The sequence below is a fragment of the Anguilla anguilla genome, chromosome 14 (genome assembly GCF_013347855.1).
Source record: "Anguilla anguilla isolate fAngAng1 chromosome 14, fAngAng1.pri, whole genome shotgun sequence".
Taxonomy (NCBI): domain Eukaryota; kingdom Metazoa; phylum Chordata; class Actinopteri; order Anguilliformes; family Anguillidae; genus Anguilla; species Anguilla anguilla.
In genome coordinates this window covers 35170121-35402957 of record NC_049214.1, presented here as the reverse complement: position 1 = coordinate 35402957, position 232837 = coordinate 35170121, and the positions used below count along the sequence as shown (strand labels likewise).

Below are 232837 nucleotides of genomic sequence, written 5' to 3'. Positions count from 1 at the left end.
CACACATACAGATACACATAGAGATACACACATACACACACACACACAGATACACACACATACAGTAACACATACAGATACACACATACACACACACATACACACACATACACACACTCATACAGATACATACACACACACACACACATACAGTACACATATACAGATACACACATACACACACACACACATACAGTACACATATACAGATACACACACACACATACAGTACACATATACAGATACACACATACACACACACATACCGATACACATAGAGATACACACACACACACACGCACGCACACACAGATACACACACAGATACACACACATACAGAGACACATATACACACACGCACACACACACGCACGCACACGTTTAGTCTGCTGAGGGCCTCTCCCTTCCTCCCTCCAGCACGGCGCCGATCCCACAAAGAAGAACCGTGACGGGAACACGCCGCTGGACATGGTGAAGGAGGGCGACACGGACATCCAGGACCTGCTGCGGGGCGACGCCGCCCTGCTGGACGCGGCCAAGAAGGGCTGCCTGGCGCGCGTGCAGAAACTCTGCAGCCCCGAGAACATCAACTGCAGGGACACGCAGGGGCGCAACTCCACCCCCCTGCACCTGGCAGGTAAGAGTCTCTAACCCCGCCCCCTGCACCTGGCAGGTAAGAGCCTCTAACCCCGCCCCCTACACCCGGCAGGTAAGAGCCTCTAACCCCACCCCCTACACCTGGCAGGTAAGAGCCTCTAACCCCGCCCCCTACACCCGGCAGGTAAGAGCCTCTAACCCCGCCCCCTACACCCGGCAGGTAAGAGCCTCTAACCCCGCCCCCTACACCCGGCAGGTAAGAGCCTCTAACCCCGCCCCCTACACCCGGCAGGTAAGAGCCTCTAACCCCGCCCCCTACACCTGGCAGGTAAGAACCTCTAACCCCACCCCCTTCACCTGGCAGGTAAGAGTCTGTAACCCCGCCCCCTGCACCTGGCAGGTAAGAGCCTCTAACCCCGCCCCCTACACCCGGCAGGTAAGAGCCTCTAACCCCGCCCCTTACACCTGGCAGGTAAGAGCCTCTAACCCCGCCCCCTACACCCGGCAGGTAAGAGCCTCTAACCCCGCCCCCTACACCTGGCAGGTAAGAGCCTGTAACCCCGCCCCCTACACCCGGCAGGTAAGAGCCTGTAACCCCGCCCCCTACACCTGGCAGGTAAGAGCCTGTAACCCCGCCCCCTACACCTGGCAGATAAGAGCCTGTAACCCCGCCCCCTACACCTGGCAGGTAAGAGCCTGTAACCCCGCCCCCTACACCCGGCAGGTAAGAGCCTGTAACCCCGCCCCCTACACCTGGCAGGTAAGAGCCTGTAACCCCGCCCCCTACACCTGGCAGATAAGAGCCTGTGACCCCGCCCCCTGCACCTGGCAGGTAAGAGCCTGTGACCCCGCCCCCTACACCTGGCAGGTAAGAGCCTGTAACCCCTCCCCCTACACCTGGCAGGTAAGAGCCTGTAACCCCTCCCCCTACACCTGGCAGGTAATGGCCTGTAACCCCGCCCCCTACACCTGGCAGGTAAGAGCCTGTAACCCCTCCCCCTACACCCAGCAGGTAAGGCCACAGCAGTGTCAGTGTTAAAAGCAGCAGTGTTAGTTTCAGGAATTCAGAATGGCACTGCTAAATCTAATAATAAATAATGGACAACACCGGTGCTGTGCCCAGGCTGGTTATATAAACTCTGCTGCAGCTTTTCCAGCAGAATAAGAGGAGCTTTGTGGGTACAGTCCCCATCCCCCAGGTCACCTGATAGCTGCTAAACGACTGCAACATCATCAGAACCTCTCTCATCATTAGAGGCTGCAGGTTTAGCTTCCCCGTGGTGCACTGCTGTTGTGCCCTTAAGCACAACGCTTAACCTTGAGTTACTTCAGTAATATATGCAGCTCTGTGTAAAGTGATTGCGTGTTAAAAGTGTACTCTGTCTAATCCACGATGCTGAATGCCTGTTTGTACGTGTGGACATGGTGGGATGGAGCAGTGAAATTTGCAGGGCAGGTGAAGGGCGCCGTATGTATCCGGACTGCACAATGAGGGCGGATGAGTTTTGGGTTTTGATGCCAGCTTCAGCTCTTAGTTCTTTAATGGGCCCAAGCATTTATTAGACTGCTTTTTTACTGTATATGGGAGTGAATCTGCTTGTTTTGTGCAGCTGTTTGGAATTCTAATCCAGAATTATTGGTTGGAATGGATACCTAGGCACACAAACACACACACACACACCAGGGCTCTAACACTGACATGGGCCTCCTGTGTAAAGGTTCATGGGCCACCCCAAACACCTCTGTGGCCCAGGCCAGAGAAAGGGGGTTTCACTTAGAGAGAGATCGAAACAGTAATACCGTGCTCATGTGCCATTGGCTGTCACTTCACCAGCCTCTTTTACCCATAATGCCCCTATCTCCCCCTTTGCCTCTCTCTCTCTCCCTTTTCCCCTCATGCTCCTCCTCTCTCTCTCCGCTCTCTCTCCCTTTCCCCTTCTTCCTCTCTCTCTCTCCCTCGTGCTCTCCGTTTCCCCCCTCTGCTCTCTCTCTCCGTCTCTCCGTCTCTGCAGCCGGCTACAACAACCTGGAGGTGGCGGAGTACCTCCTGGAGCACGGCGCGGACGTGAACGCGCAGGACAAGGGGGGGCTGATCCCGCTGCACAACGCCGCCTCGTACGGGGTGAGCGCCGCTCGGAACGCCGCGGAGCCTCTGGCCGCCTCGCGCGCACCGCCAGGGGCTACCGCAGATACAGCGCCATCTCTCTCCCTGGAGGAGTGGGGCTTATTGTAGCGATGTGTTATCTCTGCTGCTATTTCAGTGTCCGGCACTGACCTGCTGGAACTTGTACATGTTTATATATTGTGTATTCTTCTTATTTCTCTGAGCTCTCCCGTAGGGTGCGTTCTCATGTAAGTAGTACATGCAGAAAAAGAGGAGAGCAGCCCACACTGGAATAATCAGGGTCCGCTGTCATTCTCATTCATCACAGGACTTTTCCTTTATAGTTGGACTCCGTGGTGCTGCACTGCTTCACTGCCCAAGAGATGAAATGACTGATCTTGCTGCCGTGTGCCGTTTCGAGCACAAGCAGATTAAACTGGAATTGATTGTTCATTTCTCTGACGGGAATCAGGCAAATTCCTGTAAGACAATTGAAAAAGCTTGCTCGCCCTTTTCTGATGGGAGAAACCTCGATTCCTGGTCCGGGTGGAGCCGCTTTGGAAAGCCGTAGCATTGCTATTGTAGCAGCCCCCCCAAATTCAGCTGTTGTGTGCCGGCCTGGTTCATGGCACCAGCCAAGCAAATAAAGGATTTGTCACATTTTCAGCCGTGGCAAGTAATACATTGTGCAAACAACCCTTCCAAAGTACATCAGTGAAGGGAAAAAAAACGACTGTGAAATATGAGTGGAGAATATCAATAGCCCTCAGCGAAGCAGCTGCAATCTGTCATGGGTGGCTGAAAAATACTCTGCGATATATCTGCACTATGCAGAAAAGAGAGTGTGTGCACGTCAACCAATCAATGCTTTTATGCCGTGCTCCAGATTGTTTCTCATTCCCTCCAGGAAGTCCGTGACTGACAGTTAGCTCCTCACTTTTATGTGGTTTGTAAAACGTTGAAGGATGCCATGCTAAAAAACGAATAGGCATTCTAACCTGTGGAGGAAAAGGACATTATAGACAATAAGTGGTGTTTTACTGCCCTTCATATGAAAATGAAATGAAGGATGAGTGTGGTGCGGTGTGTGAACGCACCGGTGTGTGGTGTACGGGTGTGCGGTGTGTGGGTGTGTGGTGTACGGGTGTGTGGTGTACGGGTGTGTGGTGTCTGTCTGTCTCTCTGAGCTCTGCTCTGTGCTCCGTGTGCGTCCGCAGCACGTGGACATCGCGGCCCTCCTGATAAAGTACAACACCTGCGTGAACGCCACGGACAAGTGGGCCTTCACCCCGCTGCACGAGGCGGCGCAGAAGGGCCGGACGCAGCTGTGCGCCCTGCTGCTCGCCCACGGGGCCGACCCCACCATGAAGAACCAGGAGGGACAGACCCCGCTGGACCTGGCCACGGTGCGCACGGCGTACACGCTACGCATGCTGTGCACTATACACTATACACTCACGCACTGTATACACTCAACGCCGTACACGCTACACATGCTGTGCACTATACACTATACACTCACGCACTGTATACACTCAACGCCGTACACGCTACGCATGCTGTGCACTATACACTATACACTCACGCACTGTATACACTCAACGCCGTACACGCTACGCATGCTGTGCACTATACACTATACACTCACGCACTGTATACACTCATACACTATACACTCACGCACTGTATACACTCATACACTATACACTCACGCACTGTATACACTCATACACTATACACTATACACTCATACGCCATACACGCTGCGCATGCTGTGCACTGTACACTATACACTCACGCGCTGTATACACTCATACACTATACACTCATACGCCGTACACGCTACGCATGCTGTGCACTATACACTATACACTCACGCACTGTATACACTCATACACTATACACTCATACACTATACACTCATACGCCGTACACGCTGCGCATGCTGTGCACTATACACTATACACTCACGCACTGTATACACTCATACACTATACACTCATACGCCGTACACGCTACGCATGCTGTGCACTGTACACTATACACTCACGCGCTGTATACACTCATACACTATACACACTGTGCACACTCGTACACTCATACAGTATGCACTTATACACTGTACACGCTCATACACCATGCACTTATACACTGTACACGCTCATACAGTATGCACGTATACACTGTACACACTGTGCACACTCATACACTATACACTCATACAACTATCTATCTATCTATCTAGTGTACAGACTACACATGCTGTACACTATACACGCGATGCATGTTGTACAGTATACGCTCAAAGTCTGTACACACTATACACACTCATACAATATACACTGTAGATGCTACGCATGCTATACACTATACACTCATACACTGTACACACTCATACACTATGCACTGTACATGCAACACAAGCTATACACTGTACACGCTATGTACACTCCGACTATACACACTCATACACTATGCACTTTTACACTATACGCACTCATACACTGTACACACTATATTCACTCATACACTATACACACTATACACTGCACAGACTATATACACTCATTTACTATACTTTCATACACTATACACACTATACACTCATACACTGTGCACACTTTACACACACATTCTGTTGGGTGTGAGTTTGAGAGACAGCAGTGCCTGGTTTGACCTCTGTGCCCTATCTAGAGCGGTGTGACACATGCAGGCCTTAAATCTGCGATTCCTCAGAGCGCAGCGACCTGATGCTGCACTCTGCTAATCTGGCTCAGCCGCTGTGGGATTAGCGCACGCTTGGGCTCCGGCTCAGATGAGCAGGTTTCTGTGTGAGGTGGGGGGGAGTGAGGGAGAGGGAAGGGTGAGGTGGAGGGGAGTGAGTGAGAGGGAAGGTGGAGGTGGAGGGAAGTGAGGGAGAGGGAGAGAGAGGGCTCTTACAGTGTTATGTGAGGAAGGTGCCGGATCTTGGCATTGGCAGAAAGTGCAGCTCTCACATCATAACCCCATCCGCCTCCGTCACATCCTCAACTTCACATGTCCCTCAGACCACTCCAGGAGTCGCCCCACTCTCTGTTCCCCGGCCTTGGACTGATCACATCACTCTTCTGTCCCCAGCTGATGACATCAGTTGGGGACTATAATTCATTACAATTACACTTCCTGTTCAGAAGTGTAATTGTTACACTCAGCCATGCCATTGGTCACATGCAAAGTCACATGTACAATGAGGACGGTGCCGAGCAATGATGCGAGAACAGGTTACGCTAAAACCCATCCCCCTCCCTCACGGATGATTAGCGATTGAGTTTTCTTACTAAGGGGCTTGAGTATGCAGATAAACAACTTAGCAATATGGAGAGAAGTTTTGTGGACTGAATTAAACATTAATTTGTCTTGCTTTCGTTAAAGCTGACATTAGTGATTAGTAAACTTTCAGTGTCATCTGATAGCAAAAAATAGCTGCTCACACAGTCTACCAGATTTTATCCCTGCTTATGAAGTTAATTGTGATTGATGTGATATGATCTTATTTTGGGCTCCTACAATAAATTACTCTCTTTGGTTTATGTTCCTTGTTCATTAGTTTGCAATAAAAAGTTAAATTTTTATTAATTTCTCCAAGATCAGTTTTCTTGGTGACTGGTTTGTGTTGGAGACTTGGAAAAAAGGGCAAATGTGTAATTATAAATATGCGACAGTGCGTTTCATGCAGATACACCCACCCAAACGATGACACATTAATGCAGATAGATTTGCTTAGGTGTAGGCTAATAGCCTTATGACTAAAATATTTAAACATCTTCAGCTTAATCATCATTTAAAAATATTTTTTGGACGTCAGTTAATCTGACTGTGTTGTGAGGTTAGTGTGAATGGTTTAAAAGGCTGTTTTAATGGTGTTAAAAATCTGAAAATGGCAATTAATAAATGTTATTTAAAATGCAGCAATTATAAATAATGCATTCATAACATGTTGTTTCAATAAATAAAATCGAAATACATTTCAATTTTATTTATGTATTTTTCATCTCAGTGCTTCAATAAACATGTTCACAGATTTTTGTGCCATAAACAAAGTTAGGCTTCTCTTTCCTTATTAATAATAACGTATGATGTCATGAATCCATTAGTCATGTACACTTGCCGTCCTGGGTGCATAAATATGGCTACACAAAAAATAATAAAAATACATATCTTTGTGTTAGAAAAAAATCATACCTCAAAAGTGAATTCAATTTTCGAAAGTTCAAAAGTATATAGCGCACATGTGGAACATTAATATATGAGTAGAAGTATGTTCAATTGGCTGTCAAAAATGAGTCCAATGGGAACATTGGCTTTTTGAGTCTCAGGTCGATGACATCACTCTTCTGTCTCCAGCTGAGGCCATTTTTTTCTCCTGTCTCACGTTGACGATGTCCACTCTCCCGTCTCAGGCTGATGACATCAGAGCCCTGCTGATTGACGCCATGCCCCCAGATGCGCTGCCCAGCTGCTTCAAACCGCAGGCCACGGTGGTCAGCGCTTCGGTCATCTCCCCCGCCTCCACGCCCTCCTGCCTGTCCGCTGCCAGCAGCATCGACAACCTGGCCGGGCCCCTGGCCGAGCTGGCCGTGTCCGGGGCCTCGGGGCCCGCCGACGGGGCCTCCGGCTCCGACAGGAAGGAGGGAGAGAGTGAGTCAGCGTCAGCGTTAGCGTCGCTGCCCGCCTGTCCGCTCTGCCTTTCAGTGACCGCTGAGGAAGTGCGTCTGGGAGTGGTCTGGGCGGGACAGAGAATGCGCTGCTGAGCTGTGTGTGTGTGTGTGTGTGTGTGTGTGTGTGTGTGTGTGTGTGTGTGTGTGTGCATCTGCTTGTGTGTGTGTGCGTGCATCTGCTTGTGTGCTTGTGTGTATGTGTGTGTGCATGCATGCGTGTGCGCGTATGTATACTGTGTATACATGAATTCATGGGTTGTCCCACTTGCAGTGTGAGGTAGACCGTAGTGTTCATTGGTTTGAAATGTTAGTTGATGCGCAGTGTGTCACTGCAGAAAAGGACAGTGAAAGTTAACGCTGGAGTGATGTAGAATGTGAATTGCGCGTTCTGGGAGGCATGTTTGGATCTCAGTGCTGAGGCAGTCTGCAGTCCTTTGCTGGATGCGCTGGACGCATCCTTCCTCTGCAGCGTGAGGATGGTGACGGTTCTGCTGTGTCTCTGCAGTCGCCATTCTGGACATGAACATCAGCCAGTTTCTGAAGAGCCTGGGCCTGGAGCACCTGAGGGACATCTTCGAGAGGGAGCAGGTGAGTCAGCTCACCATGGTGCATCAGCGGTATAACAGAGAAGTTCTGCCTGCAGAGTCAAACTTAAATAGCCCCTCGGTATCTCAGTATTATAACAGTAAAACTATCGGAGGAGTGCACCTTAGAGGAGACCCTCAGTGTCCCAGTATTATTGCACACAGAAAACTACCTGAAAAAGTGTAACGTATTGTACACCTGCAGTATCTCAACAGTACAACACAATAAAACTATCTGTGGAGTATAACTTACAGCCTACCATCCTCATATGAATTGTTTTTTTTCCCAAAATGTACAGTTGGAGTGTTGTAATGTATCCTCCATAAACAGGCTCTGTATCTGAAGATATATCGTGTGTGTACAAAGTTTATATCGTCCTCTCTGTTCATGAAAAGTCTGTCTCTCCGTAAAAATGAACTCCTTCCCCTTCTTCCGTGTTGTTTCTCAGTGACGCATCTTGGTCTGGCTTTACAGTCTCTGCTCTCCGCGTTACCCTGCGTCTGCAGATTTTTCACGTCTTCCGCTTTTAATCCGGTTTGGCCCGGCGTAGCCAGGCCTGCCGGAAAGAGGCTCCCCGGGCTCCCCGGGCCCGGCGCTGTGATTAATCCCGTCCGCTCCGCCTCGGTGGAGCCCCCGCAGGCCGCTGCGTGGGCAGGCTGACCCCCCGGCAGGCCGCTGTGGGCGTGTCCGGGACAGACCGTGTGCTTGCCGGAGGCCCAAGTGCTGTTGTTGGTGGTTTATTTCTGCTTTCAATAAGCATGGTAAATGCTTTGCTAGTGGACTTGAGTGAAGTAGTAGTGTTAGTAGCAGTAGTCAAGGGATAACAGACATGTTTGTCGAAAACACTTGTGGGAAAAGATACCCTGTACAGCACTATAGTGCTCTGTACATGTGCACTGCACCTGCCCCACCGTCCCATGGCCCATTGTTATGGAAGCAAGTTGTGCCTTTGATGTGGCCATTGTCTTTACTCAGTAGTAATGGGTCTGATTATTCTGGAAAGCTCTCCGGTCCTCGTCGGGTCTGCTGTGGCAGGTTTGAGCTGGGCTTTGAGAAGCTCAAGGCCCCGCCCGCGTGCGGTGCGTTTTGGGCTCCGCCCCCCAGCCCGAACGCTGAGGCCGCTGAGCCACGCGAGAGCATGTGGGAGGGACGCGAGAGCTCCTTCTGAGTCACAGCGTTTAATCCCGCGCCCTCCCGCCGCTGAAGGAGGCAGAAGTCCCGCCCGTGGGCGGAGCTTTCTCTCTCTGCCGTAACGACTGTTTGTGTGTCAGACTTCAGACTGCGGCAACAGCAGTTTGGTTGGCGTCGTAGGTTTCTTTACAGAACTACAGCCCGTACCCTGCTCGTAGAACTCTTCTGCATCTGCTTTCCTAATGAGGCACTCAACTCTCCAGACAGGACAACTGAAATCTAAAAAACAGAGTTACCTGCTGACCAGTATTGTTCTCAACAAAATTCCCGTTTTTGATATTTGAAGCCGTAGCGCATCGGTGTGAGGTAAAAAGTTTGAAGAAAGTGAGAGGCAGCGGAAGTGTGAAAGTGTGAGTCCCCACATGCACTTCCATCCATCCTCTCTGCTGATTTGCAGGCAGTTAATGCAACACTGCCACCTGCTGCAAGGAATGTGCACTGCCTCCTGCCATTACCGTGTTCACTACGGAATCCTTGTTGTGCTCTACAGCTAATCCACCTCCCCATCACTCTCATATTCAGACTGGCTCATATTAGCCCCTGTGTGGGCTAATATTTTTATAAACGGGGGTCAGGACAGACCGAGGGGTCATGAGATTGGCGGGAATGGGTGGTAAAGATCATTTATCTTATAGCCTTAGCCAAAGACATTAACATCAGTCTAATTTAGCACTGCAGTTGCTGTCATTGTAAAATTTGTTAAACAACATTTTAATTCCATAATTGAGGATAGATCAGGCACTATTTTAATGAGGCAGATTACAGATAATGTTCTCGGTAAGTGGGTCAAGAATCCTGGGACCAGGAGAGGAGCATCATGGGTTTTTTTGCGAAAGTGTCCTATAACCATTTGCCACTTGTTTTTTAAATGGTGAGTTTGAGCTCTTTTCTTCCTGAAAGTGGACTCTTTGGCTGAGTTCCCGATGGTCGTTGTTTGTCTCTGTTCTGATTGGCTGCTCTCTGCTCCTTCCCAGATAACGCTGGACGTGCTGGCTGACATGGGTCACGAGGAGCTGAAGGAGATCGGGATCAACGCCTACGGCCACCGCCACAAGCTGATCAAGGGCATCGAGAGGCTGCTGGGGGGGCAGCAGGGTGAGTCTGAGCGCCCCTGTCAGACCAGCTCCGGCTCGAAATGCACTTTCTCAGACCCTGAATGTCTCTGGGAGCCCCTAGCATTTGGCTTTACTGCTGAACATTCTCTGCTATTACCAACTGTTAGAGTGCAGAAGCTCTTCTGTGTGTGTGCTTATGACATACCCAAGTCCTCTGGTTGAGACATTTAGGGTCTAAAAATGTGGACTTCCTGATTAATAAGGGGAAAGTCCTGGGCTGGTCACTTCTCTGCTGTGGATTGTGCAGGTGACCCTCTTTACCTGTTCCAGGTTCCAACCCTTACCTGACGTTTCACTGTGCCAGCCAGGGAACAGTGCTCATCGATCTGGCCCCGGACGACAAGGAGTTCCAGTCGGTGGAGGAGGAGGTGCGTGGAGCCCTGGGCTCCTCGGGATGTGTTGAGTGTCTGGTTTCGTGTGTTGAGTGTGCGGTGGTGTTGGGGATTGATACTAGACCCTTTCTTTTCACAGCTGCAGAGCACTATCCGGGAGCACAGAGATGGGGGCAATGCAGGGGGCGTGTTCAGCAGGTACAACATCCTGAAGGTGAGTGCCCCTCCCACGACTCTGCATGCCAGACACTCAGGTTTTTTAAAGCCACAGGGTCTCCCGGGGTCCCCAGCCCTGGTCCTGGAGAGCCACAAGGTCTCCCGGGGTCCCCAACCCTGGCCCTGGAGAGCCGCAGGGTCTGCTGGGGTCCCCAGCCCTGGTCCTGGAGAGCCACAAGGTCTCCCGGGGTCCCCAACCCTGGTCCTGGAGAGCCGCAGGGTCTGCTGGGGTCCCCAGCCCTGGTCCTGGAGAGCCGCAGGGTCTGCTTTGTTTTGTTTTTACTTTTAAATCAGAATGAAATTCAGAACCAAACCAGGTGATGGGAGTTCATGGTGTAATCGTCTGCTTCTGTGGGTCGATCACCAGAACCGTGTATCACTAAAAACCAGCAGATTCTGCGGCTTTCCTGGACCGCAGTTTGAAAAGTTTGTTAGTGACGCTGGTTTCCACAAAAAATCCTGCAATCCCATTGGTACTGATTATAACCAGTCTTGAGTTGAGAGAGGCCTTCTTGTAAATTAAGTTATGCTTGTGCATGTGCCAATTAGCTGCTAACACTTAAAGGCAAAGAAAGTTTGGGAAAAAAACTGATTAGGGTTTGTCTCTTAATGCCTTTTTCCCCATGGGTAAGAAGTCTTTGAAGATTTATCACGGTGCAAGTCTCCAAACAGAGATCCTAAGGCAGCTGTCAGATTAGGATCTGTTCACTGCACCTGGTGTTTAACAGGATGTGTGTGATCGAACGTGGCGCTTGTCTCGGCATTCTCCACAGATCCAGAAGGTGGTGAACAAGAAGCTGAGGGAGAGGTACGCTCACAGGCAGAAGGAGATCGCAGACGAGAACCACAACCACCACAACGAGCGCATGCTCTTCCACGGTGAGCGGCTGTTCTCACGCACCTGTGACTGCGTCCTTACTTCTGCTTCAGTAGTCCGCAGCCAATTACTGCACGTCTGTGATCCTTGATAATGATCCTCAGTGCCTTTTAACCTTCTGTGATGGCCTCAAAACATTTTAACCATTGATAGTGGCCTTTCAGAATGACCTCAAACTCATTTAACCTTTCATGGTTACGTCAAAGTCTGTTAGACTTTAATAGCAATCTCAAACTCTTCTAACCTTTTAGAATAACCTCAAATACTTTCATACCATCAGTCCCTTCTTTTTTCCTGGTGATAATTCTCAATGCTCTGCTTCCACCATGGCCTTCTGCTTTTCTCTGTTCTTGCCTGTGGAGCAGGAAACCTGACCGTGTGTAACTGTAATCCTGTGCATCCAGGTTATGGTCCTTATTGGTTGTTCTGTGTGTCATGGCTGCTCTCCCCTGGCTCTGCTCCCTCAGGGTCTCCCTTCATTAACGCCATAATCCACAAGGGCTTCGACGAGCGCCACGCCTACATCGGGGGCATGTTCGGGGCCGGGATCTACTTCGCCGAGAACTCCTCCAAAAGCAACCAGTACGTGTACGGCATCGGGGGCGGGACCGGCTGCCCCACCCACAAGGACCGGTCCTGTTACATCTGCCACAGGTGAGGCTCCTCCCCCCCGACACTACCGGCCAATCAGGATCCAAACTGACTGCGTGGAGAGGTGACTGGCGGGTGCCCGCACCTGGGTCAGATAATGATCTGAAACACTTTGACCCATTAATGTGTGTGTGTGTGTGTGTGCGCGCCTGCGTGCCTGTGTTTGTGTGTGTGTGCGCGCCTGCGTGCCTGCGTGCCTGTGTGTGTGTGTGTGTGTGTGTGTGTGTGTGTGCCTGTATGCCTGTGTGTGTGTGTGTGTGTGCCTGTATGCCTGTGTGTGTGTGTGTGTGTGTGCCTGCGTGCCTGTGTGTGTGTGTGTGTGTGTGTGTGCCTGTATGCCTGTGTGTGTGTATGTGTGTGTGTGTGTGTGCCTGTATGCGTGCTTGTCTGCACGTGGTCTGTATGCCTAACTCGTACATGTACATGCTCCTTGCTCTGCAGGCAGATGCTGTTCTGTCGGGTGACCCTGGGGAAGTCCTTCCTGCAGTTCAGTGCCATGAAGATGGCCCACGCCCCCCCGGGGCACCACTCTGTCATCGGGAGACCCAGTGTCAACGGCCTGGCCTACGCAGAGTACGTCATCTACAGAGGGGAACAGGTGAGTACCTCTGTCAGACAGGACCGGTGTACTGAGTACCTCATCTACAGGCCAGCTCTGTCAGACAGGACCAGTGTAACTAAGTAGCTCATCTACAGACCAACTCTGTCATACAGGTCTAGTGTACTAAGTACTTCTTCTACAGACCAGCTCTGTCAGACAGGACCAGTGCCCTGAGTACCTCATCTACAGACCAGCTCTGTCAGACAGGACCAGTGTACTGAGTACCTCATCTACAGACCAGCTCTGTCATACAGGTGTAGTGTACTAAGTACTTCTTCTACAGACCAGCTCTGTCAGGCAGGACCAGTGCCCTGAGTACCTCATCTACAGACCAGCTCTGTCAGACAGGACCAGTGTACTGAGTACCTCATCTACAGACCAGCTCTGTCATACAGGTCTAGTGTACTAAGTACTTCTTCTACAGACCAGCTCTGTCAGACAGGACCAGTGTACTGAGTACCTCATCAACAGACCAACTCTGTCAGACAGGACCAGTGCCCTGAGTACCTCATCTACAGACCAGCTCTGTCAGGCAGGACCAGTGTCCTGAGTACTTCATCTACAGACCAGCTGTGTCAGAAAGGACTAATGTGCTGAGTACCTCATCTACAGACCAGCTTTGTCATACATTACCAGTGTACTGAGTACCTCATCTGCAGACCAACTCTGTCAGACGGCACCTGTAGCAGTGAGGTATCAGCGGGGCCTGCGAGGCTGACTCAGTGAGCAGCAGTGTGGGGAGCTCCTGGGAGTTGTAGTCCTCTGGCGTGTGACAGGTTGTTGCTGTGGCTCTCATTGGTTCCTGTCTCCTGGCTCCACAGGCCTACCCTGAGTACCTGATAACGTACCAGATCCTGAAGCCCGAGAGCAGCCCCCAGGCCGGCGCCGGCGCCGAGCAGAAGTCCTAGTGCCGCCCGCCGCCGGGTCGGCCCGGACCAGACCGGACCAGCAGAACCGCAGAGACTGTTACTGAACACTTCTCACATTCAGGGCCCAGCCCGCCCCTCCTGTCACTCTGTCTCTCTTACTTTTATCTTTTTTTTGTTTGTTTTTAACATGAAGGGTTCCCCTGTGCCCAGCAGCCTAGCTTCCCCTCCCTCTCTCCCTCCCTCCCTCTCTCCCTCTCTCCCTCTCCTCTGTCAGAGCGTTCACTCAGAGTTGCCTTCTGATGTGATCAGCTCTCACTCTCACCTGTTCTAATTTCTCTTTTTCTATCTCACTCTGATGCCCCGGCATCCCAAAGTTTGGATAAAGAGCGTGTCTCCTGAACAACTGCCCCACCTATAATGTTCTTTGGAAGGTATGAGTTGCTAGGCGATCAAAGGAGCGCACTCCCTTCTAGCACAGAGATAACGGTGCATCTTTGGAATACTGTGATGATTGCCAGTGACCTCTGACCCCTGAATTCTTCACTTCCCCCCCTTCTCCCCCGAAACTGTGGACTTCATGACAGAGGCTCTGCCACTCAGTGATAATTAAACAGGGACAAGACAGGCAAGACATCAACTTGTATAAAATGGAGAGGAGCTCCACCAATCGCACAGTGTGCTGGTAACAATCAGTACAACAATGCAGATGGTGGTTGGTGTGTACTTCCTATGAGTATTAGGAGGAAGTGGCATCTACCCATCGCCATCAGAGTTAATAGCTGGAGCTCACCTGTCTTTGCTTCTAGGAAGGAGACTGTCCCTCTTATCCATATGTTACTACCCCTCCTGGTACCCCAGCTCTCTGTTTGACCTGGCCCCACATGTGTCTGTTAGTCAGAGCCCATACAGAGCATTACACCTGCTTTGACCCTCATGGCTTTGGTTTCTTCTGTTTTATTGTGATGGACATGAGTTTTATTCCAGACTTTATTTTTAGGGAACTCTATGTGCTGTAAAACGGACCATGGCACAGTTTGAACTGTCGGGACCTTAACTCACACTTAACATTTCATCGCTTAAATCAGTTTCTTTTAAGTTTTTTTTATATATTAAGTGTCCTCCCTTTCCTTGAGAGAAAGACCAGGTGTTGCCAGTTACTTTCCCTCCATTTTGAGTTTTTATGAGAGGATCTGGAAAGGTTTTGGAGAGACTGCAAGCCGGAAGGAAGGAACGTTCCACGGAAGAACGCGAGGGAGAAGCGGAGACGTTGGAGTGCCATAGTCTGCGTCGCTGTCATCTTACCGACCTAACACTCATGTTTTAAAGGATTTGCACTTTTAAACAGGAAAGATTTAAGTTATTTGAAATTAACTGAAAATGACATTATTGAAAAAAAAATTCTGTCCATTAATGTACAGCTTGTGTAAAAGACTGCCTTTGTAAAGCTTTTGATGTTGTTTACTGATGAAGGTTTGACTTTATTAGTACTGTATATGAAGTGGGGTTTTTCCTCCTTGGGTCTTTTTTTCCCCCATTTACAAAGAAGGAATAGCTTGGTTGTCTGGGTTGAGTAGTCGTCTTTTTTTTTGGTTCTCTCTGGTTTTGTATAAATATTAAATGTAGGAAAGAAATGTCTGTCTGTCTGTCACAGTCAGGATCCATATTCGTTCCAGTGCAATTTGTTTTCTTATTTTGTTGTATTTCTAACCTCGTATACAGCATTAGCAGGTTTGGGGCTTGATTCTAACCTCTGTTACAGCATTAACAGGTTTGGACCTTAAGATTAAAATACTGTTGATATGTCCATGGCTCCTCCCCTAACTCCTCCCCCCTGACAGAGATACCTTCAGGTAGCCGTAGCCGTGGAAACAGGCATTTGTGCCCGGGCGGCGTGGAGTTCAACCTTGAGGTCAGGGTGACAAAGCTTTGGAACTTGACTCACAGGAAGTGACCTTATAAAGCTGGGAGTAATGGAATTAGGTGAGCGCGGGACACAGTGCGGCTGGCGACATCACCGATCGCCTTTTCGAGATTGGCTGATACTGGTGCGCTCCCGTCTCCTCTGGCGAGCCGCCCAGGCCTCGTAAGCTCCTACTTAGAGTGATTGGCCGGATACCTGCTCCCCCCCCCCCCCCCACCACCACCACCAGCGCTCACTCTGACAAATGTTCATTTCTTTCTGTTTCTTTTTTTTTTTTCTCCTCGCTGATTCTTTTTCTCCGAGGATGAAACTAAATCTCCCTTCGACTTGTTTATCAGAACTGATCTGTACTTACACTCCTCAGCGCTGTAAACCAGTCTTAATAAAGTACACAACACTTCAGCCTCCGCCTGTTTGTCTTCCCTTTTTTAAATGCGGTGTGTGCTGGTGAGAGTGTGGCTCTGAACAGAAGCCTGCGCTGGCAAAGGCGTTTTCTTCAGGTGACAGTAGTTTTTATAGAGATAACAGGTTCGTGAGTGACACCAGCGATGAGACAAATTCTGTGTCTGAGCGGCCTGGGGGATGAGTGTGAGTCCTGTAAGGATGACAGAGGAATAAGGCTGTCTGTTTTATAGCAGGCTGGCACTGTGGCTAGGCTTTTATGCAACGCTTGCACTCTCAAATGCTCCTGTAACCACTTACGGGCTGAAACCCAAGGCATCAGAGCCAATGCACTGGTAATTTCCCCATCTTTGGGGACCTGGTATAGATTTACTGTGAACTTAAGAAGATTGATTACAGTTAAGATGGAGGGCGGTTTGGGAAAAAAAAGCAAGGAAGTTTAATATATCAGCGCCATCTGTTACTGCCAACTGTTAGAAAAACAAAAACGGCATTTCTGATCACTGTAGAGACTACTGAGTACAGAGCAGAGCAAGCAGGTGGTGCTGTTTTAGGTTATTTAAGTGTTGTCCTTTTATATATGAATAGAACAGTATATAGTTTCAGATCCATCGATTCATAGTTTCAGATGCATCGATTCTTCCAAATGTAATTCACTAAAATAACATTTTTTCTGTGCAACTTTGTTCATCTTACCAAAACCACAATCTCCCATAATGCATTGCTTGTGCCCTAAACCATGCAGACCTCACATTGCAGTCCGGGAAGAAAAAGAAAAGAAAATAATGGATCATGATATATTGGTGTTGTTACTACAGTGTGAAATTATCTGAATCTAAACCTTTTAACTAGTGCAGAAGACCCATGCCTTGAAGCCCTGCTTTGCACTTGGCTTGTCAGAAAATGCCACAGAATAAATCAGAAGGCCCATTCCAAATCCCTGATGTCATATGAAATATTTATTCTGGACACCAGACTTGCTAATATGATTTAGAAGAAAATGTGTGTGGTGAGTGTTTGTTTTTTTTTTCCAGTACAGGGGGGTTATTAAAATTGATCTGAACATTTGTTTTTGAGGGTAAACTTAACTCTTTAAATTCCACTGAGTACATACTGCTGTTGTGTGTGTACTCTACTTCATATTGTGAGGGGTGAATGGCATTATGTCTCTCAACGTCATGCAAGGCTTATTTGTGACAAACTATTCTCCATAACCCCAGAGGCAGACAAATCTACGGTTTGTATTGCTAAGTAGGTCTGATCCACTGTGGAATTCTCCCTCCTTTAGCCGTTTTAAAAATCCAGAATTTTCTAATACTATTTTCTAAAGTCTTGCAGCAGAGAAATGAATTTGTTTTGCCTGCCTTCAATCAGTATTCTCTGTGTATGTCGATGCCATTAAATAAGCTACCACCTGAGGGCAGTCCTGCACAGAAAATGTAGGATATCAGTTTTTATCTTGGTGGGAGGAGTACTGGATGTTCATTTGCAGACGCCCCTGAAATATATTGAGACCGTATCATGTTCAATGTGATTGTGACCAATTTTTTTTCACTGCTTCAAATTTCAGATTTTATATCACTAAATATAAATATGGCATAATATTGCAAATATCTATGCAGTTAACCTGGGTTATTCCGAAATACCCCAAAATAAAATTTGAATGTAAATGACCAAGCATAATAAAACACTGGAGTCTCTCAGTTATTTAAAAAAGTTTTATATTTAAATGGATTTCAAGAAATAAATAAAACATACCATATAACAAAAATAAGGAAAAGGTTAGAAATGTATGAATGATATTGCCATGGGAATTTGGACAATAACATTTCACTTGACACAGATATAAAGTATTGCATTATTCAATGATTTTTTGACAGTTGTACACCTTTTAAGTAGATTTCCATACTCTGAACTCATGAACAGCTTGAACACTTTTAATACATGGGTGTAAAATAAATTTTAAAAAAGGTATTCAGCTTCCTGTTCTTGTAGTGATGTGCAAATCAATGTAAAATTATATTGCCTCACTTAAAAGTGCTATGTAAAAGGTGCCAACATTTTTCGAAATAACAAAAAAAAAAAAAAAAAAAAGAATCCTCACATTTCAACCTTTTGCCTTGGACCAGCCCAGCACTTCAGGGTGGCAATTTGGATTCATATGCAATTTCTTTTACAGAGCTGTGTCTCAAAAAACATTCAACGGAAAAACAACAAACATTTCAGGAAGACCAAAGGCCAAAAATTAAGCCAGCAGGTTCCAACCGTTTCAGTGTGACATCACTGAGCGTTGAATCTGAGTGTAGTTTCTGTTGCCATTATGATCGCCTGTGCAGCGAGTTTCCTTGTTTACAGTGGTGGACTAGCCAGTGTTCAGGGGATCTGTGTGCCTTGGTTAGAATGAGGCAGTTTTAAATTATTGAATTGGATATTTTTTCTTCAGGATGAAATGTGTTTTAAATAAGGGACTATCGCACTGGACCCTATCATGTCACTTCATAAATATTTACAGATTTGATGCTCATTTTGTACAGCAGATTCCAGGAAAGAGGTATTCATGGGAATATGACACTTTTCATTCCCAAGTTGAATTAGCATTATCTGCTAATAATGAATTTATGTAAGTCTGTGTAGTTCTGTGTTTATATGGAGTATTACTGTCCTGTTATCAGTACCTTCTCACAGAGGTGACTGCGTCTTCTCTGATTCTTCGAATAGGGACAGATCACATTCCGAATTTGTGAGTTTCCCCTTTGTAAAGACTAAAAACGTCAACAAGATTTTAGGACTCATCTTACAAATTCTAAAATAAATATTGAGTTTAAAAAAGAAAACATTTTGGAGGAGGAATACATTATAGTGCTTTGGTGAAAACTTGAAAATGGGTATTGCTCAGATTCGAAAATAAAATGTTACCCTTGGAAAAAACGTCCATATTGCCAGTTCGAAAAACGTGTCATTGCTTCAGAGTCCCAAACCGTTTGTCAGTCTGTTTCTCCGGATTTAAAAAAACGTCAACGGAGAGCTCCTGAAAACGTCCTGTACCTTCTCTGAACAAGGCACTGACAAATTAAACAAAAAAGAAAGGCTACCTTCCCACTTAAGCTCTTCTGTGGCGGCTACATGCAACATCAGATGACCACCGTGACGTCCCCCAACACACTTCCCAGTATTTGCGGATTTGACCGCTACCACGTCACTTTACGCCCTCCCCGGCAGCCTTACGCAAAACCCCAGTCCCTTATTTGGCACCTTCTGGGAAACCGCGCTTTGGCGCCCAGCCAGACCCTTTCTCCTCCAAAGTTCTCGTTCCGTTATTTATCTTCCGTCCGTCCTCCGGCGGAAGAGACTGAAGAGGGACGATTTTTTTATTTTATTTTGAGAGAAGCAGGCAGGACCGGAGGAGCCTGAAATAGGAGGTGGAATGCTGCACCCGCACCTGTCAGAAGCAAGAGCCGCTTCCTGCCAGGAAACGCGAGTTAACTCCGGTTTATACAAGGAATTAATAGAACTCCCACTCACACCGCTCTTCGTCGACTAACGACGGCGGGAAGAGGCAAGCCGTGGGAAATGGAAATGAACGGACATCGGATGAAGGTATTATGGTTCTACAGCGGAGGAATTCTAGCCCACGTTGACTAAATTTACCTTAGCTTTCAGAATACAGAAAGGGTCATTGTCTTTTGGAACTGCTGCAGTCCATTCCCCTCTGAAAGTGCTTTCATCCTCAGATCTTTTACCCAGAAATTTAAATGTTTGTGCCCAAAATTGACCAAGGAGAAAGAGATGGTTAATTTGGGTAATATTAGCATTGCCTTCTGTTGTTAAGGACACATTATCTTTCTCTGTCTATCACTCTCTCTCACACTATTTTTTTGCCTGCTTCTGTCAAACCAAGAGGGCCACTCCCTTCCTCAAATACCCCCAGCCGTCCCAGGTATTCTGGGACGCGTAGACAAAAGAACCGTTACTGGCACGGGTCTCTCATGCCGCATGGACACTGTCCGTCCGTCCGTCCATCCGTACGTCTGTCCCGGCGCGAGGCCGTCAGCAGCTGGGAGAGGTGGTGATGGGGCTCTGCAGGTACGACAGGCTGCTGGGCTGCGTCGCCACGGAGACGGGGAAGCTGAAGACGAAGGGCGAGGTGGGCGTGGCGGAAGACTTGGGGCTGGCGGCCTCGGCGGCGCAGGACGTGGCCAGCACCTGGGACTCGAACTGCAGCAGCTGGCCCAGGAAGCTGAAGTTGGGCGAGATGATGCTGCGACGCTGGCGGACGAACTCGAAGGCCTCGTCCAGACGCACGCGCTTCCGCTTCATCAGGTACGCCAGGCAGATGGTGGCCGAACGCGAGATCCCCGCCTGGCAGTGGACCAGCACGCGCCCGTTTGAGTCCTTCACAGAGTCTGCAGGGCAAGAAAAAAAAAAACAAGGGGGGGCGGGGTCAGTGTTACTACAAATTCAAACGAATTAAGCCTAGTTAAGATGCAAAAAAAAAGGTGATTAGCCAATGAGATAGCTTTAGGATGTTTTCAGCAGAAACTCGTGTTCGTTTTGACATCCTCTACTGATGGCTGCCTAATTCTCCAAGGTTCAACAGGACAAAGTTAAAGCCGTGAGTTAAAGAGGACACTCACGGCACTGCTGACTCATAGCCTATGTTGTTCTGGCTGCCATTTTGATGTGAACTCAGTCTTTACACAGTAATCTAATGTTTACTTGTTTGTCTGCTGTCGCCAGATTTTATCAGAGCTGGGCTATACAGAAAATATCAGGAAGTGTGATGCTTCAGCCTCAGGTTAACTTCTTTTTTTTTAACACTCCCTCATTTTGTCCTTTGTCTCATTTTATTGGCTGCCCCCACCCATCCACACCCTATTTATTGCCTACCACCCATCCACCCCACACCCCATTGGCCATAACGCACATCCTGAGCACCGCCTTATTTCTGGACTAGGCAAAGACAGACATTATTGCAGTCCAGGGTGGAAACCTCTCTACACCATCAATTAATACAGACAGGGGTTTGTGCACAGAGTTGATGTCACTGTGATAGATGAATAAAACAAAACCGTAACTAGAAGACCAAAGGTTTTGCTCACTAATGCATTCAGTGGATGGTGAAGCTTCAGTGGAGGATGCCATTTTAGTGGAGTGACCAGCTTAAATATGCGGGGCTTGTTTTCCTTTTGGTTTCTCTACTGCACAAAACATCTCAATGGTGGAAATATATTGTGTCAGAATATCTGACCTGAACTTTCATTTTCAGTGCATGAAGTTGAAACTCTCATTGAGATTCATTCCTGTATTACTCTAAGCCCCATTTTAAAAGCTTTAAAATAGACATGGCCTGGAGGTAAGAGATCTTCCGACTGGAAGGGGCTTACTGAGATAAAGATATTTCTGCATGTATGTAACATTCAGCTTTAAATATATTCACTGATTATGAGACCCAGCCTGAGGGAAATGCATTGTTCCCTACAAATGATCACATAGGTGTTAGAAACACTTTTGAAATGTAACTAGTGACTAGCCTGGGCTGCATCTGTTTCACACCCCACAAACACACACACACGCTTACACAAACGCACACAAACGCACACACACACACACACACACGCACACACACACACACACACACACACGCGCGCGCGCGTGCGCCAGGGCTCTCCTGAGGATAACGAGCTGCTAATTAAAGAGGAAGTGAGAAGCGAGGCACAGCCGGCACAGGGAGGCTGGCAGCGTGCCGACCGAACAGGGGAGCTAATAGGATTTCAGAAAGAGGCTCTGTCACGGTACTGTGTGTGTGTGTGTGTGTATTTCTGTTTGTGTCTGTGTCAGTACATATATCAGGAAAGCATTTACATGCAGCAGGGCCACTGCAGATGCTGTAGCGGGAGTCTGGTGGACTGTACCCAAGGGTAATTGTCCAGAATCATCCCCCTTTTGAGTCTCCAGCTGTGTGATTTCGGGAGCCTGCAAACTCAGGTCCTCCCTCACCCAGCACGCTCACACTCGGGAACATTAAACATACTGCACCTTCCACGGGACTGCCTGAATTATCATCACAAAGACCACGCGTTCCCCTTCGCTTGTTCCAGGAATGATGAATTAAGGACCACTTCCTGCTCTGATGTCCACATCTGCGCAGTAATAATCTACATTTATAGCCGATACGCGATGTCTGTGCAGTGGGTGCTTCAGATTTGCTCGTTAATTAGAAATCAGGCCCGGGCCATCTGTGCCTCGTGCCCCACACCCAGAGAGAAATGGGATACATCAGTGCACTACACAGCCATACTGTTCTGATCGCCTTATACCTCTGAGGTCCTCACCATATCTCTGAACCAGCACAGTCTGTCCATATGTCAAAGACTATTATTATTATTATTATTATTATCATTATTAATGTTATTGATTTGTATTGTTTATTATTATTATTATTATTACTATTATTATATTACTACTATTGATTGGTATTGTTTTATTATTATTTAATGGATTATTGTTATTTTTATTATTATTGCTATAATTATTTGTGTGTATTTACTTTTCAGTCTGACCCACACTGTATAAATGTGTCTCCTTCGGAAGACCATGACACTCACTCCGAATTGCTTCATGGCATTCATCGTACAGGAGCAAGACGCAAATTTACCTACCGATATACTCTATGGCCTCGATGAACCAGGAGCTGATGTCCTCTTTGTGGTTGTCCTCTACAGGGATGCACTTGTACTGGTACACGCCCTCAAAGTGGTTGGGGCAGTTTGAAGACACGTTGAGCAGGGCCGAGATGCCCATGCCGTCCAGCATGTCCTTTTTGGAAGCGTGGTAGGCGCTGCCCAGGAACAGGAAGGGCAGGATCTCCACAGGACCGGCCTGCAAGAGTCACACACATTCAGGATGCGCCCCACTCACAGGTACTGTACTGGAATCAGCTCATACTCTCCTCCCTCCAGCTCAGAGTATGTGCTCTGGCTGGACCGAGATCAGTTTTCACACTCATCCTTTCAGCTCAGAGATCAGCTTACAGTCTACAGGTATGTTTTCATATACTGAAACTTTGGGATGAGGGTTTTTACCCAAGTAATAAATGTCCTTACAGTGTGTTGCCTTAAATATTCAAAAAGACAGTCCAATACACATATGTATTAATTCATCCAAGCACGGGAAATGTATGGTGTAGACATTCTATTAATACACACCCCCGGAAAACTGCACACACACTGTTCAAAATGGAGTCATACAGCACTGGGCTTGCTTAAGTCATTTTCTTGCATCAAATTGGCACATGGATATTCTTGATGCAGTTTAATTTACATTAAATATATTTGTTTTTTCATATTTATTGGCTATATCAGGGCTACAAATCCTGGTCCAGGAGAGCTGCGGGGTTTGATTGGTTGTTGATCTGAAGGAGTAAACATAAACCGGTCGACCCTGCGGCTCTACAGAACCAGGGTTGGAGACCCCTGCGCAACACGCTCCACGGGCCTTAAATGCGTCACTGCCTGGCTCCGTTTACCCTCCACTAAGTCTTTCAGGTACATTGAATGCAAAAATTGTGTACATATTTGAAAGCAGATATTCTTTTAAGATTCAAAAGCAAGGGGATGGGCACAGTGCGTAGATTATAATGTGTATTTATAGCTAATATCACAACTGAATTAGATCATTTCTGTCTCCAATTTTCTTTAACGCTGATTTAGTAAATGGTTCGCTATTTATTAATGCCATTTCTCTAATAACCGACATATGTAGTAGCCTATAAGTGAATACAAGGCTTAGACGCAAAATACAGACTGACTTTATGGTAGATGAGAAATGGCGAACTGGAAGAGATTGCATCGATTTTTTCTCGTTATGTCAGAGGTTGCTCCTTTACAAAACCTAACGATAGGAAATGGTCGATGCGTAAAACAGCTGCGAACGGAATTACTGTCCATCACACCAGCGACCCCGGAGGCTACGTGCGGGCATTGAAAAGGCCTGCTGGGAGGGCTGTTATCCAACAGGAAGCACAAAAACGGATGACCTAAATCAAGAGAGCCATTTCGTGTCATTCAACACCGGACATGCGGCCGACCTCACACTGGAGACAGACAAACAGACAGACAGACAGACAGAGAGGGAGGGAGGGCAGTTAAAATACCTGATCGTGGTGCGGGGTTCCACAGGAGGAACAGCTTGAGTCCAGACTGGACTGCGACAATGAGGTGGACAACGTTTTGGTTTTTAAACAGAATTCAGGATACTGGGTGAAAAATCTGTCGTATCCGCCTGTGAAAAGAAGAAAAACATTTTGAGTGTGTTTTAACGATTAACTCGCCAACATCATATAACACTATTACATACATATTTATTTTGCAAATGTAGGCAGCAGATCAATTTCCTTTCAACTTCTAGGAGGTTCGTGTCTTACAGGTATAGACTATATCAATATAATACTACTTGCAGCTACGTTTCAGTGTCATTACTGCTGTGTAACGGCTTTTATGTTTATACAGCTGAATGCATACCACAGAAAACCACAATTACCAATAGCAATTGTTACTTTTTAACATTATGTTGCAGGAGTATTTCATAATGTGTCTACATCCTCTTAAGAAATAGGAACTGAATTGTTAGAAGGTCGTTTAACACTCATGCATTTGACGGGGGACCACGATTTTCTGAAAGAAATTAAAAAGAAACTACATTTACTGAAGACATTGTTTCTGATTCGTTGACGGAAATTGTCCCTGTGTGTGCGCGCGAGCTTGAATGTGTGCGTAAATTTGTGAACCTTTCACTTGTTACCCAGATAGCTACTGTACAATGGTGTGCAATATTTGACGTTGTTATCTGACGTTCATATAAGTCAATATTGGTATTATTTTTCATTGGAGGGGGCAAAGAATTGAAGATAATAACTCTTCAGAATATGATCTGCAGTAAAGTGTGACTGCTAGCAATTACTGCTGTTGGTAGGCTGCAATTCCGTTATTTTAAATTCAATTACAGAAAAGCTGTAAAATTAAGTACAATGCTAAACACACAAATGAAAAGCTGTCAAACAATTTGTAGGCCTATACATTCGATGTTGGAATGGAATACATCAATGGGCGATTCAGACAAGAATTTTTTACATTTTCACCGCAAATAATTTGGATCTTGTCTTTTCTCTGTGAAGCTCGCCTAATTCCCCGTTCATCCGTTGGCTACTAGCAAGTAGTCTTTCATGTCAAATGGTATTCGCCTATTTTTCAGTACACTGGTTCGCCGTTGCGACTGCGGTGTGTAGGCCTATAGTACAGAATGTATTTAGGTCTGGATCAAATAAAGTTACCGCATTGAATGCTTCCCCCGCTGCGGCCATCCGCATTACATCATTGTTTTGGTGCGCATTCGTTTGGACTGCGTTTTCCAACACCATTTAAAATAAATGGATGTGGAACAAATGTAGCCACAATGATGGTCTGTGGATTTTTATGAAATGTTGCTATTCTTCGATATGTGACATATTTAAAAAAAAATACTGGTTACAAATAGAGAGATGACATCTTTTCTCTGCAATGTCCCAGATATTTAGAAAGTAGGGAGCGATTTTCTCTACTATTCTTTTGGAAATGTCAGTAAATTATTGAAATCATTGTTTTAATCCATTTAAACCATCTCCTTTTAACAGTTGGTCAAATAAGGTAATCCCCTCCACTACACACAGCTAAATGGTAATAGGCAACTATCATGGTCAATCAATGGGCTGGCTGTTTTACCTTTCAGTAGATAGATTTCAGTCCCGAACGTATCCCTGTATAACGCGTTAAGAACCAATGTTATTGTGCTGTCTTCTTTAATCGCATCAGCATCTGGCGTCCTCTCGTCGTACAGAATAACGGCTGAGTATAGTCCGGATTTAAATCGGGCTTTGACCTCTTCGTCACCCGATAGAATTTGGTCTAAAGTGACGGAACCTTTTGCTCTTCTGCGCACGATTGAGTTACAGCGGATGTTCACCGAGCCGCGGATGTGCCCGGCACTGAACGCCAAGAAGGATCTGCAGTCCAAAACCAGGCATTTCCCGCTGTCGTCCTTCAGCAGCCGTTTCAAAACGTTACAATCCATTTCACAAAGTTCATCCATCGTTACCATGTCACGCAAGCATACGCAACAAAAACCGAAAATGTTTCGTTTCAAACAGTATAAAAACACTCAAAAACAAAGGACGAGCGCTCATCTATCATACGCAGGTCCTTTTCGCTGTGGCGTTGTTTTTCTCCTGAGAGGATTACTATCGCAAGCAGTCACCTCACCTTCCTTTTTATGAATGGAGCTCCAGTCGCAAGCTCCATAAAAGGATAGTGACGCCATGCTGACGTACTCTACGAGTACCATTCATTAACCCTTCTGTCTTTCGTTTCATTCATAAAAAGTCAACGATCAATGAACGGGTTCAGAATGTGGAAATCGCCTATGTCAAACATGTAAATTACTGCTTTACGAATTCTTTTAAAAGCGGCCAGTTTGTACGCGTTATTGTATAAGGCTATTTTCTCGTTTCCCTCCCTGTTACCATTATTGTAACAGTAGTAATTCTGCCAAATATTTGATGTTATTATCTATCATTTTAAATGAAAAACAGATACAATAACGAGAATACCCACAGCGGCTTGTGATAGACTATTTAATTGAAACGTTGGTAAGCGTCATTTTAGACATCTGCCGTGTCTTATTGCGATGTGTGGGCAAATACTGTAAAACGCTTCCTATAGTAAACACAGCGGCAAAACAGACAAGGCAAAAGGCTAAAGTCGATGCTGTTGCTACCGGCGACTAAACTGCTGTCTGTCGGTAACAGGACAAAATCCCTGTTAACAGTCTTGGTATTCCCATATCCAGTTCAATTTACTGTTGAAAACTGGAACATAGAAAGCCTCTTTATGTGTTATTCTTTGTCTTATGACTTGGAACTGAAATCTCATCTTTTCAGTAGCCTACCAGAAAATATTCCAAGCAGGTAATATCTTAGACTACAAAATGGCTGATAATGAATCACCAGAAGCTGCATTGCTTTATGTGTGACTAGGAGGTACTGCGGGTTGGTTAATTATAAAGAAAGTAGGTGGTGAGTAACATTTGAATAGAGTAGTCAAGTGATAAATGACAAAATAATTTTTTCACTTTGTTATTTTTGTATGGATACCTTTGGAATATGTATTAATCAGTGTGACAGTTTTACTGCATATAACAAATATAAAAAATTCAAGAGAATAGCCTACTTTTTCTGGAGCACTTATTCTAACATCTGATCAGAATACAATGGTTTTAAGAGGGAGCCCTATTTTTGCTTTTTGTGGAGGCTTTCAGAAAATATGCTTGGGGCCTGCAAAATTTATAAAGGAGTCAGACTCTGTCTCAATATTTAAATCTAGATTAAAAACGCACCTCTATGCTCAGGCTTATAATCAGTTATAGTCTGGAGACAGGGTGCGAGAAGCCTGTAGTCATAGAGCTTTGTAGGTGGCAATCCTTTCCTTACTGTCACTTGTCATTCAGTTGTGACCCGACTTTACATGGGCTGGCTCTTGATAGGCGGGTATGGTTGTCCACCCCTCATGACTGCATGGGCTCTCCATCCCTGTCCTAGTAGCTATGCAGCCATATATTACTCCTGGTGGGGTCCCCCCGATACATACTACTGCCACTTTACCCACTGTCTGCTATATTGCAAATTCCCTAATTGCCGTTTCTACCCTCTTCCCCACGCTGCCGGCGGGGCTCTTGCCCCAACCCTCGAGAGTGCTTCGAGAGTCGTCTGGTCTCCCCCACCTTTGCGGTCCAGCCCCTCTTTCGTCATTGCCTCCACCCTGCTCACATCTGCCGCCACCTGCTGTTCCCCATCACCGCCACCTGGCCCCACCCATCATCTGAGCCACATCATGAACCTTATAAAACTGACTGACATGTTGGTCACCAGTCAGCACCCTGAGCCTGGTTCCTTCCAAGGTTTCTTCCCATCTGCCACAGGGAGTTTTTCCTTGCCACTGTTGCCTTAGGCTTGCTCCTGTGGGGGTTTCGGCCAGGGTTGTCTGTAAAGCGTATTGTGACAACTGCTGTAAAATACGCTATACAAATAAAATTTGATTGATTGATTGATAACTCTAAAGCCACCTCTGCCTTTGGGCGAATCCATTTAGACAGAGGTTCAAATCCTGGAGTGAAATGCATCACAATGCACAGTTAAGACTGATCCCCAGGAGGGTGTAAATGGCATCATGTCAGGCTGAGTTAATTGTTCCTCTGTGTTTTATTGACAGAAACCGTTGGCTTCTTGAATTACTCCAGAGCCGTTTAATTCCAGGTTGGTTTGCTGAGCTCCTTCCTAAATTTGAAACAGTAACTGTTGAGGACAGTTTGAACGTTCGTGTGTCTGTTCTTTTCTAGCAGTCTTGATTTGTAATTTTTTAAAATCCCATAACAAATTTTTAAAATCCTGTGTTATCATGTCTGCCTGTGGTGGATTACCTACCTTTCGTGTTACTAATACTCCAAACAGCCGTATGCCGTGTGTAAAAAGGGACGGTTTTATTTACATATAAGCTTACTTTGTTGAACCCCAATAAGAGTCCCAACTGCCTTTGTTTCCCTCTAAGGGATTGCAGTGGATTCTCTCTGTGGGATTCCAGTGGATTCCCTCTTTGGTATACAGTGGATTCCCTATCTCGTACACAGTGGATTCTCTCTCTGGTGTACTGTGGGTTCCCTCTCTGGTGTAGAGTGGATTCCCTCTTTGATATACAGTGGAGGTGTGCTTTCTGTGCGGCACAACAGAACTGAGATGACTTTAGTTGCATTTGGAAGTAGTTTGCTATTCCCAGAGCTCAGAAGTGCTGCCTGCAAGCCATTCATAGATTTCTCATAATAGAGAGGGGATGATGAGCTTAGTTATCTTTCTACTGGAAACCCCATTGTTTCTCTTTTTCTCTCACAGCGATGGCTTGCAGCATTCTGGCTGCCTTGTAGAAAAAAACCCATTAATCTCATCTGCGTGACTATCTTTCATATCAGCATTAAGACATGTAGCTCATTATCAAATGCACAGTAATCTATCATTTTTTCCATGTTATCGCCTGCCCTGTGGTCAGTTTCCAGATGTCTGCCCGGTTATTCATGTGGCTTTTGTAATTAGTCTGATCCAGAAAAAAAAAACATCTTGAGTTTCACCATGATAAACTAAAACCACAGGGAAAGGGTTTTGGTTGGTCATGTCAAACATTTACAAATTAGCCCTGAAAATATCATCAAATAGTTGAGTGCTTTATCCCGCAGAACACACTAGCTGAAATTTATTTTCAAATGCTTATTATTATTATTATTATTATTATTGTTAATATTAAGAAACTAGAAGTGGATTTCAATCGAAATGTTCTCTTTGTAACATTTGCCCTAGTGCTCAAAACAGCAGATTTTTTCTTAGTGTCTAATCTAGACACTGTTGGGTCAACCTGTAGAAGGGCTGCACAACTAGGACCAATCCATTTTAGGATTTATGCAAACTTCTGCTCTCAATTATTTAATTTGTTAAAGTATCTATCTTATGAGACATTTTTCCTTTATAAAGGCATACAGCTGCTGCTGGGCTACATATGCATCTTGGGTGAAAGTGGTGTACTGTGGTCCGATACTGAAGTGAACCAGCACTATACGCCAGGTTAGAAAATTAAAAGTAAGTCAGAATAATTGATTTGCAAAAAAAAAAAAAAAAACTGTTACTAACACGGACACACTGGGCCTCTAGGGCAAATGAGCTTCCTGTCGGTGTGGAGAGAAGGAAGTGTTTGTTTCTCAGTGGCCTGAGGCAAGGTGATCTTAACAGACAAATTCAGTAACGGTCGTCAAAGACTTCTTTAAGCCCTCGTGCACGTGCTCACAGTCCGTCACGTCCGAGAGCCTATCAAACCTCCCCCTCTACACATGGCCGAACAACAGAGACATTCCGGAGCTTTCCGTCGAGGTCAGTGAAACAATTTTTGCACAGCTTGTGCGTGGGCCAAGCTAGCTCATCCCAGGATTGAAAAAAAAAAAAACACACAACAAGCTCTACAATCTCTCCTCGTGCCCTACATCCTACAACTGCCATGAGACACACCCATGGAGGGGCGGGGCTTATAGGCTCCAACATTTACATAAAGTGACACAATCTCCTGTCGGAGGGTGTTGCCATTTGCATAGTTCCAATCACCATCACTTTGTTTAAACTCGAGCAGTGGAGACACATCCAACAGCATACAACCTGTTTGACAGTACACACACCTGGAGTACAGCTGTGTTAGGGTGAGGCCAAGCAAATCTATTTAAAAAAACAGCAAACGGGGGGGGGGGGGGGGGGGGTCACGGGCTGGTGCAGTGCAGTGACAGGAGTGGTGTAGCTGTTTATTGCATTCTGGAAAAAGTGTTATTTTATGATCTGTACTTTATGCTAAATACTTCAATGAAAAATAAGTTTGTTTAGCATTCCCTCTGTGATAAATGGAATAATTCATTTTAAGATCAATAATTGTTGTCATGAAAATGTAACTGTGATATTTTATAAAACTGTTTCATGATATTGTAACTATTTATTATATACCATGAAAAAAAAAATCAGCATGAAAAATCAGCCAAAGGCTTTAACGCAAGTGTTTTACTTCAACAACTTGCCTTGTGTTGTGTGCTTTTCACTTAAAGAGAGACATTCTTGTGTGGCAATCTAGCCAGGTCTCTGTGTGAAGAATGTGTGTATCAGTGGGATTATCTGATAAAATAAGGGACAGATTGAAAAGGGGATGCAGTGTGATCATCTTAACATCACACAGAAATTCAGTCTGCATTTCTGTCCTGTGGTAATGATCATAATAAACGTGCAACACAAAAGCAGAATTACAGTGTGATGCAGAGCTCATCACACCGCACACCCCTTTTCCATAGATATGCTAATATTACCTATATTGTATACAATTATTCATAGTATATAATATAGCCCTCTCCAGGCAGTTTTGTAATCAGGGTTATCAGGAGGACACACTGGATGCTATGATAGAAGGTTCATTATGTCGGTGAGCAAATGCATGTCTGATCTAATGAGGGTTCGGTCGCACACACCATCCGTCACCCAGGTGAGGAACAGAGCGAGCGGTCGCTCTCTCTCTCTCTCTCTCCGGCCGCTCGCGTCCCTGTCGCCTTCCATCTCACACCAGCCACACCGAGCTGAGCCGCATTCCAGATGAGCACAATCAGTTTTATTTGTGATACGAGCGGGGAGGCGCAAAATTACCCCAAATGTATCCTCTTACCTGCAAAATGAACGCACCTGCGAACCGCAGCTGAAATGGTGGGGGCGTCGGTGTTGTAAGTATTACAGAGGTATAAATTATACAAAAATGGGGGGAAGTATGCCTTGTTGGATATGAAAAACATACATGGGAATACATATTTCATGCACGCATTTTTGGAAACAGTGGGAGCTGGGGAGGAGGGCTGGGGGGGGGGTTTCATGTGTTCTGCTCGTGTGGTCATCCACACGCCTGTCATTCAGCACTGAAAGGCTGTCAGGGGACCTTTGGTAAATCACGGCTGTCATGGCAACCGAATTGGGAGGGGTAGTGGTGGGGAGATTGACACATACAGAGGGTGTGGGGAGAAAGCAGAGGTGTCTGACGGGGGGGGGGGGGGGGGGGGTCAGTGACGTCACCCCTGTTTCCATGCCACCCCGCGTGGGACACCCCCTGAGGCAGGGAGAGGAGAGTGGAATTCCTCAGCTGTGTGGAGGGAGGCTCTGGAAAACAAAATAACCTACAAATTAATTAACTCTCTCTTTCTCTCTCTCACTCTGTCTCTCTCTCTCTCTTTTTCTCTTTCTTTCTGGCATGATAAACAGCCAGCGTTTCACATTCTGGGTGGGGTATGAGTCACCAGAAGAAGAGGAGAGAGACTGACAGACAGAGAGAGATAGCAATAGGGAGAGAGAATATGCACCCCACTCATCCTTTCTCTGGATGTCCCCCCCTCCCTCTCTCCCTCTTATTTTCCCCCTCCCCTTCCCCCTCGGTTCAATAAGCCTGCGTCAAAACACGCAGCTTGCCTTAATCCCACACAGACGTGAGCTCTTTGTGTGTGTGTGTGTGTGTGTGTGTGTGGATGTGGGTGCATCTGTGTGTGTGTGTGAGCGTGTGGGTGTGAGTGCATCTGTGTGTGTGTGAATGCGTGTGTGTGTGTGTTTGTGTGTGTGTGTGTGGATCTGGGTGCATCTGTGTGTGTGTGAGCGTGTGGGTGTGTGTGCATCTGTGTGTGTGTGAATGCGTGTGTGTGTGTGTTTGTGGGGGGGGGGGGTAATGGTGGGGGTGAGCAGTTAGGGGCAGAAATATACTCAAATGTACTTATTACACAAACACAAAATACCTCCCAGATAAATGCACCTATGAGCTATAGTCAAAATGGAGGAGGTTTCAGTTGCTTTGCAGGTGGCATATAAACCAGGCATGAATCATCAAACTAAAAAAGCAATGTGTATTAAACATGAAACATGTACAGGCAAATGCGTATTTCAGATATGTGTGCTTGTAATGCTGGCCATCCCTAGGCATCCGTGTCAACAGTGATGGACAGACACAGGATGTAATTCTTATTCAGCTACATGTCTGCCCCCTCCCTGTGGTGGGGCTATGATCAGTGTATGTGTTGCGTGTGTGTGCGCGTGTGTATGTGTGTGCATGCATGCATCTGTGTGTATGTGTGTGTGTGTGTGTGTGTGTGTGTTTTACCAGCTGTACCCAATTCACAAAAATAAACATAATTCCATGTTTAACCAGTTCATTGCAAACACACAGTGAAACAAAACACAATGTAATTCTGTATTTTAACATTAAATATATGTAGCCTATATCTACAATTTAAAGAGTTAAATTAAATGTTTTCAGAATCTTTTGGCACCATAAACCAACTTTTTTTTTTGCAAAGCAATAAACCCCAATATACCACATGCTGTAAAAAAGTAAAAATTGTACCATTTTAAAAAAATTTGACCATCATAAGGGTATGTGCTCTTTCAAGCTGCACGCATCATGTCAAAGTGACCCGTGATTCAACATCCCTGGAGTACTGAACATCTATGGAAGTCTGTTCATTTCAGCTGTTCACACTGACTGCATGACTCAGTGGCTGATGCAATTCGATTTGGCAGAAGATGGAGGAAGTGAAAAAAGTGAGTAGAAGAGTTGCCCTAGTTCATTTAAGATTTATCTCCTGGTCAAATTTGAAATTCTTGCCATTTTATGACAGGGGTCCCCAGCTGTGGTCTTGGAGATCCGCAGGGCCTTCTTGTTGTTTTCACATTAAAATCGACAGCCAGTTCAGGCCCAAGAAACCAAGTGAGGTAACTGTGTAATCAGCTGCCTTAATCAATGAAGTTATGAATAACAATGGGAACCAGCAGACCCTGCAGCTCTCCAAGACCAGGGCAGTAGACCCCCTGCTTCATAACATGGATTGGGCCTGATAATGAGCCGTTTGTCCCATTATTGTGCCAATCTATAGTGGTTATCAGCACTGATGCCTTTGTGGTTAAATTAGCTGTTCATATGAGAATTCGTTGAGTATTTCAAAGGGAGATTCTTCTCTGAGAACAGGGGAACTTCTACTGCTTTCTCACAAGATGATTCAATTATTGACCGGAGTTATTCAGCACGGAACCTCTGTCTCAAGTGGTGCTGGAAAAGGCCCCCAACCTTAATAATATGTTAATAAGTTACCATACTTGTTACTGTGTGGATGCCCTAACGGGATATGAACACACACAGGTACAGCCTTCCACATAGACAAAGTCCATTTAGGAACATGGAAAATTCTGTCTCTTACTAAAGCCTGCTTTATTTCTTTATGCCCCCCCTTGTGTCAATGACTGCACAGCCCCTGTGAGGAGGATACACCACTAGCGTAGCTACCTAGTTGTTGCACAGATAAATTAGCTAGTAGTTTCCGTTTCTACCTGCCCCAAATTGTTACTAAATAATTGTTATTAAAAACAGTTACTTAATCACAAAAAATGAAAAAAAAAAACTTAAAATGAATGATAAATCTCACAGTTATTATGATGAGTCTAGTGATGGCGAAGCAAGTAGCCATGTTGACATTTGAGGTTTGCGTGTATTCAGCTATTACAGTGACATAGGCACTTTCATAGCTAGATATCTGTTACTACATGTCACTACTGTTTACATTAATAGGTTATTATTAGTAGTTGATCCAATATCTAATATCTAATCCTATACATCTCATTTCTAAACCTATACAGCATCTGAGGATACCTGATATTAAATAATAAGAAAATATTATCGCATAGCCTTTCAGTCTTTTTATGCACTTCATATCACAGGTATACTTTCCAGTATATTCAGGCAAGTATAAATTTGGTTTGGACAAGTAGATTTCTTTCCAACTTGCCTCACTCGGGCAAGTTTGAAAAACCACAAATGTTGAAAAGGGAAGAAAACTCTGGAAAGATCAGAGGAGTTGGCCCTTTCGCTGGAAGTGATACCGTGAGGGATGAAGTTGAGGGTTTTCTGGCTGCGCTGCTGCTTCTCTGAGAGCGCTGGCCTTTCCTGCGAAGCTCAGCCCAGTGTTTAAGGGCAGCTTTCGCGCTACGCCAACGGAATTTCAAAAACCGCCAACAGCACGAGCCGCGGAGGCGGCGGGTGTGAGTAATGCCTTTTCTGTATTAGTCACATGTGCACCCCCTTTTTCTCCACGCTGGATCTGCGTGTCCTCGGACATCTTCTCTTGGTGGGCCAGGTTCGTCGCGCATGCAGGTGCCAGACAGGGGAGAATGTTTGAACAACGACGGGTCTGAGTAACGGAAAAAAAGTTCCGAAGAACGGAGGTGTGGTAGATTATTTATAATCCTGCAGCTGAAGCGTGTTGAAGACTGCGGTAATTGTTCTCGCGTGAATCATGCATGATTTCTCAGCGGTGGACATCTTAGGGCTCAAAACATTTAGTCAGTAGTTTACACAACACACATATAGCAACGAGTCATCTTCAGTCCTGGTCCTGAATGAAATGAAATCCCGAACTGGAATTGCTGAGGAGCCCTGCCGTAGATGCTGTAGCTCCCACCGTGGGCTACTCCGGGTCACTTTGGCCTGTAGCCTTGTGCTGTTTGACTTCTGCCTGATGGAACAGTTGGTCTTTAATGCTGTAGGTTGTGTGAAGGTGGGGCTGGGGGGGGGGGGGGTACGTATGAGGTTCGGCCATTTTTATGATGGATTCAGATCTCCTCTGCTGCGCATCGCCCCCTCCCCCCTACTTGGGGAGGTGATGCTCTCTGCCCAAACACGCTGATGTCATATCTTGCATCCCTCCTTTCATTCATTTCACTCAAACCCTTCACACGCCTCTTCTTTCTGACTACTGATCAGCCAGGTGGGATGTCTAACATGTTGCATTCACCTGTCTATATTTATGAAGATCAGGTAAAGGAAGGAACACTGAAAAACTGTTTCATTGGATAACCCTGAAATTAACACAAAATTCAAATTACCCATAAAAATTTTCAATTTAGGAAACCTAAAAAATATATATGTGTAACAAATTGAATAAAAATTTTTAGGTTCATTCAGTGAAATATTATTTTCAGTGAAGGAAGTATGGATGCAGCTGCGGTGTTACTCACACCATGTTCATTCAGTAAACTGCCTGCTTTGACTAAGGAAATTAGGTGTGAGGTCAGGCCTTGAGGGGTGGGGCAGGAGGACGGGACCATCTGGCCCGCCCCTCAGCTGACATTCATTCAAGGCCTGATCTCACACCTAATTTGCTTAATCAAAGCAGGGAGCTTCCACCTGACGCCCAGAGTACTGGCCTGGATTATCCCTATCCAATGGGAATTAAGGGACAGATGGAGCAGGGGAGGAAGTGATGTCATTGCCATGTGAGCGCCTGCTAACCCCAGACACAAGAGGCCAAATGGACTCAGCTCCTCTGAGACACGTGGAGGCCTCAGTCCCAGACCACGACCCCCACAGCTAGATTTTAAACTGCTTTGGCCACACACACACACACACACACACACATTCTATACGTGTGTGTATATAGATGTATGTGCCTGTGAGAAGGAGTGGTGTGTGTGTGTGTGTGTGTGTGTGTGTGTGTGTGTGAATGTATCTGGTAGCACAGACCCTCATTAGCTCTAATCCTTTCTGTAAACCGATTTGGAGCTGCTCGATAGGCACGTATTAGCCTGTCTGCCCACTTCTCAGAAGCTTTTTACCAGGTTTCCACTTCTGGGCTTCCTGGCTTTCTGTGTCTCTGACAACCTCCTGTTTACCAATAAACGGATCAAAATGCTAAAGTCTCATGTAGGGTTCATGTTTACAGACCCAGGGAATCCAGTTTTTTGTTGGTTTTTTTTGTTACAGAAACCCTGAAATGTGTTGAAAAGTCAAACATGCTTTACGTCTTGTAAATAAAAAGAAACAGTTATAATTTGCTAATTATTTTCAATATTGTGTATTTCACAATAGCCAAGGTCTGCTGTTATTTTTTTCCCAGAAAAATCCTTGTTTCTTCTCATGATTCAGAAAAGGTTTTGCAAATTATACAGTATAGTAAATACATTCTAAATGCATGATAATTATACCAAATTATACATTGAATTATAACTTCTCCAAGTAAGACTTGCACATCACCAGCGAATGGGGTGAGCATGGAAATTCATGATGTATCATATTGCATCTCACAAACCACATTTACTTACATATTTAGGTCATGTGTTATTTCTTCCTAACTAGCTCATAACTCCTGGACTAGGTAGGTACCCAGTGACATCACTCAGTCCAGGTGGGCAGTTAGTGACATCACACAGCCCAGGATTGTCGTTACCTTATTACCAAGCAACAAATCAATGCATTATTGCAGTAGCTACATCTCATGAAAATATGCTATCACTGTTTTAGGGAACTAGGGCTGAATCGGAACAAGAAAGTGACCAGGATAACTCAGGTAACATTTAAACCCTGAAAAGTGCCAAACTCTCAGTGCTGTATAGGTATGGGGCATGCCACCCTGCCTAGGCTTAACATAACTGCCATCCCAATATTCCAGTGGAAGCTTAAAAATTGAGTTCCATTTTCTGAAGTTTGAATAACTGCAAAAAGTGAAGTAACACAAACATAACATAAATACAAGCCTAGAAACGTGCTATAAGCTGTGCTGTCCTCACAATCCTCACATCCAGTACAGTCACACTATCTCTTTACTCTGGTTTCTGCCTCCAGCAGACAGTCACAGAGTGTCTCTGATATGAAAAACTGTCTGTGGAGAAGATAAGAGCTTTGTGAAGAGGGCTGGATCTGTTCAGCCTGTTAGAGATTAGACTCTGCAACTGAGACAGGAACTAGAATAAAAAAATTATTCAGACAAACCAGTGAATAAGGATGAACTGGAATTCTGAAAAATCTCTGGTCTGTTGTTAGTGTGTTAATGTTGAATTGTTAGGGCAATACTGTATACTGTATACTGTAATGTATATATATACCTGTGTTCCTACCTATGTTTCTGTTTCTGACTGTGAACATGAATTTCCTCTTGAGAACAATAATTCTCTAATGTAATATAAATTAAGAAAATGTCACATCAGCACAATACTTAAACCACTGTTCTGTGCTGGAAATGTGATGTTAAAAATCTTTATGTGAATTAGACTTCCGGTGAGTGTTACCACCAGGGTTGGGGGGTTACTCCCATTTCAACTCATATAGTTCAGGAAATTAACTGAAATTCAAATTAATTAAACATTTTTGCCAGTTTCATTTACCATTATCGGAGTTTGTACATTTAAAACAGGAGTTACATAAAGGCAATATGCAATAGTCATAATGCAGTCATATTCCAATAAAGTTCCACAGATACACAGGCCCACATAGCCACAGACACACAGAGTCAGAACATATACACACCTACAGACGCACGGTCAAAACAGACCCACAGACTGGGGACCAGGGCCCTGAGAAACACACCCACAGACCGGGGACCAGGACCCTGAGAAACACACCCACAGTCTGGGGCCCAGGGCCCTGAGAAACACACAGACCCACAGACTGGGGCCCAGGGCCCTGAGAAACACACCCACAGGCCAGGGACCAGGGCCCTGAGAAACATACCCACAGTCTGGGGCCCAGGGCCCTGAGAAACACACAGACCCACAGACTGGGGCCCAGGACCCTGAGAAACACACCCACAGGCCGGGGACCAGGTTCCGGCGCTGGAGCTCCTCCTGTGTGACGGTAATGAATGGCTGCTGGCGCCCTTCAGTGGGAGAGAGGTGTGAAACAAACACTGCAGCCCTGTGAAGTCAGCAGTGTCAGGGCAGGAGTGTGTCCTTTGGCCTGAAGCCCTTCCTGTGGTAATTGAGGTGGAGAAGTGCTATGTGGTCATCTTACACACATGCGTGCACGTACACACACACAAACATATATACACACACACGCACACACACACACACACACACACATAAATGCACCACGTACGCACACACACATATACACACATACAATACATTCATACACACACACACACACGTACACACACACAAACATATATACACACACACGCACACACACACACACACACACATAAATGCACCACGTACGCACACACACATATACACACATACAATACATACATACACACACACACACACACACACACACACACACACAAACGTGCACACAGTTGGAGTCAGTTGGGGATGTTTGATCTGTGGTGCTCTTGTGTACAATAATACTAGCTTGGCTCTCAGGTCCTACAGTCAGAGGTGGATATCTGGTGTTGGAGGCGATAGTGTCACTGGTCTGGATTATCTGGGTCAGAGTGACAGTCTTTTTTATGTGGTGTGTATTTTTAGATTTTAGTTCCATGAGAAACTTCAGTCCTGTTCAATTTTATTGACACACAAAATAAGTTTTGTACCCAAGAGTGTAGTTTGGGTTCACAGTTGGAGACAAATCAATAACTGATCTGGCTGCTGATAAGTCTCCCCCCATACACAAACACACACACACACTTGCCCCTCCCTATTTTACCACCCCCTCCCCCTCATTGGTTAAGTAGGCCATCCATCTACACTGCAGCTTGCATTTACAAACAGATCCAGGGCCTCAAGGTTCACTGCTACTGGAAGTGACAGGTCAGGAAATGAGGCATCTCCAAAAACATTCCCCCCCTCCCTCCTTTTTCACTTCCAGCTGTCTCTCCCGTCACAAGCACAGAACCCAGGTTAACGGGTTCTGTGCTTAAAGGAAACTCCATGAATACCTAATTCAGATCGCACAGAACTGAAATCATATTACAAAACAATGTGTGTGCAATACTGCAGAAGTACAATACACATGTGGTAATATATGATTGACAAGGGTGGTAGTGTAATGGTTAAGGAATTGAGTTTTTTACCTCGAAGATCACGGGTTCAATTCCTAGCTGTCATAGTACCCTTAATCAAAGGACATAACCTCACTTGCTTCAGCTATATAAATGTATGTAAAAAAGAAATAATAAATAAATAAAGCAAATGTCATCTCTGTAAGTCACTGTAGGTAAGAGTGTATGCTAAGTGCTATAATGTAAAATATCAACGTAAGAAAGCCACATGTGATTTAGTAGGGAGAAGTGAGAACAGTGCTGGAATGAAGATGGATATTGCCGGTGCATCTGCTGTGACCGAATGCATTGTTTCAAAACAATGATACATTTTTATGCATATTTTCCTATCCCCTCCCTCACTAATACAGCATGTCATTACACTACTGGTTCTTACTCTCTGCATCTCTCTCTCTTTCCTCTCTGCATCTCTCTCTCTCTCTCCCTCTCCTCCTCCTCTCTCTCTGTCCATCTCTTTTCTCCTTCTCTCTCTCAGAGCAGAGCTCACTCCCCATATTTACAGCAGTGTAACATGTGACCACTGCCGGAGACTCAATCTGAACAGCACACTGTGAAATTAGACTGTGAGTCAATGGAGCACAGCTGAACCTGCCAGTACAATGAGTCAAACACGACTGCATACGGTGTGTGTGTGTGTGTGTGTGTGTGTGTGCAAGTCTACGCAATGGTAAATCCTATTGGTGTGAATGTAAATGTGAAAGGGTATTATAAATTAGGTTATTTCCTGTGTTTCTCCTGACCCACCTTAACTCCTCCCTCAATGCACCAGCGGGTCAACCAGTTTGAGAAACGTTGCACTTCAGTGTTAAAAAAAAAAAAGGTTACGTGGGCTCTCAAATATAGTGTGTTTGTCTCTCAAATATTTTCTCATTCATAATATATCCTTTCTCTTTCATTTTGGATTCTCTGACACAGATAAATACTAGGGTTTACCTGGATTTAAACACAGGGCTCTAAGGTGCCACAATTTTTGTTGTTTGAGGCATCATCCCATCCCCAAATTGTCTAATTTATTGTTCTATTGGACTGAAATTGTACTTGTATTGATATCTATATTAATAATATGATAATTATAAATCAGTCACAGGACTCTTATTATGGCAGCATATGTAAGGCATAGTGAACTACGTGGGAGTAATCATCGTATGTCAACAAACCTGCTCCTACTGATGACCAGCCGCTGGTGGGGAAAATTTGGAGCGCTGCTGGCCAAGGACCACGGCACGACCACTGTAAAGCTGCCACCAACCTTAGCAACGAAATGAGCCATAGCGCTAGCGCTTCTACCAGGCCCTAGTAGCCCGCCTGTCCCGGCGGTGGCCAGAGCTGACGTGCAGGATGGGAAAAGTAAGCTATTGCATTGCCTGAACTTCTGTATTTTTTAATTGGTCTTTGGTGAAAACGGTGCAATTGTAGGCCTACTTGGAAGTAGCTACTTTACTGTCCAACTAAGGGGATGGTGTAGGGCTATGTTTCGTTTGCCTACCGTTCGATTGCACAACATCGCATTCAAAGCTATTTACATATATAGTGGGTTCAGACTGGCCCAGTTTAGGGGACAACCAAAAAATTAGGAATAAAATCGCTAAGAATCTGCTGCAGCTGCAATTTTCCCCAGTGTTGACTCTGCACAGCGAGTTTGCTTCACTTTACCGGTCACGCACAGCATGGGAGTGTTCGTTTTCGAAGCATCGGCACAGCAATGGCACCGGTCAAAAGCAAACTGAGATCAGCCAAGCAACAGGAGAGGACTATTTGACTTTAATTCGACTGGAGTGACCTGCATCGAACGCCGAATTTGACTGACATAATTTCGGATTTCTCAGCCCAGGAAATCAGGAAGAAATGCATGAAAGGTAAGCTCCAATAAATATGCAATTTTCCAAATGTCTAGCTACTAGTATATTTATCCACACGAGCCATATTGTTAACTGCTGGATTGGGAGTTTGAGTGGTGCAACCGTTTCTGGTGTTGCTGGAATTGTATGATAACAATTTCCCGATGGTGACAGACAGTGATACATTCTAATAGTGAGACATGCCACACTTCATGTTTGTAGAGTAGCCAACCTATTCGTCTTAAAACGTATTTGAACGAATGTCTCAGCGTCGTTATCATTTGTGTGAATTGCTGTAGACTTGTATTGGCAGATGCAGTTTGTGTGCATGCAAACCTATTTGTTTGTGCAGAAATCTGTTCGGACAGGGTGTAGGCCTAGGGAATGGGAGGGACTGGTGGTAACAGAGTGGCCTATGGTTGGGTTAATCCAGTAATTCTCATATATTGCCCTATAATTCAGTCATTTTGAGTATGATAGAATCTGTCTCTGGTTTGGATGGATGGATGTGTGCAGGGTTGCCAAGAGTTTGATATTTGCTGAGATGTCCCCTGTTTCAGACTAAAATGGTTTGCCCAATATTCCCCCGAAACTGTGACCTGCAAGTGATGAATCACTATGTCTCAATCTTCAATACTAGCAAACAGCTGAAAACCAAACCTCTATATGGCAGCTACGAACAGCCTACCGTTTGGTACCCTTGTGAATAACCTATTAGATTTGGTTTTTCTGTGTGTGCGGTTAATGTGATGAAGTTGATGAACCCTCCCCCGGTTTACACATGGGTGCGGTGTCCTATATTCGTGCGAGGGGATTATAGAGACCCTGCGCGCGCGCTTCACTCCCTCTTGCTTGAGGCTTTCTCGGCTCAGATGCGGTGATGAAGGCCAGGCACAGGAAGTCTCTCCCCTCCCGGTCAGTGAGAGGAGGGGAAATGGAGGGAAGTGTGTTCTTTTGGCACCTGGCCGTCTCCTCTGTTACTGTGTGGAGGGGGAGGTGGAGATGCCTATCTTGCTTGACCCTTTAACGAGTAGGTCTTTTTGGAATGTTTTTTTTTCGTCTTCAAAATTCTGAGTCTGTGTTCTAGAACTCCACAGTTTACAATTGCCAGTAGTGATTGTTACATCAGCATTAGAATGTTCCGTTAAGAGCATTCTAATCACATTTGCAATCTTACAGGGTATCTTACAGGGTTATGTGGCTGCTGCACTTAAAGAGACTCTTGGTGGCTGTGGTACAGATGAGAGACTTCTCAAAGCAGAAAGGCTGGGTGGAGGGAAGATGGCTTGTGTTATGGCTGATAGGTCATTTTATTAAAACAAAGTTGTGGGGAAAAAAATGTGCATAGTGACCTAAAGTCAGGTTTTTATCCCATAAGAGACTGCCTGATAATATCATTAACTTTGAATTGGTTGCAGTTTAAAATGTGCATTGAGGTGTGTTATATTTCTCCTTTGTGTTGTTGTACAGTGAAGTAAAAAAAAGTATTTTTTTATGTAGGCTATGTGTAGGCTATTTGAAATAAAGAAGTATGGAAAGAAAGAAAGATGCCAGGACCCATAATTACCAGGGCCACTCTAACAGAAGAGTAGCCATCTGGTGTCATATTAATTGTTTCAGTTTTTTCTCAGAGGTAACTGCTGGTCCCTCTTGAGAGTTAGACAGCAACGCTTCTCAATTTGCTATAATTTTGTTGTCACACCAACCATCGGGTTGTTGTTTTTTTTTTTTAAACTTCATTGTTGGGGACAATCAAACTAAGGACAGCCAGAGGCTGGGGTCTCTAACTCAAATCCTGGAGGTCGGCTATGTCTGCAGGTTTTTGATGTGTTCCTGCACTTAAGTGATTAATTTAAGACATTGATTGGCTAAAGAGTCGGTGCACCTTGTTTCCAAGGCCTAAATTGTCTGCTGATTGAAAGGAAATTGCAAAAACCAAGGGAGACAGTGGCTCTTCAGGACTACCCGTAAGATTGTGCAGCCGTATCTGAAGTGGGCATATGTGCACGCGTGAAGGAGCAGAGAGGGACAAAATGGAGCAGCTTGCTGAAAGAACATAGTGGAGGACAAAATGCACTGTCTCACAACAAACTACAAAATACTTCTCAAATAAAGATAATGCTTATAAAACTACAATCATGGTGGACCTGTAGGTGCCTTTTCAGGTGGCACAGAGGCACCAAAAAAGGCAAGCAACATGTATTGCGTATGAAATGCCTATGGGAGAATACATAGCCTATTTCATAAACACTGCCCATCTGTGTGGCCTGGCCCGTCCTGGGGCGGGAGGCTGGAGGAGGATCTGAGAGTGTCCTCGTGAGCGGGAGGTGACGTTAGCTGCGTTGGCCTCGCCTCCCTGCGGGTCAAGGCCATGTTTACCCTCTTCTCAGAAGCACGGAGTCGTTCGCTCACGCTGTTTTTCACGAGGAAGTCTGATCCTGATATTTTCAGGAAAAAGAGAGTCCAACAGACAAAACAAATGATACTTTTCTACGCTGTTATCTCACTTAGTTACTTTAGCGGAGGTTGCCAAGGATAACAACTCGGCAACAGTGGCCATGTGGCAAAATCTAATCCCTCTTCTGATTGGGTAAATGTGGAAGTTCTCTGATACATTACCAGGAGTTGACCTCGCACTCAAAATTTCATATGGACGTACAGTGTCTTCAGAAAGTATTCACTCCCATGAGCGTTTCACAATTTTTCCCATTAAACTTGCTATGTCTCTCCCCTTCACAAACACAATATATTCAATTTAAGATACAGAAAGTATTTTTATTAATTAAATTATGTGGGACCTGTGAGGTGTACAGTCCTTCAGTTTTCACTAATGTTTCATAAGACGATTTATAATCTGTCCTCATCTCTTTTCAATCTTTCATGGAGATATTCTCTGCCTTATGAAGGAGCAATCTAAGGAGGTAAATTGGCTCCGCCTTGAAGTATATTGTCCCTTCGCTGACCTCTGTATGGTTCATCTCATTTGATGTCTTGCTGTATCTTCTTTGGGACATTTTCATAAATGAGTGATAAAATGGGCCATTGCCACACTCCAAGGTTTCAGGAAGCTGCAGGGGTGAAAAAGGAGGGGGGGGGGGGGAGGTTCGAGGAGGGGGTGGGGAGGGTTGGTGACCTTGACTGCGACTCGAGGCGGTGAACCAGGGGAAGTGATGAGCAGTGAAAAGCCACACATCTGGGTCTGCTGGTTTCACAGGTCCTGTGCAGTAAAAGCTCTCCGCAGACATCTGACAGGCTGTGGTGATGAGGGCCGGCACATCCTGGGGTGTGCGTTTCCCCTGGCACGGGGGTGGATATTTTGTTATTTCCTGAAAGAGAAGGGGGGCAGCTCTGCCCACAGACCCTGCCGTTGCTCAGCAACCAGGTCACCCGCACTCCGGCATGCCTACTGACCTGTACATTTCCACCTGACACAAAGAACATTCTTCAGAACAAAGCCTCTCACAGAAGCTGCTCCTTCGTTAAAAAAAATTAATGTATAAGAATGCTTTAAGTGCAGGACTTTGTGATGTCACAGGCTTATGTGACATTCCATTTCCATGTGTTACTTTAACCTTTTGAAGAGTAGGTTTCTTGGAATGCGTTTTCAAAATTCTATTTCAGGGTTCCAGAACAATCCTTTCAATTACCAGTAATAATTGTTACATCAGCATTAGCATGTTCAGTGAAGAATCACGTGTAATTTTAGACCTTAAAGGGGTTAATGTAATTTCCAGGTGCTGTGGAATTTCTACCAGTTTCAGGGAGGCAGTGTCTGCTACAGGAAGTTTACCTTCTTGACCATCTCTTGTGTGTCATTTCCTGTGGTTTCCTTTGCTTTTCTTAATTCCTCATTGAAATAAGTTGCATCCATAGTTACATAAGTATTTTGCTTTTTAAAATTACCTTGTCCTGACACAGAAACCACAGACAACGTTTTGCTTTAAAACATATACAGTTACATCCCCACAACTGGAAATTCCGCTAACAAGGGCAAAGACAACATTAGCGAGTTAAATGTTCAGTGTTACATCAACTCTGATGGAGTATATTTGACTCCTCTTGGCCCCATATTAACTGTGTTAGTGTTAAGTGAACACGAAACATTTTGCTGTTTTCAGACCTTTATTCCCATAAATCATGTGAAAGACAGAAATGAACAGGCAGTCCTGAATGAGGTGGGGATTCCACACAGCCCCGCCCTCATCTGCGAGCAATGTGACGTGGGTGACCGAACGGATATTCACCAGCGCACTCAGACTATATTCTGTGCTTCATCGGGGAACAAATGGGTTTTCAAAAGATGAAGCCATGCCGTCTGTTCGTGTAGATGCCTTCTCAGCCGCAAATGCAAATACGTCTTCTTAGCCACAAATGCAAACGTGTCTTCTCAGCCGCAAATGCAAATACGTCTTCTTAGCCACAAATGCAAACGTGTCTTCTCTGCCACAAAAAAAAAAAAATCCATCTTCTCAGCCACAAATGCAAATATTCTTGCCATCAGGCAATGGTAATACTTCTGGGACCCATTCCGTTTTATCTTTGTCTGATATTACATTTTGTCTAAAGATCTGAAACCATTCAGTGTGACAGTTATGCAGTAATAGAGGAAATCAGGAACAGCGTGTACTGCAATGTACACATTTTTCATGGCAATGCATATGGCTCTGTCCAGTCTTCACGTGCTTGATGAACTCTTACATTGAAATGCACAGTGACTTAACAGTGAACCCTGCAACTGTAGAAAATTTGATCAGTTGGGAAAATGAACTGGAGCAGCGCACACAGTCAGAAGGGGGCAAATACTTTTTAATGGCACTGTAATTCCCAACTATTCTAAACCACTCCTCTCTGCAGAAGGGGGAAAAGCTTTATATTATTATAAAAAAGGTTTTTTTTCTCTACTATTGTATGTAGATCCCTTTGTACAGGAGACAAATTTCAATGTACTCCATAGCTGTGTCTGTGAAAACACCTTGAGTAAGTTCCCTATTAGCTTATAATATTTCATGTAAGGCATCCTAGTCTACAGTACAGGACCAAAAACACATTTATGTTATTATTATGTTATTAACCATAATAATGCAAAATTATTGTACAGGACATTGTTTGGTGTGTTTTACCATGTCCAGTCCGGTATTGTTTCTCCGACAGGTAAATAGGAACAGGAACCAGCTGACTGGAACAGAGTCTCATAGGGGAGGGGCTCTAACCTCTGCTGCTGTGCATTGAACGTTATATCTATTTGACTATGTGTGTCTGTGTGTAACTATATTATATATTGACAAGAGATGGTTCACTTCACATCCACTGGAGAATCATTCTTTGAGGAGTAGAATGAAAAGCAGGAGTCGCGGAATTATGGGTAAAATGTCACGTAAACATCACGGTGCTCCCGGATAAGGGCATGTGCTGAGCAAACAGACCCTTGACACGGGGGAAGAGACTGTTTGAATATCAGCAGGTGAAGCAACGGAAGTTGCAGTGCCTGGCGGGCACTGGAGCTGGAGTTGCCGTGGTAACGCACGAGAGAAAATTTGAATGAGAAGTCTGTTCGCTTAAAAAAAGCAAAATGAAAGAAAAAGGTTCAGATAACATTATACAAATATACGAAAAACAGGAAAAAGGATTCTATCCTGATTTTTCTTATCCATATTATTTTTAACATTTAAATGACAAAGCAACATATTTTGTGTGGAAGGCTTTTTATTGAATGAGAACAGAGCAGCATTGTAGTTGTAACGGCTCTCATTAAATCAGGATGTAGTGAATTCGTATGCTGAGCCAAGCTGAGCACAGCAAGTGGAATGTCCAAGATTATGATGGTTTGTATTATAATGTTCTTAGAATAATCGCATTATAATTAAGGCTAATCTGACTGAAAATATGTTGCACAAGTGATACAGGTATGAACGAATCCCATATAATCACTCATGAAATGGATTTTTGACTTCGTATTCAGGCACTTTCAAACAGTAAAATTACTTCAGTTTGACCAGAAGAGTTTGAGTATTCTAAAATCCCCCCCTTCCCATTTCTCCCAAATTTGAAACGTTCAATTGTTTTGGCTGTGTCCACACTCATTCTGCAATCTCTGCTGCTGATGTGGGAGATTCTGCACAGCACACACCCTCCTCTGGCGCACGTGGTGTCCCCAGCTGCTTCTTTTCACACCGCAGCTCACAAGCCAATCTCGCTTAGACGCGAGTCAGAGGAGGATGCTTCATGTCCAGCTTTAACAAGCAGGTCACAGTCAGCGGGGGTCACTAGAGACCGGCATGGTTTCCCGGGCGACTGAATCGTGGTTCCCTGGGTGACTCAATCGCCTGTTATGCAGTGCAGAGCTACTGGCCACAGTCGACACTGGCACATTCAGGATTGGAATTTGGACCATAGAACCCATCTGTGCTCTAGAACAGTGCCTTAACAGGATGAGCCACCCAGCAGCCCCCACATATTTTTTTAACACTCTCTAGGCAGGGCCTGGGAAAAAAATGTGCTGTAACAATGAGCTGTTTTTCCTGGTGCCTCCCTCTGCATGCGTAGCCTCATGGGACAGAGGGCCGTGTTTTCTCCTCTGCCGCAGGTTGCTTACCCATGTCCTGCACTTTCCTGGAAAGGCCTGATGCAGTTACCAGTGAATTTCTGCGGTGTCTGCTACAAAAACATTCCCTGGACATCTGCCTGTACTCTTCCCGCATTACTACCACAGAAGTATGCTGTCAAACTGCAGCCTCAGTTCCTGGAACTAGTAGATTAATATCTCACTGTTAAAACATCTGTTATTTTTTGTTCACTATATCTATGGTAGCAGTTGTGGTGCAGTTTGTTATTGTTATTGTATAAGTAACTTGTTTATGCTGAGTGCAACTCAATCACAGCCATAGCTTTAAATTTAACATTCAAGGATAATAATTAACCATTAAGAAGATTTGGCCACACATGGCTCCAAATGTGTACTGTTTCAATAGCTTTGTACCAGTGGTCCCCAGCCCCAGTCCTGGAGATCTGCTGGTGTTTGTTTTCACCTTAAAATTGACCGGAATTCAGGCCAAGAAAACTGACTAGAATCCACGGGAGGAGCACTGTATGATCTTGGATATTTACTGAGTAATAAATGAAAACCAGTAGACTCTGCAGCTTTGCCAGAACCGGGGATAAATCCTCTGAATTTATGCAGGCCTGCGACAAAGAAGCATGTAAAATATCTATGTACAGTACAGCAGATGGACCAACCAATAAATTCCTGTTGCACTTCAGGCAGCAGGACTATTTGAGAGTGTAATTCACTGCTTTATGAACCTGCAGAGGAGTGTGGAATATCTGTGTAATCTGCTGCTTTATGAACCTGTAGCAGAGTTTGGAATATCTGTGTAATCTTCTGTTTTATGAACCTGTAGCAGAGTTTGGAATATCTGTGTAATCTGCTGCTTTATGAACCTGTAGCAGAGTTTGGAATATCTGTGTAATCTGCTGCTTTATGAACCTGTAGGAGAATTTGGAATATCTGTGTAATCTGCTGCTTTATGAACCTGTAGCAGAGTTTGGAATATCTGTGTAATCTGCTGCTTTATGAACCTGTAGGAGAATTTGGAATATCTGTGTAATCTGCTGCTTTATGAACCTGTAGGAGAATTTGGAATATCTGTGTAATCTGCTGCTTTATGAACCTGCTGAGCAGTCGGGACTGAGTGCGTAATTCACTACAGTTAATACCAAAGCTCAGAAACTAGAAGCTTCTATGGATGTAACTATGGCAACACTCTGGGACTCCAGGCATGCCTCAGCCTCAGTGATTTATGTCACTGTCAGTAGCTACGTTCATGACAACGGTTGCAGTACATTGCGTTTTATGGAGCACTTTGTTGACGATGGGCGTATAATTTTACGTATTGGATCCCCGCTGTGTCATTCAACAATGCAACACCATTTGGAATGAGCAGTATGACGAGACCCTGGGTTTGAGAGTTTTTATTGGAAGTCGGTTGTTCTGTAGATGCCACGCCCTGGAAACTGAAGACGGAGAAGGCAGCCAATGGCTTCTCTTCTTGTGACACTCGTGTGTGTCCGGAAGAAATGGCATCCTCTTCGCTTAACTCTGGGCTGGCCGGAAGAGCGGCTGAGCCAAGGTCGTAGAAACAAGGCCCTTTTGTATTGTGTGTGTGTGTGTGTGTGCATGCATGTGTGCGTGTATTTGAAAACCCCTTTTTTCGGCCCATGCAAAGATGCGTATTTCCTTTCCTTCCAAACCAAACTTTTGACCTTTGTTCAGAGTTAGAACAAAGGTCAAAAGTTTGGTTTGGAACTAGTTTGGAACAGTTGCAGTGGCAGGGCACACAGAACTCTTCTATGAGAGGGCGTTGCTTCTGAGATGTGAAACTAAAGTGTCCCTGCAGATGGCTCTCCCTTCCGTGCAAATTTTACAGCTGCGATCAATATAGCACCCCCCCCCCCCCACACACACTCAGATGCGCACACACACATACACACACAGCTGAGGATATACAGCCCCCTATATATTGGAATAGATTGTGTATGTGAGGGTTTTTATGTCCTGCAAATGGCAATGCACTGAATTACATGTCACCATTTAGCAGATGACTTACTGTACACAAGATTGCTTCTAAATACAATCAATTTATCCAACTGGAATATACACATATACACATATACTGAAGCCATTCGGGTTAAGCATCTTTCTCAAGAATATGACAGCAACAACTAAGCTAGGAAATTAACCTGCAATCTTTGTGTTACAAGCCCATATCCCAAACTGTTATTATAATGCAGTGCTACAAAAGTGTAAATAAAGTAAGATGTGTTTTATGTTAGGCTATGTGTCACATGAGGTTAGATTTAAGATGTCTACTGTTAGGACGGGTGAGTACTCACTGCGCGTTTGTTAAGTCCTGATATGTAAAACCGTAGAATTGAAGGAGGGTGTACTTTCTTTTTCACCTCATCGCGTTTGCACGATTGCTGCAGTGCAATCTACTCAAATTACCTTGCGGTTTACTGAAAAAGTGCATGTGCATGAAACTGAATGAGTAATTAAACAGAATAAAATACAGTCATGTTGTGTAAGTCAGTCTGGATAACAGTGTCTGTCAATTGACTGGAATGTGATGTGGCTACACAGATAAGTAATCCAACAGTCTCTCCAAAGTCATTCTGTAATGAGTTTGTACTCTACAGGTTGTCAAATGTATGATCCATTCTGATTCATTTACATATGGGGGATGTGCTTATCTTTATTCATGTGTCATGTTCATGAGGCCAAGTGCAAGTGCTTCAGTAAATATGGAAATGGTGTCCTGTCATGAGTTATCAAATGATCACAGAGTAATTTGAGGGCAGCTGTGGGTCCAAATGTGCATAACTGTTTTTGTAAAGCCCAAAGACTTCAAAGACTTTCAGTTTAGAAATTGCAACATTAAATACCCCATGCCTTGCATTTAATTGCGTACTGAAATATACATACAAAAAAATAATAGTCAAAGCAAAGTTTTGAATATGTTGCATGAATTGGAGCAAGCCTGTTGAAATTTATTTTCACCCGATATGAAAAAAAATATATATATATATATCAGGTTGCATTTCGTCACCGCTATTTCCCCGTGGAGAGAAAAACGGGAACAAAACGTGCTTTTATCATGCCGGCGATTACGGTGCATTTACATATGGCGCGTGCTGATAATCCAGCCTAGTTTCCGCGGCCAGAGACCGGCTGCACGAATACTAATGAGGCTAAGCGTGTCACGAAGAGATTGTGCTCGGTTTTGGCTACGCGTCTCTGTTGTATCGCAGACGGATGCCAATAGAAACCACATGCTGAGAAATTTAATGAGAGGCTAGTGGCCATTGGGCTGGCTGACAATTCAGTTTATAAATATACGGCCAGCGGCATGGAGAGGCTGTTGTTCTCGACCAGGTCGCATTGTGTGCACACACATCCGGTTTGCTTCACGCTCCAGCTGGTTTATTATTTCCTCCATGTACGTGGATGTGGAGTCCTACCTGTTACGATGCTGGCCATATTATTTCTTTTTAAAACAGTGCATGGGTTACTTGCTTTGGATAAAAGCGCTATATAAATGCAGTTCATTTACCATTTGTTTTCTGAGATTACACTTACCCAACTGCTGAAGCAGCACAGGTAATTCTTACTTCATTAGAACTCATCTTTATGGTGTGTTTATTTACTTATTTGTATTTGAAACAAATATGTTTTTTTTCCACAGTAGATATTCATGAATGTAGTAATGGCCAAATCTGTGGAGAACCTGACTGTACAAATGCAAAAATTATGAAGACACCTGAAACACAAAATATGTAAAACCATCAAGCAAATTTAAGGAAAGAACGTTATTAGTAAACTTTATGAGCCATTGTTTTTTTCTTTATTTGTTGATTTTCCGATCAGACTGTCTTTTTGTCTGAACACATGCAACAAAGGGGCCATCTGATCATGGAAGCCTCCAGAGGATCCACTGAATTAAGTGAAAAGCATTTTTTTTATTCCATTGAATGATTTGCTTGAGAGATAAAATAGTATTTTATGGGGGAATTGCTGTATGTGACAGATACATGCTTGGCAGTCTATAACTTATATTCTCTCAAAGAAAAGAAACACTTTTAATTTCCAAAAATCATTAGGATATAATATTCCAAGTACCGCAAAGGGCTCAGATCTCCAGAAATGACAACATTACACATATGAAAACTTTTCTCTCTGGTTTATTGTTTAAATCTGTAATCCTAAATCTCAGTGCCCTCTCACAGGTCTGCCAGTATTTGACATTACATTACATTAATTTAGAATATGCTCTCATCCACTGCGATTTACAATGTTAGAAATCGTAAATGCATCCAGTAGAGTTATGCGCGCAACGGTGCCAATGCTAACAACACTCCCAAACCAATGAGTGTAAGTGCAGTGTCAATAAAGCGCAGGATGCAAGTTAACTTCTGGCAACCTAGGACCATTATGCAAATTAGATTCATATTGCTCACATCCATGGAAAACCGCAAAGCATGCTATAACCAAAAACAAAGTAAATACACGTGAAAATAATCGCATACAGGAAATATGGAAACTGGGCAGAAAGCCAACATTGTGTGCATCAGTGCTTCAGTTTGACCCTGCAGGCAGACCAGTGTAGCACCCACACTGGGTGATTTACAGTGTAGGTTTATTATGAATACTGGGGGTTATACTTATTGTTGTGGCTGGCTATTTCTTTTTGGGGTTTTTTCAATGCGATTTTATTTGCATAGAGCTTTTGATAGAGACACTGTCGCAAAAACGCTTTACAGAGGAAACAAAAAGTAAACTTTGGCAAAAACCAGGCTGAACCCCCAAATAGCGAGCGAGAGATGTTAAAAAGAGAAAAAAAGAAAAAACCTTAAAGCGGTTAAACTAGGGGGTAAAATAGGAAGTCCAAGCGTGAAGTGATGTGTAATATACAGTTCACATGGGCAGAACTGTATTTTGGCATCCAGGTTGTAAATAAACTTTATTGCATTATTGCTTGGTATAGGACTGTGTCTCTAAATTTTTAAATGTAACTTTGACTTAACTTCCAAATAAATATAAGTGCTGGTTCTTACCACAGACATGGTGATGTATGTGAAGAACAAGGTTGAACATTTAAACCTGTGTTTATAACGGGCAAAAACAGACACATTTAGTTAGCCAAAGTCAAGGCTTTGGATTCAGACCACTGTCTCACAAAAAACGAACATTTCAGACTTATCAACATGAAAGAAACTGAACAAAAATATTAACAAAAATGATTAACAAATATGTTGTGCCAGGCCAGAGATAAGAGATTATTCAAGTTTCTGTGGCATGAGGCAGGTATATCTGCTACTAGTCACCAGTAAATCCTTTTCTTGCCTGAATCTGAGGTTCGCTTAGGATCATTGTCTTGCTGAAAGATCCATTGTGCCATAATGTATGCATAATGTTATCGTACAAGTTGCTTTGGGGTTGCTTGAAGTGTATTTTCTTGCTTTAAACCACAAACTTATGATTGCCCCATACCAGCCATTATAAAGCCCACAGGCTGTAAGAAACATCTGTAAATATCTAAGATGTCCTTCTTTGCACACAAAAACTGTGTGGGCTAATATAAAAATAAAAAAGGAAAACATGAAAACTGAAATTATACATAAATAAAAAACAGTCCAGAAAGTGAGCTATCCCTTTCAAGAGTGCATCGGGGTTCCAGAATGCCTGTCACTGAGCACTCTCTGTCCCAGGTGTGATGTCACGACTCCATATGAATGAGTCATTGTAATTCACAACATGAAGCCGGGGGGCTCACGTGCAGACCTGTGTGTGAGCATAAATATCATTCAGCTGTGAATCAGAACGAATAAATCTCCATTTGTGCCCACCGCGTCCCTCCCGTGTTTGATTTAGCCGTCGGATGAAGGCGGTGCCAAACGCTTGGGCCGCACCGCTTACCTCACCTGCGCGTGACGGCTACCTCGCCGAACTGCTGCGGCTCGCACGCATGTTTGTGTCCACACCGCCAGCGTTGCTGCTGCGACGATGCTACTGCCAGCCCTATCTTTCTACATTGCGTTTGCCTTTGATAATGGCCGTCAATAATAGTATGTTTGATTTCATTTCATTATAAATTTAATTTCTATTTAGTTTAGAATGAAAAAGGTTAAGAAGCATGTGCTGAATAGTAAAAAAAAAAAAAAAAAACCAATAAATAATATTTATATTTTTTTCATGTCTGTGACATACTCAGATATAGCCTAGACATTGAAACTATAGTGAAAGGTGTCTGTTATGTAATGTTGCTGGTATGATGTCAATATGACTATCAACAGATCTTTTCACTGTCTATTTTTGCTGAGAACCGCGCGCCTCACGCGTGAAAAATAGGCTCCACGCCGAAACTCTAGGTGATGCGCCGCTGCAGCGAAGCTCGAGCCGCGCCTCAGACGCGCGTCTCGTGCAGGCTGTGTGGCTGCTCTAACCTGTTAACATGGGCGCCGAAATGAAAAGCAAGAGGTTCCGCGACCGTCACGCACAGGTGAGGTAAGCGGTGTGGCCCAAGCCAAAGAAATGCGCACGCTGCAGGAGTGGCGACGCCCAGTACCGCATTGGCTGTTTTTTTTATTTTATTTTTTTAAGGTCAGACCAGTTTAATCACAAATGACCCTTAAAACTGAAGGAATTGGCAGCGATAAGGAATTGGAGTTGGTTGACATTATAAATGTGTTGAAGCTTCGAGGTGCGGCTGTTGATTATTCTTCATTGTTTACTACAGTGGTAGAAAGTAGTTTGCGGGATGAGGCATACACTCGGGAGCATATGGAACGGCATTCAGATATGCTATTTCCAGTCATTTATCAAGCACACGTGCTCGTCCGTCCTGTACGCCTACATTTAGAAATAACGAGAGACTGAATTATAGAATATCATTAAAAATGCACGCAGGCAAAAGCACACAATGTAGTGCTCGCTGCCTTAAAGCGCGTCATGTCTGTCTCGTGTATGCACAGGTGACTGGCATACTTATTACATTACGCGCACGTGCGTTGAAATTCAAGTCATCCTCTCTTCTTTTAAAGCGCAGATATGTGTTATCGCGCCCTCCAACATAGACCAGATACAAATAAACTGAGATGACAAATGGACTCCTGAGCTAGGGCACCAAAACAGAATGAAGAGGTGGACTCTCGCCGCGCAGCGGTTAGCGGTCCCGCTGTTTGATTGAGGAGACCGGAGGCGGCGGCGGCTCGGGGATGAAAAATGGCGCAATTAAAAAGACGTTCCGGGTGTCGCCGTGAGTAATTGTGGTGAACAACACGACGCTCCCGTTGGCAGCGCAGGGGTTCGGTGTCCGTGCGGTGAGGGGAACAGTAGCCATGCTCCCCCCGCCCTTTTTTTCCCTCTCCCATCACTATCCTTCTGCTCCATACTGACAAACCATAGCAACACAGAACATAGCAACAAGGTTACCATGACGCTACTACATATAAAGCATTCAGTGTAAAGGCTTAGCTTATTACATTAGGCTACATTACATTACATTTATTTGGCAGACGCTTTTATCCAAAGCGACGTACAAAAAGCTTATCAGGTACCTGTACATGGAATGCTAGTATTTTGTGCTGAAGTTACTTTTGCTTTGTGTGATTTTGTGTGTTGTTGTCAGTTTTTATTGGTCATACGTTATTTATGCAAGCGTGTCACAGTTCTGGCCGTTTGATTGTGTTTTAAATGGGCACTTTTTTGACATTCTTATTGCAACATACAGTCATAATGTTTTGTAGCATTTGACCCTCAGTAATGTAGGGGGTAACTGGAAATTGGGCGCGCACTTGGTTTTGTTGTTTTTGGTGTTTTCTTGACCTGTCATTATCCAGTCAGGCCCAACACCTTGTCAGACACAGTATTTGAACTTTCAGGGTATTGGTTATTTGTTGTCTTTGTCTGGGATATTTTTTTTTTAGTCCTTGAATGACTAGTGTCTTGACTGAAATATTCATTCATTCATTCATTCATTCATTCATTCATATGTTTTAACCCAGTGCCATCTGTTTCTAATTTCTCCTTCCTGTTTTGAGTGTTTACTATTAGTTGTTGATACATTCATCAGTGTAACATTTAACATTTAATATACAGTTATAGTGACTAACCTCATCAGGTTTCTTAGGTCTGAATTGGTTTGCCAAAGGTTAAAAGGTTAAAACAAAACTAGCCCCACCCTGAGGCTCTCCAGGACCAGGGCTGAGAACCATTGTACCTAATGTACCTAGGAAGTCTTTATTACGCAACTGAACTGGCGGAAGAGAGAGATTATGTTGTTTGGAATACAACACCGTACTGAACACGGGAGAGAGAGATGGCTGTGGTAGGCTCAGCTTTCTCGGGTTGCCACTGACACTCCTCTCTGTGCGAGAGGCAGAGTGTGTTACTCAACAGTGTACGGAAGCAACACCATAACAATGCATCACCATGGAGACCGTGTAGCTTCTTACATCACGCCAAAGGGAGGCCACCGTCAGTGCAGGCACAGCCCAGATTTAATACAATATATTGGTAATATGTTTATTTCAATATATGTGAAAATATATTACATTTCTGTGTGAATAAGGCCTGAAACAGATTATGTGCCCAAAGCTGATTTTTTTTACAAGACTTTTCATACATTCCAGAACCATCCATTTACAGGGTTAATGCCTGCCTGTAATGATCTGACCAAGGCCGAACACGTCATAAATTAGACTGGTGCCTGCCAGGACTGGAAGGCCAGTTCCTTTTCAGCTCAGGAAATTAATCAAAATTGAATTCCTGAGAAATGCCCGTAATGTTCTAAAGGATTTTCAATGAGCTGAGCCTGGGTTCATTTCCTGAATCGTCCGAATTAAAATGTAAGCGAGCCGGGCTCTGTGGCTCGGCGCTCTGAGAGCGGGAGAAGCTCTTTGAGTCCCGGTGATTGCATTGTATCACAAGCCAAAGGCTCTGTGTGATGTGATAATGCGGTACAATCTTCTGCATCTGGGCAGGTACCCGTGAGAGCAGGCCTTTTGTTCCCGTTATGTCATCCGTCCACATCAGGTTTTACACTGACGCTGGCGTGTCCTGGAGGAGACTGGAGCACGTTATTCTCAAAGAATGCCGCAGCCTTTTCTTATTCTGAAAGCTTTTTCCAGACAGGATATTCTGCAGAGACGTACCGTACGAGGAGCTGTGATTCAGCGCGGAGACGAACGGGCGGGGTAAAAAAAAAACCCATCAGCCGCCGAGATCCGGAAAGCAGACCTGTGGTGTGTACACGTGAAGAGAGGCCTTTATTGACACCGGTGCTGCAGCTGAGAGGGCTCTGCTTGGTCTTCAGATTCAGACCAAGGTTGCGTATTCAACCAGGGAAAATGTTTTATCATTTGTTGAGAACACACAATGGGTGCAGCCAGGGAGTGGGGGAAATACACTAAAATATATTTTGTATTTTAGAGTATACCTCTAAAATAAATCTATCTATAAATTCTGATCATAAAATGGTGCAGGTGTAGGTTTCTTGGCAGGTGCTACAGAAATGCTTATATATACAGTATATGGTATATATATAATGAGATTAGCAAATTCAGCTGTATTACATGTGAAATACTTACAGTATATGCAGATACGCATTTCCAATACAAGCATCTGCAATATTTCTCATCACTGCATTTGGGGTAGTTGGTTGCGGACATTTTGTTCCACCTGACCGTGAGGAAGAGAGAGTGAAGCTTGCGCGTTGCAGCTGGCTGCTACACACGAAGCTCATCTTCCTCGGCGGGATTCCTCCCTGCTTCCTGCCGCTACGTCCTCCTCCTCCTCCTGTTTCTGGCTGTCCAAGGTCGCGCGACCCGCCCGCGGGCGGAGTTTAGCATTACGGCGGCTCCGCGGCCCCACAGGAAGCCAGCGGATTTCGCGGTAATGGAAATGACCTGACCCCCGCGGGCTCCTCCCTGGCTCTGTTCTGTAAGCAGGAGCTAATTTACTAAGTGCAGCCGACCCTGTAAACCGGCAGGCCGGCCTGACTTATCCTGACAGACACAGAGCCCCCCCCCAGACCCCCAAACCCCCACCCACCCCCTCCACCACCACCACTCTCCCCTCCGCCACGCACGAGCCGAGCCGGCACGACGCACCGAAACACCGTGCGGCTTCCCCATCTATTTATAGGTACAGAGGGAGGGGAGATCTAAGAAAGAACAATATATTTCCCTGCACACGTCCAAATGGTGCAAGTGCATGTTATTTAGAGAGGGGGGGAAAAAGATTTAAAGGAGTACCATGGTGATTTTCACACTTTCTCGGTTTTATGTGCTATTTGCACAAGAGGCATTGAAGAAACGCAACGAGTAAAGTATTAAATATGTCCGTTCTGTATTTTTGGAGAAATATGCGTTTTAAATTTATCGTCCTATTTTCAACCGGTTGAAAAAGTTGTCAACTTGGTGCGTCACGAACACAGTAACCACTCCCCTTTCCACGCCCCGTAAACCCATGGATAACTCGAGACCCATAGTTTGCGCCGCTGGCTTACAGGCAAGACAATGCAAATATTTGACTAACTAGCTAGGTAGTTTGCTTTCATAAGGCAATGTTATCGATAACGTTAGCTAGCTAGTTTGCTTTTATGAGGAAGTTATAGTAGTGCTTTTATCTTAACTTGGCTAGCTAGATAGCAAAAATTATAATTGGATATAAGTCAACGTCCTTACCTTAGCTATCTATCGATACTTGATATACTACTAAGCTAGCTAGCTTGTGAAAAGTCTCCCAAAAAGAGCACGTATCTATGGTAACAGGGCACGGTCTGTCAATCATAGCTAACTGACAGTTCTCATTACCACGCCCAGACGGTTCAGGTGAACTTTTATAGTGGGAAATTTAGGCTTAGAAAAATACGTTTTAAAGTACATTGAAATGACTGATTAATAAAAAAATAATGCACATTTGTTTTGTTGTTGCCTAAAGACAACTGGGAAGTGTCACGTTCAACCACCATGTTACTCCTTTAAAATGACACACTGTACGGGCTGTCAGGTGGTGCGTCCCTGCTAAAGCCACGCTCGGGTGTGTAAACATGGCGAAGGCGTAATGCTGAACCCTGCTGGGTTTTGTCCAATAAAACCTTTTTCCCCCCTGTTTTTACACCAGGTGTAGCAGGCATTCTTATCTTGGGTACAGTATATAATCCGGACTGTGGTGGTGCTGACTGGCTAGCAGCCCTGCAGGGGGCTACTTAGGACGGAGGGAATCTGTTGGGTGGATTGTCCCTGCCTCACTGAGAGAGAGGGAGACTCCTTATAAGTGACCGTCCGCTGGTAGTCTGTCTGGTCCAGCTGCACATTAAGTTTATTCCTTCAAGACCTTTTTTAATGGTACTGTTTATTTATTCAGCAGGTGCCCTCATCCAGAACAGCCTACACAACGTACATACCGTCTGTTTGAATGGCTGGGTTGTTACTGAAACAATTAAGGATCGGCACTTTGCTTGCGCAATCTGGTTCAGATTACAGGAATTTGAGCCTGCAATCTGAACCAATCAGAACAGGCCATTCGGTCCATCTAGGCCTATCATTTACCTACAGACTATCCAGCACCATGTCTCTGCCTCTGTCACATGAGCTGACAAGCTGTTCGACACATTGACAACAGTATTTGTAAAATAAAATAAATAAATAAAGTACATTAATGGTGTCAGTGTGGAAGTTTGTTTCCGGACATAGAGCTGTATGTTGCATGTGTATGTAACGCAGTGTCAGGAAACAGCCGAGCACTTAGCACTCTGTGCAGGTGTAGCTGCCTGTCTGTGTTAGGTGTGTCCTGGCCTGCCCGGGTCCCTCCTAGTGGCGGGGCTGTGGGTCTGAGCAGCGCGTGGCTTTTGATTGCTTAGCTGCTTTAATTAGCGGCGGTCATTAAAAGGGGAGCGTCCCTTTGTAGTGACATCTGGCTCGCTCTCAGCGTCCTGTCCGAGAGGGAGGGGGCGGGCTGACGCACCAAACGAAGACTGTAAACAAAGGGGGCGGGGGGGGCATCGTTTCCTGCGCTGCCCCCGCAGGAAGGTCAGTGGAAGGTCACGGCGGGATAGCGGGATCTTGTGACACTCGCATGCGTACGCCATGCCTATCTGGAAAGGAAATGCAACCAGAAGTGTTGCTGACTGTTTGCCGGACCAGGAATTCCCGGTCCGCTTACCGCCAGGGATGGGCGAAAATACACAAGCATACAAAAGACCTCCCGAAAACACAGATGTGCACCATCCTGCACGTATGCAGCCCTCTTCAACACCCATCAAAAACAAGGCCTCTCCAGCGAGCTTTTCGTCCGTAAATGTGACCCAGCGTAGCATAAATGTGGGAAAGGTCACTCGCAGGCTCAAGATTTCTGAATAACGGAAATGGTTAAAAACAGAGCCACTGCACTGGCTGTATTTCTCCCCAGGGATGGGCAGACATCTTGTTTGTTATAGGCTAAGTGCTTTTAGTCCAGCTCTCCTCAGTCTTTTATGAAGTTACCCGGGTCAGCATTATTTTTTATATATAACTGTCCAGGCTATTCTGCACTGCTCTATTCATCTCTACAGTAACTGGGCTGAAGCTGGTCTGGAGCTACTCTTAGACACTAAAACGTGTATCTATGAAGTACAATGGAAGTTGTGGTGGCGTAGGCTTCCTTGCAGTTGGCACGGAGATATAAACCGTACAAAAGAGGCAACCGATCCATATTGCTTATGAAATATTCACATGGAAATTGCCTTTCAAATTCATGCATGTGCGACGCGTCCCACCTCTGTGTCCATTTGCGCACTGCCAAATAAATCCCTATGCTATCGTGCGCGTAGCCATGCATGGCTAATGCTAGCGATTACCTGCAGCCGAAGGGGGGGGGGGGGGGCGCGGGAATCTGAAAGACAGGGGCACGGGTGCGTGGCGGAATGTCTGAGCGTGAAGGCGGCCCACTACGCCGATGACTCACGCGTTAGTCATATTTTTGCAAAACAAGCTATTACTTCTCAGACCCTCGCCTGCACCAGCTACGTGAGGAGGGAGGTGAAAAGTGTATGTGCGTGTGTGTGTGTGTGTGGAGGAGGATTTTCCCTGGTGCACACACACTCCCCAGGGGAGGAGAGGACTAATCTGACAGCAGCACAGAGGAATGACACACTCTCCCAGCTGAGGCTGTCCAAACCGCTTCCATCTTCTGACATTACTCATTGTCAGGTTTCCACTGGAGAGTGCCTTACTAAAGGGCACAGCAAAACCCGGGATTCGAACCTGCAGCCTCTCACTTAGTAAATATCGTGCCTTGGGAAACCCTCTGCAGTGATTCGCATGACTCCTCAACCACTGATGCGGTGATATATGTGGTGGATTTGGCCAGACCAATAGATGAAATAATATAAAAATTGTTATTTCAGGGAAATAAATGAATTGTTGTCTTTGCTTATCACCCAGCGCTACTAGAAATGGGCACACTCACTACAGTGGACAGAATTATGGGTAATATTTTAACACTGGCTGGTTCATGATGCACACTTGAAATTCTTGGTCCTATCGTGTGTGGAAGTAGACATCCATGGATTATAGTATGGGCTTGCTCTTTGTATGCTTCAGGTGCAGGACACACCTATAACCAACAATATTGGGACCTTAACTTGCTGTGTGTCTTTATATTGCATGCATTTATAATGGAAGAGTGCCCTGGAATCTCTTAAAGTAGCTCCTCAACAGCTGAGAAAACCCGACATGAAACAAGAAAAAAAAAACATGACAAAGGAAAAAACACTGGAACAAAGTTGAATGGCAAAGTAAAAACATTGTGTTTATTTTTGCCTGTTAAATCTTTGGTCATTGTTATCAGATAGATTTCAAGCAAAAGAAACCGCATTTAATGTAAAAGAAAGTACATTGTTAGTACTGGCAGTGCAAGTATCAGTATGAGCGATAGCAGCAAACGGCACACGTCAGTTAACCCTCATGTTGTCTTATTATGCATGAACCCAGTGGCCCTAACCACGCCCCCTGTGGTGAGGCCTCTCCATTTAATTTTAAACCCTAAATCAATATTTTTCATGTAGAAACAACTCGTCACTCATCAACAGGTCAATAAATGTCTTCCTACTTCACAGTCCAGATGTATTTCTTCAGTCTACACCCCTTGTTTTTACTATAAAACACATAATTAGATTCCTTTTTTTGCTGTTGTAGATTTGTGGTGCTTAAGTTTGATTATAATTTCTGATTTCATAACTTCAGGGTTAAAAAAAGACTCAAGATAATGTTTGTACCCTGTTGGTGTACCACTTTTGTAAAAATGATAAAAATACAAAAAAGTAACTTTTTTTCTGATGGTAGGGTAACTACTGGAAAAGTCACCAAATTTCATGCAGAAGAATGAAACTATGAGGGTTTTCACTGCTGTTAAACGTGGGAAAGGGTTCGACCTTGAGGACAACATAAGGGTTAAGCTTTATCCAGGGACATAAATACAGTACAGCACACATTTAAAAAAATCAAAATGTTACATTCATAATGAAATCTAAAGAAGAAAAGATTTCATAATTTATTTTTTTTTTTAAGAAAGGAACTACAATTATGCTTGTGGCCAGGCTAATGTTACGAGTAGAGAGAAGACCAGCACATTCTGAAGCCAAAGGCAGTCCATTAAGATGAATTATCTGAACCAGGCAGTAAATTCAGTAAAGTCAGCGAGACAGAGGACCATTCAGAGCAGATTTAAATATTAATCCAATAAAACTGATGTTATCATAGTCAGTGCTGGAGTAACCTTTGATATTACATTTAATTGGACACGCTTTCCTACAAAATCCATTCCTTAATATGTGCAATAAAAAGGATAAATATCATGAAATGACATCTTAAACCAAAACTTTACTTGCATGTCAGAAGAATCAAATGTTATTTTTTAAATTATTTGAAATAATCGATTGGTGCAAACACAAAACATTTGAGCAGAATAACGCACATTATCTGTGATCCGCTCTGCATCTCTTCACTCCGATGATTCATTTTGAGATCTCTGTCTGATTAATCATCGCTGGCAGAGAGTGATGAGAGACGAATATTTATAACCATATGAATGTGAAAGGCACTTCAGTGTGGCTATGACTGTTGCTGTTGCTAAGTGAGGCTGGTTGCTAAGCAAGAGAGAGGGCAGGTAGGTTTGGAAGTCCTTGGTGTACAGCTTGAAAATCCATGGCACTGCCTTGCATTCGGATCACTGATCCTTAAACCGTCTTTAGCTTAAATTAATACAAGTACTCCTTTAAATGGACAAACAGGACTCCTGTTCATGAACAAACATTCATAAAACATTGTACTGTGAATCACTTCACAAACACAGCAACATTTTTATTTCTGAGTTCACAGTTTTGATTATTAAAACAACAAACTTAAGGGAACTCCAAGCAAAAAATTATTTTTAGTTTCTGTCAGCGATGTCACTCCTCCCCTTTCCGCTACAGTAGAGAAAATTTGCAGTTCAGATAACTAACATATTTGAGTTTTAGTTTAGTTTTATGTCTTCAGTATTGGTGTTTTCAATCACAGTATTGACTATAACTCCAGACAATTTGGAGAAAAAAAAGATTTGCCACCATTACACAGAATTCTCCAATTTAAGACTCCTCCAATCACTTAGAGGTATTATACCTCAATCGCCTTCTACACATACAGATTACAGTCATGGTTTTGAGGTTTGAAATGTAATTATTCTGATGGTAGGGACAGAATATGTCAAATAATGATTTGTGAGTGGAGTTCCCCCAAAGTGCAACCAAACATTCAATCATAAAAGTGCAAATAAAGTTTCTGAGCTTCTGCTCCTTAGTAGCATGCTAAAGTATGTTTGCGTTAAACCCACTGAAATGCTGTAAAACTTAATTGGGTGGACATTTCTGTGACCTCACCCTGACCTTCTGTCACTGTCCATCTGACTTGCAGCTGCCCCCCTCTGGCTGGTGTGGGTTACTGCAGTCTAGTGCTGTGAAGCTGATGGTGGGCGGGATGATAGGCCTGGATATGGGCAGCCACTTATACTGCAGGTCCTGGGGGGCGGGGCTGAGGTCCCAGTCATAGTGCTTCAGCAGGTACCCACAAGCCACCTGTGTGGGGGACACGGAGAGTGCAGGTACAGGCCTGGGTCAGGAACAAACCTGAATACCTGAATGTGCAGCACTTTCAGCATTACCACAAGTGACTAGTGACTAGTGACAAGAAACAGCACCACAACGCTCTTACTTGTCCCGTCATCACACGCACACACACACACACATTAAATATTAATATGTCTGTGTGTATGTGTGTGTGTGGGGCTGTGTATATGCAGCCACAAATACTTCAATTTGCCATTTATTTTAGAAATATTAATAGTTTTTAATCCATTTATATAAAATACCAGTGGGACAATTAGTGGGGCCACGTAATGAGAACCAAAAAATAAACGGTGATTCGCCCAGCTTTCAATTTTAAACGCTCTCGCATTAATGCACCTGGTCCTCATTTCACATAAAGGTTTGGCATCCGCGAGATCTGTACGGAAGTAGAAAGCACAGCAGACATGGGGGATGAATTATTCAGCCTGGTACAGAGGAAACGTCTCCTCCACACTGCAGCATGGACCTGATACAGCGACCCACAAACCACCACAGCGAGCCGGTCCTCCACAGTGAGGCCGCCCGCTGAGCCAGGCCACGGGCACCAGAGGAGGGGAGAGAGGGAGAGGCCATGAGCACGACAGGAGAGGAGAGAGGGAGAGGAGAGGGGGAGGGGACTAGGAAGTGGAAAGGAAGAACATGGAGAGGGGAGGAGGGGGAGAGGGGGAGAGGACTAGAAATTGGGAAGGAACTACGGGGAGAGGGGAGAAGGGAGAGAGGAGAGGGAGAGAGGACTAGAAATTGGGAAGGAACTACGGGGAGAGGGGAGGAGGGAGAGAGGAGAGGGGGAGAGGACTAGAAAGTGGGAAGGAAGAACGGGGAGAAGGGAGGAGGTAGAGAGGAGGAGATAGGATAGAAACACCTGTGTATGAGTTGTCATGACTGTGTCTGAGTTAATCACTGTTGATGGTGTATGAATGAATCACTGCTGAGTGTGAGTTAATCACTTGAGCTTGTGCATGGGTTGATCACTGCTGAATGTGTATTTGGCCTATTTGCGGTGGTGTGTTGTGCTTACCCTATAGTGGCAAATGGAATTTCCATGAAAGAAAAAGCTATTCTATTATATTGCATGGTCACTTCTATGATAACAACCAATTGTTGTGCTTTGCTGTGGAGGGCACGCTAATTTGATTGGTTCAAACAAGTCAGAGATAGACAGCTCTAACCATTATGGGGTTCATGAAACCTCACTACCCCCTGGTAAAACCCATTTCAGCCAGCAATCAGCTTTTTTTCTTCCTTCTGTTATAATTGTCTCGTCTGACAAGTTAGTAATTTGTGGGGGAAAGTGTAGCTGCTACCACCTGAAATGCCTGGTGTATAAGATTCATAGAAGCTGACAGGTGAGAGTAGATACAGTATAGGACCACACTGCTCAACTTCAGAGATACAAACCAGTCAACCCAGCACAGTGTGAACTTAAAATTAGCATACTCTGTTGAGAAGAAAAGTATCAACTATCCACTGCTATTAAAATGAGACGAAGGAACATGCTTTGGCACTAATTCAGTGTAGCAAAGACTGCATTTGACATAAAGAAGAATGAACCTGTTCAGAAAGAGAGGAGCTGGCAGATCTGGGGGGGGGGGCATATGTAATCCAGAGGAGCGTATTACAAAAATTCACTGTGTGGGTGGGATGCATCTATACACAGTCACCCCCGGTGCCGAGCCCAACAGCGCATCTCCACCAATCACAGCTGCGCCTCTCCAGGAGGCGGGGCCTTTGGGCTGTGCCTCCGGAGAGCTTGTGACGGCTCTGACCCATTTTCCCTGTTCTCTTCGGTGTCTCTTCAGGTCACGGTGATTCATTCGCTAGCGCAAGAACGCGGCCGCACTGAGGCGTCAGCCAACAGCTTCTGCTTAAAAAAATAAGAAGTAAGCGTGCTTTAAGAAAGTGAAATGAAATTCACGGTGCCAGCAAGCTGATTCCTCAGACGTGGCTAACTTCCTGTGATGTAATTTACACGCAAACGTGTGGTGTGTAGGCTCTGTTCCTGCCACGGCTTCCTTTGGTCGGCAGATCCACATTAATGTGGCTTTTGGCTCCAGGATTACCAGGATGATTAGGCTACTTAGAATCCTCAGGAGATTTAAATAGACATTGTATAGGGTTGATGCGTAGGACAAGGTAGAAGACCCCTTTAATCACAGCTGTCCGCTGTTACTGATGCTGTTGTGCTGTCTTGTCTGGGACCCGGCAGTATTTGCCCCTATCCAAAGGTGACAGGTCACTGCTGATGCGATGGGTTTGGCTGCGCCTCCCTCTCCTGCCACGGGTCTCTGAAAGAACATGATGGGGACTCTCTGCAGAAATCCACAGGGCTGTCAACGGGCCCATAATAGTGGGACGTCCCGTATTTTATCCAAATGTGTTGCCCCATAGCATGGTAAATGGTAAATGGACTGCATTTATATAGCGCTTTTATCCAAAGCGCTTTACAATTGATGCCTCTCATTCGCCAGAGCAGTTAGGGGTTAGGAGTTAGGTGTCTTGCTCAAGGACACTTCGACATGCCCAGAGTGGGGTTTGAACCGGCAACCCTCCGACTGCCAGACAATCGGTCTTACCTCTTGAGCTATGTCGCCCCTAGCAGACAGACAGACATATACTGTAGTACCTTGGAGAATAACTCACAAAATTTAGTTTGCTATATAGTAACCATGTGCTGCTATTGAATAAATGAATAAAATTACACCCACCCACCCCCCACCCCAGTTCATCAATGTATAATTGTCAAAAGTGACAGGACTTGCATGCGCATAGCTAGAGTTCTAGAGTTACTAGAGTTCAGTCACAGTACTTTTGCTTCATTGCTTCCGCAGAATCAGATCTAATGGAAGGTAAGCACATTCTGATTTTCCAATACTGCCCACAAGTTTTTATTAGATTATTATTGTTATTATTATTATTGGGAGACCCTGAGGACCGGCCAATGAATGTCTCTTGCTGACAGGCTGGCTCACTCGCTGACTGTTGAAACATGGTGTGCAGTGGTGGCGGTATTAATCTTAAACAACTAGCGACAGGAAGTGACTAGGACAGAAAAACAGCGCTACTCTGGGTGTGAAATGGTGTTCATGTTGCAGGTAGCTAGCCAGAAAGTATTTATGTTAATAGTCTACAGCAGGTTGTTTATTTGTTGGGTAAGTTTAAAGCACCCCAAAATGTTCATTAGTTCACTGGCTTGCTTCTATATTATAGCTCAATGGCTAGTTACAAGTAGCTAACACTTAATGCTATGCAGAAAGTTGACTGATAGCCATACCGTTTAGGTATGGCAAGGTATGGTGCTCTGATGCACTGATGATGGTTTCCTGACGGAAACGTTTGCTGTCTTTCTTTTTGGCCCTTTGAGCACTTTTATGTTTTTGCACTTGTGCCAAAAAATATCTTTGTTTTTTTAAATCATATCTCAGCACATTGGTCATCATTTTGGGATAAGTTGGGATAAGTTCCCTTCCAATACACAGTGTGCGGGCTCAGCCCCATTAAGGTATGGTGCTCGCCATACCTTGGATTCATAGACTTTTTTTGTTATTGATTTTAAAATGATATAATTTTGACTTGACAACAATGTTCCCCACTGGCTGTACCCAGGGTCCGGCTGAAGTTGGCTTGCCTAGTCTTGTTCTTGCTGTTATAATAATAATAATAATAATAATAATAATAACAATAATAATAATAATGGGCAGCACAGTGGTGCAGTGGGTAGCACTGTCGCATCACAGCAAGAAGGTTGTGGGTTCAAATCTCAGCGTTTGCATGTGGAGTTTGCATGTTCTCCTGTTTCCTCCCACAGTCCAAAGACATGCAGGTAGGCTAATTGGAGACTGTAAAATGGCCATAGGTATGAGTGTGTGAGTGAATGGTGTGCGTGCCCTGTGATAGATTAGTCGCCTGTCCAGGGTGTATTCCTGCCTCTCGCCCAATGCATGCTGGGATAGGCTCCAGCACCCCCCGCGACCCTGCTCAGGCTAATCGGGTATAGATAATGGGTGGATGGATGGATAATAATAACAATAATATCTTGTATAATGTCTAATCTTTTATGGTGCTTTTATGGTGCCTTTGTATGCAATTTTATCTATGTAATGTTCTGTCTCTTTAATATGGACCTTGAGTCCGAAATAAAGTTTTGATTGACTGATTGTCATTATTGAAGTAGTAATGGCCATAATAATTATTGTACAGGTACTAGTAGCAATGGTAGAACTGCATAACAGTATACAACGGGAAATAAAATCTGTTATAAAATAAACAATTACTTATAAAATAACCTTGCCTTCTTTGTGTCCATGAGCACATGTACCTAGACCTGCGCTGACTCAAACCGGATGTTCAAATACAGAGTCAAACGGATTCCTTGTCTTGTTGCCATGGTACCTGAGTGAAAAATCTTGCTCATCTCGCAAACATTTCATCACACGCCAACCATAAGCATAGACTACTCTTTATTTATCTGGCTTGCATTTACAGACACGGTTTCCGACCCATTCAGCCAAAGTGTTCAGACGTCTGAATTTTCCATCGGCATTTACATTGAAATATTACATTAATACACATGAATATTTTTGACAGACGTAGCGATGGCTAATGGCACTTCAGCGCTGTCAGACTGTCTGTCGGCAGGGTGTTAGCACGACCGCTAATCAGACTGTCGGCAGGGTGTTAGCACGACCGCTAATCAGACTGCTGGCTGCGTCAGTGTCATTATTCACCCGCGCAAACAAGCGCTCCAAATCCGCTGAAAAAATCCCCCGAAACGCTGAAGCAAGCGCCAAGTTTGCGTCACGCTCACCTTTCCTGGGAGCGCACTTCCAGGGAGGCCTCAGAAGGGGAAATGGGGTTACAGAGTCCAGCTCATTTAACAATATGCCCTCTGTCCTGGTTAACGGGTGTGACAGTTCAACCACATACACTGTTTCATTTACTTTCACTTTTTTGAATTTCAATACATGTGCAAACATGGATTTAAATACAAATCAAACTGATACTGAGCAAACACTGATTAAAATGTGACATTCTTTTTATACACACATACATACATAATTGTTCATATGCATATCTACGTACTTTTACAGATATATAAATTATTTGCTTGGCTTTTGCTATAGAAATATCAGTAGATTATGACAGTGCTGCTTGTATCCAATTTATGAACTAAACTGAAATTTGTAGTGGATTTTACACTGGCCACATCTTTGTATATAATTATTTGTGTCAAACTGTTGGATCCACGATTCACAGATCCTGTGTGAATTTGTCTGATGGTGGCTGTAGAATTGGCATCATTCCTCATATGTGAGTTCCATGTTTTTTTAATCAATACTCAGTCATTATGGAGGGAGCTCTGTCTTCCAGCCCAACCAATTACCCCACCAGCCTTTCTTTGTGCATTTCATGTTTAACAGACGTCATGTGCTGCATGTGCACAATCTTTCCTCAGATGGTGAAGTACCCTTGTATCACGTTCTCTCTTTCAGAGCAAAATTAGTCACCGGGGGAATTAGGACCTTTCCCCCCACGTTGAATGCCTGGGAATGCACACGCCCGTGAGCTGCGTCAGAGGAGCCAGTGTGACATGCAAAGTGTAAGAGATAACTGCCCCAGCCTCAGTACTGGTGTCTTAGAAAAGATAACTGCCCCAGCATCAATACTGTCATCTTCGAAAAGATAACTGCCCCAGGATCAATACTGGTGTCTTGGAAAAGATAACTACCCCAGCAACAATACTGGTGTCTTGGAAAAGATAACTATCCCAGCATCTATACTGGCATCTGGGAAAAGGTTTAACTGCCCCAGCATCAATACTGTCATCTTGGAAAAGATAGCCACTCCCCACATCAATATTGGCGTCATGGAAAAGATAACTAAGTTTAGCCCTAGTAGCGCAATTACAGCACATCCACCGTGAGGATCAAACATCAAACACGGGTCCGTCTCGCGGACGGAGTCGTCATAGATACCATACGCGGCTGTGGACGGACAGGAGCACGGCCGAGCCGGGCGCCGCGGCGGTCACGCGTCCTCCCGCTAATAATGCCCTCCGCCCCCTCGCTGCTGAGTCACGGCAGCACACCTGTCCCTTTCCCCACCTGCCGTCTCCCGCGGCGACGTGCCTGTCTGTCTGCGGCAGCGCTGCCGTTCCCTAGGGCTAAACCTGACCCGATCCGCCCCTGCGACAGGTTCGGCGAGATCCGTACCTCCCGGGGACACGACCTTCCCCCGATCAGTTAGGGAACACTGGTCTTTGGCCCAAATGCCTCTGCGGGACACTAGTATTTGGCTTTACTGCTGAACATTCTCTGTTGCTACCAGCTGTCAGAGTGCAAACACTCTTGGTCCCCTACTTCTAGTTGAGACATTTTGGGTGTGAAAATCAGTATTTCTGAAGCCACATTTTGAGCCTTGTGATCACTTGGTTTCATGAATTTTAGGCTAAAACCTAAAAATCTGCTAAAATCACAGTGTCAGCTGTACACTGTCGCTGGTGTTACTATAAAATGGTTAAAGGATGTTTGGTATACCCGTTGTGCAACTTAATAAAAGTATGTGGAATAAACGGAGAGATTAGCCATTGTTTTGCATTTTCAGCTAGGCCTGTCAGCTCTTAAGCTGAGGAAGCAGGCTGTTAAGAAACTTCATAAGGAGCTGTGGTCATGTTTCAGACATAACGCGCGTCTCCAGCACGCACATGGACGACCTTGTGCCATCCCTGGGTAGCCTAGCAACACAGAGAACCTGCATGTGTGAGCATGAGAGTGGGAGAAAATACACAGGATGCAGCCAGCAAGCTGCCTGCTGTACAAGCAGGTTTAAAGCAGCCTGCAAACTGCCTGCTCAACCAGCAGAGTTAAAGGCACAGAAAGGCAGGTACCCGTGAGCTGAAGGAGAAGGAGGCTCCACCGTACCTTCAGGAACACCTGGTTGAGCTGGACTCCGATGCAGTTTCTGGGGCCGTTTCCTTGGCAGCACAGAAGGTCCTCCTGCCCGGCATTCCTGTGGGAGAAGCACAGTTCATCTCAATATGATCCCCTTCCGTTGCCCACGGTTACAGCCTTAGGGATAACACAGACTGTCCACTTATGTGCCGGAACTTCCTTAGCAACAGCCCTAGTAATGGCCATTTCTGGGATGGATCTCCGTACTGGAAGCCATTCATTTCCATTGAGTCATGAGTCACGCAAGCTCTCCATCAATCATGAGAAAATAATGCTGAAAATTCATGGGAGATGTCCCTTGTATTATGTGGGGATAAGCTAACCCCTTTAATGAAGGATTCAGGCTATTAATATGAAAAATACAAAATTTCCAAAGACTGCAACTGTAGGTCCCGCCAGTCACTACGAAATGTGGCACACTCTTGAGTGTTGTAGTTGGATAATAATTTCGGTGTTTTGCTTTTCCATTGATCAACTGATTCTTTAAACAGTGGAATCTCAGATTGTTAAAAGAACAACCCCCCAAAAGATTTTCAGTGGTTTTTTTTAATGTTAACTCTACAAATAAAGACCTTCCTTGTTATTTTCTTCAGTGTAAGAAAGCTGGATGGTTTCACTCCTGAAGCTGGTTACCTTCTACTCTTTCCAATGACCTGGCTCCCAGAAAAAACAACCCTGTTTATCTACAGTACAAGCCTGACAGAGAATCCACTGAACATCTTTTCTTTTTTTTTCATTTTGTGTACATGCCCTTCGCAACCTGGGAGATTCTGGGTATTGATGAATGAAATCCCACACTGTCCTTATCAGGCCCATTCTGCAGCTTCAGTGTGGTTTAAAAAAGGGTGTCATTTAAAGTCTCAAACTCCCCAGAACCTGGAGCTTCTGCCCCTGCCTGCTGGTGACTGGCGTGTACCGCCACACTGTGAGTGTCCGCACAAAGCAGGCGGTCACACGGTTCCTGCCCAAAGAATGGGGAGGGGAACCGACTCCCGTCCGGTGCATTCTGTTCCTAAAACACAAGCTGGCTCGATTGGGAGGTTTTCCTAATCAGTTAAACAGGGAACAGTTGTCATCTGAATTCAGGTTTCTGGAGGGAGCAGATTCTGTGGCGGGCAGGCTGGTGCCTGTCTGCCCGGACTGAAGGGGCTGTTTATGTCCCACAGCGATGGAGCATATTAATAATTCATGCTTAATACCCTCCAGCCCTCTCCCTCCTTCTGGAACACAGGGCGGGAGGGATGGAGGGTTGGAGGAGAGAAAGGGAGGAAGGAACAGATCGGTTTACAGCTCTGCTTCCTGTCCGGAGGCAACAGAGTTCCAGGGTACTGAGAGGCCAGTATGGAAGGAGTTATTACCGTGTGCCGTCTACACTGCCTTGTTTTGAAGGGATATTTTATCTCCCTGATTTTTTCCTGTGGCTGTTTGGGGCTGGTATAGCACTCAAATGAATGGTCATTACATTATATTTATTTGGCAGACACGTTTATCCAAAGCGACGTACAATAAGTGCATACCGAAGGTCGTTGGAACAGCTACAAAACACAGGTCCGATAAGGTACAATACTCATTATGTAATAGTTATCCATGGCCGTGAACACATTAAGTCCAACAGGAATGGCATTATTCGGGATGCGGTCTGTAACAGGTGAAACAGGAATGCCGTTATTCCAGATGGGGTCTGTAACAGGTGAAACAGGAATGCCGTTATTCCAGATGGGGTCTGTAACAGGTGAAACAGGAATGCCGTTATTCCAGATGGGGTCTGTAACAGGTGAAACAGGAATGCCGTTATTCCAGATGGGGTCTGTAACAGGTGAAACAGGAATGCCGTTATTCCAGATGGGGTCTGTAACAGGTGAAACAGGAATGCCGTTATTCCAGATGGGGTCTGTAACAGGTGAAACAGGAATGCCGTTATTCCGGATGGGGTCTGTAACAGGTGAAACAGGAATGCCTTTATTCCAGATGGGGTCTGTAACAGGTGAAACAGGAATGCCGTTATTCCAGATGGGGTCTGTAACAGGTGAAACAGGAATGCCGTTATTCCAGATGGGGTCTGTAACAGGTGAAACAGGAATGCCGTTATTCCAGATGGGGTCTGTAACAGGTGAAACAGGAATGCCGTTATTCCAGATGGAGTCTGTAACAGGTGAAACAGGAATGCCGTTATTCCGATTGGGGTCTGTAACAGGTGAAACAGGAATGCCGTTATTCCGGATGGGGTCTGTAACAGGTGAAACAGGAATGCCTTTATTCCAGATGGGGTCTGTAACAGGTGAAACAGGAATGCCGTTATTCCAGATGGGGTCTGTAACAGGTGAAACAGGAATGCCGTTATTCCAGATGGGGTCTGTAACAGGTGAAACAGGAATGCCGTTATTCCAGATGGAGTCTGTAACAGGTGAAACAGGAATGCCGTTATTCCAGATGGGGTCTGTAACAGGTGAAACAGGAATGCTGTTATTCCAGATGGGGTCTGTAACAGGTGAAACAGGAATGCTGTTATTCCAGATGGGGTCTGTAACAGGTGAAACAGGAATGCCGTTATTCCAGATGGGGTCTGTAACAGGTGAAACAGGAATGCTGTTATTCCAGATGGGGTCTGTAACAGGTGAAACAGGAATGCTGTTATTCCAGATGGGGTCTGTAACAGGCGAAACAGGAATGCCGTTATTCCGGACGGAGGGTTCTGAGTTAGTCGCTGCTGGAGAGCGGACGCTGAGTGGAAAAGCCCTCCCTTTCTCAGCACGCTCTGACTGCCCCCCCACCGCTCTAATTAAAAGGCGCGTCTGCCAGAGAGGCTGGCGGGGGGAAGCGGGCCAGTAAGTCATTAGCCGTTCCCACGGCGGCGGCTGTAGCGACTCAACAGGAAATGGACGGGCCCTTTCTCGCGAGCGCGCGATGCTGAAACTCGCCCCCGGCCTCCGCTCGTGCCCCTCGCCCCGGACGTGCCACGCCCGGAGGAACTGCCCCGCGGGCCCTTCTGCCCACGCAGCGCCACACCCCGCCCACCCTGGCGCACAAATATGTCCTTTTCATGAATCATGATGAAAGACTATTTATATTTGCTGAACAAAAATGGCTTTACATTTGTCTTTATATCTCACCTTATTTACAGATGTCTACATAAATCTGCATCTGTGTCTGTACCTGAGTCCGTCTCTACCTGTTCAACCAAGAAAATTAATTTCCTGTTTTCAGATGCAAAACTAAATCGATGTGGCTTAAATGAAAAATTGTGTAAATGAGTGAAAATTCCGGTTTTATACCCTAATGTACATTGGTATTGCAATTACTGTGCTTTGAAAGCACCAAAGTCATGATTTAACACTGGCATATCTTCAATCATGAAATGTTATAATTGTTTCCTTTTTAAAGCTGTATTTTGCAAACATCACTAACCTAACCATTGCTAACAGGCAGAAAAAAAGCAATACGGAGCTGTTGCTAGCGGGCTACCAGGTCATTGCTAGTTAGCCAAGTAAGCAAGCAGGCGAGCTAGTGCAAATAGGCTCCCTCACACGTTCCTCACACAGAACACCCCTCCCAGACTTTCTCCCAGAGCCCACCACCCACTAATAGTCAGCATGCCATTATTGTGACCCAACCCTCCATAAAATGTTTTTAATGAACCCCATTACAACAGCTGAATGCAGACTGTAACTACTGCACTGGATCTAGCAGGTTCAGTTAATCCGACCGGTGTGACTGTCGATGTGAAAGCGTGTTTTATACAATACATCAGTAGGTGTTTTTCTTTTTTCGTGCCATCCTATGGTGTGCTCATACTGGTCCTGATCAACAGTTCCAGTCAGCTCTGTGTGTGTATGTGTGTCCGTGCATGCGTTTGTGTGTGATACGTGTGTGTGTGTGTGTGTGTGAGATGTGTCCATGCGTGCCTGATGCGTGCATGTGTGATGCGTGCGTGTTTGGGTGTGTATGAGTGTGAGCGTGTGTGTGTGTGCCCATGTGTATGAGTGTGTGTGTGTGTGTGTGCTGCATGGGGAAACTGGTGTGTGTGTGTGTATGAGTGTGAGCGTGTATGAGTGTGTCCGTGTGTGTGTGTGTGTGTGATAAATCCTGGGGGCTGAGTGAGTCATGAGGTGGTGGGAGAGAAGAGGAGAGCGAGTGGCAGGCAGATCTGAGAGGTCTACCTGCTGCCTCTTCAATGCCAGCCCCCCCCCCCCCCCCCCCCCCCCCCTCACTGGCACACACTGCATCACACTGTATTCATAGAGAACTAGAGCTGCCACTTTCAATGAGTCCACAGACAGGGAAGCACAGGGTCTGCTGGAGTCCCCAAACCATGGGCCTGTACAGCCGAAGGGTCTGCTGCTTTTCATGTCTACTCAGCAAGCCAGCTAGTACAACTAGTCTCCCTCACACTTTCTCTACCATAGATTAAACTCACACACAACACCCCTCCCATACTTTCTGAGCCCACCACCTACTTAAAGTCAGAATGCCATTGTTGTAACTAGAGCGCGCACTTCCAATGTGTCCACAAACAGGGAAGCGCAGCGTCTGCTGGAGACCCCAAACCTGTGGCTCTCCAGGACAAGGTTGGGGACCCTAGCAGACAATGTGGCTCTCCAGGACCAAGATTGGGGGACCCTAGCAGACCCTGTGGCTCTTTGTTCAGTGAGCTTGGATATGGCTGATTGTAACTTGCTCCTACTTACCCATGCATTTCCTACTCTTTGAGGAAACTATGAAAGTAGTCCCACTTATGAAAGTAGTCCCTCTGACACCGGCAACAACAACGTCAATAATAAAGATAGTGTGCATGGGAATAAGTGGGTTTGTCTAGAAGTTAGCTTTTGACCCAAATCTCCAAGTTTCCTGGAACAGGCAGATCTCACTGCTTGAACAGTCAGGGGGTGTGATTTTAACTGTGACCCAAATCTTGAATGTGAAAACTGCCAAAAACTGTTTGTGTCCCCCGCAGAGGGGCCAAAGTCTGAATAAATAAAATATTTGCCCTGTCAAAGGGAGATAAACGCTCCCTAGAACCCAAACACACCTTCTCATCTCTCAAACTGTAATGAAAATGCTGTTTAAAATCAAATTGGCCGCTATCAACCGCGCACAGACAGATGAAAACGAAGAGCAAAAAAATGAGTGGCACAAAAGGATTAGCTGTGAATCAAACTTGGGCACCACTGTGACCACGGTCTGATGAATGAGGCCACTTTGATGTTTGTTTCCTATGTGAGAACAGCACTCCAAGCTAATGCAAGTCAGTGCAGCGTGAGTGGTATTTACTGTGTGAGTTTAGCTTGGTTGAGCAGTAACTGTTGATAAGGGTTTGAATACCTGGCGATTTAAAAAGTACATTTGTACAGAGTATATGCAGGTGTTGTGATTAGAATTTGCACAAGCTTAGATAATAACTGCAAACAATTTCAAATGTTTTAATTTCTGACAGCTTTAGCTTCACTCAGACAACCTCTTTTGGAATTACATTTTTTCTTGTTTCGCACGATGGACTTAAATTATTTTCCTTTAAGAAAACACAAAAGTGTTCAGCCCTGCTCGGAATGTAAATATGCAGCTGGACATGGATTAAAATAGTTATCTTCCTACGATGTGAACAGAACTTCCCTTTCAAGGAAAAAGCCCTGGCCATCAGGGTCTTCTCTGAGATGATGAATCTTTGATGAAAAGCCTGTTTCTTTCTGACCTCCCCCCTCTGGCCAGTAAGGTGGGGGGGGGGGGGGGGGGGGGGGGGGGGGGGGTGCTGGGAGCAGGTGGGGGGGGGGCTCTCTGACTCATTCCCTCCCCCAGGGCATCTTGGGAGAGAGCAGCATCTGTACACCCCCCCTCCCCATCTCTCATCTCCACCATTCCTGCTTCAACAGAACTGACTGTCAATTATGAATGGGGTGCCCCTATTGGCAGAGATGATCAGGGGATCTGCCTCCATGGCAACGCCTGCCTGCTGCCTGTCTCCAAGGAGCTGAGCGAGTGAGGGAGGGAAACGAGAGGGGGAAAGAGAATGAGAGCGAGAGAGAGAATGGGAGTCGCCGCTGTCATTCTAGTTCATTCACAAAGCTGCAGTTGAGTGTATGGAAGGAGGGATGTCTATAGAAGAATAAAAAGCAAAAGAGCACAGGATAATGGCACAGACTGACTTCATATTCCACTGACCAAAACACACACATAAAGGTCAGCGATCAGCAGGAATAAATCTGCGCAAACAGTGAAAATAACAGCGGGATATTTTAGCAGATTTCTGCCTGTGTGAAAGCCATTCTGAGGAAATACTTCCTTTATGTATGCCTGCTAGTGTGTGAGCCCATAAAAGGTGCCCAGAGTTGATCTAAATGATCAATATGACATCATCATCACCAAGCTTTCGCTTCCATAATATGCTCTGAGCCACACAAGCAGAATGACATCAACTCAAGATGCATCGAGCCTGAAAAAATAAATTAATAAATATGACTTCCTATGTTAAATTAAATCATATGTATTATGCCCACTAACGCACATTTTATTATTTGTAATTATGATCAGAATTTTTCCTCCCTTACCATCACATGCTAATTAAATATCATTGAGATTAACTGCTTTTTAATTATGATAATGCTTTTCAACTCCATTAGCTCAGATGCAAACCAGGATATGCTCAAATTTAATTACCAATTTGACAAAGAGTGAGAGCCAAATGGAAAACAACACGGGCTGTGATCTACGCTGTTTCGCCTTTGGGCGATATTAACAGAGACAGTTTATCTGATCAGAGACACTTAAAAGCCCAGAAGAAAATGGCACGAACACAGCTGAAGGATATTACTACCAGGACTGAATTATGCATAATATTCTGAATAATGTACAACATTCTGAATTAAGTATACTATTCGGAATTGTGTGTAATATTCTGTGCTTCATGCAGTTTAGGGTTTAACACATGAAACATTGACCTTGTTCGTCCTGTCAGTCAATATATTTTAGTGTAATAACTGCAGTTCAGTACATTGATCTGTTGTTCACATGAAAAAGAACCTAATGACAGTATTGGTGAATGTATTCACCAATCACCATTGGCTCAGGAAGTACCTGTAATAATATCACTCATATCACTCTGTATCTGCAGCATAGCCTTGATCCCAGGTAAATTTCAGTGTTGTTATTGGCTACTGGCGAAGCTGGTTTGAATCACAGCGTCCAGCTGGAGCCCCAGCTTACAGGAGCCTGATTGGTCAAACATAGTAGCTGACCGTAGGCTTATCCCTGGAAGTTTGGTGGAAGTTGGCCATAAATCGTGCAACCAAACTTTCATGAATGCAAAAGCTAATTCCCATAGGATTCTTACAGGTGCCATTAATCCCTCACTGTGAAAAACATTATATCAGAAGTTAGAAATTACTTAGTTTTAATCTCTTGCTGAAATAGAAATATTATAATGTCGCCAGAATGCTGGTGTTATTACCTTAACTAAACGACTCAACAGCAGGGTGCTCACCGGACGCCTGCAGGCATCTACAAGCTTCTCAACTTCAGCGTTCAAATATGCTAACACTGCCGCTCAAAAACATTTCTGCGTATTATCAAGGCACAGAAAAAGAAGGGAGAATAGCCAGAAAGGCAGGATGATAAAGGAGGGAGGAAGAAGGAAGGGAGGAATAAAGGAGACCAAGTGTGGGCTTGGTTAGTACTTGGATGGGAGACCACCTGGAAAAAACTAAGTTGCTGCTGGAAGTGGTGTTGGCAGGCCAGTAGGGGGCAATCCTCCCTCTTGTCAAATAAACCCCAATGCCCCAGTGCAGTGACGGGGACACTGTGCTGTAGAAGATGACGTCTTTCAGATGAGACGTTAAAACAAGGTCCTGACTCACTGTCAGGACCTCGGTTTAACAAAGAAGAAAAGAATAAACGTGTGAAGGGAAACCAGTGTCCAATCAAATGCATCAGCTTCAGTTTGACGGAAAGCTTGGAAGATTGGAGTCTGAGCATTATGTGTAATATTGTAATAGTGTAATAGAACAGCGGCAGCTTCATAAAGCAGCCGAAGCAATCAGGACTGCAGTGTGGGATTCATGGTGAAGAGGTGACGGCGCTCAGAGCAGTAGCCACAGCAGGACTGCCTGTGCTGGAAATGCTGAGGTCACAGTAATGCGATGCAGTCTCTCTGTAGGGTCACAGGACTGTCTGTGCTGGAAATGCTGAGGTCACAGTAATGCGATGCAGTCTCTGTAGGGTCACAGGGCAGCGCGTACGCTTAAGTGCGTAACGGCAGGGTGTACCGTTACCGCAGGAAATCATGAATTTCTCCAGCGGCCTAAAACACCAGAAACGGGAGACATAAATCAATCCCCGGGCACCGCACATTAACACGTGCAAGGTAATGAAGCGTTTTAACGAAGCCGGTCTGCAGTTCAGTCCATTAGGGAGTACATCCCCCCCCCCCCAGTTTCCGCTGTTCCACCTGCATGTCAGCACCAGGAACACCCAACTGATACACTCATGTGCCGGTCACATGACTGTTTTACATCCTATAGTCCACACAGTACGAGGAAAGAGCTTGACTGTGTCCAAATGTACTGCCTACTGAGCACACTGCATACTGTTTAGTGTGCACAGGGCAGTATGCAAAAAATTACCGTACTATGAGTGTCAAAAATCGTCCCACACCAGTGTAGTTGGGGCAATAATATGCCATTTTAATGCTTTTAAAATATAAACAAACCACATACTTTTAAACACAGTCATCACTGGCATTTACATTTCCCGCATTCCTCTGATTAGGACATGGCCCTAGTCACCATTTTTACATCCTAAAAGCCACAAATAGCTCTAAAGGAGAGCCAGTAACTATTTTATATCCTAAAAGCCTCACACAATACTGCAGGAGAGGTGGTCAATACTTTACATCCTAAAGGCCTCACACAGTGCCGTATGGGAGCTGGTTAACTCTGCTGCGTTGAGAGAGTGAAGGGAGTTCAGTGTGCAGTAATGAACTGCAATCATGCGCTAAGAGAGCAACGCGACTCCTGAACACCACACTGCGGCACAGGAGACAGGCTGCAGCGCCGTGCACAGAATCACCTGCAGGTTCTGCCACTGGAATCACGTGCTCATTTCCCCCCTCTGAACGACCTTCCAGAATTAGCCAACAGTTTATTATTTCGACATTAGAATTGGGTACAGATAAGATAGCGATGCAACATCGACAGTGCCACCCTGCTTCAGACGAGCGACTGAGAGCTGAATGAGAGAGGGTCAGATTCACCCAAAAGGGGTGGTGAAGAAAAAAATGACTTCTTTTTTTTATTGCTTGAGTGTAAAAAAAAATAATTAAAGCTTTACGGTCCCCCTGAGACACATAACAGTGAAGCAAACAGAAAACCTGCAGAGTCTAAGAGGAGACTAAACGCTGGAACTAAAACACTCGCTATTGCTTACAGTATCTGGCAGCACTGCATGCTACACCCACCTCTGCTAACCCCCATTCAGGAAGAAATCCACCCAGAATTCTGAATTTGATAAAGTACGTTATGTCTTACCCTTATAATTGCCGTGACCCATATTTCATGTGTCAAAACTGAATCTTTTGCCTGTGTCTACAAAGGCCCATTTGAAGTGATGATGTCTCTGGGATAGACCTCCTCCTGCTCTTATAATTTAGTGAATGGAGGAGAAAACTACATTTAAGACAAAACTGAAGGTTTTCAGTCTCGTAGTTTCATCTGAACTGCAGTCTGCAAACATTTCTGAATCCATTCACTGCAATGGGGGAGGAGTTGTACTTAGATGACATCATTGTTTGGAGCGAGGCTCTGCAAATTTTCTTTGTCAGACTCACAGTACTGTAAGATAATAAACAGCCTGGCTACCCTTACAGTACTGTAAGATCATAAACAGCCTGGCTACGATTACAGTACTGTAAGATCATAAACAGCCTGGCTACCCTTACAGTACTGTAAGGTTATGAGCAGCCTGGTCAGGCTCATAGTACTGTAAGGTTATGAGCAGCCTAGTCAGGCTCATAGTACTGTAAAGTTATGAGCAGCCTAGTCAGGCTCATAGTACTGTAAAGTTATGAGCAGCCTGGTTAAACTCACAGTAGTTTAAGGTTATGAGCAGCCTGGTCAGGCTCACAGTAGTGTTAGGTTATGAGCAGCCTGGCCAGGCTCACAGTACTGTAAGGTTATGAGCAGCCTGGCCAGGCTCACAGTACTGTAAGGCTATGAGCATCCTGGTCATACTCACAGTACAGATAGGACCCTGACGAGCAAAGCCAGGATCTCTCCCACAAATGGACAGACACTATGCTACCCATACCTGTACGCTGTGCTGGCTCTCTCTCTATATACAAGACAGAAGGCCAGCAAAGCAGTACACTCTGGGACAGACACAGAACCGCAAAGCAACAGTAACCTTCACAGAATGTACCAGATCACAGCGCACTGTTTATGGAGCCAAGGCACAGGCGGATCCCGGCTCTGCCGCGCAAGGTACCTCACGCTCACCGCTCGCTACGCAGATCGCACGCTACCCCGTTTGTGCCGCGCTACGCCGCCGACACGCGAGACGTAATGCAATTTGGTAACACGCAGCGCGCGGTAATATCATAACCCGCAACGTAATCTGATTCTCGCCGATTAAACACGGGCCCTTTCGGACCGCAGAGGTCACGTGACACTTCCCACTCGGGCTGAGAACAGCGCGGCCTCGTGCCTGCGTGCGAGGCCATCTCACAAGCGGCAATAAAGCAAATTCACGGGCATGACTCAGTGTGTGTCTAATAAAGACCTGTTTAAATCCGTCTCGCCCCTGCGCACCGTTCCTCTCAGTCCTGTGAAGTTCTCTGTTCTTTACAGTAGAACAGAGAAGGAGACCCTGCATGGAGGAAACTGCTTTTTCCCCTGCTATATTTCATATATGAATGTCCTCACAAAATATAGCACCCTCCCTTGTTCTATTAAACCGGGCAAGCCATGGGGGCATAGGGGACTTCACTAAAATACAAACGATAAACTGAGAAAAATTCACAAACATAACACCCCGGTACAGGGGGTCTGAACAGCCCTCAGGGGGGGGCTAGTGAATTGCACCGTTCACAATGCCTGCAATAGAGTACTTATCAGTGTGTGTTTGTAGCACACTAGGGCTGTCGACTGAACAATTACATTCAAACATGGTATTAGAAAAACAATAGATAATCAATTCTATTACAATGTATTATAATTGTTGCATCGCCATAAAATTTATAGTGTACTTTTAGGTGTTTCTTGTTATTCCCATTATGTCCACAAGAGGGTACAAGACAGGCACAAAAGCTAGGGAAGGTGGCATCCCTCCTTAAGATTGTATTTATGGCTAGTGACAAAAAAAGAAAGCGGGTTAAGTTGACCCTTATATACTATAGGTAAATTCAATGACAATATTGTCTGCAGCAAAGACTGGAGGAAATAAACCAAACTCTAGATGATACATTTTTAACATAAAATATTCTGGTTCATGGACTACGAGTTTTAGATTTTAACCTGACTATGGAACCCTTTTTTTATTTTGATAACAACATTCTCACTCAGTTATAATGACATAGGGAACAGAAAAGGCTACAGTGGGAAGAACAATAGTTCTATTTCAGGTTGGCAGCCTGTTTTTTAGCATCGATTCTTTTTGAGATTATTTGCCAAAAACACAGGATGATTCACTTGTTCAGAAGCAAGTGCTGTTCCTTTTTATTTACAATGTTCCCTGCTGAGGAAGAATCACTTGGCTTGAGCAGAAGAACTCTGAACGCTTTTCTGCCACACAAGAATTCCGGTCAGCTGGTAGTAGTAGTACAGCTGGTAGCTGTCCATACATCATCACCTCTCGCTGCAGGATATTAATTAACTATGGTTATTTATTTAAGTTCTGAACCTGACTGAGTATGCACAAGTGGGAAAAGGGTTTTTTTAGAGGCAACAGATGATGTTTTGAATTGCGCAGCGTACTGGATTTAGATTTTCAGCATGCACGTACTATATGATAAAAAGTCACATTTAAATGTTAATTTTAAGTTTCAAATAAAATATTTTTCTTTTCAAGGGATAGTCAATATAAAATCTAAATCTGACAGTCCTAGTGCTGTAGAGTATGTTGCACACAGTACACTCTACTGCAGTGTCATCAGGACTGAATGATAGAATTTATCAAGTTCTGCTTGAGCTAATAAACCGATATTGGTCTTTACTCAGGACCTCGTGTTTTAGTCTGGGGTTTATAACTGAGGCCTACAGCAATACTGGCCATTTGTGACCACACCTGATCTGGTACACACACACACATACGCATGCACGCACACACAGTATATGTTGAATTCTGTTGTATTGCAAGCCTTTTCATTGACTGTTGTTGTTGCTGTTATGTACGGTCTTAATGCTGCAGGATTATATTACTAACAGCTGCGCACTAAGCACACACACACACACACACGTGCCACATCACTCCTCTGCTCGTTTTTGTGGACAGGGAGGAAAAAGGGAGGGGGGGGGGGGGGGGTGTTCAGGAAATTGAGCACGCCATCGCTGAATCATTCATTCCACAATTAGGGTTTCATCAACCTGCACCACGTTCAGACTGCACACGCTCCCTGCCAGCCGTACCCCCTCCCCCCCCCCCCCCAACCCCCCCCCCCCCCCCCCACCCCCCGTCTCCCAGACAACGCTCCTCGCTGTCATCACTTCCTCCGCATGGCCTCCATCCTGCCTGCCAGTAATGCATTTATATGTATTCTTAGCCGGACTGCCAGTGTGTGAATTTAAGCTGCGCAAAAAGGATTTTTTGCCCTCCGTTGCCAGTGAAATCATAACGCACCCGAATTACAGGAACTGTGGGTCAGAAAGGATACAGATACAAAGAGATAAGCCGGGCTTTGAAAATGTTTTAAGAACAAAATGTTCAGTACTGAATATACATACACTTGTAATACTTGTAGCAAAGTCTGTACAGTAAACTGTAATACTGCAGTCCCACGGGGTTGGTTTCTCTCAGAAGACTGGTAAACTGGTTTACACGTGACCACATTTGGCGGAATTCTGCCTTTTTAGTATCTGAGTTATAGGGAGCTGGTTTCCCGGAGTTAAGTCGGCAAGTCTTCATACAGATAAATATCTGAGTCTGTGTTCCTCACAGGGACACGGGTGTGAGCCCAGCCCTACCGCTTTTCCCGGATGACATCATAACTTCATTCTGCCCCCGGGCCTCTTAAGCACGGAGTGGAGATATCCCATCTCTGCTGCCACGCGCCACAGAAAGCTTCCCGTCATTAGACCTTTTAAGGGTGGGTAAGGCGCCCAAAGTGCTCCCGGGGGGTCCCGGCAGCTTCTCAAAGTCCATTCCGAGCTTCCGGAGATTTAATAAGGACACCCCCGCCCCCCCCCCCCACCCCCCCACCCCCTTAGAGGCATAGGATGACGTTGATGACTGACTGCCTGAGCCTGGCTGAGAGGCGGGGCTCCTGGGGCCTGTTGCAGTCCTGGGTGCTCACTAGCCCACAAATATTCGGGTGGAGGATGTGAGTGTCTGTACCTGAAAAGTGCCCATAAGTCCAAGTCACCAGTAAGACCAGGTCACCACCAACAGTAAGACACCTATAAGACTAAGCCACCTCCAATTCCAGGTCACCTACAAGACTAAGTCACCTCCAATTCCAAGTCACCGATAAGACTAAGTCACCACTAATACTAAGTGACCTAAAAGATTAAGCCACCTCTAAGAGTCCTGTTTCTCTCATCTTTAAGGATCCTCTCAATTTCATCGCCATTATCAACCCGCTCCCCCCCTCCCCCCATCCCTAGCTGCTGACCCGTGGTTATTTGTATCCAAGGCAACGACTTCATTACTGGCCTGCAGAGTTTTCTTAGTAAGAGTATGCTAGAGAGTGGGGGGGGGGAGGGGGGAGGGGCTATGTGGGGTAAGGGGAGTATTGTACTGTAGTCTGCACGTGTACGTGTTCATTATATCACAGGCAATGATGGGCAGCATTTCAAATACATTACAGCACATTAAATATGTATTTGCATGTATGCGTTTTGTATTTACCATTTTCTATCCAGAGGAGTCTCATTGAAATAAAAATATCTTTTCAAGGGAGACTTGGCCTAGCGGTTTACACTTCAGTCCTTTCCGCAAAAGCACCCACACCTCCATTTGAACTGTAGTTTACGGGTACCTTTATTTGGGAGGAACTGTTGTTTGGCAACAAAATACATTGGAGTGTATTTTTGCTCATTCCTTATTGTGTGTACTGCAACGTTTTGTAAGTTCTGCTCACTGAACAGCACGTCATCAGTAACACATGTGTTAAGTCAGTGGATCTCCAGACAGAAAGCTAAGGAATTAAGCATTTTAAGTGAAACCTCTTCTCCTTTCCATGTGATGGAAAAACAAATGATTGCGTTTTGACCCGCGAGTTGCAGGTTGCTCCGTTATTCAGAGGGTGAGCCGGGACACGTCTAATTCTCCTTCCCCTGCTTTCCTGCTGTTGGCGTTTCCCAATTTCGGCCTCTCTCTGCGCAGACGTGTCGTCAGCGCCCCAGAGCCGCGCTCGTCGTGGCGGGACGCCCGGTGACCCCGAAAGGGCAGCCGCGCCCCCCGCGTGCCCCGCAGCGCGGAAGAGCCGTGTGCGCGCCACTGAGCTTAAAGAGGGAGGGACGCGCCAGAACCGAAACTCTGCACGTTCCGCCTTTTCTTCTCCTCCAGGACCGGTACGTTTCCCTGACACGCGCACCTCACACCCTTCTGAACCCGCTGTGCCAGAAACGTGATCTCATCAGGACTGCCGCGGCGTTCCGCCTTTCCTCCCGGGCCATTAGCCGGCTCCATTTAGCGTGTTTGACAGGCGAGAATGACGTGGGAATGCGCCGGTTTACTCAAAGCACGAGCGCAAACACGAATAAAATGGATTTTGTGGCAACAGCATCTGATTTAAGAGTTCGCGTGACCATGTAATATTAAACGGGGACACGATATCGGCTTGTGCGTAAAACTGCAGGGACATATTTGGTACGGGCGATATCGATTGGCGCTGTCACATGCCACAGCCCAGGACGGCGACGGGTCCCGAATGAGGGCTGTCAGTGAAACGTCACAGTGTGGGCACAACGTGTACGTATGTGTGCTCTTGAATGTGCACAAACGTGTGTGTGTGCGGGTACCAGTGGCGCTTGGTCAGCTGAAAATAGACATTGCAGAAAACTTCCCTTTAAATTGATCATTGGTCTCAATCAGTTTTCATTCATTTTCCTTGATTGACAAGTACGCCAACGATCTGAGTGATCCACTGGCAGGTACACACACAGCTTCTTTCTCCACATCATGCTAGGCAGTTGGGCCTAAATTCAATCCAGAACAATAAAATAAGTTTTAATCCACTAAAAAAGATACACCGCTGTGTTAACTACCGCGTTAGCTTTAAGCACAGCGTGGGTGTGCGTGTGGCGTGCCTAACGCTACTCAGACCGCCAGGAAGGCCTCCAGCGTGCGGTCTCTGTGCGCAGTGTGCACCGCACTCCCCCCTCCGTCAGGCCCAGGGCACGCAGACTCCCCCCAGGGCTGATTTGGCCTCTGACTGCGTCAGCAGCCAGAGGTTAAGATGGCCGCCCCTGTGAGCCAGCTGGGCACAAACCCTCACAGGGCACTGTCACAGAGGATCAGATCTAGAACATGACAAACGGGGTCAGATGATGCAGAGTCATGGTGGCAGGCCCACAGAGCCCCGCCCAATGCAGAGGCCACACCCCCCCCCCCCCCCGAGGCCCACTTGCGCTCTTGACCACGCCCCCTTCACGTCTCCCTGATGTGTGATCATGTGACCACTGTGGCCAAATGCAGACCCCAGCATGGCTATGTACAGCTCCTGCTTTGTGCATCCATACTAAAAAGCATGTTGTAAAAGAAATCTTTAGAACCGCACTAATGAGAGGAGAGAGAACTGGACTGAATCTAGAGAGAGCTACAGCTAATTTTTAGGCTAAACACAGGACTTCAAACGCTGGGGGGATATTTTTAAGCTCTACAAAGGATCTAAAACTCTGGGGGGATATTTTTTAATTCTAAGGACCTAAAACATTAGGGTGATTTACCTGGACCTTACACAGGAAACCAAGAGGAAGCTGTTTACCGCCATTACCATGAATTGGCTCCTCAGGCATCTGCATCCGCCATCATTAGCCAGAGGAAGACCTGCACTGGAGCCGTCTCCTGAGATCCTCCCATAATTGACTGTTTTTCTACTGCAGCCGGATGGAAATGCACTCACAGGATATCTGATCTCTAAAGACCTGCAGTGCACACGCTGTGCAATATGATCTCTAAATACCTGCAATACACACACTACGGCCCCACTACCTCTGCGCTCGTTAGCTAGGTGCTCAACATTAGCTACATGCTCTACACTACCTCTGTGCTCAAAAGGGGTGCGTGGAGGCAGTAGGGCTGCAGACGGGGCGGGGCGTGTGGATGGCACATTGCGTGCCCCCTGTACTGTGTACATGTATATAACGCACACCACCAGGCATGACCGTGAGAGTGCGGCAGCTGTGGACGGTGGGGGTCAGGGAGGTCACGGGCGAGCGTGGGGCTAGCAGTGCTCTGGAGCTAGGCCCCACAGGACCCGCACAGTGAGAACACTGCACCAGCTGCCAGCTGCCAGGGGAGGGGGTGGGGGAGGGGGCGGCAGGACAAGGTCGAAACTCGCTTCAGTCCACAGCCGTTCTGGGAAAAAGATAAAAACACCCAATAGGAGAATATTTTTTTAAAGGATGTGCTGTGCCTCCCTGTGATTGGTCAGTATCTGTTCTGGCCAGATGAGCATATTTTAGTGTCACTACCAGGTTGTGAATCTAAGCATAAACAGAGTCTGTTATTGGCCGCTCAGTTGAGTTGTGCATTTTCTCAGGTAGCGAGGAAATGTCATTTCTGAAAGGGTTTTCCATTCGCAGGAGAGATCTGTTTTTAAAATGTCACCATCTTACTTTAGAGAGGTTAGAGTGACTGACACATTCATACGTAAAAGTACCGAAATTATTATAAATGTTAAGTAATAATGTAAATATATACCTGTTGTTTTGCATTGTTTAGACATTCATATTTTAATAGAATAATGAAAATGAAAATAAGAATGAGTAAAGCTGATCTTTTATCAAGTTCAAGTTATAAAAACTAAGCTAAAGATATGCAATTTAAATTCTTGTATACATTAAATACACTGGTACTACTGATACTGCTAATACTATTCCTGCGACAACTATTACTACTAATAATACTGCTACTGCTGCTAGGGTTTAATACAGAGCAACAGTACTGATGGTTTGATTCAGTTCAGGCTTTGCTACAGAGCGACAGTACTGATGGTTTGATTCAGTTCAGGCTTTGATACAGAGTAACAGTATTGATGGTTTGATTCAGTTCAGGCTTTGATACAGAGCAGCAGTACTGATGGTTTGATTCACTTCAGGCTTTGATACAGAGCAACAGTACTGATGGTTTGATTCAGTTCAGGCTTTGATACAGAGTAACAGTATTGATGGTTTGATTCAGTTCAGGCTTTGATACAGAGCAGCAGTACTGATGGTTTGATTCAGTTCAGGCTTTGATACAGAGCAACAGTACTGATGGTTTGATTCACTTCAGGCTTTGATACAGAGCAACAGTATTGATGGTTTGATTCAGTTCAGGCTTTGATACAGAGTAACAGTACTGATGGTTTGATTCACTTCAGGCTTTGATACAGAGCAACAGTACTGATGGTTTGATTCACTTCAGGCTTTGATACAGAGCAACAGTATTGATGGTTTGATTCAGTTCAGGCTTTGATACAGAGCAACAGTATTGATGGTTTGAATCAGTTCAGGCTTTGATACAGAGTAACAGTATTGATGGTTTGATTCAGTTCAGGCTTTGATACAGAGTAACAGTATTGATGGTTTGATTCAGTTCAGGCTTTGATACAGAGTAACAGCACTGATGGTTTGATTCAGTTCAGGCTTTGATACAGAGTAACAGCACTGATGGTTTGATTCAGTTCAGGCTTTGATACAGAGTAACAGTATTGATGGTTTGATTCAGTTCAGGCTTTGATACAGAGTAACAGTATTGATGGTTTGATTCAGTTCAGGCTTTGATACAGAGTAACAGTATTGATGGTTTGATTCAGTTCAGGCTTTGATACAGAGCAACAGTACTGATGGTTTGATTCACTTCAGGCTTTGATACAGAGTAACAGTATTGATGGTTTGATTCAGTTCAGGCTTTGATACAGAGTAACAGCACTGATGGTTTGATTCAGTTCAGGCTTTGATACAGAGCAACAGTACTGATGGTTTGATTCAGTCCAGGCTTTGATACAGAGTAACAGCACTGATGGTTTGATTCAGTCCATGCTTTGATATAGAGTAACAGTATTGATGGTTTGATTCAGTCCAGGCTTTGATACAGAGTAACAGCACTGATGGTTTGATTCAGTCCATGCTTTGATATAGAGTAACAGTATTGATGGTTTGATTCAGTTCAGGCTTTGATACAGAGTAACAGTATTGATGGTTTGATTCAGTTCAGGCTTTGATACAGAGTAACAGCACTGATGGTTTGATTCAGTCCATGCTTTGATATAGAGTAACAGTATTGATGGTTTGATTCAGTTCAGGCTTTGATACAGAGTAACAGTACTGATGGTTTGATTCAGTTCAGGCTTTGATACAGAGCAACAGTATTGATGGTTTGATTCAGTTCGGGCTTTGATACAGCACGACAGCACTGATGGTTTTCCCTGCTTGCAAGATGCACCCGCCTGTCTCCCCACCTCATTCGCTAAATGAATCACACCAGTTTGACTGACAGCTCTGCCCCTCCCACCAGCCTCACCAAGCCACTGCACACTGTAGAACCTTTTTCTCTGTTCAGCCCCAGCAGACACTGTAGATGTTTTTTAATGTTTGTTGTAATGGATATTGGATGCTTTTACTGTGTTTGGGTATACCGAACAGGTGCAGCTCTGGTTTGCTCTTATTGAACACAGATCAGGAAAAAATAACATAATAATTTAAATAAATGAGGAAACTGTCCACTCTGCTCAGTGCAGGAAATGGTGCACAGAGCCCTGACTACCAAACAATATAAACTGAGGGCTGGCAAAGCCATATGATATTACATTTGATGTGGCTTTTCCCTGATAAATCAGTAAATCCTCATTTCAAACCCTTGACATATCAACCAGAGGCAGATGAACTTTTATGTTATACACACACACACACACACCAAGAGCTTTTGCCCTCTCTGACAGCTGGTAGCAGCAGAGAATGTTCAGCAATAAAGCCAAATACTAGTGACGCCCAGAGACATGGAGTACTTTCTGATTAATCAAGAAAAAATCCAAAACCAAATCCATATCCTCACCTCCCACTCCACCTCTCCGGCAAGAACTCCTCTGGTTGGTGGAAAACTTCCGGGTCACGGTGGACAGCATGGGTGACATACATGGCAGCAGTGCCCTTGGAGACGTGGAAGTTGCCCAGGGTAGTGTCCTGTGGGGACAAAAGGAGATCAAGTTGTGTCAGTGATGGAGTGAAGTCAAGCACATTGCCACAACATTTTATTTACTAGGTAACAAGATGATCATATACAGTATTTACAAACCGATCATGACAACAGACAGATGCACCTGGGAAGAATATTAAAACTGTTAGCAGAAACGTATGTCCTAAGTCACATCCAATGTCCTTAAGGAGAAAAAAAAAACCACACAACTGAAAATTACCATGGTAACCCACAAGCACCAAGAGAAGTTGTGACATCATACCTGCATCTTGTACTAAATGCTGAATGCAATGAATGTGCATGTACATGTTTATACAGGTGTACATGGTTTTAATACTACATCACATTTAAAACATTTATGTTACAAAAGGTAGAGCAGACACCAAACTTTGTTTCCACAACTTCGCTTTAGTACTTGACTTTTAACTGCTTTTGATTTGCCTGACATTGTTCATTGGAAACAAATCAAAAACCAACTCACAAATAAAGCCAGCCGGGATTTAAAAAAGGCCAGAGGTTGTCAAGCATTACATAACTCTCTAAACAGTCCACACTAAAGAGTGCTACTGGGTGGTGCTATTTCTGAAAACGCCAGGAGTTATTGTGAGAGTGAGTTGCGTCTGTCTGATATTTTGCTGCCCTTGACTATCTCAGTACATCTGTCTGTGTGAACAGGGTATCTAATGCAGTGTTGGACAGATCAGAGGCATACCTGCGTGTTAGTGGCTTTTTGGCTTAAGAAATGCGTTAATTATACCGGATTTCTGTTTCTATTGTGTGTTTTCATTTTTACCTCTATTATTGAATTGTAGGTGTTTATATTGATGTTTTGTTAATGCAGGTGTAAAACTGAAGAGTGGTGTAGTGTGCTAAGGGTAGACTCTTCCACCCAGCCTATCTGTGTCCAGCTGTGTTTAGTATATAATGTGTGTAATTTCCACACGCTGGTTTTTCTTACTCAAAGTATAGACGGCCCATTCTAGAAGGCGGTAATGGATCCTCTTTAACCCTACTGTACATGAAGGAAAAACAGTTTAGATGCATCTCCCTCACTGTATTTCACCAATGATCAGCTTTACCTGGATACTACCTCATTTTAACCGGGCAGATGAGGGGACGGGTTTCTGTATGTGCTGTTATGCTGTAAATAAGGTCTTCTATGTGGATAAACTTGTGATGGTTGTCCTTGTTCTCTTCAGGTAATGCTAAAGCTATATTTACACATTCCTGTTAACTCTAAAGCTATATTCAGAGCCGATGATCTGGCATGCTAATGCAGGTCTTAAGTGCATCTGATTGTAGCTTTGCGTGCCCATAGATGATATTTCTGACATCTAATGTTCTTTTAACCTGATCAGGGTGTCTCGTCACGGTAATTGCCTTACTGGGGGCTCTGTGGCCAGGCAGAGAAACCTGACTGTTAAACAGAGAGTACCTCTACTCCCTGTCTTTCAAAATCCTAACAGGAAGAGTGCCGCTGATGTGTCACACGGTCCATGCTGCTTCCTGTGTGCTGGAACATGATTTCTCACAGTGACGTGGTGACGTTACTCACTTCTCAGGTACCAAGTTTGGGCTATTGTCCAGCACGCCAAATGGACTAACGGTAAATCTGGAGTAGCCACAGAAGCTTCTTAAAACTGACCACTTCCTGACCAGTTATCGGGCTGATATTTGTAGGGCTGATATTTGTATGGCTGATATTCATAGGGCTGATATTTGTAGGACTGATATCCATAGGGCTGATATTCATAGGGCTGATATTAGTAGGACTGATATTCATAGGGCTGATATTTGTAGGGCTGATATTCATAGGGCTGATATTTGTATGGCTGATATTCATAGGGCTGATATTTGTAGGACTGATATCCATAGGGCTGATATTCATAGGGCTGATATTAGTAGGACTGATATTCATAGGGCTGATATTTGTAGGGCTGATATTCATAGGGCTGATATTAGTAGGGCTGATATTCATAGGGCTGATATTCGTAGGGCTGATATTTGTATGGCTGATGTTCATAGGGCTGATATTTGTAGGGCTGATATTCGTAGGGCTGATATTCATAGGGCTGATATTCGTAGGGCTGATATTTGTAGGGCTGATATTCATAGGGCTGATATTCGTAGGGCTGATATTCATAGGGCTGATATTTGTAGGGCTGATATTCATAGGGCTGATATTAGTAGGGCTGATATTCATAGGGCTGATATTCGTAGGGCTGATATTCATAGGGCTGATATTAGTAGGGCTGATATTCATAGGGCTGATATTCGTAGGGCTGATATTCATAGGGCTGATATTCATAGGGCTGATATTAGTAGGGCTGATATTCATAGGGCTGATATTCGTAGGGCTGATATTCGTAGGACTGATATTAGTAGGGCTGATATTAGTAGGACTGATATTCGTAGGGCTGATATTTGTAGGGCTGATATTCATAGGGCTGATATTAGTAGGGCTGATATTAGTAGGGCTGATATTCATAGGGCTGATATTCGTAGGGCTGATATTCATAGGGCTGATATTCGTAGGGCTGATATTAGTAGGGCTGATATTTGTAGGACTGGTATTCATAGGGCTGATATATGTGGGATTTGTGCTCAGCTGTGGCTGGTGATGCTAAGATCAGCTCCACTCACTTCCTGTCTGGCCCGAGAGGATTAACCGTGTATAACCAGCGGGTCCCTGAATCTCCAGAGTGGAGCCCCTCAGTACTGACAACTCTTCAGTGATTTTTTTTATCATTTTATTTTTTCCCCCCTTAATATATAATTCAGCAGGAGCAGCTGCCCGGTTCCCTGGGGATCCAGAGCGACTCATGCGTGACGGCGCCTCTCGCCGTCTCCCCGTTTCAGAAATAGCAACACGCGCCTATCAATTACCCATCACAACCTGGAGTAATAACAACCCATGGCAATAATAAATAATCATAACAATAATAACTGATGCATTATTAATGTGCTGGCGGAGGAGTGACGGGTGACAATCAGCACCAAAGTGCCCCCAGGGCCCCCTCGTCGTTCATATTCCGCTCTGTCAAACTGCTCCTCCCACCCCTCCCCTGCCCACCCCTCCCCGTTACCATGGTGAGTCAACCCTGTTCTGGGAATGGAAAATGCATCCCGTAAAAATTTGCTGGGAATTGTCACTTGTCACCTCCCGTTTTTTTTTTTTCCCAAGCTTCGCATGGAAATTAATATTCATCTCACGTTCACTGCGTCCCAGCAGAGCGGAGAGGAGGGTCGCAGTCCACCAGAGGTGGAAAATCCAGGTCCAGAAAGTAAAAGTCCTCCACAGTATTTTGTTCCAATCACCTGCATTTGCTAATTAGCACAATTCTTCAGCCAGGAGGTAGAAGTACCTCTTCTGCACCCCCACCCCCACAAAACATCACGTTCCCATAGCGAGAACAACGATGATAAGTAACACACCTGTACCCCCCAGGAGGGGGAAGGGAGTGAAATCATCGGCTATATTCCATCTGGCCTGCAGATTTATGTAACGCTGTGCATGGCTTGCATTCTATTCTAAACCTGTACTTTTCCCCAGAACAGCATTACTGCACACAGCTTTAAAGCAGGGGCTGAACACACATATTTCCTGGAGCCAGCAGCACAGCAATCTGTGGAAGCAGCAGCTCTGTGATATCTATGGTACGACATGAGCCGTCTGGGGAGAGCAGAAGCCCTGTGTTATCTATAATAGGAAATAAGCCATCTGTGGAAATAAGCATCTCTGTTATCAATGGTATACTGCAGAAACCTAAAAGTAAGTCAACCTCAAACAAGTATTTTAGTCATATTTAGACATAAAATCTTATTTCTATGACTTTTATTTGTTAAATAAGACAAAAATATTGTCAGTGAGGTGAGACAGTTGGACTCACTTCAAGATTTGCCAATGGAGTAAGAGAATTTCACTAGTCAAGCAAATAGAAACTTAAAACCAAGCTAATGTTTTCTATGTGAGAGAAAAAATAAGATTTTCAATATAATACTAAAACACTTAAGACATATTTTGCAGTGCTGGAAATAAGCCATCTGTGGAAAGCAGCAATATCTATGGTAGGAAATGATTTATCCTCACAATGAGCCTTTTCTTGGAAACACTTAACTGGCTGACAGTTTGGGTCTCTGACATAAGACTGTCATTCTGGAGAAATATCTGTGTAATGGGCCTTAGCTTAAACCTTTAATAAGAAATCTTCTCATCCCTTTTTGTTTTAGAGAATTACAGCTTTAGATAACATTCCTCTTATCTATCACACCCTCCCCCCACCTCCCCACACACAGACATTAGTTTTAACTGAGGAAAAACATTGAAGGTTTAAATGTAGTTTTGTTTTTCATTTTTAAACCTGTTTTGGGGGTTCAAAGTGATCAGTGTGCTGCTATCATTTTCCCTCCCCATTCCCCTGGCACCTGCGCATTCTTTCTCAGATGTGTGCATATTGCCTTCTTTATAATTACAAAGTCCCCAGAAAACACAAATGGACCACCCAACAACAACACCAATCCCATCTACATCAGCAACATTACCAATAGTGACAACACCAACAACATCAGCAACAGCAACATCAACATCACCAGTAGTAACAACAGCACCAACAACATCAGCGATAGCAACACTCCCAACAACAACATCATCATCATCAAAAACAACAAGAGAACTATTGATTCTGGCCCTGTGATGAACACAACCATTGAACAGAGAGATCAATTAATCAGCTCACTCAGTAGAACTAGTTGGCCAGACCAGACATGCAGAAAAACTCAGTAGAGGGCTCAATATCAGGTCAGCTCTAATAGAGTATATTTTACCCTGATGGACTACATGTGATCCTTACTGGATTCATATAAAGTCTGAACACAAACGTTTTACTTCAACGGAGTGTTCACACTTGTCCTGTGGTGGAATTGTGTGCATCTGCTCAACTATGACCTCACCTGACTGGCTATCCGCCGCCCTCCAATGAAAGGAGACCATAGCCTCTGAACCTCCAGCAGCACGTGGTTGAAGTACTCTGGCTCCGCCCTCGCCCGATTCCGAATGCCCTCCTGAGAAACAGAACAGCCCAGGGCATGTCAGTGTGGGAGCTCAACATGCTTCCTGCACTTGAGATTGTACTCCTTGTTGAGTTGCAGGGGTCAAGAATCAACCAGCTAAATGTGTCTGTGTTTGTGTGTGTATGCATGTGCGTGTGCCTTTGTGTGTGGGTGCATGTTTGCGTGTGTGTGTGTTTGTGGGTGTGGGTACATGCGTGTGTGCATGTCTGTGTTTGAGTGTGGGTGAGGGTGTGGGCGCATGCGTGCGTGCGTGCGTGTTTATGGGTGTGTGTGTGTGTGTGTGTGTGTGTGTGTGTGTGAGACCATGTGGGGCACTGACACCAGAACAGTAGCTGAGGCCCTTTATTGTCTGTTTCTGTAATTCTGCACCATGTATTACACAACCGCTGCATCCACACCAAAGAGAAGTGCCGCTCCTGGCAGTGAGAGATAATGGCAGCATGGCTCCAGTGAAGTGGACAGAGGTCCCCTCTGCATTAGTCACTGATGCACTCACACACCACACGAGCAGGGAAGCCCTCCAGCACAGGATCCACGCCACGGTGGGGCTTTTAACAGCCCCGTGCCTCTATCCCCATTTGTTCTGCCATTACTTTTCTCCCACAATGCACTGGGTAAACACACTGGTTCTGTGCTACAGGTCAGGCTCTCTTCCACTTCTCCCCTTGCGGTTCAGGCCAGAGTGAAACCACTGTGCAAATGAATGAAGTGCTTACTAATTAATCACATGCATATGTACTAATATTATGGGCTGTACATGTAAGGTGTTTTTATTATCAAACATTCCTACAGTGTTTATCTAGTGCTCACAGCAGCCTGTGAAGCAGGGGGCTATTTGACCAGAGATGAAAAAAGTTCCACAGATACGTGGATTTAGTGCTGATCAACATTAGTTAGAACATTTCATAACTAGTTATGACATTTTTCCCTCTTTTCTCTCGTTTTTGTAGGACTTGGTTTGGAGGATCGGGGACTCCCGGAGCAGAGCATGTTTGATACATCGGTACATGGTGCTGTGTGGAGTTCGGTGGGGGTGTCAGTTAGTCGGTGGAATGTGGTCTGGTGTGCTGCTGGGTTGGTAGGTTGTAGTGTCGGTGGTTAGGTGTGTTAGGTAGGTTGGCGGGTTGGTGTGTGGTTGGATAGGTGGGTTCATGCGTGGGTGGGTACTCTGTGCCATGGGGTGGTTGCGGTGGGGGATACAAGCCGATGCCCGTCCTGTGCCTACCCTGCTTGGCCCGCTCAGTGCCAGAGTGAAGGAGGTGAGGAGGGATGCCAGGGCCTTGGGGATCAGGGCTGAAATGAACAGCAGGAGGTGCTGTGGAGCACAGCTGTCATCTGGGAGAGGGAGGGCCCTCATGTCCGCCACAAACCTGCAGAGAGAAAGTGGGAAGGAGGGAGAGGGAGGGAGAGAGAGAGAGAAGGAGGGAGGGAGGGGGAGAGAGAGAGCGTAAGAGAGTGAGAGAGAGGGAGGGAGGGAGGGAGGGAGAGGGAGTAAGAGAGAGGGAGGGTAGAATGGAGAAGCAGGGATAGAGAAGGACAGAGATGAAGAGGGAGGATGAGGAAGGGAGAGGAGAGATGAGGGAGATAAAGAGGGGGAAGAATAGATGAGGGCAAAGTGAATAAACAGCACCCTGTGTGACCTAGCATCTCGCCCCCTTTTTCACTGATCCCAGAGTCTCTGCGGGGAGAGAGCGGGGGCCATCATCCTGATAAATGGTTTCATCAGCCGCAAAACCCCAGGATGAAATTAAGGACAGGAAATGTGGCAGTGGCCCAGGGCCCTGGGTCTGCTGCTTTTTCATTTCTAAACCAGCTCCACTGCTGAACTTATCAGTCATTATTTGGAAAGGAAGTCACCCACCTGGCACTCAGGGTATAAATCAGTATAAATCAGTTTAAATCAGTGTGTGAAGCCAATTTGATGATAACCTGAAACCTGCAGAACTGCCAACCTCCAGTGGAATAATGGAATCAAGGCAACACTTTAGCCCTGTGAGCCTGAAAATCAAAGCATTAGTTGATCTCACCAAGTAAAAGTCTTGGGGACACTTTTAACATTGAAACAACTGCATTTCCCCTCCACAGCACAGGGGGCACTGCATTCTGTCCTCACCCCTGCTGCTCAGTGCCCAGCTTGTCGTGGATGATGTCCATCAGCTTGTTCCTCGCCTCCAGTGCCGTGCAGAACCCGGAGGACCACATGGGAACCTTAACGCTGACGGGGGCCGATATGAGTCCTGCGGGGGTGGGGGTGAGTATCAGGGGGGGGTATTCAGAAGTCGCACAGCCACACATGCTGCCTTCCTTAGCACCAGCCCCACACCCCTGATACAACTGCAAATATGCAAGGAATGTCAAGATTCAGTGCAGATGATCTCAGATTCGGGCCCACTGACTGCCCTGCGTGTTTTGTTGCAGCCTGTTTGTTGCTCATTTTGAGCCTGTTGAAAACACGTTTATGTTCCCCCATAATCTTTCCCCTTATCTGTGCAAAGTGAAAGGTTGGCTTGTTGCCATTTTCCACAGACTGTTTTCTTCCAATGACCAGGTATCCACACTTTAAGCAATTAGAACCCTGCTGATTTCACCTGTCAGTATAATTTAATCAGTTTAATGCAACCTCTTTGCAAAGTAATCGTTTGTCATTGAGCACCTTACAGAAGATAAAAGCATTAGTTGACCTAGCTGATTAAAAGTCCTGGCATGTGAATACCAGACATTTATTCTTTGTGACATGCATAGCTACTTTTGACATGATGTGCCTGAAGAGGGTAAATCATCCCACAGTTGACATTGACATTTTTAATAAAGAACAATTAACAGCACGTTACAATGCAGGGGTTGCCATTACTGTATGTTTGAAAAGAAACCCAGCCTACACTGAGGTTCCCCAGAACTGGAACCCAGCCTACACTGAGGTTCCCCAGAACTGGAACCCAGCCTACACTGAGGTTCCCCAGAACTGGAACCCAGCCTACACTGAGGTTCCCCAGGACTGGAACCCAACCTACACTGAGGTTCCCCAGGACTGAAACCCAACCTACACTGAGGTTCCCCAGAACTGGAACCCAACCTACACTGAGGTTCCTCAGGACTGAAACCCAACCTACACTGAGGTTCCCCAGAACTGGAACCCAACCTACACTGAGGTTCCCCAGGACTGAAACCCAACCTACACTGAGGTTCCCCAGGACTGGACTGGGGGGCCTCAGACTGACCCCCCCCAGCCCCAAGAGCGAACTGCTGGCCCCGGGGTGGCCCTCACCGTGCCAGTGCTGGGTGCACAGTCGCATGATCTCCTGGAAGACGTCAGGCGTGTCCTGGGCGTGCACGTTGAGGAACATCCCCAGTACCAGCTCTGTTCCAAGCTGCTTGAACAGGGGGTAGATGGACAGCGGCCCACGGCTTAAAAAGGAAAAAGCAATCTTTCATTTCTCCAGGTAAATTCTAAACACTTTTTGCCTGGCATGATACCAGCTATGGCACTGTCCTACTGGTGGTTGTTCAAAGTTCTGGAAAATGTAGAATGGTGTCATTCTAGCATACCCTCAAATCAAGGGCAAGCGTATGGTTGGACATTGCTTTACAATTAGTCACGAAAGGATATTTCCTTGATGTTTCCCTGGTAATATCAAACTAAACGGTGTTCCTGATGCCAATATTCAAACACTGATGTTCACCAGCATTGCAAATTGAAAAGCCTTTCAAATGAGATTCAATGGGCCCAAACCACAAATAAACTAAATCCATACCTGGGTAACTTCAAAAAAGACAATGCATTTGAGGAAGGTGTCTTAGACACCAAAACGCCAGTCCTGTCCCGTTCTGTAATCACTGAATGCTTCTGCATTCTCCAGCTTTGCTCGATCACTGGCTCAGTCTTTTATGGAGTTACCCAGAACACAAGACCTTCCCATGTGAATGTGATGTAACCGCACCTCAGTACATAACCGAAGCCCCACTCTTACAGCAGTGTGTCTGGGGGGACAGATTGTGCGATTACCTAACACAGAAGAAGTCCCTACACAATACGATGACACAGGTGAGGTGCATGCTGGGATGCATTTTAATCCCATGGTTCTTACCTTGCAGAGAGTCCCTTCAGACAGTTCTCACAAACACTACAAGGAGAAAAAACTGTTTAGAGACTCACACACAGTGCAAGAGAGAAACACACTTAAAACACTCACATACCTGTTCTATAATTGATTTCCTTGTGTTTTGTGTGTTACTGAGTTTCAACTCAAATATGACCTTTCAACTCTTTGTTTTCCCTGATGTGTTTATTTATTTATTTTATATTGATTGAATAGGGACTAATACATAAACATTTAACGCATAGTCTTATGTCATGTATCATAACATTGCATAGCACAAGCTAATATTTGTCCCAAGGGCTTTCGTTACAAATGTATAGACACAAGGTTTTATCCTTTTTAGCATTTAGTTATTTATTATATTTCACTTGTTTATATTTATAGTACTTGAAAAATGCATGTGCACAACTGAAGCACTTTGGGAACAGTATCCCAAGCAGTACCTAAACATGACAGCCTCCAATGATTTATGCTGTTAAATATCTCTAGAGCCACTAATAATTTTGGCTTTATTGCTGAACAGTCGCTTCTGCTGTCAGCTACCAGTGCGAAGTCCCAAGGCCTCTGCCTCTGGTTGAGAGATTTAGGCTCTGAAAGTGTATTTTCTGATCAATCGAGAGAAGTCTTTGTTAGAGTGTGAATGTCACCTGTAGTCTGTGTACGTGTACCTGTTGATGTAGCCTGTGCAGGACTGAAGACACTTCCCTGTGAACAGGTGTGTGAGGGAGAGACGGAGCAGACAGGCCTCTTCACCTGAAATGACAGGTAGACACAGAGCACTGCATGAGAACTGTAACTCTGTTCAGTGTGACAGTCACCTCAGCCACTGCAGTCTAAAACATGAGGGGTCCCCTCTTTAGCCCTCAAAACAAGAAGACCTAAGAATGCTTTTATCAGCCGAGAAAGACAGTCTGATAAGCACAGAGACTCATCAATATATAAGTGTCTTATATTTAATATTCATGCAAGCTGCATAAGTAATATATTGTTATGCAGTATGTCCATGTGATACTGCTATGCATATTTCAGCTTCTGGACAGTTGGGATGAGTCAGTCCTGTAATACTAGGCAGTGTATTCTTTAAGAGCACTTATTGTCTGCGCAACATTACCATCTAGTGGTGACAAAAAAAAGTTAAGAATATGTCACACTTACGAATGACCTCAACTACTGATCCCTTAGAAGTTCATTTTAGAGCATGTTAGAGGTTATCCTGCATTTCCAGGAAAATGCTTCCATCAAATGAGGAAAGATAAATAAAGCCCTCCAGCACTGCTAATGCACACCTTGAACAAAATAACTGGTGGTCAGTTAAGTCCTTGCGTCACAGCTCACTGTGTACACAAAATGGCTTCGATTATACCTGGAGGTCAGTAAATGTATCTTACATCACAGTTCACTGTGTACACAAAATGGCTTCAATTTGAACTGGAGGTCAGTAAATTTATCTTAAATCACAGTTCCCTGTGTACACAATGGTTGGGGTACGGATTGGGGGTCAGTAATCTGATCCTGGTGCTTTGAACACGGCAGGAAGTACTACAGCACGAAGTAAACGAAAAGAGATAAAAAAGTATTCCTGTAACGGTGAGTGACTTTGAGTACTCAGCAGCGGCTAAGTGAATGAACTTATCATTCTGCTCATAGTCAAAAATGACAGAAGAACAAAAATACTGAAACAACACAGTTCATTTTTTTGGTGCCTACACACATTCAGCAGCTGGATAGACTCCTTCAGGTCAGCCAATGGCAAACAGAAGACTACATGTCCTTTGATGGAGACATGCCAGCTGGTGCTTACCATTGGCTGTGACGATGTTGTCCCCGTACAAAGGATGCATAACATCATTGGGGTCTTTCTGGAAAATTGAAGATTTCTCTGGAAATGGGCAAGAGGTGAACATTACTATCAGGAGATAGGGTGACCAGGAGAAACAGTAATCAGGAGAATATGTGCTGCACACTTAAGACTACAGTATGATCATTCTGAGAGCTGCTGTGGTAGATGGATTTGCATGTCACATGGTAACTTTCTTTATAAGCGTGAAACAATATGCCCAAGCATGGCGTCTCTTCGATGGGTTTCAAACAGATCTCATAGTTCAACATGCAGTGTAAAGTCAAATTCTCATTGAAGCTTCCTGTGCATTCAGCTCAGTGACACTGAGTATTGTAAAACAGCTTTTAATGTACATATATTTCTACAGAAACACTGCCAGAGAGGAAGCAGATTATATTTTGAAATAAACAAACAAAAAGACTTCCTGTTTTACAAATGGTAGTCAGAGGTCTGGGGTGAGTACATGTTAAACACAGTCTTACTAGAACAGTAGACAGACAAGCTCGTTTTTCTCATTCATGAGACATTAACTGGTGTTAAGCATGAAAGTAAAGCAATTAAGACATCAAAAAATAAAAATACATTCTTTTTGTGTTCCACAATGGGATTCTCACATTTAAATGGCCCATATGCACGCCAATCATATACACTGTTGCTATTTTGTAATAAGCAACACCATTAACCTCTATAGTTTCAGTCTCTTCTAAAAGCAGTTTACTACACTGAATCTAGTGTGTGTGGGCCTGGCTTCGAGGTCATCGTTTCAACATTTATATCTGTTTGTTTAACCACCAAAGACACTGGCTTTCATGCTTTCAGGTAATACAATTTGAACAGATATTTCTAGGTGCTAACTAACAGGGCAATTGTGTTAGTCAGCTGCTGTAGTCAGAGTTGGCTACAGTAATGTTAGCACACGCTGGCTGTACTGTACGCAGTTAGCTAGTTATTATCTTGGGTTTAGCTAAGTTTGTCAAAGCATACATTTTTTAAAAGAGGCATGCGAATTTTTGTAGTCATTACTCAACACCTAGTTTGGTTTAGGTAGTGTTATTGGTGGAAAACGCCAATAAAATGAAAAATTGAATGCAATTCCAGACTTGTTACATTATTTTAACATGACAATTAAGGTTGGGTGTTTTAATCGTTCACTATACCCAATGCAAAAGAAATCTTAGCCTACATGTTAAGACATGTGAAGCCTTCACGCGTGAGAGAATGTAAATGAGTCTTTTGTGTTTATTTAAAAAAAAAGGATCCCGTACCCGTAGGCTACTACACACGTGCTGTCTAACAATCCTTTTCACCAAAGCAATCCTAAACTGTTTAATTGTATATGAAGTAAGTGAGGTGGGGAAAAATACATTCACATAAGCATAAAAACCGTCAAATTCACATTAGACAGTAAACATATCTTGAACGACACAATTAACTACACACAACTCGCCTGGAGAGCTCCCTATATTGTCCAAACCTGTGGGCAAATTCAATATAAAAAAGCCATATAAATGTCATACATTATTATTATTATTATTAGACTAGTAGTAGCAGCGGCGGCAGCAGGAGCCAGTAATTGTAATAATCAATAGTGCATTAAATAAACACTTACTGTAAACATTCATATTGACATGAGCTTCATAGCAAATAGGCCTAGATTCTTAGAATTACGATGTAATTACAATGGCAAAAAACGTACAGTGAATATTTATTTTGCTCCGCAATGCTATTTTCATGCTTTAGTACCAGTGGTGTAGAATACAGTTTGTGCACTCCACCGCTTTAACAAGCGAGGTTACGTTAGATTGCAATCTAACTTAACCTCGTTCGCTTCCAGGGTGTCCTTAGGTTGAACTTTTTTATGTACACTGCTTGCCGGCCGGTTAGTTTTTTGCTTTTGATCTGTAGCTAACATCCACATCATAAAAATCATATTCATTTGTAGTGCGGACTTTGACTCACTTGAAGAATTTAGACCAATAACCACAGGGAAGTAATCCGAGACTTGGAACTAATCCCGAGTCAGGCATTTTATGACATTCGCTACATTGTAGGCCAATTTTTACTCCTTATTAGGGGTCAAAATACAAAATGTGTTAGAGCATGTGGCACAATGATTTGGAATGTAGCCTACTACAAACAGGCTACTGCTAGTAGCGTGAGACAACTGTGTGATGTATGCTGACAAACCCGCCTAAAAGTGAACTGTAGAACCGTAGAAAATATCAACCGACCGGTAATAGGAACGTAATAGCTATGACGCATTACGTTACCTGCTGTCATAACTCTGTAATCAAATCCAAGACATTTATTTTAACGCTGTGATATTAGAGCACACAAAGGAAAATACAGCAAAGAAAGGAAGGATTCAGATAGCACGTCTACACGCTACAGACGAACCGTGGCAGAATCGTACCGCAAAGTAGCTCTTTCATCCCTTGCACTGAACACACGAAAGATGTTGACTTGTTGAGCAGCCTGGCTTCAAATATACGGCTTCCATGCTTTTTGATGCGATGCTCGTAAAAAGCCACCGGATCTCGATAGAATTCGAGCGACTTGTCACTGAGCAGTGATACTCCAGAGCTTCCAGGTAATTTGGACATATTAGGCGACACAATCAAAATGTTTTTTTTTCTCCTACTGCAGTAATAGCCTAAAGCTAAAGTAGATGAGCTATCAGTGCGCCAGTGACGATGGCCACGTTTTTATAGTTCTTTTTTTTCTGAGTTATAAGTTTGAATAGCTACAGGTAGGCTACTGTAACTGAACTCAATATATTTTTAAAGTATCATCATCATCTGATTGTCTCGCCCCGTTGTCCGTGGGAAAAATTACGGAGTAAAAAACGACTTCCTGGAGTCTTAAATCCCGCCCCCTGATTACCAGGTATATGCAATGGGAAAGCTCCCTGACCATGGCGTAATTACGCTAAATCGTTTAAATATTAACTACAATATTCTGTTAGCAAACCGCTCTCAGTCAGTTATACTAGATTCTATTTTGTTGTGTGTACGAATGTGGATTTTCCTATTATTATGTACAAAGCAGAGGAATCAAGCAGTAGGAATAACATTTATTTCTTTGTAATAATAATAACCATTTAAGAAACGAGGAAATGTAGGCCCTACCCTTTTTTCACCATGCAATTATTAATTTACAAGTTTTACATTGACACACTATGTAACCCTGTATAGCTACTGTAGCTTATAGCTGGGTTTGTGCTGGAGAATCAGAATAACTGAAGGTCTGGAGTGTGGTGTACGTCACAAACAAACTTTTGTTCATTTGGTCAAATTGGTATGATGACTGCAAAATTACATAGTTGTTACAAAAATAGGTTAAAAATCTATAATGCTTAGTATTTGAATTATTCTTAATTTGTGTTGAGGGAGAATTTTGGTGTCAGGTGTCACATCTGTATTTTCTTTTCTGTTTCTTATATGTTATTTTGTCTCAGGGCATACCATGGATGAAAAATACCACTTGATACTCTATCTAAGGAGAGGTGTTGAGCCGGCTTGAAGCCTAGCTCAAAGTTTGGGAACAGATGCACTGTGACCCATATTAGCTGTAATAGTAGCTGCCTGATCAAGGGTGAGCCTCCCTCCCTGTCTTCTCCTGGGTGTCTAAAGCTGTGATTCTCAATCTCAGTCCTGGGAGACTCCTGTCTTTGCTGTTTTTATTTTTTATTTTTTGAAACAAATCTCTAGACCAATGAACATATTTGATTATGTTCTTTCAGAATTTATTTCTTTAAATTTATTGACTCGATACAGGTTTGGCTTGTTATTTGCTTTGTCTTTGAATTCTTCATGATCTGACAAAGGGCTTAGTTTCAGTGACCATCTGTCTGTATATATTCACCTATTAGGACCCCACTGATTCACCTGTCAGCCTTGTGTGCATGTGTGTGTGTATGTGTATACATTACATATATGTATTATTGACGGCTATTCTCTACATGTATATACTTCTTTCCCTTTTACAGTCTGCTGCCAACAATTAAACACAGTGTGACAGTTATAAATGTGCAGTGCTCAATATTACCAAATTAATTTAATGTACAGTGCTTTAGAGTGAAATGTTCAGTGATAAAGGAACTCTTACAGAGAATTTATGGTCTCTATTGGACTCATATGTACTCTGTTACAGTTGAATTAACGCCAGACATTTTACTGTTTATAAGCATATTTTGATCCTCATATAAATTATAAATTTATAAATGTCATGGTTGCCATACCAACTGCTGCTCTTTGTCCACTGGTGTTATCACGTGACATCATTTAAAATCAGGCGGAGGTGGCTCTGTTTCATAGGCATGTAGGAGCTGCAAATTTTGTTCCTGTCATTTTCATTTCACCCACAGATGTCACTTGTACACGTACGAAAATAAAGGAACTTAACTGATGTCATTAACATCAATTGAAAAAACCATGGGCAACAAAGACATTATTCATTATTTAGCAATGACTAAATTAAAAAGTCAGTTTCATCAGCATCTCCCAAGTGGAAGGCATAAAGCAATTTTAAAAAATTGTTGCTGAATACTGGAGCTTCCCACATCTTTCTTACGCAACAAGTCACTCACTCACACACTCACTCTCTCTCACACACACGCACACACACACACACACACATAGCTACACACACACTCATGCGCACAAATATCTATATGCACACACATATCTACACACACAATCACGCACACACATCCACGCTGACAAAAAAAAAAGCACACACACACACAGACACATATAGTCACACAGAGACAACCTCACACCCGCATGGGAACAACAACAACAGATATATTAGATCTTTATGGGAGATAAATTCGTTTTTAAATAGACTTTAGTGAGTAATCCCTCTTTCGGACATTGCTGACTTAATTAGCAGTTATGTCATATTTTATGAACAGCCAATCCTGGTCCAGGAGTGCCAGAGATGTGTCTGGTTTAGCTCCACATGAACCCCCAAGAGCATAACTGGATTAATTATTATACTTAATGAGGGAGCATGTGTTGGAGACCTTCTGAGTTTTACTCTTCAGACTTTGAATATTCCAGCCCAGGCTCTTAAAAATCCATTAACCGTGCAAAAGCGCAGACTAAAAACAAAACCCAGATACATCTCAGGAACTCCAGCGCCCTGCCCTTCCAGAGTTGCTTATCTCAGAGTATCAGAGTTGCCTGTTGTTTGCTTTCAACAGAGGCACAACGATGATTTACAGAGAAATGTGAAAATTGGGCCAACCCGAACCCCAAAAAGCTATTCAGTGAGGTTAAAAAAAAAACACCTTAGTGGGAGGCAAAAACACTGAAACATTATTTTACAGAGTTTCCTGCTTTGTGTCAGTAGTTAAAGTTGGGGGAAAATGGTAATGCAGAGAAAATTGGGAACCTCTCAAATTATCATAGTGGCTGGGCAGAATATAGCTCAGGGTAGCTGGAAAGAAAGACAGCCCAAGCAGGGCAGTGTGTATTCATTAGCAGGTCAAAAATAACGAACTAAACCCATATAAATGAACTGAAGTGAGATAGAAAATTGTACTGTATTACATTATTTGTGCGTTATAAACTGTTTAAGTCTGTTAAAACTCCCACCAGTCTGTTTATGCTGCATGTTAACCCTTCTGAGACTTCTTTTCCTTTTATGCTCTCAACTTGTTCCCGCTGATCAGAAGTTTTACTACGGCAGAATAATTTATTAGTAATTTATAAAAAGGACTGTAATTTCTTCATGGATCCTATGGATGTAATCCTTAAATTAAAGCTGACAGTCTGCACTTCAACCTCATACGTATTGTGTAATTTCAAACCCAGTTGTAGTTTCATTTCCAGTGTCTGTCTCCAATAGTTTTAAAAACAGATTGGATGTTCTGCAAAAGAAAACTTTTTTTATTACACAACAGAACAAATCAATTTGAAACCCAGTTAAAACGACACGAAACTGTAAAGATGGAAAAAGTGAGATTTCATCAACCGCTTCAGGACTTTACTCATACCTTGAGTTTCTCTGCTGTACCGGCTCCTGATAGGCTGACGGGTGGAAACGGTCCAATCAATCAATAGGGCCTCATTGTCTCCGTGGGCAGTTTGGAGAGCAGGAAGTCAGAACAAAGTAGCATTCTTGTGTAGATTGTGGCTACACAAAAAATGAGCTCATGACACTGATCTCATCTAGCGTGAGAAAAATCGCCACTGGCTATTAGAGTCATGTGAGACTAAGGCCTGTATTCAGCCAACATATATCCTTAACCCTTTTTTTCACAAACTCAGTTTGGCAAGTTATTTTAGTCATTGGTGAATGAAAAAAATGTTTTTGAAAATAATAATGATAAAATAACAACAACAATAATAATAATAATAATAATAATGATGATGATGATGATGAATACTTTTTTCAATCGAAGTCCAAATATTCTCTGGTGAAGCATGTTACCTGATAATTCGGGGGTGTTGCTTTCTTCTGGACTTTCTATCAGGTCCAACGACTGATGTGGACCTTTGAGGAACACTTCTGCTCTGTCAGCTTTTCAAAAACGTATAGTTTCTCATCATTGGTCAATTTTTTGCAGTCAAAACATTCACTGTGAATGGTTTCACAGTACAACCAATAGTACTGTTGCTCCTGCCATGTATACAAAATGGTTGCCCATAATGCATTGCCATTCACAGTGATAAGCAGTAAAATAATTTATCAGTACCATACTGCCCAAAATGCTGTAAATTACTGTGCCATTAACCACAATTTTTAAGAGTGTAAAAACCTGCAAGGGAAATGAGTACCTGACAGAGTCATTGTTTTATGCATTATTTGAAAAATGTAGTCATTAACAGCATAAAAAGTCTTGTTGACTATGAAACCTAGCCTTGGAGTTATGTTATTAAAGTATTGTGAAATATGGTCCACTAAATTAAGATTCTGGAGAATAACAGATCCGCAGATGCTTGTAGCATGTGGCTTGTCGAATGAATGTGCTCAGTGACTCTGATGAACTATCCAGATAGATAGAGATCAGTGAGTCTCTGCAGAATACTAACAGCCTCATGAGCTGGAGTTCATACAGCATATGTGACATAACCCTACAGGAGTTGTAAATGTATTTTATTGGTTTTGATGTGTGTCCTGTTTAACATATTGAAATATTGAACAAATATAGCACCATGTACTATCCCAAACCAAAGAATATGTAAAGAGTCAAAGAATAAGCGTAGGCTAGAGTGTGTTCTGTGTACAACCGTTTTGCTGAACTGTGAGGAGCTGTGTATTTGACTACTGTAAACAGCCCCAGGACATGGCTTGCTAGCTACAGTAGGCTTATAGCTATTTATAGGGTGATTTATGTACCTGTGCGTATTTAAACCCTGCTTGCTATTGTAGGCTTAAAACACAACTAGTCTGGAGTAAAAGTTGTTTGCTCCCTCCTATCAGGCTTATCCATACCTTTCCAGAGTATTGTCTGCTGTTTGGGCAGAGTTTCCTGTCTTGTGAATTCTAAACTGCGTTATGTCTGTAACGTGGAATTTTCTACAGTAAACTGTCTGACTAGAACAACTCAACTGTAATTTATTTGGATTAGGAACTGACAGCTGTTTTTCTGCACTGCCTTCTCTTACACCAAAAAAGGCATAAACCATAATTCTCAATGTTACATACATTTATTTAGCACTATTAGTAAATGCTAAAGCTTACGACATTACACCGTGTGACCTACTGTACACCCGATGCTCTGTGAAGACGACTATAATAATTTTGAAAGGTAAAAAGAGCAAACTACATTGAAAGTGTGAATTCTATATCATTGTGTTAATGCTGTTTGTGGCGTCTATTGGAAATATTGCGTATTTGACAATGATTTTTGTGTTAACCCCCGTAGCTATATTAAAATATTGATACAGCAGACATATTTATCGATCTGAGAAATGCATGCAACGTGTAACATGAGTGTGTAAGATTCTTTCTGATAAAGTTTACATTTATTTGTCAGATACAATCTGTGTCAAAATGTAAAACTAACGCATAACACTTTTCTTTCAGGCCAATTTTTATACCATCACGAAAGGAGGATGTTATGTCCCTGAATACACAGGATGCCTTGTGTACACGGTTACTGCGGAGTATGGGAAAATTGAATTAAACCACCAAATACTGTGATCCCTCTTCTCGTATTACTCTCGTTCCTTTGTTTATCTCACAGAGCAGGCAGTTCTTGTTCATCTAGTATGAATTATTGTCTTTCACTTTACAGTAATCTACATTATGTGTACATCAGCTGCTGAGTGTTATTCCGGGTGGATGAAAAACAGGTTCGTTTGCCTTCATTCGCGTCCATAGTGCCAAATCAACCGTGAGGGTGCCAAATCTACTGCTAGCGTTGCTCGTAAGTGTCACATGGAGGCGACGGCGAAAATCTAGGCTCCGTTTTCTTTTCAATTCAAACAACTTGCAATCAATCTATTCACTTTGCATTATTGTTTCAATTTGTTGCGTAAATGCCAGAAAAGTGCTGTGAGTGCAGCACTAAGTGCGATCGTATTTATGGATGTAATTTGCCGTTGAAGGATACCATATTTAGAGTTTGGCATAGGCTACAGCTGTGAATTTTTACATAACATTAGGCGCAAAACATGTCATGAGAGAAACTATTGCAACACCTGGAAATCTTACTCTTTGTTACCTTGAATACATTCTTCATAACAGTAATCATGCACTCGTCATTTAAAAATCATAATCAACATCAATATATAATCGACTGTATTGCAGAATGCTGAAAATAAACTTAATAAAGCTGCGTGTCCCCTTTCTGCCTCGGGGCGTCGCTGCTGCTTCCCTTTTATCGGTCGTTCTGGTTGTACCCACACCTCCACGGACGAAAGCTACTATTTCTCCGCAAGTCAAACAGGCGAGACATTTCACTTCCAACCTGTCTTTGGTACCATGGCCCCACGTAGGCATGCTCTCATGCCATCTTCTTTACATTTCCGGATGATTTTAGTCTACGACCAGCTCCCGAGGGAACATGAGAGCCTGTAGCAACTCAACACGTTGTCCGAACTCGAGAACCGAGGCGCCGAGCCCACAGGTGAGGGAAGTTGATCTGTGATTTGCATAACTTTGAACTGTGCGCAACTTTCACAGCGCTCCGTGCGCTGATTCAGACGCAATGGGTCAAATAATTTTGAAGGGGAATTGCAAAATATATAGCCTACTTTCACTACACTACGTTCCGTAACCTACAGTAAAATTGTTTTAAAATCATTTCTAAAACGTTATTTAGCCTAGTTTATAAATTATGCAACGGAGAACCTGTCGTTATGAGGGCAGTTTGGAATTGCATGCGTACTCGTTACTTCAGGCGCGATAAATTAGACTACATTGGCAATTTATTAATTTTCTATAACGCTTAGGGTAGTAGTTGCCGTTTTTAGACCCCGCACGCCCCATTACGTTACATTCTTTCGCTCTTTTCTAGAGAGACTTAGAGCGGAACTAGAAATAATTTCTATATTTCAAATTATTATAATATTTTATTATGCTTACATTTCACTTTACCTGCTGACTCTGAGCAGCACTGTAATTAGCTTACGCTGGCTATAGTTATGAATAATCGGGCTAATATTTTGCACTGTGCATCGTTCAACATAGGCTACATGGCTAGCTGAGATACTTCTGAATATAAAGCTGTACTGATGAGGATGTGCGCTGTTCTTTAATTAAACTGTATATGGACACCGTATTTTGTGGTGTACATGCGTTTCTCGTAGGCTGCATTTAGCACTAATTGCCAGCGCATTTAAATTTGTCTTCAGTCATTTTTTTACTGGTTATATTAGTGTGTTGGGACACATGCGTTATTGGGGAAAGTTTGGAGCGAAACCGATCTGTATTGTCTCATACGTGAATTTAATGCAGCGTGGTTGGGTACTAACCAGCCATCTGAACCGTGGTTTATTTAAGGGCAGGTCCACTGCTTGAAGTAAAAGCTGTTGTTTTGTCATATAATTTAATGTTAGCTTTTTTTTTTTTTTGCCTATTATTATTATTATTAGTAACTGCATATTAACAAATTGTTAAAACACCACTATTTTGCGGACAATTTCGTCTTGAGTGCGTTAACAACAACTATGCAACCTTATCATGTGAGCTAACAATGTCATTTCTGCAAGTCAAGTTTCAGGCTGGTAAGCAGTAGCATCACCTACCAATGAAAATGAACAATATACATGGAAAACAACTGACCTATTATTTTATTCAGAACATGCTTTCCACACCCCTCCACCAATTATGAGACTTTACACTGAGCTGCTTATGCGTCTGAGATAATTTTGTGCAACTGCAGAAAAAAGTAAAAAATAAGCATAATTCAACAATGATGAGTGCAGCTTTGGTTCATGGGAAGGGTTGGTGGTTAGCATGACATTGTTTTGAAAAATAAATAAAAAATCCCCTTTGATAGAATACATTCAGAGTCCCTGTTAATTTGACTCGTGTAAACTGTGTTGATTTGACGCTGAGAATGGTTTAACTTCCTATAGCCTATATACATTTTTTTACACCAGGTAAATAAACAAAGCACAACTAAAAACAATATATATCACATGGGTTTGAACAAATAGTCTGCATTTCATAGAAGAGTTGGATCACAGAAGATGTGTTCATTCATAAAATGGCCCCTGAATTTTGGGAGCCATGTGAGTTCAGTGCCATATTTACTCTTTAGAATAATGTACTCTTGTTTATGTAATAATTTGCTGATATAATAATTTGTGACAATTCGTTTCTGACGAGTTCCTGTCTTAGTTTCACCATCATTAGCCGTCATACCTTACTGTAACTGTTTTCTCAAGAAAATGTGCAGTCGTTGGGCGTGGGCAGTAGATGCATCTGGAATATGTATTTGCCAAAATGCATTTTATATGTAATACAACTTTCTTGCTTTTCTGTGTCACCTACCAAACCACCCAGAACTCCACCAGTTTGATTGTAGTTTATATTTAACATTTATTTGAAAGGTGTTTTCTATTTAAATGTACAAAATACATTTTGGTGTATTTTAATGCCGTTCCTGATAGTTGAGTTACAGGACTTATGTAACAGCTTATTTGGTCTGTAAACAGATATAACTGTAGTCAGCTGAGGGCTGTGAGATGGTAAAAACAGTCTCACGGTAGATACACAGACCTATAGGTACCAGCACAACTGCATTTCCTTACATCTGCATGTTCCTGCCACTAGCGGACTGCTGTAGTGCAGATTTACAAAACAATGGCGGACAAACAGCTGTGCCATTGGCGGTCCGGTAAGCAATGGAATGCTGGGTACTGTAGTTCAATTTCAGAGGAGCCTCAAAGATAGGGGATGCTTGGTGACACCCTAAGTCAGGGGTCCTCAATCTTATGCAGAAAGAGCCGGTGTGGGTGCAGGCTTTTGTTCCAACCAAGCAGTTACACACCCAATTCTACTAATCAACCACTAGAGTCAAAGGATCTTGATTAGTAGAATCAGGTGTATAACTGCTTGGTTGGAACAAAAGCCTGCACCTGTACCAGCCCTTTCTAGATAAGATTGAGGACCCCTGCCATAAGTATTGCATCACTTCCTGCTGCTAAGAAATAGTTTTTTTGTTGTTGTTCTTCTTGCAGTTAGCTTGTGGTTCAGAATGTGTTTACTGTTCTTAAGAGTCCTATTCACTTGTAAGGTCAGGATTTCAGGGTCTCCTTGACCTTTATCCCACTATGCTACTCACTGTTTAAGTGCAGCTGTGCAACTGACATTAATCCAGTTAAAACTGGATCAAGTTGTAACAGTGGCACATTTTTTTTGTTTCGCCATTATTGCATTTGCAGTGTTCTTATCTGCTGGAGTTGTGTAATGAGGAGTTATTAAGTCTCTCTGTTACACTTTTAATTTTCTTAATTTTGTGTTCTACAAATTGAACAGTAAGCCAAACAATAAATAAACTAAGCACTTAAGTGGAATTTACTCGCTAACCCACATATCTATGTTTGTATGCATGTATGTTTGGTTGTTTGGTTGAATTGTTTTTGTTGGGCAGGCAGTCAAGTTTGACCACCTTGAGCTCATTAGCTATTAAGCCATGTTAAGCTAACAACAAACTATCCCAATATACTACAACGTTCATTGTGTCATAGCACTGTATACCAGAGTTTCATGTGACATTTTGATGGGGCTTCTGGCTGGCTTGTCCTGCTAAGACACCAGGCATGGCCCTGTTGCCCTAGACGAGATTGCAGACCAACGTGGGGTGTGGGGGGTGTTGAAGTATGGGAATTGGCCGCTGACCTTCATGATTTAAATTTTTTCTTTTCCCATCCGCCCTTGTCGCCTCCTATGACTACGTGGTACCCAGGAGGCCCGCAGGCTGACGCACGATTGGCTGTAGCATTTCCCACGGATCGGAGTCAGTCAGGCGGTGTCTTTTTTGTTGTTCACCTGTGCCCCAGCTGGTCAATCAGGTGCCGGCAAAACTCACCTGTTAAGCTGCACATGAAAGTGTTTTCCTAACGTCTGTGTGAGCCCGGCTTGCGATCTGCAGAGTGATAAGATAAGAAACAGTGACTGACCCCATGTGCTGCAGAGGAGATGCTTGTCTGCTCTCTCACAAATTAACAGCAAACATTGCGATAAACGTTGCAGTCCTACTACAATATTTTATAATTGCTAAAGCATGTCTCATATTTTATAATTAATGCATACTACGGCTTGTAACATTTTAGAATTGTTAATGCATTTTACAGCTGATAACCTTATGTAATTGTGAATGTATATTATTCCTCATAACATTTGGTAATTGTTAAGGCATATTATATCTCATAACATGTGGCAGTTGTTCATGCATATGCAATATCCTGCATACCTATGTGTTTAAAAATGGTGCAGGCTAGGTTGCCCCTCCATATCAAAAGCTAATATGGATGATTTGCAGGCATTCACTGTCATTCTCAGCATCAGAGATTTGGCCTACAGCTGTGTGCTCCTCACTCTGTTCCTCAGCATGATTCTTAACTCTTTGAAGAGTTGGTTTTTTTCTTCAAAATTCTAAGTCAGTGTTCTACAGTAGAACTCCATTGTTTTCACAGCAGCATTTGAATGTTTAGTTAAGAACATTCTAATAGCATATTTTTGATCTTACACCTTAATCATATTCACATTATTTGAGAAATTACACTTTCAACCCTTACCAGAAGGAAATGTAAGTATGGTACTATAATGTATTGTGCCTTTCTAATTGAATTAGAAATTATACATTGCAGTTTCATTCTGTGATATTTTCTTAAAAAACACTGAAACTCAAGATTAATTATTTCAAGGCAGCACTGGTTTTATGTTTGATAAAATATCTCTAATGAGTGCATAATTGCCTTACGATTGGCCTCTATTTAGGAACCATTCTGGATGAAACCTCCTCTTTGTTTAAGGATCATTGGTCAGGCTGTGAATCTGAAGGGAAGGTGTGGAAATGAAGACTGAAGAGCATTCTGTGGAAATTCTAAAGTAATACTAATGCACATATTAGGAAAAGGGTGTTTGGATATCCCAAAGAGCATTGTTGGATCAATAATCTGGACCTGAAAGCAACCTCGCACCACTCAGGCACTGCCTAAAAAAGGCCATCCCGCAAAAGTCCAAGCCAAAAGGAGACTTTTCAGGGAAGCCACAGGAGAGCCCAACAGTCACTCAATTGCAGAAATTGAATAAATCTGCGCCAGTCAATAATATCAAGAGCTCTGTGTAAAACTAACTTGTGTGTGTGGGGTGGGGGGGGGGGGGGGGGGTGGGGGGGGGGTGGGGGCAAAGAAGAATCCATTACTCAAAATAACCATCTCAAAGGACTTCTGGAATTTCCCAGAAAGCATGAGCCTGACCCGGCTGAGATGTGGGAAAATGTTTTTGTGGTCAGATTGAGACCAAGACAGAGCTTTTTAGGGAAAAATTCGAAGTGCTATGTATGGCACAACCTTAAAAAATATTTGTGCATTAGGAAACACCATCCCACAGCATGGTGGTGGCACCATGCTGTCGGGATGCTTTTCATAGATAGGGACTGGGAATCTCGCAAAAATTGAAGGAAGAATGGATGGAGCAAAATGCAGGGAAATACTGCAAGACAACCAGTTTCAGTCTACTAAAAAATGAATTTCTTTGGAGAAAGTTCACCTTTCAGCAGGTCAGTGATACCCTGGAATGAGGCCTAAGCAAATTTGGAGTGGCTTGAGATGAAGATGATTGTCCTGTCGTGGCCCATTCAAAGTCCTGCTCTTAATCCCATTGAGAATCTGTGGCCTCTATTCATCGAGCCAACCTGAAGAATGTGTGAAGAACAGACAAAAATCACTCCCAAGGCTGATAAATACTTACACCAAAAGACCTAAAACTGTTGCAGAAAAGGGTGGTTCTGCCAAACATGAATAAGTTTGCTCTAATAAATTGCATGCTGTTTAATTTCCATGAGGCTTTTGTAAATTCAGAAACATTGCATTGTGCTACCAAAGTTGGGGAACCTGTGAACAGCTCTGTATATGAGAAATATTTGGCTGGAACCAGGTAGAACTGATAACAATGCTGAAGGTAATTGGTTTGCATCATGCAATACCTGCAATTTCACCTAACTGATTTTGTCACATGAAGACCATGTTGGCGAAGTGGCTTGGCAGCAGAGCAAGGGTAATACTGTACCTTGTGGAGTCAGACGCATATCTATTTGAACATGTGAGTATCCTGAGAACATTAATGCTCTTCCTAGACCCTGTGACTAATTGTGTATTTCCTTGGCTGACATAGAAGTAGCCCAACATATGCATAACCCTTTCAAATAATTTAGCCTCTCTTGAAAAACACAGGTATCATATTCGATGACAACCCGCATGACAACCCGCATGTGCACGCAAGAGCTACCAATACGTGCTATAAATTAAAGCTCAAGCAAAGAGAAGCAAGAAGAAGGAAATGGGTACAGAACAGCTCATAGCTCAGTAAATGAGCATAAAATTGGCATTAACAATTAAATTACTTTATTAGCATTTATTGTTTATATGTAGCCTTACTTACAGTGCCTAACTATTACTCTTCAGAGCAACAGACTAGCAGCATACTTTAACGTACAATTTCTGTAGTCATATCACAACCATAAATATTATCATATTCATGTTGTTTTCATAGTTACATCATAACAAGTAACATATATATAATGTAATAGCCATTACCATAGTTTTAATATAGCGCTGTAACATTGTCTTATATTTTATTGTCTAAATAGGAATGTTGCATCTTGTGCTTCATCTTTAGAGAACCTGGAAGTTACATTTTGTGAGATTAGTTTCCTGCAATATGATCGGTTCTAGTTTTATTTAGCATTGTGTTGATTTGATTTGAGTGACTGCCTCCAAGTCAAGCCCCATATATTCAAGGTCAGGATTCATCATTAAGACTAACTAGGCAGGCATTGGTTTATTAAAAAAGCACATTGTAGTGTAATGCAGTAGATGTGCATAAACACACCCTGGAGGGCCTTAGCACTTACAGTGCTTGAGAGGCACAGTGCCTGCAGGTTTATGGGGGGCTGGAGGTCTGTAATGCCTGCAGGTTTAACTCTGATCCTGGAGGGCTGCAGTGCCTGTAGATTTTAGTGGTTGCCTTTCAATCGACAGCCAGTGTTGGCCTTGGAAACGATGTCTGTGGAATCCAGCCAAACAGATACTTAAATTGATCACTTAAGCACTGAAGCGCACTAAAACCCTGAAAACACCGTCGTCCTGCAGGAATGGATTTTTTACAGCCTTGTTTGTAAGGTTATGTGCCCAACAACTGAGGCTTATGCTGCGTTCGTGTCATATGGGAGCCACAGAAAGGACCACGTTTGCGACCGAGAAAAACCGTTCAAGTTAACCTACAGAGCGAGTTTTAATTCCAAGTAGGAAATACCCGGAACCTTTGACGGCTTTGTTATCTCCGAATCGGCAGTAAAGACACCAAAGTGTGTGAATGCAGTAAGAAAAAAATGGCTTTCACGACTTCGAACATGACAACCGTTCGAGGTAATAAATTCAAAAACTAATTTTATGTATTTATATTTTATTTGTATTTAACAGGATGCGCGGTCGCCATCTTGAGTTTCCTAACGTGTGTACACTTCCAAGTTGGAGCAATGTGAACAATGGCATTACATACATCATAGCAGTGCTCCTAGTGCCCAGTCATCATCAGCAATAGCCGCATTACAGCACATACTCAGGGTTTGGGGAAAGCTGCGTAAATGTGCGATCTGAGGTGAAGTCAGTGAAACCAGGGTTGATCAATTACAGGGAAGCACAACTCCAGCCGTGAAGGGCTGGTATGTATGTTGGTTTTTCTTCCAATAAATTATTGCTAGTTTAATTTGAAAAACCACTTCACAGTCCTATAACAGACCACAGTAAATAGCTTACCCTGAGGATACAAGTTCAGTCTGCAGCTGTAAGTCATGATTTTGTCAAAAAATATCACATCACAAATGGAGCCGAATTAGCAGCTAAGAGAAGACGTTGGCGTCAAATCCTGAAACAGATTAGCCTGATTTGTGCATTTACTTTATCTACAGAACCAGTGGTGTCAGTTTTTTCAGAATATTGAGAAGTAATTTCTGTATTCTGGAATCATGTACTGTAATCATGCTTTAAAAAAATATCCATTTCATGTGAAATACAGCTTCGGAGCCTTCATAGGGTTTATTGAGGTTATTCATGTTTCCAATATATACACAATGTGTTTGCTCGCTATGGACTTTCAACACAATCTTCTGTGTGGCTGAAAAATATTGTTCAGGTCGCAAAAACACCATGCAACAAATGAGTATGTAGTGACACTGGGGGAAAGCAGGACCCAGATCTATTTTCTGTTTTGTATTTCACCATAATTTTTCTTTCCATTTGCACTTTGTATGATATAGAAAATTCAAAAACACACAATCTGCACGTTTATTGTCAAGCCACCATGCGCAATTCCAAAAAGCTCAAAAATTGCTAGTAACAGAAAAACACAACAAGGAACTCAAAACTCTCAAAAAGACTCAAAACCGTAAAACATGCAAGGGCACTCTAAATCCTCAAAATACACGGGACAAACAACGAGGGAGCACAACAGTAGGAACCAGTACTGAGTGACAGAGAAGCAAGACTTATATACATAGAGGGCTAACAAGACACAGGAGAACACAATGCACAATCAACCCAGAGAGGAAAGGGATAACGAGACACAGGTGGGCATAATGATTGAATAACGTGACACCAATAATAGAATCAACACAGGAGAACGCAATCAGACAAACGAACCACAGTACAAAGATGTGAAATGCCGCTAACTGGCAGCCAAAAAAGGAGTAGCCGGAACAGAAAAGGCAGAACCATGACATTTATGTGCGTGCTGTTGACTTCTTGTTGCCTTGATGAGCACTAGAACTCATGCATTTTAATGCAGCAGCCACAAAACGTAATACAGTCTCCCTGAGAAATGGAAGCGGGGTCTCTCGCCACCGCAGCCAGCCGGGACGAACCCCCACCACCTGAAATGACACATCCAACGTGTGATTCCACCCACGCCACGGACCTCTCGGAGCCATGATCCACTGCTCGCATTCTACATGTGACATTGTGGCTCCAGAATTTCTGGAATAGAAAAAGGTGATGCTGTGAATCACAGGGGGATAAATAGTGGCAGTGTCATTGCGAGCTGGTACGTCAGCCCGGATTCAATTGACTTTTGTCCTACATTTAACTAGCAAATTGACGCTTGTGCTTTTGTGTTGTCTTTTGCACACAGACAAGAATTTGCTGGAATGATCTTATTTGTTCAACTCGCCTACAGCATTTGTAAGAAAGAAAAACAAATGCATGCATTTACTGTATGAGCTAAAGTCTAAGGCAAATGTTGGTCAAAACCAGGCCAAAAATGTAATAATTATACATTGTTACTTCCTAATAATAATAATAATAATAATAATAATACATTAAAAAATAATTATAATGATAATAACATATTTATAATTACCTTACACAAAACACAATTGACACTGATTCACTGATTCATAATACAGGGATGCAAACTAGTTACATTTAGGCATATAATATATATTTGCTGTTTTGAATCCCAAATATGACGTGTGAAAATCTCATAAATCATGTTTCATCACATGACCTGCTGTGCTAAGCGTATAATGGAGTTACCCTAGCTACGTCACTTCAACATGAAAAAAATCATCTCAAACCAAAAAAGCTTAGGGGCAGGACTGAGTAGTGACTGAGGAACTTAACGCAGTAGGCATCTGTACATCAAACATGAACAGAACAAAAATGCTTGAAGGCAATATTTCACGTGTCAGGAAAAAAAAGAAATCACAATTTCAGTTCAGACAGCGAATGATGTAGTAGCTTCCAGAAGTTGAGAAAAGTGGCATAAGCCATTTGCAGACCATGTTGCTTGCATAAGCAACATACCGTTTCCATTTTAACAGGTCAGCGATATCTGTGTGTAGTGGGCTGTCAATCAGTGAATTTGAAGTCAATATCCATTACCAGGGTAGATATGGCATGACATTTCTAAAGACCCACTCATGTGTAGAAATGACATGCTTTACATTAAAAAGAAATTGCGTTAATTTGCTGTTTGTACATTTTGAAAGTGTGTTTACATCTTTAAATTGTAGCTTAACGAGCACTTTAAATGTCTCTCTCGGTGGTGTGTGGTATTTAACACCTAGTAGTGCTTCTCTGTTCACTCCTTTTTTCCTCCTCCATCAGTTTTTGCAATAGTGGGTATATATACTGAGTATGCACTCACTGAGTGCACTCTGTGTGAATGATTTGTTAGAGCACTTTAGAGTGCAGACACGCAAGATCACGCATGCTTAGCTCTGAGAGATTGGGGTTCTTGGAGGTCATCTATGTGGAGAGGAGCACCACTCGTTCTGGGTTACTGTTTGCGTGCCAGGGTAATCGCGTGCTACCACGTCAGAACCGATTCGTGCATCTGCACATATGCATTTCATATGTAATACGTGCTACTCGCCTGTTTTATTTGCGTAGTTTTTACTTATGTAACACCTGCAAAACTGCCTGTACACCCACAGTTTTGATTGCAGTTCATGGATACATGTTTTGAGAAGTATTTTGTATTTGAGTCAATGTCCTGTCACTCTGGAAATGAGTCCTGCATCATTTTTGATACAGGACAGTACGCCGTTATGTAGAGGTCGAATTGGACATAGGAATGTACGTGTCCAGTTATCTGTGTGATAATATGATAGTTCAGCATTTTTAAGTCAGTAGTAAATAAACCTGTGTATGTATTTCTTCAGAATCTTGGGAGGGTTGCTTTCTTGGTAACCACAATCAGTCTGTATGCATCACACGTAACATTCTCAAAGGAGGCCGTCTGTGGGCACAGCTAATGTGTTTGCCCTGGCTCCTGTCCTGTGTGCTTATAGTCCCAGTATCCGGGATTTGCAATAGAAACAAATCTTAATTTTTTGAACTCTAATCCTAGATTAGATTTTTTAAACATTTGCCCTACTTTCTAGCTGAAAAATAATTCAGTTAGGTACACACAGGTACACAAAAGAAAGGACCAAAATATTTTTTTCTCTTTTACTATTGATTACTGTGCATTCATTTAAATTTTTATAGTAACTCAAGCCTTGGAGACATGTTCACAGTGATGAATGTAGTTTCTTTGCCATTGGTATTTGTTTGGAGAGCGAGCCGAGGTTCACTTCCTCTCCCAAGTTTGTTCAGTTGTGAAGGGAGTTTTCCCTCACAGACGTGACCTTATCTCCAGTCAGCGGCGGTGGCAGGTAGGATCAATAGTAACCATGGATACAGAGTATGGATACTGCGCTCAGTGATTGTCCTGTACCACACGACTGTATCCTGGAGGCTATTGTAATCCCAATCTCATGCCGGCACTGCTCTTTGTGAAGGTCCTTTTAGTCGCTCTGTCACACAGGGAGGAGGGTCTTCTTCCAGCTGATATATGACCTGTGTTTACTTGAACTACTTTCTTATGTCGATGAGCAGTAAAAGGCCGTTTACAAATGATTATGAATTTTACAGCAGCACCGTTGCGATAGGAGGTTACGGCTTAAGATGTTTTATTGGCGAATGCTTCCGTTTGGTTCCCACTAATTACAAGCCCGTTTGAAAATATAATTCTGTGCATTGGTAGCACATTGAATTAGAGAACTGTTTTAAACACTCTGAAGAGTTTTTTTCAAACTTTTACGTTAGTGTTCTATTACTTTCAATTACTAATAGTGATTGTTACATTAGTATTAGAATGTTGAGTTCAGAAGACTCTAACGACATATTTCTGGTCTTAAACCTTGAGCCAAAGAGTTACAGAGATGACTGGATGGGAGGAAACTGTACCAAAGTGCATGCATGAAGCACCCGTCTTATTATTGGGCTCTTTCTTTTGGGTTGTCAACCAACTGTTCCACCAAATAAATTACTAATTCAAAAGCTATTGCAGTCATTTTTTAAAATTTGATTCACAAAACGCATTTTTGTGCAAAAACAAACAAAACAAACAGAAGAAAGCATTGCTAAATGCAAGTTTTAAGTTTTTTCTCCTTAAGAAATGCAGGTTGGTGTGTTCAGCAATCACCAAAATGAAAGTGGCAGACTCTTTATCAGGAAAAGTTATAATCTTGCATATGTTTGTCATTCAAAGTTAAGGACGAACGTTGTTTGAATCCAGGCCATTATCTCTGGGGTTGCACAAGCCTTTCTGGAGCCTGACAGATGAAGCCATGCAGTGGGCGGTGCTTGCATTAAATGCAGGCTCGTAGAATGAAAATGTTGTCCAAATGTTCGGTCTGTTGTTGGACAGGAGTCCAGGGTGTGCAAGTGGGAAGGTGTCAATTTTTATTATCAGAACACTTACAATATTTAGTTAACGGTTGCTGTAGAGGCTTGCTGTGCTTTAAAATACCGCCACAGATCGGACATGATTATGAAACTCGAACCTATTTCCCCCCACTGTTGCTATATTACCTTTAAAAGTATTTGTGTGTTTTGTTCTGTTTATTTATGCCAGTGTCTCATTGATGTCCATGATCTACTGTTCTCTCTAATTCTGAGCAAACTACAGCATCAGACATGTTTGACATAGTGTGACTGAATTGCACTATAATGCTGTAAATATGAGGTATTTCCTTTCAAGTAAAATATTAAAAATACCATAGTACCATATGTTCAAAGCCGGGTTCTGGAACCCTGGAAGGTTACAGGATCTGTTCGTTTTTATGGTTACTGAGCACTCATTTTGTCCGTTAGAACCTCACTGGTTTCTTGGGTTGCTAATTTTAAGGTGAAAACAAAAACCAGCAGACCCTGCAGCTTTCCAGGTCCAGGATTGGGGTCCCCAGCAGACCCTGTGACTGGAAGATCAGTTTCACTTTTAGTAGCTGGCTGTCACACCAGTCAGGCATATTGTGCAATGTGCTTTGTGATTTTTGGAGAAATTATTATTGTGCTGCACAGTACATGCGTGGGCGTCATGCAGATGAAGGGTCTCATTGTTGTCTGCGAGAGAGCTTCAGTACGTGTGATCTGTTTGATGTTTAATGCTGGCCGCGCTTTTCCAACACCCCAAGCCCGCAGAATCTTGGGGATATGACGACAACGACAGGGATGGTTTCCAAGACCAGCAACTTGTTGCAGAGCCATCAGCTGCAGCTCCGGCCGCCTCAGCAGCAGTAGCGGCAGCAGCGGCATCCGCTGCTGAAGATCTCGACAATAACTTGTTGCAGGACCTGGGGGGTAAATCTGTAAAAATGGATATTACCTATTCACCAGCAAAGCAGTCAGATCTGGACATGGACATGGAGGCATACGACACACCATGCTGCAGCAGGCACACCAAACCAACCGACCACCCGATGCAAACGGATGAAGTGGACGGGTGCATAACCACCACAGCGATAAACATCATAAAGTCTTTGACCGCCTGCATTCTGGAGCATGTTATTGAGGACGATTTGAGAAATGACTGTACCGGCTGTGCTGTGAACCACCCCAGCCAGAGGCGCCACACCTGCTTGTACGATCCTGAGCCCTACTACTTCACGAACAACTTTGACAAACTGACGGAAAAACTGAAGCAGCCCTGGTTGGCGGGCCTAATAGCCAAAGCTCTCAGCGTGCTGGGCCTTAAACCAGCACCAGCCCGAATTCAGGGAGCCGTCGATGTCCTGGTTTCGGGACTCAAGGAGGAACCGCACATCAGAGAGAAGCTGAGGGGGATAAACCAGACATACCTGGGGCCCGTGAGTGAGAAAATCATCAACGATGTCAAGAGAGAATTCTGGGACATTGAGAACGCTCTCCAGCCTGAACTGTGGTCTGCTGACACCCTACCGCTTGATTCTTGTTTAGAAACAGCTCTTTGAAGGGTGTAAATATGCTTCCTGTACACCCACAGTTTTGATTGCAGTTCATGGATACATGTTTTGAGAGGTATTTTGTATTTGAGTCAATGTCCTGTCACTCTGGAACTGAGTCCTGCATCATTTTTGAGGTCGAATTGGACATAGGAATGTACGTGTCCAGTTATCTGTGTGATAATATGATAGTTCAGCATTTTTAAGTCAGTAGTAAATAAACCTGTGTATGTATTTCTTCAGAATCTTGGGAGGGTTGCTTTCTTGGTAACCACAATCAGTCTGTACGCATCACACGTAACATTCTCAAAGGAGGCCGTCTGTGGGCACGGCTAAAGTGTTTGCCCTGGCTCCGGTCCTGTGTGCTTATAGTCCCAGTATCCGGGATTTGCAATAGAAACAAATCTTAATTTTTTGAACTCTAATCCTAGATTAGATTTTTTTAAACATTTTAAACACTTCTCTGGGCTATCATGATCAATCTCTCTCCCCCCCCACACACTCCTGAAACTACCCTCTTTTCTGTAAACCTCCCGGCTGAAGCTACTTGTTCTGTCTATGACTTCCTTTGCCTTTGCCTGGGTTCGAGGCTCAGTTCTTCCTTTAGCGTCACGATTTGTAAATCTGCAGTATTAGCAGTCTGTGATATTAATTCTGTATGGTATTACTGATCTGTGATATTAGCAAACTGTGATATTAATAGCCTGCAGTATTAGCAATATACAAAATTAGCAATCTGTAGTATCAAGAGTCTGCGGTATTAACAATCTGCTGAATTCATGATCTGTGGTGCTAACCAGAACCGGAGTGCCAAAAGTTTCCTCAATGTTTTAATGTCATGAGAAAGAGTGCAGTTACTCACCCTTCCATTTTGGAACTTAGCGGAGGCTTATACATTCTTCCTTCTGAAGAGTTTTTATCCAGAAAAGCCAAGCCAAAATCCTGCAAACATTCAAGTGTGCTGCGTGCGTAAGGACTCATCTGGCAGACATTTTGCTTACAGTCACTTTCTTGAGACATGGTTGGGAGAGGCCATTTTCACAAATTAAAGAAAAACAATTTGCAGTACTCAAATCTTAATCTTAAGAAGCCACTTTCAGCAATGAAAGAAAACATTACAAATGGATTGCTTATCATAACCAGGTCACATATATTGCCATGAAAATATATTGCCACATATTGAAAAATTGATTCGCATTTGATTATATGGAGGAACTCTGAATATATTTCCAGTACGTGCAATTGTATCATTGTTTTTGCTGTTCTATATTTGTCAAACATTCTGTTCTATATTATATTATAGCTCATGGACCAAATCAGAAATAATAATAATAATGAATAATAAATCTTTTTTATATTTTAATACAGTTCTCATTGTAAACATTGCTAGATTACATATTTAGATTGTTTATTGTATATTTCAAAGTTTCATATTTGACTAATAAGTCAGTTTTTTTGATATTACATTTCATTTACTTTGCAGACATTCTTATCCAGGCTGATTTGTAGAAGTTGAAAACATCACTGTTAGTGTCAGAGAGCTCAGTCCACCACCGAGGGGCCAGACGAGACAGGAGACATGACTCAGAGGTGCAGGTGGGGGCGTGTGGGGGCGTGTGGGGGCGAACACAGAGGCATCAGAACAGACAGGTCTGTGTGTTGGGCTTGATTATTTTTTTAATATGTAATGAAGTTGGTACCCTTAGTTGTCTGATAGGCTAGCACCAAGGTTTATAATTCAGCGCAAGTTCATATAGGTAACCAGTGGAGGGAGAGCAAAAGGTATTGTTGGTATATGTAGTTATTATGCATTTCATGTACAGGAAATATGTTTGTCAAATGTTGTCTTACAGAGGATGGATGTGTTTTAACTTGTTCCTTTATTCAGGAAGAGATAGCCTGATCTCTGCGATGGCCATTGAAATGAGAGAGCATAAAAACAAAAGTAATTATATGGCTCCTATACGGAAGCATTTGCAATCCTGCCTGTCATAATGTCTGTTCATCACACTGTGTTTCAATAAAAGGCTAACAGTATTAAAAAAGAAGAGATGGACATGTCAGTGGTCAGTTTTTGAAAAGCTAAACAATCTGTATTTTTCCGTTTGGACACTGTTCCGACATCAGCACAAGTTCTGCAAAAACTGAACTGTCTTCCTAACTGTGAAGTTTAGAAAAAAGCTTCTGTCAGTGACTGCCATGACATTGTCTCATAATAGCCTGCACTTCAGCTGCAAGGAAGAGGATGGAACTTCTTGTGCTTTTTGAGAACTTTGCAAACTGAATTTCATCAGAGTAATCATATTAAACTTTAAATTGGACTAAACTTGACATTTGACTTGACACATTAGATACCTTTATAACAGCGATTGCTTTTTTTGTTTAGCTTCTTGTTTAACATGATATTACCTGTCATGTGAATAGGTTTTTTCCCCCAATTTCTTTTTATGCTTTATGTCTTTTGGTTATTTGAATACTTTGAATAATTTCCTACCATAGCCCAGAGGTTCTCAAACTCCCCACGCAGTACAAATCCGCAATTAGTCAAAATGAGGCACTATTTCCAGTATAAGGCCTTATTACGTCAGAAATAGGTGTCCATCTGCATAGAATGAATATCCCATATTTTTTCAAGTGGGCATAAAGAGGACTTAACCATTTGGAGATTTTGTGCCAACTTCTGCTCTGTTTAATGAGCTCAATCATGTGTTTGAAGGGACATTTTGATAAACTTGTGAGCTACAGCTGCAGACTGCATTTGTCTGGCTTAAACATTGTAAAGGAGCAGTTTCTGGCCTGATACGTGCTTGGACGAGCATTGGTGTTTACAACCAGAACTGTAATTCCATGCAGGGCTACTGTTGTGCTTCCCTGATTTAAGAATTTTCAAATCAGCCGCTTAAGCTCTCAGTCTCTTTCATTTTTTGTGGATTTTTAAAAAAAAACGTTGCTTTGCTTTAGGTAATGACACTGAACTCCTTAACCCTGATACCCGGAACCCAGAACCAAATGTGTAAAATGAAGAGCTCTGATGCAAAGCAAATGCGTTCAGTCTCCACACCAAGCCTGGTCCTGAAGGGCCACAGGGTCTGCTGGGGTCCCCAGCCCTGATCCTGGAGAGCTGCAGGGTCTGCTGGGGTCCCTAGCCCTGACCCTGGAGAGCTGCAGGGTCTGCTGGGGTCCCCAGCCCTGATCCTGGAGAGCCGCAGGGTCTGCTGGGGTCCCCGGCCCTGATCCTGGAGAGCTGCTGGGTCTACTGGGGTCCCCAGCCCTGGTCCTGGAGAGCTGCAGGGTCTGCTGGGGTCCCCAGCCCTGATCCTGGAGAGCTGCAGGGTCTGCTGGGGTCCCCAGCCCTGATCCTGGAGAGCTGCAGGGTCTGCTGGGGTCCCCAGCCCTGGTCCTGGAGAGTCGCAGTGTCCCTAACCCTAACCCTAACCCTGGCACTTCAGAGAAAGGGATTGTTTCCCTCAGCTGGGACTTTAGTCTTTAGCTCAGTCAGCTAATCATATCTAAAAGTTGTGAGATATTTGTTTGTGAGGTAGTTTCCATATTTAGCATGAGCACCCAACATATTGTGGTCAGGATCCTGTAATACCTATGAGTGTACAGTGTTTAAGAATGGGATTGCCAAACTCTTAGAAACAGATTGAGGAATCACAGCCAAATTATGCTTAGTACACACTCTTTTTCACGTAAGTTGAAGCGTACTGTTTCTCAGTTTGGTTACATCCCTGCCCAATCTGGCCAGTGTTAATTGCCAGGAAATGTAAGCTTGTTTCTCATTGTGCATTTTTATTCATTAAATTTTGCCTAAAACATACTTATTCTAAAAACAAAATACATTTTTAAGGATAACAAACCCAAGATATTAAACAGTGAGCTGTGGAGTTTCCAGCTTTAAGTATTTTTTAAATAAAAACTGAAGACCAGATTTCCTGTCTCTTTCCTGCTCTCTCAAAATGGTGCTCAGACCTTCCCTCCACACTAATTAAATGACTGACAAGTTTGGGGATAGCTTCAGTGACAGTTTGAGGAAAATGGCACCGCAAAGAGAGCTAACTGTGTAAGGTATATACACAGTAACATTCAGCGATACTGAATTATTAGGAAATTGAAGACATTTGGGTGCCCTTAACACTTAGGGACAAATCAACTGCACAACAAACTGTGACAAAAATAAAGTTAATTATGGTGAAGATGAGGCTTGTATCTCTCCATGCATTGTTATTGTGCAAAGTGAACTATGGGATGAACTATGTGTGTTCCACTGCAGTGCCATTGTTTTTCTCATAAGAGGATCTCATGTGTGATTCACCACCTACGGAGAGGACTGTGGACTGGAGTACTTCATTTCCAGAATGCATTTCTGCAGAATATTTTTGCCAATTTTTCTTTTCTGAGTGACAGCTACATTTAAAGAATTTCACATTTTTGTTCTCATTTCAAAGCCTGTCCCTTTCTGATGTGTGTGTGTGTGTGTGTGGGAAGGGGGGGGAGGAGTTGTGAATTATCTGGGTTTCATACTGGCAAACTATTTACTGGCCAGGAGATGTATTTTGCTGTTTTATTATTGAACTATGTCTCCCAGCTTGCAGAAGTGATGCCCAGAATCTGGTCATTCATACAATATTATTTAATTGAAAAATGGAACAGACACCAGAAAAGAGAAGAACCACAGCCAAATCATGCTTTATGCTCTTTTATATGCACGGAACAGTGCAATGCTGGTGGATCAAATTATACAGGCTCAGCTATAGGTTAATGTCACTTCAGAACTGTGCAGTTACCAATGCCCTTGCACATTTTTTTAACAGTGAATGACATACCAAGTACTACACTGTATTAGCAAGGGTGTTAGCAATGGCCTATTGTATGAGACAAAAGCTATTGTAACATTACAATTGTAACATTATTATTGTAACACTGTCAAAGTGTGTTGCACAGCCATGTTATTCTTTCAGTTGATTTAATGGAGGCTCTCACAGGTAACTTGTGTGCCAGACTGGTACTCTCTGTTATAAGCCTGGCACCAGACCTGGGTCAATGACGTATTTGTTTTGGATTCAAATACTTTTCTACGCTTTACTGATCTGGTGTATTGGAACCAATAAAATACTCTCAAATAGTGCAAACCCCGCCTTCTGGTCATATTGGCAGTATTTGAAAAGTATTGAAAAGTATTTGAATCCAAAACAAACACGTATTTGACCCAGGTCTGCCTGGCACCACAAAACACTTCTCAGGATGTAACCAGTACTTTGTAACCATTCCATTACAGGTATTTAGCAAACCCTCTCATCCAGAGCAACCTATGCAATTTATTTTTTACATTTTTTACATAGTATCCATATAGCAAACTGAGAAACACAGCGGAGTGGCAAAGGGGCATGTGTCAAATGTATTACACTTCTTCAACGCCTTAGAACACACTGAGTGTCTAAGCAGGCATTCTCCTCCATGCCTACTGCTGCTACAGTAAGTGCTCTTCTCTGATGGTAAGGCCAAAGTGTCTTCAGATCCCTCAGGACTTTGCTGTCTAAGTTCTCCCCTAATGTGTGCAACTGTTCTTTCTTCTCTGAAAACATCAGTTACAAATTATGTTTGTCAATGAACCAGATTGGTTGAGGTCTTAATTTCTGATACTTAGAGTGTACATATTGAGCTTTAGGACCATGCAGTTGTTGATGGTGTATGAGAAATCACTCTTAGATCAGGGATGGGGAAGTAGAGCCATAGCTGTTTCTGGATTTAATGCTTCTGCTCTTAATTATTAATTAGACATCTATGTGATATGCCATTTTAGCCACATTTCTTGATAAGCTCATAAATGGCTGCTCTTCCCTGAAGGAAATGCTCTACTGTGGTCTGATCTATGAGTAATCCGACACTGGCATGTGCAGCTAATTAGCTAATTGAGCCAAGATAATTGCTGGAAACAAAGAACAGCACACACACACACACACCAGCTGCACACACACTCTGGCCTTTCAGGAGTGAAGTATCCCATTCCTGTTTTTTAGCGCGTGCCCAATTCGCTAATGGCTAATAACTAACTAATCCCATTCTGAGAACAAACAGGTATCCATTCAGGTAGGAAAGGGCACCCTGAGCATCTCCAGTTTGGTCTGCTTTCACAGATGGATTCTTGAATGGTGGTCGAAGCTGCTGCTGTGTATGTGGAAGATCAATGTGTTTCTTCCCATGAAAAGGGGAACAGAGAGGGAATGAACGGGCAATGACGTGCAAAATCAGTTTTTTTTGCAAATGGCGGTTTCTCTTTGTTAATGTGCAGATGAACATAGCACATAACATTACGAGGAAATTGTGTGCGTCAGTAAGCCTAATTACACTTAAAACAATCTGAGTATAAGTCTTTTATAATTGTAGATTATTTTAAATGTGAATAATTTCCACAACTCATTCTTACCACCTTAACAAAGCTGATTTCTGTGGGAAAGACTTAATTGTCATTATTTGGCATTGTGACTTGGCAGGGGGCATTAATGAACACAACTGATCTGGATATTTGTTTACTGCAGAAATGTTTTGTCCGAATGTGACTGGGTCTGTATGAAGTAATCTGTGTCGGGTGTAAGAACATCATACACTGGACAATTATTTGGATCGCATGCTTTTGACTTTCTGCCTTTAGAATTGTTTGTGCTCATGAGGTAAACCCTCTTATTCTTGGAGGGAGGCTTGTTGTGCACAGAAAGTGTAATTTAGGGGTGTTTGAACTGCAGATTATTTTGCAACTTCTGCATAGAAATGAATCCCAGATCTCATTAAAAACATGTGGGTTGTTTGCATGAGGATTCCATTGGAAAGTATCATTTTGAATGCATCCACAATTTTTTATTTTTTCCCTTATAGAGTTTTTGACAGGCTGCAAATTTGTCATTGCCTGCATTCTTGAAACTTTCCCTATGATCTATTTTCATAAATGTTTCCTGGTATATTTTATTGTTTATCTTTTGTTGTTTTGTTTTTTTTTTTGTTTCTTTTTTATTGGATCCTTATAAAATGGTACTCAGTAGATGGTTCATAATTTATTTAGGGAGCAGAACAGTCCTTAAATCCCATGATAAGTAAATATGAAACCCCAGAAATCAGTGGCACAGCAATGGTGCTTATCAGCTTTGTGTAAATGGCTTGACCTCAGTAGTTTGGTGTTTCTGTACACAGTCAGATCCCTCAGGCAGTTTTAATAAAGATGGACTCAATGAGGGCTGAACTGAGACCAAGGACAGTATTTGAAACCCACTTTCAGCATGCAATATACTGCTGCTTTGAAAGAACTGTGTCTTAGATGGGTGTGCTTTTCTGTTTTCATTTTAGCACCATTTGTCTCAGTTCCTGCTTTCCTATAAGAGTCATAAAGCTCTCTTGTGGCTTAACCTTTCAAAACACAAGTCTTAACGTGATTGCGTCTTCACTACGAATATTGTGCAGTGAACTCAACTTGGATAATAATTAAAGGTATGCCAGAGACATCTTTTATTGACAGTCTGACTCCAGACTTCTAAGATATTGCTGCTGAAGGGGTGGATGGGTTTTGCGGTTAACCTGTAACCAGATCAAGTTAGCTGATCTCCTTGCTGTTTTGGTTTTGAAAGGGTTTGTCTGTGTATTGTTGGTCTGGCGCACTTTGAGGTCAAAGTAGACCTCTGCCCCATATATACTGCACTTTCTAAGTGTGTGTGTGTGTAGAATTACAGCTTTGAGTCTTCTCGAGTATGTTTTATGAACTTTTCACATTTAGATTTGGAATCTTTGTCCATTCCTTCTTACAGATTTGCTCCAACTCTGCTCAGTTAGATGAAGGATATCAGTTGACAGCAATTGTTAGGTCATAACACTGATTTTCAAGGGGATTTAAGTCTAGGCTTTGGCTGGGCCATTCAAGATTACTGGCCTTCTTGTTTTTAACCCATTCTTTTGTAGTTTTTGCCATGTACTTTGGATCAGTGCCCTGTTGGAACATGAATAATTACTCTAAACACAGATCTCCTGTGGAATGATGGGAGGTTCTCCTCAGTGATTTGCCCATATTTGGGTCCAACCATCATAGAGGTCTGCATCCTGACCTGAACCCAGGCCTGAAAGTATGCTGTGATGTTTTCAGGTATCGGGCTTATTCTTAGCTCTGTGATGTTGGGTAAAATCAGGTATGGGCCCACTGCTAACTTAGAGGTTTGCAAATAGTACTGTAGCAAAACTTCCACCAGCAGGTGACAACGATAAAGTTTCCAGTTTCCAGTTTTTGTAGTGTAGCATTATGGTCAATTAAAATGGTTGTATTTGACAGCACCGGAGCAACAAACATGTTAATGTCCTGTTTAACAAGGAAAAAACGGTGGTAGGGATGGTGTTTCCTGGTTAAGCACAGTGCTTTGCTTTCCGGCCAAAAAGGTCAACTTTAGCCTCATCAGACCACAAAATCTTCCAGAAGTTCTCAAGGCTTATGAGCTGATGTAATGCTGGTATTTCTCAGCTCTAACTTCTGTCTAGCCGCTCTCCCAAAGAGGCTAAATCTGTGAAGTGCTTGAGAGATTGTCGATCTCTGGACAGCGTCTCCCATTCCTGCCAGAGAGCTCTGCGACTCTTCCAGTGTTGTAGTTGGCCTCTTAGTCACGACTCTTGACAACTTTCCTTCTCCTCCGGTAATGCTCGGTTCAGTGGAATGGCCTGATCTTGATAATGTCTGGGTCGTTCCATATTTTTTACATTTTGTTATAATTTTGTTATAAATTGGACTTAATGGTGTTCTAGGGAACATTCAAAGTGTTGCCGGTGTTTATATCTTTCCCAAGCTTTTTGCGGTCTAACGCCTTAATCGCGAGATCCACGGGCAGATCCTGGGCCTTCTTGACAGCATGACTGATTTGCTTCATTGCTTCTGTTCTGAGTCCCTACAAAGTCAGCGATAATTATTCTACCGTTATGCAGTTGGAGCACAGGTGGAATCAAATTCAATACACTGTAGGTAGCTTATACACGTATGCATCTACAGTCATTTTATTAAAATGTTCAATAAAATAGCATTATCCTCCATTATCCAGCTGCTTTGCCTGAAACTGAAAAAGGCACAAATAATTGTTTTTAAAAGTTTTCTGAAAAGCTGATGAATTAATCACATTAATCAAACTGTTTGTCAGTTTCATGATGAGTGACGGTAACTTGAGGAAAAAAAAAAAAAAACTTTGTTTAACATGTAAAAATTACACCAGTCAATTGAGGACACTTTTTTCAGGGTCATCTGTCCTCAGAATGTGAAGCATCTCATTTGGGCTGGGTCTCTTTCATTCAGCAGTGATGAGCCTGGGTTCAATCGACGTTTGCCCTAATCATTGACTTATCAAATGTGTGAGTGGTGGGATGAAAAAAGGTTTTATGCGTTCATTTAATCTCGGCGATGGCAGAACTCAGAAAACTAATTGTGAAGAATAAATGAACCACTTGAATTTGTTTGAAAGTCAATTTTTGAGCAAATGTTTTTATTGAATCCTGGCCTTTGAGATCCACTTCAGAGAAATGGAGACAGCTTGTTGAACAATGTAGTTGTGTCACTTGCTTTTGGTAATTTTCCTTCCTAAGTGCTGTTTTGCAGAGATCCATTTGAACTCTAGGACATGCCAATAGAGCCAAGTTACTCCAACAATATGAGGGTAGGACTAGAAGACCATTTATACATAAATAAATTGATATATTAAGAGTAATATTTTCTTGATTTATGTAAAAATATCTGTAAATCTCATGCAACGCTTAGAGTAACCAGAAACCAGTCCAAAGAATATTTTTTCTTCAGATTATAGTCATATTGGCTCTGAAAGAAAATGGATTCCGTTCAGCAAAAAAACAATTCCAACCACAATTTTCTATTTTCTATTTTCTGGTAACCCTTGGTCATAAAAATATAATACGTGTGATGCAGTCTCTTCTCTCAGCCAGTCCCAGTCTCTGCCATTTTCTTCAGCCTGCTCTGAATGTGAAAACGGTAACTTACAGAACGAGTCACAAACAAGTAATCACAAACGGCAGCAGTCGGCCTGGAAAGCCAGTTAACAAGTTAGAAGTTTTTATTCCCAGGTGAGACACATAGTGCTGTTTAGTTTATTGAAAATAAAATATTCGCAAACGTCAGTGCTTTAAATCACTGAGGGTGAATAAGCAATGGTAATGCTGTCTTGTTGTGAAGAATGCCTTGAAGAATATCTTGAGATGTGGATAACCTGTGCTCTCCGGTTACTTCGAACTCCAGTGTGGCTTGGAGATTCGGGAGTGGCCCTTTAACCTCAGACAGCTCCCGGGTTAGGAGTACAGCTCAGAGGGGCTGAATAAGACCCTGACACCCCTTGGCTGTGGAATCTGGAATGTTCCCCCCTCAAGGGATCTCACCAAAAAGGTGCTGTCACCCCACTGGGCTAATCCTCATTTTAGAGGGATTGTGAAGGTGGCACCCGGAGAAGGGTTTTATTTAATCACTTTAATTTATGTCCGACTTTGTCATCACCTTTGGACCATGTTTTCTGTGGACCCTGTCTACAGCCCACTAAGTTTGTACAAACCTTTGGTGTGTGTGGATTTTTTAAAAAGAGATGTTTCCATTCTTATAACAAACAACAGGAAATGAACGTGTTCGTCTGGTTTTTCCCCCATCCTTTTCACGCCATTAGAATGTAGCATTAGGATGAGACACAGATATAAATGAGTCTATGGCTGTACCTGGAGAAATGTGGTTGATGGTCAGTGAAGATGGATGCTGCTGTGGCTCTGTCAGGTTTATAGGAAAGCATGCTGTCATTTTCTTTCATATTAGCAAGCAATCTGGACATGTTCTCTTTTGGAGAAGAGAAAGGCAGTATCAATAATCAGATAAAATCATTGCATGTGAAACAATAGCCACAACTATTTTTTAATACCTTCAGTAAAAAAAACTCCGAATTTGGCCACTTGTGATTATAAGCCTGCCAGACTTGTTGCTGCTTCTCCCATCAGATTTATCATTTTAAGAGAGCACAGTTTAGCACAGCCATCCTCTGGAACACACACACAATCATACTGTATGGGTCTACAGTCTATCACAATAGACAACCTGCTGTGTACATGGCGGGGTTTCCTGTCAGTGCAGCATCTCAGTTTTTAAACTATCTCTAGCGTCGCCCTGCTTGGGCGCTAGGGTTTTGGGTAGGGTTAGGGTTATGATAAAAAAATGTATAAATGTTCACACATTAAATCATATTTTTTAAATAGTCAATCATACTATTACAAACATAATAGTATGATTGTATAATAGTATGATAATACATGACCTTACATGATATGTCAGTTTTGGGCACTTGGGCATGTTTGGCACTGATGTTTTCGCATGGTGCAATTGTAAATTCTAAAAATGGGCTTATTCATTATAAATCGTAAACCCTAATGAACATGGTTACTATGGTAATCTAATCTAAATACTAATATGTTGTTCTATTATTGTTTATTATCTCTGAGCAGTGCATTGCGGGGTGGGCTAGGGCACGGCCGCAGTGGAGGGCGCATGATGAGTGCATTTGTTACCGTGTATCACACCTGTGAGAAAAGGACGTGCGTGCCGCGCATGTACACAGTGCGTGATGATAAAGGCCTTGCATTGGACAAGGCCTCCCATGTCTGCCTGACACCCCTGGTCAGGGCCACCGTTCATACTGAGAGATGCCAACGTTTCCTTGCTGAAATATGGGACACAAAGGGATGCGTGTCTGGGTAGGGTGCTATTTATCAAATTAGTCTAAATACATCTGTGGCATGTGGTGACCCCATAGCCACCCCCAATTTGATTGGTTATTCACAAGACCACTCTCTACAGGTCTGGTATTCCAGCCCCCTGGTTTGTTTATCACTGTGTGTTATAGTAATTCTTCAGTGGCAAGTAAAATCTGCTAGACAAAAAGACATAAAACCAATTTTGGCTGAAATAGGGGATGTCCCAGTTAATGTGGGTCTGTTGAGTCCTGACATGCCTCACAGCTGGTGCATGCAGGGTATTGGCTGGTGGGGAAAACAGTGCTGACCAATCATGCATGGCCATCACGTATATCCTTGTGTGACTCTGCTCTGTTCAAACTGTATTTTTGGTTTCGGATACACACTTGTATGTACAACTCGGTGATGAGTATATTTGAGGTCTGAGGAGTAGAATTATCATTGAACATGGACATCCCAAACCCTTCAACATACCTTTAGCACATATTAATTTTGGCATATAATATTGATTTAACATAATTTTACCATCACATTCCCATTTCTCTCTTAGAAGAGGGGTCTTGCTTTATGCAGGTTCTTATGGCAACTGTAATGTTTTTTAACGTTTATTATTATTATCATGCTTTTTTGATGCCACATTATGTCAGAAACAGCTATGCATGCCATGTATAATAAATGTCCTATATTCACATTCTGGGACTTTTAATCAATCAGGTCTTCTAAACTTTGATGTGCTCTATAAGAAACGATTATTTTAGAAAGAGGATACATTTAACTTACTAAATTATAGAGTGACAGGTGAAATCAGTGGGGTCCTAATTGTTGAAAACATGGATACTTCCTCACTGACACTAGACCATCTGTGGAAACTGATCTAGTCAGAGAAAATGGCACTGAGTCAAATCGGTGGCATGTTTAAGGAAGAAATATGGCTTACATAAAATATACTTTTCACAATCATCCAAAGAGTTCAGCTTTAACAAAAACCAGCACACACAAGCGGGCCTCAGGACAGAATTTGAGAACCCCCTACAATGACCTTACTGGATACTTACTTCCTCATATTGTCTATGTGTGTTCAAACCAGGAAGTGTCTAAAACCCACCTTGCCCTTGCATATTGTGACAATAGATATAAAAATCTGGATTTAAAAAAACCTTTTGAATAGATAAGAGGTGTTTGCTTAATGATCTATGAGGTAAAGTGAAAGCGCAGATGTCTGTTCGTGATGCAGTCCAGACCAGCTTTCTCCTTCACTAATGATATCAACACAGCTGGGGAAAGTAAATCTCTGGCTAAAAATAAGAGAATTTTGTCATATGCTATTAAGATTAAATGCCCGCATCTTATTGGATGCCCATAACAAAATATTAAATACTGTGTGGATTATCTGAAGCCTAGAAAAAAAGGATAAAATTCTTTTTTTTCCAAATGCATTTCTTTGTCTGGGACGGCAGCCCTGTCTAAGTAGTTTTGTTTCAGAAGACTGACGTATAGAAAAGTGACTCTCGCTGCAAAGACAGGCACAAAGAGATAAGACCACATCATTAGTCATTCGGGTATTTTGAGGGAGTCAAAAAATAAAGGTTTACTGTTATATCGTTATTTGCTCCATCAGTGTGGAGGAAGTGGTTGCTCAAAAAAAATCCCTGACCGAAATAATACCATGTGACTGAGCTAGCTAGAGGCTTTTTGAAAGGAGACCTCTAGTCCCCAATCTCAATAGTAGATACACCCCAAAATTGAAAACTGGGCTACCACCTAAAATGGGAGAAGCCATTTATTAGGAATAAACAGTATGAGAAAGTATATAAACCAGAAGAATACAAATGTATGAAAACTACAGAAGAATGATATACTTTAATGTATTCTCTTTTATGATGCAATTATGTTGTGTTATATATTTTATTAGAAGTTTCTGGTATTATGTTGTTTATATATCGCACATACATATATCCTCAGTAATAAAGAAAATATAGAATATGCAATATATATTATAACTACATGTTTGTATATTGAATATGTAATTCTTTATATATACCTAATATTGCAACACGTATTGTGTGTGTTCATGTGTGCACATGCAATTTGTATGTGTGGTTCGGTGAGTGTGGGTGCTTTATGCGTGTGTGTGTGTGTGTGTGTGGGTCGGTGAGTGTGGGTGCTTTATGTGTGTGTGTGTGTGTGTGTGTGGGTCGGTGAGTGTGGGTGCTTTATGCGTGTGTGTGTGTGTGTGTGTGTGTGTGTGTGTGTGTGTGGGTCGGTGAGTGTGGGTACTTTATGTGTGTGTGTGTGTGTGTGTGTGGGTCGGTGTGCGTGGGTGCTGTATGTGTGTGTGTGTGTGGGTCGGTGTGCGTGGGTGCTGTGTGTGTGTGTGTGTGTGTGTGTGTGTGTGGGTCGGTGTGCGTGGGTGCTGTATGTGTGTGTGTGTGGGTCGGTGTGCGTGGGTGCTGTGTGTGTGTGTGTGTGTGTGTGGGTCGGTGTGCGTGGGTGCTGTATGTGTGTGTATGTGCATGGTGCATGCTTACTCACTCTAAAGCAGGGGATAAGGCTACTGGCATGCAGAAGTTCTGTAATCTCAGCATTGGGATTGTGAGAAGAGAAGACAGACAAATGTGAATAAGTCTGCAATCTGCCCCTGTCCCAGCTATCTCTGGGCTGGCTTAGTCCACAGTCTCCCTCCACACCGCACCACACTGGTGTAATTACAGAATCGATCATCCATGGCTGTGTCTCTGGTTTACCTCCCGGGTTTGGCAGAATATCATTAGACTGATTTTTACTGTGTTGGCAAATGCAGGTGTAAATTCACAGGGACATGCAGTTTGGAATCTGGTTTGCACCTGTCTGGAGTGGCAAACTACAATACCTTCATAATCACCACATCTTTTAACATTTAGGTGACATGACCCATGATTGTACCTACCTTCCGTGCAGCTAAAAACCAACTTAGGTTCCCATGTTTGTGTATTACCCCACACCGTGTGCGGTTTGGCCCACAGAAGATTCTGTTTCCTTTGTTCCATCGCGTCCATTTTAATGTGTCTCAGCAGCTCAGCAGGTCATATTTAGCATCTCTGTATGAACAAATACGGAGGGGAACGTCTCAAATCATAGGAACGGAGTCAGCGGACCTGTGCAGAGTCAGTGCGCTGTGCATTGCCGGGTCAGGACATTTCCGTCCGAAATCTGACAGCGAGCCTACAGATTCCCCTCAGAAGCGTCTGCGTCGGGAGGGTGATCTCCACCGGAGTGAAAACTCCCACAGCTGGGCTAACAGCAGCACTCTCAGCCCTGTGTCTGTACCTGCCTGGAGCACAGCACAGTCCCCCACAGACACAGCATCTGCCTTCTGGGCTTTAAAAAGGCCCCATTTAGCCGACGAGAACTTACCACTCACAACATGGGGAAAGAGCTGCTTAACCCTGTGCTGTCCTGTGCAGTGGTAGCTGGTGTCGGGGGGGGGGGGGGGGGGGATTTCACACTTCAACTTCGGCATCTATTCTATTGAGAAGTGACTAATATCTTTTTTTTTTAATTGCAGTGGAGCTTTTCAGATATGAGGTCAAAAGTTCACAGCAGTATCAACTGAACTGTGCCCGTTTAGGGCTGTTAAAAAAGGCAAGCGGCGTGCATAAATATACTGGGGTTGGACAAAATAACAGAAACATACACATGAAAAAGGACTTCAACTTTGAACTAAATCACAATTACAAAGGCAGCTAAGCAGGTGAGTCATATGAAGTTGAATGCCTGTTAGCAGCATGTGTCAGCTATAAAAGAGGTTTGATATTCAGCACTTTGATATGCAAGTTTCTGAAGCAACATGAAGCTACTAACAGAGTTCTAAAGAGGCCAAGTAGTCACTGACCTAACTGCAGGCGAATCGGTCAGAAAGACTGAAAAATTATTAAGTTATTTTAAAAAATAAGCAAAATTATTCGAAGTATTACATTGTGCCAAGGGAAATTATGTTGTGTTGAAAACAATGGCAGCATATGCCAAACTCAGACTGTACCAGCAAAAGAGGAAGAGTGATCTCAAGTTGAAGCTCACCAACAGAAATAGAGACTTAACAGAGTAGTTGCTTAGCACCCCCAAAACCACAGTCTCAAAAATGACAGCAGAATTGAATCAATACCTATCTAAAAACTGTATGTTGTGAGTTTCACAAAGCTGGTGTTTATGGCAGGACCACCATTAAGAAACCTCTTGTGTCCGAGGCTACTGTACAAAGAGACATAGCCTGAAAAACAGAGGGGGATAGCGGTCAGAAAGCACAATGTCCTGCCCTGTGTTTCTTCTCCCCCATGAACTTGGCCAGCTGATTTCTCTCATTATTTCTACCTCCTGGCGGAGGAACTGCGTTAATTTGCAGTTTTAGCATTTGTATTGAGGTTGTCTGCACATGGCTGTCACTCAAAACAGGCAAAGCTACCCAAAGGCCGACTCCTGCAGTTTCATAAATATTTGACCAGGTCTGGGTTGTCGTGGCTCAGACGGCACTTCTGCAGCACCTAAGTTGAGGAACACAGTAAGCCCAGTCGGTGTTATCTACCACCCCCCCGCCCCCCCCCGCCCCCCGCCCCCCGCCCCCACGTCCCCTCTTTATCTCTGGTTGATACCTCGAGCAGCTTTGAGCTGCCTGGTGAGTGTTTGAAAGTAACACCTTACAAATGCAAGGCCGGTCTGAAAGATTATAAAGAAAGATTGAATTCCCCAAATTCATTTTTAGCACTCACTTTATCACATTGTCAGTGGTTTCATAAAAAATGCAATTCAAAATGCTTGATAAGTGTCATAGGTTAGTGCTGTTAGATATTGTTTCTGTGACTGCCCAAGCAAGGAAAGAAACACTTCCATATAGTAAAAACCTCAATTTGAAAAAATAATAAAACATTGCTTAAAAGTTTGTGAAATTATCAGTAATCATTAACAATATTCTATGTTAACCACCTGTGGTCATTGCCAGAATTATTTTGATGTACCCCTATCCCAATTATGCCCATTTACTCCAGTGAACATTTGTTTTTATAAGCCTTAGTTTTATTAAATTTATTATCCTCCTTTATTTATAATGGGTTTGACTTCACAGAGTTTTCAGGGATTTATTCATTTATTACATTTTCCACAAATTTGCTGCAATTTTTCATATTTTACCCATCTTGGAAAGACCGATTGATTTTTAAAGCAAGCTTATCACTAGGCTTCTTGGGGGAGAGCAGACAGTCACTCAGGCTCCTCTGAAACAGACGACGTCAAGCCTCTGCTTCTTGTCTCCCAGCAGCTTACTGGTTAAGCTCACACAGACCTTGAGGGCCAGACTTACTGAAGGGTTGCCACTGCTTTTTGATGCAAAAGCAATCAGTGCAAGGTTGCAGTGGGTCACAATCGCTAATAGGGTGTGACCTGCAGGGATTACATCCCTCCTTTTAAAACACAGTTACATTTTTTTCATCCGTATGTATAACTTGGGTGATCGAGTTAACACAGGGTGGAGAAAGGCAGTACGTGCATAAAACTGGAACCCCATTACCAAATACTGCTGCCCAATGTGGAGGGGGCCTCAGTTAATATTGGACTACTAGGGCAAAAAGAATTACGCAAGATTACCAGATTTCTGACAACTATGAGTCAGCCTACAGTATATAGAGGAGGTAAGGGATCTGGTCGTGTGGGATTACAGACACCAACGTCTCCTTCTTCAACATCAGCGAAACTAAGAAGCTGGTAGCTGACTTCAGGAAGCTGAGAGGAAGACCCGCCGATCAACCCTGAAGGGGCCACAGTGGAGAGGGTCCTCAGCTTCCAGTGTATTGCCGTCCATTTCCCCAAGAACCTCACACGCTCCTGTAAGGCACAATAGAGTCTGTCCTTCTAAAGGAGGCTGAGGACATTTGGGATGCCCTCTGAACTCTCTCCAACTACTTCAGACGTGCAGTGGAGAGCACCAAGCAGCAGCTGCTCTGTCCTGAGGACTGCGAGGCTCTTCAGCGGGTGGTGAAGACAGCTCAGTCCATCTGTGGGGCTGCACCTGTACCAGTCTAACCCTAACCCCAACCTATACACGCCTACTGTCTGGCTGGCAGTACTGGAGCATTAAATGCTGAATCTCCAGACTTGAGAGACTATTTCTGCGGACAGGCTATCAGACCTTTTATCAATGCACATTAATCCTCTTAGCACTTCACAAAACTACACAGTAAAATGTCCAGTGTTAACTCTAGCAAAGTACATATGAGTTTAATAGGGACCATATGTACTATCTAAGCGTTGAATTAACACATCTTACTGTGTATGGATACTCCACCATTGCTCATTTTCATACTGTCATAATGTATTATATGTATACTGTATGCTGTTGGATTTCTACTTTGTGCACACTTTTGTTTTTTTTATTGAACAATTTAATTGCATTTTGTAATATTTTTAATGTATTGTTTTTTGTGCCTCTATTCTTATTTCTTTTTCATATATTACCTGATTTATTGCACTGTGAAGTAGGTGCCTACAAGTAGGCATTTCATTGTTCTGTGCATTTGACAAGGAGAGATAATATGTAAATTAGGTAAATTAAGTGTTCTAATTTACTAAAGGATGCCTTTGTGCCTCTCCTTTTGTGTGTGGATATCAAGAACTCCTGAAAGCAGCCAGTAATTTGCTGAACACTGACATAACCTAGCTCACATTCTGTAAAAGGTATCTTTAAAAGGAGTTCTCTCTCCCAAACATGGCAGCAGTCATCTGAGCCAGGTTCTTAGTTTCATTTTGGTATGAGTAATTAATTCAAGTTCATGTCACTCCAAATTTCTCTCTCTCTCCAAATTATCCATTTGTGTGATATTCCTGTGGTATGATATGGCATTGTGATGTTGTACCTCCTTGACCATTCGTCCTTACCTCTATTTTATGCTATGTAACTTTAAGTTTTCTTTTTCTTGTGACTGCCTTGTTACTTGTGCTTGGTTGCTCTCTATCTGTTTCTTGACACCTTGAAATCTGGACATGTAAGCATTCCATTCTGTTTTGGATTTTTTAAATGGGTATCTTCTACTGCAAAATTGCAAATGAGGGCGTTTCAATTCTTTGATTGTATAATTAGAACCGGTCTTGGTAAATCAGTTGTTAATGTGTCAGTGTGACTGCAACAGTGCCGCAATATATAGCTAATGTTTTTGTGTTGAGACTATTCTAAATCAGGAGGTCCATCTGTCTGCCCGGGTGGCACTGTGACCAATTATTCATGACCCCACCAGCATCAGTACTGGAACAGTGCCCTGTCAGATACCAGACTGTGGGACCCATCCACATGCTGGAACAGTGCCCTGTCAGATACCAGACTGTGGGACCCATCCACACGCTAGAACAGAGCCTTATCAGATACCAGACTGTAGGGTTCATCCACACCCTGGAACAGAGCCTTATCAGATACCAGATACCAGACTGTGGGGCCCATCCATGCACTGGAACAGTGCCTTATCAGATACCAGACCACCACACTGTGGGGCCCATCCATGCACTGGAACAGTGCCTTATCAGATACCAGACCACCACACTGTGGGTCCCATCCGTGCACTGGAACAGTGCCTTATCAGATACCAGACCACCACACTGTGGGGCCCATCCATGCGCTGGAACAGTGCTTTATCAGATACCAGACCACCACACTGTGGGGCCCATCCACACCCTGGAACAGTGCCTTATCAGATACCAGACCAGGCTGTTGGTAACAACACTGTTGTAGTCATTTTGCACCTTATTTCTAACACCCTCATACTACAGCTTTCAAACTGTTGCATGTTATAAATGGGTCCATATCTCACATACTTCTCAAGAACACACTGGAGAGAGCTTTTTTTTTTAGTTGGTTAAATTTGTTGTGAATCTAGTCTTCTATCTATTGTGGAAAACTTTTTGGTGTGACTGTACGTAATTAGAGTTAATTTCACGCAGAAATATGTTTATTCCGCGGCCTGATTTGTGGTGGGTGAGTATGGGGTCTGAGACTGGTGCTGTACTGGCTCTGATGAACAGGTCTCTCTTGCTTCACAGAGGGGCCACAGGGTCTTGCTTGGAGGAATCCCAGCTGACGACCTCCATGCAGGTGACCAGTGATGGACACAGAATCAGGTCCAACAGAAAAGTAAGGAGGCGATCCATGACCGAACCAGCGTTGAAAACCCTCTCTTCAAGTCATATAGACTGGATAATGGCAGATTCTTTCTTTTTTGACTGATCTTGCCATTTTTTCTTTCAATATTAATTTAATTTGCATAACATTTTAATAATGAATTGAAATTGTGTTGGCTTTCATGCAGATTAATGTTGTAATCAGTATGTGGTGATAACTGATAGGCTTGTAGTAAACTAGCAGCATTCTGCAGTTTGAATTTTATTGATGTAGACGTGGATTTTTTTCCCCTTAGGACTAGACTGCTCATTAATCTTACTTATTGGCTGTTTGATTATAGATAATTTCTTGTCATTTTGTTAAGACTGAGTGGGAGTACTGTTAACACAATGTATTTACAGTTCAATCAATGAAGAGGTCAACCCTGAGCAAGTACTGAACCCCGCGGAGAGAATCATTCTGAGCGTGTTCCTGGCAACACTCATCATCATGACTGTTCTCGGGAACCTCCTGGTCATGGTGGCTTTGTGCAAAGACCGGCACCTAAGGTAAGGCCACTTCCTCTCTTCTGCTCACCACTTTCTGTGCTATGCCTTAAGTCCTCCCTCTGAGACACCGAGAAAGGCACTTCAAGAGGCTGGCATGTACAAAATAATTGAGAGTTGAAATTTATCCTGAAATTAGCCTTGGGGTATGGAATCATGGTAAATGGTAAATGGACTGCATTTATATAGCGCTTTTATCCAAAGCGCTTTACAATTGATGCCTCTCATTCGCCAGAGCAGTTAGGGGTTAGGTGTCTTGCTCAAGGACACTTTGACATGCCCAGGGCGGGGTTTGAACCGGCAACCCTCCGACTGCCAGACAATCGGTCTTACCTCCTGAGCTATGTCGCCCCCTGTCGCACTGTGAATCATGCTGACTGACGCTTGTTGAGAATAGCACCGTGCTTTTATTCAGTTGAATCTGTGGAAGAAAAAGGGGATCTTTTTCAGTTAGCCTGTTTGCACTCCTTTAGTTGCTGCTGAATGCTTATACTCGGATCTTAGATGCTGATTGGTCAAACTTGTCCCTTTGCCTTTATATGAAAGCAAGCTTCTGCAGGGTAAAAACAGGGCAAATTTTAATGCAATATTACTATTTGCTGAATTTAACAGTTGAAAAATAAAACAGTAAATGTGGCATATACAAAAGTTTGGGCAAAATTCCAGTTGATCCATGAATGCTTTTTTTAAGGTCTCAGAATTTGATTGGCTCTTTAAAGCAAATGGTAAATGGACTGCATTTATATAGCGCTTTTATCCAAAGTGCTTTACAATTGATGCCTCTCATTCGCCAGAGCAGTTAGAGGTTAGGGGTTAGGTGTCTTGCTCAAGGACACTTCGACATGCCCAGGGCGGGGTTTGAACCGGCAACCCTCCGACTGCCAGATAATCGGTCTTACCTCCTGAGCTATATCGCCAGATGAACGTAATAAATTTGGAGTTTAATAATGTGGTGTTACAGACTGGAGAAAAGGATAAGATTAGTCCCTCTGGATAACAGCATCTGCTGTATGCCCAAAATGTACAAATATAAACTGTCTGAAGAAGTATTGTGTTTGAAAAAATAGCCTACATTAGCATAGCACAGAGACAGGGGCTTGAGGAGAGGGTGCCTCCTTTAAGACACAAATTTTACTGCACTGTGACATATATTTAAGTATACCTGTTCAATCATACGCATCTTTGTTTTCCCGATGTTATCGGCAATTTATTTAAATTGCTTTGAGTGCGTGGTTGCCATGGTGACCATTGGTTCCCCTCTCGCTCCTGGTGAAATGCATGCAGCTTATCTCTTGTGAAGTGGCCCTTCACAGAGAGCAACCGGGCATGCTTCTGTGAAGTCCTCTCTATCACGTCTGCGGTGCCCTTTCTGCTTTTCCAGATCCACGTGGTTAATTTATTCATCTTTGAAAAGATCCCCATGCGAAACAAATGACCTTCTCAGCAAGAAAACGGGTCTACAAATAACATGGTCAGACCTGTCGTGGGAATAAAGGACTATTTCGTATGTTTGCGTCTACCGGCAGGACAAAATGGGACCTCGCTGAAAATTGGTTCCAAAGAACTGGACTTTTTTTTGTTTTGTTTTGTTGGGATGTTTCATTGGCCTTTGCAACAGCACCAGACAAAAGCAGACTTACTTATCTACAGGGATATTTCACAGTGCATGTCTTTAGAAGAAAAAAGGTTTTATTGTTGAGATGCTGTATTGAACTCGCCTTGGCAATTTTTTCTTTAACATTCTATTTCCACTCAGTACTTATAACCAGTTTCTGCTCTTATTGTGCTCACACCCAATTTGATGAACTTTTGCATAAATTCCTTGGCCTTGTTATGTTGTTGGACATAGTGTTACACCTGTGTTAATGTAATCCTGGAAGTGTCAGCAAATGTGCAACTGCTAGTTCTTTTATCAAAGTATTACTGATTGAAGCCGGTTGTGTTTCTGAGAATATGCATATTGTGTGGTGCAAAATTCCCAGTTAATATTTATTTGAGCTGAAGATGGATATGCTTTGTTTAACTGAGAAAAGCCCTGTCATGCTTTATGTGAGATGTATACGCATGCAGTGGTGTTTCAAAATGTTTTATTAACAATTAGTTCTGAATTATCTCAGCTAGTTTATGTACTATTACTTCAAATGTCTCAGATATAAAATGTCTATTTTAACAGGATAAGAGAAGAATTTGCATTAGTCACGGAAACTAAATGTAATTTCCCATTTTGAAACTGATGGTAATAAGACAATAAGCGACAATAAGACATGATATGTGCCACATCGCGAAAGGCAAAGGGATTTGTTATCCTAACTTGCTACGTATCAGGAATTATACCCTAACCCCTTAATGGAAACGGATCACTACGAAGTAATTCCCAGTGAATAAATATTTACAGCATGCTAACAGCCCTCTCTGAATTAAACAATGTTACGGGACACTGGGTTACAGGCCTATAAAGGAAAGGTAGCACTTCACAGCGTGTTTAATCCAGCAGAGAGAAAGGTCATGTGACTGAGGAAGCTATTTGCCCAGATTGCCCTTACTGAGGTGTCAAGTAGAGATCCTCTTCAGAATCTTTGTGAAGGTAGACAACTTGGAGATCTGGGGATTTAAAAGTACTATTTCAATTTTGGTGTATGCTTTTTGGGCGGCATGGTGGTGTAGTGGTTAACACTTTCGCCTCACAGCAAGGGTTTGAATCTGGGGTCCTTTCTGTGTGGAGTTTGCATATTCTCCCTGTGGGGGTTTCCTCCGGGTACTCTGGTTTCCTCCCACAGTCCAAAGACATGCAGGTAGGCTAACTGGAGACTCTAAATTGTCCATAAGAATGAGTGTGTGAGTGAATGGGGAATGAATGGTGTGAGTGCCCTCCGATAGATTGGCGGTCTGTCGAGGGTGTATTCCTACCTCTCGCCCAATGCACACTGGGATAGGCTCCAGCCCCCCCTGCAACCCTGCTCAGGATAAGCAGGTTTAGATGATGGATGGATGTATGCTTTTTTTTTTGGGGGGGGGGGGGTCGGACAGTTTCTGTATGCAAGGAAGGGTATTTTATTTCTGAAATTCTGACATTGTATTTAGCAATTTGTATGTGGGATTTTGAGAAAAATTCACTCCAAGTAACAAAGGAAATACACTTCAAGTGACTCCAGTCCTGTTTGTGCGGTAATGTTTCCAGAAGCTGTATGTACAGTGGAATGCAAAATTTGGGCACCCTGGTCAAATTATATGTTTTGTGTAATTTCTTAGTGAAAAGTAACACAATACAACTTTTGCAGGGTACAAACTTAAGCGTGACTTACATATTTCTGTAAATATTAATGCACAATTGCTATATATTTGCTGAATTTAACAGTTGAAAAAATTAAATAATAAATGTGGCATGTACAAAAGTTTAGGCACCCTTCCAGTTGATCCACTGATGTTTTTTTTTAAGGTCTCAAAACTTGATTGAGTCTTTAAAGCCTTAAATTAGGCCCAACGAACACAACAAATACAGAGTTTAGTAATCTGGCTTTCCAGATTGAGGGAAAAGGTGGTATTAGAAAATGGACTGTTGTTAAAAGCATTACCTCCACACTGCTGAGCAGGGATGTGCACGGAGAGCCGTATCCATGTCCTACCTTCAGTCACTGAGGCTTTGACTTAATTGAGGTCTGCATTTTCTGCCCTTTGGAAGCGTGGACTTGTTTGCAGCTTTTGTACATTTCTCGCCTTGTCCTGATCATATCCAGTGAGTCCTCCTTCCCCCCCCCCCCCCTCCAATTTCAACATTTATTATCCCTTTTCTCTCAGCTGTCAGCCTCATCTTCTTTCCCTCTCTACTCTGCCCAGGAAAAAGAAGACTAACTACTTCATTGTGTCGCTCGCTTTTGCCGACCTCTTGGTGGCGCTGGTGGTGATGCCGTTCGCGGCTATTGAGCTGACCACTGGCCGCTGGAGTTACGGGGAGACCTTCTGCCTGGTCCGCACCTCGCTGGACGTCCTGCTGACAACTGCCTCCATCCTGCACCTGTGCTGCATTGCTCTCGACAGGTAAGAACACAGGTACGAGCGCGAGACAGGTAAGAGAACACACTCACACACACTGGACAGGTCAGAACACAAACTGGACAGATATGAGCACTAGACAGGTAAGAGAACACATTCACACACACTGGACAGGTCAGAACACAAACTGGACAGGTATGAGCACTAGACAGGTAAGAGAACACATTCACACATGCTGGACAGGTCAGAACACAAACTGGACAGGTATGAGCACTAGACAGGTAAGAGAACACATTCACACATGCTGGACAGGTAGGAATACAAACTGGACAGGTACGAGCACAAGACAGGTAAGAGAACACATTCACACATGCTGGACAGGTAAGAATACAAACTGGACAGGTACGAGCACTAGACAGGTAAGAGAACACATTCACACACACTGGACAGGTAAGAATACAAACAGGACAGTGACTGTACTGGAGAGCAGAGACTGTACAGTGACTACTACAGAGGCGAAACTGCTAGACCAGAGATTTCTGTCTAGTCCATATTTTCCTTATTCAGGGTTGTTACCGGTTCGTATGAATATAACTAATTAAATTTTGTATTAAAATGATATGCATTTAACTGTTGTGCATATCCAGGGACCCATGATAAATGTACAGGAAGGCCACGGTATATTGTTTCTCACTGCAGCCTGAGTCAGTTTATGAATTTCATACGCTGAATTTGATGTCTTCTTTTTTCATCAACAATTTCCATTATTGGAGGAAGCGGGTTCTCAGACTAATGTACAGCTTGTGCTGCTTCGACTGTTGAGTCACCAGATGCCGCCCCCACAAATTGTGCACCTACTTTCGCCTCTTCTGTGTTTTATTTGTTTTGTGATATGCACTTACTGTGCTTTAGCTAGTCCCACTGTCTGTTTGTCATATTTTCTTGGGTCCAGACTGTGTAGTTCTTTCTGATTTTCATGCAGTGAAGTAAATGGTTCCAATTTTTTAGCTGCTTTTGGTCCGTGCTTCGAAGAACCCGACTCTGGGGTTTTTTTTCATTGCAGAAGTGATGCATGCGCACCGGTCCTCTGAGTGACAGGTGCATTGGTAGCTGCTGGAATCCAGGAAATTTCCTGCTATTTTTCATCAATTTTAAGCAAAGCTATTTTTCTGATGCAAGAAGTTTTCATTTTCATTCATTTGAGAGGAGAACTGTTGGAACCCCACTCCCTTTGTATTTCCTGTTGTTTCTACCTTTCTCCAAAATTACAAGGCCCAGGAGGCTCAGTAGTGTCTCTGTAACATCCCCTTAAATTCAAACTGTCACTCTAGAAAGCACTCAAGTTGCACAATAGCACAACTCAAAATAACAGATGCTCTAGTGCATATTAGCCTAACACACATCCTCTATTACAACTCAGAAAAACACACGTATGTTCTAGTAAACGCAGAATAACACACATGTGCACTAGTACAAATCAGATGAACACACATTTGCTTTAATACAATTCAGGCTAATACAACTGTGTTGTAGCACTCGGACAAATACCACTGTAGTTCAGCTCACCATAACACGTGTGCTCAACTACAGATCAGACTAAGACATCTGTGTTCTAGAACAACTCAGAATGACACACGTGCTGTAGTACAATCTAGAATAACATATGTATGCTCCAGTACAATTGAAAATAACATGTGCACTGTAGTAAAGCTTAGACTAATACATATATGTTCTCGTGCTGGTCAGAATAACACACATGTGCTCTAGTGCAACTCAGAATAACCTGTGCTGTAGTACAGCTAAGGCTAATACATGTATTAGTGCTCTGGTAGATCTCTCCTCTAGATAACCTACCTTTATCAAAAAACAAAAGACTTAAAAACCGATAGAGAAAAATGGAGCCACTGCAGTCACATAGAGCTAAAATCATCTTTCTCTTTATGTGCAACTGTCATTCCTTTGAAAGCTGTTGTCATTCATTGGCATTTATGTGTTATTGGATACGTATTGCTTTGACATCTGTGCCAGACCATCTGGAAGGGTATTGTTCTTTCTGAAAAAGAAAAAAAAAAAAGATTTCACTCTGCCAAGTTAAATGGAGAAAAACGTGCTCAATAACAGTGCTGTTACTCTAGCACCATACTCATCACTGTCCCCAGGCGTTTCGCATGCACTGGAGCGCCGGGGATCTGAGAGGACGCACAAATGAGCAGTCAAAGTGTGTTTCAATGCGCACACCCCCACCTCTTCAGGCAGACAAATGCTTCTGTAGCGAGCACAACTTAGGCATCCGTTTCTTATGGCATTCTCTGCCGTAACTCAAATGACTCGTGGGACAGAGATCGAACTGAGAAACCTGGAAAAACAGAAATAGATAAAATGACTAAGTTTTCTACTCACTCGTGTGTGTGTGGGAGGGGGCGTTTTGTGTGGGTAAGATTTCTGACACACATTGATTGCTTTATACAGTCTGATAAACATCCAAGGGTGTGTGCAGCCTGCTGTTCATTTTAGGTCAGTGCCAGCATCCACTGGATCATTTCATATTCTGCATAACAGTGTGATATAAAGTAGGTCCTATTTTAATTGTGTTGCATTCTAATCACAGTGAAAAACTTTACAGTGATTTTGAGCTTGAATTTAGCTTGGTAGATTGGGGAAATAAATGTGGAAAAGGGAGTGATGGTTTTCACTAGTAATTACTAAAAAAAAAAAAAACTGGTGGGGAAAATGGATTAAACCTTTTAATATTCAGCTCGACCAAGCAGCAGACCACATTTGCACTTTTTCCATTAAGTGACCACTGGTTGGTTGGAGGTTAAAGTACAGAAACAGTCAGAAATATCTGACTCAAATAAATAAAATAGCGAAGAATTATTTTGGTTTTTCTCGTTGTGTCAGTTGGATAACCACACAGTGTCTTTCCCAAGCTCTTTATAAGGGAGGAAAGTAAGATGGACGACCATGGCTTGATAGAAGCATTCTGTAGTGCTGTAGTACATAAAGAAAGACTCAACTAGCTGCATCTGTTGAGTCTGAATTCCTTATATAAGTGAACCATTCCAGTCTTCATAGGTAAATTAGTGGCTTGTTCAACAGATGATATTCAGAGGCTGTCTGTGCATTGTCAAATATTTGCCTGGTAGCTGTGATCACAAAAGAATATTTGCTGTATGCAGACCCGCACAGAAAGGGGGAGGGGAGGGGGTGGGGGGTGGGGGGTGAGGGTGGAAAAGCTTTCAGGGGCCCCGTCATTGGATCAGGCCCAAGAGACAACGGCAATATTGGCAAGGCATGTGTGTGTGTTTCTCTCCCAATTAAACAACCCCCCCCCCCCCACTCCACTATGCTTTGGGCCCTTGGGATGATAGCCACAGTCAAAAAGGGGGGAGGGGCCCAAATAAAATTTAGTTTAGGGCCCCCCCCCCAATGGTGAGGGGCGGCCTTGGCTGTGTGTACTGTGTTCCTGTTAGAATGCACTAAACTAGGCTGTATCTTCTTTCTTTAACATCTAGGAAAGGCACAGTTGTATATATTGTTAATTCTGCCACACCTGTCAGTCTTATTCTGACTGAATAATCAATAATAATTGACTGAAAAATCAATTAGACCCCCTCATACCCCTTTTTTAGTCCGTTATGACCTCGAAAATATGCAGTCATCGATGAGGGAAGTCAGCTTTACATTGTTGACAAATTCTATTGAGTCTATAATGGTAAGGTGTCTATTCATTGCTAATGAGGTGTATGATGGCTGCACTGTGGCACATAAAACCTGGAAGGGGAGAGTGGATACACCCACACTGAAACAGCAGGCATTTGTTGCCGTCTGCCTGGCTTATCAAAAGGTAATTGCGGGCCATTTTCTGTCATATGCTATTTTATTTGATGTAATTATTGTTTCCATGGTGCTGGCTCCAAGACTGTGGAGCTGCAACTGTCTTTTTGGAGTAGGTGTAGGGGGGGTGGGGGGTGTAATCTGAATATTTACTTTTTGTGGTTTTTGTGTGACATAAATGAAAAATAACATAATATTCTTTTAGGAACAAATTATTGTGTGTGACTTTGATTATAACTATTATAACTATTAAACAATAGGGCAATCAGAAGATACAGAAGATAAGAACATAACAACACATAATGATGAGAGAGAGAACAGGCGATTCAGTCAATCTGGAACATAAGAATGTGAGAATACATAATAAAGAGAAGGGCCAATTCAGCCTTATCTAGAACATTAATATATAAAGAATGCATAGTGGGGTGAACAGGCCCTTCAGCCCATGTAGTACTTAAGAACATGCTGTAAAAACACATAATGACCAGAACGGGTCATTCACCCCATCTACAAAGCAAGATTATAATAATACATAATGATGAGAACAGGCTATTCAGCCCACATATAGAACAAGATTATACTAATACACAATGATGAGAACCCTTCAGCCCACCTAGGTTCATCATTGACCTACTAGTGACTATTCAGCACTGTTTCTAGCATGGACTCGAATACTCAATGGGTATGATTACTACTGATACATTTTTTTAGTCTTATTATTAACAATACACTCCAAACTTACTCTTTGCTGTACTCCCCAAACACACTCATTACTGTACATACCAAACACCCTTATTATTGTACCCTCCAAACTCACTCTTTCTGTACACTCCAAACACACTCATTACTATACTCTCCAAACTCACTCATTACTGTACGCTCCAAACACACTCTTTACTGTACACTCCAAACTCACTCATTACTGTACATTTCAAACACACTCTTTACTGTACTCTCCAAACACACTCATTACTGTACTCTCCAAACACACTCATTACTGTACACTCCAAACTCACTCATTACTGTACACTCCAAACTCACTCATTACTGTACATTCCAAACTCATTACTGTACACTCCAAACTTACCTCATTACTGTACACTCCAAGCTTACTCATTACTGTACACTCCAAACTCGTTACTGTACACTCAAAACTCACTCATTGCGATACACTCCAAACACACTCTTTACTGTATACTCCAAACTCACTCATTACTGTACACTCCTAACTCATTACTGTACACTCAAAACTCACTCATTACTGTACTCTCCAAACTCACTCATTACTGTACACTCCAAACACACTCATTACTGTACACTCCAAACACACTCTTTACTGTATACTTCAAACACACTCATTACTGTACACTCCAAACACACTCATTACTGTACACTCCAAACACACTCTTTACTGTACACTCCATACTCACTCATTACTGTACACTTCAAACACACTCATTACTGTACATTCCAAACTCATTACTGTACACTCCAAACTCACTCATTACTGTACACTCCAAACACACTCTTTACTGTACACTTCATACACACTCATTACTGTACACTCCAAACTCACTCTTTACTGTACACTCTAAATACACTCATTACTGTACACTCCAAACTCACTCTTTACTGTACACTTCATACACACTCATTACCACTGGTACTGGCCACCACTGACTACAAACCAATGGGGATGTCCTCAAACCTGACCCTGACATTACGGACCAAATGGATCTCCCCCCTCCAGTGTTATAAAGAAGGAGTGGTGGGTGGCAGTCTGCTCAGAGACAGGCTGTCTGACTCTTTGTCCCGATTTGTGTTTGTGTTTTTGCACATTTGCAGCAACATGATTATGTCTGTCCTAAGCTCCTGTTCGATTTGCAGAATGGTTTGCTTTTTCATTTGCTGTGCTGTTTATTAAAAATAAAAATTCTCAACCATTCTGGTATCGTTTAAGTTATAGCTTCTCTTCTCTGTCTCAGAACGGTGTCTTCCTCAGTGCCAGACCCATTTAAGAGCAAAAGTTGGCTAGATTCCTTTTTGTATTAAACTCACACTTGTAATGTGAAAATCTGGGTTCTTGGTCAATCTGACATATGTGTTAAGCACCTTACACAGGAAAAAACAATTCAACAGCCCTTCAATTCACACCCTGTTGTATATATTTGCTCAGGAGGAAGAGTCCTTTTTTGTATTTTATTGCTGAAATGCAATGATCTAAACATCTCCTGAGCTGAACTCAAATCTGAATACTGCTGAAATACAAGTGAGGTAGTTTCCTAAGAACACCCTGCACTCCTGTGTCTCCAGCTCAAGTAAAATAAATCTGCTTTAAGTTTTGCATACACAGCTTTCCATGATACAGTTTAAAGTTTAACATTTTTTCAAAAGTAGAAAGGTTTTTAAAAAATATGATGGCAGAACCTACACATGATGGAGGCATTGGAGGTGACGACAAGCCAGTAGTTCTCGCTTATTGGGACATTATTAGGGCAAATTCAACATGGTGGGTGATGCTCTCGTGAGCAAGGGACGTTGGCGAAGGATGGTGTTATAAACAGCCTGGGATGTGCAGCCTTACTGCTCATTCTTGATCGTGGTTATTATGATTTTTTAATTTAGTTTTTATTTCTATTTCATTTTCAATCCCACTTTCCAATTTAGTTTGATTTTAGTTCATTTTCATGTGTGTCTGTTAATTTTAGTTTAGTTTTAGTTTTTCAATTTGTTCCACTTTTAGTATACTGTTCACTTCAGACCCAGTCTTTACTGTTCACTCCATACCAACTTTTTACTGTTCACTCGTGATCCACTCTTTACTGTTCACTCTAGACTCACTGTTTTCTCTTCACTCCAGACTCACTCTTTACTGTTCACTCCATACCAACTTTTTACTGTTCACTCGTGATCCACTCTTTACTCTTCACTCCAGACTCACTCTTTACTCTTCACTCCAGACTCACTCTTTACTCTTCACTCCAGACTCACTCTTTACTCTTCACTCCAGACTCACTGTTTTCTCTTCACTCCAGACTCACTCTTTACTCTTCACTCCAGACACACTGTTTACTCTTCACTCCAGACTCACTCTTTACTGTTCACTTCAGACCCAGTCTTTACTGTTCACTCCAGACTCACTGTTTACTCTTCACTCCAGACTCACTCTTTACTGTTCACTTCAGACCCAGTCTTTACTGTTCACTCTAGACTCACTCTTTACTGTTCACTTCAGACCCAGTCTTTACTCTTCACTCCATACCAACTTTTTACTGTTCACTCCAGACTCACTGTTTACTCTTCACTCCAGACTCACTGTTTACTCTTCACTCCGGACTCACTCTTTACTGTTCACTCCAGACTCACTGTTTACTCTTCACTCCAGACTCACTCTTTACTCTTCACTCCAGACTCACTCTTTACTCTTCACTCCAGACTCACTCTTCACTGTTGTGGTTGTTTGGTACAGGTACTATGCGATCTGCTGCCAACCCCTGGTATACAGGAACAAGATGACTCCTGTAAGAGTGGCTCTGATGCTGGGAGGATGCTGGGTCATACCATCTTTCATCTCTTTCCTTCCCATAATGCAAAGCTGGAATGCCATCGGCATCGAGGACTTAGTAAGTAAAGCCCTTGACAGTTTTGTAATTATTTTAGCTGTATTACAGTTTTTTTGAAAGTGTATTAGCTTTATTCTGTTTTATTTCAGTATATCATGTATGTTTTTGTTGTGTGAAATGCTCTATGCATTGTACACAAGGAAGGAAATGGCAGAGATTAGATGCAAATTGTGACCATTGCCATCTTTCTCCGGTTTAAAAGCTTGAATTTCTTCCAATAGTGTAAAGGGTATGTTCTTTCATCATTAGACCACAACTGTGAAAGCGTGATAATCACTGTAATGTACTACAGGAGTTTTCAAACTGGGGACCCACTGTGCAAGCTGATTTCATTCCAACCGTGATTGCAAACTGTTAATTGTTGACGATTAGACACTTCTAAGGATTAAAGTCACATTGTGTCAGAAATAGTTGCTGTGCGGCATGAATAATGCATTTCCTATATTAACACTCCAGGACTTTTAATCAGTCAGATCAGTTAATGATTTCATTTTCCGCAATGTGCTATATGACAAATGATCCCCTTTAGAAAGAAGTTACATTTAACTTATTAAATTATGGACTGACAGGTGAACTTAATTTCCAAAAGTGTGAACATCTGGTCTCTGAAACTGAACTACGAAGACAAAGCAGATGGCAATTACTCAAACCTGCAAACTGATTGGGGACTGAGCTTGAGAACCTCACATATGGGGGGGTGGGGTTGAGAACCCCTTACACAGGGGGGCCCTATACTGTGTTTTAGAAACCCACACATAGGGGCGGTCTATACTGTGTTTGAGACCCCACACATGGTGTGGGTAGGGAGGCAAAACCCTACTGTATGTTATAACAATTCAGTTCAACTACTTGCAATTCTTGTGGAGGAATTCACAGGGGAGAATGCCTTAACCGGATGAGCCACCCATCAGCCCCTAGAATGACTCATTTTAATGCAAATCAGGTGTCTGATTCACAATGTTGGAAAATTACCACTCTCAGTAAACATGGGTTTTTAAGACGAGCCAAAACTTGGCGGTAAATTGGTGCAGTCTATTTAAAAGCCATGCAATGATTAAACTTATCAATGGCCATGGAAACTGTTGTAGTTACAAGACAACGATACCCCAAATATGTTAAATTTGTAAGAGAGTGGAACCGAGAGAGAAATTATTAATCACTACAAGCTGAGTCATGCAATGCTAGAATTGCTTGACGACACAGATGACGGTGAGCCTTTGCTAAATATTTGTTCTGTCTTGAAACTGTCTTAACATTTGTCTGTGTACAATGACATAGCCTGCTTAAATTATAGCAGAAAAATAAAAACGATTTCAATATGCATGTTACTTTAATAAAAAAATATATATTTTTAAATGGGCCAATTCTATTAATTGAGCTAGTTATTCCAAGAAATATTGAAGAGGTCTATTTGCTAGTCATCCAACCAGTCTCGACTGTGGCTCACTGTGTCCTTTCGTTAGTCATTATTATTTGTGTAGCATTATTTGTGTGCCAAATTAGATTGAATCCCCTGTAAAGTAATAGGCAAGTTTTCAGTTGATCCTATTGAATTGCTGTTTGTTCAACTTAAAATAGATGTGTACAAAACCAGCCTTTTACTTTATTTGTACATCTGGAGATCACTTGACACTAAGATCTGTTTTTGAGTTATAAGTTCGAGTCAGAGTGGGGAAAAACTACATTTATTAACAAAAGACAGGGGGAAAAGCTGGGGCAACATAGGCAGGGAAGTGAGGGTAAGGGTAGCAGCATTGCTAGTGTCCTGTCTTGGCCATTGGGTCAGTTGGCTTCACTCTCTGTATTGGAAAAGAATTCAGAGGTTAGAAAGTTATGGAGAAAAAGAACTGCCAGTGTAGGAAACTGAGGACCATTTGCAGGAAGGCAGCCAATTATATGAATGGGCTTCAGCTTCCCATCTGTCTCCCAAATAATTGGCTGCCTGATTTAATATTTGGCCCTTGGGGAGCTGTCCAGGCTTGAGTGTGGGCGAGTAGGGGTGCTGAACTGGCTCCTGGTCCCACAAGCACTGTCCAGGGTGCTGAATTCCTCAGTGGTGGAAAGTGACAGCAGGAGTATGCACTTCCATATGCTGGAAGGGCTGGGGATTCTGATCCTTGCACCAAAGCCACCCCCCCCCCCCCATAGAGTCACTTTTCCATCAAGTGGGGAAAAGGTCCACAGTGAGTGTTGGAATAGTGCATCTGCGTTGCCATATTGAGCGCTGGGCAGTACAGCACCTGAAATGTGAACACCTGAAACAAGAAGACCCAACAAGTTAACCTGCCACTGTTGTCCTTTTCCCGAGCCTTCCACAGCAGAGGGGCATGGTCCGTCACCAGGGTGAACCTCTGTTTCAGCAGGTAGTACTGGAGAAAGGAGAGTGCATTCTTACTGGCCCAGGGCCCCTCTCCACTGCCGCAAACCATGACTCACGGGTCTGGAGCTTGTGGTTCAGGAAGATGATGGGATGTTCCTCCGAACCGAACACCTAGGAAGCAACCGCTCCCAGCCGTGTCTCTGATGCATCAGTGTACATGATGAATGTCTGCATAAAGGACAGGGGACTCGTTAGTTGCTTGAATGTGGCCTCCTCTCATTGTCTCCATTCCAGCTGCCCCTTCCTGGTGAGGTTTGACAGAGGTGCAGCTGTGGAGGGGAAGTTAAGGATAAAATGAAGATAGTACTTGGCTAAACCCAGGAACACAAATACCTGCTTCGTAGTGGTGGGCTGGGGCCAATCACAGACTGTGGCAACTGTCTTCCCCTTGAGGTTTGAGTAGGCCCCAAGCAATGGAGTAGCTGGTACTCTGCCTCAATCTTGCTGATGTAGGATTTTTTTGGGGCTAGCAGTGAAACCTGCTCATCTAAGGGTCATGAGTATCTTGAACATGTGTTCTAGGTGTTCCTCCCAGGTGGCAGAGTAGATAACTTTGTCTTCCAGGAACATTGTTCAGAAGTTGGAGTACTACAATATGTCAATCAGGTGCAGGAATGTGAAAAGGGACCCATGCAACTTAACTGAAAGGACACAGTACTGGTACTGGTCAATAGGGGTGGAGAATTCCCTTTTCTATCAGTCTGCCTAGCTGAGCAGAACCTGCCAATAACCCTGAGTAAGGTCAAGTGTGGTTATGAAATGTGACTCGCCCCAGTGTCTGCTCAGGGCATTTGGTTGGCTTCAATCTCCGACACCATGTTCAGCCACTTGAAGACATTGCAGGGAGCCATCGGGCTTGGCACCATTATGATGTGGCTGGACTATGGGCTGCAGTAACTCCCAGGGCTAACAACCTTTTTTGACCTCCTCCATGATGGGTTTTCCCCATGCCTCAAAAGCCTTGGGACCCTCAACCCACTTTATGTAGGTTTATTGTTGAAACAGCTACTGCAACCTTGTTCTGCCAGGCTGGTATAGGATCCCTGCCAAGAAGCAAAAAAATCTTTGGTGGTAGGCACTAGCAAATCTCACTCATCTGGCTGGAACACATGGGATAGGACTGGCTGGTTATTGGTATGCTGCTGAACATGCTGAGCTTCTTCCGCACTAATTACATCACTTCCTTGATGTGGCTCCTCATTTGCTGGACATATTCGATCACAATCTGATGCGGTGATGGTTGTTCTTCCTTGGTCTCTTTGGCTAGGTAGAGGAGTCCACAGGGATGCCACTCATACCGAAGTCCAATGGATGCCTAGGGTACCTCCTGCTCAGCAAAAAGCATGTAGGATAAAAGCTGGTCCTAGTTGGAGCCATCTGCAGTGATTACCCTCCAGAGCTTGCACTGGTTGAAGCACTCGATCAGCCTGTCAGTTTGGGGATGATACACAAAAGTGTGAAGACACTTGATCCGCTCCAACAAATTGAGGTCCTTTAAGAGCAGACATAAGGACAGCTATGGGTCAGCCAAATACCAGCTGAACAAAGGGATGGGGGCTGCCAAAAGACATTATAAAGACAAACTTGAAGAGAATTTTTCTGCCAATAACTGCTCAGCTGTCTGGAAAAGTCATTTAAACATCACAAATTATAAAAGAAAATCATCCCACTCAGCAGAAGACCCCCTGTTTCCAAAGGAGCTGAACCAATTTTTTTTACAGCAAATTTGAATCACATAGGAAATCAAATTCAACTATACACCCCCCCACCCTTCCCACCCCCTGCCATCCACTTCGCTCAGCCAGTTACTGAAAAAGCCCTCCCTCCCCCACCCTCAACCCCACTTCTCAACTCATTATCACTGAACGAGATGTGAGCGGATTATTCCATAAGCAGAGAAGCACCTTGGACCAGCCGACGTATTGCTTGCCACATTAAAGTGCTGTGCAGACCTGCTATCCCCTGTATTCATGGACATTGTCAGTTAATTACTGGAGCAGTGCACTGTTTCTGTCTGGTATAAAGCATCTATTGTTCTGGTCACGTCACCCATCATAAAAACCTTTGACTGTTTTATCTTGTCCTATCTACTATCAGTCACTGGTATGTATGTATTCATCTATTTGGTTATATTTCTAGTTTTAAAACTCCAGGACTCCAGAAACCATTTTAAACAGTATGCTGATTATATATCTGTGTCCATATTGTAGTTTTATAAAAAGGAACGATAGGGAAAATCACCCAGTTTGAAACAATGGTGCATTTGAACCAATTGACTCCAAATAGGTTCAATGCTATTAGCGACCTGAACCTTTAGCTCCACGTTGACACCTTCTGGTACATGGCAGTCATAGCAACAAATTAATTTACTGGTATGAACATGTCTGTTATCTTGGATAGGTTGTGTTAGTCTGCCCTGGCAAAACGATAATTAAAAAGCAAAATTATGAACTTCACAGTGCAAAATATTTCAGAATATTTAGAATTACCAAATTATGTAATCGATAAATCAATGAAGAAGATCATCATGTGGGTTTTTTTTTTTTACAAAGTAGGATAAAGCGGTTAGCCAGCTAACTTTTGTGGGCTAAATATTTGGACATAATATTCACTTTTGTCTGATCAGATTACGCCCAAATTAAACTATTTTTAAAAGTTAAATACCTAAGTCCTTAATCACTTACTGTCATTTAAAGGCTTACTACACTTAAACCAAGGCAGGCAGGCCACTTACACTTGTCAACACTCTTACTTCCTTAAGGTGCATTAACACTCTTAAACATCCTCCTGTTTCATAATATAGCTTAAATTGTTACTAACATAACAGTGCCCTGGCAGTGATTTCCAGTTTTAACATTCTCACCTGCCCAAAACTGCCTACAGTGGCAAACTCATGTGAACCCCTTGGAGGGGTACAAGTCTCGGTCTGTCCAGCAGAGGTAATTGGGGCAATCTGGGGCCACATCTTCTCTCTCTCTCTCTCTCTCTCTCTCTCTCTCTCTTTCTCGCTCTCTCTCAATTTCAATTTCAATTTGCTTTATTGGCATAATTGCAAACAGTCATATTGGCAAAGCAACACATGTAAGACACAGAAACATGGAAACCACATATATTTTTAGAGAATTCCTCCCTATGTTGATCATTATATGAATAATACAAAAAGAAAGGAATCTCTGTCTCTACCTGATTACTTGTGCACTGATCACACAGCCTGATGTCCCTGGCTAGCCAGGTTTTCCTGTGCCAGGCTGTGATCACTGACACGATATTTGGTCAGGACCTCCCTCTATTTTGAATTTTTAACGGTGAATAGATATTCTGCCCATTTATATTTTCTGTTTAGGGCCCAGTAGCATTCCACTTTGCTTTCAGTTTTAATAGTTGTATGCCAATGGTCCAAACAAGAGTTTTTGAGGTACAATTAAGAGGAATTGGTTTAATTGTGCTGTTGAATATTTTAATCCAAATTCAATGGATGGGTTGCCACATATCCCTGTGTCCAGCTATTCTGTCCCTCCCAGGGTTGTTACCTGGAATGCCAGAGTTTTTAGCAGACTACATGGGAAAAAACTATGGACACTCTGCTGGGGGGTCGAAGTAAACTTCCTGATGTGTTATGAAACACAAGGAAGTTCATATGTGTTATAACACAAATGAAGTCATAAGATGGAGCGCTAACATAAGCAGGTATCGACCCTACACATCGAAGACTATGGTCTTAAACGTCTAGTGAGGGTGCAGCACATCAGTTTGTGGATGTAAGTAGCTGTTGACATGTACTGTTATTATGTAACACGTCAGGGGCACATGCTTTCTCTGGGAGGTTGGAAGCCAGTCAACTGGAGCGCACACTAATGTCCTGACACCTCCCTTAGACATCTCAAAAGCAGCCATTATTCATTGAGCCCTTACTCCCAATTTTTCTGAACCTTCTACTGTCAGAAAATAGGTTTGCTGTCACTGTTTAAAATGTAGGTGTTGCTAAATGCAGCACCTGGATCGAGATCTCCACAATTACTGACATAAATGATCTAGTGGTGTACTGTATACATGCCCCTTATGTCAACCGCTTTGAAATGAGGTTGTTCTGTTTACATCAATATGTAAATTAGATGTGTAGGAGGCAGTGTTCACATGTCATTTCACTGTGCCAAGCAACCATTTATGAAGCAACGTAATTAAGGCACTGACGGTGAGGACAATACTATTTTAATTGCAGTTTCAAGAATGAGGTTGTTTCTTCATTTTTCCATATTGTCAATTCACGGTTTATTTGTCCATTCACATTTTTTTTTATCCATTCCTATTTTATTTTTCCCATTCACAGTTTTTTGAATTCATGTGATCTGGATAAGATTACAGTATAACTTTCTCTTCAGGGATCTGAACCGTCAGCCATCTTGTGAGGAGTTCAGTGCTGGAGCTACTGTATGACTCCAAATTTCCATCTGTGTATTTGAAGAATGCTGTATGTTGTGATCAGCTAAACTGAAGTATTTAAGGTGTCTTCTGGGTAACAGTGATCAATGATGGTTTGTGTCCTGGGTTTGTTTTTTTGACAGATTGAAGAGAGGAAGTTCAGTGGCGTAGCCAACGAGACAAACTGTGTGTTCCTGGTGAACCGTCCGTACGCTCTCATATGTTCTGCAGTGGCCTTCTACGTTCCCCTGGGGCTCATGGTCCTGGCTTACCAGCGCATCTACGTGACGGCCATGGAGCACGCCCGGCAGATCGGGACCCTTCAGCGGGCGGGGTCGGCGCCCGACAGCTACTACGGCCAGGACCACCAGGGGTCGAGCCGCATGAAGATCGAGACCAAGGCGGCGAAGACGTTGGCGGTCATCATGGGCTGCTTCTGCCTGTGCTGGGCGCCCTTCTTCGTCACCAACGTGGTGGACCCCTTCATCCGCTACAGAGTGCCCTGGCAGGTGTGGACCGCCTGGCTGTGGCTGGGATACATCAACTCGGGGCTCAACCCCTTCCTGTATGCCTTCCTGAACCGCGCCTTCCGCCGCGCCTTCCTCATGATCCTGTGCTGCGGGGACGACCGCTACACCCACCACGGCAGCTTCTCCCGGCCCTACTCCGCCTCCGTTAACGGCACCTCCATCGCCCTCAGGTGAGAATCTCCTCATGTTTTCCATAGCTTCTGGTTTTGTTCAGAGCAGTAATATCAAACTCCAGTCCAGGAGGGCTGCAGTGTCTGCGGGTGTAACTCCAGTCCTGGAGGGCCGCAGTGCCTGCAGGTTGGACACCAGTCCTGGAGGGCCACAGTGTCTGTAGGTTTAACTCCAGTCGTGTAGGGCTGCAGTGCCAGCAGGTTTAGCTCCAGTACTGGAGGGGCGCATTGTATGCAGGTTTAACTCCTGTCCTGAAGGGCTTCAGTGTCTGCAGGTTCAATTCCAGTCCTGGAGGGGCCCAATGTCTCCAGGTTTAACTCTGGTTCTGGAGGAGTGCACTGTTTTGTACTTTATCTTTGATGTGATCTTAATGTCAAGTTGCACTTGAGCCTGATTCATAGAGAGATCTATGATTGAATAGAGTTGCATATACTCACTTAATGTAGCAAGGCCTGTGTGTTACGCACCTGTAGTTCACTCCTGAACTTCAATTAGAACGCATGTGAATGTGCTTTTACAATGAGTTTGCTTAACATTGATTGTCTTATAAATATGCACAGTGAAGACCTTTGACACATAAAGTGTGGATTCATAAAGAAAGACAAACTTTACCAAAGAAGAGATTGACACACTGCTCGATGAGATTGAAGACAGAGGCATGGCATGCTTATTTCAGTAGCCTCAATAGCGGCATTACTTGGCTGTAAAAGAGAGCTTGTTGCTTGGCAGCCTGTCATAGCCGCTAATGAAGTGGGGCAGCAGAATAGAACAGTGACCGACAGGAAGCTCCTGGGGAAAAGCATACTGAAGCATGTACTGTATGCGGCAGGCCCACCACGAGAGCTCATGTGTGCCTCTCCGGTCTGCAATAGCAGGTGATGTGTGTGAGACGATTGCGAAACCTGGGATGGAGCTGCTTCCATGTCATAGTACAGGTTTTTTAAATGACTGCTTTTGTTGCGATTATTGACGTAGGTCACTGGATAAGATCAAATATGATCGTGAGACCTTTTTTATAAATGACGCCCCAAGAGGATTGCAGCGTCTGTTGGTTCTTGTAGTTTCCTTTTATTCGGCAGCTAATTTAGTGGACTTTTTAGCTAATCAGTGACTAAAATTAAGCAGTTAATTTCTGAAACACACTAAGAACCAGAAGACACTGTGGCCTGCTTGGATCTGATTCTGTTTTAGAGAGAAAGATAAATTTGTGATTGAGGTCAGCATTACCAAACAAGGGTTGAGTGTTTTTTTTTTTTTTTTCGGTTCAGCATGGTTTCAAATCTTTAACTGAAGCTGTGGTCCTAAACCAGTTTCCTCGATGTCTACTACATTTTATTTATATGAAATTTAATGTTTTGGATATTGTGTGAAAAATATCATTGTAAAAAATAATGTTTTTTAATGTATCTATGGGGTAAAATCGCATTTCACCTTAGCAGAGCGGTTCTACTTACCAGTGACAGTTTATTTTTGTAAGTGTGCAATATTTTAGTAACATGTCTGACAAAACCATTATAATCCAGCATGAAGACTTGCAAATACATTGCGCTGTAATGCTGACATAGCTGCTGCAAATGTAATGACATGAACAAGAGAGGAAATCATTGATTTAAAAGTTGATTGGTTCAGAGTGGTGTAGCTCTTTCATTGTGTATGTTCAGCTGGAAGCCCATTGCTTGAAATATTGCTTTGTGTTAATAACAAAATGGTGGCTCTCCTCTGTTTCCATTTCGCTACTAGAATGGATTGCGCTGTGTCTGTACTCCACAAGCGGAGGTCAGGGAATTATACTTGTGTACTCTGCCAGTGGAGAAATGGCATTTTCATTTTTTAACTGCTGTGTGGTGGGTTGGATTCATAAACAGCCTTGGTGGCCAGCTGGAAGTGTTCCACATCCACTTTGTCTATAGAAAACCATTATATTATAAATCAGTTCAGTGACAAGGTGCATAGCTTTTCACGCTGAGGAAATGGTCACTGTTTATCTAGCAAGTACACAATCATTGTTTCCATAGTTCTGTACAACCACACTTACTGATTCCCTGCTTAGACAACACCAGGGAAGATATTAAAATATGGTATTATGATTAAATATGTCTTTAAAACTGTAAGGTGTTTGGAATGTGCTCACTGCATTTGTCAAATCTTTTTTGTTATGTTTTATTATTTCATGTCTTCAGTATAAACATAGAACTACAACTCAAACATGGACACGTGCAGCAATTAAAAAGGAAAAAATCTTTTCCATTAAATCTTCCCTTCCACTGAAGAAACAAAAATTTCTTCAGAAAGCAACGAGTTTTATTTACCAAGAATTTTAGTTGATTTTTGTCCCTGCGCCTGTTTGGATTCCTAGCCTGACCTCTCTCTCTTCCTTTCCTGCTTTTCTCCTCTTTTCATTACACAAAATTGTTTAGCACACACTCAGACTTACAGAGATTGCATTTTTACTCACAGTCCATTTATGCCGCTGGGTATTTTACCGAAGCAATTCAGGTTAGTACTGTACCTTCCTCAAGGGAACAGTAACAGCACAGCAGTCCAGCTGTGATTTGAACCCACAGTCTTGGAGTTACAGGCCCTTTCCCTAACCGTTATGCTATGCTACTGCCACTCTTCTCTAGCCTGTATGCATGTTTTTGGTACTAAGCTATTTATGTTGGTAGAGCATGCGAATCATGGGATTGTTTTTATACACCATGTTCACGTTTTCAACAGAACACAAAATCAGCAGTGTGTGTGCGTGTGTGTGTGCATGCATGTGTGTGTGTGTGTGTGTGTGTGTGTGTGCGTGCATGTGCGTGTGTGTGTGTGTGTGTGTGTGTGCATGCATGTGCGTGTGTGTGTGTGTGTGTATTGCGCTTGTGTGTGAGAATATACAGTATATATGTACACATAAATGATCATCTTTGTGTATATGCATACACAGTACCATATAGTCATATATAGGTGGAAAAAAAGGAGCTATTTTTGAAAAAAGTCATGGTATAAAAAAATACACCAGACATTTTATTCTATTTTTTTTCTACTAGGTTATGTAATATTCTGTGTATCAATCATAAATACGAATCTTTCGTGCTACCGTTTTGTGTGCAACATTTTTCTTCTTTGCTTTATAAGTCGTATTTTTAAAGGCCATTGTACTCATCCCTGCCCTTTCACGGACGATGTGTCCAGCCACTTTTAAATTTAAAACAAGCAGTTTGGAAAAGGTATGGGAGGTTTTACAAAACTGCTTTTTGTTTTTCTCCAAGGGCTTATTTGATGGAGAAATAGAGTATCGACTGAAAGGGGCAAACAAACTAAACTAGCTGAGAAATATAGCCGTTGCAGTCGCTGCTGCTTTTATTCAACCGGAGTAACATTTTTGGCATTTAGCTGATGCTCTTATCCAGAGACTCTTTAAATGGGAAAGGACTAGATTCATAAATCACCAACATCCAAAGGTGCGATGGATGAGAAGTGCAATGGTCAGACCATAATACCCCGGCCATTGGTCATCCTTTTTCACTAGAATGAATATGTGGAAGGGAAAGTAGAGAAAGTTTTTTCTTGGGGGGGGGGGGGGGGCAGTGTAGGCAGAAGATATGGAATGGAGCAATGGGAATCAGGGTGTCCACTGCATTAGTCAAGATAGAGTCACCTCAGCATTGCTGTTCATTGAAACAATCTGTGTTCATTTAAGTCCTAACAGAATTTGAAATGTATGAAATGAAATGTCATGTATACTGTGTATCACTCTGTAAGAGTAGATTAACGCTGAACATTTTAGTGTATGTGTGGCATGCCAGAGCCCTGTAGTATGAAGCCATGGTTTTATATTCACTAAAACTAGGGGTACTAAAATATTTTACTGTGGCCAGATTTGTCATTGTCTGGCATCATCAGCCCGGATCATACTGGCACAAATATATTCATGCAAGACAGTAAAGACGGTTATAGAGCTCCTCAGTAAACTGGCACTCTCCTGCTCTAACCTGTGATCAATACTTTTTTACCCATTAAAAAAGACATTATTAATATTGTTGCAATTTTGCTCAACAGCACTGAAACTCATGACTAAAATTAGATATTGAGTTTCCCAGGCACATAAATCTCCCCATGTCTATTTTATTAACATTTATTAAGCTCTGGACACACATCTAAAATTGTAGTTGAATTTTGAGTTCTGGACATGTGAACATTGCCATGGCAACAGCTATGTATTTACGCAGCCAGGGGGCTGTGGAAAACTTATCCAAGCTTTCAAACCACATGACTAAAAATGTAAAACATTTTTTGTAAATGTATTTATTTATTTAGGTTTGTATGGAAGAGGATTAGGGCCACGTGAAATTCTTTTTGAGTTCTGACTTTAAAGTCAGAATTCTGAGATTAAAGTCAGAATTCTGAGAATAAAGTCAGAATTCTGAGTTCTGACTTTAAAGTCAGACATAATAATAGTTATAATAAATAATATAATTTGCATTGATACAGTAATGGTGTTTCCTATTTTGGTTATATTTTGTAATAATGGTGGAATAATAAAAACTGTATTTGCAAGGAACACAAAATGCACTATTAAAGTGTGCATAAAATAAATAAAGCAGAATAAAGTCAATAAAACAGTTTCAACAATAAAAGAAAACACTTATTACCACAATAGCAAAATGGTTATTTGTAAGGAAAGTTAAGTGGTGAGAGCATTAAATGGTATGAAATATGCTCTTGAAGGGCCAATGGGAATCGAGTACAAGTGATCATGTGACATATGAAGAGCACATATGTCATGTGACATATGAAGATCATGTGACATATCATCAGGCAGTTTACCAATTATACAGCAACCATTTTTCTCACCTGATTTGAATTTAGTCTGTTTTAAAGTGCTGTGAGTGAGAGCTGCCTGTATGTTCACTGCTCTCACAGCTTTACAGAAATACTAATGACATCACAAAATACCCCCCCGCCCCCCCCCCCCCCCCCCCCCCCCTCCCCCCCAAGGAAAAAACCCATCATTAGAGATTTCCATTTGTACTGAAAATGACTGGCACTGTTGGCAGAGTTGCCAAAAATAACATTTACTTGTGTTGTTGTTCATTCTTTTTCATTGCTCATACGGCTGACACTGTAATCTATTTGACGTATACTAATTATATCTGAACATAGTGGAGCTATTTTCTCTGTGGCCTCTGCTACCAAATGGAAAAGAAGTCTGTTCGTGTTTTTATTTGTGGGTGTATATTTGTTTTATTGTTTTTTCCTTTGTCATTTGAAGTGTGTTTATTTGAAGGATTAATGATCTGGACTGTGGTCCAAATGATTTATGCCCTTCTTCATTATAGTGGAGGTTTTATGTAAATTACATCTTTATCACAAATGAAAGACACCTCCAATTTTAAATGTGATCTAGCAGAGGCAAATAGCAGTCATTAACCACATATATTGCTTATATTGTTTGGAATTGAGACAGAGATAATATATAGAGTCTGTTTGCATAAATGTAATTTCTGTATTGCTTTAAAATCCTGATAATATCCTGGATATATTTGACCCAGGCTAACTGTCCCACAGGTACTCATAAATAGGTTAAACAGAGCACAAGGGTTAACAATGTCAACTCTGTGTGTTTCCTTTTTATTCAACTAAAACATACATATACATACATATGTTACTGTATAACGTTGTGGCTGTATGTATTATGCTATATGCTATACTATATGTATTAAGCCTTTCAGCGTAATACAGGAAGGAGAAAAACAAACACTATTAGACACCCTAACTGCCACATCTTTAAACGCAGCAGAGAGATGAAGCAGATGGGTTTCTCCTCAGGATCTGATTACAGCACCTCAAATAGAAGCAGCCAGTGAGTCATTCCAGGCGGTTCTTGTGCAATAACTGATGTATTAATTTGTTTTATATCACAGAATGCTGTAAGCTGTAAAATGATGTATACCGCTCTGCAAAAGACTCAGACATTCCATGTAGCTCTGATGCATTAGGAAACTAAAGCGTTGTGTCTTTACTGATCGCCTTTGTCTTCAAAGTGAATAAAGTAGAGACTCTTAGCATCTTAGCCGATGCCATAAGAATGCTTACTAAGCGGTGACAGTGTAGTGAAATGGTTAGGAAACTGTGTTTGCATCTTCAAGGTTGTATGTTTGATCCTGAGGTGGGGCAAATGCTGTTGTACTCTTGAGCGAGGTACAGGACTTAATCTAAATTGCTTTAACAAATACCCAGCTGTATAAATGGATTGCATACAAAAAATCATGAAAGCTTTTTAAGTCACTTTGAAAATAAGGTCTGCTAAAATGCCTTAGATATAAATTACTTTTCGTTTTTAAAAAGTCATATGTTACTAAGTAAAGACTACACAGTCCACATCAAAACAGTTGACAATTAAAATGACTGTTTCCATAACAACCTGCAATGAGTTGGTCTCAGATCAGTCTCATTTTTTATATAAAAGGAAATCAGACAGTCTGCCCCCCTTAAATATTTTTCCACTTCATTCAGAAAGAAAAAAACAGAGAGAAATAAGATATTAAAGAAAGACAGGATCTCAGTATCAAAAATTCCAGTACACTTTCATCTGAATGATTTTTGAAAGGTCCTTGAACAAGTGTGGAACCTCATTCTCTGAGATTAACACATTTATTTCCTACCGCAGTTTACAGTTTGTTTACAAATGTCTGAGATTTTACACAGCATTGTGGTTTTTATACAAATTCCTGAGACTTTCTACAGCATTGTCCAGTTTTCATTTAAATGACTGAGACCTTGTATGGAAGTATTTTTTTATACAGACATTTTATACTTTTATAACGCAGCTGGCAGTTGCTCCATGGTATTAATTGCATGTCTGTTCTGCATCCTGATTTTTTCTTCTGTCTTTTTTATGTGTGCCTTTGTGTACGGTCTGTTGAAGCTGTGTGTAAGAGTCCCAGCTTTCCCCAGTTGTTTCAGTGCCTGATTTGTTTTGAGGAAAAACACATTGCGCTTCTCTAAGCCTGGACAGTAGAACTAGCTGGACATGGTTTAAAATGTAACAACAGCTGCGTGTGTCTACAAGGGATATATGAGTACAGGAATGCTTGATGAGAACATCCCATCGGCAGTTGTCCTTGACTTTAATTTACAAATAAATTTAAAGGAACTATGTTTTTTTTATCTTGAGACACAAAGTTGGGAGAGTTTCATGATCACCAAAGTTAACCCTGTTTGGGAAGAAAAATGTTTAAATGCCTGCCGTAGCAGCAGCAGACGCATCTGGTCTCGATCCTGCTCGGCTTGGGTTGCCCCGCGGTTGATTTGTATGTTTCCACTCATCGTGTTCGCCTCTGCTCCATCTGTCCCATTAACATACATCTGTGGGTCCGCCGGAGCTGCTGCCCCACGCCGTGTTCCACACCCCCGTGCGATTGCCCCGGCACTGAAAAAAAAACACATTTTAACCTGATGGATTATTGTTTGCCGTGGCTTTGCCAGAACAGCTCCTGCCCTCTCCTGCGTGTAGACTGGATGCCAGCCTCGTGTGCCAGACTGATGCCTCTCCACTGTGAGCCTGCAGTGCAGTTCAGAGCCATAAACTTTGCCCACTTTGTCTGGATATAAGCAGTATTTTTAGACCAGTCACTTCAGTTCAGTTCAGGTGTATCCAAGGTGATTCAGACATAAACTATATAACTATGCGATGAAGGGAGGCGGTTGAACAGCGGGAGTCTGTGTGTGTCAAACACGTTATACTTTGCTGCTGCAGGAAATGCTGTTCACAAAGAAGACCACCCAGGGATGGGTGATAGCCTCCCAAATAAGTGCATCTGTATACCATCATCAAAACGGTGGCGGTGTAGGTTGCTTTGCAAGTACCACAGAAATAGAAACCATACAAAAAAAGAGGAGAGTATTGCGTATGAAACACGTACATGCAGGTGCATATTTCATATGCACGTATGTGAAACACTGCCCGTTCCTGTGCATGAGTCTTCTGTGTGATGTGAAGGCTCACGCCTGTGTGTGGTTGAAGTGCTCCAATTTGATCTAATTTGTCTAGAATATTCAGCGACCGCACAGCATACTCTGGGCCCTATTGAAGACCCACTCTGTTGAAAATTGTCTTTTCATTGGTTGAAATGTCATGTGGGTATCTCAACCACAAACGTTTACAGCTTACAATTATACATTTTGATGACTGTAACATACTGTAGCTTGCGGCTCCCCATTTTGAAAGAAAACCTGTTTTACGGGGCAACCTCTGAAATTTCGAGGGTAGTTCAAACGAAATGTAATATGATATTATGGGATGGCATCCTGCTGGCTAGCAGATTCTCAGTGAGTGGGCTGGATGACCCCCCTCCAGGCGAGAAGTGTGGCATTTACATGCAAAGTAACAGCCCACATGGGCTGTATGGCAGTAGTTGTTCATGCCGGTATGCAAGGTGTTGTCTTTGTCTTTGAATTCTCACACAGGAGACTTGCTTCAAAAGCAGCCCGCTGCGCACCCTTAGCTAATGTGTGGTGAGCGTTCTGGCGCAAAATGGCTGCCGTGCATCACCCAGGTGGGTGGTACACATTGGTGGTGAGTGAGGTGAGTTCCCACTCATCACTGTAAAGCACTTGGAAAAGTGCTTTATAAATGCAATCATTAATTAATTAATTCATCCATTCATTCATACACACACTGCCCATTTCGAGTTTTGAAAGAAAAAAAAAATAGAAAATACAGGGCCAAACTTCTAAAGTGGTAGGTGCACTACATTAGAAGCCTCAGAATGTTCTAGCATGACAAGCATGACTGCTATGGCTGTAGATTTGACAGGAAACAACTGTATACTTTAAAAGGTTGTTTTGTGCTGCTCTGTAACCAAAGTCAGTACTTAACATTATAATTATATATTGTTGGCTTGATCATACAGTAGCACTTCATAGCCCAGAATGATCTGAAATTTCTATAATAATGAGTCTTAAAGTATTTGAAAATTCTGCACAATTTTGGTAATGCACATTTGTTAGCACTGAGCCATTCTGTTCCAGACTGCTCAGCAGACATGGAGTGAATTAATTTTTTAAAGATTACACAATTCATTGAAATATTTATGAATAAATATCCTACTAATCACTCAGATACATAAAAATACGTCTGCCAAATTGCACATAGCGTTTATAAGAACTGGCTTATAACTTAGCTGAATCAGAGCTGAATAAAAGCAGGGTTTGACCCAAAATAGTAACATTCTGATAAAACTCAAAGGTACAGAGAAATAATACACATATTATTAACATAATATCCATTACCTGCCGTCTCTAACAAAACACATTTAATCACTCAATTAAAATGTGTTTTTAGGTTGTGGAAGGTAATGGATATTATGTTATGGTCTTATGGATTTATTGCATTGCTGCCGTAAAGTGACTTTTCCTGTGTAAAGGTATGTGTGCTCTCCATCTCCATTTACAACATAGCTGGAAAGATGTGGGAAATGTTATTAATCACAGCCTTGCTTCAATTTTGTAAAAGAAAAAAATGTTTGCAATAGTCTTTTATGCTAGCTGGAACCATGGTCCTAAATAGCAATGAAAAGGATGGCAGATCTCCAGTTTTGATAAAAAAATATTGCTCTGGTGTCGAAGGACATAAAGAAAAGCATCTGATAAATGAATATTGCTTTGTGGACTATTTGCCCCTCTCCGTATCGCTTAATATGTTATGTCCTTTTTAATGCTGACCGATGCCTGCAGTGCTCAGAATAACCTTATAGTGCTTCCCAAACTGCAGGTCATGCGATGGGTAGAGGTGGGTCATGAGCAGACGAATGAAAAACAAATAATAACTGTGTGCGATACCTGGTTCTGTTGCAGCTCGTGTTCTGCACTAGATACAGTGCACGTGCACGTGCGCGTGCAAGTTGTTTTCGGCTGCGTTTGCCACCGGCGCGCTTGATCTGGCAATAGGGTACGCAGCCTTGCGGGGATCGCGGCCAATATAAATGACCTTCGCCGCTTGCCTAGAGTGTTCTCAGTGCCCAACTGTTACTAGAGCCGCCATTACCTTTGATGTGTGGGATGATGGGTAATTCTGCATGCTGCTGGGCAGTGGTGCATTTCCTACAGCGAGGGGCAGATGCTCTCTGATTAGATGCTTAACTTGTGTATATGATCTATTTGCTTAGCCATCCAGGGTAGTTAACAGAGTTTATTTTTAACATGCAATGTACAAACTACTGTCTACAGGCGTGCCGTTACTTCACACCGATTATTTAGGTTAACAACTTTGTTCCAGTGAGGCATAAACAGTTACCCATTTGTTATTTCAACACAAGTCCCCTTCAGACCAGGGTCAAATAACACTTGTCAAATAAACTTGTGTAAATCCCTGAGATTTCTCTAGAAAATGTGTTACCTGCCAAAACATACTAAAGAAGTCCTGTCTGTCCTTAAATTCTGACTCTGAAAAAGGACAGAAATGCCTGTATTGTCAGTTACAGTTAATAAGGTTTTCTACCGGCAAGATACGCAGTGTTGTTCAGTTTAATTTTCATTTCTGGCACCTGTGGTCTACATTGTAAGGTGGGCAAGCAATTCTTTCTCTAATCCTTTACAAATATTTATGAAAGTTGATGCTTCTGGAAAAAAAAAAGATTTATCAGTAATCTGTAGGAATTTTTGCTGGTTGCTACAGACGGGCCTTATAAACTGCTCTACACCCTGCTGCATGTATGTGGAGGGCAGAGGGGCAGTATTCCCATGAGCCTCTGTTCTGCTGCCAGGTGCACTTTGCTACAGCAGGAGGACGGTGGTCTCTTCGGCAACACTCCAAGTTCTGCCCTCAGATGATGTTTACAGTGCCTTTTTAGACCCCGCTTTACCCTCTATAAAGGCTGTTTTGTCAACACTGCTTCCCCCATTCGCACCGATCTGCATCTGGGTGGGCGTCGTCTTTCCCAGCTGTGCTTGTGTTGTGTCTTTTTCCTCCTTCAGCACATGGATCATTCTGAAGTTGCCATAGTTCCCCGCTGGCTTTCATCTCTAAATGTTTAATTTTGTTTCTTTCTCTGCAGTCTCTGCTCTTTACTGTAGACAGCAGTGACTCGATGTCTTCAGAATGTAATGGCCGTTCTTACTGACAGTCTTCACTCTGAAGAAAGCCACACGGCCAAAGCACACCCAAAACTTGTGTCCTTTGCAGTGAATATTAAACCACGTAGATACGTGTCGAAGAAGACAAGACCTAAGTTTGAGTGCAGACCTTTCTAACGGCAAAGATTGATACTGCTTCTGGAGATCTGTGCACTGTGTCAAATTAAGCGCAGTGGTACAGTATGAACCGAGCGGACTGTCTCCATTGGACCGTGTCTGGCCACCTTGTCCAAGGACATGGGAGGTGAAATCGAAGGCTGAGGAATCTGACCTCAACTTGACGTACAAGCGGTGACTGCCGGCGCGCGGGGCTCCCTCCCTCTATCCAGTGTTTGGAGACGTCTCAAGTGAAAAATGGCACTCGGGTCCAGAGTTTACACAACGTTCTTGGATTACACGGCCAGCATGGCCAAGATACTCATATTTCACACTGGAGTTTCTGTTCAGTGTTAAAGGGGAACATACTCTGTATGTTCTGTCATACCCAATGAATAATTGGTGGGACCTAGATTTTAGGTGTGTCAAATCCAAATCTTTCTTTTGTATCTAAAAAAAAGTACCATTTGCTGTGGTGATGTCATTGGGATATCACACCTCATAAAAATGGAGGTTAAACTGGAGAATACTGTGTAATGGTGCCAAATTTGTTCTAAAGTCACAATCACAATAAGACAAAACTGAAGGCTTGGAGTCATGCTCTAAATTAATCTGAACTTTAGCCTAAATTTTCTGAATCCATTCTCTACAATTATTAGAATCTGTAATGATAACTGCACACTTTAGTGCTGTGTGGGCAAACTTGAGTGAAAAAGAAAAGACAAATATGTGGAAAACGCTCCGTGCTATTTTTCTATGTGAGACTTAATAGAGCCAACACTGCCTCTCGTGAAGCATAGACAATGAGAGAGGCTGAGAGCTGAGCTTCATTTGAAGCTTTGTCTTGAACCCATTTTAGATGGGGTTTTCTGGATTTAATAGGCATGCCAGTTGAAATAATCACCCATTAGCAGATTTTTCTTTTTTTAATTGACTGTGAGCAATGAAGCGCCATTGGTTTTGTGCACTTCGAATCGAAACAAATGCATCTCTGACCTCTTTGTTACAGTAATAATGAGCTAATGTTGCCCAATCTCTTAGTTCTAATTGTCATTGCTATTAAATGCCGAGTGCACAAATGTTAATGCTAGCGCTCTGTGATGGAGGGAAATGGATTATTAAAATGCATCTGAAAAACAGAGCCATGGTTATCAGTTTTAGTTTAAGTCATCTGCCTCTCTTATTTCTAACTCACTGACTGCTAAGGGTTATGAAGATGAGTTGATTATGGATGATGAGCAGGTTATGAAGATGAGTGGGTTATGGATGATGAGCAGGTTATGAAGATGAGTGGGCTATGAAGAGAAGAGTGTTATGAATATGAGTGGGTTATGAAGAGGAGTGGTTAATGATGAGGAGTGGGTTATGAAGATGAGTGGCTTGCACAGATCGGTAGCTTAATGAAATGATAACATACCAGATTACTATCAAAACTGGGTCAACATGAAAAGATTGCCTATTACTAATGTGCTGTACAATTTTTCTTCCAGTTTTTTATTATTAAAGCAAAGCACCTCAGTTTTGATAATATGGAGAGTATTATAGAGAGATTGCATGCATACAGTGGCATGAAAAAGTTTTGCCACCCCTGGCCAAATTCCTTCCTTTGTTGATTTTCTAAGTCAGTGTTTTCTTTTTAGGAAATTGCATTTGCTGTGTCTTTGGAAGCTAGTGATGACCCTGATGATTACATTTGGGCATTCTGGGGTTTGTGGTCTAAAGAAAATACACTTCAAATAACTTCTGAATAGCTTGTACAGTGAAGTTATGCGCCCGAAGGTTGGTAACTGTGCATATTCCCAGATGATTATTTTTAAAAATATGATAAATATTATTCTGAGATGCAAATATTTCCAATGGCATATGCAACTGGAGACTGCTGTGCTCAAGGAAAGAAGTACCAGCTTGATATAAATGCAGAGATTTATGTTTATAATTGTGAATAAATGCTGTAAAATTTGCCTGTTTATACCATGGTATGCAAAACACTAGGCACCCCTGGTCAAATTGCATGTTTTGTTGATCTTCTAATTGAAAATAAGTTGGCACAACCTCTGCATGAAACCGACTTAAACATGACAAATGTTTAATCTGTGAATTTTTATGTACAATTATCTTTTATTTGCTGAATTTAACAGATTGAAAGAAAAACAAAACAAATTAAGCATGTGCAAAAGTTTGGGTCTTAGCTCCCAGATGGTTAGATCTCGGGAGATCTCAAAATACTCTTTGCCATCTGGCGACAGCGCTTACTGTAGCAGCGACAGGCCATGCCAGTGACGTGCCAGCTTAGGCACAAGTCAGATTCTCAGAGGTGTGGTTCTCGGGTGCATGACGTATTTGACAATAGAGCAACCTCTCGCAGTTCATCACCTTAAGCCTGTCTTTACAAAATCACATGAACGCAGTGAACACCTAGAAAATTGGTTACATCCCAAAATGGTGGGTTGGTTGATGTATGGCTCTGAACTACAGTTTTTTTCATCAGGCTAATAGCAGAAAGGTGTCAGCCTGAAGCACATAGCAAACTCCAATTAGTGTACAGATAAGTTTGAGTTTCATGGACTAGTCACAGTTGGTGAGTTTTTTTGGCTTGTTTGTTTTTAACTCCCTCTGAAAATAATGTCCAGTGTAAAGCATTGTGTTTGTAACCTTTCACACATTGTAAATTACACTACACAAAAATAAAGTTTGATTAATTGAATAATTGGCTATTACACCTTTCGAGCCACCAGATGGGCATGTGACCGAGGCCTCAATTACAAAGTCTATATTTAACCTACGTCTTCCTCATGGAAAAAGTGTTGAAAGTGTGACACCATCAAGATAACATTAGAAAGTGAAGTCAGTAGGTCATCTAAGCAGCTCAGCCAGTAAAACTGGCCACCTTATTGTTATTAAGAAATATGACAGTTGGTGTGAGACTGTGTGGCCTGTGGCCTAAATGTAATTAACATTTTCATCAACTTTTGACTCACAATTAAATGTTTGTATTCAGCAAATGAAATGTAGATTGGCTAAATGAATTAATACATGCGGTAATTTCACCTCTGTTCTTCCTCTCCACTTGTAAACCAGTCCTACTCCAGCTTCCCCTCCAATCCCTCTTTCTCTCTCTGTCTCTCTCGCTCTCTTTCTCTCATCTTCCATCTGTCTCTATGTCTCTTTTTCTACCCCCCTTTCTCCCCCTGTTTTTCTCTAATCCAGATCCTCCCTTCTTTCCCCATCTCATTCTTTTGTTCAGTAGCCCACGCTGGGAGAAATGGTGCTATCATTAGTCATGGGTTTATGAGTTATTACAGTGCTGTGTACCTGTGGATGGCAGCACTAGTGTGTCTTTAATCACGCAGGTGTAAATACATAGCGTACAGGTGGTCTCAGTCACATCCAACCAAAGTGTGATTCTTTTGCCATGCTCTAGCTCTGTGTGAGCCTACTCTTCTTCTGAATATTCCTCCACTCTCATTCTCTCTCCATCCTCCACTTCTTCTCATCTGTTCTATTTCTCTCCCCTTCTCCTGTCTGCTGTTTTATCTCTTTTCCTTTTCCATTTCTCTCTGTCCGTCCCTGACCACAAGAGTGCTGTACAACACCAGATCAGCACGTGTGAATAATTAGGGAAATAATTCATATAAGGTTTATATAATTGTTATGTTATTAATAATATGAAGAAGAGGAGGAATATATCACATCTGTCCTAATTCTTGGCCATTACATAATGCTGAGACATTGAGGAGTGTAAGTTATTCATTATTTAGTTTCTATATTAAGCTCTGCACTAACCTTTGTATTCAAGAATTCAGAGAATTTTTGTGTGAAAATTGTTGAGATGAAATGCAGAGACCGCAGCAGTGACAAAGCGCACGGAAGGTTCTGGAACTCTTTGTTCCTGTGTGACGTGGCTTGTGGGCAGTAGTATCGGCAGTTTCATTAGATTATCGGAAATGTGTTTACCGTCGGCTGTAAAACCAAACATGAGTAATGGAGCTGGTTAATAATTGGACCGGTCGAGGATGTTTACAATTACAAGAAACGTCTCAGTGATGCAGACTGGTAGAGGAGGCCATTCATTGTTTTCTGAAGGACTTACACTCAGTGAACAGTTGGGTATTTGGGTTACTGTCTGATTCTCAACCAGCAGCTGGTCTTGACCATGGGGTGAAGCAGTGTAGCAATCACATTTCCACCTGAGCCAATGGCCTTCAAATGAGCTTAAGCGGAGACAATGCAAAACTCTACCAATGCAGTAACTCTGTCAGACTTACAGGATGATGATTTACTTCTGGTTAAACTTTATTAGCCAGTTCTTTGACTAATGTAATTCCTCTAAATCCATGCTTACATTAGGTATTATAGATTTGAATTGAATTGAATAGATTTATTTCGAACATGTAACAAATAATAATTAAGAAAACAAACACATAAAAAAATGAATGACCAATAAAATGAACAGTAAACATGTAAAGCAAATTCTCCATGAACAAAATAAATAAATATTACATGTCCGAAAAGGAGTAGGAAGAAGTATACACTTATATGGTCCTACCCCTTTTCTATAACTTAAATGGTGAACTTCATGTTTATCATATATACACATAAATAATTACCTTCAATTCCATCATATACAACTTAAATATTTACGTTTTTATGTTTTTATCAAATATAACTTAAATATTTATATTTGATAAAAACTAAGGTAAATATTTCAGTTGTATATGATGGACTTGTTGTTGAAGACAGTTGGCATTAGATAACAGAAATAGCGGGTCAATGTTTTTTTTTACTGGTTTTACATGTAATTTAAAGCTCTTGATCAAATACATAACTGGGTAAAGTTGCAAAATAAAGCACGATCCCAATTTTTAACTCAGACTTGCTACAGCAGCCAATGATGCAACTCCCTTTTAAAAAATATAAGTGGAATATTTTTTAATTCTGTTGGATATTTCGTTTTGGAATATCTTGTGATACAGGTTATTTCATATGTAGTCTACACCTGGTCACATTGTTTCAAAGTGGCTTATTCTGATCATTAGGCCATGGGTGGGTGACCTGATCGTTAGGCCATTGCCTGATTGTCTTTCTCTCCTATCCCCAAAAATTAGTTAGTTCTAAAAAACACACTGAGGCCTTTATCTATGCGTACACATCTTGGATGTTATGGTGTCTCCTCCCTGGAAGGTTTCATTGCCTTTGAGGAGGCATTAGAACACAAAGCTACACTAGATTTACAAAAGTATCTGGACAGCCCTTCTAATTATTGGTTTGGGCTATTTCACCTACACTCATTGCTAACAGGTGGATGAAATCAAGCACACAGCCATGCAATCTCTATTGAGAAACATTTGCAGCAGAATGGATCATACTGAAGAGCTCAGTGACTTTCAATGTGGCGCTGTCATAGGATGCCACCTTTCCCACAAATCAGTTTGTCAAATATCTGCCCTGCTAGAGCTGGCCCGGTCAACTGTAAGTACTCTTATTGTGAAGTGGAAAACGTATAGGAGCAACAACAGCTCAGCCACAAAGCGGTAGGCCACACAGAATATGACCGTCGGGTGCTGAAGTGTGTAGCACGTAAAAATCATCTGTCCACGCCTGCAACACTCACTACAGAGTTCAAAACTACCTCTGGAAACAACATCAGCACAGGAACTGTTTGTCAAGAGCTTAATGAAATGGGTTTCCATGGCCGAGCAGCCGTACACAAGCCTAAGATCACCATGTGCAATGCCAAGTGTCGGCTGGAGTGGTGTAAAGCACACTGCCATTGGACTCTGGAGCAGTGGAAATGCGTTCTCTGGAGTGATGAATCATGCTTCGCTATCTGGCAGTCTGACCGACGAATAGTGCCAACTGTAAAGTTTGGTGGAGGAGGAATAATGGTATGGGGCTGTTATTCATGGTTTGGGCTAGGCCCCTTAGTTCCAGTGCTATAGCATTCAGTGACATTCTAGAGTATTGTGCACTTCCAACTTGGAAACAGTTTGGGGAAGGCCCTTTACTGGTTCAGCATGACAGTGCCCCCATGCATAAAGCAAGGTCCATAAAGAAATTGTTTGCTGAGTTTGGTGATGAAGAACTTGACTTGACAATTAAGACAACATGTACAACAGTTTTGCTGGGTATGCACATCAAGCCACAAAAAAAATTATCAAAAATTACAGTCAAACATCATGTTATATTCAGGGTCTTATTTATAAACGCTTTATGGCTTTTGGTTTATCAGCCTCTGTAACTTGTCTGCCTTTTCTTCATACCAGGTGAAATTCCCTGGGTCAGATTCAGGCTAGTCCACCCATGTAAGACAGGCAGTTGCCTTGCCAACAAAACAGGGTTCAAACAGAAAAATCTGCCAAGTGGATGTTATGTTTCTGCAGTCCTGTAGCACTCAGTCGGATTTGAAGTTCATATATCTTTATATTTTTATCTTGTGAAGCAATTACCATTTTCACATTTTTATTTTTTTAATGCAGATGATGGTTTGGGATGAGAATTCCAGTTCTTTTTTTGGGTTTGTGAAAGCATAATCTTGTTTAATATGCCTGACATTTTATGGATGCCATTTTCAGTACTGTGGGGGTCACACCTGCAGTGGCTGTGACTCATCCGCAATGTTAGTGAAATGACTCATACGGCACGCAGTTTGCCCGTGAAAAGGAGAAATGAAGTGAGGGTATTCTGCTGAGGAGACTACCACTGCTGTCCTCTATGGAGACGAGATTCATTGAAGACTGCTGCGGTTCCAAAATCCGTTCCCTCCAGAATTTGCAGTGCCTCTGTTGTCTGTGTAAAAGGTCTTTAAGTACTGATGTCTGTTTGTATTTTTTTTGTTTTTTGTTTTTTGTTTTTTTAGATTATTCAGTGTTGCTTTTTAAGTTTTTTGCCAGTGTTTCAAAAAAGATGTTCAAAGGTGTGCAGGTTAGTTAAGAAATCAAGTTTTCAAGTGGTGCTCTGCCTCATTTTTGTAATCTAATGAAACTTTCGTAAAATGATTGCCAGAAAATATGAATTTTGCGATAGGCTAGAAGTTGGGTGTTTTTCAAAAATGATAGGAAATGGATTTGGACACAACAAATTTCGAACAGAACATTATCCAGTGCAATACCATGTCCAAACACCACTATCCATATTCAATGGAAGGAAAGAAAGTTTACAGGTCTTGCACATGCATGTGTGTGTGTGCGTGCATGCATGTACCAGTTGGTTGACCTGGAGTCATCAATAGTAGTGTGCAGCATTTTAAAAAGGCATTTTTGGGGGCTGTAGTGGGCGTGGCTAGGATGTGAGCCAGCAAACAGCCGGTTAAGCACACCATATGTGATGTAGGTCTGCTGCACATTTTGAATCATGGTTCTCACAGGTAGCTTCGTACAACAAGAGATATGGTCAGCCTGCGGAGCTAAGGACCAGGGTCCAGCGGCCAGTGGAACTAATCACGCTCTTATTGCTTCTCCAGGGGTGAGATCGCTTTCTGTAGCGGACGAACACACGCTAACTCCCACCACTGACCGCCGCTGTATTCTCCCCCTCCAAACAACCGCTGGGACCTCAGCCCAGTGATAGGCATCGCTCGTATTATCCCAGTCACGGCATCACTGTTAGGGGGGTAGATCTGTGAGGGCTCAGTGAAGGAAATCACACGGCCCGAAGGAAGGAGCAAAGACCAAAACAATGAGCTTCCAGAATGTCCCCTTGAAGGCCTTATTAATAAAGCAGTGTATCACAGCAAAGTCTAATAGAGCATCAGAGCATCAACATTATTTCTGCCATTCAATATAATCTGGGCCATGTGTAGCAAAAGCACATGTATTTTGACAAATATATTTGACATTTGTCATCTTGATGAGCAGTGCTTTCCAGCACATAAAGTAGAGACTTTTAAAAAGGCAAAGGTTTTTTAATAACCCTAAAGATAAAAAGTTTACAGATGCAGCGCATCGGCTTATAAGTTATGCTAAATGATATGTGTCCACCTAATATTGCTAATCACTATCACTAAGTACTATTATTCAGTGCTTTAGTTGATATCTGCAATTGATTCATGTGACAGAACTTCCTTGCTTTATCTATTGGTAAAAACCAGGACAGAGCTAATCCTCCAAACTCACATGAGTTCATGAGTTATGGCACTGGCACCACTAGTTTGCTTCAAAGAGTATGTTAAATTGCCGTTGTTTTGACTGTTTTCATTATTACTGCATTTTCGGAAAACAAATTCATCCTTTTTTTTTTTTTTTAATAAAAAGTCGATCTTATGAAATGAAAGAACCTCCACTTAGAGAATTTCTGTGGAAGCTTGCACTTCCTCAGCCTTGTGAGTCTTAATGTATGCGTGCTTGTGCTCTCTTGGTTAAGGGCTTCGGCTGGGGATCGTGCAGTGTCTGTTTCTGGGAAAGGTCTGATGAAGTCTTTTATTGAGTGTTTATTGAGTCGCTGAGGATTGTGGGGTAGAGCTCAAGCTCATAACCCTTTCTGGTAAAATATTCTCCTCAAAGACTGGCCAGCATCCACGTTCACAGGACGATGGAAATTCCCTGCATAACAGAAGGAAAGGCAATGGAAAAAGGATCATCACATGAGATGTGCATCGCCTGCAGTGTCTAAAATGCTACACGACACTTGAGAAAACCTTCTTTTGCTTTACATTGTGCAGATTGCTTGGGTATAAGCTCTTTTGAACATTGCTTTTTTTTTGTCCATTGGAATGGTTTTATGAGCCCTCTGTACAGACGTAAGTCATTTTCAGTCTGGTATTGATATTATATTCCAACATGCAGAGATTTTCTTTCAAGGGCCAACTGTAATGCAAATACCTTGAATGAAGATATCTTGTGCATCCATAGAAAAGTGAAATATCCAGTGATATGTACTGAATTGCATGAGTGCAATGTTGATGAGTGCAATGTTTGACTATATTTCCTGAATTGCTGCTCCACGCTTTCCTAAGGTGTGTCAGGGCCAAAGAATTTATAGATAACAGAAAACAGATGGCTTTGGCATCTTTTTCATGGTTCCACAAAAGAGCAGTTTCATACTGATGACGTCAGCATTCAGATTCATAACGAGCAATGCCACGACCAGGGCTGCCAGTGATAATTATAGTCATCATTTTAACATGCAACAGGTTTTCCACAATATGCCCTTTCCATTGCTGCTGTTCAAATTTAAGCTTGCAGAGAGCCCATGCATACACATTCCCACTCAGTATGCAATTAACAGAATGCTTCCACAAGCCAAATTACAGGAATCCATCAATATTATCTTAAACCAGTGTATTCTCCTTCTGAGCAGCCAGTGCCTTTCGGATGAAAGTCTTAGACCGACTCTCTGTCTGCTTTGATTTAACTTGAGGAAATTATTCAAAAAGGTTTGAAAATATGAAACATTTATGAATTGTTTTTACATTCAATACTACAGGAGCAAGCGGAAGTAATGGTTTTAGTTTGAGAGCACTAGAGATTAATAAATAACAAATCCCATATGTCCATGCGTGAAAGTGCTGGATAAGGATGTAATTATTGTCCTCAAGGGGAAGATTGAGATCCACCAGTGGCTGTGTAATTACATTGATTTTCAGAGACAGAAAGTTTTTGAGGAGGCTATATTGTTATTAGTGCCATCTGTAAAGACTGCTTTATGTCCCTGTCTTTCCAGATGACACAGTTAGTTACCCCAGGAAAGCTATCCAATAGAACAGGCATATGTTCATCTCTAGCGCATTGCCTGGAAGGAGAGGTTACAGTAAAGATTGTTTAGACTCAAAATATACCCACCTCCAGGGTTCTTCTTGTCCTCTCTGCTTCTTAACTACAGGAGTTCCCAGTCTGGATTTCAAGATTTCAGTCACCATATTTCAGTACAGTCCATTTCCACTATATTGTCTTTGGTCAAAGCCCCTTAATTGATTTTCAGAAGTCACGTCAATTTTTTTCAGGTTTAATAGCGCTTAAAGACAGAGCATTTAACATTCAGAATTCATTGAGTCTCTAGATTCCATTTTCATAGTTTTTATGTTTTCAAAATCGCATTCTGCCATTTGACAGGTTTTAGCTAGTTTTAGCCAGCATTGAGTTTACCCGTTAATAGATTTACTGACTCTCACCACCAGACAATTTAGGCTCACTCCAAGTGGAGCCACAAGTGCACATGCCTCAAGAAGCTGAAACTGACCAGTGGTTTGTTAGCATCCCAGGAATTTGAGCAGACTTACTGTATCTTGCGTCAGAGTGTCAGATTGGTTAGGTTCCTCGTAATTTCTTTTGAGAAACCCAGAATTAGGGTAAGGGATCTATTCATGGACATTTAATGCAAAAACAGGCACATATTTGTATAATTATGGAACTTCTTCTACACACTCTCAAAATAACGTACAGAAATGTGACCCAATATCCAGTTCACATGAACATACCCCAGACACCAGCAGAATTACTAGGAAATAACGGGAATTAGAGAAAAGGGAATTCATAATCCAAATATTATTGAAATAAATGAATACAATGGCATTTAACAGTTACGTGTTTTTCATAATTTTATATAATGTTGCACATGTTATACAAATGAACATCCCTGATGTTTTGACAAGGCTGATTTTGTTTTGAACACACAAGATCTAGATCTGGATAGAGATACGGAGGTTCCCACAAGACTTCTTTATTAAATTAAAGGGAAGTCATAGACTTTGAACATGCCTCTACCCTGCTCTTTCGAAATGTCACCCACACCACTTAAATCACCACCAGGTTTGGGGTTGGCGTCAGTTAGACGGTACAGTTAGTTGGGACAGCCTGAAGGGGCCTGCATCTTTCCCCTCAGCCTTGGTCAAACGCAGAGGGCAAGGTGAGAGCCATTAAAGAGATACACCTGAATGAGGCAGAGGCATCACTACCGTTCTGAACCACTGGATGGCACCACTGAACTACTTGGCAACCAAGCCTACTTAGACAGTTCAGTGCAAAAGCATCTTTGATTGCGAAAATAAGCCTCGATAATCATGACCACAGTGTTAATGAAGTATCTATTTCACTTCACAAATAGGGTATATCCAATGTTGCCGTACAGGTACTGACTTTGCCATGCGCTATGCGATGGGCCATGCAGGTAAGGCACCAGTAAATCGGTAGAGAACTATATGTGTGTGTTTCTTAAGCTGCAGTATGGCTATGGCCTGTACGGTGGGTGTTTTGTGTGTCAGCCTCCTGCATAAATAAGACATAAATAGACATATTTGTTATTTTTGTTGCAGGGAATGTACTCTGGTTACATATTGTAGTAAATGAGTGAATTTCTCGTAGTGATCAGTTTCAAAACCCAGCATTAGTCCGCACATGAATTATTAAAAATGACCTATTTGTTGTTGCGTTGACTGGCAGATTCTCTGTAGATGTTATCAGATCAAAATATTTAGCCATTCGGATCTAGTGGATCAATTTAAGAAATGTTTACATTCAGTGACATATGTATTTACATATACTGCATCCATGCTACTGATCTTTTCAGACAAACATTTCTGATATATAAAAAATAAAAAATAAGGTAACTGTACTCATACACACAAAGTCTGGAAATTATAGATAAGGGTCTCTGATCCTTGGAGGGCTCTTGTTCTCATTTCAGTGCACTAGTTCCGAAAACAAACACAGTTACTTCCGATATCTCCTTCTGGGAACATGACACAGAGTGCTGTCCATGACAAACAACTTCATTACAGACTGCAGGTCACCATGTTCTTATGAGAATAGCTTCAGTTTTTTCAATAAAAACAAACTTGATTCTGAGTAAGTCTGGCTTTTTCTAAATGCCGCTGAAATATAGAACAGGGCTACGTTCTATAAAAATATGTTTACACATATGGGGAATATTAGTGCAGAGCATAATTTTAAAATGGTTCATAAATGGAGAACTTTAGCGTAAGTAGACAGATACTATCTAGCGCCATCTTATTATAGTGGAGGCCTATGAGAATTTTTTCGAAATTAATGAAACACAAGACCCTAAGGGCTACTGTTTTTTTTTCAGTTTGACCCTTCATGATATTATGTTTTATAAATATATTTAGCATTCTGTACTGAGTCCAAATGTAAGTCTGTATATTGCATGCCGTGTGCCAGTGCGGCTCAAATGAATTCTGATAATATGTGTTATGGTGACTTATCTGTTGATTCAGCTGGAGTTTGTTTACCATGTCTGTCTGCTGCAATAACTGAGCTATTTTAAGTAGTGGTTAGATTGAATTTGTATAAGCCTTGTTAAGCCTCTCTGTGTGCAGCAGGGCTGTCTTGGCGTTGGGATCAAGCAAAGGGAGGACCGGCATGCTTTCGGACACATCCGCAGGTCCACAGCAGACTTGTGCCTGTGCTGACTGTGGAAGACTGGGATTCACAACCTCAGTTCTGAGGGACCCCTATGTGTGGGATCCTTAATCTCAGTTCTGGGGGACCCCTGTGTGTGGGATCCTTAATCTCAGTTCTGGGGGACCCCTGTGTGTGGGATCCTTAATCTCAGTTCTGAGGGACCCCTATGTGTGGGATCCTTAATCTCAGTTCTGGGGGACCCCTGTGTGTGGGATCCTTAATCTCAGTTCTGGGGGACTCCTATGTGTGGGATCCTTAATCTCAGTTCGGGGGGACCCCTATGTGTGGACTCCTTAATCTCAGTTCTGGGGGACCCCTATGTATGGGATCCTTAATCTCAGTTCTGGGGGGTCCCTATGTGTGTGGTTCTCAAGATCAATCTTGGGAGACTGCTATTTATGGGGTTCTCAAACTCAGTTCTGGGGGCCCCAATGTATGCTGGTTTTTTTATGCAGCCAGTCCCTTGGTTGATGAAAATGTATTTAAGTTCTTCCACACTGTTTCCTTAAACTTGTTTAAAAAATAGCTTGTTGCCATTTGCCCTGTGATTGAACTCTTCCTTTTCTACAAATGGCTTAGTGTTAGTGATGACGTGTCCACACTTTTGCAGTCCAGACCCTGCTGATTTCACCTGTCAGTCTATAATTTAATCAATGGTAAATATGACCTCTTTGTAAAGGAATGATTTACTGTACCATAGAACACAAAAGACATAAAATGATCAATGGGCATGTCTAACTTAGAGCCAATTAACAGCTTGCTATAGGTAAGAGGTGTGAGCTCTGGTTGAAATGAAAACCAACACACGCAGTTCATAACTAGGAGTTTGAGATCTGCTGGTGTAAGGGGCAGTGTACGCTAGGCTGCTGTGACGCTAGTTAGCGCCCTCTGAATCCAGCAGGACATAATGGCAGAAGGACAGGCTATTCCAAAAGTGATTTTTCCTGATTCATTGTGAAATGCTGATATTCAGACCCTGGCTCGGATTCAGTCAACATTTGTTATTGAAGTTTTAGTGAAGACTTTAAAGCAGTAATTATCTTTTTTTCTTTGAAAACATAGTTTTGTCATTTCAGCAATCAGTAAAACTAACTCAACCAACTGAGCTCTTGAGCAACTGAGCTTTGCAAATCTCTCATTTACTTGTAAGTCAATTATAAGGCCAAAGGTTGATTGAATACAGGGCTTTAAGTGTCTCTGGAGGCCACTGGTGTCCTCAGATACCCTGGATCAGTAATGTTTATTATCCCGCTTTCTAGTTTTATACTGATGCCAGCCTGTTTGAGTTTGTTGTGTGCAGTGTGCAGTTTTTGGTTTGACTGTGACATCTGACTGGGTATAGTACATTAGCATTACAGGATTTCAGTGATTCCCTGGTTAACTTGTGTGCACTTGCTTGACCGCCATGAGACCTGAGATGTATGGTGCTCCAGTCCGATCTCCTTGAATAGGTCAGTGTGCTGTGCTGAATAGCCTCTAAAGGAGAAGATTTAGGTGAGATCAATAGCTCCGTTAGCAATACATAAATACCTATGCACTAGTCGTAGTGTATGGCACATTCACCCTCAGCGAGTCCACTCATTATTTTCTTAACATATACAGGCAAAAATCATGAATGCATTCAGTTGCAAAATACCTCCCAAAAATGCGTCTATAGACAAATCCATAACAAAATGGTGGAGGTGCAGATTGCTTTGCAGGTGTCACAGAGGTAACCATACAAAAAAGAAGTGAGAATCCTGGATTAGTTATAAAACACATACAGACAAATATATTATAAATACATATGTGTTTTAAATGCAATCTGTACTTAGTTCTTAGCAGCTGAATGAATCCACATAAAATATGCTGCATAAAATAAAGAATCTGTCTGGGACTTTGAGCTGAAAAATGCCAGCTGTCCCTCATCCCAAAACAAACAAAACCAGAAACAGAATTCCCAGGTTAACCAACAGCACAACAAACCCTCTTACTGTACATCATGAAACAAAATTAATAAGCGACTAATGAGTCAGATTACTTGACGTTGCCGTTACAGAGGTGCCTCCTGCCTGACAGTGCACAGATGTTCTGTTCCGACAGGAACCTTGCGCTCCATTGTTCTGGATTTATTTACTCTGGAGTGCCTGGGAGTACACGGGACGCTATCGTTTTCTCCGTTTGATCACATCGCTCTTCAGAAGTGGAACCATGTGGATCGGCTCCTAAGGAATCAGCGGCAAAATTAAACGACAAATTACGCGGCAAAAACAGACGTCCCCCTGGGTGAGCCTGTGCCTTTTCCTTCACTGAGGTAATTTCATAGGGGTTAGGAGACGGCTGGCGGTGTTATTGATGTGGACTTACCTGAGCTTTCCACCTGGCTTTGTCGTTATTACCCTCTGCTTCACGAAAGGACAAACGAAAACAGAAACCTGGAACCATGCTCCTGGGGTCTGCATGCTGACCTGACATCCCCTCGTGCAAGTCAACATTTGCCTGGCTTTACCACTGAAAAGGAAACATTAACATTTTTTTCCTGAGAGCGCACCCCAGAAAAAAAAACCATTGGCCGAAGCAAATGAAATAAATGAAAGCTCATCATTCTGGCACAGCAGAATGCAGCGATCTGTCTCCCTTAGGAGTCCTTGTAGTGGCAGCGGGTCATTTCTTGTGACTGTGCCCATTAATTTGAATTAATTTGAGTTTGGTTTGAACGTAAGGGCTGATTTGGTAAGCGCCGTGGCAGATATGTATTTATCCAGATGAGCCCTGTTGATTTTTTGCTTCCTGACCAAAAGGTAGCAGCTTGAACAATCACACAATAAAATACATCACAGCACAGTGAAATGCACAACGGCCTTAAAACAGAAGGTCTTTATGATCTTCCAGCTTGCTTGCATCTGTTCTTCCTTTGGCAGGTGAGGTGCTGGTGGCCTGCAAACCACTGGCCAAGCCGTACAAAACTGAAGATATTTCATTTTAACATCAGTTGAAAAGAGCCTTTTACAGATTTTTTTTCATTTCAAGACTGAGTTACTGCAACCAGACAATCAAGCATTACAGTAATGCAACTGAGAGGTTACAAAGGCATGAATCTTTCTGTAGCATCCTATAGGGACCTTTTCCTCAATTTAGATATGCTCCTCAGGTGAAAAAGGCCACTCTTGTGATATTATTAATGCGGGTCTGAAGGGAGAGATCTGTATCAGTAATCACACCAAGGTTTTCATCAGCTGAATTGGTTAACACAGAGATAAGTTTAAAGATAAGTATAAGAATCTAGCTCTCAACAATTTGGGGCCTACTACTAATATCTCAAGGAATTCTCTCAATTCAATAACAGGAAAGTTTGGGTCATCCAGGCCTTTATCCCTCTAAGACAAGCCTCTTGTTCGATAAGCTGAGCAACTTTGCTGGGTTTAGCTGGTACATAAAGTTGCATGTCATCTGCATATCAGAAGTAGCAGTGGCATCATGTATGCTTATAATGTCCCCAAGAGGAAGCATGTACTGAGAAAAGAGCTAAGGACCAAGAACAGATCCATGTTGTACACCAAAGTTTATTCTTGAGCACTCAAATGAACCCATTATTTACACTCTAAATTGTTTAAACCAAAGTACTGAGGCAGCACATCAATGAAGTTAGTAGTAGTGTAGGTAGTCATAGTATGACCATTGTACATCGTACATAGATTCAGTTTTTATAATGGGTGGGCTGATTGCACATGCAGAAAAATAAGAAAATGATCGAAAAGAATAAGACTTGGTGAATTTCTAAATCACTCATGTCAATACCAAAACAAGACCAAATCTAGAGTATGTCTTTAATGTGTGGGTCCAACAATGTTTTGTGTAAAACCAGTTGATTCTAAAAGTCACAAACACAGATGTAAAGGAGTCATCTGCATTTTCAACATATGGGTTACCACCACTTTCTCTTAGCAAACAAATGAGCAAAAAGAGTACAGGCCAGGTAATAATAATAATAATAATAATAATAATAATAATAATAATAATAACAATTATTATTATTGATTTTTTTATTTTTTAGGGTTAAGGTTAGGGTGAGTAAAACAATGTTAGGGTTCAGGTCAGTTTAGGGTTAGGGTTACAGTTAGATTAGAAAAAAATCTTTCTTTCCCAAGTTACCGATTATGAGGGCCCCTTGGGAAAGAAGTTTGTCCTGGTTATTCAGTTGACTGGAGCTTTTAAGTATGAAGTATTTGGTCCCTCTTGTGTTGAAGTTGTATGTGCATTGTTTAACCCGTCTGGGAATATTGTGTTCACTTTTATGATCCAGAGTTTTTCTGCCCTACGTCTGTCTTCTGGTGTCCAGTTAGTGTTTGTTTCCAGGCTTGATATTCCTAGTGCCTCAAGTCCATGGTGAAGGAAATGAGCCACTAGGTGTGTATTTGCATCCCTATGATTTTTAATGTGTTGTGCTAATCTAGTCCTAATCTTATTCCCTGTTTCTCCTACGTACAGTGCCTACACTTTATGACATAGATGCAGTTTTGTGTTTTGACTGTATGTGTTTGTTTAACTATGCAGGTTGTGTTTGTAGTGCTGTTCTTGACTGTTGTGGCATGTTTGTAAAATACCAGGCCTTGTGTGTGTACCATGCCAGATGGTCCTTGAAGTTTTCATGTTTATTGTAAATGGAGATTATCTTGTAGTCCTGGAACATGTTTGCGTTCTGTAGGGTCCTGGCCAGGTTTTGCTTGATTTTTTTATTAGCTGCTTGGCTAAATGCCGAGTAGGTGGTGAGCCGTGGGATTATTTGCCTTGTGTCCTGTCCTTCGGATCTGTCTGAGGAAATATCTGGAGTACCCCCTTGGTTTTAATGCATTGAAGAGGGTTTTGGTGGCCTCTTCAAAATCTTTGTGGCAATTCTGATAAAGCCTTTAACAGAGTTAATCCCTGATTGGGATTTGATCAGGCCCTTGTAAGTTTGTTTAAGGTGGAGACTGTTCTTATGCAAAAGTGCATGTGTGTGTCTAGTGTGTGTGTGTGTTTGTGCTTGGGGAAATGGGGGTCTCTTATATGTGGTTGTGTCCAAGAAATATAGCCCATAGCCATGCCTCAAATCTCTAAAAAGAATTCTTGGTTGAATTCAAAGTTGTTTTTAGTGAGGCTGATTTCCAGAAGCTGTAGGAGAGCTGTATTTGGACGGTTGTTGTCCAGGTACTTGTCCGTCCAGGTTTTTACAGCTGTTAGTCCTGCTGCTGTGTTTATGTTTGTGTATAGGCTGTCAATGTCTATGGTGAACAGAATGACTTCCTGTGGATTTTTGTTTAGGGGATATCCAACCCAGTGACTGTATTAAAGTTGGAAGTGTTTATTTTATTAGAAATTTAACTAAGCAAGGCACATCATAGCATATGCACAGCTCTAACTTTCCCAAGATTGTCTTCTATGTATTTTTGGTCAGTTAATTTTTTTTTCTACAATAAGAAGTTTAGAATTGGCTGGGTTTGTGAGATTTGCTGTTCTTTTAACTGTATAACTGGATAACTGACTAAATTATTTACAAGTGATGAACTTGAAATTGAGTACTTTGCTGATGGTAATATACTGTAGAGCGACTTTGCATTTGCATTTGCAGATTCACGGTATTGTGTGACAGGACAGTTGAAAGGCAGGGAGATAGGTGCAGGGGGTAAGAATGTGGATTTACTGAAGGTTTTCTTTTTGGCTCAGAGGAGGTAAGAGATACCTGAGGAATTCACAGTCTGTCTGCTACGGAAACAGATGAGTCACAAAGTCACAAAGTGCTTCACCTCACCAAGAGTCACCACGTCTCGCTCTGCATGGATTTAGGCACAGGTGTTAAAGTAGGTTTCATTTACTACAATTTTAGAACCAGTTTGACCCAATACAATACAACCAGTGTGTAAGTTGTATTATCATCCATGCTCCCTGAACAGACTAGTTCTCGCAGTGCTGAGGTAAAACCTTAGGGTGTCCACATTACATGAAACATAGTTACAGTACAACCTCTGAGATGCAAACACATCTTTAATGGAATTCATTCCTTACTCTGAAAAAAAATAGTTTTTGCACTGTGGCAGTGGGGGGCAGCAGAGAATGTTCAGCAATAAAGCCGAATACTAATGGCCCGCAGAAAACCGGTAATTCCTATTTTTAATCAGGAAAAATCTCATCCCTGCCTGTTATATGAATCAGACATTTGAACCCATGATAATCATTTATCTAAGTAACCACGTACACTAAGAGCAGGTAAGGAGACTCTGAGGTGCAGAGGGGGCTGCGTGTGTGGTGGGTGTCTAGGTGAAAGACTGAGCCCGATGTCGATCTCAGTCAGTCATGAGGTGTGTGAATAACCTCATCAGCAATGCAGCGCTACATTTGGAGTCCGAGCCCAGTATTCTGTACCGCTACGCTGAATTCTCTCAGATCATCTTATTAACCCCTGAGTTTTCCGGAATGGACCTGGTGACCCCGTCCACAGACACAGAACCACCCCGCCCTTCAGCTGTAGTGCTCTAAATGAGACGGCTGTCTCAAACTGATGCTCATTCTGCAGTATTTTACTGTAATTTCACCAAGTAGGTTGACTGAGAAGCAGATCTCGGTCGAAGTGACCAACGACCTTCGGTATGCACTTATTGTATGTCGCTTTGGATAAAAGTGCCAAATAAATGTAATGTAATGTGACGAACTGGGGAATCAAAGTGAGTGGGTAATGCCAGAGACTGTGTAGGCAGTCAGATGCAGGGGGTGATTAGGTGGCCAGATGTAACTGTAAACAGATTGTTTTGGGGTCAATTTAGTCAGGATAACCCCCTTACTCTTTTGAAAGGAGGGCTGTGGGATCCTTAATGACCAGTGAGTCTCCATGAGCCAGGACCTTATTTAATTATCTCCTTTTAAGTTTGACGTTTCCTACAGTATCCTCCTCCCATCACTGCACTGGGACATTGGAGTTTATTTAGTTGAGAGGGAAGAGAAACCCTAGGAATCTGGCCAGACCCAGCAGTACCAGGTTATAAGCCTGATAAGTGAGGCTAGCTGCAGTGTAGTATAACGGTTACTTAGCAACCACCTATCAGACCATTGCTGATCTTGATCCTGATCTTGAGTGCCTCACCTCTGCTGTCTGAACTTGTAATTTACCTGCCTTGAGCAAGGTGCCTAACCTGAACTGCTTCAGTGAATATCCAGATGCGTGCACACACACACACACACACACACACACACATACCCACAAGTAAGCAAGCACGCACACATTGATTTCAGTCTTTTACTTCTGTGACAGATTACAGATAACTGCCTTTTTTGAATTCTCTGTAATCTGGTTGAAGATCAGAGCAGTTGAATGGACACATAGGCTATGGAAGGTGCTTGATCCATCCATGCTCTGTATACAGTTACTGTAGTTCTATTGCAATATTTTATCTGGATAAAATTTTTACATCAAAATTCACGTGAGTATTCAGTGTTCAGCAACAGGGCATTTTAGATAGTGTGGTGTTGTTCCCAGAGAAACAGTGATAGGAGATTAAAGGGGGAGGGGATTTACGCTTCACCAAAACAAATATTTAACCACAGGTAAATTCACAGAGTGATGGAAGAGCACAGTGTTTTAATAAATGTATCATGTAAGATGTGCTTCAATGGAAAACAGGAAAATATAAAAGACCAAAAAGGGACAAATTAGCAAAAAAAATTTAAATGTCATTTTTTAAATTCATATTGATAGGAAATCACATTCGTTTTACAACTACAGTGAAAGAAATGAATATCATTGTGTGTTAAGAAATTTATTTTTTTACTTATTATAAAAAAGGTGTTTCAGTAGAAAACTACTATTTATATCTAGAAGGTGAAAAAATAACAAAGGAAATATGAGTTTTTGATAGGACATCATATTTATGTAACAACCAAAGGGAAATAAATGCATGAAAATGTGTTAGAAGAAATGTATGTTCAAAAAAGGATTTCAGTGGAAAACAAAAAATAAATAAAATAAACAAGACTATAGTCTGATGTTCAAAAAGTGAAAGAATTTTACAAAATTTAAATGTCATTTTTTGATTCAGGTGGATATAAAATCATGTTAGTTACACAACTATGGTGAAATAAATTAATGCAAATGTTTTTGTTTTTTTAAATTATGATGAAAAAATATGTATCAGTGGAAATCAACAGAATATATAAGCCTATGTTGTCTTATGTCCAAAAAATGCAAAGAATTTTGTCATATTTTATTCAGATGAGTACAAAATAATGTTAATTACACAACTATGATAGAATAAATTATTACAAAGTTATTACAAAAAATGTGTATCAGTGGAAATAAATAAAAAAATATATAAGCCTATAGTCTTTTTTCCAAAAAGTAAAAAAATCTACATGTCATATTTTTATTCAGATGGATAGGAAATCATGTTAGTTACACAACTACCGTGAAAGAAATTAATACAAATGTGTTTTAAGAAAATTATAATGAAAAAAGTTTCACTGGAAATCAACAAAATACATAAGCCTAGTCTTATGTCCAAAAAGTGCAGAGATTGCAAAAAAAAAAATTTTATGTAATTTTTTGGATAGGACATTGTATTTATGTAACAACCACAGTAAAATAAATGGAAAGAAATGTGTTTGAAGAAGTTTATGTTCAAAAAAGACTTTAATTGGAAAGCAAGAAAATATGTAAGACTATAGTCTCATGTCCAAAAAGTGTAAAAATAACAAAAAAATAAAATGTATTTACTCCGTTAGGATATCAGGTATATCTTGCCACCACAGTGAAATAAATGCATAAAAACTGGTCTGAAGAAATTTATGTTCAAAACATTTTTTCATTGGAAATAAAGAAAATACATAAGAATAGTATTATTTACAAACAATTGTAAAAGTTTTTTAAATGCCATTTTTTGATTCAGATGGACAGGAAATCATGGTGATTACACAACTACAGTGAATGAAATTAATCGAAATGTGTTTTATGAAAATTCTGATGAAAAACATGTATCATTGGAAAACCACTAACTACACAAGACGTCCAAAAAGTGGAAAAAATGTTAAAAATAAATAAATAAATAAACAAATAAAAGATCTAGCCATCATGAAATAAATACAGATAAAATAACATTTTAAGAAATATACAATGAAAAATCAACAACATATGTCTTATGTCATAATCTTACGTCCAAAAAGTGAAAAAAAAGCAACTTTAATATCATGATTGTTTTACTCAAAAGGATAGGAGATCATGTTTATGTAACAACCATGGTGAAAGAAATGAATAGAAATGTATTTTAGGAAATTTATAACAAAAAATGTGATTCAGCAAAAAATAACAACAAACGAAAGACTATATATAATGTTATGTTCAAAAAGTGAACAAATTGCAAATTTATTTAAAAATATTAAGCAAATGCAGGAAAATGTGTTCTAAGAAATTCATGTTAAAAAGTGGCAAACAGTTTTTCAGTGGCAAACAGCAAAATACGTAAGATATACTTGAGGAGTCTTATAACCAAAATGTAAAAAGACATGCAAAAAATTTTAAAGTGTCCTTTTTTTAAGTCAAATGGATGGGGAATAATGTTAAATTAACAACCACAGTGAAATAGATGAATAGAAGAAATCAGACAGATGTACACAAGAGCATCTGAACCCACACTTATGAGTGAGCAGCTGACGTTTGAGTGGGATTATAAATGGATTGGAATTACAGTCAGAACATTACACCGCAACACTCATATGCTTCAAGGGTAAAATATGATTGCTCCATTTTAAATGCATTATAGTCTGTTTTTACAGATCCTCATTCACTGTACTCTGTAATCAAATCAAGTCCAGTAATAGCACTGTACAATGTGCAGCTTTAGTGCCAGCTGCCTTAACACAATTTTTTAATATACATTTTGTGTGTGTGTACTTGCGTGCGTGTGTGCTTATATCTTGATGTTTCTATGTCAAAATGTTCTGCTTCTCAGAACCATTTAAATGGCTGGTACCAATGAAATGTCAGTCTCATTTGTGTGTGAATGTATGTGTGTGTGTTTGAGTGTATGCATGTATGTGTGAGAGAGCGAGAGGTGGGTGTGCAATGTGGAACAGAATCAGGTTAAACAGTCAGTATCTCACTGTGTATCCTATATCTATCTATTCAAATGAGCCCTGGTCTAGTTTATATCTACCTCACTTATTTCCTTACTTGATAGAGGTATTTTTACATTGATACCTTTCTAGACAATACATTACAGTAGTCAGGGTCTTTGGATGGCAGTGTAGTTTAATGGTTAGTGAACTGAGCTTATAACTGAGATGCTCCAGGTCTAATTCCCAGGTGGGGTCGCTGCTGTCGTACCCTTGAAAGGAATTACTTCAATAAATATTCAGTTGTATAAACGGGTTGTATGAACGAAAATATAAGCTATACAAGTCCCTGTGGAACAGCGTCTGCTAAATGCTTAAATTAATCCTCCAGTTTGTCTTTTAGAGATAAAAGAGAATACTACTGCTTTATTTAGCTGTTTATATGTGTATATTATTACTTTCACACATGGTTGTAAGTGGTGTTGTTAAGGCCAAATCAGTCGACTTGGAGTTCCACTAATGCACACCTTTAAAAGAAATTAGTCTGATGTAGGGGTATTTCATGTGTTGCTGTTCAGAAATACCATTTTGTTCCTCCCTGAGAACAAATGCCAGTGTTTTGGTGAGGCTGGCTTTTCAGCATTGTAAATTCTGGAACTGGCTCTGAGTATGATTCTCTACTGCAGACAAATGAGAGGTCACAAACCCCCCAACACTGAGCATCCTGCTCTGTGTCTTCTCACATCGAGCTCGAGCCGGAAACGAAAAGCCGTGCGCCTTCCAGAGGATCTGAGCTACGCTCACTGGAAAATACATTTTGGAAAGATTGTGATGTTAAAAAAGAGTTGTTTGCTCTCTGCCAGAAACATAAATCACACATAGAGTGAAAACTGAAAGTAAGGTGCAAACAGCATCAGGAGTAAGCATCAACAATTTAATTTAAATCCAGCTCTCCAAGTAATCCCTTGTTTAATTATTATTGGTTGTAGGCTTTTAGCAATGGGGGTAGACTGGGTCATTCTGAGACATGTCCATGAGGTAGAATTAGTCGACAGAAAGATGTTTCTCAATATTCTTTATTTGAACCACTGTAATTGGCTTTGTGGCGCACACTGGAATTGACAGTTGTTTAATGTTGGTTTCATGTCTGAAATACAATTGCGCATGGTCACAAAAAGTCAGAAAAGCTTCAGTGTAAATTTGTGTTTCCTAATAGGGAAATAAGGTTTCTGTAAATGTGGTGAACTCACACTTTCGGTTTGGAAACCATTCATTATTTGGCCGCTCACTGTGAATTTATACAGTGGGGATTCCACTCCTGTAAAAAAATTGAGAAAACTCAACAGCAGCATGGTTTAATTTGTCAGGATTGCCTTATTTTAGTCTGCTTTCCCGTTAAGGAATTATTCAGTGGTACGTACACATTCCTGGCACATATGTACAATATTGAAATAGAACATACATTTTGAAACTGATTGCAGTCTCAGGGTGGATTATAAGCATGTACACACCAGAGCATTTGAAAATCTCTGTGTAGTCTAAACTTGACACCTAGAAGGGAATTTGCAAAAAAAAAAAAAAGTATATAAAATCTGTGCATTTAGCCTTAGAGGCATGTCTATGCAATGGCTTTCTTTTGTTGGGTGCAGGCCAGTTGCGTTTGTACATTTTGAATAATTTGTACTGGCATGACTAGGTATGAACCAGCTAAAAATGTAAATGTTTAGCTACATTATGAGCATCTGCTGGATGCATATATATTTACATCATAGTATTTGATGATGGATTGTATTTATTTAGCACTTTTCAGATCATCAGAGGCAGTGTCAGACTAATCGCTTCAGCTCTTCAGCCACTGGTCCAGGATCAGACTAGGGGGAGCGTGAGTGATATCTACTGCAGTGTACTCTGAACATCTCTATAAAGCAGAATGGTTTCTGTAAATGGTTGTGGCAGAACATCCTGCTGACAAGATGGAGGTGGATTCTCATCTCGTTTTCTATCTATTGTTTTTTGGTCCATAGTCCATTTGACTTGGGAACTGTTTGGCCTCCTGTATTTGAATTTTGTCATTTATTAGGCATTCCGAAGAACTATCCAGGCTGTATAAGGGTGAGTAAATAATGATTTTGCATTTCGCCGCTCAGGAACACGTGTTTTGAGGTTCCCTCACCAACTCTTCAGGAGCTGCTGAGGCACAGTTTCAACGGGACAGCGCAGTGCCCCCGCACCCCATGAGTACACCAGTAAGACGCTGCCCATGTCTGTGCTGTGGTCCTCATCTGTGGCTTCTCATCCATCCTTATACATACCATGTTCGTTTGAGGTGTTTGTGGCAGTCTGTGTGGGACGTTCAATTGCTGTGATTGTTGGCTATTTCTATCAAGTTCCCAGAAGAATCTTCAAGAATTGAGTGGTGCTCCCAAGAGGCTCACCTGGTAAAGGTGTTCACCACAGGTTTGGCTCCTGATAAGTCGTTATTGGCCTGCACCCCTGATATTCTCTATCAGTGTGGGCCCCTATTGGTCTCTTACAGTCTGGGGCCCATTTCAGCCTCTGTCACAGACTTGAATCTCTCGTCAATCCAGCATTCAGCTATTTCTTGGATGAGAAAATTCCCTCCCCAACTGTGGCCGGTTCTGTCCAATAGAGGAGATATCTCTCCATCAGACTGAAGGCTGGAGGCCTGCAAGCGGAGGCTGGGTTCCCTGCAGGCTGACCATCATCGGTTCAGTTCTGGGCAGTGTCATTGCCACCTTCCACAGTAGATTCTAGCTCACCTGCAATAGTGCTGTAATTTTGCAGTACAGAGAAAGTCCTGCTTGTTTTTTCACTCGAGTTTTGGTGGTCTCTTCAGAAAGCCAACATCTGAGCCAATATAAAGTCTTACAGAACCGTTGTGAACAGTATGTCTGTTTTTCATGGCTGCTCACAACAACAGTCTTTTTTTCATAGTTCACTGGACCATTTCTTCTAACTGTTGATATTACTAAGTCCTTACATCCATATGTCCTTACTAAGTCCATGGGCAGTTTTTCTAATGCACACATTTTCATATATATATATCTCTGCATGTATTGTATCTGTTTTATGTGACATGACTTGCTCATCTCTTTTCCATCCACCCACTTTCTATACCCGCTTATTCCTGGTCAGGATTACAGGAGGTGCTGGAGCCTATCCCAGCATGCATTGGGTGAGAGGCAGGAATACACCCTGGACAGTTTGCCAGTCCATTGCAGGGCACACACACTATTCACTTACACACACTCATACCTAGGGGCAATTTAGACTCCAATTAACCTAAGTGCATGGACACAAGGAGAAGGCCCTGACCTTCTTGCTGTGGGGAGACAGTGCTTCCCACTGCACCACCTTAATGTTTTTCTCATAGGAAACGACAAAATAAGGAGGGAACTGAATCTGTAAGTCCTGCCCTTGTTATCAGAAGGAACAAAGAACCTGAATATGCCGACGTAATTACGTTTTCATAAGCAGAACAATGGGGAAACAGATTGATACTCCACCCATTTATGTTGTACAATCTGTTTCAGTTTGAACATGATAACTGAAATTTATCAAACACAACAAATTGTAACTTAATAAGAATCTAAAATTATTTTTTAATTATTAATTTTTTATTTTCTCATATACAAATCTGATCACATTTTGCTCTCTGTGCAGAGAAATTAATTTCTGAATTGTGAATTATTTTTTTCCCTTTCAAATGTATTTAGTTCCAGCAACTGCCCACTAGTTTAAATATAGGAAATAACCCATCACTGATTAAATGAAGGAAATATTGAATCCTGGTTCTAATAATGGTGTGCTGTAGGAGTGCCCAGTCTTACCTGAGAAAGGCTGGTGTGGGCACATACCTTTATTTGAGCATAGGATCAAAACACACAATTCATCTCAACACTTTTTTAATTCGTTGAATCAAGTGCCCTCGTGCTGGGCTAGAATAAAAATCCTCGGTCTACACTGGCCCTTCTCAGTTTGGTTAGAAATTCCCTTGGTGTCTTTTCCAGTTGGTTTTCACTATTTAGCGTGCTGGTTCTATGGCTGATTGTGGGCTTCAGTATTAGTGTAGTGTCAAGTGAGGGCACCATGACTCATACAACTGCAGCATGAAGTCCAGTGCTCCGCCCAGCAATCAACAATCAGCCTGGCACTGAAACTAAACCGCACGTGCACTGAGAGCCTGCCACTAGATTGTTAGGCGTGTACCGAAAAGCTTTAAATATGAAAGGGGTGGCATCTTCCCCGCAAAGGTGTCAGACCCTGACGGCCGCACCGTTTCCACGGAGCTGCACTTTAGTGCAGGTACGCGTGTGAAGCCATCGTCAGGTTGGGGGAGTGATGGGAATAACCGTAACGATCAATGTGTGTAAATGGAGCCCATCTCACCATACAAATAGCTATGAAGATAACCGAGACGGAAGCAGCTCTTTAAATACGGCGTCCCAGCTGTACGTCAGGGGTCAGATTTCTCTTGATTACTCCGGAAACTCTGGTTCTCAGCCACGGTAGCAGAGGGACTTGGTTATGTCACAAGCACGCACACACACACGTCAACAGCTTTTACTCTCCAACAGCGGAGAGCAGGAGAGAATGTTCAGCAGTAAAGCCAAATAGAAGCAGCCCCCCAGAGACATTTACTGTAGGGTCTCAAAAACAGCATAACCAAAATGGGTCCAATTTTTAAAGGCTGCAGAGGCTGTGGAGCGGAGGTTACGAGATGGAGTATTCGAAAAGGAATTGATTGAAGTGTGGGGAATGACAAAAATGTTTTATGATGACTGGGAACACACAGATCTTTGTGTCTGTGCATTTAACCTCACAGTGTGACCAGGCCTTTCAGTGTACATTTAATCTTGTACATAAATATTTTGTGTTCATACCTTCTCTCTTGCATTGACCGTTACACCATCTGACTGTCAAATTGTCAAATCTCCATTCTAACCTGTTTACGCATTTTAACCAGTATACTTCATGTAGACTGCAGCATTTCTCAGTAAAGTAAGTTTCTAGTTCTGACCTCAACATGCGTCTGCATTCCGCACCTTGGCTCCCGTGCATTTTCAAACGAGGGAACGAAGGTGCACGCGCAGTGCCTCGCGTCTTACATAACTAGTTGTTTAGTGCGGTTCAGGTACATACAGTACTGCTCAGACTAACTGCATCTACACTCAAATTCTGTAGTCAATTCCTGAATTTTTCACGTAGTGACTTCGGTTGTAGAATGCAGTAGTAACTCAACCAAACTATGTATGGACGTAACAAGATTAAGTACTCCGTTGAGGAGTGACAAGCGTATTTAGCTGCAGTAAACTGTGTACTCTACCAAAGGTCTCATCCTCGCATGGATTTATTTGAGGAGTCTGAAATTCACCGGACGGTTTGCATTTTCCCAGATGTCTAACGTTGTTCTCTCTTCCTTATTCGGCCAGATTAGCTTTTCTTCCGAACCGGAGCAGCAGTGATAACGGACGACGGATCCTGTCCAGCGAGATGGAGTCTCTGGACTCAGTCGGCGGGCCCTAGCGCGGGAGAGCACGGCAGCGTGCGGGACGCCTCGGGACGCGCGCGGAGACGCGCGCGGACACAAAACCCGCATCCCGTCCCCACAGCACGGCCGTTCCCCCTTACCCCGGAGGAAGAACATGGCCGTTTGCCTGCAGAGCTGGCACAGCTCAGTTTCTCCCCCCCCCCCGCCTGTGGTCACTCTGTGAACATCAGATACTGCAGGACCACGTTATAGAGGTCAAAGAGAACATTTCACATTAGAGAATTTACATTGGCCGCAATGGAAACTACGCCCTCCATGGGCTCCTGAAGGCCATCGTCCAATGAGGGAACACTGTACTGCCATCAATTAGACTTGGGTGGTTATCCTAAGGCAGTTCTTACTTCCTGCATCCTTACAGAAGTCTACATCCTCTGAGGGAAACACAGAGAAACATAGAGGGCTAGTGACACCTGGCCAAAAGAATACCCCAATACGACAGACTACTCGAATATCGTGCACAGGTCTGAAGGGATGCACACAGGACAACAGCAGTCGGTTGAAGGAGGCCTCATTTTTCAGAGGCCACATTCAGCTGAACGGCAAAATGTTTGCTTGTCTGTACCACTCATACCGGGAAGAACATTATTGTTTATATTCTGTTAATCAACATAGCCACTATTGTTTTGGAGTTGTGGGGGTGGGTGGGGGGGTAGTATGTACTTCATGTCCCGGGTCCTGTTGCATTGCACCCTAATTTTCAGGACAGGGCACTTTAAACATGCCTCCACAAATGTAAAATTGTATTTATCAATGCGCACCTTCAGCTTCGAAAATGAGGAGCGGCGATTACTTTTGTTACTATGTGACAGCCTTTTTTTTTTTTATAGTCCGGTTTTTTTGCATCGTGTTGGAGTGTGTCATGTGTGCAAAATTAGTGTGGTTAATCGTAACTATGTGCAAGTCGAAGGGAAATCTCGGGAAAGTGGAACAAATTGATATCTTTGCTTGGTTGAGTTCCTCATCACCTTGAATAAACGACTTTCCTCTGGCCCACTTCACGTTGTCGGGATAATACATGGACATTTAACAAAGCATCTCCTCCTTTCAGCACACTGCAGATCCATTGTGTTCTGCTGACATCTAGGAGAGAGTTGGTGGAGATGGCGGAATAGTAAGCAGCCATAATTCTTTTGTTAAGGCACTGAATTACCCATGAAAGCACTTAAATGTCCAAATCCACAATTATGTAGTGTCGGTTTGAATGAGACAATTACACATTAAAGCTTTTTACTATTCAAGTGCGAGCAGAACAGAGAACAAAGACGGGCAGCCTATTTTATGCGTTTTTTGTAAATTCTCATCGGCCTTTGTGCCACAGTTCTCAGGTCCACACTCCGAAACGAGTGTGTAATCAGAGAAAGTGGAATCTTAAAAAATTCAGGCTGTATTCATAAAGCATCTCAGCAGGAGTACTGATCCAGAAGGCACCTACTTCTGAGGGGAAAATGTGCTTTAACTGACACACATCCAGCATTAGTGTGCATTGATATTAAACCTGTGAGATCATTTCAAATGAAGATGTCATTGGGATAGAACGCCTCGTCTGATCATTTAAAATGAAATGAGGTACATTTTGAATTGGAAATGGCACCTAATTTATTGCCTTCTCCACATTTCTGAAGCCACAACTACAATGTTTCAGACATGAATAAAGGTTTGGAGCCTTGTTTTAATTTAATCTGAACTGCGGCCTCCACCAAGTTTCAGAATCCATTCAGTACAGTACTGAGGCAGGGCTGTTTACATGCCCTTCCTTATCGGTTTAAGTATTCTATGCATCACATAAGAACGAGAGATTAATAATAAAAACATATTCATGATTTTTGGCTAAAGTTCCCTTTTAATGAACCATAGGAAGACGGCACCATGACATTTACATATTTATTTGAAAACGTGGGAAAGCTAAAGACAAAGACATTAAGAGGTTTCGACAGAAAAACAAAGTACACACAAAAACATACAAGTGCAGTCATCTTCAGATAAGAGTATTTACAAAGGAGTCAAGATCTAAACGTTTCTGCGTCCTTTTCAGAACGCCGAAAACTATTTTTTTTTTTTTTAAAAAAGGTTTGGTGTGCTTGAAAATACCCTGCTCAAAAATCTAATAAAACAGTTGTTTCTATAAAAACTTAGCTGCATAATTTTGACTTTGCATCCCTTTGAATATCCTGCGCAATAAATAGTACAAAATTACTCCAGCGAGGCAGGGAAGGGAGGGGGCAGGAGAGCTTTGTGGAAAAACTTATGCACCACGGGATACAGACAGTTTCACTTAAAAGCAATATGACCTGTCTGTAGCCTTTCACTGCATGAACCAATCAGGTAGCAATCTGCTTTCCTCAAGCAAATGGCTATATGAGCAGCCATCAGGTCATCAGACATCCAAAAGAATCCCATCTCTACCCCCTCCCTCCCCCAAAAGAACACAAACATGAAATAGGTTTGTTCTTCGGCGTGTGCAAATTGTATTTTGCAGCAGTGCTCAATGCCGGGTTTGGTGAAATTTAGTGCTGTGCTTAAGGGGATTAATGAAACCTGAGCCTTATCCCTCAAAGTGCACGTTACCTCTACTGACCTGGGAAGAAAGTGTGCGCGGATAGAGGCAAAGGCTTAACTAGCTAAAGAGAAGAAATAAAAGCGTTCACGTTCTTCAGAAAATATCTTTTGCGGTGGAGTTGAGGATGGCGTCTTGGTTGGTCTTCTTGGAAAGTTCACTCTGCAGGCAAGAAGGCATTGTGTTCGTAAGTAATCCGTTGGAACAAACGCAGAACACGTCCATGAGAACAATGAATGGTAAGCACCAGCACTGGCTGCGTCCGGACAAGCAGCAAAACCTCACAAAAACTGGCAAATGGCAGGCCATGCATTTGTGCTATGGTAGGGAATACAGGTTATGAAATTTTATGGTCTTAGGTTGGTTCTTGGTTAGCACAGTTAATTTGCATTAGTACTTTAAGCTGCATATACACAAGGTGGCCTGAGAATGTTGTTAGCCAGGTCTGGCACTTTTATTTAAATCAGGTGGACGTACCCATGTTCTCTCACATTGTAAGTTGCTGTGGATATGAATGAAACATTGTTAGTGTTAATCAGTTTAACCTTCAGGGTTCAAGTTAAACTACGCGGTCGTTCCCTGCACTTGGACCGGTACTTCCCTCTAGGGGTTTCGTCACACTTGTTCCTGGTTATGGTTATACACTTTGTTGTACGTCGCTCTGGATAAGAGCGTCTGCCAAATGCCTGTAATGTAATGTAATGAATGCCTGCTAAATGAAGACCATGTAACAGCAGTGTAATGAGTCCCGGGTAAGGCTTGGCTCTACTGGACCGGAGGGAGAAGCCACAGGAGTTACGGACTCACCGTGAACTCGGAGTAGCTGCCGATTCTCAGGTTCTTCTTCTCGCTGTTCAGCTCCTGCAGAGGGGTGTGGCTGCTGTCCAAGGCCCTGCTCTTCTGGCCCTGAGGAGGCGACACACAGACGGGACAGGGCGTCAGGCGGGCCCGTTCCGCCCCGCTGCCTTTCTCCAGCAGACGTTACATTCTAAGAGACTGGCTTTGACTTTGGCTCTCTGCACTTGATTGGCTGAGACAGGCTCCAACTGGAGTCCTCTCTGCTCTGGCCCAAATCAATCAGACCAGCTGAGTTTTCCACCCATTCTTGAGCAACACTGCCACCTAGTGGCCAACACTTAAAGTACCAACTGTGTTTAAGTGTGAGTTTTATTTCACTGCTGAAAGCTTGGTTGATGGAAAACTCACTCCTCAAATTCCCCCAACAAAAAAAAATGAAAATAAGTAAGTCATCATCAAGATTAAAAAAAACATCTCCCAAAAGAAGAAGGAACCTTTTATTATAAACTTACCATAGACCAGTTTTAGTTACACAGTAGATACATTATACAGTATGGTGTTTTGTATAACCTTTATTCACTATTTACCAAAAAGGAGAAAGAGGTTTGTATGATGTTCGCAATGTATAATGATGTAATGATATAACACGTGCACAGGTTTAAAAATTAATTAATGAACTATAAATGAAACATTAACACTTCATATCCACTGATGTTCCCACACAATAGTTGCTATCTAATAGAAATGCTCTCTGAACTAAATTTAAGCCAGAAAAGTTATGTTAAGTGGACAGAGGAATTCTGGGCAATAAATAATAATAATAATAACAACAACAATAACTATAGTGCCTTCCTCAGATCCAAGGTTGGTTAACAGAGCATGGCAATGGAGATGCATACACAAAGGGAAAGGGGTGGGGGGATGGGGGGCAGAAATGATGTACCTTGTTTGCGCTCAGTGGAGGTTTGGCGGACATGCTGATGAAGGCGCTGGGCGTGCCGCTGGTGCTGGGGCAGGTGCTGCGCAGCATCGTCTGATTGGGCGTCTGCGGGGACGGGGGTGGAGAGTGAGGCAGAGTCAGATAAAATCGCCGTGGTTACAGGAACATTGTGCCGGGCTGCGTTCAAACTGATTCAAGATCCAAACCGTTTTTCTACAGCTTGCCATTTTCTAGCCTTTAACTCTGTACTCACTCCAAATGCTCTGCAATGTTGTGCAGCTTTTATGAAGCATTGGCTCCTGGCTGGTGGGCGTTGCCAGGGGTGTATCCAGAAGCAGCAAGCGACACATTTAAGGGCCATCCATCACACCGAACACATTTTCCATAACAGCAGCCATTACAGAAAGACTACAAGCAGAAGATCGTTTCTCATCCCGAAATGGCTGCCGGTGCTGATGGTATCCGTGGAGATGGGCACGCTACCTTCCTGATCTTGTTGGGCGTGGAGCCCACGCTGATGCCTCCGTGGGGTCTCTTGCTGGGAGTTTTGAACGTTTGGGTCGTCTCGCCTTTCTTAGTCATCTGAAGGTGAAACAAAGAGTTTGTGTGGTTTGAGAAACATTCACAGGAAGGTCCGTCTTCATTACCTCTTAAGCAACATCACACCGAAACCGATTTTTGTTTTCAGAAAATATTGTCCAGCAGCAATACCTTCACAGGGAAATAATGGAAGATATATGAACAGAGCAAGGTGAATGTTTACCATTTTCAGTGCAGCAAGTACATGCATTTAATGTGCAGGTTCCATATATTCCTAATATAACAGCAGAACAGGAGAGCTAGCCATCCAAACCTATCAAAAACTGTCATCACAGTTTTTAAAAGGTTTAAAGAAAATACCGTTTAACACCCACCACAAAAGAATTCACAGCCCAAGTACAAAAAGATTCTACTTAAATAGATCAAGCAAACCAGACCACAGCAGTACATTCTGTAGTTTAGAAGATGATGGAATCAAATGAGTCAGCTAAGCACCGTGTTATTTAGGCTTACAGCCAAGCTGCAGGTCTCTCATGACACCAGCCCCAAAGTGAACCGTCTCCTAGACGGAAAGCATTCTAAAGCGATATTTTGCACCACATTTTTTTCTTTTTGAAAGTGTAAAGGTCTAAATGTACCACCAAAAACAGCAAAGAAACAGATTAGTACCAGGGCTGCACCATCAAGGGCTGGTTTCCAAATTCCTTTCAGGATTTAAAGCCAGCCTCTGCTCCTGCCCATCTGGCCTGACGTTTCATAAAGTCACGAGCAGCAGCTGCAGACTGCATGAGTGTGACTGTGGTGCAAATGTATTACTGACGCAGGAGAGAACCAGCGATTGGGACACACATCTGTTGCAGAATAACTGATCGGAAGAAAAAAAACGGAAGTCACACCAGCCATGCAGAACAGGAGTTATGCACCCCTGTATTACACTCTCAAAAGGGATTAGTTCAACCTCTGGAGTATTTTTTGTTTTTGTTTTATATATATATATATATATATATATATATATATATATATATATATCTATGTGCATGTTTTCAATTGGTCCTGACAGTTTGTGTGTTCAGTGAAGGACATTTCTGATATTTACAGCAGTTTGACAACCTGCCAGCATTTTACAATGGCTGATATAGGGACATTCAGGGGTTTGTGGTCTATAAAGCAAGAAAATACACTTCAAGTAACTCCAAAGCAGCTTGTACTGCAATATTATGCCTCCAGAGTTTGTATGAGTGTATATTACCTGATTCTTAAAATAAATTATGTGCAATCTTCTTTTCAATTGAAACCATTTCCTAAGGTGCAGCCTGAGACTGCTCTGCACAAACAAAACACTGCCAATTTCTCCTGCATCTTAAGCCAAACAGGAAATATTAATAGCTATTAATAAATCAGACACACAATGCAGTTCAATAGTGCTAATGTAGCAATCAGTCACAACCCCCTAATACCTGCCATTTAGGTTCGGAATGGATTTTGGACACGTAATGGTGGCTAGCACGTAATTACCGGTAAGTGGTTTCCTTTGAATGCTAGTCCTAATATGCATTCACACGATAGTTTACCCAGTATTACACCAAGCATTTCATGAACTGTATAGCTTTCTAGCTTTAAATGAGAACGACACCAATTTCCTTGTTTGTGCAATAGCAGTTAATGTGTGACGGTATATACCTTATATTAATAAAGTTGCCTGTGCATGATTAACATAATTCAGGTAGTCAGTCAAGTTGTGAGGTTGGTCAGTATTCCGGTGCTGCCTAAATGTTTCATGGGATGGTAGTGTGGCTTTGTGTATTCAGTGTGTTCAGTCAAATCTGAAAACCATGACTGGTGAAATCATCCATCAATCAACACTGTTGCTGCTGCAGGTGGCCAGGAATATTATATTGTGTGCATTTTGTATTTACGATAAGTTAATGTGAGCCATGGTAATCCCAGGTGATTATACACTCATTACAAATCTATGCAGGTTTTTCAAATCAGTACAACCATATTTCAGCTTGAACCTGTACTGATAAACATACCAGCTCTTTCAAAAATGTAGAATCCTGTGTTAATGCAACCTCAAACAAAAAATAGTTTGTACTCGTGCAGTCTTAACTTGCTGGGACAGAAGTTTCACTTGCACCAACGACTTTCAGACAACCCAGATATGCTGATAATTTGTCCTCAGACGGGAAGTCAGCAAGCCAATTGCTCTTCGACCTCAATCTCAGCCGCTGTTGCAACTCCTCACCCATTAAACATGGCCTGAATAAAAAAAGTTGGAGAAATTTCACTGAAACCCTTTGTTTTGTAACTGGACACCATCGTAGGCTCAATTTCAATTTGTAAAGTAGCTTGCCTAAGGTTAAGCATGCACCAACTGGAACAGACAGAGCAGCTGCATCTAAACCACATATATGTTTGTATGCATTTGCCAAATAAATGCTATAAAATGTATCTGTTCATTTGTACAGCCTCTAGACCCAACACTGCTGTATAAGCCGCTTTGGGGTTATTTCTGTTACTTGTGAGGATCAATGTAGTTTCTTGCATTAGAACACAAGCTGCCAAATGCCCCTATACCATACAGTAAAGTAAGAAGGTCTCCAGAAATGTAATTATCCTAACTTACTTAAACTGAAATTATCAAAGGGTCCTTCATTGCACACAAAATCAGTCTGGGCAAATAAAAAAACATATATTAAAATAGAAATATATAAAGAAAACCCCCATTAAACCCAAAAGAGCAACAGATCTGATTTTACCTCCTTGTGTAAACTTTGAAAAAGGAGTGAGACTCACAAGTCAGCTCTGCATGAAGGATGCCAGTAATTTAAAAGCATCTTTAAATATCAAATTATGAAACTACAGTTATCCAAAAGAGCAGTACCAAAAACAGTATCAAATTACTTTCACATCACAATCAAACATGCATTTCCAAAGCCACACTCCTAATGTACAGTGAAGAATGGAGTAACCAATTAGTTTTAATAAGATTGTTACTGAGAATCAGTCCTTGCAGGAAAGATCCAACCTAATTACAGAAAACTTTATCCTTTAATGAGAAAAATACTAAATGACTGAGGGCAAAATAACACGGAACTGCTTTTCCTTCCAACAATTTTCCTGGAAGTGTTGCTTTTTCAGCATTTGCAAGAACGGGGAAAAGATTTTTATTCCATGGACTCAATGAAGGGCCAAACCGCCTGTGAACCCTGCGTTCAGCTCACAGGACAGTTCATGGATGGGCAGCCAATCAAGCACATTTATCTGAAATATGCGCTTCAGATGTACTGTAAGTTTTTGTATGAGAAACTTTTTTTGCAGATGGTATTGAAGTGTACAAATAGACAAACATAAATAAATAAATAAAGAGAGCAGGAGAGGATGTGATTCAGAGAAACCACAGACATAAAGAACAGACAGACAGACAGAGGGTACAGACAGACCGACAGAGGGAGGGAGGGAGTAGCACAGACAGACAGACAAAGGAAGGGAATACAGACAGAGAATTTTAAAAATGGGGTGTAAAGCAGAGCATGAGGGGGCGGGACTCACACGCTCATTCTTCTCCTTCCCTCGCTGCAGCCTGTGCTCCTCCCATTGGCTGGAGATGTACTCCATGACCTTTTGACCCCGCACCAGGATGGGGGACCCATGGATCTTCTCCCAGTCCTCCACTCCAATCCTCAGCTCCTCCTCCAGCTTAACAAACACAGGCCAGCAGTCAGTCAAAGTGGTATTTTCCTTGGGCAAAATCTAACCTTGTAGTGTTCCATATCCTGAGCAAAATCTAACCCTGTACTGTTCCATATCCTAGGCAAAATCTAACCCTGTAGCGTTCAATACCCTGGGCTAAATCTAACCCTGTAGAGATTGGCCCTTAGCTTGGACTAAATCTAACCCTGTAGCGTTCCATACCCTGGGCTAAATTTAAACTTGTAGTGTTCCATATCCTGGGCTAAAATCTAACCCTGTAGAGATTGGCCCTTAGCTTAAGCTAAATCTAACCCTGTACGGTTTCTCTTACCTTGGGCAGCATCTTCTGCACTCTGACTCTCTCCTTGGCCTCTTTCAGGAGGGCACCACCGCGGTTGGAGAAGCGGTTGGGATCAGACGCTTTCCTCTGCAGGGTAAACCAGCCTCATTATGAATCCTAATCGCTAAATAAAGAACAGTTATAAATGCAGCCGACTAGAAAAGGCTAAATAAGAGTCATTTAATACGTGTTAATATATAGCTGGTGACTCATAACTGGTGCGGGTCTGTTATGAAGCACAGAAATCTGTGTGTCTGGAGACTTTCAATCCCGTTGGATTCCGCTTCAGTGTGTGGGTGTGCGTAACAGTAGTTAATGCAAACACACACTCATTTCGCATTTTCTTTTGCTGACTTTTCGGGAAATTCGATTAACATGTGAAAAACATTTGGATTGAAACTTAGTTTGTGTCGCACCTCAAAGTCCTGGAAGAGTGCCCAGTTCTTCTCCCATTTGTCCACGTTCTCCAGCAGGGGGCGTGCTTTCTCATAGCAGGCCTTGACCCGCTGCAGCTCAGCCTCGTGGATGGACAGCAGGCACTCCGTGAAGCTATCTGCAGGTAGACAGGCAAACAGTTATTTCACTGCTGCTTTAAATAAAACGTTTCTGATCTTTTTCTATCATTTTGGGGATTGTTGAGGGTAGTGCCACCGGTCAACCAGCAGGCGGCACTTTGCTCCATGAAGCAGTGATCCCCAACTCTGTTCTGAGAGGTACTCGCTTTCCAAGGAACAGAATAACACATTCAGAGCAGGGATGGGGATGCTGTGCTGCTGGAGGAGCCATGACGTGGATGACAAATTAATTCAAGGGGATTCATTTGTCAAGATTCCACACACCTCTTACGGTTAATTTGCTATCCAATCCATACCCTCCTCGGTTCATGAGGTTGTCCACAATAAGAGAAACATTAATTCACTCTACTCACCATCACAGAAGTGGCTGTTGAACACTTCTCTCTGGGCGGGGCCAAACATGCACTTGTCCCAGTAGTGCACCAGTTCCTGCCGCACCTTACAGATCACATCCCCAAGCCTGGCCTTCTGCTGCACCTCCAGCCGATCCACCTCCCTTTGCCACTGCACAGAGAAACCACACCTCCTACTGCTACTGCACAGAGAAACCACACCTCCTACTGATACTGCACAGAGAAACCACACCTCCTACTGCTACTGCACAGAGAAACCACACCTCCTACTGCTACTGCACAGAGAAACCACACCTCCTACTGATACTGCACAGAGAAACCACACCTCCTAGTGCTACTGCACAGAGAAACCACACCTCCTACTGTTACTGCACAGAGAAACCACACCTCCTAGTGCTACTGCACAGAGAAACCACACCTCCTACTGTTACTGCACAGAGAAACCACACCTAGTGCTACTGCACAGAGAAACCACACCTCCTACTGTTACTGCACAGAGAAACCACACCTCCTAGCGCTACTGCACAGAGAAATCACACCTCCTACTGCCACTGCTAAAAAGAAACCACATATCCTAGTGCTACCGCACGGAGAATCGGCACCTCCTACTACTACTCCACAGCACCTCCTACTGCATAGTCACACAGCTCCTCCTCCTGACACTGCACAGGCTACAGGATCTCTGATGATTGCAGTGAGTTAGACTGAGTTACCAGGGCGACGTCCTCAGAGAGAGGGCCCAGGAGCCCTTCCTGAAACCCCGCCCGTTCCAGCTCCGGGACGTCCAGCCGCTCCCACAGGCTCACGGCTCGTCCTTTCAGCTCGTCTCGAGTGGAGGTCAGGGACTTCTTCTTCAGCTCAAGCTGTGAAAAACGGGGGTTTGTTTCCTTTTAAAATGAGCGTCCGCAACCCTAATCCTAAAGAGCCACAGGGTCTGCTGGGGTCCCCAACCCTGGTCCCAAGAAACCAGGAAGAGAGATCTTGAGGTGCCATCACCTTACAGTCACTTAACAGGACTTACTGTAGCAGCGACAGGCCACACCACGTACGTACACTGGTCAGATCCTCGGGGGGGGCACAAGCCTATTTATTTGACATACGCCTGCTCTTCTTATTCAACCTTATATGCCTCATATTATGGTCTTATAGGCTACGTCGGAATCTGACTCCACAGAATGGATGCAATTGGTTAAGAAGTACTGGTTATGTCCTGAAAGAGGGTGGATATATGGCTCTGAAATGCACTGTGTTTGGGTAACTGGCCTGTGAGGCAGTGTCCTAATAATGAACTCCAGCTCCAGGGCTCCAGGACCAGGGCTGGGAGCCCGGCCACAGAGCGGTGCCGACGCCGCCCCGAGAGCGCAGGGGGCTTGTGGGAAGGGACTCTGGTACCTGGCAGAGAAGCAGCTTGAGGGCTTTAATGTTCTCCTGGGTGAGCAGGAAGACGTCGTCATCGTTGCACACCGCCTCCTTCTCCAGGCTGGTCTCGGGTTCGTGACCCATCTCCTGCATCATGCGGCCAATGTCCTCCCGGAGTCCCGCAAACACCTTAACTCTGCTGTCCTATGGCAAGCCAGGAGGGACAAAACTCAGAACCAGCACAAACACCCTCACCCTGTTTTTCTATAGAGAGCTAGGAGGGACAGAACATATAATCAGCTTCAGGAATGAGGACGGAGTGTGGCACAGTGGGTAAGGAACTGCGCTTGTAACCGAAAGGTCGTACGTTCGAATCCCGGGTAAGGACACTGCCGTTGTACCCTTGAGCAAGGTACTTAACCTGCATTGCTTCAGTATATATCCAGCTGTATAAATGGATACAATGTAAAAATGCTATGTAAAAGTTGTGTAAGTCGCTCTGGATAAGAGCGTCTGCTAAATGCCTGTAATGTAATGTAATGTAAATGTAATGAAAATGCCAATCAACATCCTGATCAGAATTACCAATCATAGGTGTTTCAACACTAAATTAAAAACTGGAGTCTGCTGATCGCACTGGAGGGACAGAATGTTCATTCTCACTTTAAGAATAATGAGAGAAGACTAACAGTGTTTATAATTAGAAAATTTGCAGACCACCTTGAAGGGGGCACTTGGATCCTTGCAACTGTTCCGTAGCTCTTGGGGTGTTTGTTTACCATGTGAAAGGCACTTTTGGCAGTCGCTGGCATAAGGGTCTGCCAGTTTACTAAAGTGTAAACTGAAATTCAACTGCAGATTCAAAACATATTCTGGTTACTGTGTTTAATGAAATCACATCAGTGTTGCATGCTCTCATCAGACCTAGGGAAGCAATCACAGAATGCTCTAAAGTGTTTATAAAGTACTCAGAATATGCCAGCAGCTTATTTGGGCAGTGCAAGATCTGCCCCTACCTTCTCATGGGTGAGGGTGTGAATGTGCCCCCACCTTCTCCTGGGTGAGGGTGTGGATGTGAGTGTGTGGATGCGCCCCTACCTTTTCCTGGGTGAGGGTCTGGATGTGTTGCCGTAGCTCCTCGAGCTGGGTGCGGGAGGGCAGGCTGCCGGTGGGGATGTAGTAGGGTGTGGCACAGAGCTCCACACACAGCTCCTCGTCCTCCTGCTGCAGGCCTCGCACCTCCTTCAGACGTTCAGTCTTCTCCTTCAGGAGTGCCTCCACCTGCAGACGCAGGTGCTTCTCCTTCTGCAGCACCGTAAGGCCCTCCTCCAGCTGAGCAAAGGGGGGGGGGGAGGAATTAGGAGTTACACACAGCACCAAACATTCCCCCGCTACTAGTGAAATCTCTTTTACCAAGCAAATCTGAGCTTTAATCATATGCTCATGTTCAATGACCCAGTCAAAAATTCTGGTTTTTTTTTTTTTTTGCCCCACCTGAAATATCAAAAGAAAAACCAACGCTGAAAGAAAATTCCTTTTTAGTCGTTTTTTTTTGGTTTAATTACTGAACTGTCATAGGGCAGCTGACATTGTGCATCTACATGAAAAGTAACACCCGACATGGGCTGAATGTCACTTCTGAGCAGCTGTTCGTGATGCCAGTTGTATGTAGATAGGTCCCGTTGAATATTTACGCAGGACACTTGCATCAAAGCAGCCACTCTATCCCCACACCACCCAATTCCATTTCGAAAGCAAACAGAACGGAGCTTTTAATGAAATGGGTCTCTTATGGCATTTTCAAATTTTACCATTTGGACAGCTAGACAGCCTTGCTCTTAACAGGAACTAAAAACGAAGCTGTACTCCGTAAACGGACACATATACTGCAGCACACTTGTCTTTGTCATCCTCAGCCTAGTCTGGCTCCATTGTGGAGATAATCAAGAGCAGGCCAGCACAAGACACATACGTTTAAATCTAAGCACTCACTTTGGAAGGCTCCAATGACATCTCCAGGCACAAGTTCTCCAACTGCGTCTGAAAATTGGTGATGTTGGAACCGATTCTTTGTTTCAAAGCCGCTTCTTCAGTGATCATATCATTCAGAAGACTCTTCGGAAGAAAGGGGGAATCGTCAAACATACAGAAGACATACCTGAGGCATTCTCTCCAGAAAAATACAGTCTTTTAGTCTTCTGTCCCATTCATGATGTGCACCTTTCTCTTCAGTGAATGAACACAAGTGAGGGAAGTCACATTTCCATGCAGAACCACATTGTTATGCATCGTGTGAAGAGGACTTGTGGAGATCATACTAGATGCTCAAGAGCAGGGGTTCCCAGCCCTGGTCTTCGAGAGCTGTACAGGCTGCTGGGTTTTGATTACGCATTAAAATCAACAACCACGGGACCCAAGAAACCAGGCCAGGTGAGTTTTCTGGGTAAACAGCTGCTTTAATTGATCAATTAAGAGTTAAGTAACAAGAAAGTATACAGCTCCTGCAGCTGTTCAGGACCAGGGCTCGGGCCACTTGCTCGAGGGTGGTCCCACGAGGGGTGGAGCTGGGTTCATGAAACATTTGAGACAAAAAAAAAACGTACTGTATACAGCTCTCACAAACATTATTGCGAGTCACATTAAAACACTGCACTATTCACATGTGCATACACCTCTTTTGATAAATGTAAAGTACTTTAAACATCATCTTTGAATATACTGAATATGTACAATTTGTTCGTTTTTACAGGATTGAGTATTACGTCACAAAACATAGCAATGTCATCATGTCAAGAAAAGCCGGTGGAACAAGAACACCATCACTGTGTATGTTCCCTAACAGGAAGACTTGTCACAATCCCCGTGGTGCAGCAGATGCACACTCCCTACATCCCACATTACATGCATTTGTCAGTTGTGGGCTCAGAAAGTTCGGGCTCCAGCTCACCTCAATATGCTTCTTTACGGCCTCCATACGCTCCACCCTCTGCTCTTCCATGATACCGATACTGTCCCAGATGTCCACGAGCCGGCCCATGGCCATGTTGATCCCCGACACCAGCGAGACCGCCAGGGCTTCGCTGGGGATGGGCATGAAGAAACAATGGTCAATACTAGCGCCCTTCACGTCGTTACTTGGATGCGCTAAGAAGTTCATAACAGCAAAGTGCTCAAGTAAGACGGGGTGTGGACCGCAGGTCAGAACCTGTCACTACACACTAGGCGGCAAGCCGGCTTTGTCAGACCTGTGCCAACTTCTAATTCTCTGACATCAGTTAAGAGAAAGCGCCGCGCAATCCCACTAATCCAAATGAAACCGTGTCTGTGGCATTGGTCAGGCTTTGTCTAGCTTTCACCCGATCATGTGAACTGATGTGAACTCTAGTGGTGATTCCCTTCACTTATAAAGTAACACGCTTGTATGTATGTGTGTTCAGGGAGAGCGTGTCTACGTTATAGTTGTGGTCAATCGTACACTACACAAATAAATGCAGAGAATGTACTTTAATGGAGCTCCACTTTCGGTTCTCGGTTCGCAGTCACTACGAGAGGACTGTAGGAGAACCAATCTTTCGCCGAATTAAAATACAATTGAAGAAAGGGTGACCAAGCACAAACAGAGCACCCAGGGTGTGGTTACCAGATCTAACACGGCTCTCTAGAACGTAGCGAGCCAGTCCTGAACGACATCAAACGAATGGTTTAAACTTAAAGCGTGTTAACAAGGGTGTAAGTTTAAGTCATCTCAGGCCAAACAGCTAGCCAACTAGGATACTGACTTGCAAACCGTTATCTGACTATTCTTCATATGCATAGACTAATATTTTATACAGTTGTGAGTTAAAGCTATCCGGCTAAAAATATTGCTTGCTTTATGCTTGCTGGCTACTGCGAAGATGGTGTCGTTTAGCTAGCGGGTGGTACCACTGACACGTAGCTAACCGTTAGATAGCATGCTAACGTTACCACCGAGTTACTTTTGAGATGTGCCTAGTCAACGGTACGAATATCGGATAAAGCACATCATAAATAACGAAATCCCGCTAGAAAATCTTCCCATTCTGATCAATAGACCGCTGGTAGCGTTAGCGGATAGGTTGCAAAGTTAGCCTGATACCAAGATTCAAAACCAAAATAAGTAAATTGCGTTCCAGTTACTCATTCAAGGGCACTGGTTCGTGGCTCTATAATTTAAAACTAGAACTTACCTCCTTCTGCTTGACATTATGCGAAAGAAAAAGTTCGTAAATAAAGATAAGCAATTTAATTCTTAATTTGAAATATGTCAATTATTTGTTATAACTCCTTTCCCAGAGGCCCTTCAGTTGCTTTCAAGCGCTTGATTTCAAAATGTTTGGTTGTCTAAACCTAGCGACGTGATTGGATGCTAATTCACAAATAAGTTTTGTGGGCGGGGATAAATGATGAGCACCAGAAACGTAACAAAGTGGGCGGAGTTTGTACTATTTAAAAGTAGATGACCCAGTTAACGCCCCATTCAAACTATCTTGATAAAGCGCCATAAATAGCTAAGAGAATGCAACATCTGCTCATTGCAACAAATCAGAAAGAGAAAATGGCATATTTCACTAAACACAAATTTACATTGAAAATGCTTATGCACCTTACCTAAATTGTAAACCGTCTCAACATGTATTTTTGCTGGAGTAGTCAACTTTGTGTAGCCTATTCCAACGTTTCAGTTCCTGCACAGTAACTGAAATCAAGAGTGTAATTTATGGGGGGGGGGGGGGGGGGGGGGTTACCATCCCCAAATATTACAAAACAGGCTAAATAACCCCATAATGATATAGCATGACGATAAGAAAAATGATTTAATATAATAAAGCAACAGGTAGACATATTGCATTTCCCGTAGTATTCCCAAATTTAAAAAAAATCCCATTTATTAAAAAAAAAAAACATGTTTCCCATATGTTGTGTCATATTCAAATCCTAATAAACACATAATTACCAATTATTCTGTACAAGTGGTTAAACCCGGCCGTGTTTTCTTCATCTTTTGTTTTAGACTGAGTTTACCGTGTTTTGGCAACCAGCAGGGGTCAGACCATGATCATGTATGAATGCAGAAAGCATCCATTCAGTCTCTGAATGAGGAAACAGATTTTTTTTCTCCTGTTTAAAAACAAATGTCCTGAGTCCAAAACATCAACACATACATGTTTGCACGGATACAGCTACAATGATATTAAGGTATGGCAAATAATGTTTTGAAATTTTGTACATGGACAATAGGGTGGTCCACAATCATGCCGAAAGGAACTATTTCTTTTCATTTTTAAAGATGAGAAAGTATGACTGTTGTATTTTTACAAGAAACTCGCCTGAATGATGAGAATATTCTTATGTCACAAAATAACTGGGAAAGTCAAGGTTTATCTCAGATGTGCAGAAAGTGTTGTTAAATGCCCTTGTTACAAGAGAAGAAGCCCTGTTAGCATTTAAGGCTCTAAAGTGTGGTCCTGGTGGTTTTGCATGTGAATTTTATAAGGAGATGCTAGTCTTGCTCCTGGACCCTCGTTCAGCTATGTTAAACCACTTGATTGAGACAAGAATCCTGCTGCAATCATTAAGACGTCTTCATCTTCTTTCCAATTGCCAGGAAAGGCAAATGCCCTGAGAATTGTGCCTCCTTCAGGCCTGTTGCTTTGTTGTATGCTAATGAAAAGCTATCATACAAGATTTTGGCCCTCTAAATAGCTTAATATATTAATAGCTTTGCTATTTATCCTAGAAGGTCAAACTGCCCTTGTAAAATGGTACAGTTTTTGTGACAAATAATCATTTAGTTCTTTAACACTGGTGGCTTGAATGACCTGGTGCTCTTTCATGATAAAGATAAAGATTTTGACTGGTTGTTTCTACAGTATTTTACACTATGGACCAGTTTGGGCTGGGGGAGACCTCCATCAGCTGAAGTTAACGAACCGCAAGATCTGGTATCTAAACCAGACAATTACAAAATGTTACAAATTTAAATTAAATTCATATTGCTATAAAAAATAAATTAAGAAAAAAATTAAAAAAACAAAACAATTGGGTCTCGTTCTGAAAACCCAAGCTTTGTAAGCCATTTTCAAAAAGCATTAAATGTGGTTGACTGAAAGGCCAAATTTTTTACTTTACCCTACTTTTCAATAGTAACAACACACAATTTTTGTAAATGCAATGGTCATGTTGAAGTCTAATAGTCAAGTTTCTGTTCCACAAATATGCACCTTCAGGGTACATGCAAAAGAAATTTAATTGGCAAATAAGTAACTTTACATGTTCCTGCTCAGGTGGACATTACTGTGGCTTTGCCCTTCATCTAGCGTCACTGTATGAGACTGTTTAATAATTTATCATTTGCTAACAGGAGAAATATCTTATTAGCATGGATTGAGTGCAATATACCAGTCAGAAAGAACTGGTATGAAATAATGTGGACTGTATACCCATGAAATATGTAACCTGTGTCACCCACTCCACAAAGACTACCTTTCATAAAGGGTGGATTCTGCATTTAAATTATATTGAGTCATCTTTGCCAGCTTTATGTCTAGGGGGATTTCCCCAGTGATCACTAGTGTAAGGTTTTCATTTTTCTCTTTGCCTTTGAGTTGAAAATATACATATTTTCCTCTCATAATTGTCTCCCAGATATGATGAATGCATTCATGTAATTTATTTTGTATGCATTAAGTTTGTATTTCTGAGATGTTTGGTTATGTTTGTTTAGAAAAACGATGCAAAAATAAAAATATTGAGTCAGCCTATGGACAGCATTTATTCATCTGTCCATCAAATTTTCACAAAATCATGTCTTGTGAAGTCCATGTGCTCATGACATCATTGAAAATGCTCTGGCACAAAATGGAGATCCATGTGTAGGAAGCTGCTGTGAATCTGCTATTTCCCCTGTTCGTCAAATAATTCTAGTGAAATTGATGTTTTCTGTCTCAAAGATGGTCCCAAATCATATGTCATCAAGCCATTAAGCATACTGAGTTCTTTGGTTTGCTCTGTCATCAAAATTCAAAATGGAACCAGATGCAGCCCTTTGGATAAAAGAAGCAACAGAGCAGTGCTTTCTGGCCATCTGTGTTTATGTTTGAAGGTCTCAGAGCAACAGTCTGAATGCTCTAATGGCCATTATACAGTATATCTGTTGTTTCCAGAAAGAATCCGTCCATTTTTTGGTATGGGTGGACTGATTTGCCTATCCATCCTCATCTTTATGTATTATTATGTGCTTATGTTCTACATGCACTGAATGGCCTGTTCTTATGTTTCTGTTGAGTTGAATGGCCTTTGGTCATAAATATGTATTTTCGTGCTCTAGCTGGGCTGATCGGCCTGTTCGCCTCATTATGTATTCTGATGTTCTAGGTGGAATTAATGTCTGCCGCATTATGTATACTTGTATCTTAAAGGACACTGAGCCCCTTCCTTCACCCAAACCTCAGGGTGTCGAAGGCTAAGTAAGCCAAAACACATACAGTAGGTACAACAGGTTTTTTTTAAAGAATCGCCTCCATGGACATGCCATATTAATGACGGCAGATTTAACATTGATATTGAAGAAGAGGTGATATTTTTTCTTTTTTTCGGTTGATCTATTAATACTTGTGACTTGTGCTTAGTATTCCATTGTAAGTGATCCATTCCTTTCTAAGTTATCATTTTAGATTATTGTTGAATGCTGTGTCATAATGAAGCAAGGCTCCTCACATTATTTTACAATTTATTAGAAGACACTTTAAACAAGAAACGGATGTTGTCCTATTAGTCAACGCTGAATCTTGTTGATTTATTGATCAATAATTAACTTTGTAGCTGTCATTTAAATATCACTGATGCACAATGCTCCGTATGACCGTGGGAGCACAATGTTGCCTCATTTCACAAAGAAATACATTTTCCATGATCATAAACACAAACGTCCTGAAGAATATTTAACCAAACACTGTTTTTGCAAGTATCACATTAACACCTGTCTTGATGTCTTATATACAATGACAAAAAATGTAATCTACATGGAAAAACAATGATTCAATAAAACAGTTAAAATGTTTTCTTCATTGTGATTCATTCTAAACATGTTGATAGTATAAATGTCTGGAAAATTGACACAGTAAAAATTAGGTTTTGTACGAGATTTACTATGAGATTGTACTGATAGCATGTTTTATCATCTTGCACAATATTTCAGACTGGTGGTGCTTATTTAAATCATTTTCTTGGTGTCATTTTTTTGTTTACACATGAAGTCTAACAGCACAAAGCTGGCTTATATGGCCTGAGCTGTCATATTGTGCATGCCATAGTTAAACAAATCCTTACAGTTTCAATGAAGGGCATTAATAAGAGCTACTTTCACATTTGTGATTGATACTTTTGAATGTGTTTAAAAACATAAACAAAAACATCTTTGACCTCAGTGCAAAGTATCAACATAGTTTACTAAACATTAACTCAGAGCTATGTCTATGCATAGATTAAGGCATTCAGGTAATGTCCTCTGACAGGATTTCCAGTCTTGTAAATTCAGGTTCCATAGTCAGTTATTGGGAATTGGAGTTGAATATCTATAGCTTGGCCTTGTCGTGATTCACAAAATCCAGAGGACTATCCTTATAACCTGTTAAGTGTTAGTGTTAGACTTGATTTTTATGAAAAATGGCATGAAGTAGTGAAATTTTGGATGATCTTGGTAAGCAGACATAGAAAGCCACAATTGAGGCACATGATTTCCAGCTCATTTACAAAACTGTGCCTTACCCAGCTAACACAAAACACTTCCAAAATGTCAGAAAAAGTTGCAGAAAAATGTCCTATGCATGTGGCATACAAACATATTTAGAAACAAGGATAGTTTCCATGTAGTTTAATGAAAAAAACACCACAAAGGATATGTGTTAAATACATTTTTAAAATGCTCCTTGTAAAATAAACAGGAATAGCTGTCCACATTTGAAATAATTTTTAAAAAGCTGTTCCTGAAATGTTCCTTGTAACTTAATGTTAAATAGACATCCTGGAAACTGGACAAATATGCATGATGAGAACATTTACCCCAACTTTCCTAACATTCAGAAAATGTTTTGACACCCATAAATTGTTAGCTTTGTGGAGTCCACAGCGGGTACTGTGAATTGAGAGTCTCTTCCTCGCTACACGGCCATCTCCGCATCCACATTGTCGTAAGCGTAGAGGACGGCACCATGGACGCTGTGGAAGGTCAAACTGTCCATGTCTTTGTGGCCTGGCCCGAAAACAAACCCACGCTTCAGTGCGTCTATGACTGGAGGGTTACAACAGGCTAACAGCACTCTGACACCGATTCCTTTGTAGTCTTTCATGACCAATTTTAAAGTCAGCATGCCGGGGGTGTCTATGAAGGGCATAGCGGAACAGTCTAGAATGATGGTGTGGATGTCTCTGGTCACCAGGACCGTAGCCACATTGCCGTTGATGCTGTCCGAGCTTTTGGCCTGCTTGGTGGCCGGATCTTTGGCTCGCTTCTCAGCTTTCCTCCTCTTGGCGACCTCCAGGAAGGGTTCCAGGCCCACTGCTTTATACAGCGACTTCAGGAAGGAGTCTTTGTTGGCATAATACAGAGGGGCCTGGAAGCGAAAGATCTTCACCTTGGGGACTGCTAGGAGGTTATCATACTCTCCAAGGTCCTCATAGTGGCTAGTGTCCGGGATCTGACCCAGAAGGGCCACTTTGGGGTTCTGGGTCCGAACTACCACACAGAGCATGGAGAATACCACTCCCACCAGCAGCCCAATCTCAACACTGATCAGAGCTGAGGCGCTCATGGTCACCGTCCAGATGATGGCGTCTACGTTGTTTAGGCGCCACTGCTCGGGCACGTCCCGGAACTTGCGTAGGGCTCCCCTCAGGCTTACGATGATGATGCAGGCCAGGACACACTTCTGCAGTGAGTAGAAGAAGGGGGCAAAGATAAGCAGCACCAGGAGGACCACAAAGGCGCTCACCAGGCTGGACACCTGCGTCTGGCATCCGGTGGAGTCCTTCACCATGGTCTTAGCCAGGGCAGCGCTGGTGGTGAAGCAGTGGAAGAAAGAGGGGATGATGTTGCAGAAGCCAATGGCTATCATCTCCTGGTTGGCCCTGACGGTGTAGCCGTGCTTCTTGGCAAACATCTCAGATAGCGAGACGGTGAAGGCGAAACTGATGATGGCAAGGGGGATGGCATCCAGGGCCACCCGTGGCATGAGCTGAAAGCTGGGCATCTCTGGTTGGATGAAGCCTGTGGGAATAGCCCCAGAGATGCTGGAGCTGTAGCGTCCACCAAGGTCGGCAAAGTGGGACACCAGTGTGGCCATCGCCACCACCACCAGCTCAGTGGGCAAGGGGATCTTCAGACGGCTCTTGTAGCGGTCTTGCAGCTCCTTCCCTGCCACTAAGACGGTGATGCAGATGGCGCTGGTGATCACATCGCAGAAGTTCGTCATGTGGATGTTTTTGAAAATGTTGATCCAGGTGACCACCACCGTGCCGTAGCCTTGGTGTCGAGGGATCTTCAGCCCGAGGAGGTACTTAGCCTGCACGGTGAGGATAGTGAGGGAGGCACCAGTGGCAAAGCCATCAAGCATCGGAGCCGAGAGGTACACAGAGACAAAGCCCAGGCGGAAGACAGCCATCAGAACCTACAGTGAAGGCAAGTGAGCAAAGTCAACATCAACAGATACACATCAAATCAAAATCTGAATTGTTCAAAAAAGGTAGGCAGTTTTTTCTTTTAGTTGAAAGAAGCCCAGAAATTAGTGAACACTGAATGGGAATGTAAAGTGAAACCATGGCTCTCAATACCTGGTATACTCCAGCCAGAAACGTTAAAGTTGCAGCAATACTGATGGCATAGCATTCTTTTCCACACTCCAAGCTGTAGCCTCCCAAGGTCAGGTTTACTGCAGAGGTATTGAAGATGACAGTTCCATTCCACATGTCATTCAGGCTGGTGACAGCAGGCTTGCCTTCCTCACTAAGGTCAAACCCTGCCAGGTAGACCTCCCTGTCCACCACCTGACCAACCATGAGGCTCATGAGACTGAAGATGCCCACAGACACGTGCTTGGAGGTGCCCATGAAGAAGTAGATGATGTTGGCAAAGAAGGAAGTGTACAGGCCATAGATGGGCTCTAGGCCGGCCAGCAGACAGTAGGCAATGGCTTGTGGGACCAGGATGATGCCCACAATGAGGCCAGACATGGCATCTCCCCAGGCGTACTCCTTCAGCTTGTACTTGGGCAGCCATTTCACCACAGGGAAGAAGCCCGTGAGGGTGACCTTTAGCCTGGCCGTGGAGCAGGTAAAACTTCGGCTCAGCTTGGACAGTATCACATCCTTTGGTCCCCGTCGCCTCCGTACCCTCCGCTCCAGGTGCTCCACCTCTGCTGCCTTACGGTCTGCCATGTTCGCAGGAGACAGTGCCTCCTTGTGTTCGCAGTCAGCCCAGCTCCTGAAGGAATCAAGCAGTCAGCAAAAACAGTTACAAATCTTTGATCATTATGAAAAACAATTACATTGACACAAAAATTCTAGTCTCAGAACCTAGACAATTAGATCTCAAGAATCTCTGGCCTCACTGTCTGGGAATAGCACTTACTGTAGCAGTGATAGGCATGACCCTTCCATCAGAGTGGTCAGAATCTCAGGGAGCAGAGTGTGATGCATTTGGCATGCGCCCTCTTTGTCCAACCACTTGCCTGATAATTTGTGATGGAATCTCTGGTTTGTATCACCAGTTTGAATGGCTGGTTTTGCCTCAGATACACAGAGCTTATGTGCTTTGTTAGAAAATATTTGTTAGGAAAGTGAAGTGCACTGTTTTCACTAGAGAGGTGAGGTCTGAGCCTGACACACAAGGCTGTACAAATGGCTGCTGAGCAATGCCATTTAACTGTCACTGCAGAATGTATTTGAAGCCTTCCATGAGCACCAAAAGAAAAGACATAGAATAACAAGGTACACTGCCAGAAGGTGTGGTCTGGGGAGGAGTTTACAAACAATCTCTTGACCATTAGAGTCAACACCTGACCTAAATCCTCTGGAAAATATGTGGGCTCTGACTGTAGTAGAAGCGTATAGTTAAGATCTGTTGGGTATTTAAGTTTCCTGTAAATACCATATGAAACATACTTAGTCAGCATGTCATGGACATGTGAATGTATAATTATTCACAAAGTGAAACTGGATAATAATTTGCAGGGTTAATGGTATGGTAACGTCAATGTTGTGAAAAAATCGTGCATCTGCAAATGGAATTCTCATGAACATTCAAAAATACTTTTTTTTTTTTAAATGCCAACATTATGCATTATGTTTTAGTCACAGGAGGATTCTAAACCAAACTTGTTAGCTGTTGAGTTAGGAAACAGAAACAGTACATACAGATGGACATAAATATTCAATGGGTATTAAAAAGTAGGAAAAGAAAATCTCATTCACAGCCAATGGAAATGAAAGGAGTTGTACTTAAAGGAGTTGCTCTAAACACCTGTTCTTGGCCATGAAACATTTCCTCTAATTGCATGCAAAGTTCAAGTTGTTCTCATCTTTTATAGACTCAAAGACGAATTTATGACTTCTGCTGACTTCCTTCTGTTGCCTTAAAATGAATGTATTAACAAGTAGTTCCTATAATGAGTGGTCCTGATGAGCACAGGATTAATCAAACATGTCCACCTTCTGTTTCATAATTTAATCCTGTCACCTAGGGTGATAAAAATGCATTATCTCTTCTTTGGGTTGACTTGTGTGTTATGTATACCGTAAGTAGAAAAGAAATTGCCACCAGCTGTCAACTGCACTTAACTGCTAACTGTCTTAAATAGGGTGACTGAGGAAACTCAGGCATTGGACTTTTATAGAGGTAATTTCAGCTAACTGCAGCCGTTATCCATGGTAACCGAGTTATCCAAAGGCCGAGTGCTGTCTGCAACAGCTAAAGACATTTTTTATTCTTTATTATTTTCAGACTGAATATAAAATTTGTCCAATCTATATTGACATAAAAATGGTGCTTTTTAACAGAGCTATGAAAGTGAAAATGAAAGCAATAAACTGATAAAACTGATTTTTTTCCTGAACAATACATACAGATATAAAGCACACAAGAGCATTTGTCCTTAGTAACTTTAAAAAAGTCTACTATAGGCAGATCAAAAGCTGTGGAAAACTGTGCATGATGCCATATTGTGCACCACCACCTTAGCCTTGTTAGAGTTGCCAATAAACAAATAGGATCCAAAGCTTCTTGCGTGTGTTTGGATTGACATTGTGATTGACAGTTCCAGCCATTAAATGTGTTAATTTACACATGTTAAGCCACTCTTACACCACTCTTGCCCTTGGAGACCCTCAGGGTGGCTGCTTTTTGTTTTCACCTTAAAATCAGCAACCAGGTGAGACCCAAGAAACCAGGTGAGGTGATTTAACTGTGCTATCAACTGCTTCAAATGATCAAGTAATTCTGAGTAACAATGAAAACCAGCCTGCAGCTATCCACTGGGAGAGTAAATCGATAGACTTTCTCCGCACAGCTCTGGTGCCATTTTTTTAAATTTCATACGGTCTTCTGTGATCAGCCCTCATTTACTCCCTAAGGTTCAGCGCTGTGTTCTAGTCTGTCATTGACATTCATTCATTCGTGTCATACGTCACCAGGTTTAACCCAGTGCACCGCTGCCAATTCCTATTCAAATGATGTACTCCACACAGAACTCCATACAGTGTCAAGCCATGGCATGGCTCAAAAATAAAGTATAAAATTAAGAGTGAATGGAATTATTGTCACGCAGGAAAAGTATGGACAGTTTCAGTCACATGTTTGTCCACTTTCCACAAATTTAATACTTCATTAATCCTTCACAGTAAGACTAATATTTGGCCGTGGTAGCTTAGCTCATTAGAACCTGGGCCAACTCAAATGTGTTGCATTTATTGCCAGTAGCTGAAACTAGGATTTGCCTCCTCACTGGACAAGTTGTATTTGTCTCAAATTGCGAGCATGTTCATTATAGACTAAATTTCTACATATGTACATAAAATAAACCATTACCTGAAATAACAGTTTGAAGTTGCTCCGAATTAATGGAATTTTCCAGAAAACGTTCACACAGAGAGGAAAGTCCTAACTCACCGACACGCTGCCCGGCGTACGCTGTCGGAACTCAGGAAAACCCTGACTGTCAAAAATCAGGGCGGTCAGCCAAGAGAACGGTGGAGAGAAGCAGAAACACACACACATAAACACACACACATGCACACACACAGTTATCGAGCTGCCTCTATCTCACTCAGTCTGCTAAGACCCAAAAAACACTCCAGTCTCAAGCATATGCCATTTTCATAATAGAGGGCAGTCCCTCCCTGGGTTTCTCAATCCTTACTATTGGCTGTTCATTCAGGGGGTGGAGCCAGTTAGCTGCTTTGTATTTCTTTAGTTAAATTGTAGAAGTGTGTTTGTTGAACCTTCCCTTGTGCAATCTCTTTGAAATCAGGGCAATAGGTTGAAGGAAGTCAATATTTTACTCACTGATGTGTTTTATCTTACGTGGTGGGACATTTCTCTTTAGACTTAGTTAAGTTTCTCAGTCTTTTCCACTGCAACACATTTTTCATTTATAAGGTGTGACACTGAAATAAATTACTGATTGTTTTTACCTGGGTTCAGAGCTTCTGAATGTCTACACTCTCAAAACAGATGTCATTGAAAACAATGCATAACATTGTTTTTTTTAACACACGTCTATATCTAGTTAAGGACAACACATTTTGTGTTACTTTCAACACAGTATGTGTTAACAAGTCTGCCTTTTTAACACATAAATTTTATATTTGTTACACAAAATGAGTAACTTTGACACAAAATGTGTTGAAAGTAACGCAAAAGCAGTAACACAAAAAGCGTTGGATATTAATACATCATTTTTGAGAGTGTGTACGTGCTCTGCTCAGTTGTCTGCCATTTCCTATACAGAGCTGCTGTCCCACCACTGCACCTGAATTTTTCCCTGTTGCAATGACAGTTGAGTTTGAAGGTTAAACTTCTCACACACCCCGCTGTCCTGTGAAACTATTTTGGGACTGTTTTGTGACAATATATGAATCTTTGCTCAATGTATGCTTTCTCAATGAGATAATTTGAATGATCTTTTTTCCAACATGATTGATTTAAATTACTTTAAATTATATATAACAAGTTCAAATCACTGCAGTGCTTTGAATGATGTACACTGCAGTGTCATAACTTAGTCACATTGTTCAGCTCTTGAACAAACAACCACACCAATTTTGCATACCAAAAAGCCATTACATTACATGGGGCATCAGTACAAAAACTAATCTCGGCTTCCAAGTAAACAAGACTATGTATCCCTATAAATCTGTACTTCCCTTGTACTGTGTGATTACTGCTGTTATCTCAGTACCAATAGCGGTCCCACCTGTGATTAGAACGTGTTTTGAAGCTATAAATAAGTTATTTGCACAGTCCGCTGTCTGGAATTTCTGGAGTCCACTTCATGTCCTACTTCATGTTCTGTGCAGTTAGAGCTGAAATCATGTGTTCATGTGAAATCACTCCTTCACTCAGTCTAAACGAAAGGGTTTCAAAGCAGTTGGAATTTGTCACATGCCTGGGGGCACAATCCCTTGCATTGACGATGACGGAAATCTGATAATTGATTATATCTGTGGTGTTGGAGCATAAATAACTCAGTCACATAATTGTAGTGGACCTTGACTTTATATTTTCCATTTTGGTTGAAACTATGTTGTAATGTGTGGAAAAATATACCGGTCATGTGAGTTCCTAAGGGTGTCAGGTGTTACTATTTTCTTCACAGTCCTTTAAATTTATAAAGATTTTTTTATTAACTGGCTAAACGTGCATGTCTCCTTTCTGTCTTCATGCTGTACCATGTGTGTCATTATTTTTTTCTTTGTGCATAAAAAAGAGCTTCCGAAGTGAAAAGGTGGAGAATGTCAAGTTTTTGAATCTCAGAGTGAGGATAGACTGGATTTCATGACTTAATTTCACTCCTGAAAGTTTGACCTCATGTAGTCACAAAAGTAAAATAAAAAAAGGAGTGTCTGGCCCTTTGCCTTGAGCCTATTTAGAGCGTTTACCCTTGATTTCTATCATAGTGACATGAACGTGCCTTAAAGAAGACAGACTGTAGCCAACAATTTCGACCTGACTTTTCAGGTAAGATTAAATGTATACATCAATTCATAGTTTAAAATGTTCCATATAATCTTTGTGCGATAAAGCTAGTTTAAATCAATATTTGTTGTTAAGAAGTTAATAACAAATTAAGGTATATCTTTTGGAGTTTTTTTGCTTTTATTATTTTATTTGTAGTGTATGTGTTTTATTGGCCAAGTTAGTTTTTGTCTGCAATGAAGGACATTTTATATGCTTACAGAAGTTTCTCACAACCTGCTAAAATCACAACGGCTAGTATAGGGGCTTTGACCAGTTTGTGGCTTAAAATGAGAAAATACACAAGTATGTCCAAACAAGCTTATCTATACACCGCAACTGCAATAATATTTTAAAAACTCTAAAAAGCAAACAATTCCTTTGAATGTGTTTCGTATATAAATGAAAGTGTTCGTGCACAAAATACTCTCTAGCGTGTTAATATTGGAGATTGCGTAATTTGTAAAACTGTCAAAAAAAGAAACTGAAACTTACATTTATTTGACAGTGAAATTTAAGGACAAACATCGACTGAATCATCATGGTTAGTGTTGAAGGAGAGAGTTACTTTTCTACCAGTGGAACATCATCCATAATGTTTACTTTCAGTGACCGTCATTGTCAGGGTGATTCTCCTCTGTCTCATCTCAGTACTGTAACTATGTTTACGGGATTAATAAAAGTCTAATTACACAAAACCAAAAAGCAGACAGAAAAGGAGCAGTAGGACAGAGATTCAAGTGTGACAATCATATCAAACTATCTTGGCCTCTTAACAAGTAAGGTTAGGTCATTGCCCGAGAAACGAGCTGATTTACAACAAGATTATTGCAGTGCTGGTTCAGCTACAGTTGAGAAAGACAGTTCACCTGAATTGGTCCAGTAAAATTGTCTTAGCTGCATTAAATGGGCAATTTCCAAATGCTGAAGTGTTGTAATATGTCTTGATTAAATGAGTGATGGCACACTATGCCTGACATACAGACCACACTAAAATGTTCAGCGTTAATCCACCTCTGATAGAGTACATTTTAGACTGATAGTCTACATGTGATACCTCCTGGACATAAAATCGGTTACAGTTAAATTCACAATTTAACGCTTTACTGTGTGGGTCCTATGTTTAATTCGAACAGAATAGTAAGGAACACTCACCAACATGAGGCCCACCCTGGTACAACAGTACTAGCTTCTGTGGAACCCCAAAGTTCTGAGACTACAACGAAGGCCAGTTTGCTTAAGAACAAATCTTTGGATTGTAGCCCTTGACGACACAGACTACAACATTCCCTTGTCCTCGGCCTTGTATGGTCCTTCCAGGGTCACTGAATGGCTGAATGCCCGCGTGTCAGGGAGCAGTGTCTCTCAATGCTAGTAATGTAGCCTGATAAATGAACATAGAGTTTTTTCAATATTACACTATTAATCTTCACAAAGTGTTGCCTTCTGTTCAGGACTAGATTCCTTAAATGGATAACTGTCATCATTGGACATTTAAGAGAAGCCTAAATATTTTATTACAACCACATCCCCATCCACTACTACAATTAAAGAGATAATGTAGATGCAACATAGTTGTAAAAAGGTTTTTAGTATGAAGCAGCCTTCCTCCATAAAGAATTCACATTGACTATTCTTACAATGACAAGTACTCCAGCAGGCCAGTATAAGAAATAATCATTTTTCAGAAACGTCACTGAGGATGATTGTCCAATATTATCCATATCCTATTCAACCCACATCGTTGATCTTTTTAACAACATTTCGCATCTTTCAAGAGAGACAAATGAAAAAAATAAAACCACCTTGACAATAAAACAAAAAATGAAAAATGGTATCATGGTTTTCACTTATTGCAGCCACACAAGCTTCGATGTGAGATGCTATCCTCTCCTCCATCCACCGGCTCTTTGTCTAGCGCTAGCAGCTCCGTTTGGGCTAACGCAGCAGCGCCAGAGAGGGGCGGAAGCAAAGCTTACCCTTATCAGAAGGGCCGTGTGCATTTTCCAGGAATGCGTGTGCCATACCTCCTCCTCCAACGGAGAGTTCCATTCGCCGTGGTCTGGCCGAGTGAGGGGCTTGGAACGGCAGGGATGGAACGGGATGATGGGAAAACCAGCCTCGCTTCCATCCTCCAATCGTGGAGTGAAGCAGGAGGACGGGGGAGGGGAAGGGCTCCTGCTGCTGCCCGGCTCGTTGCCATGGAGACAGAGACATTCTGAGCTGTAGCACAGAATGACAGCTTTGTGCGTTTCTACCATACCCAGACCAAGAAAAACATTGGGCCTCTTATACTGTATGCGGAGTGAAGGAATGAATGAATGAATTAATGAACTTTGGCTCTCACACAACAATAAGGCTACAACAAAAATCACATTTATTTATTTGTAGCAGTAGTCGCTATAAATTAATAAATAGGTTTAAGTGATTTTTTCTTGTGTGAGAGCCATTTCTTCTGAATTGCTGATTACTGGTTTATTGGTTTTCCGCACTACTTTTATTAAGTGGTTGAGTGCGATGGTATCAGTATTCCACAGCCACATATTTTGGGAAAATGTTACATTATAGAATTATATGTGAAATACAGACTTGTTGATAAAATAATCAAAACAGAAGTACGGAATTTCATTGTGCACTAATATGTACTATATTAGTACATAACACATTCTCAGTACTATATGCACTAATGCATTCACAGAATACACTAAGAGCATCAGAAGAACAGAAACCAGTGTGTGATTTAAATGAAGTGGTAGGGTAGAGGACTATTATGAGAAGTTCTTCTAGCTGCTAGCTGATGGTGGTT

General features: G+C 42.6%; 6 protein-coding genes across 15 annotated transcripts in view; 2 read left to right on the top strand and 4 right to left on the bottom strand.

Moving 5' to 3' along the window:
• Positions 1 to 16159, top strand: part of tnksa (tankyrase, TRF1-interacting ankyrin-related ADP-ribose polymerase a) — a 144177-nt gene extending 128018 nt beyond the window's left edge. Inside the window, exons 17-28 of one of the 2 annotated variants that reach the window (XM_035389761.1) lie at positions 419 to 638; positions 2611 to 2720; positions 3920 to 4108; positions 7142 to 7379; positions 7905 to 7987; positions 10150 to 10270; positions 10561 to 10658; positions 10762 to 10836; positions 11612 to 11717; positions 12183 to 12369; positions 12808 to 12964; positions 13789 to 16159. In XM_035389761.1, coding sequence (XP_035245652.1) covers positions 419 to 638; positions 2611 to 2720; positions 3920 to 4108; positions 7142 to 7379; positions 7905 to 7987; positions 10150 to 10270; positions 10561 to 10658; positions 10762 to 10836; positions 11612 to 11717; positions 12183 to 12369; positions 12808 to 12964; positions 13789 to 13875 — 1671 coding nt within the window. In that variant the 3' untranslated portion in view covers positions 13876 to 16159. The remainder of the gene's footprint in view (positions 1 to 418; positions 639 to 2610; positions 2721 to 3919; positions 4109 to 7141; positions 7380 to 7904; positions 7988 to 10149; positions 10271 to 10560; positions 10659 to 10761; positions 10837 to 11611; positions 11718 to 12182; positions 12370 to 12807; positions 12965 to 13788) is intronic. The other variant, XM_035389762.1, reaches the window with a different exon arrangement.
• A 1700-nt stretch (positions 16160 to 17859) lies between these two features.
• On the bottom strand, positions 17860 to 26468 carry dusp4 (dual specificity phosphatase 4). The gene is made up of 4 exons (XM_035389972.1): positions 25915 to 26468; positions 24312 to 24439; positions 22819 to 23038; positions 17860 to 20562 (listed from the first exon to the last, which is right to left on the bottom strand). The coding sequence occupies exons 1-4, from the start codon at positions 26288 to 26290 to the stop codon at positions 20207 to 20209; spliced, it is 1080 nt and encodes a 359-aa protein (XP_035245863.1). The 5' UTR covers positions 26291 to 26468; the 3' UTR covers positions 17860 to 20206.
• Positions 26469 to 61763: 35295 nt separating this feature from the next.
• On the bottom strand, positions 61764 to 104493 carry LOC118212809 (putative cytochrome P450 120). The gene is made up of 11 exons (XM_035391123.1): positions 104046 to 104493; positions 101594 to 101671; positions 100461 to 100545; positions 99781 to 99816; positions 98961 to 99100; positions 97809 to 97932; positions 96921 to 97065; positions 95576 to 95686; positions 90485 to 90612; positions 71060 to 71147; positions 61764 to 64091 (listed from the first exon to the last, which is right to left on the bottom strand). The coding sequence occupies exons 1-11, from the start codon at positions 104233 to 104235 to the stop codon at positions 63909 to 63911; spliced, it is 1308 nt and encodes a 435-aa protein (XP_035247014.1). The 5' UTR covers positions 104236 to 104493; the 3' UTR covers positions 61764 to 63908.
• Positions 104494 to 110493: 6000 nt separating this feature from the next.
• si:dkey-247m21.3 (5-hydroxytryptamine receptor 4) lies at positions 110494 to 204661 on the top strand. 5 transcript variants are annotated; one of them, XM_035391126.1, is made up of 9 exons: positions 110494 to 110714; positions 143865 to 143955; positions 144345 to 144491; positions 148323 to 148523; positions 155785 to 155938; positions 162881 to 163437; positions 199209 to 199307; positions 200218 to 200257; positions 202515 to 202537. In XM_035391126.1, exons 2-7 carry the CDS (start codon positions 143927 to 143929, stop codon positions 199297 to 199299), a joined length of 1179 nt encoding a protein of 392 aa, XP_035247017.1. In that variant the 5' UTR covers positions 110494 to 110714; positions 143865 to 143926; the 3' UTR covers positions 199300 to 199307; positions 200218 to 200257; positions 202515 to 202537. The 5 variants fall into 5 exon arrangements, with proteins under 5 accessions (XP_035247017.1, XP_035247016.1, XP_035247018.1 ...); XM_035391125.1 differs by lacking the exon at positions 200218 to 200257 and having other exon boundaries at positions 202515 to 204661; XM_035391127.1 differs by lacking the exon at positions 200218 to 200257 and having other exon boundaries at positions 202520 to 202619.
• Positions 204662 to 204695: 34 nt separating this feature from the next.
• Positions 204696 to 218153, bottom strand: zgc:86764 (uncharacterized protein LOC797431 homolog). 3 transcript variants are annotated; one of them, XM_035391121.1, is made up of 15 exons: positions 217994 to 218152; positions 216733 to 216865; positions 215778 to 215900; positions 214884 to 215117; positions 213819 to 213989; positions 213140 to 213289; positions 212427 to 212577; positions 211915 to 212051; positions 211490 to 211585; positions 211018 to 211164; positions 207409 to 207507; positions 206929 to 207030; positions 205995 to 206093; positions 205665 to 205689; positions 204696 to 205349 (listed from the first exon to the last, which is right to left on the bottom strand). In XM_035391121.1, exons 1-14 carry the CDS (start codon positions 218008 to 218010, stop codon positions 205675 to 205677), a joined length of 1674 nt encoding a protein of 557 aa, XP_035247012.1. In that variant the 5' UTR covers positions 218011 to 218152; the 3' UTR covers positions 204696 to 205349; positions 205665 to 205674. The 3 variants fall into 3 exon arrangements, with proteins under 3 accessions (XP_035247012.1, XP_035247010.1, XP_035247013.1); XM_035391119.1 differs by lacking the exon at positions 205665 to 205689 and having other exon boundaries at positions 217994 to 218151; XM_035391122.1 differs by lacking the exons at positions 205665 to 205689; positions 206929 to 207030 and having other exon boundaries at positions 217994 to 218153.
• Positions 218154 to 221518: 3365 nt separating this feature from the next.
• Positions 221519 to 232160, bottom strand: slc26a1 (solute carrier family 26 member 1). 3 transcript variants are annotated; one of them, XM_035389688.1, is made up of 3 exons: positions 232011 to 232160; positions 224634 to 225282; positions 221519 to 224470 (listed from the first exon to the last, which is right to left on the bottom strand). In XM_035389688.1, exons 2-3 carry the CDS (start codon positions 225234 to 225236, stop codon positions 222965 to 222967), a joined length of 2109 nt encoding a protein of 702 aa, XP_035245579.1. In that variant the 5' UTR covers positions 225237 to 225282; positions 232011 to 232160; the 3' UTR covers positions 221519 to 222964. The 3 variants fall into 3 exon arrangements, with proteins under 3 accessions (XP_035245579.1, XP_035245576.1, XP_035245578.1); XM_035389685.1 differs by lacking the exon at positions 232011 to 232160 and adding an exon at positions 227884 to 228427; XM_035389687.1 differs by lacking the exon at positions 232011 to 232160 and adding an exon at positions 227965 to 228426.
• Between the last annotated feature and the right edge of the window lie 677 nt (positions 232161 to 232837).

Excerpts from the sequence above, each read along its gene's own strand:
- dusp4 (XM_035389972.1), bottom strand. The coding sequence starts at position 26,290 with ATGGTAACGATGGATGAACTTTGTGAAATGGATTGTAACGTTTTGAAA. Across the intron at positions 24,440-25,914 it reads TGAAATCTATCTACTGAAAG|GCGGATACGACAGATTTTTC; the intron begins GTAAAACAGCCA and ends TTCTTTTCACAG. Across the intron at positions 23,039-24,311 it reads GAACCCCGCACCACGATCAG|GCCGGTCCTGTGGAGATCCT; the intron begins GTATTTTAACTG and ends TGACTCTTGCAG.
- LOC118212809 (XM_035391123.1), bottom strand. The coding sequence starts at position 104,235 with ATGTCCAAATTACCTGGAAGCTCTGGAGTATCACTGCTCAGTGACAAG. Across the intron at positions 97,933-98,960 it reads GTGCACCCAGCACTGGCACG|GACTCATATCGGCCCCCGTC; the intron begins GTGAGGGCCACC and ends CCACCCCCGCAG. Across the intron at positions 64,092-71,059 it reads TCAACCAGGTGTTCCTGAAG|GTGGCTTGTGGGTACCTGCT; the intron begins GTACGGTGGAGC and ends TCCCCCACACAG.
- si:dkey-247m21.3 (XM_035391124.1), top strand. The coding sequence starts at position 143,927 with ATGGACACAGAATCAGGTCCAACAGAAAA. Across the intron at positions 155,939-162,880 it reads CCATCGGCATCGAGGACTTA|ATTGAAGAGAGGAAGTTCAG; the intron begins GTAAGTAAAGCC and ends TTTTTTTGACAG. Across the intron at positions 163,438-202,514 it reads GGCACCTCCATCGCCCTCAG|ATTAGCTTTTCTTCCGAACC; the intron begins GTGAGAATCTCC and ends TTATTCGGCCAG.
- zgc:86764 (XM_035391119.1), bottom strand. Across the intron at positions 212,578-213,139 it reads TCTCTGAGGACGTCGCCCTG|TGGCAAAGGGAGGTGGATCG; the intron begins GTAACTCAGTCT and ends TTCTCTGTGCAG. Across the intron at positions 206,094-206,928 it reads CTCCACTGAGCGCAAACAAG|GGCCAGAAGAGCAGGGCCTT; the intron begins GTACATCATTTC and ends TCGCCTCCTCAG.
- slc26a1 (XM_035389688.1), bottom strand. The coding sequence starts at position 225,236 with ATGGCAGACCGTAAGGCAGCAGAGGTGGAGCACCTGGAGCGGAGGGTA. Across the intron at positions 224,471-224,633 it reads TTCTGGCTGGAGTATACCAG|GTTCTGATGGCTGTCTTCCG; the intron begins GTATTGAGAGCC and ends CCTTCACTGTAG.